The following is a 251,487-nucleotide window of genomic DNA, read 5'->3' on the forward strand; positions in this document are numbered from 1 at the left end:
TCCTGTTGTCCTGCACACCTGAGCCTCAGTTTCCTCCATTGTAAAATGGGGACATGACAGTCTCAGCCCGTTAAAGTGGCCGTGAGGTGGCACTTGGCACAGGGCAAGTGTGTGAGGGGTGCAGTGATTCTGATTGTTCTCCTGGGCTTTGAGCTCCCCCAGGCCAGCAGGCTGGCCTCCCACTGTGCAGGGGAAGAAACTGAGACCCAGAATATGATAAAGTCTTGCCTGAAGCCACAAGGGCAGAGCCTGGATACCCTGGCTCCCAGACCAGTGCCCTCTTTCCCCTGTACCCACTTTTTCCCTTGCCCATGTGGGTCTGGCCCTGTTCTTTTCGACAGCCACTGGCTCCAGGCCGGTGCTGGAGACGGACTGCCGCCTGGTGGGGGGATCCCTGGGGGCCGCCTAAAATTCCTCCAGTGGCCAGTGGCCAGGGTACACGTGCTCCATCCCTTCCTGCAGCCCCGGCCTTCCCGGCCAGCCAGGGGGAGGAAGGAGTGGAATTCGTGTACCTGCCCACGGTGGGGCCCAGGCACAGACGTCTGGCTATTGGCCACGTCTCTTTGGCGTGTGGATAGGCAGGCGGCACCCGAAAATGTCTGTATCAGTCAGAGCCCCAGCAGGAAACAGATGGCACGCTCCAGTGGGATAATTTGAGAAGAGTTTAATGAAGGGTCTGTTGACACAGGTGAGGGCAGGGTGGAGGGAAACCACAAGGGACAGTGCAGAAGCCCGGGGCTGGCAGCAGCCGTGGGCCATGACCATCCTTGGCCTGAAGGGCTTTGTGGAGAGGGCCAGGTCAGGGTTGTGGTCTTCAGTGCAGGGAGGCCACCAATTTGCAGCGACCCTGCAGGGAAGGCACCAGAGGGACAAATCCTCCACCTCCTTCCCCTCTCTGAACTGTGCAGGGCTGAGAGGAGGTAGATGTGTCCATTGGGATGGAGTGTGCATCCGGGGGGCAAACAGGAGACCGCTAACTCAAGGTCTGTTCCTGCCTGTAAGACAGTGTGACCGTGCAGCTTCCTGGGGACAGGCAGCCCAGTCCCGGCCTGGCCTCTTCCAGTGGGGAACAGGAGCGAGGCTTACCTCTCTGTGCCTCAGTTTCCCTATGCCTCCATGGTCCCAGCCCCTGCCTTATCTTCCAGGGCACTTCATGATTTCAAGGGCCAAAGAGTCCTGGCTCTGTGCTGGGGACACAGCGGTGCAGAGGCATCAAAAGCCCCTGCCCTCGAGGGGCTTCTAGTCGAGTGGAGAGACCTACATAGCACAACTCACACAAGCGGGGGTGGGGGAGGCCCACGGTGCTGTGGGAGCTTCGGGGTGACCGCCTCTCCACCCCAGGGGGTCCCAATCTCTTCCTTCCTCCACCAGGTCTCTGGGGTCAGGGCTCCAGGCCCTACTGTGCTGCCTACAGATTTTTCTTTCCCTGGAAGTTTGCTGCATGTTTTTCCTGTGTCCACCTGCAGCCTCTCCTGCTTTCAAGAGAAACCCGGTGGGTCTTGTTTACAACGTGGGAGGGGTTGGATTGTGCAGCATGAGGGTGGGAGGGAGGAAGGTTTGAGAAGGGCCTCCTATGGGGTCCATGATACGGCCTCAGATACCCCAACGCCCATTCAGGACCACAGTCCCCCTCACCCACTGACATCTGTTCCCTCCAGATTCAACTCAGATGGGAGCAGCAGGGAAGGAGCTGAGCTTGGAGCCAGGCAGTCCTGGGGTCTCCAGCTGGGGGTCTCCCAAACCTCAGGAGGCCTTGGGCTCCTCCTCTGTCAATGGTGTGACTTAGGGGTGGCTGTGAGGATTCAGAGCTGATAAGGTGAACGCCTAGGGCGGGGCAGAGGGAGAGTTCAGCCCCAGGGAACTGGATTAACTAACTGTCCCTGGGGCACAGACGCTGGTAGGGGGGCCTGGGAAACCTCACCCAACCTTCCCCTACTGAAGCCACCCTTTGCCTCGTGGCACCCACCTCTCCACCCACAGGAGCTGCCACTCTTGGGCTGCCGCTTTGGGGTGGCCCCGTCCTCCCTGTCACGGCCTTCCTGGCCTGCTGGGCCGAGATGGGTCTCCTGTGAGCCCACACTCATGCCTGGCCGGGAATTGGCCACGCAGCCAGCCGCAGGGCTGGGCAAGCGAACGAGCCACACCCGCCCTTCCCACCCGGGGGTCAGCTCCTGCAGACACAAACACACTCCTGCTCTGCCCTCTGCTCCCTTCAGAAGCAGCCAGGGCTCCCACCTTCTCCTCCTTCCCTGGGCTTCAATTTCTCCATCTGTGACCAAGACAGTATAAAGAGAAAACGCCCTGGCTCCATCCCCGCTGCGGGTCCTGCCAGCACACACCAAGATTTGTCTCTTCAAAGCTTGCTCTGCCAGCACCTTCTGCTCCAGAACCCTTCATGACTCCCCATGGCCTTCAGGAGAAAGCCCTGGCATTCAAGGTCCCCCTCCCAGAGCAGGGCCAGAGTCTGCCCCTCCAGGCTTCCCGTCACCACCACACCCCTGCTTGTCCCATGGTGGTCAGGCCACTTCTTGCCTCTATGCCTTTGCTCAGGCTGGTCCCCAGCCCGACATGCCCTCCTCACCCTTTCTTCTCTCCCCACCCCCAACTTGCCCAGACCTCCACAGGCCAGGCCTAAATGCCACCTCCTCCAGGCAGCTCAAGCTTCCTCCTCTGAGCTTCCTTGGGCCTGACCCTAAAGTGCCACACGTGACCAGCACCATGGTAGGCATGTAGGTGGCTCTTACTGTTTGCAAAACAAACAAGGGACAGTTCTGGGATTGTCTCCCAGGCTCAGGGAGCACTGATGGGTGAGCGCTTCCTGAGTGCCAGACCCAGGGCTCTGCGCTGCAGTGCCCCGACCCACGGAAACCTCACAACAGCCTGGTGAGGAAGGCATCATCGTGCCCACTTTACAAACAGGATGACTGAGGGTGGAGGGCACTGGCTCGAGATCTCACAGCTCAGAGCAAGCATGGCAGGGTCTTGAACGTCAGAAATGCCATTAAAGGGACCTCCCTGGTGGCGCGGTGCTTAAGTACACGGAGCACAGTTCCACGTGAAGCACCTTGGCCAGGCCTGGCCCCTGAAAGTTCCCCGTGGTGGGCTGTTGGGCTGATTCTTTTCATCTGCCCCCTGGGGGCTGCCAGATGCACCCCACCAGCCAGCCCTGGAGAGGGTGGGACGGGAGGTTGGGTGTGTGGGGAGACGAGCCTGGAGCCTGGGTCCTCCCACCCCACTGCCTCCCCCACGCCCCAGGGCCCCCCACCCAGCGACAAAGCCCGTGGCACTTCCTCTCCCCGCCTGGCAGGCCGCCTGGCCCGGCCCCTTGTCTAAGTAAGCGCATTTCCTGCCTCCCCGAGCCAGGCTGGATGAGCCGGGAGCTCCGCACTGCTGACGCTCAGACCCCAGCCTCCATCCGCATCCACAGGCCGTGACTGCTGCCGCCGTCCACAGGAGCCCCGCAGCCCCTCCCCGCTCAGCCCTTGGCCAGCGACCCCCGGCCTGGCCCCGCGCCCCCGTGCCCACTTCTCCTGACCCCTTGGCCGCCACCTCAGAAGGCTGGAGCAGGGACGCCGCCGCTCCAGCTGCCTGCTCCCCTTGGGTCCCCGCGAGAGCCCACGCCGGCCCCGGCGCCCGCCTGCAGCCCTGCCCCTGGACACCGGCTAAGGCCCAGCGCACAGCTCCCCGGGTGGACAGCATGGACCGCGGCACGTTCCCCCAGGCCGTCGCCCTGCTGCTGGCTCTCTGCAGCCTCGGCCACACAAGTAGGTGTCCAGGGACCCGGGGTGGGGAGACTCGGCCCCCAGGGCACAGACCAGGCCCCAAGTGTTCCGGGCCTCCTCCGTGTGTCCCGAGCTCACGTCCAATGGAGCTGTCCTGGGACGTTTGGACAGCCCAAGACAGATGCCACGGGGTGGCCAACCATCCCGGTTTGGCAGGACGAAGATCTTTCAGCCCTAAAAGTCTCAGGCAAACAGGGATGAGTTATTTATCTTAACTCTGGCTACTCTGGCTTCTGCCTTCCCAGCTATGTCCAGTTTCTCCCCAAGAAGCCCAGGTCCCAGAGTGCTGTGCAGCCCCTGGAGACTCTCCTGCCCTCTCTGGGCCTTAAGTTTCCCATCTGAGGAACGTGTGGGATGGAGGGGGTGTGCGGTCTCACAGCAGATCGTGGGCTCTGGGTTCAAATCTCATGTCATTATTTCCTCGCAGTGTGATCTCGGCCTCTGAGCCGAGTGGGGATGGTAGGAGAACTCCCCTTGGGGCTGTTGGGAAAGTCGGTGGTGAGGCAATGCTTGTAGAGAGGGGCAGGCTGGTTGTTTCTGTGTTGTTGTTGTTTTAGGATTAGTTTTAAATTCCTCTACCCTCACCTTCCCCGGGATCTGTGAATGGCTCCCGGAACCCTTCGGACGCGGTGCTCTCTCTGCTTCTAACTAATTCTCTACTCCTCAAAAAGAGTACAGGGCTTCCCTGGTGGCGCAGTGGTTGAGAGCCCGCCTGCCGATGCAGGGGACACGGGTTCGTGCCCCGGTCCGGAAAGATCCCACATGTCGCGGAGCGGCTGGGCCCGTGAGCCATGGCCGCTGAGCCTGCGCGTCCGGAGCCTGTGCTCCGCAACGGGAGAGGCCACAGCAGTGAGAGGCCCGCGTACCGCAAAAAAAAAAAAAAAAAAAGAGTACAAGATGCGGGCACAGGCCCAGACTAGGTGTTCTACGGAGGCTCCTCAGCCTGGGGGCTTCTCCAGGTGGTCTTGGCCTCTGCTGTCTTCTGAAATGAGCAGATGAGGGGCAGTGACTCCCAGCCCCTCATCCCACTCACTGTGGGCCTCGCTGGGCCCTGCCCCGCATCCGCCTAAAGCCCCAGGACAGCCCTGTGGACACCCCTTCACCTCCGGCACATCCAGGACCTCCTTAAAGGATCGGGGGTGGGGGGTGAGCATGGGAACAGCAGCAGCGGTGGCCACCCCTTCCCCACCCTACCGTAACCCGCAGCATTTGAAAGTCCCTGACCCTTGATCTCTAAAGTTCTTACACTGCCTCACTGATAGACAGGAATGAGTCTCAGACATTAAGTGACCCAGCAGGGATTTGCCCCAGGCCTGGGCCTCCCCTGAGCACTTGCTCCTGACCTCGGGTGATATGGCAACCCCTCTTGATACAGCTCCTAGTCACCCTGCAACACTGCGGCCTTTATTGCCCCATTTTACAGGAGGGCAAGTGGAGGCTGTGACCTGCTAAGTTCACACAGCTCAGACTGAAGCCCTCCCTGAGCTCCACAATAGGCCCCCAGGCCACCCTGCCTTTCTCCCACCTCCCCCCACATTCTAGCTTGGTAACACTCTCTTCCTCTAGGTCATCAGAGAAAGACCCTGGAAGCTCTTTAGGGCCTGGTTTTATAGGATCAAAGGCACTGGTGTGCTGGCGAATAATGAACAGCGGAGTGGGGGGTGGGGTGGGGTAACGTTTGTCAATATCCACGGTGTAAATGTTCCCACAGGGCTGATTTCAAGCTATCAACTCAGCAGACTCAGAGTTGGGGCGGGTGCACAGTAATAAACCTTTATCTCCTATTTCCACCACACAGATATTACAGACGTAGATAACCTCAAGAGCACAGATAATACAAAAGGGAATAAAATAATTAGTGAGTAATGAGTTTTGATACTTATTAACTTTTAAATATATATAATTTATTTAATTGTAAGCTTATAAAATTTAATTTTTAATAATGGCTGTGTTTGAGAGCCAACTGGAAAAACTCCTGAAAATGTATCAGTCTGCTTCTGCGAGCAGGTACTATAGCACCCAGTGATCATAGGGCTCAAGGGCATCCCAAAGCATCCAGCCCAGCTCATCTTCAGTATGGGAAACTGAGGCCCACAGAGGGCAGATGGGGACCAGGGCCAGGGTGTGGGAGCCAGATCTCCACGCCAGGGGAGGGGGTGGGAGTGCTAGTGACCCAGGCATCCTCGTTAAAGCTGGAGGGGGTCAAAATGGGATGAAAACATGTCCCAAATGAGTCCAGCCTTCTGGGAACACAGCTTGGCAGAAGCTTTCAAAACCATAACTTGTGTAACAGACTCACCTTCAGAAGTCAACCCCGTGGAGTTACTTGCCCAACTCTGTAAAGATGTGTGGTCTGTAGGTACCTGTAACAAAAACCACACAACTGGAAACCACCCAGTGTCTGCCAGCCTGGGCCCTATGAAGTGGATGACTGTGCAGTGAAACCCTACACAGCCGTTACCAAGAAAAAGCTAGCTACAGATCTACATTGCCGTGGACATATGTCTTGGACACATTGTCAGGTGTCCAAACATCAATGACTCCATTTCTGTAAGAATAAAATAGTAATAATGCACAATATGCACAAAGAAAATCCCCATGTCACTGTTCTTTAGCACTGGGTTCCTCTAGAGGATTTTCATTTTCTAAGACACACATTTTTGTCATGTTGGAATTTTTTTTTAATTGAAGTATAGTTGATTTACATGAACTTTTTAAAGAACAAATATGTACAGATTTTTGAAAAGCAATTTAACCATATATTCGCTTTAGTCCACTCCTCAAACGAAACAGATAAGAGGGGGAAAAATGACCTCCCCGGCTCCTTTATTAGTATGGGCACTGTTAGCATGCTGGTGGATTGCTTACTAGTTTTTGTCTAGCTTTTTAAGGTAATTTTAATGCAGGTGGATCAAATTTGGAAATCTTGTGTACCCTTCTTATGTCCCAGAAGTTCTCTGTGTTGTCATGTGGACTCCATAACCATCCCATTGTGGTTCTAGAATAGTCTCTCCCTCAAACGTGCCATCTCATCGTTTGCCTAATGAATTCTTTATTGTTAAATACTTAGGTGGTTTCCCCTTTGGGGCCAGTTATAAATACTACTTCCATGCACGTTTTTGGTACATGCATCTTTTCCTGTATTTTGGAGTATTTCACTTGGATAGAGTCCCAGAAATGGAGCTGCAGGGGTTTGTGGCCCATGTTGGGTGGTTGGGATCAAACAGTGTCTCCTAAGTGTGGGTGAGCGTTCGCTGGAGGATGGGGTCCCCTCTACTGCTGGCCACATGTGTGAGGGTCTGGGACTCCCTGGAGAGGGGGGCAGGACATGTCCTGCTAGCGATGCAGGACACAGACCACAAATATCCATCTCTTAGAGCCTGCATTGGGGCAGCTTCCCATTTGTCCGGAGGAAAGGGAGGTTGAAGCAGGAGCCGTGTGAACCAGGAGACAGTGGGTCCCTGGGGACAGTGGGGGCATGACCTTTAAGGTTCTCACTTCAGCCAGACAGATGGTGACACCAAGACCCAGAGGGAGAGAAAGAATTGATGTCTCTCTCATGCACACAGATGGGTCAGTGATGGGCCCTCTGAGGACAGGCCTGGTCTATTTATTTGCTTGAGGACCTGACAGGGATCTGAGCAAGAGGGAGGGACCACCTCTTCTGTGTCCCCAGTGCATCAGGCAGCCCTTTGTCTCTATACCCAGGTTACAGATGAAGAAATCAAGCCTCGGGACAAGTGACAGGTCCAGGCTTCTTTTCTTCAACCCAGCTTCTTTTCTCTGCATCTTTGGTGGCCTGGGTGGGTGTGGAAGGCTTGGAGCGCTGATTGCCCTGGCTCTGGAGCAACTCCCCCTTCTAGCTCCAGCTTTGGGGCCTCAGCCCTGGAGGCTGAAGAGGACCCTCATCCAAGGTTGAGCTGACTTCAATACCTGTGACGGGGTGGGGGTAAATGCCAGACACTCCTCTAGGCTTGTTTTGTGTACCATCAGACTTAACCTTCCCAACAGCCCGATGAAGCTGACACTCCTGTTACCCCCATTTTAAAGCTGAGGAGACTGGGGCACTGGCAGGTGAAGGAATTTGCCTGAGTAACACAGCTCAGAAATGAGCAGCTGGGGCTCAGGCCCTGGACCTAACCATATACCATAGTGCCTTAGGGAAGACGATGAGGCTCTCTCTCTGTTGCCAACTCCTCTCACCCCACGCATTAGATTTCTTTCCTACACCTGCAGTGGCTCTCCCATCTAGAGCACAACTGGATGGGTTCTTTTTTTTTTAAAGATTTTTTTGATGTGGACCATTTTTAAAGTCTTTATTGAAGTTGTTACAATATTGCTTCTGTTTTACGTTTTGGTTTTTTGGCCACGAGGCATGTGGGATCTTAGCTCCCCGACCAGGGATCGAACCCACACCACCTGCATTGGAAGGCGAAGTCTTAACTGCTGGACCACCAGGGAAGTCCCTGGATGGGTTCTGATGAGAAGATTTTCACAACAGGGTTTTAAAGAATGAATAGGAATCGAAGATAAGTCGTCAAATAAAGGAAGACTATTAGTCTGGGAAAGGGCATGGCAAGGGCAAGGAACAAGGTGTGTTTGAAGGAAAAGTTCACTTCTCCCCACTGCTGGACATAAATAACCGTGACGGCGGTGGCCAGTTCCTCACACATCAGGATCCTCCTTGGCCCTGTGCATGTGTCAATTTTCCAATATTCTCACCAATTCGTTGAGGAAGGTATTTTGATTATCACCATCCCCATTCTACAGATAATAGCACTGAGGCGTGGAAAGGAAGCCGGCAAGTAGCAGAATCAGGATCTGAACCTTCAGCATCTATCAGATCCCTGCACTTTTTAACTCCACTCCAGGTTGTAGAGTATGGCCTTAGCCTGTAGACATCGGGCAGCCGGAGACAGACTAGGGAAAAGAGTGTTGAGGCCTCACTGGTGGCCAGGCCCAGGGGCAGTGGTTGGGCTGGACACAGGGAAATCTCTGAGGCCACGACTGGCCCCTGAAAGGAGCAAAGGGTGGCTGGGTAACTGAAGAAGAGGGAAAGCAGAAAAGATCCTTGTCAAAGAGGATTGCCCCTGGTTTCATGAAATAATCACCGCTACTGTGTCCAGAACACTTACTGGGTACCAGGCTCTGTACATGGGTTACTTCATGCAGCTGATACATAGCCTGCAAAGTGGGTGCTGGGCGCCAAAGCTGGATTGTCTGGGTTCCAATACGGGCCCTGCCACTTAACAGCTGCGTGCCCTCAGGCAAATTCTTGTACCTCCCTAATCTTCAATTTCCCTTTGTGTCAAATGTTTATAATAACTGCACCTACCTTGTAGGGCTGCTATGAGCATCAAATGAATGAACCCACATAAAGCCACAAAACAGTACCTGGCGCCCAATAAGCGTGATGGAAGCTGTTTTGCAAATGGGGAAACTGAGGCTCAGAGAAGTTAGGCTTTTGCTCAAGGTGACCAACTTTTTTTCTTTTTTTTGATTATTTATTTATTTTTGGCTGCATTGGGTCTTCGTTGCCGCACGCAGGCTTTTTCCTAGTTGTGGCGAGCGGGGGTACTCTTCGTTTCGGTGCACGGGCTTCTCATTGTGTGGCTTCTTTTTGTTGCAGAGCACGGGCTCTAGAGTGCAGGCTCAGCAGTTGTGGCGCACGGGCTTAGCTGCTCCGCGGCCTGTGGGATCTTCCGGGACCAGGGCTCGAACCCGTGTCCCCTGCATTGGCAGGTGGATTCTTAACCACTGCGCCACCAGGGAAGCCCCAGCGTGACCAGCTTTTTTAAGAGGCAGAGCTGGGATTTCACTCAGACCATCCAGCTCCAGAGCTGGCTTTGCTTGAGCATCATCCTCTCGGCCGCCCAAGGTGCTGGGGGTGGCCATTTGGAAAGCCCCCAAGGTGGCTCTGTGCTTGTGGGTGGGGGAGGATAGGGAGGCGACAGAGGTGGAGAGGTGGCTCCCCAGTTGGTAGGTCTCTCACTCACCCGGTCACCCAGGGCCCCAGGGGCGCCTCCTCCAACCCAGGTCCCAGGAGCCCCAGAGTTTCCCTTGGTGCCAGGGGATTGTTTTCAGCTCTGTCTGGGCCCGCCTCTGGCTCCGGGAGACAGGCCCTGGGCGTCACACTCCCTCCTGTCTCCCCATTCTCGTCTGCGGAGTGGGGGCGGCCAGGACTCGAAAAGGCCCCAAAATAAATGGACCTCTTATCTGATCTCCCAGCCTGGCCTGTTATCTGATCATTACATAATGGCTAGGCCTGTGGCCTCTCCCGCTGGCTGACGGCATGGAGGAGGTGGCCCCAGGCGGCCCCAGCAATCGGGAGGAACTGGGGTTCCTGGAAGTCTGGGGAGGGGGCAGGGAGGAACTGGGGTTCCTGGAAGTCTGGGGAGGGGGCAGGGTAAGTCCGAAGGATAGGAGGAAAGCGCTGCACTAATCTGCAAGCCAGACCCTGGGTCTCGTGGGGAGAGGTAGGTCCGAGCCCGGCCCGGGGAACCGTGTGTGCTGTGAATCTGGCACATCGCCTGCCTCCGGGCCTCGGTCTCCCCATCTGTACAGGAGGACTAAGTAACAGCCAAGAAGTCTGTCTTCACTGTCAGGGACAGGGAGAGCGTGAGGGGCTTGGTGGGTCCCAAGGTGGGGGGCGCTCAGCAGCAGGTGGTGCCAGCCCTTGAGTCTACTTGAGCCTGAGACATCAGTGACCTCCCTCACAGAGGCCCCTCACCTGCAGGCCACCCTGTTCCACCACATCACCACCCCCCTAGGACAGTCAATTCTTCTCCCATGGCTGAAGTCAGTCAAAGAACTGTGATAAAAAGAACTGCCATACACCCTATCTCACCTCTGTGGGTTGTGTAGGTTCTATTCTTACTGTCCTTTTACTGATGAGGAAACCGAAGCCCAAAGTGAAATAGTTCGCCAAAGCAGCATCAGTTAGTAAGTGCTGGGCCTGAGATTCAAACCCAGGTCAGCCTGGCTCCAGGAACCTTGCTTTTAATGCAAATGCAGGCACTCTGGAGTCCCTGGCACATAGGACAGGGCCAGGGTGAGGACTTATAAGCCAAATGTCCTTGTCCCGGACTTATCCTTCCCAAGGTGTTGCCGGCGGGTGGCCGTCTGCTGTCCTTCTCTGACCCCTGGGGGTCCTGAGCCAACGAGGCAGTGGAAGGAGGCTGGGTTAGGCCAAAGACAGCCCAATAGCCCGGGATTCAGAAGAAGCCTCCCTCCCCCGTCCTCTGAGCTGGCGTCGGCTGGACGTGCGGCCAGGCCCTCCGCACCCATCTTTGATCTCCAAGAAAACAGGAAGTAAGCGCGACAAGATGGAGACACAAACTTCCAAACAGTCTCCCCTTCTCTGTCCTCCTTCCCTCCTCCGGAGCCCCCCCTTCCCCGGCACATTCCTCAGGACGAGGTGTAGGGGCCTCATTTCCTCTTCCTCCTCTGCTGGGTCAGGGTGAAATTCCATTCCCTTCCCTCAGGACCTGCGCTTCCGGGCAGCAGGCACTGCAGCCTACTCCAGCCGCTGCCCTCTGAACCTGGGTTCACTCTGTCCATCAGGGCCAGGAGACTCTCAACCCTCCTTGGCCCGTTCCTCCCAGCCTCCTTGAGGCATAAGAGGGCAATTTTTGTCTCCTGATCCTTTGGAGTGGACCAGCCCAGAGGCTTGGATGTGTGCACAGGTGGTCCTGCCACACACTTAGGGTTGCCAGATGTAGCAAATGAAAATTTAGGATGCCCAATTTAAAATTTAATTTCAGATAAACTGTGAAAAATGTTTTAGTATAAGTATATCCCACGCAATGTTTGGGATATACTTATTCTTTAAAAATATTCGTTTTTTTATTTATTCAGATTTAACTGGGTGTCTTGCATTTTATCTGTCAATCCTACATCTACTAGCCCTGTGACCTCAGGCAAGAGACTTTGCGCTTCTGAGGTTCAGTTTCTTCGTCTGTGGAATGGGTATAATGATATCCACCTTGCAGGGTAGCTCTGAAGATGCAATAAAGCCCTTCACCAGTGCCAAACACCCAGTAGGCATTTGGAAAGTGGGAGCAATTGTCACCACATTGCTCTTAACTGGCCCACTCTCTGGCTGTGCTTTCCCAACAGGTCTTGCAGAAACAGTCTATTGTGACCTACAGCCTGTGGACCCACAGGTGACATACATCACCAGCCAGGTTTCTGAGGGCTGCGTGGCTCAGAGCCCCAATGCTACCCTGGAAGTCCACATCCTCTTCTTGAAGTTCCTAAAGGTGAGTGCCTGATGGCAGGGTCAGGTGGGGGCCCAGCAGATGGCCCAGGGCCGATGAGATGAGGGGAACCTTTCCTTGTGGCTGTCTCTGGGACAGTGGGCTGAGTCCTCACCAGGGTCCCTGCCAGGAGTGTGACATCGGCATCTCATCTCACAGGGCCTGGAAGGGGTGGCATTTCTGGGGCAATCTTCTGGATGCCCGCAGAAGACCCTGGGGGAAAGGGCTGTGTTTGGCCGGCAGTGGAGTGGAGAAGAGCCAGGCGAGCTGCCGTTCATGTACCTCCAGCGATGAGGAGCTCAGTTTCTCAGTGACACGGCTCTGCTCTAGGCAGCTTTGACCTTGAGACAGTGCTTCCCTCAGTTGAGCGCAAATCTCCCTCCCTGGAATGTCACTCATTGAACAACTGTGACCCGGCCAGGCAGCCCCCCGGAGACTGGAAGCCGGTGATGTCACCTCAGAGACCATTCTCCCCCCACCAAGAAGGTCCACCGTGAGTTTGTCTAAGTCCCTCTTGAAAATAATAACAGGTTTATTGAGCACTTACTATGTGCTAGGTACTGTGCTAGGCCTGCTAAGTACCAGGAACAGAGTTAAGCACCTTTCACATATCAAACCTCCTGAGGGCCCATCTGTCAGGGTCTGTTTCCCCACTTTTCGGAGGAGAGACCTGTGGCAGGCTGAGAGAGGTGAAGCGACATGCCCGAGGCCAGAGTTCACTAGATCCCCGAGACTCCAAGCTAGGCCGTCACCTGGGTCTCCAGTGGATCTCAGCGTTCAGCCAGTGCTTGGCCTGCCCGGGCTGGCAGCCACACCTGGCCAATGCGGCCTCAGGTCCTGATAGCGATTTAGTGGTGTCAGCTTGGGGCGAACTTGTGGCCCCCAAAGCTGTTAGGTTGCCCTGCATTTGTGCAGTGATAAGACAGTGCCAAGACCACCAATATCGGGGGGCCTGCTCCCCACCACCCTGCCTGCCACCAGGACTGTGGGTCTCGATAATCCCCAAGCTGAAGATAGAGCCAGACACACGTTGTGTGGTTTCCATAGCCATTGTAATTTTTTTCAAGTTTGGTAATGATATGGAAAATGAGATTGCCCTCTGTAAGTTCATTATGTGTGTTCGGATGTTCAGATCTCTGGGCCTCGCCTGGGTGGCACTGGGACGCCCCCAGCCCCAATCACTCAACAGTGAGCCAGTGTCAGAGGAGGCTCCTGGCCAAGCACCCAGGTCTATTGGAGACAGATGTGTAGACAGACAGCCAGGACCCAGATGACTGGTGCTTTCTCGGGGGGCCCAGGGCAGGGGTAGGCCAGCTGCTATGGGATTAGGCCGGGCTTCGTGGAGGAAGCAGGAACACTAAGAACGGCCAGAGTTCACGGAATGAAGGAGGCCGTGGGGAAGAGCAGAGGATAGTGAACGCACAGGCAGGAAAGTGGGGCTCAGTTGAGGCCAGCATGTGATTCACTGCATCGTGAGCTTACAGTTCACCTCGGAGCAGGGCTGGGGAGATGGACAAGGCCCCGTCGCCATAGTAAGGGGTTCGCTCTTTATCCTGTGGGCAGTGACAGTCATTGGAGGGTTTTTAGGGGCATGACAGGGTGCTGCTGTAATATGTCATCCTAGAGCTCATGACAACAGAATCTCCCTGTCACACTCTGCCTCTTCCAGAGAACTCAGTCCATGGAGTGTCCGGCTTTTAACTCAAGGAGTCAGGCTGCAGGCTCCAGGACCGCTGGGCCCGTTTGTTTCAGGGGGTGATGTAGAGAGCCAGGGTTCAGGAGATGGGGGCTCCAGTCCTGGATCCGTCACTGGCCAGCACCTCGTATCGTGCCTGGCATGCAGAAGGGACTCCTCCCCAGGCTCCAATAGACACACACTTCTTGGGCTAAGGGACTCACCAAAGAATCATGGAGTAGCAGAAGCTGGCCCAGGGCCTGGAGTATACCAACGACTGTTTGTTGAATGTATGAATGAATGAATGCACTGCCATGTGACCTTGAGGCCAGTGTTAAGAGCGTGGGCTCTGGAGCCAGACAGTCTTCGAATTGAACATTACGCCCCACCACTTACAGGGGCTCGATCTTGGGCCACCTCTCCAAGCCTTGGTTTTCCCTGGGAAACATGGAGATGATAGTCATACCTAGCTCACAGGGGGCTGTGAGAATCCAGTGGGGTTAGCACAGGCAAAATACTGAGCTCGGGCCTGCCCAGAGCCATTCTCGATGTTCAGTAGCTCTGCCTGTTTTTATTATAACGTCTCCTCTGTGGGTTCCGTGTCTCCCCTGTCAATACCCTCATTCGGCTGAGCAAGCTACAGTGTGTAGCACATCTTCACGTCAGTCAACTAATTTGAGCCTCATAGGTTGTCGCTACGAGGCGGCTGAAACAGGGACTGTGAATCCGTTTGCAAAGGGGGAAGCTGAGGTCTAGCCTGACGGAGCTGGGTGCTCCTGGCCTTCTTGCCCCAAGGGTCGAGCCCATGATCCCAGATCTACTACCGTGACAGCGAAAGACCCGTGGCTTCCCTGGGAGACATCTTCCACCCCAGGTGGCCCCCAAGAAGGGGGTCTACAGCCCAACAGTCCCCCTCAACCAGTCCTCGCCAGGTGCCTGCTCTGTGCCCAGCCTGTGTTGGGCATTGATGGTGCAGAGAGAAAGCAGATCTGGTCCTTGCCCTTGAGCCACTCACAGGGGAGGCAGAGGTGGGCATGGGCATCCCTGGCACCAAGTGATGGACTCGGCAGCTGGGGAAGGGGAGGCAGGGGCCTGCGGGCCCCAGGAGGATGAGCACTGAGTGTGGAGGGAAGGAGGCATTAGGGAAACGACTCCCAGTGTCTAGCCAGACCGAGAGGGGAGTCAAGGGCATTCCAGGCAGAAGACACTGTGGGAGCAAAGGCCTAGAGGCAAGAAACACGAGCGGGCAGCGGTGGCGTGGGTGGCGACTGTCTCAGCAACGGGCCCAATCCCTGCCAACCTATGGCTGCCGCCTTCAAACCCTGGCACAGAGAAACAGCTTTCCCCTGCATCTCCGCGTGGCCTCTGAAGCCTCAGATTTCCTGTGGGTGGGCGGCAGATGAGTTGTGGCAGCCAAGAGCCTCGGGGAAGAGAGGTTCGGAGGGGGGTGTGTGTGTGTTGGGAGGGTTTGCAGACAGACGAGGGGGCCGCTGGGCAGGGGCTCTATCTTGCTGGGTCCCCGAAGGGCAAGCTGGAGCCTGGATTCCGGGAGGGGGCCCAGGGTCACATCCTGACCTGCGGAGACAGGAAACCGGCCTGGTGTCTCAGCAGTTCCCGTCAGGCCGACTACACTGATCTGCTGTCTTCCTAACTAACCCCAGGCAGCCAGAGCTGAAACAGGCGCTGATTCACCCCACTTCTGGGCAAACTCAGGGAACTGACGATGCCTTGCCCACCCCCAAGCACACGACTCACGGGGCTCTGGCACTGACTCTTTCCTGGGGAGAGGGGCAGACAAGGCTGCTCAGGCAGAGGGAGGGCAGGGGGGCCACGGGGTCCCCCAGACCATCCTGGGAGGCTGTGAAGGGCTGTGGAAGGCAGTGCCGCCCTCAGACCTGGGCAAGGGGCCCCTGCCTGGCACTCACAATTTGCAGCCCCTCTCTGGCCCTTTTCCAGTTGCATCTCCCCCGCCCCGGGTGGGGAATCTGCCGAAGGGACCTGCTTCCCTCCCCTAGTCCCTACCCTGGGAACCCAGGACTCAGAATTCCCTGCCCAAGTGCGCTGGGCCTCCTCCCAGGGCTGGATGGGGCTCCTTCTTGTCCTTTCCTCTAGAAGGGGCACTGCAGGGCTGGGGTCAGCTCCCTTAGACCTGAAGGCTGGGTGAGGTGACTAAGGGTGGACATTGATGGTGCAGAGAGAAAGCAGACCTGGCCCCTGCCCTGGAGCCACTCCTGGGGGAGGCAGAGGTGGGCGTCAGCAGCCCTGGTACTGAGTGATGGACTCAGCAATGGGGGGCACAGGGGGCTGGGAGGAGTGAGCATGGCAGCTTGGGCATCCAGGCTGGTTTTCCACACGTGTCCATGTGAAGAGAAGCAAGGTGCGCTGGGGCCAGGGGCTGTCATATATGTTCTTGTCCCAGGCCTTGCAGATATTAGGGGCAAGCTTGGTGGAGGGGCATGGGCTGGGGGTCAGACAGACTGGACAGGGATTGCATCTGCTCTCTCAGTGCTGTAACCCCAGTGTTCAGCTCAGGGTCAGTCCAAGTACTGGATGGATGGATGGATGGATGGATGGATGGATGGATGGATCGGTGGGTGAATAATGGAAGGAAGGGGAAATATACGTGTGTATAAGCATTTGCTGATTGTCCATCCCCAAGAGCTTAGTGGTGTCACTGACTGTTTGGGAGTGTTACTCTTGTTCTCTGCCAAGCTCCTGGATGACAGGGTTGTGCCTTCTTTCCTGTCCCCCTTTGACAGCATAGAAGCCCCAGGCTGGGCCCAGTGCTGGTCTCTCAGACAAATGAACTGGGGATGTGGGGACAACATGGGCTGACCAGGGACCCTCAGCTGGGGAGAGGAGCATGCCTCTCCTGGGTGTTATGGAAGCCCACCCTGTAGCCACCTGGCTGGAGACCATGACGCCCAGATGCCACTGGGAGCCCCAGGAGGCCGGATGGACTCTAGGGGCCACACAATACTAGAACATCACTGAGCCCAGCTCCTCCCTGCACAGATGGGGAGACTGAGGCCCAGAGAGGGGAAGCTGCAGGGTGGCATGGCTGAAGTAGGTCCCAATTCCAGCTAGCTGCTGCCCAGCTCTAATGCCAGCCTCCTCAGCCCCCAAACCATGGCACTCCTCTGGATGAGCGGGCAGGGAGGGAACTGGCGGTAGTGAAAGCCAATCTATCAATCCTACCATGGGCACTGGACAACCCGCTTTGCAGGCAGAATCTCACTGAATCATCACAAGTCTATGAAGTGGGTATATTGTTCAGCCCATTTTCCAGATCAGGAAGCCAAGGCCCAGAGAGAGGAAGTAACTGCCCAGGGTCACAAGCGAATGACTGAGCCAGGGTTTGAATTCAGGTCAGTCTGGCTTTGACCCCCTTCACCCGTTACCCTGCCTGCATGTGCCGTCTGAGTCTGCTGGGGTGGACAGAGGACGGCTGGCTCCAATCTGGCCGGCTCCAGTCTGGCCCTCGGAGTGGAGGGTGGGGGGTGGCTGCAGGCAGCCCCGAGGCTCCACTCCTAGAAGAATTGCTGGAAGCGACTTTCTATAAGTGGCTACTAGCACTCAGGACCTCCTCACCGAGATCTCCCCTTCCCGCCACTGACTCCTGGGCCAACAATGGCATCTGTGGGACACGGGCACAAAAATAGAAACATGGTCTCCCGCCCACTGGCTCAGGGAGGGGGCCGGGGCGGGCCCAGGCCGGCCCAGGTTGCAGAGCTGGGGGAGAGGGCTTGGCTGGCCTGCCCGCCTCGGCTGGGCTCCCAGAATTCCCAGGGTGACATTGGGAGGACTGGGAGCTTGGGGTGGGGGGCAAGGCAGGCCCCTTTCTTTGCCTTTGGGCTCCAGGCTGGGAGGGAAGAGGGAAGTCGGCGTGTGAGTGACCACGCTGATGAGTCAGGGCCATGGGATGGAAATGTTTGCTGTGGAAACCCTGACTGGGTTTTTCTGGTAACCAGCTGGCCTTCGGCTCGGCCCAGGGGCTCAGAGACTCCAGGGAGCCCAGCCAGCCGAGTTTCCACATGGCTCGCCTGCTGTGTGGCCCTGGCCCCTGCCTGCCCCTGTTTGGGCTTCAGCCCCCACCCCCTTCCCAGCCCCCAACTCTACAGGGAGGGACTTGGTGACAACTGAATGGGGGGATTGGTATGTGAGCCCTGGGAGCACAGCCAGATGTCATGACAAACGTCACCAAGCTCCAGTCTCCTAACCCCCTCACCCTCAACATGACCCGACCCTGACCTCTACTTCTCTTTTTTAACTTCCTTTATCCCAAGCCCCACCTGGTTTTGGTTCCCAACCCTGTCTTACTCCCATTTCACAGATGGGGAAACTGAGGCACAGAGAAACTGGGACAGTTGCAGAGCAGCAGCAGGAACGGATGTTCACAGGGCTCTTTCCTCCCAGCTCAGGGGCTGCGCTCCCAGTCGCTCTGTCACCTGCAACGCTCTCGGCCTGCAGGTGTCCACCCAAGGGCAGAGGAGGGATCTCCTCGTCTGCAGCAGCCGTGGCACCTCCAAACCATGGGGCCCATCTATTCACCATATGTGGGCCTCAAGGTCTACTCCTCTGTGGGAGGACAGACAGATGGGGCTGGACAGTGATGAACTGTGGGGCAGTCTGGGGAGCGGCAGGATTGAGAGGGAGGACACGGTCCAGGTGAGCTATCCAGGGGTCCAGGCACCCACTCTGGCACCAGGCTGATGTGCACTGGGCGCCTGACTTCATCACTCACCTTGGCATGTGACATCCCTGTCCCCAATGGCTGCATCTGTGAAATGGGAGAGTGCCTGACCCTGCTTCATGAGAGCATGCACAACTTTTACAGCACAGGACTGGGCACAGATTAGGTTGAACCACGTGAAATTACTGATATTTGATTGTTGTTTCTTTAAAAGCTTTATCGTGAAAACATTTGCCTGTTTAAAGTGTACAGTTGAGTGGTTTTTATCAAATACACAGAGTTGTGCAATCATATTCGATTGTTCAAGCTAATAATACATAGGCAACTGAGGTAAGGAAGCTGGGGTGGGTGCATTCTTGATGGTTCAGACAGGTCAGCAGTGCCCGGGCCTTTCCTGACACCGCTGAGGTGGGTCTTCCTTCACTCCGGTTAATTTCGAGTACTGATCATAATCCTGGAACAAAATGTCAGTTCTGACCTTAGATCGGTGTTTCATATTTTACCAGAATATGATACTGAATCCAGTATTTAATTCTTCAAGTGTTTAGAATGCATAATATTTTTAAAAATTGATGAAACAAGATATTTCAAAATCCAAAAGTTATAAACCCATTAGGAAACATAAATTAATCAAAAATGTGAACTTATACAAACATAAATTTGAGACACATCATTCTATTATAAATTAGCATAAAAGTGATTATTCAAAAAATAAGCAACCTAAATAGCTCACTAAAATGAAAAACATTATTTATGAAACATTGAAAAGGAAACATTATTTGCCTTTTTGTTGTTGTTTCAAAGAGCAAACTTACAAAGAGTGATTATGGTGTCATTATTAGGTAACGGAAATATTTCTGGCAGATTTTTCCAGCAGCTGAAACACTCTCTGGCTCTGTGACATCAGTTGGGGAAATGGCCCGGAGATAATTAGAAGTTAAATTGAAAAACTTTCCACTGATGTCTTCATCTTGAAATATCTGTCTCCTTTTTGATAAGTTTGAGGAGATTTGGGGAGGGTCAGCTTTTTGTCTCTTTGGAGAGACTGCCAGCTTTTGAGAGCCTCTGGAGTTTGTGTTTCAGTCAAGTGTTTCCATTTGTCTTTGTCCTCGTGAGGACGGAGCTTCTGAGGCCTATACCTGTCTCAGTTTCAGGAGTCACCTGTTCATACTCCATTGGTTCAGAGAGTCTTTGAGCAGAGCAGGGGTTCTTCTTTCGATAGAAGCTTTGCCTTGTGGATCGCTGTGTTCTTCTTCTTCTTGAGAATAAGGAGGTATAGAAAAATGTGATGGGACAGGATAGCGGTTGAGAGTAGGGGTCTGCCCAGGTCCAGATCTGAGCTCCATACTTACTTGCTGTGTGATCATGGGCAAATGACTTCACCTCTTTGTGTCCCACTTCCTCATCTGTGAGTGAGAATAACAATGGCACCTACCTCTTCAGGCTGTCATGGGGATTAAGTGAGTCAATGTGTAAAGCACTTAGAATAGTCCAAGCACTTAGTAAGCACTACATAAGTGTGAGGTATTAATTCTTGTTGTTGTCGTTGTTCTGAAAGAATCCTAAATGCATACACCATGATCAATTAAGTTTTTTAATGCAGTCGGTACCTCTCAAGACATAAATGATTTCAACTTACATTTCTTATAAAATATCAAAATAATGGTATTACTCAACAAAATATGAGTATTTGGTACTTTAAAATAGTAAAGCAAACAGGAATACTGCAAACTGGGGAGGGTTTGATGCCTCAACGCTGTTGCATAGCGACAGAGAAAGGGCACAGGGTACTCTCTAAGTCACACAGGTGTTTGCAGGCCTGGTACACAGCAGGTGCTCTGTGGAAATAATAAACCTCAACTGACTACTGGATAAAGTTCAGGTTCATTGCATTTACATATTTATGTTCATGGAAAGGCATTTTATTTTAAATATAGCCGTGTGTACATGTCAATCCCAAACTCCCAATCTATCCCTCCCTGCTACCCTTAAAAAAACATCTCCTTGGATTTGCTGGGACTCATCTCCTTCATTTGTTCAGAAAATTTTTTCTGGGTACCTCCTGAGGGCCAGGCACTGTGCTGGGCTCTGGGAGACAGGCGTGGACAAGTTGGGCAGGGAGAATGGAGTGGAAGCTTACAGTAAATGAGTCGTCACTACTGATCTGGTGGCACAGCCTGTGCAATCTGACTGGTCTATGCATGTGTCTCTCCCCTGCCCCCATTCCAGGAGGTGTCAGTGCTGGAGCTGACTCTCCAGACATCCAAGCAAAATGGCAGCCTGCCCCGAGAGGTGCTCCTGGTCCTCAGCACTAACAAGACCATTTTCCTGAAGTTGCAGGCTCCGGGAATCCCGCTCCACCTGGCCTACGTGAGTGTGTTACCTCCAGCCCCAGCCTCAGGCACGGGCCGTGGGAGGCTCCTGCTGTCCACCTCTGTGGGCCAAGGTCCCCTTCTTCTCTTTTTCATTCTGACATTATTCACCAGGGCCCAGCCTGGTGAATCCCATGGGGCCCTGACAGAGAGAACGCAAAGGGCAACAGAACCTGGGATAAAGAGCCCAAACCTGGAGGTGGGAATGAGGTTGGTGTGCAACCCTGGCCAACTCCAATCCTCTCTCATAGCCTCAGTTTTCCCATATGTGCAGTGGGAGAACTGAGGATAGTCCCATAAAATAACCTTGTCACTGTCTTTGAAAAAGTTACAAGACATAAATTTGAAAATATTTAAGTGCAGACGAAAAAGGCCAGGAAGAAACCTAACAATGATGGACTTCCCTGGCCATCCAGTGGTTAAGACTCCACGCTTCCAATGCAGGGGGCACGGGTTTGATCCCTGGTCAGGGAATTAAGATTCTGCATGCTGCACGGAGCGGCCCCAAAACCAAAACCAAAACCAAACAAAAGAAACCTAACAATGCGTTAACAGTAGTTATGGGGAATTCCCTGGTGAAAAACCAAACAAAACAGTACTTATGGGAGTGGGATGCGGAGAGATATCTGTTTTGTTCTTTAAACTTTGTTGAATTTGCAAGACTTGCTATAATTAGCATGGCCTAAGTTGGAGAAAAATTATTTTTTAAAAATTCAGGTAGTAAGTGTCAGACACATCCACCAGAGAGAGGAGGTCCACGGTCCGGGACCCACAGTGAGGAAGCTCGGGGCTGGAGGAGGCGGGGCGGACCGTGGCACCGCCCCCTCCACAGGGAAGGCCCTGGGAGGTGATCCCCAGATGCGAGCAGCTGTTGTTTACAGCCAGAGAGAGCGGAGGGGAGGGAGCCAGGGCCCGGGTGGGGGGGGGTGCGGGGGGGGGGAGAGCAAAGATAACTAGTGGGAGAGAGACACAGGAAAAAAAATGGCAACGAAAAGAGGCCTGTTGTGAGAGGAATAGACAGACCCTCAGAGAGACCATAGAGTTCCAGGAGCGGGAGAGAGGAGCTGGGGACCTGAAGACGGGCCCGGATCCAGGGCTGCCTGGGAGACGGGCCCAGACATGCAGAAGTTGAGGGGGTGCGGGGCTGGCGGCAGGGGCAGCACACAGGCAGACGGGGCTGGCCAGCGCCGACGCCCCTGGGAGGGAAGTTGCAAAGCCGTTAACGAAGCCAACCAGGAGGGCAGAGCCGACCGACCCCACGCGGCACATCCCTTGGCTCCCAGTGCGGGAAAGCGAGACCCTGCCACGGCTCCCCCTTCCTCTCGACTCTCCCCTTTCCCCTTCCTATTCCCGGACGCCCTGGCGGCCCAACCCCGGGATCTAGGCCCGGCGGCGGGGCTCCGGGTGACGCAGGGCACATGAACAGCGCCCGCCCGCCCGCCGGGGCCGGAAGGTCGTAGCAGCCGCCGGCTCCGACCTCCGTCAAGCCTTCCTTCCCCGCTCCCCGCCCCACGCTAAGAATACATGGCCGGGGGGCCGGGCGAGGGGCACCTCCGGAGCCGCGCGCGGCCTCGGCCCGCAATTTCCGGAGCCGGGTGCCCCGCAGCCGGAGCCGGGACGCTGCTGGAGGGACAAAGAGCCTCACGGGGGCGCAGGCCTCTGTGCCAGACCCAGCACCAGGAGACTGACAAACGCCTTGCCCTTTAATCCCTATTACATTCCCATTTTACAGAGCTGACTCTGAGGGTCAGATGGGTAAAAGTTCCCCCACCCCCAAACTCTCCAGCTCTGACCCACTGCCACAGCCCTTACGTACGGGCGGGCGCTGGGTTCCTCACCCAGGTGCTCATCACTTTGCCCCCCGTTACAGTCCTGCTCCATTCCAGGTGGACCATTCTATGGTGTCTTGCCTATTGCCACTGTCAGGCAGTCCCCCTTAGTATCTAGCCTGAAGCCCTTATGCTGCTGCTGCTTCAGCACAGTGCCTCTGGCTTTGGAGATAGATGGAAAAGGATCTCTCTTGAGTCTGTGGCCCCAACAGCTTCCTCTGAACCCTTTGACTTCAGCAGAAGTACCTACACCAGGAAGTCTTTCCTATTTCCTTCCCCAGCACACCAGAGTCTCTCCTGAAGCGTGGGCAGTGGAGGCAGTGAGGTGCTGGAGCCACCCAGATTCTCATCCCTGTCCATCCAGGGGACGTGTCTTGCTCCTTTGTTTCTTATTAAATAATATCCTCGGTCTTCTGTTGTTTCAAATGACTTGAGGCATGACTAGTTTCTGGATGGTAAGATCCCCCAGAGCAGGGACCACCCCTGTTTGCCTTTCATTCATTCACGTATTCATCCATTCCTTCTCTCTTGCCTTCTCCCTTCCCACGTGCAGGGAGCACCTGCCATGTGCCAGGCATCAGGGAGAAGCTGCCATGTCAGGATCCCAGTGCTGGGCCCAGGGCCCGGCACGAAGTCAGACAAATATTTCTCAGTGCCTACTATGTGTCAAGTCCCATGCAGGGGTGGGCGAGGCAGGCGTTGTCCCTCACAGACCTTAGAGTGTGGGGGAAACAGACAGTAACCACAGATGTCGTAAGTGTGGGCTGAATGAGGATGCCTATGGAGGGGTGCGAGGGTGATGTTTGGACAGGTGGATGCACGTGGATGTGTGTCCATCCAGCTTCCCAGGTGTAGAAAGGAGATGAGCAGATCCGGCTGTGGGGGAGCCCTAGTTAGGGGACTGTGAGCTGACTTCAGGTCCACCGGCCTCAGCACCCTCAGGCCTGGCCTCCTCTGCTCAGCCAAACAGCTGCCTCCTCAGATTATCTCCTGACCTCCTGCATGGGACAGAGGGGACTCAGGCCCAGGCACAGCACCCTGAGCCTTCACATGTCTCCCCAGAACCCCAGCCTGGTCATCTTCCAAGAGCCCGCAGAGGTCAACACCACACAGCTGCCACCCTTCACTACCAAGGGTGAGCTCCTCAACTGGGCGGACACAAAGGGTCCCATCACCTCTGCTGCTGAGCTGAACAATCCCCAAAGCATCCTCCTCCGTCTGGACCAAGGTCAGCTTCCCCAACAGCCTCTCTGGGTTCAGGACTGGGCTCTGGAGGAATGTGAGTTCCTCTGGCTCATTCCTCGGATGTGGACACTAAGGCACTGAGAGGGGATGTGATTTGCCCCAGGTCCCACATAGCAGGTCAGTGTGCTCTTAGGCAGTGATTACCCCTTCACCAAATATTAGATTGAACCACGTGAAATTGCTGCTAGTTGTCAGTTTCTTGAACTACAAAAACAGCACTTTCTTATAATTTATTGTGTACCTACTAGGCACCAAGCCCTATGCTAGGCATCTGGGGACTCTGGGGACAGATGTGGTGGGGAGATGATAATAAATATGCACACAGACGAATTCTATAATTTCAGGTCATGGTAAATTCTATAAGAAAGATAAAAGGGGGATGGTGTGCTGGTGGTTACAGGGCTGCATCCCTAGAATATGCCATGTGTGCATACCTTAAATTAACCCTGTGTTGACAGATGAGGAAACAGAGGCCAGGGACTTCCCCTGGGTCCCTCTGCTGTAAGTGGTGGAGGGGTGATTCGAACCCCGGTCCTCCCATGCCCCCGCCTCTTTGCTGCTCCATCCTGCCTGCCCCACCGTTTCTGTGGCTGAGGGTGGGCCTCTGTATTAGATGCCAGGCTGCTCGAGGAGGAGACATAAGTGCGTTTGTCTCCGCAGCCCCTAGGTCACCGTCTTCCTGCAGTCTGGAACCCCACAAGGACATGGGCCACACACTCGAATGGAGCCCTAACGCCCAGGCCTCCGTCCGGGGCTGCCGCTTGGAAGGTGTGGCTGGCCACAAGGAGGCGCACATCCTGAGGGTCCTACCGGGCCCAGAGGCCTGGTAAGGGTGCCCGCCCCGCCCCGCCAGCCCCACCCCCTATAAAGCCCTGCCTCTATCCAAGCCTCAGCCCCGCCCCTGGCCTGGTCAGAGTACTGTCACCCCCACCTATCTCGGGGCCCCACCCGTTTCCTCATCCACCCCACGGACCCACAACCGACCGGGTTAAGAGCGCAGCCGCTGCCCACCCGACCCCAGGTCTTGTCCCTGCCCCGCAAGTCCGGGTCAAGCACCAACCCTCCACACCCCGTCCCCTGCACCCCGCACTACCGCCCGCTCTGAGACGGAGGTCTGTCTCCCCACAGGCCCCGGACAGTGACCGTGAAGGTGGAGCTGAGCTGTGCTTCGAGGGATCCCGACGCCGCCGTGCTCATCCTTCAGGGTCCACCCTACGTGTCCTGGCTCATCGACGCCAACCACAACATGCAGATCTGGGTGAGACCCCGTTCAGGTCTCCCCAAGGCTCCCCAAAGAAAAAAAACCAAACTCCCTGCACCGTCACCCCAGCCCTGAGCCTTTATACAGGATGCTCCTTCTGCCCCCAACCTCTCCTTCTGTGCACTATCTATTCTTCCTTCAGACCTTCACCTAGATGTTACCTCCTCCAGGAAGTCTTCCCAGATCCCTTAGGGAGGCCCCTAACCCAGCCCACAGGGTCTGAAAAGTTTCCTGGAGAGGTGAACTCCAAGCTGAGTTGAAAGACGAACAGGAACCCGTAGATGAGGGGAGGTGGCCCAGGCAGGGGAAACAGCAGGAGCGAAGGAGAGAGCAGGATCGAGGCCTGGCAGACCCTCACTGGCCTGCAGGTGCCCCCGCCAGGCTGTGTGCCCCCTGACCGTGTCTGTAGCCCCCTGCCCTGCCTCTCTCCCTGTCCTTAGACCACTGGTGAATACTCCTTCAAGATCTTTCCGGAGAAGAACATCCGTGGCTTCCACCTCCCAAACACAACGCAAGGCCTGCTGGGGGAGGCCCGGAGGCTCAACGCCAGTGTAGTAGCGTCCTTTGTGGAGCTCCCTCTGGCCAGTGTCGTCTCTCTGAGGGCACCCAGCTGTGGTGAGCACCCGGCTCCCTCCCTCGCCCCCCTCCCTTCCCTTGCCCTCTCCTTGGATCTGTAGCCATGCCCAGCTGCTGTGTGTGCTGGGCAAGTTGCATCAGCTGGTCAGAGCCCCATTTTCCTCATCTGCATCTCAGGGACACTGAGAGTACCTAGCTATAGAAGTGCTTAGCGCTTAAGAGCACAGCGAGCCGGCAGTGACTGTCTGCCGGCTGCCTCTGCTGCCCTGCAGGCAGTGGGCTGCAGCCCTCACCCACACCGGTCCAGACCACGCCTCCCAAGGAGGGTTGCAACCAGGAGCTGCTCCTGTCCCTGATCCAGCCCAAGTGCTCCGAGGACGTCATGACTCTGGTACTCAACAAAGATCTCATCTCGGTAAGGGAACTCCTGGCCTCCGGCCCAGCTGACGTGGGCAACTGGTCCTTCCTCTAGCCCAAGAATCTTGGGGTCCTAATCCAGGCAGGAGGACAAATCATATCCCTCGGCAAGCGTCAGTTTTTCCACTTGTAAAATGGGGTTGATAATGGTCCTTACCATGTGGTGAGAATTACATGAGGTCTGACGACCCAGCCAGATGTGGAACAGTAAGTGCTCAATAAATAGATACTAGGTAGTCGTCATTATTAATCCTAAATGGAGGCTGAGCTGAGTGGCCACTTAGAATATCTATACAATATGATGTCTGCCTAATTGAAGAACAAAGATATTTATTATAAAAATAACACAGGCTTTTTTAAATGTGGAAAAAATTAGAAGAAAATCTCAATCACCCCATCCAAAGACAATGGCTACCAACAATTTGGTGGATTTCTTTCTGGAATGTTTTCTCTGTGTATTTCTTACACAGTGTAATCATATTGGATGCAATTGTCTGTTTCCTGCTATATTCATTTAATGTATTTTTAAAACTTTGACATATGTACTTAATAATATCACTTATTATTTTTTTAACATTGATTTATTTATTTGGCTGCGCCGGGTCTCAGTTGCGGCAAGCGGGCTCTTAGTTGCGGCATGTGGGATCTTTAGTTGAGGCTTGCATGTGGGATCTTCCCGGACCGCGGCACGAACCCGTGTCCCCTGCATCGGCAGGCGGACTCTCAACCACTGCGCCACCAGGGAAGCCCTCTACTCCTTTGATTAGTAGTGAGTTTGGGCTTGGCTTCGTGTGACTGATAATAACCACAGTCTCTGTGTGCGTTGTAACTTGGTATTTTTCTTGATGATTTTTATTAGCTTTTTACATGAAGAAAGACATTTGTGGCCCTTTGTCCATCATTCTTATTGAAATAACCTCTCCCGGTTTGTTAGAGTTCTTTACATTTTGGCCAGAGTGTTTTTTAATTTTTCGGACATTTGAAAACGTTGGGCCATCCTAGCTGGTCATCTTTTCCTCTGTGATTTTTTTTCTAGCCTTTCCGAGGCAGGAAATCTCTCTGCCAGAGCCTTGACAAGTCATGCATGTTCTCAGGGATTTTTAGAATGACGTTTAACTCTACATCCATGTGGAAGTCTTTTGGGGTGTGGGGTATTGGGGCCTAGGTGAAGCTCCACCTGTCTGCGGCCCATCTCCCCCTCCTCCCTTGCCTCTGTGTGGCCAGACAGATGTCTGGGAGGTGGAGGTACCAGCGATGGCTGGCATTACTGCCGTCCTGTCCCAAGAGGTCTGGATGCATACACTGTGATCCATCGATCTCTGAAACATTGCACTCCAGTTAAAAAGAATGTTCTAGATCTATAATATAAACGCAGAAAGATGTCTGTGATTTATTGTTCAGTGATAAAACCAAGCTAAAGCATGAAGGACGGTGTGATGCCATTTGTTAAAAATGAGGGGGAAAAAAGGGACTTCCCTGGCGGTCCAGTGATTAAGATTCTGAGCTCCCACTGCAGGGGGAACTAAGATCCCGCATGCCAGGCAGCACGGCCAAAAAAAAAAAAAAAGGAAAAAGGAAGCCAACAAAGCCACACAATTTCTCTGAGTGTGTATGTCTGTAGAGAAGAAAACACTCATGATGTCACAGATCATTGCTAAGTACAAAAGTGTTTGTCAAGTTCAGGAAAAGTAGTCTTAAATGGTGTGGGATGATGAGAACTAACAAAAATGGGGAAGGGAGCAGATTTGGGACCCCTGGGGGGTAGTCAGTCCTTGGTGCTGGGGTGTGATGGACAGGCCCCCGGCAGCCCCGTGCCTCCTGACCGTTCCCCTCCCCGCCCCAACCCTGGCCCAGACTCTGAGGTGCACCATCACGAGCCTGACCTTCTGGGACTCCAGCTGCCAGGCTGAGGACAGAGATGACCAGTTTGTCTTGCGCAGCGGCTACTCCAGCTGTGGCATGATAGTGACAGAAAATGTGATCAGTAACGAGGTAAGAGCTGTGGTGGGAAAGGTATCAGGGCCGGCTTAATTGGCGCCCCCTGGATCTTCCAGGCTGAGGGGCGTTTGGGAGAGCGGGTGTGATGCTCAGTAGGAAGACAAGTTTAGCCATTGGTTGGCGCAGTCTCCCCATCCACAAAAATGGGTGTGTTGGGTGGGATGCCCTCTGGACTCCTTTCTGGCTCTGACCAGCTCCCTGGCTCTGTTCCTGCAGGTGATCGTCAACCTCCTGTCAAGCTCATCACCACAGCAGGTGAGATGGAGGATCACCGTGCTAACCCATCTGGTCCAGGGTCCTGGGGTCCATTCCTGGCCTGGGAGGGAGCAGGCCTCAGGAAATTCAGGCCCTGATCCTGGCAAGCCAATGTGTCTCCAGCGTGCCTCAGTCTCCCCTTGCGTGCAATGGGAGCAGTACTGTTTAGGGTTATGTTCTCAGCCTCTCAAGTCAGAGGGTTCATACACATATCGGCTGTGTGGCCTTGGGCAAATCACATAAGCTTTCTGGGCCCAAAGGTCCTGTTAATAGTGGCATAGGAAAGGATCCCCATACGGGATGAGCCATCACTGAGATGATGCATGGAAAGCACTTCACACAGGTCTCGTGCAGAGCAAGTTCTTGATAAATATCAGTTTGGGGTGGGGGGTGGTTTAAGGTGGTGATGAAGGTCAAGCAACAACTCTGGACCATGACTCCTGCTCCCACCCCTTACCTCCCTGGCCGGGTGCCTCCCCGACTGACCAAGCCCCCCTCCCATCTCCCACAGAAAAAGGTGCAGTGCATCAACATGGACAGCCTCTCCTTCCAGCTGGGCCTCTACCTCAGCCCGCACTTCCTCCAGGCCTCCAACACCATCGAGCTAGGGCAGCAGGGCTTTGTGCAGGTACTGGACTTGACCTCTTAGGCCTGCCAACTCCTGGGACTTCTCAGAGCCTTTCTTTCCACCCAGTGGAACTTGACTTCCCAGAGGGAGGAGGGAGCCCCCATGGTGCTTGGTGGAGGGGAGAGAGAGCAAAGGCAGAGCTCAGACACTGGTTGGAATGTCCCCTCTTCTTCCTCATTTGCTCCAGGCAGGCCCATGACCGTCCTTCCACTGTCGAGGTTCTGGAGCAGGAACTCTAGAATGAGTCTAGCTTATTTCATGAGAACAGGTAGGGCGGAGAGTTAAGAGTAACTGACCGTGCCTCGTCCCCCTGCCTACCCATGCAGGTGAGCGTGTCCCCATCGATCCCTGAGCTCACGATCCAGCTGGACAGCTGCCAACTGAATTTGGGGCCTGACATGGAAATCGTGGAACTCATCCAGAGCCACGCAGCCAAGAGCAGCTGTGTGAGCCTGCTGTCCCCGAGCCCTGGTGGTGACATGCGCTTCAGCTTCCTCCTCCGTGGCTACATGGTGCCCATGCCCACGACTGGCATCCTCAGCTGCACTGTAGCCCTGCGTCTCAGCACTTGGTCCCTGGTGAGTAGGGGCTGGGCTAAGCCCAGCTTCAAGGGTGGCTTCCGGGTCTGGAGTTTTCAGGAAGGGATGTGATAGACCATGAGGGTGTGGGACCAGTGGGCGAAAGACACAGCCACAGGCAGGTGCGTGGCCTCTGGGTACCAGGGGCACTCTTTCTGCCACCCTTCAGCCTTCTGATGGCTGTGTCTTGGACATTGGTAGGATATGCAGCTGCAACCATTAGCTACCCATCCATCCATCCATCCCACCCAGTCATCTAGCCGTCTTCCCACTATCCCATCCAGTCATCCATTTATCAGTTGCTACTTCTCACCATCCCACCCAGTCATTCGTCCACAGTCCTTCCATCAGCCCAGTCCCCCAGCCAGCCAGCCATCCTTCTACCATCCCACCTAGCCATACGTCAATGCCTGCATCCAGGAATCCATCCACCCACCCATCTATCCATGCAGTATGATCACCAGTGTAATCTCAACAAACAGGAGACCTCGGAGAAGAGGGTTAGTACAAAGGACACAAAATTCTGATTTTCTGCACTTACTGGTCACGTTCCACCATCCAGTGGATACCTGTTCTCAGACACTCAGCCCTGGACACACTCACACAGTCATCCCCAGGCCCTTGCACTCAGAAGGGTCTCCAGGATTAAAAGCCTCTCTGGTTCTATGAAGCTGGAGAAGCCCCTGAGGCTGCTCCTGAGTGGGCCTCTCCCCCAGCCACAGTGAGCCTGGGCCTCTGGGCTGACCTGGCTCCTCTCACCCAGGCATTCACAAGGGTGATGGATACAGTGCCCCCATAATCCTCATGGGAGTTGGGGCCCTCTCAGGAACTCACAAGAACCACTCCAGCAGCAGCCAAGGATTGTCTGGCCAACGCCCCCCCACAGCACAGAACTGCCAGCACTTGCCCAAAGGCTGCCAGCCAGAAGGTGGTGGAGAGGGGGCTCAAAGTCAAGGCCCCAGGGTGGGCTGTGACAGGCCAGGGTCACAGAGGCAGGGAGTAAGCCCGGAAGCTGCTCTCGAAGGCTGTGTCACACACTGTGTACTCTTCCTCCCCAAGGACGTCCAGAGGACCGTCTCCACACGCCTGAACATTGCCAGCCCTGGCCTCCATGGTGAGTTCTCTCTAAGTCTCTCCAGGGTTCCAGGGGCTGAGGTCAGGGTGGGACATGATGGACGGCCCAGAGGGATGGGTCCAGGCACACAGCAGGGAGGACCCCAGAGAGGAGGGTCCACGGCTGCCTCTTCCAGATGGACAGCCTTTGTTCGTGACCACCCCGTGGGCCCGGATTCCAGGCCTTTGGTTCTTCTTGATCCCCAAGGTTGCTGGCTGACCTTGCTGGGGGGCGGGGGGTGGGGCCTCCTAGGATGAGACTTGGGGCAGCCCTGGCCTCGCCTTCCTTAAGGCCCCTAGTGTGGAGGGTGTGCCTAAGCCTTCAGCCCAGCTCCCTCCAGCCTGGGCAGAAGAGTCCCTGACACTGAAGGCAGGTGGGAGAGGCATCTGCCACCTGGGCCTGGATGGAGCCCCTACACCCAGCCTGCAACCAACAGGGCAGGCTAATGACCCCATTGCAGGGATGGGAACTCAGAGGCCTAAGGGGAGGCTGCCGGGCCCATAGTCACACAGGAATCGGGAGTGTGGAAAGAGTGAAGCTTGGGAAAACCCAAGAGCAGAGCCGAAGAGCCCTCAGAGGTGCTCTGGCTTATCCCTACCATGGTATAGGGCTCAGAGAGGGGCAGGGACTGACCTAAGGGCACACAGCGGGACTCTGGACTCTCCGGCCCCACTCACACTTGGCTCAGATTATACCATGCATCCTCCCTAAAAATGCATCTCTGCCAGCCTTGGGAGGCAGAGGCATGGCCCAAAGGCCTGGCTGGGCCCTCTGGGTGAATGGTCATAGCAACCACGGCTTAGCGTCAGGCATGGGTGTGATGAACCCATTTGCTAGGTGAGGAAACGGGGGCTCAGAGAAGTCAGGGTCAGTAGCTGAGCTGAGACTGGCACCGAAACCTGTGCTCCTGGCCAGCACAACAGGGTAGGGGGGCAGGGAGGAGGCGGCAGTGCTGACCACAGCTGTCCTGCCCTTGGTTGCGCAGACAAAGGCCTCGTCCTGCCCGCTGTGCTGGGCATCACCTTTGGCGCCTTCCTCATCGGGGCCCTGCTCACCGCCGCGCTCTGGTACATCTACTTGCACACGCGTGAGTATCCCAGGCCCCCACGATGAGTGCTCAGGACCCCTCCACCACCACCTGGGGGAGCCCGGCGAAGCCTCTGGGGGAGTGGGGAGCCCTGGCCGGGGCCCTGACCTCCGCCCCTGCCCCCAGGTCACCCCGGCAAGCGGGAGCCCGTGGTGGCGGTGGCTGCCCCGGCCTCCTCGGAGAGCAGTAGCACCAACCACAGCATCGGGAGCACCCAGAGCACCCCCTGCTCCACCAGCAGCATGGCATAGTGCCCAGCCCGCAGTCCTGGGGGCCACCCAGCCAGCCCTCGCCCAACAGGAGAGACTGAGCAGCCACCAGCTGGGAACCAATGGCCATGAACTTATCCTGGGATGCCAACCCCTCCACTCGAGCAAGGATGGACAAGGTCCTCTGTGCCCGCCCCTCCTGCCTCCCTCTCCAAGGCCTGCTGCCAGTGGGGGCACCAGCTTGGAACACCTTGGGGTCCCCCCACCCCACCACGAACCTTCAAACCCAGTGGGCCTGGGGTACGGCTGCCCAGGACCACGGAGAGAGAGTCCGCTGCGCTATATGTCCACACTGCTGTAGAAACCCAAGTCCCTGTAATTTTAACCTGGATCCAGTACTCGGTGACGTGGGCTGGGCAGGAGCTGAGAACTCCAAAACGAACTCAGCCCAGCCCACCCAGGCTGACAGCGCCTCCTCCATGGAAACAGCCAGCCCAGAACCACCTGGACCTGCTCCCATCGGCTTCTACATCTGGACTGGCCCAACTTTGACGGGGGAAACAGAAGCCTAGCGGCGCCCAGCCTGGAAGTGAATGGGAGAGCCTAGCTCCTCCCTGCAACTGTCACACAGAGACCCCCCCACCGGGCAGCCAGGCCGCCTGTCCTGGGCCCACCCCTATATACTCACCACCAATAAATCAGACCATGAAACCAGTGCTGGGCTGGGCTGAGAGAAGGAGAGTGGCACCTAAACTGGGGTTGGGGGGGATGACAGTTCTGGGTTCAAATCCTGGACCTGCCACTTATTGGCTGTGTGACGGTCCCATGGCTTCTTTAAGCCAGGCACAGTTCCCTTATCTGTAAAACGGGTATGAGAATTTGCGATCACAAGGTCTCTCAGCGAGGAGGTCTGCAAAGTGGTGCATGGCACGTGGTCAACAGACATCAATCCATTCTTCTCATTTCACAGACAGGCCACCTGAGGCTCAGAGGGAGGGGGGAACTTGTCCCAGGCCACAAAGCCCAGGCTCCAACACAACCCAGTTCCTGTACCAGCTGTAGCCCCCAACCCCCTATTGTCTGCTGAGGGAGCTAGAGGTCAAGAGTCAATCAAATGTTCAGCCAATGCTTTTTTAAAAAAAAAAAAGTTAAAGGCTTTAAATCACTCCAGCCACCCTCTGCCCCCAGGGGGCCCCAGGCAAGGACCCTCTCCTCTCCCAGAAGGCCACCGGGAGGAGGAAATCTATCAACCAGCAGCCAGTATCCGGCAGGACCCCAGGCTAGGTCAGGCAGCTTACACGATAAGCTGCGCCTGAGGCAGGAAGCAGACAGGGTGGGAGGGGAGGGGGGCTGGAGGGTCAGGTCTACTACAACAGCCAGAGAACTAGGAAGGAGAGGCCAAGGGCACCTGAGGCTCAGAGACAGATCTCAGCTTCCTGCCCCCAGCCCTCTATTTCACTGCCCAGAGCCCAAGTCCCTGGGGCCAGTCTAGACAGAATCAGGAAGGCACGAAAAGCACGTTAATTTAGTTCATGGCGAAATGCAGGGCAGGTGTGGGGGAACCCCACCTCCAACCCCACTGCCTTGGCTACTGGGACAGGGAGGGCTCCAGCAGCTTCAGCACGCCGCCCACCAGGTGCAGGCTGCCTGTGACCAGCACGTGGATGGCAGCAGCCTCCTGGAGGACGATGGCCCCACTGCCTGCCACAGGGTGGGCAAAGAGGACCCGTGGGGGACTGGGTGGCTGAAAGACAGGGTCCCGGCCTTGGCTGATCCACTGCAAGGCGTGGGAGATGCAGCTGAAGACGAGGGAGCTGGTGGTGTGGGTGTGGGCTGGGCGGGGTGCCAGCAGCAGGGGTGCAGGCCCACCAGGCTCTGGGCTGGCCTGGTCCTCGTGCAGGCGGCTCCAGTGTTGCTGGTGCGCAAGACAGCGGAGCAGCACCTGGTCCAGGGTCACTGTGAAGTTCTGTTGGTCTGCGGGGCACAGGGACGGGCGCATCGGCGAGGCAGCCGAGGGTCGGGGAGGGGGAAGCATGCTGTGAGCACCTGCGCAATGCCAGGCTTTATACAAGCATCATCCATCCTTACAGTGGGTGCTATGAGGAAACTGGGGCTCAGGAAGTTCAGTGATTGCCCATCGTCACAGAGCCGGTGAGAAACAGGGCCAGGCAGTTTAGCTTCAAAGCTGGGGCTTCTGCCTACCAAGCACATCTTTCTGCCCTGGCCTTATTGCCTTCATCTGTAAAACGGACAGGGTCCATCACCAGGTGGGCATAAGTACTTCTACAAATGCAGACTCCCAGACTGTCCCCACACAGTCTGATGTGGGGCCTCGGGATCTGTATTTTTTAGATTATTTCAAAAAAACTTTTAACATGATCCACAGTAAAAAAATACATTTTAAAGTGGCAACCCAGTACTCCCATACGTGCACACATATGTTTGGAACAGAATCTTCATCAAATAATACCTACCCTTAACTTTGTGCAAGACACACTGACACTCTCTTCTCTATTCTATTTTATTTAAAATTTAAAATGCTGGTTGAGACCCACTAAACTGATTTCAAGAACCATCACTGGGTTGTAACCTGCATTTTGAAAAATAGTTTTACCAACAATTCTTTTTTCAGTATTGCAGTCACATGCAAAATTCAAAATGTACCAAAGGGTATTTATTTATACGATAAAACAAATCTAGTTCCTACCCAGGACCTTCAGTTCAAAAGCTCTCACCGTCACCAACAGAGCAATCCACCTCAGGGCCCTCCGCCCCCTGCCCACCGGAGGGACCATGCGTCATCTCTCACCTGCGTTGTCCGTGGATGACACCTCTGTCAGGTTAGGGCAGAAAATAGTATAGTCAAACTGGCAGGGCTAGAAGACCAAGGGGAGAAGCTCAGCGTCAGAGCCCTGAGAGGACGCCCCCCATCCCAACTTCCATACAGCACCCCCGGAGTCCACATACACGCCCCCAGATCCCCCCCACCAGCTGAACTGGAGTGATGCTGCATAAACCGAGCCACAACACTTCCATGCCCCCCATCTACCTCAATATACCCTGCCTGGCCTGTGGCCTGGGCAGCATGGCCCAACACAGATGGGGAGACAGAGGCTGGAGCGGGGGCTGCATTTGCTTAAGGTGACCCAGCTACTGAGCACAGGATCGAGCACAAAGGATATGAAGAACAGCCTCAGCATCCTGGTCTGTGAAATGGGAAACAACCACTGGGAACCATTTCAGCCCTGACAGTCTAGGGCAGGCTCAGTTTCCTTGGGCAGAAAAGGCCCCCCCCCATATGTTTTATAGCCCAGTGACTCCTTAAATGAAACTTTAGAAGCAGGTATCCTAGTAGCAGCCCTGTTCTATGGAGAGGCAAACTGAGGCTCAGGGAAGTGCCATCTCTTATCCAGGGTCATATGCTAGCAGCTAAATGGGCCTGACAAGTGAATCCAGAGCCTGCACCTTACACCACTTACCTGGTCCTCACTGTAATCCTGGGCTTGAGTGTGACCATGGAGGAGAATGAGGACAATGACCTGTGACTTGACTTCCCTGTGCCCAGTGCTTTCACATTTAATCCTCAGTACAATTCAGGGGGGAGAGGAAAAATCACTCCCATTCTACAGTCGAGGAAACAGAGGCTCAGGGATGAAGGCACCGCTGCTGGGGGTCAAAGCCAGAACCAGGGCTGGGTTGCCTGCTGTCCATCCCCCAGCCAGCCCCTCACCTGCAGCAGCTTCAGCAGGGCCGCGGAATCCCGGTCCCCAGTGGAGTTGAAGAGCAAGACACGCACCTCAGACCCGCTGTGTGAGTGGGGAGGGGCGGGGGGAGGGGAGGGTCAGAGCGGCGCCTCCCACCCCTTCTCCGCGGGCCCCGCCCCATCCTTCCTCCAAAAACTTCCCGCCTCCCGACTGTCCCAGTCCGACCCCGTCCCTGCGACCCGCCCCATCCTTCCCCGAGGCCCCGCCCCTCCCCACTGGCCCAGTCCTGCCCGGGGCCCCGCTCCATCCTTCCTCAAGGTTCCTCCCCTCTCCACTGGCCAAGTCCCGCCCCCGTCCCCGGGTCCCGCCCCATCCTTACCCGAGGCCCCGCCCCTCCCCGCTGGCCCGGTCCTGCCCGGGGCCCCGCTCCATCCTTCCTCAAGGTTCCTCCCCTCTCCACTGGCCAAGTCCCGCCCCCGTCCCCGGGTCCCGCCCCATCCTTACCCGAGGTCCCGCCCCAGCCCCGCCTCTGTCCGCAGCTCACCCGCCCGGCCTCTCGCGGCTATGCAGCGCCTGGCGGAACCAGCGCACGCAGGCCTGCATGCTGCTGGTGGTGTGCGCGCCGTCCAGGTACCAAGTGAGGGGGCCCCGCCGCAGCAACTGCGTCCGGCCCGGCCACTCCGTGTCCCGAAGCCCTGGGGGAGGGAAGCAAGGCAGTCCTCCAGCTGCAGCCGCGAGGCTGCCCTTCTACATCCTCCCACTCCAGTCCTCAACTCGCACACACTACCCGCCCGTAGATCCCCCGCTGCTGGCCGCTCTGACAGCCCAGGAGCCTCTTACTGGGCATTAGCCACTGGGATCAGCTCTTTGGCTGCCTCATCTGGTGGAATCATCCAGGCGGCCCTGGGAGGGGGCTGCTATCATATATCAGTCCCAAGTTTCAGGCAGAGAACCCTTAGCTCAGAGAGATTAGGTCACAGAGCAAGTGACACTTGGGGCTAGGATGTAATCCACCTAGCTCCAGGACTGTGTCATGGCCCTGACACGGGGCCTGGCACACAGTGGGCACACTGGAACCAACTGCTGAAGGGGCTTAACAGCCACGAGGACCTACTGTGTGCTGAAGGCTTTGGGGGCAAGCAAGAAGCCTGACAATATCACCATCCTCAAGGACCTCATGGTCTTATGATGATGATGACGAGGGTGGTAGTTTGGCAGCTACCGGTGGCTGGGCACTTTATCCCATATCTGCCAGGCTCTGGACTCAGTCCCTTAGTGATGTCACCTCACAGTGGTACCTACCATCATCTCATTTGGCAGGTGGGGAAATGGGCTCAGAGAGAGTTCATGAATTCAAGGTGTGGGAAGCTCACTGACTCCAGTCCTTTCTCTTAAGGCACCACCTTGAATTGTCCCCACCTCTCAAACAGGAGACCAAAAGAAACATCTGAAGCAGCCTGGCTGGGCAGGAAGGTCCAACTCACCACGCTGCATGTGGGACGTGGGCTGGAACACAGGTGCCAGGGGCAGCTGCCCCAGGAGGCTTGGCCTGGATGCCTTCAGCTCTCCAGTATCTGGGCAGGGGAGGGGAGGGAAGGCAGAGGGAGGGCTGTGTGGGACTCAGTGTGCTCAGGCCTCACCTAAGGGCCCTCAGAGGCAGGTTCCACGTGTCCCCTGCCCACCCACTCACCTGCCCACTTACCCTGGTAGCCCTTTTGCTGCAGCCAGCAGCGAGCCAGCTGCAGGGCCAAGGCGGCATTGGACTGCTGGTGCTCCCCCTCTAGGCCCAGGGTCAGCAGTGGCCCCCCTTCCTCCAGGGCTTCTAGCGGTGGGCACAGGTAGAGGGGACACTGCAGAAGAGACGGGCCGCAGCTGGTCAGGGGTCTGCTGCTGCCCCCTCGGCCAGCAGGCCCTCCCTGATGCCATCAGCCCTTCCATCTTTCCCCATCGACCACAACCCACCAAGTCCTGTTCCTAGAACCGAGATGTCCTCCAGCTGGACGAGCACGGATGAGCAAACTGAGGCCCCAAAGGATAAAGTACCTCCCCAGTCAGCCAACCCCCACCCAGCTGTCCCAAGCAGACTCACTGAGATCTGCTGAGCACGGTCCCTCAGCACTGCCAGGGGCCCGTCAGGCTGGAGCACGGTGAAGGCGGGGACACCACACTGTGGAGGACACGGAGAGTGAGTCCAGGGTCCTCCGTGTCCCATCACTGGCCCCCATATCCCTGGTTCTGGATGGCCCACTCAGCTTTCCCCCCCATCAAACCTTTGGGAACCCCTCGATGGGGAAACTAAGGCCAGAGATGGGGCTCAACTTGTTCCAGTCCCATGCAGAGCTGGGATGAGAACCCAGACCCCACGGATGCCCAAGACCTCGTCCTGAGTCACGAGGATACAAATGACCCTGCCACACCCGCCCCCACTTCCCTGAATCTTGGGGCCCAGGCCATCCATGTACCTCCCTCCCCAGGGCTGCCTGGTCACCTTAAAAATGCCCCCTTTCTGCCATGCGATCTTCTCCATCGTGTCCCCCAGAAGGCCAGTGTGGTCGATGCCAAGAGAGGAGACCCCACACACCACAGGCTTCCTGGGGGAAATGAAAGAGCCATGATGCCCCTGCCCCCGGCCACCGGGCTCCCGGCCACCATCCCTCTCTTCAAGCCACTCCCCCTCACTTGACGATGTTGGTGCAGTCGTAAGCCCCGCCGATGCCCACTTCCATCACTGCCAGGTCCACCTGAAGAGGATCAGAGGGCATGGCAGGGGGTACAGGGGCTCCCGAATACCACACAGGAGCCCCTAGTCTGCTGAGATTCCCCTTCCCGAGGCCTGGAACACAGGGTTCTGGGGAGTGGTGGGCACACACACCTTCTCTTGGAGGAAGACATGGAAGGCCATGAGTGTGAGGAAGCGGAAGTAGCCAGGCATGGAGACACAGCTGCTGTCATCCTGTGGACAGGATCACATCAGAGCTCGGGGTCCCTGCAGCCTCTGCCCTGGGGAAGATGGTGTCCCGGGATGTGCAGTGCCCTCTGGGTCTACCCACCCACTCCAGGCCCCTTACCCTGCCCACCCACCAGCCCTCTGGCATGGGCACCTTGGTCTCCTCCAGCCGGTGGTAGAGGCGCCAGAAGTGCTTAGTGAAGAGCTCGGGGCTTATGGGCTGCCCATTGATTCGGATCCGCTCACGCACCTGCACCAGGTGGGGAGAGCTGCCGAGAGACCTAGGGTCATCAGGACTCCCTTCCCAAGACCCCCAGGCTGTCCCCCTCCCCACAGTCAGACCTGTCTTTCAGAAAAACAAATCTAACTATGTCACTGCCCTGCTGAAAACCCTTCTGTTGCTTCCCCCTGCCCTTTAGAGAGTCCCAGCTCCTCATCTCAGCCTACCAGGCCCCGGCGGGTCTGATGCCACTGGCCTCACCTCTCACACATCCCTTGGTAGTTCCCTGTGCCCCAGCCCCTCTGGACTATTATTAGTTCCTCCAGTTCCCCCCACCAAAATTTTCTATCTCCAGGCCTATACACATGTCCACTCCACAGGTCTCAACTAAGACGGCTTCTCCAAAAAAGAGAAAGGACCCCGCCCCACCAGACTGCTCAGGCATGCTCTCTGGGCTCCCACAGCCCCCCATGCTTCCCCCATCCCACATCGATCAGTAACTCGGCCAGCATCTGCCCCCATAATGTCTGTCTTCCTGCCCTTGAGGGCAAGGCCCCATCTGCTGTGTTCAAGCTGCATCCCCAGACTGGCCCATGAGGCCACATGGGCCCAAGTCAAAGGCTGGGCTTTTATCCCAAACATTATTTTGGAAGAGAGATTGTTGGCTTATATTTAAATCCTCAAAGGCCCTCTGGTATTATGAATCTACTCCATTTCTTTAATTTGAATGAAGAACTGCCGAGGGAAAACACATTGGTCTGAAATGACCTCAGTCAGCAGGTTTCAGATGCTTACAGAGGTCACTTGATGGAACTGGTAAAATAAAAGGAGGCAAAAATCTTGAATGCCCCAAGCTTAAGGACCAAATCCTGAGCAATCTACCATCATGTGAATCCCACTGCTCTACCAGTGACAGGCTTAAGAAGGCATGTACAGCTCCAGGGAAGAGAGACCCATGTCTAATCACCCTGCCCCCACCCCATCCTCTGGTGTGAGTTTAGATGCCTGAATGCAACCAAGAGGGGGTGCTGCCTGGAGGGCAAAGCAGCAGCTCAGGCTGGCACAGCGGAAGGGCTCCCTTCCGCTGCCCACCTGGGAGGTCTCAACAGAGTTGTCTTAAACCACACTTATTGTTTAAGCCCTTACTAGCCTGGTTTTCTGCTCCTTATGGCAAAGATGCCCTAGTTGATAAATATTTCTATGTGATTTAAAAACTGTATAAGGAATTTAAGTTAATAAAAAGATATCTGAGGGACTTCCTTGGTGGTCCAGTGGTTAAGACTCCGCACTTCCAAAGTAGGGGGCACGGGTTCAATCCCTGGTTGGGGAATTAAGATCCCACATGCCGCTAAGCGTGGCCAAATAAATAAATAAATAAAAAGATATCTGACTATTCCAGCTGTGTATTTCATTTATCCATTCAAGTTGCTGCCCGCCTCCCCAATTTCTTTCCGTTGTGAAAATTAAAGATTGCCATAAACTTGGGCTAACTGGTAAATGCTAATTGACTGCCTGTTGAATGAATGAACACTAGGCAGAGAGACATGCAGCTGAGCTGCTGGGGGTGACCCTGGCCTTGAGGTGCTGGCTGGTTCCAGAGCCCCCCCAGAGAGCCAGGAGATGCCACATCCCTCTGTACCTCAGTACCTAAAGAATCCCGTCTTCAGGCCATAGCTTCGGAGGATACGTTCAGTGAAGGCACAGGTGGAGCCCTAGAAAGAAAAGGTCTTGTCTGGGCAGGTTCCCCCCACCCCACCCCACCAAGTGCACGTCCTACCCCTGGGTCCTGTGGCTCGCCTTCCCCTTGGTCCCTGTGATGTGGATGATGTTCAGTTGGTCCAAGTCCTCCACCTAGGACAGACGGACAAGGTCCCCGCCTCAGCCACAGGACTCACAGACAGACGGGAATGGGGGGTGGTCAGAGGCCCTCCCCACCTTACCTGCAGCCCACTCCGTGCCAAGTACAGCCTCATGGCTTCCAGTTGTGTCTGGGGGTCACCCCGCTGGCGCTTCACCTGCTCCAGGTAGTTGGCATTGGTCTGCAGGGTGTTGAGTGTGCGCACAGCATCCTGGCAATGAGTCCCCAGGTAGTAGGTTAAGGCTCATTAGGGATCCATAAGGACAGAGGAACCCAGCATACCAGTGGCCAGGCCAGGGTCCAGGCCTGCCATGCCAGCCCTGTTTCCCCAGCCTAGAGGTTAGGCACCAGTGAGAAAGAAGTGGCATCTTTCCAGTTCTAGCAGAAATGGGAGCCTGGGGCAGTTCAGACCCACCCAGGGAGTGCCAGGCAAAGCAGGCAAAATGACTAACGGGACTATCCTTGCTTCCTGTTCGGCCTCCCCAGGCTTCACTCTCAGGCTTTTGCCCTCATTCTCTCCATGGTCCACCACTGTATTGGGCCCCTCTTAGAGCAGGGCCAGAACTACAGAAGGCTAGGGTCTTAGAACTGAAGGAATTAGAACTAGGAATTCCTGGAGGCTTCCATGCCCAGGATTGGGCATGAGGATTGGGGTTCCACATTCTGACCCAGGGAAGAGTTGCTTGAAGCAACCAGACAGGGAAGAGGAGTCTCAGGGGGAGGAAGGCTGTGTCAGGGTCACTCAGACAAGAAGGCAAGCAGGTATAACCTCAGGACTATACTATACTTCCACTTGGGGGGGTGGGGGGTGGAAGTGGGGGTGATGTTTATTTCCCCTCAGGGCCTCAGTGGCTGGTTGGAGGACCCGCTCTCATCACACTGGTGCCACCTGCCTGGCCAGCATCAGGTTCTGGTCTCTGGCAACTTGCCCCTGGCACAGAGCCAGGAGGAAGCTTTCTGTTTTTCAGGTTCTTGCACCCCCCCCCCACTGCTCCGAGTCCTGCCTGCTCCCCAATTCCAGGCACTTGGATCTTCATCTCCTGAATCCTAGAGACGCCAACCCAGACCTATACTCTGGATCTCCCAAGTCTGAACTCCTGAATCCCTTTCCCCTCCCCCACCCCAACTGCTGGTTCTGAGTCCGGAGACACTGGAACTCCAGAACCTCAGCTGAGCCACTGGATCTCTTGGTCCTATCACACGGCGTCCCTTCCCACTCTCTAACGCGGTACACTTCAGCCTCAGAATTCCCAAATCAGGTACCCCGGGTCCAACTTCCTGGTGCCTGTCCCCACCTCCGGAATCCAGGATGTCCCCGCCCCCCCAAGTCCCCCAGTCCCAAGCTCCTGGCCCCTCTCTCAGCTGGCGGAGGCCAGATGCCAAGCGCCTCAGGCCCGGCTCACGTGTCATTGCAGGACCTCCCTCCAATACCTGATACTCCATGCCGGGCTCCTGCGGCGCAGGCCACGCGCTCAGTACTCGCCTCGCTGCGACCCCGGTTGTTGCACCACGCGAAGAAACCGCTGCCAGGAAGAGAGCCGCGCGCAGGTGGCAGCGTGCCCGCGACATAGTAAAGATGCAAGCGGCGGCACGCTAGGCCCGGACCGAATACGCCGCGCCCCTCTCCTGGCCCCGCCCCCGACTCGCCTCTGCCCTCCGCCACTCAGCGTTGCCCGACGAGCCCACCGGCACCAATAAGAATCTGCGGGACGCCATCCTTGTGAGGGGCAGGCCCCGGGGCGGGGCGGAGAGCTTCATTCATGTTTATGAGGGGCACGGTCCCGAGCGAGTCCTCTGCCTTAGAGAAATACGCGCTCCTTTCGTCATCATCCTCTCAAGGACCCGGCCGCGCCCCGCAAATTAGCCAGTCCCAGTCAGCAGCCCTGCTCCAGGCCAGAACCAGCTTCGAGCCGGGATAGAATGATAGAACTGGCGGACACCTTAGGGAGGTCGCTGAATCCTGGCCCCAAAACGTCCCGACCCAACGCAGAGACCCAGGGCGGCGGGGATGCGGCCTCTGATCTGTTGAATCTGAGAGCTCGATTGTGGAGCAATAGGCCAAAAACCAGGCACCTACGCTACTATGGCCCCTAACCGTTTCTGGGCAGCCTGGGAAGGCTTCCTGGAAGAGGCGACATCCTGGCCTCACAAGGCCTAGAGATGGAGCACAGTCAGAGAGCCCTGGGGTGACAGGATGCCAGATCCAGCAGGACCTTGTGGCCTTATAAGAAATTGGATTACATTTAGATAACAATAAAATGGTTTTAAGGAGGGATGACAAGATCAGATTTGTCATCTGATCAAATGGAATGGATGGGGCTTCCCTGGTGGTGCAGTGGTTGAGAGTCCGCCTGCCAATGCAGGGGACGCGCGTTCGTGCCCCAGTCCGGGAAGATCCCACATGCCGGGGAGCGGCTGGGCCCGTGAGCCACGGCCGCTGAGCCTGCGCGTCCGGAGCCTGTGCTCCGCAACGGGAGAGGCCACAGCAGTGAGAGGCCCGCGTACCGCAAAAAAATGGAATAGATGGGAGAGCCACCCACGGAGGGGGCAATAATCTGTCCTACCTGGGGGTGGAAGACTCCCATTTGTCCTGGAGTTTTCAGAACTTTTTCTGTCTCTGACCTTCTTGGCCCCAACTGCTAGCATGGAAAAAAGTAGTATGGAGATTTCCTTTCTACAGCTGAGATCTGGAAAGGTGTGTGTGTTTGGGTGGAGGTGGGGGAATTGCTGCAAAAACCCTCCAGAGAAGTTTCCTCAGATAAAAGGCAGTCCCTTAACAAATGATGGGGTTTCAGTACCAGTAGCCCCTCCCTCTTTCCTGCAGGCATTGGGGATAAATATTTGTCAGAGATTGTTTGATTTTGAAATAAACAAATATGTTGAGAAGACTCTGTCATTGGCTGGACTTCCGCTTTTCATATCACTGCAGGGTGCCCCACCCCTGCCGCATGGGAGACAGACAAGTCCTTTTCTCTCTTAATGTTCTTTTTTTAAAATCATTTAAACTTTCTTTATACATCATAATTCAATAACTGAATAAAAAATAATCATAAAGAGGCTTTAAATGATTTCTCTTTTGCTTAACCCTCACCCCCAATCTCCAATCCCGGTTCTCCTTTGGTAATTCTTATTGACAGCCAAGTGTGTGTCTCACGGTTGTCTATGCTCATGAAATCCTGGACACACTTAGACATCTATAAGGCCTTGATCTTTTTTGGTTTTGGTTTTGGTTTTAGTTTTTGGGGTTTTTTTGGTTGTGGGGGGAGGTGGCGTTCCCCACCTGGCTTCCAGGATCTCAGTTCCTAGACCAGGGATTGAACTTAGGCCATGGCAGTGAAAGCACGGAATCCTAACCTGCAGACCACCAGGGAACTCCTTATAGGGCCTTGTTGATACAGACAAGATTTTTTGCATCTTAACTTTCTTACTCAACAATAAGCTCATAGGGATCCTTCTAAGACATTTACTTAACAAATAGTTAAGCAGCACCTTTCTGGGCCAGGCACTGTTTTAAACACATTGTACATAATTGCTCATTTAATCAACAAAACTCTTGAAACAGGTGCTAGTATTATATCCTGTTTCACAAGTGAGGAAACTGAGACACAAAGGAATAAGACACATGCTCAAGTCACAAACTCAAGCTTTGAACTCTGGCCCCGGAGTCCTTATTCCTAGCCTCCGTACCTCCTTCCTGCTGCCCTCCCCCACTGGGGGTGAGGGGGCACTGCTAACTCTGCAGCAGTGGCTGTACCCTAATGCATCCCCCACTTGCCTGCAGTGTTCTGCCACAGTGGATAGCATCTACACCAGGGGCTTATATTTCTGCAGGTGAGATTGCGCCAAGGGGGACAGTTGGGTCCAGAGGTGTTTGCATTCCTTCCCGCCAACACTTGTAAACGTTGCAGCCCACCAGCTGTGTAGTGTGAGGAGAGCCCCCCTCTTCCAGAATGTCCCCCAGATGACTGGGTGTAGAGTACCCTGTCATTTGTACTCTGCATTTCCCTGGCTGCAGTGAAATTGAGCATCTTTCCAGGCATTTATTTTAGTAAACTGCCTCTCACTCATCCTTGGCCTATATATATTTCCAACGTCTGTTCAGCACCTTATTGTCAATTATAAAGCACTTTGGGTATCACAGGTGTGAGTCCTCAGTTCTGTCCTCTATATGGGAAGTAATTTTTTTCTTGATCTATTAGTGGTGACCCCAGTTGATTCATTGGTAACAGCGGGTATTGGAGCTCTCGGCCATTCTTCCAAGTATAAAATCCCAGGGAAAATGAGATCCCAGGAGGGAAACTCCCTCCTCATTCGGATGATTTGGAAGCAAGTCTTCCAAAGTGCAAATCTGACCTTTTCATCCCTCCTTAGAACTATTTTATTGTTTTCTAAATGTAATTCAATTTCTTATTGGAAAATCCCATTGCCTACTTTCCTGAATCTTAACTGATTTCTTTCCCTTTGTTCTGAGCAAAGCAGTCCTGTCAGTTCTCCCCTCTGGCCTGATACAGCCCTTCTCTAGGGTGAGGTGAACTCAACAGTCCTAAAAAATCGTTGAACTACACACCTCAGCTCAAGTTGGAAACAGAAATAGATGTAGAGACACAGAAGGCAAGAAACAGCACAGAAAATTCCAGGGATCCTATTTGGTATCATCCCAGTTGTGCAGGAAATTATAACTGGTGACTGGAGCCTTGGCAAAGTCACCCAGTGGCCTTGGGCATGTCACATGTCCCCTGGACTTCTGCTTCCTCCATGGTCTCCAAGGACAAAATTTTATTTTGGCCATGCCACGTGGCCTGCAGGATCTTGGCAGTGAAAGTGCTGAGTCCTAACTACTGGACCACCAGGGAATTCCCTCCAATGACAATTTTCATAGCCAGTGACGCCAGGAAATTTAAAAGGGGAGGGGATAGAATAGATTTATTTTCTTTTCCTTATTCAAACTTTTCCTTACTTTTTATTTTGTTTTTAAATTCTAAATTTTTTTTTGGATGGATGATACATCATATCATTCAAATAGTCAAAGGTACAAAAAGGAAGACAGAGAAAAGCTTCCTTCTACCCCAGGTCTTAGCATCCTTATTCCCCTCCCCCAAAGCAAAGTTATGTTTCTCGTGATCTTTCCAGAGACATTTTATGAACTTATAAGCAAATACAAATATATTTTGATTTCCCTTTTATACTCAAAGATAGCAGCAGACTATATACATGAGTCTGCATTGTACTTTTTCCACATATCTTTATATCCTGGACCTTATTCTGGACTGTGTTGGCACATAATAGCTGCCCCATTGGCTAATTTGTTTTTTCAAAGCTGCATAGTACTCCTTGCTGAAGAAGTACTGTCGTGTATTTGGCCAGTCTCCTACTGACGGACATTTAGGTTTTCAATATTTTGCCATCACAAGCAATGCTACAATGGGTAACATAATTTCTTCCATGTGTGAGCACATCTGATGGATAAATTCCAGGAAGTGCAATGGCTAGGTCAAACGTGATTTGCATTTGACACTTTCATACAGATTGCCACGTTGTCCTCCAGAGGGACGGGACTGGTTTCCACCCCCATGCCCCTGCAGGGCATGAGCCAGCTGCTTCCTCACCAACATACACTGTTAGCCAACTTTGATCTTGCCAATTGCATAGGTGGAAAAATGGATTCTCAGGGTAGTTATCATTTGCATTTATTTTATTGTGAAGGAGGGTGAGCATTTTTCTTATGTTTAAAAGTCATTTGTGGGGTTTCCCTGGTGGTGCAGTGGTTGGGAGTCTGCCTGCCGATGCGGGGGACACGGGTTCGTGCCCCGGTCCGAGAGGATCCCACATGCCGCGGAGTGGCTGGGCCCGTGAACCATGGCCGCTGGGCCTGCGCGTCAGGAGCCTGTGCTCCGCAACGGGAGAGGCCACAGCAGTGAGAGGCCCGAGTACCGCAAAAAAAAAAAAAAAAAGTCTTTTGTATTTCTTTAGCAGTCCACTCCTCTCTTTGGCATCATTGCTTTTTATTTGAAAAGCCACAGATGTTTGTAGAAGAAAATAGAGAAAAGTATAAAGGAGAAAATCAAAGGCATCTTAATAGGGCACCTGGAGAGCCACTGTTGGCCTTTTGGTGCCACCACTGAGGTGTTCTCATCCTCCATAAAGAACAATAGAAACAAAGCCATTGTCTGGAGAGCAAAGCAAAGAGAACAAGGGCACAGAGACACTGGCAGGCAGGCCAGTGTCCACCCACGTGAGGCAGGTCTGCAGGCATGTGTGGAGGGTAAGTGAGGGGCCAGGGCTCCCGCTTCAACCCACACCCTCCCAAAGGGAAAGGACGTGAATCCATCCATTCCCTCATTCATTTGATGAGAAATTGTCTCTATGCCAGACCTGGGCTGGGTGCTGGGGACACTGTGTTCTGGAGACAGATGACAAGGCTCTGCTCTTGAAGTGCCCTGTCCAGGGGGCAAGAGAAGAGTAAAGAATGACACTTGCAAAGAACGAATATTTGCAACCCCTGATTAGAGGCTGTAGGGGCAGGAGGCTGAGGCCCAGAGAGGGACAGAGACAGCTTGGGGCCACACAACAGGTCAGCAAAGGCACCATGCTGGGCTTTCTAAATTCAGATCTGCCTGAGTGACTGCCCCCTCTCCTGCCTCATCATGACAGCTGAAGAGGACTTCAGAAATTGGCCTTGGCCTCTTCCACCTCCACCCAACATTTGCCTCTGCCTGAAACACCCTTCCCCTAATCTCTTCCTCTTTGCTTTTTTGGGTGGGTTCTTTTAGCTTTTTTTTTTTTTTTTTTTTTTTTTTGCGGTACGCGGGCCTCTCACTGTTGTGGCCTCTCCCATTGCGGAGCACAGGCTCCGGACGCGCAGGCTCAGCGGCCATGGCTCACGGGCCCAGCCGCTCTCCGGCATGTGGGATCTTCCCGGACCGGGGCACGAACACATGTCCCCTGCAGCAGGCAGACTCTCAACCACTGCGCCACCAGGGAAGCCCTTAGCTATTATTAAGCACTTATCCCTGTACTTGGCATTGCAATCTCTCTCTTTTTTTAATAAATCTGTTTATTTTATTTATTTATTTTTGGCTGCGTTGGGTCTTCCTTGCTGTGCATGGGCTTTCTCTAACTGCCATGAGCAGGGGCTACTCTTTGTTGTGGTGCGCGGGCTTCTCATTGTGGTGGCTTCTCTTGTCTCAGAGCACGGGCTCTAGGCATGCGGGCTTCCGTAGTTGTGGCACATGGGCCTAGTTGCTCCACGGCATGTGGGATCTTCCCGGACCAGGGCTCGAACCCATGTCCCCTGCATTGGCAGGCGGATTCTTAACCACTGCGCCACCAGGGAAGCCCTGCAATCTCTTTTATTTTTTTTTTATTTTTATTTTTTGGCGGTACGCGGGCCTCTCACTGTTGTGGCCTCTCCCATTGCGGAGCACAGGCTCCGGACGCGCAGGCTCAGCGGCCATGGCTCACGAGCCCAGCCGCTCCGCGGCATGTGGGATCCTCCCAGACCGGGGCACGAACCCATGTCCCCTGCATTGGCAGGCGGACCCTCAACCACTGCACCACCAGGGAAGCCCATGCAATCTCTTTTAAATCCTCACAAGAACTGTATGAATTAGAGATTATCCTCACTTTACAGGTAGCGAAATGGGGGCTCACAGAGGGTAAGCAACTCACTCAGGGTGACACAGCCAGTATGCGGCAGAGCCAAGATACAAACCCAGGTTTTCTGGCTCTAACACATGCCCCTACTCTCTACCACATGCCCCTACTCTCTACCACTTGTCTGGTCAATCTCTGCTGTCAATGCGCTGTGTGACCTTGGGCAATTCGCTTCCTCTCTCTGATCCTGACTCTCAGTCTCCTCCTTAGTAGAACAAGGGTTGAAATGAGTTCTGTCCCAGGTCATAATTTCTAGGGGGATCTTGATGAGGACAAGAGCCTCCAAAGGGCACCGCACTCCGGAGAGCCTGGACTAGAGGAGTCCTGCTACCCCTCCACCGCCCCCATCCAGGGTTCTGTGGAGACCAAGGGAGGTTCAAGCTCATAGGCAGGTTTACGCAGAAGCCTAGCATTCAGAAGGGAGGTACATTTCTGATGGCCACGCCAGGGTTCTGTCCCTCCGATATACATAAGGACTTCCCCACCTCTGAATATCAATTCATACAGTGACCTACAAGAAAACACTTTTCTGTCACTGGGTGAAAAGAAACTTGCCTTAACCAGAATTCCATATTCTCAGCGGCACAGCCTCTCCTTATCCTCACCCCGACTCTGGCTACAGAGGTGTTTAATGGATTTAGTTTATTAGGAGGGCAGCGAACCTTAAAAATGGGCCTCCCTTTGACCCTGCAATTCTACTACTTCTAAAAATGACCCTGAGGAAACAAACAATTGGAACTGTGCTCAGAGCCCCAACGTGCTCTGTTTATCACTCTCCAGTGGCAGGTGACACGGTTGACGACCTGAAAACGCCCTCCTTCCTGAAACCCTTTGTTCTCTGGGCTTCCCCGACACCTCCCTCCCTGATTCTCCTTCTTCCTTGCTGGCTGTGCCTTGCTGGCTGGCCCTGCCTTCTCCCTTCCAATCTCCTCACCTTGGCGGCCAGGGGCTCATGCCTTTCTCCAAGGTGGTCCCTGCTGTCCTGGCTCTATGATGATGTCTGACTTTCAAATGTCCCTCTTCGCTGAGCTAACGACATGAGCATCTGGTGACCTCCTGATGTCTGCAGGCATTTCTGCCTTAAAACCTGCTGCTCCCCAGGCCTTCCCAGCACAGAGGACAGCTCCACCATCCACCAAGGGGCTCAGGTCTAAAGCTGGGCCTCACCCTGGGTTTCCCACCCCATCACTCCTGAGGCCGCCCCCACCCAGCCTCTCCAGCAGCCACTCCCATCCCTCCAGTGGCATCTCAGGCTGCCACTGCAGGTCTACCCTCTAGCCTCCTTGCTGCTGTTCCTCTCGACCCTTACAACCATAACCATTCTACATCTTTTTTTTTTTTTTTTTTTTGCGGTACGCGGGCCTCTCGCTGTTGTGGACTCTCCCGTTGCGGAGCACAGGCTCCGGACGCGCAGGCTCAGCGGCCATGGCTCACGGGCCCAGCCACTCCACAGCATGTGGCATCTTCCCGGACCGGGGCACGAACCCGTGTCCCCTGCATCGGCACTGCGCCACCAGGGAAGCCCCTCCATCATTTTTAAAGAAACCCAGATCTCGTCTCTCCTGCCTCACATCTTCCAGTGGATTCCCACTGCACTTAGGACGAGCTCCAAGCTTTTGATCTCACCATCTCTAACCACTGCCACCCCCAGCCCTGCTGTCCTCCTCTGATTCGCAACCATGCCAAGCTCATGCCCACCTTTGTGAAGGTCTGCGCCTACTGAGCACCTAGCATTAAAAGTATGCGTTTAATCCACCCAACAGCTGTAGGAGGACCGTGATTATCCTCCTTATGAAGATGGGAAACTGAGGCACAGACGGGTTACACAGCCAGCCAAAGGTCACACGGAGTGAATGCATGACAGAGCCTCAGGGCCTTCGCACTGGGGTTCCTTCTGCCTGGAATGTTCTTCCCCTCAAAGTTCACGTGACCGATTCATGATCATTCCAGGTCTCTGCTCAAAAGGCACCTCCTTGCCACATTCTTTTCACCATCTACCCTTTTGTACTTTTTGAATTTTGAACCACGTGATTGTATTAGCATTTCAAAATAAACGTTTTCTAAAAGAGTGTTATAAATCTTGATCTAAGAAGACTCTTAAGGGAACAAACCTGTTGATGAGACAGTATGGACAGTGGGATCCCATTTTTGTTAAAATAATTATAATTTAGAAAACAGCCTGGGTGTTATTTCCCCAAATGGTAACTGTAATGAGCTCTGAGCGGTGAGGCTAGAGGTGTTTTTTTAATATATACATATATATATATATATATATATATATTTTTTTTTTTTTATTTTTTTATTTTTTTTTTTTTTGTGGTACGTGGGCCTCTCACTGTTGTGGCCTCTCCTGTTGCGGAGCACAGGCTCCAGACACTGCGCAGGCCCAGCGGCCATGGCTCACGGGCCCAGCTGCTCCGCAGCATGTGGGATCCTCCTGGACCGGGGCACGAACCTGCGTCCCCCACATCGGCAGGCGGACTCTCAACCACTGCGCCACCAGGGAAACCTTATTTTTTTCTTTCTTAAATATTTTATTTAGAGGTGACTTTTTTTTTGGGCCGCACTGCATGGCTTACAGGATCTTAGTTCCCCAACTAGGGATTGAACCCGGGCCACGGTGCTGAGAGCTCCGAGCCCTAACCACTGGGAAGCCAGGGAATTCCCTAAAGGTGACTTTTACCTTCCTTTTACTTGTACGTATCTTATAATTTTCCCCCTGGGAACATGCATAAGTGGGAAGAAGAGTGAATGATTTCTTCCACTCTGGGTGGCTGGCACTTCAGAGCTCTTCTTGACCAACCATCTCAGTCAGCAGTTGGGGACACTGAGGCCAGCAAGGGGCCCGAATTGATCTGGAAGCTGGTGTGGCTCCTGGATGCTCCTGGGGTCCCCACTCATGGCCAAGAAGGCCCTTTGGAGGGCACCGGACATGTGGCCTGGGGCCTTGAGGTGGGCCAGGTCACAGAAAGGTTGGTTTCAGTTCTGCCACCTCTCCGAGGGGTCTGAATGCTCTCTGAGCTGGCCAAGCCCTTCTCTGCTCAAACCTGAGAGCAGGTGTCTTACCAATTTTCAGAGGGAAAAAAAAGTGTGGAATATTTTTTCTCAATTTTTTTTTTTTTTTTTTTTTCTGTACGCGGGCCTCTCACTGTTGTGGCCTCCCCCATTGCGGAGCACAGGCTCCGGACGCACAGGCCCAGCGGCCAGGGCTCACGGGCCCAGCCGCTCCGCGGCATGTGGGATCTTCCCAGACCGGGGCACGAACCCGTATCCCCTGCATCGGCAGGCGGACTCTCAACCACTGCGCCACCAGGGAAGCCCTTTTCTCAATTTTTTATCACACTCTGCAACCACAATTGTCCTCAGCATCTGCTCCCTGGGGTATAAGATTTACTGAGCCTCCTCCTTGCCATTTTACAGGTGAGGAAACTGAGGACAAGAGGAGAGGAATCACCTGTGAAGGTCACCAACTAGCAAGTTGGTTCAAGGATTCAGCTCAGTTCCAGCTCCTTTTGATTCCACATTTAGCCCCTCTGATCAAGCTGGGAATCCCTGGCTTTTTTTTTTTTTTTGTAATATGGATTTTCTTAAATAACAGTTAATGTGAGTTCTTTCTAGATAGCAGCGCTGTGTGGAGACATTTACACGCATATATTTCGTTTGACCGTCACACTCACCCTGTGAGGAAGGCTCTGTTCCGGGCAGGACCCATTTCTCAGGGGAGGCAACAAAGGCCTAACAGGGGAAGTGGCTTAGTCATTCACAGGGGTCTGTAACACCAAGCCCCGGGCACCCCTGGACCTCGCCCCCACCTGCCCTGTGCCCTTGGACGTGCCTGGTCATCTGGTCAACTGGGCTCTGGCTTTGAGCCAGCCCTGCTGGTGATGAGGAGCCCTGTGAAATGCCAATCCTCCCCAGCCCCTGGGGCCACCCTCAGTTCTTTCCCCCCTGGTGAGGGGATCACACCGTGTGACAGGTCACCTCACCTCTCTAGGGTCCTGGCCTCTAGAGTGAGGGGGCCTGGATGACCTTGCAGAGGCCATAGCTCCCAAACCCTGGCTTCTGGGGCTGCCCTTCCTGTGCTGCTGGGCAGAAGGCTCTGTCTGTCACGAGGTCTGGGGAGAAGCGGCCCGCCAGGCGTGCAGCCCCTGGGAACGCTGGCTGAGCTGCTGCAGGGCCTCGGACGGCCACCCCGAAGAGGGAGGGAGGCACTGTCTCATGGTGCCCATTCTACAGAGGAGGAAACCGAGACTTGGTGAGGCTAAGCAACTTGTCTAGTGTCTGACAGAACCTAGACTCTTGTAGCCCAGTCCGGGGTTCCCATCTCCAGCTCTGGCCGGTCTCCGCCAGGGTCTGGCTTTGCAGCTTCCCAGCTGGCAGGCCTCGGCCTCGGCCAGTCTCCTCGCCCCCTTAAACCCTGTTTCCTCATCTGTAAAGTGGGTGGACACAGTCCTTCCCGCCTCAGAGGGCCAGAGGAGGTGGATGAGGGAGGGCTGGGCCCAGAGCACAGAGCAAGGTCTCCACACATGAGCGAGGTTAGGAAACTTTAACAGGCCGAGTCCTTAAATGCCCTTAACCGTATCTTCGACATCTATGAAATGCAGATAATAACGGTCTCAGATCCATAAAACGCAGACAACAATGGGCACAGGGCCCAGCAGGTAGTAAGCACTTTGATCAATGTTGCCATTATTATTATTAATTATTATTATCATCAAAATGGAGCTAATAGCCCTTCCTCACAGATCAGCCCGGAGAGTTAAATCAGAAGAAAACCAGTGTGTAAACGGGGCCTGGCACGCAGGAGGACCCTTGAGACGGCCTCTGCCACCTTCCACGCCGGCCGCCGGGTCTCCCCTAGAGACCTACCTCCAGAGCTTCCCACGCCCACACTGGGTGGGAGCTTCTGTGGCGCCTCCAGCTGGGCGGAAGGGGGGCTACGAGGCCTGTGGGGAGGGGGGGCGGCCCTTGACCACCCCAGGCCTTCAGAACAAGGCTTATGAGGACAAGATTTTTCCCCTGGGGCCCCGCAAAGTGTGGGGTTACCATCATCGCTAATGGCCTTGGATCCCTGGAGGCTATTTACACCCTTTGTACAAAGGAAGGGTTTAGAGAGGCAGGCCTCCTGTCCAAGGTCACCATGTTCTCCTACCTGGAAGGAGGCAGCTTTAGCCGAGGGAGGACCCCCGCATGGGCCCGGCCGCTCCATGGGTGCTTCCCAGCAGAACTTCTCAGCCACTGGCCAGGAGGTAGCCAGGGACCTGGCACCTCTCATCCCTGGACTTCCCGCTCCCTGACCAGCTGGGGCACGAAGTGACTCATAGGTGTGGGTACCCCTGCCAAGCCTGCCCTGGGCTGGGCCAGAGAGGGGAGGGGGAGGTTGGGGGGATTCCCAAGACCTCGTAGCCTTCTCCCACCCTGATGTTGGGTGACGGGGGGGTGGGGAGTGTGCTGGGAGGCAGGTCTTCCCTGATAGGTCTCTGCTCTCATCCTGGGATCAGCCCAGGGATCTCTTGGCCTCCCTGGCTGTTTTCCGAGCGCAGGACTAGTCAGGATCTCCCTGTGAGTTAAATAACAACTGGTGAAGGTTAAAGGTGAGAAGGCAGAGCGGGGTGTGTAGGGAGGGGGCACTTGAGAGACTTCCGGATCTTGGGGCTGGGCTTCCTGCCCAGTGGGGCTGGCTTTATCTGGCCTCTCTTATCACAGCCTACCCCTCTCCTTACCTCTCCTTACTGTTACGGCCGTTTCCCTGGCCCTGCCAGGCTGGGATCCCTGGGGAGGGGGGATAGGACACGGGGTTCCCTTGACCTAAGGCGTCCAAGCCTGCCAGGGGGAGGGCTGTGTCACCAAATCATTTGATCAAAAAGATGCCAGGACACAGACCCAGTCCTCGGCCTGCAGGGTGACATCGAGGGCCTGTCCAGACAAGCTGGCAAAGGCCGTTCCCATTTCCACAGCCTTTCCAGCCATCCGCTTGACCGCTGGCTGACTCACTCCTGCATTTGGGAGACTCCCAGGTGCCAGGCTGCCTCCGGATGATGCCCCCACAAGGCCTTGCCCTCTGGGAGCATTTATTCCTGGCTCCACACCTCCCTCCACAGATGGGGATGACACCACATCACCCCAGGGTTCAGGGCTGAAGGGGTCAGACCCACACCTGCCCGGCTAGTCCCAGCCTCCTCTCTGGGGTGTTCTATGGGGAGATGGGGGGGTGGGGAGGGCTCAGAGCCAGAAGCTCCAGGGTTTAGGGCCTGTTTTTGGTTGTTTTAAAATACAGTTTAATTGCATGAGTAAAAATATTAATTCAGGAACTATAAGAAAACAACAGAGAAGCATAAAGGACAAACCGCCCCAAATAACCATGGGTAACGTCTTACTGTCATTGCTTCCATTACACTCCTGCAGAAGCAGGAGATATTTTGTAACCTGCTCTTTCCACCTGTTGTCTTTGTGTTGTTGCTGTGTTTTTAATATTTATTTTATTTATTTGGCTGTGCCAAGTCTTAGTTGTGGTATGCAGGATCTTTAGTTGCTGCGTGTGGGATCTAGTTCCCTGACTAGGGATCGAACCTGGATCCCCTGAATCAGGAGCGTGGAGTCTTAGCCACTGGACCACCAGGGAAGTCCCAATCCACGTGTTGTCTTTGGAACGTCTTTCTGTCATAGTGTTTATACTTCGTCCTTTCACGTGGCGGCCCAGCATCCCATCATAGGGCCGTGCTCTACCTGTGCCGCCCAGATCCTGGCCAGCAAGGCAGCATCGCCCTTCAGCTTGTTAGAGGTGCCCCGCCCAGACCTGTGAGTCGGGGATCGGACGTGCAGTGACTCTGCATGCTCTAACTTATTGAAGCTGATGGAGGTTTATGCTTTCCCACCTTTTCCACAAGCAAGGCTGCCCTGAACATCATGGACACACTGCGTGGAGGTAGCAGAGAACAGGGTTGGAGCGTGGCCTTTGAGGTTCTAGTCCTGGTGTGGCCACTGTACACTGGGCCACGTAGCTCTTCTGTGTACAGGACAAGAATCAACACGTGCCCTCTCTAGTGGGTCATTCCATGACGTGCTGGCTCCCGTCTTAGAATATACAAGACCAGCTCCTTCCCTAATCCTCCTTTACAGTAGATTGTTGCTACTTCTTGTCTTTGGTCCCCTTCCTCCTGTTCTCCAGTGATCCTCCTCTGCCCGGCAAGGTTTCATCCAAAGCAATCCACCCAATGGCTCTTGCCAAGGTCATCACTGAGGTCAGTGTGGCTAAACGTGATGGTCAGTCTTCTCCCCCATCTTCTTGGCCCATCGAGAGCACTTGTCTTGGCAATCACTCCCATGTCTCAAAAACACCCTCTGTCTCTTAGCTTCTGAAACTCTTCCTGTGGTCTCTCTCTCTCTCCTTTTTTTTTTTTGGCCGTGCCGCGCAGCTTGAGGGATCCTAGTTCCCTGACCAGGGATCGAACCCGGGGCCCCGGTAGTGAAAGTGAGGAGTCCCAAACACTGGACCGCAGGGAATTCCCTCAGTGGTCTCTTACTTCATCTGTTGTTGTCCTCAGCTCCCTGATGACATTGAACACTGGAGTATCCCAGTGGACCACGTCTCCCTACTCCGCTCTTCCCATGTGATCTCATCCTGCGTTGGGACTTTAAAAACCACCAGGCTGGCAACTCCCAAAGGTGTGTTTAGACTCTGGGGGGCTCTGAACTATATATATAGTTCAGGTATATCCTGCCAACTCATCCTGGATGTCCATCTGTCAACCTCCAATTTACCATTGCAAAACCATGCTCCAGGGACTTCCCTGGTGGTCCAGTGGTTAAGACTCTGCCTTCCACTGCAGGGGGCACAGGTTCGATCCCTGGTCCCTGGTCGGGGAACTAAGATCCCACATGCATGTGGCGTGGCCAAAAGAAAAACAAAAACCGCCCGAAAACCACAATCCAGCCTGACCTGCTGCAGCCTTCTCTGTCTCAAGGATGGCAGCTCCGTCCTCCTTCCAGCCAAAGCCTAGGACTCTCAACTCCTCATTCATTCAAACTCACAGCCAATCTGAATGATTTGCCCTCACAATAACCTATACATCCAAGCACTCCTCACTACCAGCTTCATGACCAGCTTGGTCCAAGCCACCATCATCTTCTGCCCAGATTATTACAATAGCCCTAACCAATCTCCCTGCTTCCATCTTTACCTCCTTAGTTTTTCTCAACATAGTCACTGTGAGTTTTTTATTGGTATTTTTTTATTTTTAAAATTTATTTTTTATTGAAGTATAGTTGAATCACAATGCTGTATTAATTACTGCTGTACAGCAAAGAGGCTCAGTTATACACACACACACACATATATATATATATATGTATATATATATATATATATATATATATATATACACACACATTCTTTTTCATATTCTTTTCCATTATGGTTGATCACAGGGTATTGAATATAGTTTCCTGTGCTATACAGTAGGACCTTGTTGTCTATCCATTCTGTATATACTAGTTTGCATCTGCTAATCCCAAACTCCCAATCCAACCCTCTCCCACCCCCCGCCCCCTTGGCAACCACCAGTCTGTTCTCTACGTCCTTGATTCTTTTTGTTTCATAGATAGGTTCATTTGTGTCTTCTTTTAGGTTCTACATGTAAGTGATAACATATGTACTTGTCTTTCTCTTCCTGACTTACTTCATGTAGTATGATCATCTCTAGCTGCATCCATGTTGCTGCAGATGGCATTTTGGTTTTTTATGGCTGAGTGGTATTCCACTGTAGATACGTACATCTTTATCCATTCATCTGTTGATGGACATTTAGATTGTTTCCGTGTCTTGGCTATTGTGAATAGTGCTGCTATAAACATAGGGGTGCATATATCTTTTTGAATTATAGTTTTGTCTGGATATATGCCCATGAGTGGGATTGCTGGATCATATGGTAATTCTATTTTTAGTTTTGAGGAATCTCCATACTGTTTTCCACCGTGAGTTTTTTAAAATCATCAGACTGTGTCCCCCACTGTACAGAGCTCTCTGAAGGCTTCCTAGGCTCAGGGCTAGAATAGATTCTTCAGAGCCTCCAGAAGGAAACAACCCTGCCGATGACACCTACAGATTTCAGAAATTCACCTCCAGATCTGAGAAAATCAGTTTGTTATTTTAAGCCACCACGTTTGGCAGCCCCAAGAAACACACTAGTCAAGAATTTTTTTCTGGGCTTCCCTGGTGGCACAGTGGTTGAGAGTCCGCCTGCCGATGCAGGGGACACAGGTTCGTGCCCTGGTCCGGGAAGATCCCACATGCCACGGAGCGGCTGGGCCCGTGAGCCATGGCTGCTGAGCCTGCACGTCCGGAGCCTGTGCTCCGCAATGGCAGAGGCCACAGCAGTGAGAGGCCCGCGTACTGCAAAAAAAACAAACAATTTTTTTCTTACTTTCACTGGTCTTTTGTGAAGCTGTGATCTAAGTTAATACCTACAAGCAAAGGACAGTTGCGGTAAAGGGTTTTGCCAACGTTCCTCCCCAGGTCCCTCTACGAGGACTCCCACCCGACAGAACGTAGAACTTACCTCATACGTGGCTGTCCCCGACCTCAGACTCCCGGGAAATGTATCGCCCAGAATGTGCTGCTCCTCCAAGGGTCCCAGCTCTGAGCCCTCATGATCCAATCTTCCGCTAACTATTCTCTGTCCTCCTGCCCACTTGCCACCCTAATCCAGGCTACTGCCACCTCCCCAAGCCCCTGGAGATCCTCAGCTTCTCTGGTCATTTCCTCTCTTGCACCCTCTATTCAGCAGCCTGAGAAGTTTTGCAAGTTTCAGATTTAACTATTGTCATTCCACTGATTAGGAGCCTCCGCAGCCTCCCGTGCTCATGAGTCAAGTCTGAACACGTGTGCGCCACAGCAGACTGTGCCTCCACCCCACGCCACCCCCACCCCGGTCACCGCTGCAGATGTAGCTCACAGCAGGCTGTCTCCAGTTCCCTCATCAGCAGACTGAGCCCGATTTCTCACGTCTCCCCTGCTTCCTCAGACACTGAGGTACCTCAGACACTGAGGTACCACATCATGGTACCTGCCCGGTGGGGAGCATGATGGCAAATGTTCTGGAAGGTACTCAAGAGAAAAACAGAAAAGACAAAGTCCTCTGAAGGTATGTCACGGGACATGAACTGGGTCAAAGAAAAGAACCAAGACTTGACAGATCAAATCTCAAAGGTCAGCTACAGGGTTAAGAGCTGGGGGTCTGAACATAACACAGAGCACACAGTCATTTACTGAAAAAGAGTCAACTTTAATTGTTACTGACCGAACTGCATCCAGGAATGTCTCTGAACAATTGAACAAACACGATAAAATTGTCCTATTGAAGAAACCAAGAGTTTCTGCCAGCCCCAGAGCTTCTGAGGGTTAGGCCAAGAGCAGCCCATTCCCAAGGCTGGTTCTGTCCCCTACACCAGCTTCTCATCCCATGAGGAGGGCTGGGGATGGGTGAGGGACCTGTCTCCTCCTCCCAGCATGCTGGGATCTCTTAGAAAGTCACCAGTGGGGTGCACCTTTCCTCCCATCTCATTCCTGTCCTAAGGTAAATGGAGACCCTCTGGGCATCACCCCAAAAGCCAGGGAACGAAGGGAGGCAGCCCAAGTGCCTTCCTGGACTCTCAGCCAAAGCTTTTTTCCAGTCTGCTCGGTTGGTTCCTGATGCCCAGGGTGGGGATTAAATAAAATATGCACTAGAGAAAAAACTCAAATGCCCCCACATCTCCACAACACAAGTCACAGAGCAGAAGAAAAAATAAAACAACGGCCCTAATGAGAAGCAACAGCAGCTGGCCCTCAGAAGACACGTTCAAACTCCGTCTGGTTGGTGGCGGCGGGGTTGCGGCTCTGGTTGGTGGACTGCTGGGTGATCTGGCTGCCCTTCCGGCGTGGCGGTGCTAGGTACTCAAACATGGACGTCAGGTGGGTGGAGAGCATGCCCTTGAGGTCCGAGGGCATGGGGTCGGACCAGAAGAAGTCGTGGTTCAGGGCGTCATCACTGTCGATGCGCTGGGCGGGATCCAGCACCAGCAACTTGTCGATGAGGTCCAGTGCGTAGGGGTCACGCACATAGGCCTTCAGCCTGTCCTTCACCTTCCGCTTCTGGCCCTTGACCAGGTCCAGCTTCTCAAACAGCTCATACTTGTCCACATTTGGCCACACCTGGGGTGGGAGGCATGGAAAAGAGGATGTAGTCAGTTCAGGGGGTACGTGGCTGGTCCACCGGTCAAGCACTTGAAGGGACTAAACATTCTCCATTCAGAAGCTCCCAGGCCGCCCCTGGAAGGCAAACTTGACCCCTCCAAGGTGAAAGCAGCAGGAACCACGTATGTGGCAAACGCCAAGTACCGGGTCCTCTGACACAAACTGTCTGGCGTAGGTGCACCAAGCCTGATAGAACCACAGCTATCTCACAGCAGAGCAGCTCAGCTCTGAAGTGAGGGGCTCAGACACCCTCCCCAAAGCCACACAACTGAAGGGATGCAGCCGAGACTTGAACAGTCTGTGTGGCTCTAAACAGCAGACCCCAACCATCCACCAGCAACCTCTCCAGAATGGAGCTTTTCCTCTATTCAGCACCCACCCCTCCCCGGCCAGGAAGACTTCTCTGCAGCCCGTGGGGCCCAGGGGGCCAGGCAGCCCGACTCCGTACCTCAGGAGTGATGGAGCCACAGAGCTGGCTGATGAGGGCAAGCTGGTGCTGCTCTGTGTTGCCCTGCATGATAGGGCTGCGGGTCCACATCTCTGCCATGATGCACCCAGCACCCCACAGGTCAATGGGGGGGCCGTAGTCCCGCTCCCCTGAGAAGAAGAGCACACCAGGAGGGCCCCTTGAGCCCGACAGCCTCCTGAGAGGCAATGCCCCCGGGCCGGGGGCTCAAGAAGCCCTGGCAGTGGGGGGCTGAGGCCGGGTAAGTGCCCAGCCCCTGCTTCCCTCTGCCAGCTCGGGAGAGTCCTCACCGAGCAACAGCTCCGGGGGCCGGTACCAGAGCGTCACCACACGGTTGGTGTAGCGGTTGGGCTGGCTGTTCTTGGCCAGGCTGAAGGCCCGGGCCAGCCCAAAGTCTGCCAGCTTCAGAACTCCATCGCGGGTGATGAGCACATTAGCCGCCTTCATATCCCTGTGCAGGATCTGCAGGAAGCACAAAGGTGAGGGTTCCCGAGGGTCCTTTAGCCACACCCACCCCACAGTGAGAGCAAAGGCCAGCCCAAGCCTTGGTCTCTCCTCCCCTACTCTGGCCCCCACCTTGTTCCTGTGGATGTAGTAGAGACCATTGAGCAACATCTGCATGACCCTCTTGATCTCAGACAGGGTGAACTTGACCAACACGTTGCTCAGCAGCCCGGCAAGGTCATGCTCGCAGAAGTCAAACACAAGGTATATACTGCCTTTGCAGCGGTTATAGGGGGAAGCTGAGACCGGAAGAATGAGGGGGAGAGAGAGGGACAAGAAAAAAATGAAAAATCTCATATGCACCTCACTTTCCCACAAGCAGCTCCTACCCTCTCCAACCTATGGACCCCTGGATATCCAGGTGCGAATTCCTTCACAGGTAAAATATTTTCTGAGCGCCTCCTCTGGGCTGGGTACTGTGGCAGGCCCCGAGGAGGCACCTGCTCTGAAGAAAGGGCCACAGGAAGCAGTCACACTTGGTATGTCTGGGTTAAGAAGAGGCAATGTAAGTGTGTCCAGTTCCAACTTTTGCAAACAAAACCTTAAGCAATAAGCCTCATTTCCTCCATCTGAAAATGCGGATGAGATCCCAACAACTTACCTTTGGTTCGACAGATCTCAATCAAGTTGACCACATTCTCGTGTTTTAGAAGCTGGAGGATCTTGATTTCCCGCAAGGCTGTGATGGGGAACTGGGTGGGAAAAAGACAGGAGAAGGTCAAAAGTGGGTGAGCGCACCACAGACCAAGGAACTGGCCAGGGAGTCCACAGGAAGGGTCAAAGGCTGGGAGACAGAGTAAGAGCGCAGGCTCTGAAATTAGCTGTCTCAAATGCCGTATGTGTAAGATGGGTGTAATAGTATGTACCCCTCAAGGAGCTGGTTTCAGACAACGAATTGAAATAGCGATACTTCACACAAGTGCTCTATTACTAGTTATTAAATGCTCCAGTTTCTTCAACCTTATAAGTTTTAGTTCTATGCCTGTGTTTACCTGTGAGATGGTTAACAAATACAAAAATAAAGAAGCAAGTCTCTTGAAAGCTGGACTAGAGCTAAGATGGGGCGGGGGGTGGAAGGCACTGTTGTTTTTCAAGTGAATACCAGTCACCCTTTTAAAGTCATTGCATATAACTTATTATTTTACATTCAACAAAATTAAACCCTAAAGTAAAAGTGCTCAAAGCCTTCCTAACTTCAGGAACCAAGGTGCACTCCGTGCAAGCGTGGGCTCCCCCTCCTGACACCAACCATCTTCACCTAAGAATGAACTATGAAGCGGCTTCAAAACATTTGAATTAAAAGATTTAACTTGGAAGTCAAATTCCCTGGAATATGGAAATTTCCAAACACGTAAACTGAATCTATACGTGAGAGCCCCAGAAGCAGCAGGGTGGAAACCCAACCTCACGCCCAAGGGAGCTGGCCGACCTGCCCACCCCACCCGTACTCACCCCCTCCTTCTCGTTCTCCATCAGTACCTTCTTCAGAGCCACTTTTTGGCCGGTCTTGCGATGCTTTGCCTTAAACACCTCCCTGCAGGCCGAGAGGGGGACCCAAGAGGACTCTTCAGGCCATTTCCGCAGGGCCCGCCCCTCCCCCACCAGAGGAGAACAGGAAAGGGAATCCGGGCGGGGCTGGGCCGGGTACCCAGGGCACTCGGCTACCCCACCACGCGGTGTCTTCGGTCCCCCTCCGAGCCTCTACCTCCTTCCCTCTGCCCCTTCTCCTCACCCGGGAGTCTCGCAGAGAGATCCCGTTCCACTCACATGCTCCTCTCTGCAACCCCTCCCTGCCCCCCATCAAGGGCCTCAAGCTCCTCCCCGCCAGCCGGCTCTGTCAGGCCCGGGCGGGCTGCGGCGCGGCCTATTGAGACCAGGGAACAAGTCTGTGCCTAAATGGCTTCCCGACCAACTGGGCCCGGGCCTGGGCGTCCCAACGTCGGCCCGGAGGGGTGCAGGCTCAGGGCTCCCGGTCCCCGGGGGCCAAGCCTTACCCGAAGGTGCCTTGGCCGATTTTAGCGAGCTTCTCATATTTGGACACCTCATCACAAAAGGGGCATTCCACCGAGTCGTACTGCTTTGCCATGGCCGCCTCCACTGCGCCGCCGCCACCTCCAGCCGCCGCCGCCGTCGCTGCTCCCGCTCCGGATCCCGCCGCCGTGCTCCAGGCCCCTCCGCGGCCGCGCCACTTCCGCCTCCACGGCCACTTCCGGCCTCGCGGCGCCGACCCCACCTCTTCCGTCCGCCGCCCGCCGCCAGGCCCCCTGGGACTTGTAGTTCCCGAGAGGCCAGGAGGAGCCGGAGCTGCAGAGGCGCCTCCGCCACCGCCGCTGCCCCCGCCTCCGCCGCCGCCACTGCTGGCGGCGGCCCCGATCGGGGGCGCGGGGAGCCGGGGCGCCGGGGCTGGGGCTCGGGGTGGTGCGTCCCGCTGCATCGGCTCGGGCCGCCGCCGCTGCCGAAGCCGCTGCCGCTCTGGCGCCCGATCCGGGGCCAGCCGCAGTGCCCTGCTCCTCCTCCTCCGACGGCACCGCCTCCGCCAGGCTGCGCTGGGCGCGGGGCGGGGGGGCGGCCCCCGAGCCGCGGCCTGGGGACTCCCTGGCCGGGCCCGGGCCCGGGGCGGCCGGGCGAGGGGGCCGGACGGGAAGAGCCGATGAGGAGGCGCCCCGAGAGCCCGGGAGGGGGCGCGTTATAAAAGGGGAGGTGCCCCAGCCTCGCCCTCCCCTCCCCCTCCTCCCGCCCCCTCACTCCTCCCTCCCACCCTTCGCGGCCGCACCTGCCGCCGCCGCCGCCGCCGCCGCCGCCGCCGCCGCCCGCCGCCGCCGCCGCCGCCCGCCGCCCGCCGCCGCCGCCGCCCGCCGCCGCCGCCGCCCGCCGCCGCCTGCCGCCGCCTGCCGCCCGCCGCCGCCGCCCGCTCCCTGTCCGCCCGCCGCCCTCGGCGCGTCACCGCCCGCGGCCCCTCCTCCGCCTTCGGAGGTGGGGCCCCGCGCTCTACACCTGGCTGCGGGGCGACTCGCCGCGTGCCTCAGTTTACCTACACATGCTAGCTCCCGCGGGGAGCCCCTTCCTCCCCAGCTAGGGGTGCACCCCCTCACAGGCGAAGGCGGCCTCCGGCCTGGGGAGGAGAGAACGGCCGCCACCGCCGCCTCCCCGGGCCCCTGCCACCCGCCGTTGATATGGCAACTGACAGCCGCCAGGGGGCGCGGCGACATTGGAGGCGGCGAGCGAGCAAAGCCCAGGCCTTCCAGCCCTGGACCCCCTGTTCTCCGGGAGGCAGGGATGAAACCCACAGGACCCCCGTCCCCGCTGAGCTGCGCCCGAGCTGGTCGCGCCCGGGGTCAGTAGTCACAAAAATAGCTAGCATTTACTCTGCACCCTTGTGTGCTCAGGAAGTGCTGGGCGTTCCTGCTGAATCCTGAATCAACAGCCCCATAGTCAGGATCGCTAACCAATTTTACAGAAGAGCACATTGAGGCTCAGAGAGGTGAGGTCATTTGCTCAAGGTCACACAGTGACAAAGCTGGGACTCGAACCTTGTCTGTCTGAGTCTGAAGAGGATTCTCTTGACACAGGCTATTTACAGTCTGTCCAGGAGGACAGCAGTCGTGCTGTTTGAGGCCTGTTGTCCTTATGTGCCAGGCACCAAGCCCACCATTCACCCATCTCCTTCTCTGGTCCTGTGCCCCCTTTCCCTACCCTGGCCCTTCCGCAGCATCTTTCTGATACCTTTCTGGCTCCAGGAGCCTCCTCTTTCTTCCTCCAGCCCTACTCAAAACCCAGCCCCCAACAAGGCTGTCTTTCCACCTCCTCTGCACCTCTTCAGTCTGCCCCTCCTCTCCAGTCCTCTGCCAATGGATCCTGAGTCCTGTCCTCCCCAGGCTGCCCTCTCCATCTGTCCCCCTCGGAGCACGCGCCAGATCATTCTGAAGTGGAGTCTGTATGTATTTCCCTCCACTGTCTTCAGGCAAAACCAAATTTTGACATTTGAGGCTCTTTCCACCTTCCCTCGTAAGTTGTGACCACACTGTTTCCTACCCCCTGGGCCTCCCTGCCTTCAGGGCTGTGCTCTCTGATTGCACCCCAGTACCTTTCCCCGGTTGCTCTCCACCTCTTAGCTCACATGGCTTGGCCTTGAAGCTTCCTTGTAGGAGCAGTCAGGAATGGGTCTGGTGATCCTGGTGTCCCAAGAGACCCTGTTCTGCCATGGGGGACCCTGCCAGGGAAGGTCTTGAGGGTCGGGTGAGGAGCAGAAAGCACTCTCCTGAAGGCAGTGTAGACCAGCAGGGGGTTGAGGCGTGTCAGGGTGTGATTTGGGGTCAGCTTCTTGGGCACACTATTAGAAGCAGAGTGGCCATTGGCTAAATTGGGGGTGGGGAGGGCAAGGAGGGAGAAAATAATAATTGTAGTAAGTACAATTTATCAAGGGAAAATAAATGGTCCAAGCTGTACGCTTCGCCCTTTATGGGAATTATCTCAATTCTCACTCAGCAGTATTATACTATTATTACCTCTATTGTACTCAGAAGGACTGAAATTCGGAAGTGCCATCATTGGTCAGGGTCAAATGGCTGGCCAGTTGCCCTACTGGTATTTGAACCAGGTCAGTCTGGTGCCAACCCCAAGCAATTACCCGTGTCAGGACCCCACCCATCTGGGCTGAGGGTGGAGTTAGGGCACAGTCATGTCACAGCACCACTGGCTGGGTGCCTTGGATGCCGGTGGGAGGTGTGGGAGGGGATAGTAACATTGGAGGGGGGTAGGTCTGCCATGGGCTTGTGTGGCTTCCACCATCAGACTCTCAGGCTGGGGCCCCTACTTGCTTCTCATGAGCCCTCCCTAAGTCACATCCTGTGGGCAGAGGCCTCAGCAAAAGTTCCGGTGATGTCACCTCCTCCACCCCACCATCCCTGGCCTGAACCCCGACATCGCCAGTCACTTCCCCTCAGGGCCTCAGGCCCTCAGCCCTTCCCTGGGGAGGAAGGCAGGAAGGAGCAGTCAGAAGCCCTTCAGAAGGCTGCCCAGGTGAAAGTGAGAAGAAATTAGGTCCTAGCCAGAGACAATTTCTCACTGACTTTGACTTCTGATTTGCTGGTTTGAGGGAAATGTTTCCTGTTTCCATGGATCAGCTAAGCTGGCAAAACAGGGCATGTGGCCAATACTCAGGAATGTTTGCCGATCCACTGACCAGGCTCTGAGAGAGCCTCTGAGAGAGCCTCTGGTCCTGCTGCCATTTAGCATTTAGGGAAACTGAGTCACAGAGTAGGAAAGGGAGCCACTGGCCAGCTGTTTGACCCTGGCCTGGACCCTCTGTTTTCCTCCCCCGAGTAGGAACAGGGTACGGGGCGTATTGAGAGAAGAAAGGCTCGTGGGGTGGGGTGCTCTTGGCTGCCGGTCTGTCTAGGGAGACGAGGAGTCACTGGATAGGGGGATACAAAGAGTGGCTGTGTGATGCCCACAGCCCTGCAATCCCATGGACATTCTGCCCACACCGGCTGGGTACTGACTGTGCCCGGCCCTGTGTTGTTATGTGTCAGACCCCTAGAACTTTATAGCACCCCTCTCAGGAAGTTGCTATTATGGGGCCAAAGTTACAGAAGAAGAAACAGGTTCGGAGGGGTGAAGTGGCCTGCCCAAGGCCACGCAGCGAGGGAGCTATGGAGCTGGGATTCAAAGCCAGGTCTCTTTGTCCCCCAATATAAGACAACTGAGTCAAGCTGGGGAAAGGTATCTACTGAGTGCTACAGTATAGCAGGCCTGAGGCCAATATGGATGCATGAGGCCAGTTCTCTCAACGGAGCATGAGGTCTGTTTGGAACATGCATATAAAGACAAAAGTGAATGTAATACAGATGATAACTCTCAGTATAAACGTGTTATTTCGTTGCCACAGGATATTGTGAGGGATGTTGTATTTGTCCAATTTTACTGATGAGAAAAATGAAGCTCAGAGAGTTGATGTGACTTGCCCGAGGTGGGGTGTGAACTCAGGTTAGCCTGGGTCCAACACCTTTGACTATGACATTGAAAGTCTCCAATCCCTGATAGTACCTGGTCAGATTGCAGGTGACTGTGTCATAGACTTGTGGGGAGGAGGGTAAGGAGGGAGGGGACAGAAATCAGAGCAGGGTTCCTGGGGCACTATGGCTCAATCAGACCTCAGGGACTCAGTGGAGGCAAAAGGTAGAGCCAGTGGAGGGACAAGAGGCATTCCGAGTGCCGGTCCGGCCCAAGCAAAGGCCTGGAGGTGGGAAAGCACTTGTGTGTTCAGTGCTGCAGAGTGGGGCTGGGCTGGCCTCCAGCACTGTCTGAGGAGGGCCTGGGGGACAGCCACCCGCCAGCAGGTCCCCAGCCACACTCCCAACGGCCACTCGAGGCAGCACAAAGAGGGCTCTGAGCTCAGCAGAGCCGCCACACTGAGCCACCACACTGAGCCCCATTCATCCTCTCAGGGATGCAACTGCCCTGGCACCTGGGCCAACAGCAGGGCTAGCCTGGCGCTGACAAGGCCCCTCCACCATGGCAACAGAGCCTCGTCGTGGCTGGGACTCCCAGGTTTCACACCACATGCCTGCCCTGGGGTTTTCCTGGCCTGTGCCAGTCTGCCCCTGGCCTGAACCACCCCCATCCCTCAGCAACAACCACCAGGGTTTGCTGAGGCCACAGTGTACTGGCCTGGGTCATCATTTGCTCCTTTCATCTTCCCAACAACTCCAGGAAGTGGGGGCTACTGTGGCCCCATTTCACAGATGAGGAAACTGAGACTCAGAGAGGTAAAGTCTCTTATGGAGGATCACACAGCAAGTCGGGAGTGGGCCTGGCCAGGAAGCCAGCACTGGCTGATGCCACAGCCTCAGCAGTTAGCCCAAATCACTTTGACTGCCTCTTGGAAGAGAAGCTGGGGGACCCACACTCCACCTCCCACCAGGAAGACCCCCAGCTACCACCAGGCCACAGGCCCCTCTCCCTTTTCTGACAACAACCCAGAGATGGGAAGGGACACTGGCCTGGGAGTTAGAACACCTGGGTATCTGTCTGTCTAGTCTCTGCTCCTCTTTAGCCTCAGTTCCCTCATCTGTGAAACGGGACAGTACCAGGGTCATCTCACAGGGCTGTGACGATCTGTAGGGCCTTCCAGCTCCATGCCTGGCTCATGGTTAGTGCTCAGAAGAGGGAGCTGGAGTTGTACCCTCCCTTATCCTCCTAAGGCCATGGTCCAGAAACCCCATCCTTTCATTTGAACTTTGAACACCTGTCCCATCCAGGCCTGTTTGCTGCCTCTGTCTCACAGCCTGTGTCCCTTTTCCCTCCAGGGCCTCAGGTTCCCCCTCATCCCATCGAAAAGGTTCAGCAGACCCTTCCCCTGCCAAGGTCTATCATCCAGCTGCCAGAGGGTGGCGGGAGCTATGAGTGTGGAAGTTAGGACCTCAGGCTCTACAGCTGGACAGGCAGATCCCAATTCCAGGTAACTTGACTTTGGGCGGGGGGCGGGGCTCAGTTTCCACATGAGTAGAATGAGGACGAGAGAAACATTTGCCTCTTAGGGCAGAACTGAGCCCTGTGGCTGCACATACTAAGTGACCAGAAAACGTTAGTCGTTAGTAGTCATTATTTTTATGGAGGATGAAGGATGGGCCCCATCTGACCTTGAACTTCCCCTATCACAGCCTCAGTTGCCAGCCCTGGGTCCGGGATAATAATGTCCAATCATGCTGGAGCCTCTGGGGGTTGACTGCATACCTTGCATTTGTGCCTATTCTAGAGATTAGGTGACTGAGGCTTCAGAGGCAGAAGTAACTTGTCAGCAGCACTCAGAGCCAGGATTTGAAGCTCCTGGTCTTTCAGCTGCACCGCCCCCAGCAGCTGCTGAAAGCCTCCACAGGTGTCAGGGACAACCTGTGTAGGAGAGGTTTCATTTCCTCATCTCTGTCCTGTCCATGTGAGCGCGCGCGCACACACACACACACACACACACACACAGGGGTTGTAGGGTGGAAAAACACCAGGCTGTGGGTTAAGGGGCCTGAAAGGGCAAGTTGTAACCCAGTCTGTGCCACCAACCCGCTGTATGACCTGGGGCAATCCTTCTGCCTGTCTGTGCCTCGGTTTTCCTATCTTTGTACAATGGGGTGGTGGACTAAATTATCGCCATGTCCCTGCTAGCTTGAAAAGGAGTGTAGTGGGCTCTGATTCTGTGCCAGGCTTTGCACCAAGCACTGGACTCTGTGAGGTGGGCATTGCAAATACCTCCTACTCACAGAGAGGAAACTGAGGCTCCAGGAGGTGAGTTCCCTAGTCCAGGATCACACAGTGACAAAGTGGCCAGCCAAGACTTGAATTTGGGTCTGGGTGGTCCCAGAGCCCACAGGCCAAACCATGGCACTCTCCTATCCACCGCTGCCAGTGCATCCCCCAGCACTGAGGCTTAGAATAAACCCCCCTGCCCTCAGGTCTGACTCCCTGCACCCTCCCAGCCTGCTGGCCAGACCCCCTGATAGCTGTTGGCAGGTCCCCAGAGGCCCCCAGCCCAGTGGGCTCTGTTCCCAGAGTCTGTGGTTTATTTCCCAGACCTTCCAGATCTCACGTGCTTGCGGTCTGTCCCCTGCCTCCCCGAGGCCGAGGCCAAGGAGGAGGCCCACAGGGGCCGGGACTGGGGGAGGCCCCTGCCTCCGCCCCCTGCAGAGAGGATGGGGAGGGTGGGGCTGTGGGAGTTTCACTGGTTTAAAAATACACAGAGGAAGCGAGTGAGAGGGCGCGAGAAAGGGGAAGGGGAGGTGAGGGAGGCATCTCAACGTTGATGTCCAGAGCTCCGAGTGGCCACTTGCCTTCCAGCCAGGGGCTTTGCACGACTTGCCAAGATGATGGAGGGGACCAAGAAGGCCAGCAAAAAGTTCAGTGAGTGCAGGGTGCCGTTTGCACTGTCCTTCATCCCTCTGTCTGTCCGTCCATCTCAGCCTCTCTGTATTTGCTTCTTCATCACTCTACCCTGTTTGTTTTTCTCTCTGTCCATCTCTGTCTCTCTCCAGAGGCCTCTGCTTCTGAGTTTCCAGTCGCCATCTCTCCATCACTGGCCCGGTATCTCTCTCTCTCCAGCTGGTTAGGCTCTCCATCTCTGTTCTTCTCCTGTCTGTCTCTGCCCGTCTCTACTTCTCTGTCTCTCCCCACCCCAACTCTCAGTCTCTCCATTCGTCTGCATGTCCTCTGGCTCCCTTTGACCTCATGGCTGGGCCAGGGAAGACCTCCACGCAGTCCACCCCCTGCCTCTGGGCCTGGTTCACATGGGGTCTCAGGCTGGGAGTTGCTGTGGCTGAGGCGGGGGGAGGGGTGTGTGCCATGAGATCCTGTCCCATGTCCCCATCAGCAGTGACGCTGGGACCCAGAGCAACTCAGTGAGGGGCCACACCCACCCATCACTTCTCCCCCAGGTTGGTGATCCCTTCCTGGTGCCAGCAAACTTCGGTTTCCCCTGATTCTTCTGATCTGAGAGCACAGGAGGAGGGTGGACAGGGCAAGCATTATGACTGTATCCCACAGATGGAAAGACTGAGACCAAGACACTTGCCTGAGGTTATAGGGGGCTACAGAGCAGGGCTCAATCTCAAGTTCCTGGACTCTGGGCTTCAGTTTCCCTCCCTGCCCCACTACTGTTTTCCTCCAGACCCCCAGTCCCCAGGGGACAAAACAAGTGGTGCTGAGAAAGAAGGCAGTCGTTGGCACAATTTCTGCCCCATGGCATAGCTTTCTAAGAGCAGAGCCTCAGCATCTTCTGACAGCATTTGTCAGGAGGCAGAGAATAAGACCAAGTGAGGGGACGGGCAGGACTGGGAGGAAAGCCCCAGAACACTGACCCCAGCAATCCAGAGCCCTGGGCCCTTGGCCAGGCTCAGCCTTGCTTTGTGACCCTGGGCAAATTCCTTCCCCTCTCTGGGCCTCGGTTTTCTGTCTGGTCAGATGGGGGCATCCCACCGATATATTCCATCATGGTTGTGAGGACCTGAGGAGGCATAGGATGCCGAGGAAGTGGAAAATGCCAGGGTTTTTCCTTTTTGCTTATCTGGAGGCTGTAGTGAAGTCAGTCAGATGGTGGTGGCTGTGAGGAGGGGCAGTCTCACAGCTGGGGATGGGGAGGAGGGAACTCACATGCACCCCCGCGGAAACGAGGAGATGGTATCACCCGAGCACTGCTGCCTGAGTCCCAACACCAGGCTCAGCTGACAGGAAGGACAGAACCGCAGGGAGTGGGACCCTCAGGCTCCCGACAACCCCCTTCTCATTTCACCCTCACCTCAGGGGCACAGAGCCTCATTCAAACGCCCCCTCCCCACCCCAACACACACGTCTCACACACACACACACACACACACACACACACACACACATACATGCTTCGCCTCCCACTGTGTGACCTCAGGCAGGTCATGTCACAGCTCTGAACCTCCATTTCCTCATCTGAAAAACTGGGGATTAAACTTGTGTCATGGAGTTGTGTTGAGAATTCAGTGAAGTAATTAATGCACGCAGCATGTTTGACAAATGCAGAGGCATTTATTGTGATCATCATCATCTTCATTACTTTTTTTTTTTTTTTTTTTTTTTTTTGCGGCACGCGGGCCTCTCACTGTTGTGGCCTCTCCCGTTGCGCAGCACAGGCTCCGGACGCACAGGCCCAGCGGCCGTGGCTCACGGGCCCAGCCGCTCCGCGGCATGTGGGATCTTCCCGGACCAGGGCATGAACCCATGTCCTCTGCATCGGCAGGCGGACTCTCAACCACTGCGCCACCAGGGAAGCCCTTCATTACTTCTTATGGAGGTTATTCTGTGTCTCAGGTACCATGTTAAGCATGTTATTTACATGCTGAGTTCATGCTTTTCTTCAGTTTTCTCGTTGCCCATAGGAAATGGGTACTATAATCTCTATTTTACTGATGTGGAGAATGGGGCTCAGAGAGGTCAAGTGACTTGCCTAAGGTCACACAGCTAGGATGTGGAATTCAAGGGATTCAAGCCCAGGGCTATGCGATTCCAGAGCTGCCATATTATACCATAAGTTAGAGTGGGGTGTCAGTGAAACTCCTAACCCTCCTTGGACGGTCAATGAGTGGAACTGCATGAATATTTTATTGTTATTATTATTAGTGCTGGCAATATCATTAACTTCTTTCCCTCCCCTTCCCCATGCCAGAGTTCTTCAAGTTCAAGGGCTTTGGGAGTCTCTCCAACCTTCCTCGGTCCTTCACTCTGAGACGATCTTTGGCCTCCACCAGCATCCGGCCCCATCTGGAGGCTGACACCTTTGACACCACACAGGATGACTTGGTGACAGTCCCCAAGAGCCCCCTGGCCTATGCCCGCTCCAGCGACATGTACAGCCACATGGGCACCATGCCTCGCCCCAGCATCAAGAAGGTTCGGGACCAACAGGCCATCCAGGAGGCCCAGGAGGTTGGCCCTGAGCCCCATGTGGTGCCCCGAGGGCTGCCTGACCCCTCAGGCTTGGAGGCAGCCAAGAAGATGGTGGTGGGGACCGATGCCCCCGTGGAGGACACCCCAGCAGTCGGACCCAACACTTCAGCAGGGGAAGTGGGCCCCATGAGAAAACCTGAGGACCCCAGGGCAGACACAGAAGAGGAGCGAGACCCCAGGAACGTGCTCTCAGAAAGGTAGGTGCCCATCAGGGGAGGGTGAGGGCAGGACCTGCGGGGATGGTGTCTCCAGCCTCCTACCAGTAGATCCTGGAGAGGACCCCCCAACACACACATCTGAGTAGAAACAAAACAAAACAAAACACACACACACACAAACATACCTACACATTAACCAAGTGCTTACTATAGACCAGCCACTGTTCTTAGCCCTTCACTTGTAATTAATTCTCAGGAAAAAAAAAAAAAAAAACAGGGAAAAAAAACAAACCCAGGGAGAAGATACTGTTATTTCCATATGACAGAAGAGGAAACTGAGATTCAGAGAGGGAATGTCATCTGCCCCAGTCAGGGTGCACATCTAGCAAATGACAAACTTAGGACTTGAACTAAGACCCGCCCCCGCCCCCCGCGCCCACCCCGACTCCAGAGCCCTAGGCAGCCTCCAGCATGGGCCCTCAGCTACTGGGTGGATCCAAGCCCAATCACTGGATCCCTGCCCTGGGGCCCACACCCGAATCGCCACCTTTAATTCTGCTGGACAACTTTGCTCCCCTTGATCTAGAAGACCATTTGTTAACTAACTTGGTTACAGGGTGTGTTGAGTTGATGCAAAAATACAAATAGTGGGGCTTCCCTGGTGGTGCAGTGGTTGAGAGTCCACCTGCCGATGCAGGGGACACAGGTTCGTGCCCCGGTCCGGGAAGATCCCACATGCCGCGGAGCGGCTGGGCCCGTGAGCCATGGCCGCTGAGCCTGCGCACCCGGAGCCTGTGCTCCGCAACGGGAGAGGCCACAACAGTGAGAGGCCCGCGTACCGCAAAGAAAAAGAAAAAAAAAAAACAAATAGTGATGATATGACCATAGCTCTCATTTAGTCTGTACCCATTTTACTGGGTGTCAAAACAAATGTTACTCACTGAACACTCTGAAAAAGATTGTACTATTACCACCACCACCCCCGCCCCCCGCCAATCTTACAGATGGGGAAACTGAGACTCAGCCAAGGTTGCAGAGCTGGGATTTGAGCAGGAATCTGCCTGTCTCCAGTGGCTGCACACTCATCCACCACATTGTACCCACCATCTTCTAAGCCCTCCAGCCATGTACTTCATGCACTTGGGAGACCCCCTCAGCCCCCACCAAAGGAGTCCCTGGCTTTTCTTTTCTTTTTTTCCAGTTTATTTCTTTTTTTAATTTATTTTTTTATACAGCAGGTTCTTAGTTATCTATTTTATACATATTAGTGTATATATGTTAATCCCAATCTCCCAATTCATCCCACCACCACCCCTGCACCCCCAGTCCCTTGCTTTTCAACACTCAGAACCTTTTTCTAAACCATACTGGTCAGATGTACCTATTGAAATAAAGAGGGGGGGAAAAAATCTGAACAAAAGTAACTCTAGGGTTAGTTCTGGAACCTCTCTTGAGTGACTCTGCCCTGAGACACCAAGCACAGCTTCTGTGTGCTGGGGTAATTGGTCCTTCAGTGGGGAGCAGGACCTTGTAAAGCTGCAGAGTGAATCCGGTCCAGACGCTGCCTCTTACTGACTGCATGACCTTGGACAAGTCTGTTCCCTTCTCCGAGCCTCACTCTTCTCATCTGATAAATGGGCACAACGATAGCACCTACCTTGTAGGGTTGTGGTGAGAATTCAAGAGTAACATACTTGTAAAATCTTAGCACAGCGCCTGACACACCACAAGCAACTCGGTAAATGGGAGTGCTTACGTTTATGATGAATAAAACAAACGCTTTTCCACCATCTCTGGCTGCTCCAGGCTGCCTTCTCTTGCCATCCCCTCTTAAATTCGGCCTCATTCGGGTGTGTGGAGCAAGGATTGTATGCAGGATAGCGGGCCTCGTAGCTCCGGGGGCGTTCTGAGCTAACCGAAGTCTGAGAAGCGCGCTGAGGGTTTGCTGAAGCGGGGTGGGGCGTGGCGTGGCGTGGAGAATGGGCGTGTGCAGGGGGCGTGGCCTTCCCATGCGGCGCAGGGACTGTTGGGGAAGCTGGCCTCGGAGTGGGGCGGGGCGAGGCGGAGGGGGTGTGCTCGGGGGCGTGGCCTTTCCGCTCCGACCTGACAGATGGGGGAGAGGGCGGAGCGAGACAGCAGGCGGAGGGCGTGCCCGAGGCGGGGCGCGTCCTTCCCGGAGGGAGGAGTAGGCGGTGGAGCGCGCCCAGGGAGGGCAGTGGGGCGTGTCCGAGGCGTGGCCTACAGGCCAGGCTCCTCCCCAGGAGTCCTGCTCTAAGCTCCGCACCTCCGTATCCTGAGAAAGGCGGGAGCCGTCGAGCAGAGGAGGTCCCAGGGCTGCAGGCCGTGACGACAGGGAACTATGACTGCGGTGGGCCGAAGGTGCCCCGCACTGGGACCCAGAGGGTGAGTGACCGAGCTGGGACCGAGGAGGGCCGCCGCCAGGAACGGGAGTTGTCTGAGGGGGAAATCCGTGCCCCTGGGGCAGCTGACAAACCTGGGTGTGAGTTTAGCATCAGGGACTTTTAAACTTTCTTTTGGTGTAACTCTATCCCCAGCCTCTCCCGGCACAGGTTGGGCATCTTCTGGTCACAACAGTACCAGAAGAGAGGCACTATTACTATCTCCAGTTTTCAGATGACGAAAGAGAGGTTTACTTGCCCAATTTGACACAACTAGTGAAAGTCAGAGCTAGGGTTTAACTCCACCTTCCTGGACCAGGCCCTCAACGACTAGGCAACCCATTCCCCTCCAACAGGTCTTGAGACCCCTTGAGAATGCCAAGTCTAGGACCCAGCCTTCCTCCCCTGTGGGCAGAGATGGTCCTGGCAGTGCCTCTGGCATCAGGCCTGGCTTAGAGCTAACAGAGGAAATAGGGAGACTTCCCTTCCCCCCCTAATCATCTGGAGTGTCCAGGGGTCCTGAGGGGGGTGGGGTTAGCAGATCAGATTGAGCCCTTTCCTGGTGCCCTGGGACCCAGTGTCCCACCTGCTCTCCAGGCCAAGTAGGAGTCCAGGAATTGTTGAACATTTTTTCTAGGAGCCTGTGAAGCCCAGATCTGTGCTGGAGTCAGGTGACCTGCTTTGCCTGTGTGATCTCAGGCTTGTCCTGCCCTACTCTGGGCCTCAATCTCCCCAGCAGCCAAGATGGGCCTGGGATGGTCTCTGAGGATCCATCCAGCTTGGGAACAAGGGCATTTGAGAACTGCCACTGAGTAAGACTGGGAGACTCATTCCTGAGTGTCCCAAGGGGGTCATCCCAGTGGCTGTTCAGGGAGCAGCGTAAGCTGGGGAAGACGTGTCCCTCCCCTAGCCCCTGGGAAGCAGGTTGCACCTGGAGCAAAAGGAAGGAAGGGGAAGAGGTGAGGCTGCAGGAGTTTCCTGGTGCCCTGTTCCCTGCTGAGATCATGGGGGATGCAGAGGAAGGAGGGAGGAGGGGCCAATAGAAGGGGAATGAAGGGCCTTTAGCTCCCAAAAAGGAGAGCACCAGCCCAGTCTCCCACCATCCCCCGGCACCCTCAGCCTTCTGCAGGGAAATAGTGGGCCCAGAGAGCTCTGACACTCTACCTTCAGTCCATGTTATAGAGGAGGAAGCAGAGTCTCAGAGAGGGAAGGGAGGTCCCCCAACACCCGACACCCACCTACACACATACACACACACACACACACACACACACACACACACACAGGAATTGTCGGGCCAGGGTCCCCCCAGAGGACAACTGGCTGTCCCTGCCTGGAACACTCAATGGGTGCCATCTACCACATTTTACCAGCGAGGAGGCTGAGGTTCAGAGAGAGAAAGGGACTTTCCTGGGGTCACAGAGAGGTTAAGTGTCAGAGCCTAGATTTGATTCCTTCCTGACCAACTCCCAAGCCCAAGCACTTAACCACTAGGCCACATTTCACCTCCTGCAAGTAAAAATCTCAGAGCTGTCTCTACCATTACTTCAAATGACTTCCCATACCCCCCTGAAAAGGCGGTAATAGGAGCCCATTTTACAGATGAAGACGTCGAGGTTTTGTGAGGTTAACAACTTGCTCGAGATGACACAGTTGAGTTGGAATTTCATTCATTTTAATAGTTACTGAGATGCAACAATCCCTAGACATTCTTCTAGGTTCTAGGGAGACAGCAGTGAGCACAGCAGACAAAACCCTGCTCTCAAGGAACCCCCATTCCAGTGTGGGGGAGACAGATGATAAACAAGATAATGAGTTACCCGGTCAGCCAGAAGAGGAAAGCACTACGGAGAAAGATTCAGATCAAGTAGGGGAATTGGTCTTGGAGGGTAGGGGCTGATGGTGGCAATTTAGGAAGGTTAGCCAAGAAAAAAGTCTCAGTGAGAAACTGATGTTTGAGCAAAGGAGATGAGGGAACAGACCCTCTTTTTTTTTTTTTTTTTTTTTTAGTTGAAATATAGTTGATATGCAATATTATATTAGTTTCCGGTGTACTGGGAACAAACCATCTTGATATCTGGGGAAGGGTATACTAGGCCGAAGGAATAGCAGGTACGAAGGCCCTGAGGTGGGAGCATCCTTGGCACGTTTGAGGAGCAGCAGAGAGCAAGATGGGGGCTGGGGAGAGGAGTGGTGGAAATGAGGCCAGAAAGGAAATGGGTTCAGATAAGTAAGGCCTGGAAGGCCCGGCAAGGACCTGGCTTTGACTCTGAGCGAGTTGCAGCCGTTGCTGGCCTCAAGCAGAGGAAGGCCCCACTCTGACTTATGTTTTACGAGGACTTCTTTAAGGAGGATTTGACCGCAGTCCTACTCATTCTAAAGTGTCTCACCTGAACACCCTTTCCTGCCTCCCAGAGACCCAGGCCCCTCCACTCCACTTCCAGGGCTGTTCAGAAGGAAACTGAGACGTGGAGAAGGAAGCACCCCGGCCGGGGGCACCCTGTGTTGCCCGTGCCCCAGCCCTGGTGCCAGGCATTGAGAACAGGCCAAGACCCCCGTCCCCACCCCCCCCACCATTTCCTTTCGGAATGTTGATTCTGGTCCAAGAATTCCCAACACTCCCCAGAGTCCCACGACCCTCTCGGCCCTGCAAAGTGACGTCAGCTGCTGGGCATCTGGTAGTGATTACCCACTGGGGGAGGGGGCTGTGGTGGGCTCAGCCCATTCAGCCTCCTCAGGCTCTGGGCGGCTGGTCCTTGTCTTCCAAAGGGGCCCAGCTGCTCCTGGCTCTCATTTCCTGTGGAGACTTTCTCACAGCCCTTGAGACCCCCAGACGCCTGAGGCTGTGGGAACTGCGCTGGCTCGGGAAGGATGGACGGTCCCCCCACCAACCCCAGCTGGAGCCACATCCCCTCAAACCCTTAGGGGACTCTGTTTACAGAATGCCGGACGTATGTGGCGTGAGAGCTGGGGAAGAAAGGGGTCGGCTACATCAGCAGCTCAGAGGCCCACTGACTTGTCTTTACAACATTGAGAAACCCCCTTCCCCTCTCTGACCCTCAGTTTCCCCATCTGTAAATTGGGGACAATAACAGCACCTGCTTCACAGGGTCATCGTGAGGACTAGACAAAGTAGAGCATTTATCCTGGACCTGGCCCGAGGAAGTACCGGTACACAGGATGCTCAGGCGATCACCACACACATTTATAGAAGAGGAAACTGAGGCCCAACCAGGGGGGTTCGCCCAGGGTCACACAACCTCCTCCCTCCCAGCTGAGGGCCCTCTTCAGAGCCCCTGAGGGTCTTTCCTCTGTCCTTGCCCACTTCATTTCCTCTTCCTCATGTTGATTCTGGGTTCCTGGTCTGGTTGAAATGTTCTTTTTCTTCACTTTCCCCTCCCCAGTGTCCCTCATCTCCATCCAGGAGCAGTCCCCATCATCTGGGGGAGCCTGCCTCGGGCAAGGAATAAAGCAGAGCCAACCCAGGTCTCGTCTGAGCAGCTCTGTGCCCTGCTATAAAGTGGGGCTTCCACACAGGCATTCAGTCGTCTTCCCCATTTGCTCTTCTCTAGCAGCTGTTAAGTCTCAGCAGCTCTTGGGACTCAGACTCCTCAGCTCTGCCCTGGGATGAGCGACCTCCGATCTGTCCTCTCCTCACAGAGCTGGGACTCTTCCTGAGCTCTGCTGGGGAGCTCACCCCTGTCAAGAAGACGAAGGGCGCAGAATGGCGGAGAGGAGGAAGGACGTGTCCAGGACGGTGGTGGCCCATCGTACAGGAGAGGGGGCAGGGCAGAGGCTAAAGCCAAGGACCTTCCTGGCAGGGAATCCCAAAGGCCTCTTGGCTGGGTGTCCCCAGAGAGATGGGGCTTTCCACCCCAGCTCTCTCTTCTCAGGGTCTTTAAGGACTAAGGAGCATAGAGCAGGGTTGCTTCTATGCCCCGGGTGAGTGAAAGTCGGAGTGAAGAAGGGAGAGTATCTTCAACCCCCCAGGAGGAGCAGGATGGGAGATTTCATTTGGGGGGTGGTGGTGCTGGGGCAACGAGAGGAACCACAGGGGCTAAGGAACCTTCCACCTTTCCTTCTCATAGGATCCTTGCAACCCCTCTGGGAAGACAGTTAAAATATGCCCATTTCACAGATGAGGAAGTTGAAGCTCAGAGAGGGGAGGGCAGGGGGAAAGCTGGGAAGCCTGAGGCGGACATTGGGGAAATGTCCACTCAAGGCCATATGACCATATGTCCTGGGGGATCGACAGAGGGCAGGAAGGCTGCAGGGCTCTGCAGGGCAAGGCTGCCTGTGGTGAGGGAGGGCCAAGGTGGAACAGGATGGCGGCCTCTCCTCCAGGGTCCCGAGGGGAGCCTCGCCCTTCCCTCCTGGCCAGGATGGAGACCCTGAAAGGAAAGCTCAGACCGAAACCTGCACTGGGGAAATAAAGGATAATGGACTCTAATGACTGATCATTAATTCAATTAATTAAGCTAATGTATGCAATAAGTGGTACCAGTTATAAGACCAAATCAGCTAATACAGGCAATTAAAGAAGTTGGTTATTTAAATAATTAATGCAGCTGATTAATGGAACTGATTTAGCTCAGTTGTCACTATTATTTATTAATTGATTTCGCCACTAATATTAGAGAGGAAGTGCCTTTTAAATCCATAAAATAAGCAATTAATTAATTAATGGAGCTGAGTTTTTTATTTTTTTAATTTTTTTAAAATACAGTATTTCAGTTTCGTTTTATTATTTTTATTTTTATTTATTTATTTATTTATGGCTGCGTTGGGTCTTCGTTGCTGTGTGCGGGCTTTCTCTAGTTGCTCTGAGCAGGGAGTACTCTTCGTTGCACAGGCTTCTCGTTGCAGTGGCTTCTCTTGTTGCAGAGCATGGGCTCTAGGCTCTAGTTGTGGCTCGTGGGCTCAGTAGTTGTGGCTGATAGGCTGTAGAGTGCAGGCTCAGTAGTTGTGGTGCACGGGCGTAGTTGCTCTGTGGCATGTGGGATCTTCCCAGACCAAGGCTCGAACCCGTGTCCCCTGCACTGGCAGGCAGTTTCTTAACCACTGGGCCACTAGGGAAGCCCGGAGCTGAGTTTTTTAAAATGGAAGCTTTGATTCCTGGATTTGATCATTACAAAGGGAGAGAGAACATTCTAGAAATCTCCAAGCAAACTGAGATCTGCAGGCTGAGTAGGGATTACTCTGACTCTAAGGGAGAGAATTCCTCTAGGCAGAAGGAATATCATGTGCAAAGGTCCTGAGGCTGGAGGGTGTAGAGCTCTTTGGAGGAAGTGTGAAGCCTGAGTGCATGGAGGACCCTAAGGACGAGAGGAGGGGTGGCTGGCAAGGGCTGGGTCACAGTGGGCCGACCCGTGAGAACTAGAGTTTGTCCTCAGGATTGCAGGGGCTGCTGGGACATTCATTCATTCAAAAACATCTTTACAGGGGCTTCCCTGGTGGTCCAGTGTTTAACACATCGTGCTTCCACTGCAGGGGGCACGGGTTCGATCCCTGGTCAGGGAACTAAGATCCCACATGCCACGCCGTGTGACCAGAAAATAGAAAACAGAGCAAAACATCTTTATAGGGTGCCTGGCACCATTCTAGGCAGAACCCAACCCCTGCCCATGTGGAGCTGATGTTCTGGTGAGAGGAGATAGTGCAGGGCAAGTCAGATGAAGCGCTACGGAGAACGACAAAGCAGGGCAGGGAGGTGGGGAGCATTGAGAGGCCACACTTCACTGCCAGATGGGCGGCCAGGGAAGGCCTCACTGAGAAGGGACATTTTGGTAAAAACCTGAAGGAGGGAAAGGCGGGAGCTCAGTGGATATCTGGAGGGAAAGTATTCTCAGAGGGAACAGAAAGTACAAAGGCCCTGAGGTGGGAACAAAAGGCAGCAAGAAGCCCAGCCTGGCTGGGGCAGTGTGAGTGAGGGGAGTGTGGTCAGAGCCAGTGTGTGAAGGCTGTTATGAGGACTTCAGCTTTTGTTTTTTAAATTTATTTATTTATTTATTTTTGGCTGTGTTGGGGCTTTGTTGCTGCACGTGGGCTTTCTCTAGTTGCAGCCAGTGGGGGCTAGTCTTTGTTGCGGTGTGCGGGCTTCTCATTGCGGTGGCTTCTCTTATTGTGGAGCACGGAGCACACGGGCTTCAGTAGTTGTGGCGCACGGGCTCAGTAGTTGTGCCTCGCGGGCTCAGTAGTTGTGGCTCGCGGCTCTAGAGTACACGCTCAATAGCTGTGGTGCACGGGCTTAGTTTCTCCGCAGCAGGGGGGATCTTCCCGGACCAGGGCTCGAACCTGTGTCCCCTGCATTGGCAGGCGGATTCTTAACCACTGTGCCACCAGGGAAGTCCCCAGGACTTTAGCTCTTACTCTGTGTGAAACTAGGGGTCACTCCAGTGGGTTGGAGCAGAGGAAAGTCGTAAGCTGACTCATTTTAACAGGATTGCTCTGGCTGCTGGGGGGAAAACAAGCCAGAGGGACACAGATGCAGGCTGGGAGGCAGTGATGAGGTGGTGGCCATAGTCTGGGCAAATGATGGCAGTGGGTGGTGAGCCAACATGGTCACCTTATGTCTTAGGAATCCTGGAGTGTTGTACGGGAGCAGGGAGAGGTGATGGGGGCTGGTGGTGGCTCCAGGCCCTCAGCTTCCTGGGCCTGGGCCTCTGCCTGAGCACCCCCACTGGCTCTGGCCACCTAGGCCACCTGCTCCCTGGGGCAGGCGCCCCCTCCCCAAGGCTCTGCTCCTGCCCAGAGCGTGAGAGGAAGTGGACAGGAAGCAGGAGGAAGTGCTAGGCGATCCCAGTGTCCTGGCCAATCTGTTCCCAGCGGTGGGAGGATTTCCGGGCCTAAATGGCCGGAAACACTGGGATGGGACACCTCACCCAGGAAGAGCAGGGTGGTGAGAGGGGAAGGGGTCTGTACTGCACCCCACTCCCAACTCGGCTGGACAGAGAGAACCCAAACACCTTTGGGAGCCTGCTGGGGCCAGGCTGCAGCTTAAGGGACTATGGTTAGAGGTCAGGAAGGACTTTGCAGGAAGGAAGGCTAGCACCAGGGACTCTGGAATGTCAGAACAGGGAGGACTGTCAGACAGCTTCTCAATGAGGAGCCCCTGGCCTCAGGAGCTGGGGGAAACCCTGCATGGAATTCTGCCCTGGAAACATATATACTTCACACACAGTTTTTGTTTTGTCTTGTTTTTAGCTCAGCTGTTTTTGTTTTAAATTTATTTTTATTAGATTTGTCACATTTAAATTTAAATTTGGTGCTTCTGTATTTGAGGAAGCAGTTCCCTGATGTTTGACTTTCCTCCCTATTTTGCAGATGGCAATACTGAGGCCTGTGCCAGCCAGAGAACCAGGGCCCAGCCTGACAGAATTAATAATAACGATAGTGATGAATACTGGTTGAGGGAATTAATAATAACAACAGTGATGAATACTGGTTGAGGGTTTACTGTTCATACATTCCTTAAGCAATAAAGAGTTCTTGAGCTCCTACCATGTGCCAGGCACCATGGTGGGGGCTCACCTGTGAGCTATATGAAGTCAGTGCCCCAGGGGAGGCGTCAGGTAACTGAGTCAACAAATAAATGTAAAGTGATTGTTTCAGGCAGAGATTGAGGAAAAGAAAGCAGGGTTGAGGACAGAGAGTGAGGGACAAGGGACTAGTCTCGGCAGGGTGGTCAGGGAAGGCTTCTCTGGGTTGGGGACATTAAGCAGAGCTCTAAATAAAATAGGGGGAGGGGCAAGCTGTGTGATGATGTTGGGTGGGGCGGAGAGCATTCCAGGCAAGGGAACAGCAAGTGCAAAGGCCCTGTGGCAAGAACGAGCTTGGCAAGGAGGCCAATGTGGCCGGGGCAGAATAAGGGATAGAATGAGGGAGGGAGGCATATTGTGGGCGTGGGAGTTGATGAGGTGGGCAGTCAGATACCACCAGGGCCACACAGGGCATTGTAGGTTGGGGAACACATGAGCCTGTTTACACTTGTTTTTCTGGCATGAAAATGGCACCCTCTTTACTCTCACAAGGGAAGAAAAGTCTTGGTTGAGTTGATAAATTACATGGCCAGCCATTTGCAGACCATGGAGTGGGATTTAGACTTTGTTCTTTGAGAGATGGGAGGCTTGGGGGTGGGGTTTGTGCACTGCGATCTGCTTAGCTTTTCCCTTGAGTGCCGCCTGGGTGGCGGAGGGCTGTGAGGGCAGACACAGCGAGAAGGCTGCTCTGTGCTCCACAGAGGACACAGAGGGCGTCCCAGATGGGGCAGGGTTGACACATGGAGAGAAGTGGTCAGGATCTATTTTGGAAGTAGGGCCACAGGATTTCCTGATGGATTGGGCGTGGAGTGTGAGTGAGAGAGGAGGTTCAGAGGACCGCAGGGTTTGGGGCCAAACAAAGCAACAAGAAGGATGAAGCTGACATCAACTGAGATGGGGATCGGATGTGGGGAGCAGGGGCGTCGGGGGGGGGGCGATCAGCAGCCCTGCTTTGGATACGAAAGTCAAAATGACTTCAAACATCTGAGAGGAGATGCTAAGGAGGCAGTTGGGTGTCTGAGTCTGGTGCTGAAGGCGCAGGTCCAGGCCGCATCGGAGAAGGGAGGGCCTTTAAGGCCGAGGACTGGGGGAAGTGGCTCACGGGAGCCCTCGCAAGGAAGGGTGATATCTATTTGGCACCCGGGAAAGACAGCCACCCCCAGCCTCTGGCCTCTCCAGGCCCCATCCTGACCACCTCTTAGGGAAGGGGATCAATTCCGCAGCCAGATGTCACCAGCAATGGCACCATGATGTGCCACCGGGTGGGTCACTCTGCACTAGGGAATGAGGGTAGGGCGGGAGGAAAGGAGGCTGAGGCCCAGCCTGGGGCCACCAACCATGGAGTCAGGGAGCAGGTGGGGAGTGAACACCAGGAGAGTGCAGCGTCCTGAAGCTGGTTGAAGATAGCAATTCAGGGAGCAGGCCCCGTGTTAAGCATATAACATTCATCAGCTCCCAGAGTCCTCGAGAAAACCCGATGAAGCAGAAGCTATCATTACCCTGATTTACAGACAGGAAACAGGCTCAGAGAGGTGAAGGTACTTGCCCAGGGTCGCACAGCTGGAGAGTGGAGGAGTAGCCCAGCCAGCAGGTTCCAGCACATGCTATCAGCTGCAGTGCCCCCTCCTGCCTGCAGGTGGGCAGAGACTGGCAGCTGGGGAGCCAGGCAGGGCTGGGAACACTCACTTTTCTTCTCTCCTTCCAGGGCCACTGGAGAGCCGGAGGCTGGCGGGGACTATGTGAAGGTAAGTGGGGCTGGAAGGGGACACTGGAGGGCCCAGAGTCTGTTCCAGGAAGGGCAGAGTCCTTTTCTGGCCTTGTTAGGAGCCAGATCTCACTGACTGTTCCCAGGAGGAGAAGGTCTAGGAGTCAGGGCGGCGTTTCGGGTCTGCTTTCAATCTCAGCATCGTCTTCCCATGCCTTCCATCATTTTTTCCTGGCCCCAGACTCAGGACTTCCCAATGTTTGTTACTACCAGACTCCATCCAGCTGCCAGCTGGACAGGGCCCCAAGGGTGGCTCCATGCGAAGACCGGCTCTAACCCCACTTGGTCTCTGAGCGTGGGGTGCTGGTGCCGGGAGGTGGCATCAGGAAAGGATGACTCAGTTCCTCATCACAGATAATGGGCACAGTCACATCGATCATAAGCTTAATTTGTCCTGGACACTGGGAATGTTGAAAATGCAGTTTTGAAATAATAACGATAACAGCAATAACATGACGGAACATTTTGAGTGCCTATTGTGTGCAGAGCCCTGTGCTGGCTGCTAGCACTGGGAGTCAGTTCTGAGCTCTTTACATGAATGAGGTCTTTGACTTCTTCCCTCATCACTGGGCAGTGAGGGCTTTCTTGTGCCCATTTACAGATGGGAAATTTGAGGCCCAGAGAAGTGCAGTGACTTGCCCACAACCACACGGCTACTGCAGGGCAGAGCTGGGATTGCTGTCCAAGTTTATTTGATGCCAAGACCATGGACAGAGCCCTTGGCCTTCCACATCCCGGAGCACCCACCCTGAGCCAGGTCCCCTGCCGAGTATGGAGCACACAGCCAAGGGCAAGCAGCACCAGGCCCTGTGTGTGTTCCAAGGGCTCCTGGCCCATGTGAGGACCAGGGCAGAGCCACACAATGGTTTGGGCTTGTGTTTTGTGATTTAGCAGCCCCAAATTTTAGTCCCAGATCTGCCCCTTATTTGTCACATGACTTTGGGTGTGTGTGTCACCTCTCTGAGCCTCAGTGTTCACCTGTATGAAATGGGGTAACAGTGGTGCTTCCAAACCAGGGCGGCTATGGGCCCAATGAGTCCATGCCCATGAAGGGGAGATCTGCGCCTGGAACAGAGCAGGCCAGGCTCGTTCCTGACCCCAGGGCATTCCGTCACCCAAGATGCTGCCTGTAAAGCTCCGTGTAAGTGACTAGTAATGAGCTCTGTGGGAAGTGCTCACACTGCTGTCCCCCACCATCCCCAGAAGGCTCAGCTAAGAAGCCATTGGAGCTCCAGAGGTAGGGGACGACTTTCAGCTCAGGAGCTGGGGATGGGGAGATCAAGGAAGGCTTTCTGGAGGAGGAGGCGTTGAAGCCAAGCCATTGCAGTTGACCAGGAATATTCACCAACATCCTCTCTCCAAACAGAAAGCTGAAAAGGAGATAAAGATAAGCAGAGATGGGTGGTAGAGTGATCCAGGCAGAGGTAAGAGTGTGGGCGCGGTCAGAAAGCAAGCTTGAGTGAGCCCAGGAAATGCAGCCCAGAGCTGCAGCAAGTTGAGCAGGAGCTGCTCGCGGGATTTGGGCCCTGGCTCCTCATCCCGAGCCCTGACACCACAGGGGGGACAGAGGCCTCAGGTAGAAGAACCAGCACCAAAGCCAGTGGTGGACCACACAGGGGCATATTTCAGCACCCCATAAATCCCAGCTGCCTGGCAAGGTAATGAGATCCCCATCACTGATGGTAGTGAGATCCCTGTGAGGATTAGCTTTGTACTTTTCCCTTAGTTTACTGGGCTGAAAAATGTAATTTAAAAATGCTATAAAAGGGCTTCCCTGGTGGCGCAGTGGTTGAGAGTCCGCCTGCCAATGCAGGGGACGCGGGTTCGTGCCCCGATCCGGGAGGATCCCATGTGTCGCGGAGCTGCTGGGCCTGTGAGCCATGGCCGCTGAGCCTGCGTGTCCGGAGCCTGTGCTCCGCAACGGGAGGAGCCACAACGGTGAAAGGTCTGCGTACCGCAAAAAAAAAAAAAAAAAAAAAAATGCTATAAAAGAAATAATACCTGCTCACTGGAGCTGATTAAACAATCCCTTGAAGGATAAACTCAAAGGAATGTTAGTTGTAGCTTCAAGCCTCAGAAGAGGGTGGAATCAATAGTCGGTTACCAAAAGTCCATTCCTGACCTTATATACTCAGCTTCCAGAACTCCAGGGTTTCTCAGTGAGTACTTTGATTCTAAGGCAAGGATTCTAAAGTTCCAAGACCATAAAATTCCAAGTTCTATGCTCAGAGCTTCAGATGTATTTACAGAAAATAATCAAATGTCTGAGACCCAGAGAGGTGGACTCACCTGCCTAAGGTCACACAGCCTGTCAAAAGGATTTGAACTCCAGGCCTGACTGATGCAGAGTCAGTGATGACTCCCTTTGTGCTGAAGAGCCTATGATTCTAGGACCAAAAGTCCAGATTCTAAGACACTAAGCTTGAAAACAATAGCAGGCATTTATTGAGCACTTATTTTATGTCTGGCAATTTACATGCATCAGCTCAGCCAATGCTAACAAGAGTTCTGTGAGGTCAGCACAGGTATGTTTTCCAGATGAGTAAATCTGGGCTCCAGGAGAAGGGACTGGTTGGGTGGAGGTGGGGCACCGCTAGTTGAACCCAGGTTGATTCCCAAACCATTGAGCCTTACTGAGTCTCTGCCCTCCCCACCCCCACCCCCAAGTCTGTCAGTGGAATATCCCGCAATTCCCAGCAGAGTCCCTGATTCCAAATCAGAGGTGAGAAATCCTGGGCTCTGGGAGATTTCCTGAGGCCACAAAGGATTCGGTCAAACATATACAGGGATTTTTCCAGCTTTAGATATGATTTAGTTCAAAGTCTCTGCCCGCTCCGGGTCAGTGAGGGGTGAGACGAGTGGGGGCGGCAGGACCACCCCCCTCCCTTGCCGGCCCAGGGGTCCCCACCCCATCCTTCTGTCCCCCGTGAAGCCCCCCTTGGCAGGTCCCCCGTTCAGCATCCTCGGACTACAGGCTGCCGGGGCGCGCGGGGCTGGAGCTCTGGGGGCTAGGGGCGGGGAGCCGGGGGCGGGCGGAGGGAGGAACAATGGCCCCCTCCCCTCCCAGGGCTGGCTGGAGGGTGGGGTCTCCCCGCCCCGCCTCCCCGCTCCTCCCCCGACAAGGCGATGAGGTAATCGCGCCGCCGAGAGGCAAGCGCAGCCGGTGCCCAGCCCGGTCGGTCCTGCGCCCCTGCCCGGCCGGCAGCCGTCCCCCGCACAGTCCTGGCCCTGGCCGCCCGGCCCCACCATGACCGAGCGGTGCAGCCTGTGGAGCGCCCTGTCGGCCGCCGCCTGCTGCTTCTACCGCGGCTCCTTCGTGCAGGTGCAGGTGAGGGGGCGGCTTGGCCCCCGCCAGGCGCTCCGGGCTGGGACCCCTGGCCGCTCGCCCCCGGAGCCGGGGAGCCGCAGCCCGTGACGCCGCGCAGGGTCCGGCCAGTCAGGGGCTGCGGGCTGCAGGCTGAGGGCTGCGGGAGGGGGCGGGGTCGCCCCAACCTCACCTCTGGGCGCCCAGACGCTCCGCAGGGTGAGGGTCCAGCTGCCACTCCCGAGACTCGGGGCTGCGGAGGCTGCCGTTCCGGTCCTGCCTCTGCAGGATGGAGCTGAGCTGGGGCGTTGGGTACCTGGAGATGAGGTCCCCGGCGTCCTGCCGGTCCTCCAGCAAGCACTCCGGCCCCTGCGGCTGACCCGGGCAGCCTGACTCCCCATTGTACCGGGGGCGCTGGGCCGGGGTCCAAAGGCTGAGTGAGGGGTGGGAAGCTGAGGGGATGCTGCGGGTGCCGAGGCTGGGGCCAGAGCGCCTGCAACCCTTCTGCCCTCTAGGTGGGCTCGGGCGTGCTCCGGGCGCGGGTCTCCTAGCCCAGCTGGCCGGTCAGTGCGGGACGGCGCCGTGGCGGTGAAAGGGTTAAACGGAAGGGGGTGGAGGGGAGGACCCGGACCCCGCCTCTCTGCGGAGCATCATCTGGGGATGGCTTTGCTTAGGGTTGCGAGACTTAAGGGAGCTAGAGGGGGCTTGCTGGGCACCGGCTGGTGAGAAGTGGTTAAGACCCTGACCCAGGGTCTCCGCGCTTTTGCCTTCCGAGCCCCCTGGGGGACGCGGGGCGCATCACCTTTGCGCTCCCCCAGGCTCACACACGCTCCGAGCCCGCCTGAATGACTGCCCCGCCGGCGGCTGAGCGCAGCATCCCCGCACCCGCCAATCAGGCGCTCGCAGGCCGGGAGGCGGTGAGATCATCTCTGGCCAATAGCAGTGCAGCGGGAGCAGGGATGCTGCATTCGCGCCCCAGCACCCACCCTCCTTGGGAGCTAGGGACCCCCGGGTCGAAGGTGAGGAATCACAGGGACCCTAGGGTTCCCTAACCTCCGGTGTGTGGGAGGACCAAGTTTGTCCCTCCAGGTTCTCCCTGACCATTGATTATGGTTTAAAAGTGGAACCCAGTCTCCCACCCCCCATTTACAGATGAAGCTACCCAGGCCCAAAAAGGGAGACTGATCGGCTCAAGGTCATACAGTGGCAGGCAGCGTCTTGAGGCCAGGTTCTTTACCACACAGCCCCCTCCCCTTCTTTGCCCCCTGTCCCTCTTGCTCCAGCTGTGGAACTGGGGCAACTTCTCAATTGCATGCTCTTTGTCAAGGAGAAGGAGTCTCCCCTGTGGCTTCCACTCTTCCCTCTCCAGGGTGTGGTGTGGTATAGGAGAGGGGCCAGGACCCTGAAGAATAGGGAACCCCATGGAGGAGTGTAGGTATCTGAGTTAGCTAATCTTAGTTCACCCCGGACCTCCCTGCCTTTCTGGGGTATTGGTTTCTACCCTGGGCGGGGGATGTACAGAATCCCCATCCTCAGGCCCTGCCTTTCCCTGAGCACTCATCTCCATCACCCACTCCCACCATCTGTCCCCAGAGGCCTACAGGTACCTCAAAGCCCAAATTTTTATGGGCCCATCCCCAAGCTGCTCCTGCCCCAGCCTTGCCCACCTTGGAGAGTGTCTCATTGTCCTCCCAGGCGCTCTCTACCTGGAATCCTCTCTGACCCCTCCGCCCTCTTCCCCACACCTGATCAATGGTTGTGTAAACACCCTTCCCCCAGTTCCCATCCCCACACCCCACCCTTCCCTGCCATTGCCTGGAAAACACTAGGCCATCTCCACGCAGTGGATGGAACCTGCCCCAACACTTTAGAACCCTTCTGCAGCTCTGCTGTGGCCTCTGGGTAAACCCCAGCTCCCCAAGGCAGCCTCACAGCCCTGCCGTGCCTGCCCCTGCCACCCCCAGCCCTTTCGAAGCTTCTCCTCCCGCCCCCCCAGGGCCTTGGCTCTGCCTACAGGGCCCTGACTCTGCCACTGTCTTCCCAGAGCTCTTACCTGCCCACCTGCCTGTCCCCACCCTGATGCTTTTGCTTGGCTCCATCAGGCCTCAGTGGAGATGTCACCTCTTCAGGGACTCCCTGACCAGATGAGGAGGGACATGCTCCTCCGCCCCTGGAGCTCCCTGTGCGTCTCTGAACATCCAGAGATCCTGGGATTGCTTGTCAGTACCTGTGTGGCTCCCCCAGGACAGAGGCCGCCTGTCCTGATGACCTTGGGCTCAGCCCGTGGCACAGGACCTGTCCCAGAGTAGGGGTTCACTGTTGAAATAATGGAGTCAGAGACTCTAGATATCTCTGAGGCTGGGAACCAGGATGTCTTGGCAGCAGTGTAGACTGAGGTAAGTCAAGGCAGTGGGAGCAGAGGGGTGGAGAATGGAGCAGCAGGGTTAGGCTCCTAGAGCTGTGAAAGGTCACAGGAGGCAGGGGCTGGACTAGAGGACGCTGGACCCTGGTGAGGAATGGGTCCTGGGGAGAGATTGCCCTTTAGTGCCCCCCTTCATCTGTCCTGCTGCCTGGCCAGGTCTGGGCCATATCTATCTGTCCTGGACCAGCCATCATTGCGGTCTGGAATTGGGGGAAGGGAGAGGAAGCAATGTCACATGTTCTGGCAGTGACAAGGACATCTGTGGGCTAGTTGCAGTGCTCTGGAGTATTGCCTCCTTTCATCCTTGCAATCCTGTGAAGCAGGTTCTGCAATTGTTCCCATTTTACAGAGGAAGAAACTGAGGCCCGGGGAACTCACAAGACAGCCAGGATTGGGCTGGGCTTCATGATGGGGGCACACCTGGCAGCAGGGGCTCCCCTCCCTCTTAGGCCTCCAACCCCAGGCCACAGTAACCAGGAAACCAGGAATCTCCCCCTTGGGCAGGTGGAAGGGGGCGTCCTAAGCATTATCTCCAGTGAGTGACCTCGGGCTTCCCTGCTGGGCTGCAGTTTCCCCATCTAGCAAGGATTGCTTGAGACAGCAAGGAAGAAAGGGCTTTGGGAACTGTAGAGGACATCACAGGTGTCTTTAGGCAGCGGGGTGCTCTGCTACCGTGTTTGTAGCTGCCTCCTCGACGCCTGTGTAAGTCACTGTCCCAGAATGTATCCTCATGCATTCAGCCCTGTTTTTGTCCATGCTTTTGCCTGGGTACCTGCTGTGTTATATACGTTTAGAAATCCTCCCTCCCTCCACTTCAAGACCAGTTTGGTGTCTTTGGTGCAGAATGAGTGTTTGTGATTGCCATCTCCTCCAGGAAGTCTTCCTGGACCACTCCACCTGGCCTAGACTTCGTCTCCTCCCTTTGAAAAGCTACTCGGCTCTTTGCCGCTGTCCAGTGTTGTGGTGCTGACCTCAAATGCTCATGTTGCTTTTTAAAAATATTTATTTATTTATTTGGCTGCATCAGGTCTTAGTTGCAGCGCACAGGATTCTCTCTAGTTGTGGCATGCGGGCTCAGTAGTTGCAGTGCACGGGCTCTCTTGTTGTGGCACGCAAGCTCTAAAGCGCGCTCTTAGTTGCCCCACGGCCGAGCTGCCCCGCGTCATGTGGGATCTTAGTTCCCTGACCAGGGATCGAACCTGCATCCTCTGCATTGGAAGGTGGATTCTTAACCACTGGACCACCAGGGAAGTCCCTCAAATGCTCATGTCGCTTTTGCCTCCCCTCTTAGACTAGGAGCTTCCTTGAGGACAGGTTTATTTATTGACTTATCTACCCTGGCACATAGTTCAGAGCCTAGAACACAGTAGGCACTTTTTGGTGGATTTAATTGAGATTCCGTTACTCCTGCTGGGATAGGGACTCCTGTGTGAGGAGCTGTGCCTAAGTGTTCCCAGGGTCCCAGGATGGAATGAGTTCACCTGGGGGGGTGGCGGTTGGGAGGGAAGGAGGAAGGCGCTTCAGTTTGGATGCCAACTTTTGCTGTCTCCTGCCCAGTTCTCCAAGGAGAAGTACATCCTGGATTCATCGCCTGAGAAATTGCACAAGGAGTTGGAGGAAGAGCTCAAACTCAGCAGCACAGATCTCCGCAGCCACGCCTGGTACCATGGCCGCATCCCCCGTGAGGTGAGCGGGCCCTGAGCTGAGACCTCAGCCCTAGACCCACCGCCTCGGCCAGCCCCAGCCCAGAGAAGCTCTGACTATTGTTTGGTGGGTTCAATCCGAGTAGCCTGGGATGAGGTCTAGTTCTGCCCTTTACTGATTGTGTGACCTTGAACAAGTCACTTCACCTCTCTGAGCCCCAGTTTCCTTATCTATAAGATGGAGGATAATAATAGTGCCTACCTTAAAGGTTGGTTGTGAGAATTAAATGAACTAATGATGCATGTGAAGTTCTTAACACGATGTCTGACATGCAGTGAGCTCAATGAACATTGCCCTTTATGGTGGTGGTTGTTATTATTACTACGATTATTTTTACTGTTATTGTTATAGGTCTATACATCAGCCTCTTGTGTGTTTGGTCAGTGCATATCAGTCCTTAGGCTACTCAATTTTAACAAAGTTGAATTTCTGGGCTGAGGCTAATAGTCACCTGTTCCCTTTTACATTCATGCTGTAAATCTTTGTCAAGTATCAGCTCTGTCAGGCCCTGTTCTGGGCACCAAGGATGCAGAGATAAACTAGGTGGTGGCTTCCCTTGAGGGCTGGTATCCCAGGGTAGGGGTTGACAGGCAGGCAGACCGTCAGAGCCCAGTGAGAGAAGTGCAAGAATGGAGTACCCAGCAGGGAGTGTGGGCTGCCCCGAGGAAGGGGTGCTGAGGAGAGAGGCCATTGTGAGATGGGTAGGAGTTCACCAGGTGGGCAGGATGGGAAGGATGTTCCAGGCAGAGAAAGTAGCTTGAGGTTCAAAGGCCCAGAGATGTGCCAGAGCACTGGGTGTTTGGAGGCATGAGGACTGAGAATCCACTCTGCCCAAAGTGAGACCTGAGAAGGAGCAGGTCTGAGACCTGAGTTTCAGATCATGGCGACCCCCATCCCAGGGTGTTATGTCCTCCCATGCCTGAGCCTCTGTTCCCCGGACCCAAGGCCTCTGGCTGAGTTGCACCCTCTGAATCTGGGTCCGAGGGTGCGACTCCCAAGCTTCAGATATCTCTGTTCACTGTGTCCCCCAGATCCCGGGTCTGGCCCTCTCTGCCCCTGCCCTGCTCCAGCCTGACCCTTGCCTCTCGCAGGTCTCCGAGACCCTGGTGCAGCGCAATGGTGACTTCCTCATCCGGGACTCGCTCACCAGCCTGGGCGACTATGTGCTCACCTGCCGCTGGCGCAACCAGGCCTTGCACTTCAAGATCAACAAGGTGGTGGTGAAGGCGGGTGAGAGCTACACCCACATCCAGTACCTGTTCGAGCAGGAGAGCTTCGACCACGTGCCGGCCCTTGTGCGGTATCACGTGGGCAGCCGCAAGGCTGTGTCAGAGCAGAGTGGCGCCATCATCTACTGCCCTGTCAACCGCACCTTCCCACTGCGCTACCTGGAGGCCTGCTACGGCCTGGGCCAGGGCAGTGGCAAGGCCGCCAGCCCTGCCAGCCCCTCAGGCCCCAAGGGCAGCCACATGAAGCGGCGCAGCGTCACCATGACCGACGGGCTCACCGCCGACAAGGTCACCCGCAGTGATGGCTGCCCCACCAGGTGAGTGAGAACCTATGCTAGGCCTCAGGCTCCCCATCTGTCAAATGGGGGTGTTGGTAATGAGAGTGCTGGTGAGAAAGGGGAGGCCCAGTCACACGGGTCTGAGGTGCTATGACTGCCCTGGAGCCTTGGTGTGCGGGGAAGAACAGGAGGAAGCTCAGGCTGTGCTGAGTAGAAGTCTGGAGCGCAGGTTGCCATCCCAGCTCTGCTACAACTAGCTGTGCACCCTTGGCCCTGGCATTCCTCCTCTCTTGCCTCCACGTTCCTACCTATAAAAGGCCCTCACTCAGAAAGCCCTCTCTGGCCTAGGGGGAGCCCTGGGTGCTGTCCTGTCCCAGGCAGGGGCCTGGTCTTTGTTGCCAGCCCACCCCACCCCACCAAACTAGGCCAAGGTGGGCATCAGAGCAGAGGGCTTTGCAGGATGCAAGCCATTGCACAGGGAATGGAATGTTCTCAGCGACATTTTTGATGACACCCAGTTGTCTGGGGCTAGGTGACACCAGGCCCTGATCCCAGGAAAAGCCACAGCAGCCAATCATTCCTGAGGCCCTACTGTGTACCTGGCCCTCTCCTGGTGCTCTTGTGCCCAACTTCAGTGACTCCCACGTCCCCCTGGGAGGTAGCTTCTGTCCATGCCCCCACTTTGTAGATGAGGAAGTAGGCTTGGAAAGGGGCAGCCGCTTGCTAGAGAGTGGTAGGACCCAGATTCTAACCCAGGCCCTCAACTCCGAAGTCTGTGCCCCTAGTTTCTATGGCCTCCCTGGCTGTTGGCAGCAAGACCTGCCATCCTATGCCACCAGCACTTGGATAGGTCCCATTTCCCTGGGCCTGGGCTGGGTGCTGTCAGCCAAGGAATTGCTGGTTGGATACCCTGTGGGGAGTAGCCACTTGGCCTGTGGTTTGGAACCAGTGATCGAAACGGTGCCAGGATCCACAGGCCATGTGTGCCCAAGGCATCCTGGGTATAGTATGGGAGCAGTAAGGAGGGGCCAGGCTGGTGGGCCTGGCTCCCTTGGCCTGCCCACCTTTCCTGCTAGCCCCTCTCCCCAGACTGTTCTGCAAGTTGGGGGCAAGGTTCCCAGGGAAGAGAACAGTTGTGCAGGTTGTGGACTGCACAAGCCTTTCCTCCTCTGGGCTTTAGTTTTTGTACCTGTCAGTTGGGAGGTTGGACTTGATCATCTCCAAGCCTTTTCTGCCTTTGAAGTTCAGCAGATCTCGGATGGAGGCAGAGGTGGGGGTCCTAATACTAGCTGAGGACCCTGACCTCTGGGCTCTCTGCTCATGAAGGTGTCTGATCCACAGCACATCACTGCCCCACCCCCGGGAATCCATCCGCAACTGTGCACTCAGCATGGACCAGATCCCAGACCTGCACTCTCCTGTGTCCCCCACCTCTGAGAGCCCCAGCTCCCCTGCCTATAGTACCGGTATGTCCAGCGGAGGGGGTAGGGGCAGGTGGGGGGATCTGGTGGGAGTAGCCTTGTGTGCGCACGTGTGCGCACGTGTGCGCTACCTTTGACGACTTCTGTTATAGTACGTGATCATGTGTGTTTCTACCTCTTTTCTGAAAGTAATGCCCTGCAAGAGCTGATACTAAAAACTTGCCAGCAGAACTATCGATGTTGACATGCAAAACATATCCATGGCTTGTTCATTCTGCAACGACTCATTGAGTCCCTGTTGGGTACCAGGCACTGTGCCTATGGTTTCCAGTGCATTCTCCTGAATGTTACTGAATCTGGCTCCAGTGCTGTGAAGTGCGTGTGGTCAGCAACACTCAGCCCCCGTTGGTCAAGTGCCCCCTGTGTGGTGCTCTGCCAGGCCCTGCATCGGCTGGGACTTAACGCGTCCTGGATTCCAAATGGTGGGCTCAAACCAGACGCGTCATGCTTGCTTTAGTCTTTTAAATAAACTTTTTCAGAAAAGTTCTAGATTCACAGCAAAATTGAGCAGGAAGCACAGAGCTCTGTGCTTTTTTTAAATACAAAGAAAATTTCTACTGTAGAAACATGCCACTAGTTCATTTCTGGAAGAAAACAAGTATTTTCAACAGGCCATACTGCATATTGTCCACCTGGCAGGAAAAGCTCGCAGACAGAGGTGCATCCCGGGAGGAACCTTTGCTGGGAGACACTGTTGCCATGTTGCTGTCTATATGGGTTGTCACAAGTTCTTCTCTAAACACGGGCCTGCCAGCTTGTCATAACTGCCAACTTGCCTTCAGAACAACACCCTTGGGTGTAAATGTTAAAATGCCTTGCCACAAATTATTTATCGGACAATTTCTAAGCAACACGGCTCAGGAAAGTACCCAGGAGTGAGGACTTAACACCTGGTTTTAAATCCCAGCTCTATGCCTTGCTGGCTGGGTGACCTCAGGCAGGTCAGCTGGCCTCTCTGAGCCTCAGTTTTCTCATCTGGAGAATGGGGATCATAAAAATACCGACGCACAGGATGTTGAGAAGGTTAAACGGACTAATGTGCAGAGAAAGATCTCGCAGCCAGTAAGAGCTCAATAAACATCACCTCTAATTTTGGATGATGGTTACTGTTTTGACCAGTATATCTCCAGCATGTCACCAGTTCCCAGGACACATGAACTCAATAAATCATTAGTACTAATTCATTGAGAAATAATTCCATACGATGAACTCCAGCAAGCACTTAGCCTCTCTGAATCACGGAAAACTCCATGTAGCTCCGTCGTTCCCCAAGGCTATAGCAGCCTTAGGGTAGGAAAGTGAGACTCCCGGGGTCCAGGTAATTTCAGAGTACCACTGAGAGCTGGTCAGTGTGCCAGAGTCTGCTGGGCTGGGCCTGGGTCCAGGGAGGTGGGGCTATCACCCATGTAGGGTGAATGGAGCCTGTCCTTTGAGAAGGGGGTGGGGGAACCTCACGGCGTGGGGAGTCATGGAAACTAGTCCTCTCTCTTTATCTCCCTGCAGTGACCCGTGTCCACACCGCCCCTGCCGCCCCCTCAGCCACAGTGCTGCCCGCCTCCCCTGTCACCCGCCGCTCCAGTGAACCCCAGCTGTGTCCTGGAAGTGCCGGGGAGTCGGACAAGGGCCCTTACTCCAGCCCCTCCCACACCCGCTGCAAGGCCTCCCCATCACCGTCGCTCAGTAGCTACAGCGACCCGGACTCTGGCCATTACTGCCAGCTCCAGCCTCCTGTCCGTGGCAGCCGAGAGTGGGCAGCAGCTGAGGCCTCCAGCCGCCAGGCCAGGAGCTATGGGGAGAGGCTTAAGGAACTGTCAGAAAATGGGGCCCCCGAAGGGGACTGGGGTAGGACCTTCACAATCCCCATTGTGGAAGCCACCTCTTCCTTCAACCCGGCTACCTTCCAGTCACTACTGATCCCCAAAGATAACCGGCCACTGGAGATGGGCCTCCTGCGTAAGGTCAAGGAGCTGCTGGCAGAGGTCGATGCCCGGACGCTGGCCCAGCACGTCACCAAGGTTGACTGCCTGGTAGGTGCTGGGTGCGCACTGGGGCAGGAGCAGCACCTCCATCCTCTGGCTTTGGGACAGGGGTCAGGGTGGTGAGGACCTGGCCCCAAATTCCCAAGTGTAGCGAATGGGCCTGGATTCTGACTTCATGGCCGTCCTTCACTTGCTGTGTGACTCTGACTAATCACTTCACCTGGGCCCCAATTTTCTCCTTTAAAAAAAGCAAAAACTGAGATATTCTTGCTTCCTCCAGATGTCAGTGTGGCACTGGAACCGAGGAGTCCTGAAAGCCAGTGGCGTCTGGCTGCCTGGGACACTTTCTGAGCCTGGTGAAAGTCAGTCTGGCTGGTCCAGGGAATACAAAAGGCCCGACTTCCCGTCCCCACCCCCCCTAGTGGACAAAACTCATTGCCTAGGTCCGTAAATTGTTAATGCCTGGGCCTTTGCTTTGAATGAATCTTGACCATCTAAGGACCCTGACTTGCTCTCAGTCTGTTTCTCTCTCTGAAGTTTGTGGCGGGAGGGCACTGACTGCTTGGTTGCACTGGTCTCTGAGCTCAAGAAGCAAGAAAAGAAACAGTGCTGAGAGGTAGCTCTGTGAAGAGTGCTAGGCGTGAAGGGAGCAGCCCTGGGTTCTAGGCCCACTGTGTGACCTTGGACAAGCCCTTTCCCCATCGGACCTCAGGTTTGCCTTCTGGAACAAGGGTGTCTTGGGCACCTCTGGCCCATGTCACCTCTGGGCATTTTCCCATTTACCCCGCGTTTCACAGATGGGGAGAATGAGGCTCATTTTGCTCCATGTCAGAGGGTTAGCAGTAGAGCTGGAATTCAAACCCTGCCTCCCGGCCAGGCTGCCCTCCAAGAGAAAGCTCCCTGACTCCCAGATGGCTTGAGCTAGCCGTGACAGAAAATTAATCAGCCCTCTGGGCGTCCTTGTAGGTTGCTAGGATACTGGGCGTTACCAAGGAGATGCAGACCCTAATGGGAGTCCGCTGGGGCATGGAGCTGCTCACTCTCCCCCATGGCCGGCAGCTACGACTAGACCTGCTGGAAAGGTAAGGCGAGTACACAAGGGGACTCACGGAAAATCCCCTGGGCTACCGCGCGGCCCTTCGCTGTGGCCGATTGGCCAATCACAGTCTCTCACCCCGGCTCCCAGGGGTTCTGGCCACGCCCCCTATCCCATTGACCAATCGCTCCTTCTCCATATCCAGCTCCAAGTAATCTTGGTTTCCCAAAGACCGAGTCCTTTATCTCCGAATTCACATTTTGCATCCTCTTGACCGATCACAATCCGTGAGCCTTGGCCCTCTCATCAGCTCTGGCTTCTCTCCTTTTCTTTCTTAGAACAGCTCTACCAGATGATTTCCGATGATTTCCGCTGATCGGTCACAAGCCTCTCAGCCTGGCGCTCTAGGGCCTCTGGCCCCGCCTCCTGACTTATACTGACCAATCAGAAGCCCTTAGCTTTGCTTTTCCTCACTCTGGCCGCGCCCCCTAATCTCATTGACCCTTTACAATCTCTCGCTTTTGGCTCTGCCCTCCGCCCCTCAGCTCTCAACCACAAGGACCCCCAACCCTAGGTCCCTGGCCCCGCCCCTCTGACCTGGCTGCTCCGACAGGTTCCACACCATGTCCATCATGCTGGCCGTGGACATCCTGGGCTGCACGGGCTCCGCTGAGGAGCGGGCAGCTCTTCTGCACAAGACCATCCAGCTGGCGGCCGAGCTTCGGGGGACCATGGGCAACATGTTCAGCTTCGCTGCAGTCATGGGCGCCCTGGATATGGCCCAGGTACTGAGGGGCCCACGTAGAGCTGGGCATAAGCTAGTCTATGTCCGGAGGAGCCCTAGGATGTGTTCCTTTGGGATAGCTGTATATTGAATCAGGAAGAACTTTGTGACCTTCTAGGCAGCATTGGTGACAGGGTAACTGGGAGAACTGAGTCTTTTAAGTGCTGACCTGCTCCCAGACAAAGTCTTCCCTTTTCCCCGCTCTCAGTTTCCCTACCTGTAAAATGAATGAGGAGCATTATATGAGTTTAAAGAATAAATATAAAACGGCACTCATTTAGCAAGCACTGACTATATGCTAGGTGCTACATCGAGTACTTCAGAAGCACCAATTCCTCAAAAAAAAATGTCATGAAGGGAGTGCCTTTATTGTTCTCATCGCTTATGGAGAAACTGAGGCCGAGCAGTACTTGTCTAAAGTCACATTCAGAGGCTGAAAAAGTTGGGATTCAAACTAGGTCTGTCTAATTTCACAGCCCGGACCTCATCCACACTCCACTTCCTCTCCTTTGCCTCGTCAACAGTGACAGCAGGATCCCAGAGCAGTGGCTCAACTCCCAGCTCTGCCACTTATTTTTGGAATGACCTTGGGCAAGTCATTCCCCTCTCTGGGCCTTAGTTCCCTCATCTGTAAAATGGGTTGTTGGGAGAGCTTCATGGGAAATGTGGGAAAAGCAGTCAGCACTGTCCCAGATTCATGAATGGTGACTATACTAATAATTATTATCCCGCATCTGGGTGTCCGCTTGGCAGAGTGGCCTGTGGCCCCAGCAGGCCCCTTCCCTGGCCGGTCGCTCACAGTCTGGTCTCCCCAGATTGCCCGGCTGGAGCAGACATGGGTGACTCTGCGGCAGCGACACACAGAGGGAGCCATCCTCTACGAGAAGAAGCTCAAGCCATTTCTCAAGAGCCTCAATGAAGGCAAAGGTACCTCTCCCACCTTGCTATGTGACTTTGGACAGGTTCCAGCCCTCTCTGGGCCAGCAAAGACTCTCCCAGTGGGGAGGATGATGAGGGCTTGACTGAGCTTTGTGCAGGCTGTTCCCGCACTCACTTTCTGCATCTGGCAACCGTGTATGCCACGTCCAGGTCCAGCCTCAGCCCCTGAGCTTGGCCAAGGCTGCAGTGGGTTCAGCTGGAGGAATCCGAAGGGTTTGTCTCAGGAGTCAGAATCCCTGGGGGCTCTCTCTGGGACCTCAGGCAGGCCCTTTGCCCTAAAACATCCTTGGTTTCTGGGACCGCAGTGGATGGCTGGGCCCTCGGAGACCTCTGAGCATTGTGTGTCCCTCTCTGCAGAAGGCCCGCCGCTGAGCAGCACCACATTTCCTCACGTGCTGCCGCTCATCACTCTGCTGGAGTGTGACTCCGCCCCGGCCGAGGGCCCCGAGCCCTGGGGCAGCACGGAGCACGGCGTGGAGGTGGTGCTGGCCCACCTGGAGGCTGCCCGCACCGTGGCACACCACGGCGGCCTGTATCACACCAATGCCGAGGTCAAGCTGCAGGGTGAGTCATGGGTCACAGCTGGGGGCGATCCTGCCAGCCTGGGCCTCCCTCCACTTGACTTGCTCTCCCCTCTCCTCCAAACACCCCTTCACATTTCTCCATCCCTCTTTCCTGCATGCTTCCCTGACTTCTTTTTCTCACCCCTTTTCTTCACTTATTCAGCAGTCTGACAAGCAGTTGTTAGTGGCAGGCACCAGGTTGGGTGCGGGGGACAAAGAGATGATTCAAAGAGCACCATAGCTGTGTATTTTAGCTTCTCTGAGCCTCAGCTTTCTCATCTGTGAAGTGGGCATCCTAACAGGCCTACTTTACAAGGTTGTTTACAAAGCACTCGGCCTGGGGCCCTGGGGCTGAGGCAGACCTGCCCTGCCTTCAAGGAGCTCACAGTCTAGTCAAAAAGTAGAACTCCTGGGCTTCCCTGGTGGCACAGTAGTTAAGAATCCACCTGCCAATGCAGGGGACGTGGGTTCGAGCCCTGGTCCAGGAAGATCCCACATGCCGCGGAGCAACTAAGCTCGCGAGCCACAACTATTGAGCCTGCGCTCTAGAGCCCACGAGCCACAACTCCTGAAACTGCACACCTAGAGCCCGTGCTCCACAACAAGAGAAGCCACCGCAATGAGAAGCCCGCACACCACAACGAAGAGTAGCCCCCGCTCGCCGCAGCTAGAGAAAGCCCGCGCACAGCAACAAAGACCCAACACAGCCAAAAATAAATAAAATAAAATAAATAAATTTTAAAAAAGTAGAACTCCTCCTTGTGGAAGGAGCAGAGAGATAATGTCTTCAGATAATCCACCTTTTACTTTTCTAGGCAGTATTTAAGTCACGAAATTTCTCTGTAGACCAATTGGAAATAACAGCTGAGCAAAACCAAGATAAAACACCAACAATTTCCTGGAGGTAAATGCCGTGAGCATCTGGCATATGTCTTTCCTGCCTTTCTTCTTCAGAAAGGACAAAAAAGAAACTATTTTTTTACATTTACTTACAAAATGTATATACATTTCTTAGGAAAACTTTTGGAATTTACAGAAAAATACAAAAGAGAAAAGAAAAATCCCCCCCCCAAAATTAATTTTAATATTTTATCTTCTAGTCATTTTTAAATTGTATGTTGCAAATAGTAGGACAAAGACTGGGTGCTAAACTGCTTGGTCACGTTCATCAGCAAACCTTGTGGGATTCCTGGTGGAGGTGGGGGGAGGTCCCTTGGAATGAGGCCCTGAGGCATGTGGTGGCTCCGAGCGGGAGTCCCAGCCTCCGCAGCTGGATGGTGGTTCCCTGACCCCTGTGCCCCACCCTGCAGGGTTCCAGGCCCGGCCAGAGCTCCTCGAGGTGTTCAGCACCGAGTTCCAGATGCGCCTCCTCTGGGGCAGCCAGGGCGCCAGCAGCAGCCAGGCCCGGCGCTATGAGAAGTTCGACAAGGTCCTCACTGCCCTGTCCCACAAACTGGAGCCTGCCGTCCGCTCCAGCGAGCTGTGACCCCCATGGACCCTTCCCCTCTGCAGCTGCGGGCAGCAACAGGGACAGAAGGGCACAGACCTTTCCCCAGAGCACCCCAGGGACACTGTGATCAGCCCGAGAACGTTCTGGGTTCAACTCCAGGATCTCCCTTGCACCTCCAGGGTCCTACGTGGACCCTGGGCTCCATCCCACCTGCTACTCACCAAGTTTTCCTTCAGGAAGAACTGGAACCCCTGTTTCTCCCTCCAGCTTCTGCTTCTCCCCTTCCTGCGGAGGTGCCCTGTGTTTGAGCCACGGGAGGCTTCTCACACCTCCTCACTCTTCTCCAGGCACCTGCCCCCGCCCCCTCACTGACACCAATGCCTCCCTCTGGCTGTAAATACATCTGTCTGTTCTGTAAATAGATGTACAGAAGCCGTGTTCTTTCTTTCATATAATAAACTTTTATGACTCTTTCTTCTGTCTCTCAGGGGGCTTTGGGGTAGAAGGAAGCATCTTTTCTCAGGTGAAAGGTGGAAAAATTCATTCAACAAATACTTATTTAGCACTTGAAACATTCCAGATTGTACCAGGAGCCAGAGTTACAGCCAATTCTTAAAACCCAGTCCCTGTCCTGGGGGACCTCACAGACCAGAGGGAAGATAAACAACTAATTCCAACCAGTAGGAGAAATACTGACCTGACCTGCTCCTTCCGCATTCCCTGCTCCAGGAGCCACAGCAAAGCATCCCGCAAATGTACAACCCAGGATCCTAGATGTTTGGGTGGAAGGGCTTTATGAAATCTAAGATTCCAGCTCCCCTCAGGAAAACAGAACTGGAGGGAGAAGGGACTTGCCCTGGGTCGCAGCAGCAGAATGAGGAAGGCTGGAACCTGGGTGTCCTCGCCTGGAGTTCTCTCCTTTTCTCAACAGTGGGAACTACTAATTTCTTTTCAAGTTTTGAAACGTGGCCCCAGAAGTCTTCGTGTGTGTGTGTGTGTGTGTGTGTGTGTGTGTGTGTGTGTGTCAGGTGGGTGAGGCAGGAAATCTTTGAGGAGGGCCATGAAGGCAGTTGTCTTGATTTCATGGGTAGGGGAGGTAGGTAATGTGAATCAGCATAATTCCAGGCCAGGCTGGAGGCTGGGGAGCCTGTTCACTGAATTTGAAACATCTGGGCTCCTTTACCTTATGAATCCTTTGACCAAGAGAGGATGGATAACACAGTGCATTAGATCTTTGGCAGAGCCAGACTTGGGCTCAGTTCACTAGCTGGGTGGCATTGGATAAGGGGCTTAACCTGTTGGGCCCTAAGTTCCTCCTCAATAAAATGGGACAGTAACAGAACTGATCCCTTTGGGTTGCTGTTAAAGCACTTAATGCATAGCTGCTAAGTAAGGGACTGCCATGTTTCATACATAACGGATTTTTTTTTTTTTTTGGCCGCGCCATGTGGCATGCGGGATCCTAGTTCTCTGACCAGGGATCTAACCCGTGCCCCCTGCAGTGGAAGCACGGAGTCTTAACAATTGGACCTGGGAAGTCCCATAATGTATTTTCAGTAATCATTTATTGATTATTTTGTGAGCCAAAACACTTCATGTGCCTGTACCTCACTGAAATATCACCATTCCTCTATATGACAGGTACTGTTATCATAAGATATATAAGACACCTAACGTTAACGGTACATAGTAGGTGCTCACCAAAAGCTATTAGCGCTCTTTTATCATATAAAAGAAAAAGAGCACAGAAAAGGTGTTTTGCAAGGTGTAAGGTGCCGCACAAGTTTTTGCTACAGTTTTGTCACCCTTTGTGGTCATAATCCTTCATTATTCTTTCGGAGCTACTGTGATGGTCCCCTAGTTACCGTGGCCATGGAAACTCAGCCCGCAGTCCTGGATTGGACGGTTCGCGGGCTCCCCCTGGAGGCCACCTTCCGGGCCTGCAGCGGGACGACCGGGCGGGCCTTTAAGAGGGGAGAGAAGGGAGCCGGGAGTTGTAGGCCACAGGCTGTGGCTGCCGCGGAGCGATGCATATCGGGAGCTGTAGTTCTCGGGAGAGGAGGTAGGCGGCCGCAGACCCAGCTCCGGCCTCACCCGGATGGCGGCTGTTACGCGCGGCCGCCGGCCCTGGGGCTCGCTCCTCGGGGTGCTCGGGCTGGTCTCGGCCGCGGCCGCCGCCTGGGACCTGACTTCGCTGAGCTGCAACTTCGGCGCCTTCTGCGAATGTGACTTCCGGCCCGACTTCCAGGGTGAGCAGCCGCGGGCGCCCGGACCGGAGCGGCCGGCGGACCGGGGAGCCCTCGGACCCCGGGGGTGCGCCGGGGCCGGACCTGGAGAGTAGAACCGAGGGTGGGACCCCCCAGACTTCCGGACGGCCAGGGCCGGAAGTGGGCCCGGCGTTGAGGGACCCTGAGAGCCTGGGGCACGGGACTTGGGGCGAGGGTTTGGGGATGCCTGTTTGGGGTCCAGGCAGAGCCCTGCCAGGATGGAGAGAGGCCTTTGACAGCAGGGCCTTGGGGGGAAGTTTATACCTCCGCACTGGACTGGCCGTCAAGGAAGAAGCCTGCCTTGGAGATGGGCGTGAGTCTTGGGCAGACCCTCTTGACAGCTCGCGCCCACTTAGGGCTGAGCGCAATCCAGAGGGCCATCTGGTGGGGGCGCTGCTGAGCTGAGTCAGGCCTGAGGGTGTCTCCTGCGGCCGAGACCCCAAGGGCCGCACTCCTTTCCGCAGACAGCCTGTAAAAACGTCCCAGAACGCGGATCCCCAGACCAGGTTCCAGACATGACTTCCCTCCTGGACCTCTTCCGTGGCGGGTGTGTGTCCTCAGCTCTGACACTCTCCTTCTTGTGGCCCTAGGTCTGGAGTGTGACCTGGCACAGCACCTGGCAGGCCAGCATTTGGCCAGGGCGCTGGTGGTGAAGGCACTGAAGGCCTTTGTGCAGGATCCAGCCCCCACCAAGCCACTGGTCCTCTCCCTGCATGGCTGGACGGGCACCGGCAAGTCCTATGTCAGCTCCCTGCTGGCACACTACCTCTTCCGGAGTGGCCTCCGCAGCCCCCATGTGCACCACTTTTCCCCAGTCATCCACTTCCCCCACCCCGGCCACCTGGAGCGCTACAAGGTAGGCTGGTTTTGTCCTGGACCACCATCCGCCTGCACTGTCGAGTGCCGGACCTTAGGGAAGGAGTGAGTCCTGAGCCCAGAGAGGGGAATCACTTGCTCCAGGCCACACAGTCAGTTGAAGCCTCACCCCTCAGGACCCACCCTGAACAAAGCTTGGGGTGGTACCACCCGGCAGGGAGTTCTTGATTTAATTCCTGGGGGCCAATAGTGGCACCTACCTGCCAGGGTTGTTGTGAGGGATGGGGGATTATAGAATTGCAGGTGTTATTTATTGAGCACTTACCTTTGCCAGACAGTCTGCATTATCTTCTCTCTGTAAAGCCTTTAGCCCCAATTTGAGGCTTAGAGTAAGCACTCAGGAAATCCAATTAGCTCTTACTACTGTTGTTGTTGATTGCAAGGTACTTTCCAGGCTAATCTGTTTCAGTTGTCAACTCTGTTGGGAATGTTCAGGGAGCAGGAAGGAGCCTTCCCCCTTTTTTTAGAAAGCGGAAGGAGCCCTGAAAAGGCAGGTGAGAGGCCTGGGTCTGAGTCCCTGTTCTCTTGCTGACTTGCTGTGTGAGCTTGGACAAGTCTCTGCCCCTCTCTGGGCCACAGTTTCACCATCAGTCCCATTAAGGGATTGGTACTCTCTGGGAGACCGTATCTTCCTGGGAAGGAGATTAATTCTTGCTTTGGGAAGAAATCTGGGATTGGGGGAGCATCTCCAGGCCCCCTCATACTCTTGCCTTTCTCCCACAGAAGGACCTGAAGAGCTGGGTCCAGGGAAACCTCACTGCCTGCAGCCGCTCTCTCTTCCTCTTCGATGAGATGGACAAGCTGGCGCCAGGCCTGATAGAGGTCCTGAGACCTTTCCTGGGCCCCTCCTGGGTTGTCTATGGGACCAACTATCGCAAAGCCATCTTCATCTTCATCAGGTGGGGCCGGCTTTGCAGTGGGCAGGGTGCAGGGACACTCGTCAGAGGTCTCAGCTCTCCAGTCTTGGCCTGTGGTCCCACAGCAGAATACTGTTCCCCCAGGCCCACTGGGCTTTCCCAAAGTCCCCCACACCCTCACTGGTGACACTGTCATTCAAGGTGGTTGACTTCCCTTTGACATTCTCAAAGCCCATTCTGGGCTCAGTCTCTCTCTCTCTTTTTTAAATACATTTTCTATCTATCTATCTATCTATCTATCTATCTATCTATCTATATTTTTGACTGCGTTGGGTCTTCATTGCTGTGCGCGGGCTTTCTCTAGTTGCAGCGAGCGGGGGGCTACTCTTCGTTGCGGCGCGCGGGCTTCTCATTGCGGTGGCTTCTCTTGTTGCGGAGCACGGGCTCTAGGCACAGGCTCAGTAGTTGCAGCTTGCGGGCTCTAGAGTGCAGGCTCAGTAGTTGTGGTGCACGGGCTTAGCTGCTCCGCGGCATGTGGGATCTTCCCGGACCAGGGCTCGGACCCGTGTCCCCTGCATTGGCAGGCGGGTTCTTAACCACTGCCCACTGTTCCCTGGGCTCAGTCTCTTAATCCTCATTTCTTTGTGGAACCCTGCTGGGTTAAGAGTTTTCCCTCTTTTGTGGCCAAGAGGACACAGGCCGGGGAAAAACAGGACTAGAGTTTCAGTCCCACCTCTAAGGGCCCTAGCTTTGTTTCCTTAGGCAAAACACTTCCCCTCTCTGAGCTCCCACCTCCTCTTCTGAACAACAGGGCCAATCTTTCCTTTTTTTTTTTTTTTTTTTTTTTTTTTTTTTTGCGGTACACGGGCCTCTCACCGCTGTGGCCTCTCCCGTTGCGGAGCACAGGCCCCGGACGCGCAGGCTCAGCAGCCATGGCTCACGGGCCCAGCCGCTCCGCGGCATGTGGGATCTTCCCAGACCGGGGCACGAACCTGTGTCCCCTGTATCGGCAGGCGGACTCTCAACCACTGCGCCACCAGGGAAGCCCCAACAGGGCCAGTCTTAATGCCCCACTGTCCTCCTAGAGGCTGGGTGAGGGAAAGTCGGTAAGGGACCTAAAAGTGTTCTATAAACTGTAAAGTGTATGACACATACAGGCGAACTTCCAGGGGTCGTGGTTAAGGGCACAAGCTCCGGAGAGGGGAAGTGGTTCCCGGGGTGTTCTGAGTGGGTTTGGCTCCTGCCAGCACTGAGCTGGGCCCCCAGGCTCAGGTCGTGTTAGGTGGCACGTGGGAAGCAAGGGCCACATCCTGTCCTCACTGTCTGCGTCCCCCGTGGTTTTTAGCAACACTGGCGGCGAGCAGATCAACCAGCTGGTGCTGGAGGCATGGCGCAGCCGCCGGGAGCGCGAGGAGATTCACCTGCAGGAGCTGGAGCCCATTATCTCCCAGGCCGTGCTGGACAACCCAAACCGTGAGTTCGGCCAAGGACCCCCACCCCAGGGTGGTTTCCAGGCTGAGGTCTCACACCCAGATCACACGGAGGGCTGGGCTGGGCTGGGCTCCCTGGGGTGGGCCAGGCTCTCCCAGGTCTGATGCTCTGCCCACTGACCCAGTACTTCCCAGCCCAGGCTTTGGTGCTCTGGGCTGGCAGGCAGCCTCACCGAGCCCAGCACCTGGAAGGCGCTGGATTAAGACCAGGATTAAGACCAGCCCCGTTCCTGCACTTCCTGCCTTTGGGGGTGGACAGGGCCCAGCTGATCCCCGTGAAGCACAGCCTCTTCCCATCACTCCTTCCTGCAGATGGCTTCTGGCGCTCGGGCATCATGGAAGAGCATCTCCTGGACGCCCTGGTGCCCTTCCTACCTCTCCAGAGGCACCATGTGCGGCACTGTGTGCTCAACGAGCTGGCCCAGCTGGACCTGGAGCCAAAGGATGAGGTCGTCCAGGCTGTGCTGGACAGCACCACCTTCTTCCCTGAGGACGAGCAGCTCTTTTCCTCCAATGGCTGCAAGACTGTGGCATCCCGAATCGCCTTCTTCCTCTGACTCTCCAGGCAGCATCTGGCCAGGCCGGGAAGGAAAGCCCTGGGGCCTCTGCCAGAGGGTCCCTTGTCCTGTGCCTCCTGGGACCCAGAGCGCAATATGAAGATATGGAGGGCTGTTGGCTAGGCCATGAAACAGAAGGCCAGGGCAGGCCCTGGCCTCTTCACTGGGCTGAGGGCATCTTGGCCTTTGCTTCCTTCCTCAGGGGAACTGCTGGTCACCCCAGAACTTCAATGAGCCTTGACCTCACCCTCCAGCCTGAGCCTTCTTAAAATGTGAATTTTAACTCAGGGATGGTGGCTCGTGGCTGCTCCCTCCTTCTTTGGTCTGTTACTCTCGGCCCTGGCTCGGGCACCACACCCCTACCCTCTACCCCACACCCTATGTCCCGGTATCGGAAAGCCAGGCTGAGACTTCTGTCTCTGGGAACAGAGGGACTCAAGTTGCCACTTGGGCTGGGCTTTTCAAGTTTTTAATTTTGTAAAAGAAGAGAACAGATACAATGAATTTAGCCATGGGACCAGAGGAATGTTGGCTGAGGTTCTGGTGGCTCCGGAGGAGGCCGCTTTGCTGAGTGGCCAGTGGTGGGGGCAGAATCGCCCGCAGCCCAGCAAGAAGTGAAGGGGCCGAGCGGCCCCTTCAGAGCAGCCTAACTGCCGGGGCTGGGGTTCTGTCTCAGGCCCTGGGTGGCCTGCGTGTTGCTGAGACTTGGGCTCAGTCCCCAGGTGACCTCGGTCTTGCCGGAACCTGGGCTTGTGCTCTGGCTCCAGCTCTGGGCAGCCTTGGACTGGCTGGGCCTCTGGCTCTGGCCCTGGCCCTCGGTGGCCTCAGTGTTGCAGGGGCTCCAACTTGGGTCATAGAAAGTCTTGATCTTGCTGGGACTTCGGATCAGTCTCCAGCTCCAGTCCTGGGTGGCACCAGCCTTTCTGGGTCTCCAGCTCTGGCCATGGGCACCCTTGGCCTTTCTGAACCTCTGCCTTGAGCCCTGGGTGGCCTTAGTCTTGTTAAGCTTTTGCCTTGGGCTCAGGGCGACCTCGGTCCTGCTGGGCCTCTGGCTCTGGATCTGGTCGGCCTCGGTCCTGCTGGGCCTCTGGCTCTGGCTCAGGGTGGCCTTGGTCCTGCTGGGCCTCTGGCTCTGGACCCGGATGGCCTTGGTCCTGCTGGGCCTCTGGCTCTGGCTCAGGGCAGCCTCGGTCCTGCTGGGCCTCTGGCTCTGGACCTGGATGGCCTCGGGCTCGCTGGGCCTCTGGCTGTGGCCTGGGGTGGACTTGGTTTTTCTGGGGCTGTGGCTCAGGCTTAGGTCTTCCCTCTTGTCCCCCGAGTCTGAGGACTGTGTCCTTAGCGGTAAGGAGTCAGAGGATGTTACAACAGTGGTCGACGTGCTCCCGTACTCCTGGGAGACAGTGGACGTCTCCGTCTCTGAGGTGGACGTGGTCCTGACTGGAAAGGATATGTCAAGAGAAGCTGTCAGGCCGCCTTCCCCAGACAGTGCCAGGAAAGGGAGACTTCTAGGCCTCACCCTTGCCTATGTCCCAGAGGCCTTGCATGGCCAAGGGGAAGGCCTGCCAGCTCACGGCAGCCCAGCCCTCCTGGCACCCTGAGCCCTGCAGGTGGGTCAGGGCCATAAGATAAGGGGGAGATACAAAGGAACCCACTCGCCCAGCACTGGCCTCCACTCTGCTGCCTGCCTCTTGCCCTCTGCGTTCCAGCCACAACCAACAGCCTGCAGGGCCCTCGCCCCCCGCCTGCAGCAGTTCCCCCTGCTCCACCCTGTTCACACTTGGCTACCCCTCTTCCCCTGGGTCCTGGAAGCCCTTCCTGACCCCCCAAAGGCAGCTAAATGCACCCCGAGCCCTCGGAACTCCCCTCCACTGTATGGCTGCACTGTCCTGGTTATCTGTTCACCTGTGTGCCTTCTTCCCTTCAGGACCAAGAGCTCCCTGGGGCAGCGACTGTGCCATTCATGCCTGTAACCAGTGTCCAGCACAGGCCTGGCCCTAGGATGCTCAGCGCGTTTGCTGAATGGCAGGAAGGGGGCTGGCCGCTGCTACTCCCGTCCCTCCCTGGACTGCCCATGGCTGCCCCTGGGACCCAGAGCAGCATCCTTGGGTTTTTTACTTTTGTCCCCTCCACGCTGGCACCTTTCAGAATTGAGGGTAAAAGCCCCCTGGACATGCATAGGCTTCGTGGGCTTATTTCAGGGAGAGGCCAAGGGGGCAGAGAGAAGAGAGACAGGCCTGAGCGGGGAATGAGGGTGGAGCAGGCAGCAGCTGTGAAGCGCCTCGCGGTGAGAGCCGGCCTCCCAGGCTGTGTGCTGGGCATCCCTGAGGGCTCCCCGTGCCCCCCGCAAAGCTGGGATGAGTCCTCCCACCCCACACTCGCACAGCTATGACAGCAGAGCCCAAATTCACACTCAGGCCTGGGAGCCCCTGACCCCTGACCTTTGCCCTCCCTGCTGCGTTGGCTCACTCAGGTCTGGCAGGAGCAGGGGGACTTACAGCCCAAGATGGAGCCTGAAGAGGTCTGGCTGATGTAGCTGTCGGTCAGGGACCTCTCCTTGCTGGGGGCCGGCTCCAACTTCTCCTGGGGCAAGAGACAGGCTGCATGATCACAGGCTGCACGGTCACAGTGGCCGCAGCTCTGTAAGTCCAGCCGCTTAGAGCTCCTCGAGGGTCGCAGGTTAGGGCTGGATGGGGACACGGAGAGGTTGCCTGGACAGGAAGGGGCGTGGCCAGGTTAGACAGGTGTGGCCACGTGAGAAAAGCAGTGTCAAGAGGCTCTTGGGCCTCATCTCCCTATCTGCAAGATGCAAATTAGTTCAACTGTGGGACAGGCTTCTGTAAACTGTGAAGTGCTGTGTCCGGGGAATGGCTAGTGAGAAACTGAGGAACTTCTCCATGTTTCATCTCCCTGCGCATCTGGGACGGAACTCCCCTGCCATTACCGTTTCCCGGACCAGGAAATGCCTAAGCAGCCTGCCCTGGGTACTCGGCTAAGAGGCAGAGAAGCAGGGCTGGAATCCAAGTCGGGGAACTCTGCGGCCAGGCTCTCGGCCAGGCTCTCGGCTGCTGGTCACGCTTGCAGGCCGTGGGAAACGTGCAGGAGTGAGATGGGGGAGCGGCGGGGGCTGCGGAGCACCCGGCAGGGACCCCACGATGACTTCAGGGCATACACAGACCCAAGTTCTGTGTTTTTGTATCCTAGTGTGAGCTAGAAAAATGTAGAGCTTGCCTTTCCCGTTTCTGGCAAGGGATGCTGGCGCTCGTTTACTTCAATGGTTAAAGTCTCCCTTGAACACAATTTACTTGCTGTCCGTCAGCAGTCGAGTGGATAAATAAAGGGCGGGATATTCGCAGGATGGCACTGTCTCCAGCAATGAGAAGGAGCAGTCAGCGTGGATGAGTCTCACAAACCTGGACGCTCCGTGAGAGGAGCCAGAGGCAAAGGGCCCAGCGCCACATCTGTCCTCTGTTGCGAAGGACAGGCACACCCGTCTGCGGCGTTCAGAATCAGGACAGCCCTGTGGGGTGTGCTGGGCTGAGGGAGGGGCCTGGAAGGGGGCGCGAGGGGCTTCTGGGGAACTGGGAGTGTGTTCTTTCTTGATCTGGAGAATGGTGCCGTGGGGGTATTCAGTTTGTGAAAATCCATCAAACAGTTCACTTGTGAGTCATGTACTTTTCTATATGTTCCATTCAGTGAAAAGCTTTTAGAAATGAATTTAAGAATTAAGAAAATTCTGGTACAAGTGGCCAGTGCACACAGCGGAATTTATGAAGGTGAGTGTGGACAAAGTGTGGGAAGCCTCTCTCTGTGAGGGGCCCACATCCTCACACACCCTCCTTCAGGTGTACCCCTTACTGGTACCTTCTCTGTCTCACAGCGAGATGTCCCCAGCCCAGGTCACACATCTGAGTGCTGGCAGAGCCAGGCCCAGAAGCCAGCCTCTAGCCAGCGTGCGTCCCTCAGCCCTGACTTGGGGTACATTCCACCTTGGACCTCAAGGACCTCCGGCCCCGGCGTACAGCCCACTTACCTCCTTCTCCCCAGGGGCCTTGGCCTCTTCCTCTGGGCCTTCTGGCTTTGCCTTCAGGGACTGGTGAGGGGCCTCTAGCTCTTTGGAGGTCTCGAACAAAGGCTGCTCCAGCTTCCACGAAAGCTGCAGGGCCCGGGCCCTCTGGCGCTCTAGTTCCCGCTCCTTGAGCTGCCTGACAAGCCGTGACCCCAGAGCGCTGGGTAGGCCTCCCTGACTCACCCCACCATCCCCAGGACTGGACAGTGGCATGAGAAGGCGATTAGGGCCAGAGGTGCCTTGAGCCCCAACCATCCCCCAACTCTGGGCCCTCCTGGAGAAACTTACCCCACGATATCCTGAGGGGTGCCGGCCTGCAGGCTGTGCTCCACCACCTGCTCCAGCTGCAGCCTGGCCAGGTGGGCCACCTGGCTGTTAAGCACCTCCTCCACTGACATGCCGGGGAAGAGGTTGGTCATCAGTGGCAGCAGCTGCCAGGAAAGAGGGTGACCAGAGTCAGGTGTGGGCCAGGACAGGGGGCAGATGGTGTGGTGCTGCCCTGGCAGAGGAAGGGTTTACAGGTGGTTGTTTTTTAAAGGGCTGGACCTTTGGCCCCAGAACTATCAGGACATCTTGAGAAAGGAACTAGTTGGTGAGGGAGTGCTGACGGTGAGCCTGACCTGTGGTTCTGGAGCCAGCCAGGTAAGGGTGTACCCTCCAAGTGCCATGACCTGGGCCATGAGAACTGACTTCTCTGAGCCTTACCCTCTTCCCTCTATGAATTGTGGGGTGATGATAATGCTACCTGTCTCATAGGTACTGAAGAGGGTTAAATGGGGTGATGTCAGCTGAACTGGTTAGAACAGTGCCTGGCACGTAGTAAATGCTCCAGCATTAGCAGCTCTTATTCCTGCTAGGAAACCAGGTTTCTCTTAGGGACAGGGAGTATCTTTAGGTGGCCAGAGGTACTGACTCTGGAGCCCACCCTCCTGGCCCAGCAGGCACACACCTTCGGTTGTTTGGGGTCAAGGAGCAGGACAGTGGCAACATCCTGGCGGGCCCCAAAAATGTTCTGCGTGAGCTGCCGGCTCCTGGCGCGGTACAGGTAGTACTGGGGCTTCTGGGGATTGTGCTGGATGGCCATTGAGAAGCGGTTCTCTGCCTTCTGGAACTGCCTGCAGGACACAGCAGGACACAGGGGGCTCTGAGCTGGGCCACCTGGAGGATATGGAGGCTTCTGGACCCCAGTGGGGAGTTTGGGGAAAATCAGGCTGGTCTCTGCTCCCTGCCACCATGCCCCTCTTGATGGAGCCAACACTTAAACGTTAGTGTAAAATCCCAAAATAAGTGGACATTTTTATGATCCTGGAGTAGGAAAGGCCTTTCTGAGATGTCATAAACCCAGAAGCTAAAAATGAAAAAATTAATTTGACTATGGTTAAATCCCATTATTGAGTAGCAAAAACACCACAAAAGAAAGCAGTAAATAGTGAATAATATTTTGCCATAGAAGGCAGATGATAAGCTAATTTTCCAGCCTACAAAGAACACTTATAACCAAAAAAAAATTTTTTTAATGAACAATTTAAGAGCAAATGGGCGAACAATTTGGGCAGGCCATAATGGCCAATAAACACATGAAAGACGCTGTCCTGCACTCACAGTTTAAACAGGCAAAGTCAATCCACTGCGAGAGAGCCTTTTCTTGCCTCCCCAAATAGCAAAGTGGAAAAATAGTCTTAATACCCTGGGCTAGGGAGGTTTGGGGAAACCAAGACTTTCCTTTACTGGGGGAAGTTTATATTGGTTCATTGTTTTTGGAGAACAATTGGGTATTATCTTTGAAAATGTTAAATTTTTACACTTTTTAACCCAACAATTTAACTTCCAGCAATCTAACTACAGAATTACTAGTATGAACGCATGAAAACATATGTCTTGGGTCTCATTACTGCATTATTTATAATAAACTGAAAACAGCCCAAATACTCATCAGCATACTATCGTCTAAAGAAATTAATTGTGGTACCTCCACAGAATGGAATACTTTGCAAGCAATAAAAGAGAATGAGGTCGTCCTATATGTAATTGACATGGGAAGTAAAAAAGCAAGTCAAAAATCAGCTTAGTGGACTTCCCTGGTGGCGCAGTGGTTAAGAATCTGCCTGCTAAGGTAGGGGACATGGGTTCGAGTGCTGGTTTGGGAAGATCCCACATGCTGTGGAGCAACTAAGCCCACGCACCATAACTACTGAGCCCACGCACCACAACTACTGAAACCCACGCGCCTAGAGCCTGTGCTCCACAATGAGAAGCCACCGCAATGAGAAGCCGGTGCACGGCAACAAAGAGTAGCCCCACTCGCTGCAACTAGAGAAAGCCCGCGTTTAGCAACAAAGACCCAACACAGCCAAAAATAAATAAATAAACTTATTTTTTAAAAATCAGCTTAGCATGATCTCACTTTTGTAAAATGATAACAATTGTTAACATATGCATAGAAATCAATCTAGAGGACTCTTTACCAAACTTACAGGGGAAGGGGGAGGCGTTGGGAGGTAGATATTAGAAGGAACTTTCATGTTCTAAGTTATATGTTACTGAATACTTAAGTTTTTTTAATAAAAAGCGCAATTACCATAGCAATATTCACAGAAAAAATGAAGGATTTTTAGAGAAAACTTGAAAAATAAAATAGATATTTAGGAGACAACTGAGAAGAGGCATCTTGACCCCAGGATCCCAGCCCACCGGCTTCACTCCAGACTCTTCCGGCCCCTCCCGCGGCCTGGTCCGCCCCGCCCACAGCCCCCGCCCCAGACACAGTCAGCGCGCACCTTCTCTTCTGCTCGCAGAAGCCCAACTTCTCCTGCAGCAGGGCCATGCGCAAGTGGGCGCCCTCGTCCTTCGGACTCAGCGCCAGCGCCTGCTGGTAGTCCGCCTCAGCAAAGGTCAGGTTGCCCAGTTGGAAGAAGCAATCTGGAGACCGGGGGCCAGGGGCAGAGGCTGAATGAGCCCCGCAAACCCAGGGCCCAGGAGCCCCAGCCCAGCTGGCTCCACCCCCAGGGGGCGGGGCCTGCAACGGGTGGTGACCCCGCGGTGATGACACCAGCGGGCGGTCGCGGGCACCTGAAGAGGTTTTCCGTGCCTCTGGCCACCTTCTTCCAGCTACCTGATCCCGAGCATTTTGAAGGGCTGTAGCCAGATTGTCTAAGGCAACGTTTCCCAAAGTGTGTCCGTGGGACACTGAGACTCCGCTTTCGCTCCTTCCCTCGTCCCTCCCTCAGGGCCCTCAGGCGCCCAGCCCAGGCCTTGGAGGGGCAAGGGGCTCACACTGGGCTGCCCGGCCCCCACTCACCACCGCGGTTGATGTAAAGGCCTTTCTCCCGCTGCTCGTCCTTGAGCGCCTTGCTGAGCAGCAGCACGCTCTCCTGGTAGGCGCCCTGCAGGTAGCAGTGCACCGCGAAGTCGTTGTAGGTCAACAGCAGTTGGCGCTGCGCCTGCTGCACCAGGTCCTCCTGGTGCTCGGTCATCATGTCCAACGCCTTCAGGAAGTCCTCCACGGCGGAGTCAAACTCCCGGAGCCGTCGGTACATGATGCCCCTACGAGGGAGGGACATGAGGGCCAAAGTGCCCCACCGACTAGTGGTGTCCCAGAGAGAGGCTGCGGCTCTGGGCCCTCTGACCTGGGGGGAGGGGCTCCCACCGCACGCACTAAGTTTGGCCTGTGGGGCTCCTGGATTGCTACTTAGATAGCCAGCTAGTCACTGGTAATTTTACTTTTCTTTAAAAATAGCTTCCCTCTTTCTTTTTGGGAGCTGTGTGTGTGCCAGCCTCTATGCTAAGGCCTTTTTGTACACAGGACATTTTATCTCCACTGTTTATATGAGAAAACCCAGGCTCGAGGCAGTGAAATGGCCCAGAATGAGGTGGTGGGTCCTCGTGGGGTGGCCCAGATTCAAACCCAAGCCTCGTCCGCTGAGCTGGGCTGAGCCTGCCAGTGTAAACTGCTCAGCAGGCCCGGGGGTCCAGGATTCCAGGGTTAGCAGGCTGCTGCCTGCCCCTCCTCCAGGGGCAGTAGCAGAGACCATCTCCCATGATCCCTTGACCCCGATGGGCAGTACGGAAAGATTGCTAGAGGCTAGATGGGGAAACTGAGGCCTGGGGAGGGTCAAGCGCTCTCCTGAGATCACACAGCACATCTGAGGCAAGGCAGGGCCTGGGACCCAAGACCAGCATCTTCCCACTCAGTACCGGAAGAGGAAGAGGCTGGGGTCCAGAGGGTTGTTCTCGATGGCACAGTTGACACACTGCAGCGCATGTTGTAGCTTGCCCTGCACGGCCAGGATGCTGGCATCTTGGCGTGCCTTTTGGGCCTGGCCCACCATCACCTTGAGCAGCACCTTGGCCTGTGGGTGCTCGGGATCCAGTAGCAAGGCACTGTGTAGATCTCGATGGCAGAGGCTGGGCTGCAGGGGAGGGGGGCAGGGATGGCATCGGGGTGCAGGCCAAGCTGAACCTGCCCTGTTCAGTGTGGGGAGGCAGACCTCCAGGCCTGTAGGGGCCTTTCTCTGGGCAGGCCAGCACCATGCCACCCATCTTCAGTGGTTCTGCATTGCTTTGTGGGAATATCCCATCTGAGGCTCCATCCCTACTGGCCCCTTTCTAGATATGACCTCAGGTGAGCCAAGTCCACCTCAGTGGTTTCTGCTGTAGAATGGGGTTACAGATGCCTCCTCCTTGCAGGAGTTCTGCAAGGCTCACTTGAGGAGGGGGGAGGGTGTGGTCTCCTGACTGTGACGGTTGTGTCCTCCCTATACTCCCCTGTACACCTTCCCCGACGCCCCTGACCTTTAAGCCCAAGACAACTCTAACGAAGAACAGATTCAGGCCTGGGCATGAGCAGAAAACATCCCTAGGCAAATACCTTCTATTGGGTAAGCAGGTCTGTCAGTCAGTCAACAAACAGTTTTAGCAAGCACCCCATGTCCTATAGGGTAATTGGTTGGAGGGTGAGTGAGGCAGTGTAGACGCCAGGTGTGAGTGGAAGTCGGGAGGGGGAAGATGGCCGAGGCTGGGGCAGGGCTTTGGAATAGATGGACTTGAGTTCAAGGGGAGCACCACTGTGACCTTGGGCAAGTTACCCAGACCATCTGGACCTGTTTCCTCATCTGTGAAAAGAGGGCAATGGGCTGTGTCTACCTCAAACCGTTATTGCCAGCCTTAGAGATAAACATGAATAAAGTGCTTAGAACGTGCTTAGGCATCGCAGGGAGCAGCTGAAATCCCAACCATCAGAAATAATTATCAATAATTACTAGTTTCGGGACTTCCCTGGTGGTGCAGTGGTTAAGAATCCGTCTCCCAATGCAGGGGACACGGGTTCGAGCCCTGGTCTGGGAAGATCCCACATGCCACGGAGCAACTAAGGCCGTGCGCCACAACTCCTGAGCCTGAGCTCTAGAGCCCACGAGCCACAACTACTGAAGCCCATGTGCTGCAACTACTGAAGCCTGCCCGCCTAGAGCCCGTGCTCCGCAATGCGAGAAGCCACCGCAATGAGAAGCCCGCGCACCGCAAGGAACAGTAGCCCCCTGCTCGCCGCAACTAGAGAAAGCCCGTGAGCAGCAACGAAGACCCAATGCAGCCAAAAATAAATAAATAAATAAATAAATAAATGTGTATATATAAATAAAAAGAGCAATAGGAGCATCTTTAAAAAATAAAAAATAAAAATAATTACTAGTCTCCTACCTTTGAAGGAGACTCTCCCACTGACTCACCTGTGGGCCACAGAAGCCCAGCCCCCAGCATAGGAAGGCTCATGGTTCCAACACCCCCAGGACACTCCGCCCAATCCAGCCCATCCCACTTACCCCCTCCTGAGGTTCCCCCCACCCCACCCGCAAGCACCCAGGCCAGGCTGGAACACCAAGCATTGTTCTGAATGCCTCCATTTCCCTCGTGTTCAGCGCGCCCCCCGCCACCAAGTCAGTCTCGGGTCCTGCTTCCAAAGGTCTGTGGGACTTGCCGCCTCCTTGCCACCCTCATGGCCATCCTCCTCGAGCCCCGCTCCTATCCAGATGGATGGTACCCAGGCTTCCGGCCTCCAGGCTTGCCCCTCCCCCCAGCCCACATGCCCCCTGGCAGCCAGAAGGCTCTTTCTAAGGCCCACTGCCCCAGGGAGCACCCTTTCGAGGCTGCTGCTGCCCCCCAGGAAGAAGTCAGAGTCCCCTGGGTTCACAAGACCCTGCCCATTGCTCTCTCATCCCTGCAGTCCCTCCTCCCTTGTGACCCCAAGTCTCATGTCTAAGGGAAGCCTGGGTGCCCCTGACGGTGCTTCACACAATTGGGAAGTCATCCTTTGTGTAATTATCCGCTTGGGGACGTCTCCCCTGGGCTGTGAGTTCCATGAGGGCAGGGATGGCAAAGGCCTCTCACCTTGTGGTTTCTGGGGGCTGGCGCAGGCCTGGCACACAGCCAGGGCTGAGTGAGGATGGAACAACTACCCGACTGGGCCAGTGCCAGTTGGGGCCTCTACCTGGGGAGGACAGGGCCCCCACTACTCTGGGGGAGGTGTAGGCCCCCACTACAGCTTCGGGGCTGGCCGACAGCCCAGCCGCCTCCTGTCATCACGGCATCCAGACAAGGAGGAGGTCCACCCCCCTGCCCTGCCCTGCTGCTCTACCTGCTGGAAGAAGTTGTAGAGCCTGGCCCGGAGGATGTAGACATCGGCATTGGTGGTGCCATGCTTCACCTCCTTGGTGACGAATGAGAGGCATTCACGATGCCGTTTGAGGGCCAGGAGACAGGCCATGCTGAGGGCGGAGGGCAAAGGTACTCTGTCTAATGGGTGAGAGGGGCAGGAAGGGGATGCCGGGGAGGCAAAGGCCAACAAGGACAGCCAGGGCGCTCACCATCGATAACGGAAGCAGACTTTCTCAGGCTGGAGCTCAGAGGCTTGAGAGAAGACGTTCAGGGCATCCAGAAAGGCGCATTGCTCGAAAAGGCACTGGCCCTGAGGACACAGAGGGCGGTCACTTCTGCTTGTGACCCCGGCCTAGTAGCACTCACGAGTTGAGGGATGGCCAGCATTGGGGTGGAATGACAAGGGACAGGGACAGAGCCCTTTAGATCTGGGAGAGACTTTAAGAGATAGAGACACAGATGGAGAGAGATCCAGAGCTGGGGAGACAGCAAGAGACAGAAATATACAGTTGACGACAGAGAGACAGCAATACACACAAAGGAACAAGGAAAAAGAGAGAAAATCTGGGAGATGGACCAGAACAGCAGATCTAACAATAAGAACTCGAACTTAGGGAATTCCTTGGTGGTCCAGTGGTTAGGATTCGGCACTTTCACTGCCGAGGATGTGGGTCGGGGAACGAAGATCCCGCAAGCTGCCCAGGTGCAGCCAAAAAAAAAAAAAAAAACCACCCAAAAAACGAAAAACCTGAACTTATCTCACTGGGACCAGCTAACATTCCCCTTTTAGATGAAAGAGCTGAGGCTCAGAGAGGTGAAGTGACCTTTCCAAAGTCACACAGAAAGAGCAGGACTGGACTCAGGACCCCAACATTCTGGTTTTAAGAATGTTTCTTTTTCAGAATTGAATAATTATTGACATTAAAAACAAAGGCATTAAATTTGTCAAAATGGAAAAAAAAATCAGGACTGTTGGGATTTTATGGTTTAATATCATCTTTGTTTTGCATTGCAAATGGGGGGCACTCTTACCTTTTTAGTGCTTAGAGCCTGTGGACTCTAGGCCTGTACTGCCCCATACGATAGCCACCTGCTTCCCGTGGCTATATAATTTCGAATCAATTCAAATAAATACAATGTCAAAATTAGTTCCTCGGGCTTCCCTGGTGGCACAGTGGTTGAGAGTCCGCCTGCCAATGCGGGGGACGTGGGTTCGTGCCCCGGTCTGGGAGGATCCCACATGCCGCGGAGCGGCTGGGCCCGTGAGCCGTGGCCGCTGAGCCTGCGCGTCCGGAGCCTGTGCTCCGCAGCGGGAGAGGCCACAACAGTGAGAGGCCCACATAACGCAAAAAAAAAAAAAAAAATTAGTTCCTCAGTCACACTCCCCACACTTCAAGGGCTCAACAGTTCCACGTGGCTAGTGGCTACCAGATTGTACAGTGATCATTGTCACTATTGCAGAAAGTTCTACTGGACAAAGCTGCAAAACTGTACCCAGCCCTGGTGGTAAACCAACACGGGAGGCGGGAGAGGTCATTAGTGGGGCAGCAGATGGGGACATAGACACAGGGACACGAAGGTCCCTAGGGAGTCAGGGCTGGTCTCAGGAACAAGGAAAGCCCCCCAGAGCTGGAGGGAGAGTCAGCAGGCCAGGGTGTGAGGTGGGGCCTTGTGGGCCTGAGGCAGCCCCAGGCACCTTCAGGTAAAGCACCAAGGTGAGCCGCTCCAGGAAGTCCGTGTTCTCTGGCTGGTAGGAGTAGGCCTTTCGAAGGTTCTGGGCGGCCGAGGAAAAGTCGCAGAGCTGGATGTAGGCCTCGGCTCTCAAGGCATAGAATTCTACCTGTGGGAGAGGGGACCCAGGCTGCCGTTCCCCTCCCCACAATCCGCCCTGAGGCTTGACACTCAGCTACCACAGGGACTTGGTGGCCCTGATAGAAGGGGCCAGGCAGGTGCGACAGTGAGGAGTGAGTGCGGGGCCAGCAACTGCCTGTGCCCACCCAGGCCGTCCCCCTCACCAGTTGGGAGTCCAGGTGGAGGCCACGGGAGAAGGACAGCACGGCCACCTCCCAGTCTTCTTGCTCCAAGCACTGCTGGCCTCGATGGTAGCTGCAGGGGCAGGGGGCACAGGCGGAGGGGCTGGCCCTGACTTGGGACCAGTCCAGGGCATACAGCTGGGGATTCGGGAACGGGTTGGGAGGAGGGGGACTTGGGTAGGGAGACAAGAGGGGTAGACAGAGACCCAGGGAGAGGAGGCTGACATTCTTGGAGCTCATCCGGGCCAGCAGCCTTTTATCTGCTGAGGTGGAAGAGCCCTATTATACAGTTGAGCTCGCTGAAGCTCAGGGAGGGAGAGTAACTGGCCCAAGGCTGCACAGCATGTCAGTGGCTGTGCAGGGTAGGAACCTGGGATCCCATGGCAAAGTAATCACTCACTACTCCCTGACTTTGAGGGGCACTGTTAACCCTGCAGCCTTTGGTTTTATATCATCAAAGTTCCGGAACACCTGGCTGGTCCCAAAGATGCGCTGTAGGGTCCCATTTGGCACTGGAATCACCCATGGCTTTGGGATGTGCTGTGAGGGAGTCTGGTCAAGCCCCAGAGCATTCTGGAACCAAGAGACAGCAAGCTGGAGCAGGCCTCCAGAGACAGCCCCCACTCTGCTTACACACTCTCCTCAGGTATTTTACAGGATGGAGGAGGGGTGGAAATGAAGCCTGGTAAGAAGCACAATCTAGGGTCTGGTGGCACTCCCACCTCTATTTCCCTGACCTCTCTCCAGTCCTGCCTCTGTCACCTATGGTCAAGGTCTCACGCTCACACTGGCCTCTGCTCTCCTCCTGGTCCCCCTCAGCTCCCACCTCCAGCTACTGACACCCAAAACTCTGCAGCTCAGGCCCTGCCCCAAGCCACAGGCCCTGGGGTTCCAGCAGCATCTTGCATATCCTGTGGGACCCTCACACTCGGCAGGCCAAACTGAGCACCTCACCTGACTTCTGCCCCAGGTTTTCCCACAGCGGTGAGTCCATCTTCTCTGCCAACCACCCAAGCCAAAGATCTATGTCCCATCAGTCCTTAAGTCCTGTCTATCCCACTTCCTAAAGGTCTCTTAGATCCCTCCTCTTCTCTCATCCTCTCATCTTGGACAATGCCATCTCTGGCAATATGCCAGCTCCGGCCACCCCTCTGACCGCCCCACCAGCCACAGCTCCTAAGACCTCTGCTCTCTGCGCAAGCAGCCTGGGACTTTATTGAATCGCACAAATGATCTTGTCTCTCCCGTACTTAAAACCTTTCCTGTGAACCCATACGTGGTCTCTTCTCCCCCGACCCTCTGCCTTTGCCTTAGCCTTCTCCCGCACCTCTCTGGATTCTGTCATGAGGCCCCTTCCAGGAGGACCTCCGGGCCTGGGCGGGCTCCCTCACGGCCCTCTCTTGCCTCCCGGCACCCACCCCTGACGTTGCTAGGCATCATCTCCAGGACGCCCACAGGCTCCGCCACTCTAGCCACGCCCCCGGAATCCAAGGACTCCACTCGCTGGAATCCAATTTCAAACAGAGCCGGAAGGAGGTTAGCAAGTTTTTATCAGCTAGGGAGGCCGAGGTCTACAGCGGGGAAAAGACTTGCCGGGTTTCCAAAGCGAGGCAGGACCACAGCGGGGGCCAGAATACGGCTCCCTCCTCCCAATCCGGACTCCGCGAGCCCCACGACAAACCCCTAGAACTCGGTGGCAAGGCGCCGGGCAACTCGCGGGGGCGCCCCTTCCGCCCCGCCCCTTCCGCCCCTCAGAAACATGGCGGCCGCGTGGCCCGCCCCGGATTGGACGCTAATGGCCGCCCCTGGATAGGTGGCGGTCGCGATTGGCCGAGAGCTGGATGACGTCAGGGGCCGGGGTCTGGGCCATGAATTGGTGCAGCATGGGGCTGTTTGGTCTCGCGCGCAGGGCTGTGGTTGAGTTGGGCTATGAGCCGGTGCGTTTTGGAACCCCGGCCCCCGGGGAAGCGGTGGCTGGTGAGTAGAGTGAGGGACGGCAGCGTAGGGTAGCCATTGTCTCCTGAGCAAAGCACCCCGACCCAGTTCCTTGTCATAGTTTTATTATCAGAAATGGGTCCGATGCTCGGATGGACTCTAAACTAACAGGAATTCCGCTCCTGCACTGGGGTGCCCTGCCCGCCCACCCCGGGGGCGCCCGTTTCCACTCGGCCTTCTGGAGTCTCCGGGATTTCTTGGGCTCCTCTTCGTACCCCTAATCCACTCTGGCCCAGTTTTCCGTTTACCTTCCTCTGCTTTGGGTCCCGGAGGGCGCTGTGAGAAGGAGGATGGGGAGAGTTGTCGGGCCTCAGTTTCCCCGGTGTCGCCCGCAGGTGGCCGGGGACAGTAAGCTGAGGGCCCCAGGGGTGGGCCGCCCGGGAGGGCGCAGGGGCCAGCGAGGGGATTCTGGGCTGCGGCAGATCAGTTCACCTGGAGCTCCAGGTGCCTGTTGAGCTCCAGTTGCTGCCTGGCCTTGGGTGATTGTGAGAGCCTCAGTTTCTTCATACATGAAGTGGGGTTAATTGCGGCCCCTCCTCATGGGAGCCTTGAGTTGGGACAACCCCCCTGGGCAGATCAGCGGTAACCAGGGCCACCGTTTCCCTGTGCACGCGGAGCTGTTTGGACTGACTGCTGAGGAGGTCTGCCTGGTGCACGATGAGCTCCACAAGCCGCTGGGGAAACTGGCTCTGAAGTTGGGAGGAAGTGCCAGGTGAGGCCCTGAGCTGGTCAGGGTGGGGATAGGGAAGCTGGCCTCCCAGCTGGAGTGGGGTAGGGGTGCCGACCCCAGTCTCGGCAGGGGATGGGGTGAAGGGTGCTGACCCAAGGAAGCACTAACTGCTCCTCTCGTATCCCTTGAAGGGGCCACAATGGAGTCCGTCCCTGTACTAGCTGCCTCGACTCTAACATGAGTCCTGCACTGGGTCGGGTGGGCCGGCGCAGGGCCCCCGACACTCCTCACCAAAGCTCCCTGGGCCCCTCTGGCTTGCCCACAGGCAATGCCACGGCTGCGGGTGGGCATTGGGCGCCCGATACACCCGGACACAGTGCAGGGCTACGTGCTGGGCCACTTCGCCCCTGCTGAGCAGGAGCAGCTGCCTCCATTGCTGAGCACCACCGACCTGCTCCTGGACCACATCCGTGAGCGAAGCCAGAGGCCTTCATCCGGCCCCTGACGCCAGTGGACTTGGCTGCTTGCCTGACTGTCATGCCCACACACCCAGCCACGTCCACAGAGGTGCCACGCCAACCTGTGGTATCTGTTTTTATATAACTCTTCTCTGGGCTGCCCCAGGCTGCCTGTGGACGGAAATAGGAACTGTGGCTGGAACAGTCCATTTTGGGGATAGGAGGTTGGTCTTCTCTATGTGTCCTACTTAGAAAGTAGGGAAACTTCAGGAATACTAAACTTTTTGAACCTTTTTGGAGAACCGGAGGTATGGATCTGTAAGAATAAAGATGCCAGCTTGGAAGCTGAGGCCTACTTGGGGGGTTCCCACCTCTCCCCTGCTGGTGGAGGAGGGGGCCACAGGACCCAGCAAGCCCCCCTCCCAGGGGATGTATGGGCATGTCTTAGCCCACTGAGGGCTTGCCACACCTTTCTTCAGTCCATTTTACAGATGAGGAAATGGAGGCTTAGAGAGGTCCAGCCACCCCCCCAGGGCCACACAGCTGCAGCGTGGCAGAGCCATGATCTGCACCCAGGGCTGGCTACCATCCTGCTGTCCCCAGGGCCCCTGGCACCCTCACCTCAGGGCTACCGTGTGCCCATAAGTTTCCCACACGGGTGGTATGTGAGAGCAGCCTGAGGTCCTCAGGGTTGGGTGGGATGTGGATCCGTCGAGGCACCAGACCCAGGTCCCCTAGCTGGTAGGGTGTGATGCTGGACAGCTGCTGCAGCAGAGGCCCTGTCTTGAGTGGCTGGGTGCTGTACCGCCTGTGGGGAGAGGGCTGGTGTCATCACCTCCATTTCATAGATGAGGAAGCTGAGATTCAGACAGGCTCTGGTGAGCCAGGTTTCGGGCCCAGGCTCAGCTGAGGACAGCCCTTGGACAAGTCCCGTAGCTCCTTCCTCTGAGGTCACACAGGGTCACTCACTCACCGCTCCTTCGGTGGGCCACAGGACTGGCTCTCCCGGCGGGGGGACACAGCCATCTGGGGGCTCAGGACCATGGCCGAGCTGAGCATGACCAGCAGGTGCTTCAGCATCTCCTGGCGCTGCAGCTGGAACACTACATTGAAGCCACCATCCTCCTCGTCGGGCTGCATCTGCCGATAGGGGTGCGGGCGGGCCCACGAGGTCAGGCCTTTCATGGCCCCAGCCCCCACCTCTGGGAAACTCCAACCTCAGTGCCTGTTTTCTCAGTGTTCCCTGGCTGTGGTGGGATACCCATTCTCCAAATGGGAAGACTGAGACCCGAGGCCTTCCAGGGCCTCAGAGGACCCCATCCAGCTCCTCTGAGACCTCGAAGGGGTCTTTGAAGTGCAGAATCAGAAAAGGACAGACTTGCCAGGAATCTCACGGGGAATAGGCGGGATGCCTGGCCTGGCCATCTCCGATGGCCCAGTTATCTCCGAGCAGTTTCTGTCCTTGGCTCCATCCCCCGCCCCCCACTTTCACCCACTTCCAGTTCACCTGCACAATGTCCTGTAGGAAGGAGGTGGCCTGGGCCAGGGCTGTCTCCAGGCTCGCCCGAACCTTCTGCTCTGTGGCCAGCTCCTGCTGTAGCCGCTGCCCCTCGGCCTCCTGACGCTCCAGCTGCAGGTTCAGCTGTTCTCTCTGGCTCCTGGGCCCGGGACCAGGACAAGTCAGGCTCCTCCCCATTCTAGGGTGAGGGGCCCTGCCTTTTCTCTCCAGCCCACAGGGGCCCTCCGCCAGCCCCGGGCCTCAGCCTGTTTGACAGATGAAGCCTCAGGGCCCCTCTAGAGAGGGGGAGTCGCTGGCCCGTGTCACGTGGCCACAAAGGGAGGGGTTCCCGCCTGCTCCCGCCGCTTGCCCTTCTGCGGGCCGCACCTCAGTGCCTGGTTGTCCTTCTGCAGCTGCAGGAGGCTCTGCTCCAGCTGGCTCAGCCGGAGACGCAGCTGCTTGGCCTCTGCCTCGCCCTGCTGCTGCTCGCGGCACTTCTCCGTCAGCATGAGGATGATCTGCAGTGTGGGCAGGTGGCCATGCCCTGGGCCCACGACAGGCCCTCAGCCAGCCCCGCTCCCCCGGAGAGGCCCGCCGAGGCCCTGGGAGCCCGGCACCCTCTCTAGATAGCAGCTGGGTCCCCAGGGTTGGGTTCGACTTCAACCAGTTATGGGGGCTTTAAACCAAATACAAACCAGAGATGGGGCCAGAGCCCGCACAAGAAGGGCCCCATCGCCTCACAGCTACCTCCCTCGAGATTTGGCCCCTGGGGTCCACCCCTGAGGGGCTGTATTTGCCCTGAGGACAGGGCCCCTGGGGTTCCTTCCTGCTCTCCGTGCCAGATGCCCCACAATGAGGGCCTGGAGGGCACACCTTCTGGCGGCCTCTGCTGTGCCTGGCCATGACCTTCTGGGAGTCCTCCAGCAGCTCCAGCTGTTTGCACAGGTTGTCCTGGTTGCCCCTGAGCTGCTCGTTCTCCTGCAGCAGCTGCATGCCTTGCCGGGATATCTTGGCCAGCTGCAGGGTCACGGTGTTGTTCTCCATGATGGCCCGCTTGGTCGTGTCCCACATCTGGCTGGTGGCCTCCTTGCGGAACTCAGTGGCCACCATGTTCACGCGCTGGATGATCTCCTTCTTCAATCTGACAGGAGGGGTGGGAGTGAGGGGGTCGGGCAGAGTGGGTACAGGCACCTCCTGCCTACGCGGGGGTCCCCAGAGCGCCTAGATCTCTACATTCTCTCCCCCAGGAGGGGACAGGGCCCCAGGCAGGAGGCTTTTTACTGTAGACCCTTTGTACCATTTTGAACTTGATCAATGTAAATATTATTCATTATTAAATAAATAGAAGTTAAGTCACAAAAGGTGGCAAAAGGAAGTCCAGGGATTCTTCAACACCGGCGTGAGAACTGGGAACCGTTTCTTCCCTCCACCGTAAATCAGCCAGGGTTGTGGGCAGCAGCAGGTCGGGGCGTCAAGGAGCTAGTGCAGCCCCCCACTTAGCAGCCGGGGCTGTCAGAGGTCTGTGGACCGGGCTGTGCTTGGCCCCGATGAGGCCCGGCACCAGCCTGCCCACCTGTCCGCGTCCAGCGCCGACTTCTTCTCCAGGCTGTGCACGTGGTCCTGGTGTTCGTGCTCCTGCTTCCGCAGCTGGTCCTCCAGCAACGTGAATTTCTCCATGAGCTCCTCCTTCTGCAGCCGGAACTCCTCCAGGGCTGCCAGCTTCCCCCCTGCCCTGCCGCAGGGCACAGACCTGGTGAGGGGCCGCCTCGGGAGGGCAGGGTCCCGGGGGTCTTGAGCAATGATGCCCCTAAACTTGCCGATCCAGTAGGGCCAGTCCCCTGTCCCCACACATGCCATGCATGGTCCTGCCCTCCCTTATGGCTTAGTCTGGAATGCCCTTCTCCACTAGTCTTAGAAAGCCTGGGGTTCAGGAGCCTCCCTTCACACTCTCTACTCCCAGCTCATGAAAGTGACAGTGACAATAGTCACTGAATTTGAACACCTTCTCTGGGTCAGGCACTCATGCTGTCATTGAAACTCACAACCACCCTTGCCCGCTGGGTGACCCTGGGCAAGACACACCCCCTTGAAGTGCTTCCTCACCTACAAAGTGGCCGGTGGTGAAGGGATTTCCTGCCTCAGGATTGCTTGGACAATTACCATGGAGGATACGTGTGGGAAGCAGCACGTAGCTGCTGTTACTCAAGGTAGACGTATTATCCCCATTTCCCAGGTGAGAAAACAGGGTCAGAGAGAAGTGCTAGCCCAAGGTCACAAAGATAGTCCGTGGGAGAGCTAGGGTTAGAGACCAAAGAAACAGAGCCTTGGGTTCCCCCCGCCCCGCGGCGTGTGCCCCCAGCTCGCTGGCCAGCGCCCCTCACCAAGGACGAAGTTCTCAGCGGTGAGCTGGTCCTTGGTCTCCTGGAGCTCGTGGCGCACCTGGGCTAGCTGTGCCTCGAAGGCGTCCTTCTCCACCTCCTTGGCCAGCTGCAGGCTTTGGAGCTGCTCGTTGAGGTCGCTGATCTCATCCGCCTGCTGGTTAAGCGTGCGCTTGAGGGAGGCCACGATCTCCTTCTTGTTGTTGGCCAGCTGCTCAAATTCCTGGCGGAACAGCTTCTCCTGCACAGCCAGCTCATCCCACTTCTGCTGGTACCTGAGGCAGGTGCGGGGCAGAGGTCCAGGGAGCTGGACAAGCCAGGCCTCCACGCAGCTAGGCTGCTCCCTGGACCCTCTCATATCAGGGCATTTGAGGTTCCAGCCTCATCTCCCACTGTGCCCCCTGATCAACGCTTGCGACCAAGCCAATGCCTGTGCTCAGCACTTTACGTTCATTACATCACGAGAATGTAAGGTCTGTGAGGGCGGAGCCTCTGTGTGTTACATTCACAGCTGTGTCCCCAACACGGAGGACAGTGCCTGGTATGTAGTAGGTACTCTGTGTGTTTGTTGAATCCACAACAACCTGTAAGGAAGTAGACACTATGATGATTATACCCATTTCACAGGTGAAGAAACTGAGGCGCAGAGGGATGAAGCATCTCTGAGTTAGTAAAAGGCAAAACCAGAACTTGAACCCAAGTCAGTCTGACCCCAAAGTCGAGGCTCTCAACCATAATGCTTGCTGTTGGCTCTGTGCCCTCCTTAATACTTCCGGACTTTGCGGTCCCAAGCCTTTGCACCTGTGATCTTCCTTACCCTCCTCCACTGAGTGAACCCCTGTGTTGTTGCCTCAGTGGAGTCTTCTTGGCCCTTAGCAGCATTTGTGGCCCTTTCTTGGGTGCCCTCCTGTAGGTTGACCCTTGTCCCACTGGGAAGTCAAGACCTGGCCTCCTCCCTCTCTGTATTTTGGTGGCCTGGCAGAGGAGCTTGGCAAATAACGAGTACACAATAGACATCTCCCAAATACATTCCATCTGGTGTCTCAGCTTGAGGGAAGCTTGTGAATTTTTAAGAGTATCACATAAACAATGTTTTGGTTTCCAATGGAATAATTGATAGAAGTTATTTGGAAAGCTGTTTTACTTCACAATTGACTCAACCAGCATCTTTTTTTTTTTTTTTAAGCCGCGCTGTGCGGCTTGCAGGATCTTAGTTCCCTGACCAGGGATTGAACACGCGCCCTCGGCAGTGAAAGTGCAGAGTCCTAACCACTGGACTGCCGGGGAATTCCCACAACCGACATCTATTGTATGGCTACTGCACACAGGGCAGCGCAGGGTACAAAGCTGAATGACCTGATCTGTGGAGCAAGGAGGCAGCCTGGCGTGGCGAAGTCAGGGGCCAGGGTTCACATTCTGGAGCCTCTTCTTTGGGGTGCCTTCCTCTCCCTGAGCCTCAGTCTCCCCACCTCTATAATGGGGATGACATGAGGGCCTCTCCTGTGGGACCATTTTAAGGACGTGGTGAGCGTCAGCACAAGAAGGTCTCAACATCAGCTGTGAGTATCTGCAACATCACCTGGGGAAGACCCTCTGCCTACTTGTCACCAAAGGGGTGTGTCTTTTAAGGGTCACCCTGAGACTGGGCTAGTGCATCATAACTGAGAGGAAACCAGTGTAAACATAAGAAAAGTGGGCAAGTGAACGTGTCTCAGAAGAGTTAGAGAATCCCCCCTCCACACACCACCACCCATGTCTCACAACCCTCCTCATTTACATTTGGGGAAACTGAGGCCCAGCATGGACAAGTGGGCTTAGCAGCTGGGGAAGCCGGTGGGGCCCACAGATCAGGGAATCATGGCACAGGCTGGGGGGAGGGGGCAGGCAGAAGGAGGGACACGTGGTCACGTGCCTGTCAGGGGGCTGCCATTTCCAATTCATCCCACTGATGGAACTCTGCCGTCCTATAAAATGCATGGTCCCACTGGGCAGCGGTGAGGCACGAGGGAGTGGTGCTTGCCTGGGGTGGGCTCGCACTGAGACCCCAGAACTCTGGGGGCTGAGATGGAGCGGGGAAATCCATTTTGCCTCAAAATGTTACCTAGGAGGAAACTGAGGCTGGAGTAGGGTGGGGTCTGGACATCCCATGGGAGTCCAGAACATAGGTCTAGGACCCCCTGGCTGAGCCTGCATGGCGGCCAGCTCTGACCTAGCAGGACCACCCTACCCACCCACCTACCGGGCCAGCCTGTCCTCCAGGTCGCGGATCTGGATGTGGTAGAACTCCCGGATTTCCTTGCTTATGGGCATTTCCATGGACTTGTTGGCCAGGCTGGGATCCTTCTTCCCACCCTTCTTCTTGACCTCGGGTTCCTTGGCCCCCTTGCCTGGCTTCTGTTTGGGAGCCATGGCTGGGTGGCAACCACTACTCCAGGGCCCCTTTAAGAGGCCAGGTGGTTGCTAAGGAAGTTGGTCCCATACATAGCAACAAGCTGAGGCTGTGAGGCAGGACTTAAAGGGATCTTCCCTCTTCCTGGCGAGGCTGGGCTTCAGAGACCAGCCTCCTGCTCCGAGGCCAACGGTGTCACAGGGGCCCTAGGCCTGGGTGGCCCAGGCCATGGCATCTCAGAGATCAGGATGCCAGGCTCACAGGACGCTCTTTTTGTGGAGACCCCTCCTTCGCTCAAGTGGAAATAAGTGACATGGGAATATTAGAGTGAGTCAGAGCCCTAGAAATCACCACCCTGCCCCTTTGTGCCCATTGGGAATGGGAGGGACTTCTACAGAGCTCCCCCCACCCCCCACTCCACTCCCGGGTCAAGAAGCCCCTCCCTCTGAGCCCAGCTTGTTCATTCTTTGGTGATGCAGCTACACAGCAAAATCATTCTCTCAGTTCACCCAAAGCCGTGTGGAGAGGCAGTATAGTAAGAAATGGATGTTTTCTTTTCTTTCTTTCTTTTTTTTTGCAGTACGCGGGCCTCTCACTGTTGTGGCCTCTCTCGTTGCGGAGCACAGGCTCCGGACGCTCAGGCTCAGCAGCCATGGCTCACGTGCCCAGCCGCTCCACAGCACGTGGGATCTTCCCGGACCGGGGCACGAACCCGTGTCCCCTGCATCGGCAGGCGGACTCTCAACCACTGCGCCACCAGGGAAGCCCGAAATGGATGTTTTCTATCAGAGGCTCCCATGCTGGGGTCCCAAGATGTCCCAGTCCAGAGGCTGGTTCAATTTTCCACAAAGCTCAGGGGAAGTGCTCCATCTGCCCCATGCTGACCCCGGCCAACAAAAGCCCGTTCTGTGAGCTTTGGTCTGGGATGGCAGCATCCTGGGTCAGGAGGGCCGTCGGTGACTGGTTGGCAGATGCCCTAGCTGGCAGCCGTGTGCCCCAACCAGGCTCTGGCCCCTTCACGCTCCTTCTCCGGGCCCTCATCTCCAGCCAGCCACACCTGCATGCCTGCTGTGTCCACCCAGCGCTTGTGAGCCGAGGCACTCCCTGGGACGGTGGCCGGGCCCTGTCTACCTGTTGTCCCAGGGCTCCGCAGAGGCTCAGCACTTAGCAGGAGATGGCTGCTGCCCCTCCCTAAAAGTCGGACGGCTGGACAAGGGGCAGCTCAGTGTTACTTCAGCAACTGGGGTTGGTTTGAGCAGCCAGATTTTGTAAACAGTGGGATCCTTGGGATGGGTGCAGGGAGACGCGGAGGTGGGTGTTTGGCAATGAGGCAGGTTGCAGCGGTGGTTGGTTAAAGCAGGCTCCAGTTTGGGTACTATTTCTCGCATCCCATGTAAGAGACATCTTACATCTTGGGTCAGTGGCCTGACCTCACTGAGCTGTAAAATAGGGAGACCATGTTGTGGACTGAAAGTGACCTTGTATGTGAAGTACATGGTGCAGGGATCTGGCCCAGGGATGCAGTAGGCACTTAATAAGCAGCAGCTGGGGGCTTCCCTGGTGGCGCAGTGGTTGAGAGTCCGCCTGCCGATGCAGGGGACACGGGTTCGTGGCCCGGTCCGGGAAGATCCCACATGCCGCGGAGCGGCTGGGCCCGTGAGCCATGGCCGCTGAGCCTGCGCATCCGGAGCCTGTGCTCCGCAGCGGGAGAGGCCACAGCAGTGAGAGGCCCGTGTACCGCAAAAAAAAAAAAAAAAAAAAGCAGCAGCTGATGTTGCCATCAGTGGAGCAGGTGGGTGAAGCTCCAGCCTGCTCTGTGTGTTGAGCAGCCTCTGGGATTTCCAACGTCCCAGTACCCCCAGCCTGTGGTGGCCTGTCTTTCCCAGAATATCTGTTCCCTGCAGGCTGGCGCAGCCCTGGGAGGGCCGCCACACTTGTGCACGGGCTTCAGCCTTTGCACAGACTCACAACAGTGCAGCGAGTCCTGGGACTGCAGACGGGGCGACACTGAAGCCCCAGAGAGAGACTGACCTGGCCCAGCGCCCAAGACCTGGGGCCAGCAGGGGGGCTGCCCCTCTAGCCCAAAGCAATGCCCCCAACTCCGGCTGGACACCGCCCTTCCCCCACCTGAGCAGGGCATGGGGGGCCCCAGAGGAGCCCAGCCCAGGCAAAGCTTCTCCATGGTGCCATCCCAGTGCCCTTCCTCGTCACGCCTCTCAGGTTTCTTCCTTCCTTTACCTGAAGCACATCTCAGGAGGTAGCTCTGGGTCCCCAGCCCAGTGGGGCAGCATGACCAGCAGCCCCCTCAGGCTGCCTGGAGCCCACAGAAGGCGTCAGCTTTGGGACCTGTACCCCCTCCTTTGTTAGCACCAGAGTCGCCCCTGGGAGTCGCCAGGGCCAGGCTGATAAATGCACTGCACTCACATGGCAAGAGTGACCAGTAGGGCTTCCAGGCCAGCCTTTCAGATGGTGGGGTGGGGAAGGGGATGCTCCAGGTCCAAGGATATCCCTTTCTGGGGCTTGTTTGGAGAGCCTTCCCAAAACTCCCTATTCTGGGACCCCAGACTCGTCATCTACCCCTGGGACACTTTCTCATGACTGCTTCTGTGTCCTGCTTGGGAACTGGTGTTGGTGGCCCAGAACTGCTGGAGCTGCCTGACCACAAAGTCCGGCAGCCACTCCGGCAGCCAGGTCTTCTGATAGGAGTGGGTACGGTGCACAAAGCCCAGCAGACTGCAGCATCAGCCCAGGGCAGTGGCCGGTGGACTGGGGGCACTGCCACCTCTAGGAGGTTCTGGAGAGAGGAAGGCCAGCCCCAAGGGAGACTGCCTGAAGCCTTGCCCACCTCTATGGAGCACACAACATGAGCGATTCATTCATTCAGGATGTGTGTGTGTGTGTGTGTGTGTGTGTGTGTGTGAGTGACATAATACCACCCACCACTAGTGTAAGCTCATGAGGACCCAGTCTCATTCGTGGCTACATCCCCAGAGCCTAGGGTGAGTGCTGGCACATAGTAGACGCTCAGTAAATATCTATTAACTGAGTAAGACAGTCTGGGTGGGAGTTTGGGATGGCACAGTAAAGGAGCTCGATGGACCCTCCCCCTGCAAAACCACAATTTAATTGGTGAAGATTAGTTTTTAAGAAAGAAACAATCACTTAAAGTGTCTGGAGGTACAAATAAACTCATTTACAAAACAGAAGGAGTCCCAGATGTAGAAAACAAACTTATGGTTACCAAAGGCAAAGGGGGGGAGGGATAAATTAGGAGATTGGGATTAACATATACACACTACGCTATATAAAATAGATAACTAATAGGGACTTACTGTATAGCACAGGGAACTCTACTCAATATTCTGTAATAACCTATATGGGAAAAGAATCTAAAAAAGAATGGACATACGTATATGTATAACTGATTCACTTTGCTGTACACCTGAAATTAACACAACATTGTAAATAAACTATACTCCAATAAAAAATTTTAAAAGTAATAAAGTGTCTGGAAATTGTTCTAAGGGCATACAGTAGATGCAGAAACATTTATGAAAATCTACAAAATCTCTGCAAGAACGAGTCTGTGGTATTTGAGCAATGACGTGCTTCCTTATCAGCTGTGATATATATTATTACATATAATAATATGATAATATGTAATAATAAAATATATATACATATTTACTTTTTGCCCTGGATTTCTGGCACAGGGCTCCTAAAACCCTTGAAATTTCCTGAGCGAAAGGAGTGTCTTTTGCTATTCATAACAAGCCCCCTTCCACATACCTGAGTTTATGCTAATGAGGTGATGGGGCGGGGGGTGGGGGTGGGGGTGGGGGTGGGGGGTGGGGTGGAACAGCTTCAGGGTGCAGGCTGCTCACCAGAAAGACCAAGCACAAGATTAGAGGGTTAGAACTTTCAGCAACTACCAACCCCACCCCTGACCTCTGGGGAGGAGAGAGGGGCTAGAGACGGAGTTCAATTACCAGCGGCCAATGATTTAATCAACTCTGCCTACGTAATGACACCTCCATAAAAACTTCAAAATAACAGAGTTTGGGGATCTTCTCGGTTAGTGAACATATGGAGGTGCCGGGAGGGTGGTGTGCCTGGAAAGGGCGTGGAAGTTCTGGGCTACTCTCCCACTCCCGATACCTTGCCCTGTGCATCCCTTCCATTTGGCTGTTCTTGAGTTGTATCCTTTATAATAAACCAGTAACAGTAACTAAAGTGCTTTCCTTGATTCTGTAAGTTGTTCTAATGAATTATCAAACCTGAGGAGGGGGTCGTGAGGACCCTCGAATTGCAGTCATCTGGGCAGAAGTGTGGGTAGCCTGGGCACCCCTTTGGTGGCTGATGTCTGAAGTGGGGGCAGTTTTGTGGGACTGAGCTCTTGACCTGTGGGATCTGCATTAACTGAATAATTAGTGTCAGAATTGACATAACCGTCGGACACAAAGTTGGCATCAGAAACTTGGAGAAATGGTGTGACGGTGATATGTATTTGGTGTCAGAAAAAAAATATGCTCACTCCCCCTCCCCAGTTCTGTGTAACACAGGTTTTACCTGGGTGCACACCTCTGGGCAGGCGTGGCCAAGAAGCTGGGGTCTCCCTCTCCTCTCAGCTCCTAGTCTGGGGCTCCAGTTTCTCCCTGGGAAGGGCAGATGGCCACACCCTCCTATGCTGCAGATTCTCCATTCCCAGCAGGTACAACAGAGGACTTCCCCACACAGGTCCACTCAGACGGTAGAAGTGCCACTCCAGGTGTGGCAGGTTAAAAAATACCTGCACCCTGACCACCTCAGCTAGGTCCTAGGGTGGAGGTTCCACACCGGGAGGGGCAAGCTGAGAAGAGCAGGGGCTGCCACCCCCTAGAGCCCACTTGTAGAGCAGGTGTCACTCCAGGAAAAGTAGGTCAGCCCCCATCCTGGGTGCAGTGGTGCACGGGTTCTGCACTGCGGAAAGGCAGGCTGTAAGGACAGAGAGCTCCACCGTTCTGCCAGAGGGAGCTGACTTTGTTCAGATCAAGGCTTTGAAAACTCCTTGTCTAAGGGTGTTGGCAAAACCAGTGGCGATCCTGGTGGAGAGCAGTTAAGAGGAGGCTGGTAGCTCCGGATACAGCGCCTGGTTTTTACAAGCCTCTTGGCAACATTACATCTGGTGCCACTTTTCACTCCGAGTGTAACTCTGTTGTCTGTAGTTTGGGTTTCTTCCCCACGCTGAGGGGTGGACTTAATTGGTTTCATGTATTCTTTTGTGATTGGTATTGGGGAAACCTGCTTGGCTTATGGAGGAGGTCACCATGCTTCATTTGAAATTGAATGAAATGTTTCAACGTGTTCATCTCCTCTCTGACAGTGTTCCTACCTAACAGGTAAAGCACGGGGAACCAGGGAGGTGAAGCTTACCGGCCTGGAAAATTCAACTTTTATTGTTCTATTTCTACTCTTTTTTTTTTTTTTTTTGGTTGCTTGTGTAAAATAATCATTCTTGAAGAGTCACTGGGTCCAGCCCATACAGACTCACATTCTATATTCACGCCAGAATCCTGTTGTCTATTTACGTTGATAACGCTTTTCTGAGAGTAGAGAACATGGGCTCTGGAGTCAGACAACCCTGTTTGTTTATTTATTTATTTATTTCAGATATGACTGGATTTCGGGTGAGCGACCCCTGAGGATTCCTCACCTTTTTTAAAAATTTTTACTATTATTACTTTTTAACATTTATTTATTTTGGCTGCACTGGCTCTTAGTTGCGGCATGTGAGATCTTCATTGCGGCATGCATGTGGGATCTAGTTCCCCGACCAGGGATTGAACCCAGGCGCCCTGCACTGGGGAGCACAGAGACTTACCCACTGGACCACCAGGGAAGTCCCCAGACAACCCTGTTTAAATCTAGGCTCTGCCTTGTACCAACAGGGGGACCTTGGCCAAGTTCCTCTGTCTTTGTGCCTTTGTTTCCCCATGTGTTAGTAGGGTTAATAATGACATCTAGGGCTTCCCTGGTGGCGCAGTCGTTGAGAATCTGCCTGCTAATTCAGGGGACATGGGTTCGAGCCCTGGTCTGGGAAGATCCCACATGCCATGGAGCAGCTAGGCCTGTGAGCCACAACTACTGAGCCTGCGCGTCTGGAGCCTGTGCTCTGCAACAAGAGAGGCCGCGATAGTGAGAGGCCCAAGCACCGCGATGAAGAGTGGCCCCCGCTTGCCACAACTAGAGAAAGCCCTTGAACAGAAATGAAGACCCAATACAGCAAAAATAAATTAATTAATAAACTCCTACCCACAACATTTAAATAAATAAATAAATAAATAAATGAATAATGACATCTAACTCCTAGAGTTGTTGAGAAACTTCAGCAAGATACGTATAAAACACTCATGTCTGGCACATAATAAGTACTCAATATACATTAACTACAATGAGAATTGTTATCTATATGATTTTGATTCCATGAAGCACTTTTAAGCCACTGATTCATTGTGTGATTGGGGCTATAAGGCAACACAATAATAACCATCCTCTCCTCGTGGGTAGCCACTATCCTGACTTTGGTATATTTATCATTCTCATGCACATTTTTATACAGTTACATCATAGGTATTCATAAGTATTCTATAGTACTTTTTATGAGGTTTAAAAACCTTACACATTCTGTACGTATTCTGTAACTTGTTCACTCAACATTAAGTTTTTGAGGTTTATTCATGTTGATATGTGTAGGTCATGCATTTTTAACTGCCTTAAGAGTAGTCATTGGCTTGGGCTTCCCTGGTGGCGCAGTGGTTGAGAATCTGCCTGCCAACGCAGGGGACACGGGTTCGAGCCCTGGTCTGGGAAGGTCCCACATGCCGCGAAGCAGCTAAGCCCGTGCGCCACAGCTACTGAGCCTGCGCGTCTGGAGCCTGTGCTCCGCAACTAGAGAAAGCCCTCGCATAGAAACGAAGACCCAACACAGCAAAAATACATAAATAAATTTATTTTAAAAAAAGAGTAGTCATTGGCTGCATACACAACAATTCATCCATCTTCTAGTTGATGGACATTTGTTTTTTTTTTCCAGTGTGTGTGTTTACTCTTTTTCCCCAGACTTGGCTGAGAGTCATAATCATCACCATCAGCACTGAGTGCTTACCGTACTCACTATAGGGCCAGCTCAGCACCGTTCCTCCATGGGCGTCACTCACAGGAGGGGACCAAGTCCCTCATCAAGGTCCTATGGACCGAGGCCCAGGTGGATGTGACCCAGGCCAGCCTGACGCCGAGGTCTGTGCTCCTAGGCGCTCCGCCATTCTGCCTCCCAGGAATGAATGCCTGGTGTCGCCGAGTGGGTGGACAGGCCCCTCAGCAGGGTCTGGCTGAGACCCACAGCCTAGACCTGAAACTCCAGAAAGGCGGAGGGACTGGCTGCAGCTCACAGACTCCTGGTTTAGGATCGCCCAGTTACAGATGCAACACTCTATGCCTTGGTTTGTTGCAGAACACCTGGCCCATGCAGGAGTATTTAACACTACTGGAGACCTTCTGGAGGAATGGCCTGCAGGCTCCATTTGTGCTGTGTTACAGGAAAACCAGGACTTCTTCCAGGAGCATAGAAAGGGCCATGCTTGTTTGCCACTGGGTGGTGGTGGTGAGGGGGTGGAATGGAAAGAGGTGCCAGAGACCCTGCGTCAAATGATGTCAGGGACAGTTAGAGAGACTAACAAGCCACTACCGTGGGCCTGGAGGGGACACACGGCCCTGGGGAGACGGAGCAGACAGTACTGACTTTGCTTTAATGTAAACTCAGTTTAGAACAATTTAGAATTTAAGAATTCTGATCTTGGACCTCACTCCAAGGCATTCTGGTTACCAGTGAGGCAACTACTAATTGAAGACAATGAGAGTCTGATGCTTTCCTGCTGGAGTGAGCTTTGTGACACGCGGGATCTTAGTTCCCCGACCAGGGATCCAACCCACGCCCCCTGCAGTGGAAGTGTGGAGCCCTAACCACTGGACTGCCAGGGAATTCCATTCAGCTCCTTCATCTGTAAAATGGGGAGAGCACCCACCCAAAAGACAAGGTATACAAGGGGGCCTGACAAGGCGCAGGGACTCAATAAATGTCATCATTACCTCCCTTAAGGCAAGTCTCACCAGACAATAGCCTGGTTGTGGAGATGCACCTTCCACCAACTGGCCCTGACTTGTTGGATTTCTTAACAGTATGAGGGAGATCAGAATTTGAATGACAGGGTGACTGGGGACAAAAGGGTAGAAACGGAAGTTCCTACAAAGAACCCCACACCCCTGCGCCCAGTATTCTAGCAGGTTTCCAGTATGACTCCAACCCTAACTTAAGGGTCCCCTCCCCACTGGGACCAAACGCATCACAGTCTCTCCAGGTCACCAACAGCCTTCAGGACCAGCAGGATACGCTTTTCAGATCTGGAAATAAGTTCACCGGAAGGCTAGACGGTGTGGCAGCAGGACCAGAGGAGGACAGCAGTACCACAGGTAAAATGACCTCATCACGTGCCCGAAATGCACTGGCACCACAGGCTCAAGTAGGGCGCCACCTGCCAAGACAGAGCCTTGCTGTCTCTGCGATAGACAGACGCTCTACATACAGAGACACGGGACGATGGAAGAACTGCCTGGTGTCAGGCAGTGCAGTACACACTTCATGGATCGTCTCCAGACGCCAGGTAGCTCTAGAGCCTAATTCAAGTAACAGTGAATGGATCCAGAAGGCTCCGAGCCACAGCCAGGGGTGGCCGGGCTCCTCCCCAGTGGACCACTGACAAAGCCTTTCTCCTTCCGCTCCCCAAAGTAAAACCAGGCTGCGAGTCACCCTGGACACCGTGCATGGGCGCTGATTTATTTATTTATTAGACTCGAGTGCTTTAGTACAGAACAGTACAGAGATGATACATGTTTGTGCTTCAATACTTTCAAACACTGAGATTCTGATAATTTCAAGGTGAACAAGTTTCAAGACAGACTAGCTTTTTTTTTTTTAAAATATCCTTTTGATAAATTATTTTTATATAAATAACAGAGAAAGGAAAACCAACACATCGGACAAACAAGGTCCTGAAGCATGAGCATCGATCGTTTGGTCAAGGGCAGGGGACAAAACAAGCAGTAACAAGAAGAAACAAACCAAGGCAGGTCCCTACAGTCTGTCCTAAGGAAATAAGATCTTGTAAGGGGGGGAAGGGAGACAGACCTGAAAACTAATCTGAGTGCAAAGGGGAGATTTCAAAGCCTTGAGAAGAGAATGCCACGATGCATCTAATGGGGCGGGTGAGGAGTATATTCTGAAAGGGAATTGAGGGCCGCGGAGAACTAGCACACACCACGTTTGCAATGACGATGCCACAAGACAGTAATATACACACACGGTTTGCAGGGGTTAAGGGGGGGGGGTGCGGGTGGGCGTGGGACATTTTTGTGACTTCCACTGTCATTATAGTTCACAACAGCAGCAGAACAAATAGTGTGCTCCCTTCCGGAGAACGAGCTGCTGAGTCCTGAGGGCGACGAGACATCCTTCCTGCATTTGCTTCTTTAATTTCTGCATTAGAGCTAAGATTTATACAGCTACGTTTTTATACAGAGAATAAAATGATCGTTTTTCTCTTACAAGCACGACGACATATGACCCCACACTACACAAAATAAAGTATTAGGAAGTATCTTAAACGGAGGATAACCTGAGCGGGATCAGGGTCTGGATAAATCCACCGGGCCACTCTTCAGGTGGTTTGAAGTGTCGGGGGCGCAGACAGTGCTCTACAGGAAAGGGACCTCTGATCAGGAGCCTGCGGAACTCACTCTGCCCTGGTTCGCTCCTGTCCCGTGAGCTCCACCCAGGCTGACCCTGCTGAGAAAGAGCGGCTCTGTCGGGGGTGATGCCTGGGGAAAGATGGGGTCTGGTCTGAAGGACCAGGTCTAACTGCTTCTCCAAGGGACCCAGGTCCCCGGTGGGAGCTTGTTCCTCACTCATCTGGGGACAGTGACAGACCACAGAACAGGATCACAGCGCTGCGGCAGCGGCCAGGGAGGGAGCCACGACAGGCACCCAGCCTGACTTCCTGTGGACGCCCTCCTCCAGCATGGGGGAGGGGGGGAATGAGCCCCCTGGGGAGAGCAGAGGTCGACTCCAGCTCAAACCTCTCGAGATGTCACCTGAGCTTCACTTCCAAGCTTATCTGGATGAGAGCTGGCACTGAGGGGTAGGAACTGGAGTGAAGATAACAGATTAATCCTCAGTTTAAAATACTCCAAGAACGGACATCTCAGTGATTCCCAACAAGAACAGGAACAATCCCAAACGGGTTTTTAAAAATACCCAAACATCTACCTTCTCATACGCAAGCAATGTGCACATGTCACGCTGGGTTATGTACAAGGTCATAAAATCACGACCGATGGGGAGCAGGTGTCCATTCATCATCCTAAGCAGTTCAGAAACCCTCCAGCAGCGCGTCCCTCACACCGAACGTCTCCTCCAGGATACATCTAGAAGGTACTCTTTTTTTTAAAAAAACACAATGCATTATTTTGTTTCAAACGAGAAGAGGGCATCACCAAACACGAGAACGCAGCTGGCGACAGCGCCGGCCGGGCGTGCAGAGCTGGGGCAGGCGATGGAGGGAGAGGGGGGTCAGCAAGGGAACCGAGGCGGTCAGCGGTGGTCAGGGCTGCGAGCACTTTGGGGAGAGGGTTCGTTTTTTGGAGGCGTGGCTTATTTTTTAACTGCTTATTTCTTCATCTGTTTTATTCAGTTTCTTCAGCGTGTCCAGCAGTTTCTGTGGGGTGAGAATGTGCGTGGATCCTGGAGGAAGGCAGAAAAGACCGTGAGCTTGCCGGCTCTGGTTTCGAACACTTTCCCCTTTCCTGCCCTGTTCTATCCCCAGAGCTGTAGCCGTTCCCCCTCCCCCACCCAGATGCAGGGAGGGGTTGGGGACTGGGGTTTGGGGCCTTGTCATAGTAGGCCTGGGAGACATGTGAGGGCTGTGGATAAACAGAACACACCCTCTGGCTTGGGCAGGGTCCCGGGCTGTACCAAGGAAGGAGCCCACCTCTCCATCAGTGCTCAGCGCTGCTGTCTGCCAGGGGACAGGGCAGCTGCACTTCTAATTCTCTCCTGAACTCAAGGTGAAGCCAGGGAGAGAAGTTCCAAACCGGCCGGGAAAGAGGCTGGGAATGGGGCAGGGGTTAGCAGGGGGGACTGTGTGTGGTAAGAGTGGTGCAGGTAGGGAGGAAGAAGTGGACGGGTGGAGCACCTGGGGGAAGCCACTGCCTTCCGGGAGCCCGCTGGCTGGGACTGCGTGGTGGGAGGGACCTCAGGTGTGAAGGGGGAAGGGCCGGGGTACCTGAGGCCTTACCTTGCAGAGACCGCGCATTGTAAGAGGTTAGAAATGCTTGCAAAAATTTAAGCTAATGGAATTAGATATACTTCTATTGCAAAAAGAAAAAAGAAAAAAGAAAAAAAAATGAAGTCCTTTTTCATAAGGAGAGAGAGAGAGATCTCGTAAGTGCAGTAAAAAAAAGATGCATGGATTGTGTGGTTTGGACATGGACTTAAACAGAACAGGAGTGACTGGTGTGTGAGCATGAGGCCTGCATGCATGCAGCAGTAGGCTTCAAAAAAAGAGATCCCGGTGGGAGAGAAGAACTGAACAAAAGAGACCCATACTTGAAAATGTGCCTCCCTGGAGATGCGGCCGAGTGGGCCTTCATGTGAGGAGGGGACCCGAAACCATGGGATGCCAGATTTCCACCCTGAGGGCAGGCAAAAGAAGGCTTTGGCTGGCTTGTTGGGAGTGATTCCAAATGCCAGGGTCCCTATGCCTTTGACCGCTACTTGCTCAGCTGACCTGCGACTGCTGGCATTGCAGCCTGGAGCCTTCCTGGTCAGTCCAGACCAGGAGAACACTGGTGAAGCCCTCTCTGGTGTGAGAGGCTTCTCAACATCCTGTTCTCTGCAGCTTAAGCCCCAGCCCCCCCAGGGCCTGCTGAGTGAGGAACCAGTCCCCAGCTACTTCCCCGAGGTGCAGAGTGTGATGCCCTGAGAGTGCAGCCTGCGCCAGCCCCTGCGCCCAAAGCTGACTCATCCTGCAGACCCGAGGCTCCTTTGGCAAATGTGACACCGGTTTCAGCAGTGTGTCCCCCTCTCCCCCGAAGACACTCATTTCTGTGACCTTATCAATCTTCCTACTAGTCCTAAAGGTCAAAGGCTGCTCCACAAATGAGGAAACAGGGATAAACATTACCAAATTCTGACCAGAACCAATGGCAGAATGAAAGCCTTCCAAATCTCGACTTGATGCAGCAGTTTGAGTGTCTATACCTGAAAGACAGCTGCTGGGAATTCCGTACGGGGGATGAGCCTGGGGGCTCCCTAGGTTAAGGCAATGCACATGCCAGAGAAACTGTCCCTAACGTCCTCCCTTGCAGCCAAAAGGCCTCTGAGCAGATGCCTATCCCAAGGTGTCCCCTACCCTTGCTTATGTGCAGATTCAGGACTTGGAGGGAGGCCAGAAGGAGGTGAAGGAATCCACGTTTCAGAACTTCCGGGTATTATCTGATTGCTGCCCATCTGGTGTTCCCAACCTTTGACTGAAAGCAGAAAACTTCCAGAACCAACAGTATCAGGCAACAGTTACGGTCCTGGGCCCTAACTATCAATACCTCGTCTCTTTAAAGGATGCAGACCAGCTGGTGTTAATCCGAATCACCTGAGGGCCAATTCTTGCTTCGCAATCAGCTGTATCGCTTTAATACCCTGGTCAAGCTTTTCACCACCACAAACATTGCAAATGTTCTCACTTGAACCCACGGGTGGCTGACATGTAGGCCCTCTAGAACAGCAAGTGGGTTCTACTGCTCTGAGGGTCCCTCTTATTCTACATAACTGCAACACTGAAACGTGAACGGGGGTCTCCAAAACAAAGTCATCCAAAGACTGTCAAAGCTGGGGACCAGACACAGTGACCTCTGCCAGGACAAAATCCTTCCTTCCTCACGGACGGCACCCGAGAACCACAGGAGTTCTGACAGATCAGCTGGTCTAGCTGTTCCTGGATTTGGCTGAAACAGTCCTGCTGACTCACACTACTGAGGGCAGTACCGGTGAACGATACGTTTAAATTATAGATTTAAGAGCAGCCCAGGTGAGTGTGATGATCTGCCAGATGTGGAAGACAGTGGTCTTGCCCACCCACATCCAAGACGCCCAGGGTGGTGAGGCATGTTGGTGGCACAGCCAGGCCCAGAAGCCATGCCACTGCTCTCAATTCTGGGGGCCCTGTGGCTTCCTGCCCCAGGAGGGGATGTGTAAGGGAACGCTGAAAAAGCAGCTGGGCATTGGATCGGCTCTGCGCTCAGATTCAAATCTGAGTCTCACTGAAAAATGAAACTTATCTGACCTCGATCTAGAATAAAGCAAAGTACTCAACATAATAAAAAAAAAACATACTCTCCCGTGTAAGTGCTCTATAATAAGGTCTAAGCCAGCCTTTCGGTCCCCTTTCATCAGCTCCTGAGGCCTCCTGGACATTCCCTAATGGTCAGTACTTTTAATATAAACCACCTAGAGCACCGAGGTGAAGATCTAATCAAAAGATTTCATTTCTTAGACAGTTGAGAGGAATGATGGATTGATTAGCGGGGACTGAGCCAAGGCTTGGTGGCGTCTGTGCACTTCAGTTATCCATGCCCACTCCCTTCAGCCCAGCCGTGGGGAGCCAGCCTCGGCTCCAGGACAAAGAGGGGCCGGGAGGAGAGAGTGGGGCCGGGAGGATGGAGCACAGCACTGGCATGCACACAGGGCCCGCCGCGGACGCTCGTTCACTGCTGAGCAGGGGAAACCCATCTCTTAAAAGCTAAGTTCCTGCAAATACCAATGTGGGGGAGGAGACCACCCAGCCTCTCTAACGCCCTGCAGTGTCCTGGGCTTTGGTCACCTGGACAATCGCAACAGAAGTGGGCAAGTCGGAAGGCTCCCCTGCTGTCTGACCTCCCTGTGCCTCACTTTTTCTTAACTGAACTCTCTAAAATCCAACACTGTTCAACAAAGCATTTCAGAAGCCGGGAACAAACAGCCAGAGTCTGTTCGTGCTCTCTCTGCTCTGATGGCAGCTGAGACCTCTCTGCTGATTGAACATAAAACAGAGGAAGCAGTGTGCAAAGAAGAGGCATCTTCCAAAGCAGGGAATCCCAGAATGCATCCTAGCAGGAGCCCCTGAGGTCTGGGTTTGTGATTCTTTCTGACTCTGCAAGTGGTCTGTGATTGCTCATTTGTCCTTTGAGAAGCCTCGAAATACACCTTGCAGCAAATGCCGTCCACCTGCCTGCCATCTGCACGAGAACCAGATGTCTCTTATTACCAACCTACCAAGGTGCTGCTGAACAATGGCTGTTTTTTTAGTTGCTTTTATTGACCACCCACTGGCCTTGCTTTCTAGGGTGAAGGCAGCCTGGGCAGGATGGCAGGTAGCCCAGGGCCACAGCCAGCCCCCCTGTCCTGGCTCACAACCACTTGCTGCTTCTCATCTCCCTACTGCCGTGGGGCAGCTATCTCCAACCCAGGCGGAGAAAGAGGAGCTAAACAGCACAGCCTCCGGTGCAGACCTTTAGAGCAAGCCCTTCGTGGATGGAGCTTATTCTCTTTCAAACAACAAGCACACTTCTGATGTTACCCCAGCCAGGGTTCTGATGTCCATTCCCCCAAGGGTCGCCACAGAGTGTGCCAGAGTGTGCAGGGCTGCTTGGTTTAAGCCAACAACTGAATGACTGCATTACAGACGGTCAGAGCCCGAGCAGCCTCGGGCCCTGCCATCCAGCCTCCCTGTGTTCTGTGACCCAGGGGGAACGACCTTCCCCAGTCACACAGGTGCTTGCGGCCAAGCTGAGGCTGGAGTCCATGCCTGTCCGCTGCTCACTTGACAGGTGACTCACGCTCTGTAACTCACAGGGCCATGTTTCAGCCCGGGGTGGGGGTGGGGACATTTCTAGGGTGCATCCTCAACAGAGTAGACGAAGTCAGGTACACAAGATGTGGCCTCATCACAGAATGTGTAATGAAACTAAAGAATGACTAATGGTGCAGTGAGGTCTTCAGGGTCAGTCTGCCATCTGAACAGGTCAGGGGAGATTTCCAGCACAAAAGAAGGGTGGAAAGAGAGAGGAAGGAATGAGGACAAGAATAAAACCTGGGTAATGTGCCAACCTGACAATGGGTTCCCGGGTAACTGAGATAAAGGCACGAGCATGGCGGGAGAGAAGACACTCTTTAAAAACAGCACATGACGTGGAGAACAGATTTCTACCCAAAGGCTCTCAGTCTGACCAGGAGACTCCAATGGGAGAGAGGGGTATGATTCTCAACTCTCGAAAGGATCCACAGGAGAATTAAAATAAAAGCAATTACTGAAAGAGCAAATGAGTGTTAAGTGCTGTTTTTCCCAGAGGAACAGGAGACGTGAGCTCTTTCCACTGGTGGCTGGAGTTCACCATGTACGAGGTGGCTTATGACCCCATCACCCCTTAGAAATTGTTCCTCAGGATAAATGTCTTTCCTGGGAAAAAGGTATTGATGTATCTAACTACCACTGACTGGGAGTCTACCCTGACGCCCTCTGCCAAGCTTTCCTCGTGATCGCGTGCCGACTGGCATCTCCACTGGAGTTCTGCCTTGGACAGGACTGTTCCCTGAAGACCTGTTGGTCTCACTCTCAAGTTCCCACACCACATCACAACCCGGAGGCTGCCTGGTGTCCTCTGCCTTGTGCCCACAAATTCACCCTGGGGCCAGCAGGCTGGGGCACCGTGCCTGTGGCATCCCTCCACGTCCAGCTCCCTCTGGAGGACTGTGCACAGCAGTTGTGATTGTTTCTGGTCTAAAGCCCAGAGGGCTGCAGCTGTCTGACTGAGCGACAGGTAACCCAAGGCATGAGCGAGCTGGTAGGCCGGAGCCCAGTGGGGCTCAGGGTAGGGTTGGTGAGGGCAGCATCGGACACATTTTCAATCGGTGATAAGAACTGCAAGCATTTTCTTGTTAAAAGAAAATCAAATAAATAATAAACGGAAAAGGGAAAAATAAAAAGAGTGACGGAATAAATCAAAGAAAACCCTTCAGAGTGGAAGAGTTTCTTTTCTGTAATAAGCTGCTTTTACTTTGTTTCTTTGGCTCTCACTCCATTGTTGGAGCCTGATCCTCAAAAGATACCCTAGAGGACTCCCGGAAGTCGGGGTGTCTCAGGTCCATGAGAAATTTGGTGGGAGTGAGAATATGAGTAGAACCTGTGGGAGAACAGAGGCCGGCTGACTGCTTGAACAAAGGTACGTTACCGGAACATGCCAACTTAGGCCTACGTTTTATGCAGCCAATGAGGTGCGAGAGAGCGAGACGCACGCGCACGCGCGGAGCACACGCCGTGCACACGCGGCACATGCGCACATGGGCCGTGAGGACGCCCGGCATGCACAGAGCGGGCGGGGTCACACAGCGGGGCGTCAGCGGTCTGCACCAGGCCTCTCCGTCGATCCGCAGGGGCGACCCTGTCTCCCCGGGTCTCCACCTCCCAACAGGGAACCTCAGGTCGGGTCAGCGTGGAAGAGGGGGTTACAGCGAAGCCTGGCTGTGACGGCTTCGGCCCAGGAAAGCTGTGTTTGAGCAGAGAGTTAGCCAACACGCTCATGCAACACGTACGCAAGCAGGGAGCACCGAGAGCTCTGGCACGGGGTCCCACGTAACCAGAAAGGAAAGAACACAGGGAGAAACGGTGACCAGACAGGGGAGGCTTCAGGGAGAGGGGAGGGGAGGGGGAGGTGTGAGCTCCCCAATGAATGGTGGTATCTGGAAGGCGCGTTGTGAAGACAGTGCCAGCTCCATCTTGATACACCCAGGAACGGCCACATGGACGGATCTGCAGAACCTGCTTACTCTGAGAGCTTGGGGGGCACTGCGCCTTGGTCCCCCCAGAGTGGAGGTATAAAACTGACGCATCTTATTGAGACCAGGGCAAGGGCGGGGCCCAGCCAGGGCCGTAGGTGCTGATCACCTCTTGCCAATCAATGTTAAGAGGTACTCTGGGCAGGTGCGCCTCCATTTTGTTAAGGGCAAGATGGGACAAAAGGAAGGCATCTGGAGAAAGCAAGGTTTTTCTCAGCTCACTCTTCCTCTTCCAGCCGAGAAACTGGAGAAGTTCCTGTAGGCGTGAAAAAGGAGAAAAATCTCCTGCTGCCTTAAGTCAGCTCTTATAAGTTGCTTCCTTTCTTCTGGAAAACCAGCAGGAAATAACCAGAAGGGGTATGACAGACCCTGAAGTAGTAGGAACTGGCTAGGGGAACCCTCAGCAGAGCCCAGAAGTCAGGCCAATATGTTTCAGGCAGTATCTGTTCTCACTCCTCGTCTGTGCATCTCCAACGGACAGGTAAAGGAGCCGGTAATCATTCACCTGCCGTACACTGAGCGTCTTCTGGACGTGAGGCTGGTGGCCAGGAAACTGACACCACCCTACCCCCCACCCTCCAGCCCCGGGCCAGCACCAGGCCTAGTTCAGGCTGTAAGTGGGTGCTCTTAACCCCATTTTCGTGGGTAAGGAAATAACAGCGTGGAGAGGGGAGGCACTTTCGAGGTGACCCACGTGGCAGGAATATCAGCCTGGGTCTCTTGGAGCCTGTGACCAGGCTCTTCCCACCACACGGGGCTGCCACTCGTCAAGAGACACAGTGCAGACACGAGGAAGGAACCCTTGGCTCGTCAGCGTCTGCCGTCCACAAACATGTCTAGAGACTTAAGTTTTTCAGGGGCAACAGAGAACCGAAGACAGAATGAAACACCAAAGCATGGAATGGAGTCCAAGTGCAGTGAAGCGGCCCCTTCCCTCTAGAAAACACGCCCCACTCACCTATGAGCACTTCCCACTTTCCATTGGCTTGGGTCACCTCGTAAGCACAACGCATCTCATTCAGGCTCACGCCCCCCAGGATGAAGATGATGAGGCGAGGCCCACTGCGGTACTCCCCTGGGGCCTTATTCTTATGCCAGTGCCCATAGCGGGCGCTGGGGCAGGAGAGAGGGGGAGGAGAGGGAGAGAGAAAGATATTAATCATATTTATCTGCATCCAGTGTTTATACTTCATACCTCCATGACACGTTACATACTCGTTCTGTACACCAGTGACCGAAACAGAGTAGACGCTTAGCGCGTGTTGGCTGAAGTGAACTGCAGTGCAAATTATCAAGCGCTTTGGCTGCCGGGAGAAGAATCACTATGAGCGCCTGTGCTGTGACCCCGTCATGCAGGCAACAGACGGGTTCAGGTCGGCTTTAAAGCTGGACCTTCAGCAGCTTGACCCACGTGATGTTGGTCCCAGTGTCTCCCCCCAGCTGTACAGTTCTGGGCTTGTCTGGGACACTCTGCTGGAGGGAGCAGGGACCACAGAGTCCAGGGCCTGTCTGTAGCCGGCACATTGATTCACTGGACAGATGTGCACCAGGCGCCTCACTGGGCTGCCCCAGCACCGAGGAGCTGACCTGAGTGACATGTGGCTCTTGGCCAACCAAGAACTCAGGCTTAACTGGGGTGGGTGGGGCGAGGAGGGTGGCAGGAGGGTGGGGGTCTGCATCTCACCCCAAGGAGAGGAGCTCAGTGCCGTGGGAACAAACATGGGGGGAGGGACTTCTAGTGCCGACTGGGCATCACTGGGGAAGGCTTCCTGGAGGAGGTGACACAGAGCTGCCTCCTGAACGACAGGCATCTCAGTGGCAGGACAGTTCCCCAGGTGCCCCCCCCACCCCCGGCCCCGGCTTCCCTCAATGGGCCTTCACCTTGTCCTCGGAAACAATGAGAAATTGGTTGCTTCCAGGCTAAGAAAATGGGGAAAACAAAACAAAAATCAAAACAAAACAAGGGGCCATCCCTTAAGAAGATCACATATATATTTTTCCTTGTGTGGAGAATTACGCTGAGGATTTTAAAGTGTTAAATCAGCCTTGCATTCCTCAAACAAACCCTTCAGCAAGATGCACTGCTCCTTGTATATGCCACTGGGTTTAGTTTGCTAATAGTTTATCTATAACATTTGCCTCTCTGTGCTTGAGGGAAGTTTTATTTAATGCCATTTTCAGATTTGCTTTTAGGATCATGTACTCATAAAATAAGTGGGAAAGTTTCTTCTCTCTTTCTGTTATCTGCAAATGTGTTAATGTTGAGTGGTTTCTTCATAAAATACCAGAAGAATTCACCATTGCATCCATTGGGTTGCAAATTTATTTTGTGGAAGTTTTAAAGATAACTAAAAAGTTAATAGGGGTTACTGAGTTTCTCTTTTTTAATTGTCAATTTTTGTAATTTGTAAAATGCATTTGTCCGTGTCATCTAAATTTTCAATTAAATTCGGATACATTTGAAACAGAACGAGGAGAGCAAGGCTTCTCTGAACAGTGGAATCTTTACCCTTCTTCCTGACTTAGGACAGCATTAAAGCCACTTTCCACATCACGAAGGTCAGCCCAGAGGACCTCACAGTCACTTTTTTTTGCCTGTGCAATCATTTGTTTGTCTGCCGTTGTCAGCCAGCCTGGCTGTGGTACTGTGTGGGATTTTGTATTTCACTCCAACGCTGGCAATAAACATTTGGCCTCCACTGGCATCATGCAGGCCTGACAGTGACGACAGAAGGGGGCGCGGTGGAGAGAGAAGACGGGCGGGCAAAGTACTAGTGAGGCACATGGATTGAAAAGTGTTACCCTGGGAGCCTGGGCCACACACACGAGGGAGGCAGAGAAGAGATTCTGGAGGCAAAACGTGTGCCTAGTGTTGAGAGTCCCAGGGACTGGCCGTGGAGATGTGGCCTGCAGAGCATAGCAGGAAAAGCTTCTGGATGAACATGGCAAGGTGGTGAACAAGAGGAAGAGCTTTCAAAAACATAGGCACAAGGCCTCGTGGGCGGCCAAGAAAACACAGAGGGCTGGAGAACCCAGAGATGGAAGCGTTGATTGCTGTCTGCTCACATCTCCAAGCTGAGAAATGTCTGAGCATCACCAGGTACGTGGCAGAAGCCCAACAGACCCAAGGCATCCACATTTCCATCATCTATGTTTCCATCAAGGATGAATCTGAGAAGTGTGGCTCTATGCAGATGATGTATTCATCCCTTTCTTAATTACTAAAATTAACGAATGAATGAAAAGTGAAGACAGAATCCACCAAGTGCCTGCTACATGCCAGGCTCTGTTCTAGGCACTGAGGATAAACCAGACACGAATCCCTGCCCTCATGAGGCTCACATTCTAGTCGGGGGAGACGGGCAGTGAACAAGGTAAATACTAACAGCACACTAAGCGGTGGTGTAATCTATGGAGAAAAAACAGGGAAGGGAGACAGGAAGTTGGGGTGCTGTCATTTTTGGTCATTTTTTCACTATTTTCTGTAACACTTTATTGAGAAATAATTCATGTATCATACAATTCACTCATTTAAACTGTATAATTCAATGGTGCTCAGTATAGTCACAGAATTGTGAGCCATCACCACAATCAATTTTAGACCATTTTCATCAACCCCAAAAAGAAATTCTATACCTATTAGCAGTCGCTCCCCATTCCCCAACCCTTACCCCCATCCCCAGTTCCGAGCAACCACCAATCTACTTTCTGTCTTGAGACTAGCCCGTTCTAGACATTTCATATAAATGGAATCACAGTGTTTGTGGGCTTTAGTGATTGGCTTCTTTCACTTAGTATAATATTTTCAAGGTTTGTCCATGTTACAGCATGGATCAGTATTTCATTCCTATCTTTGGCTGAACAATATTCCATTGTATGAATGTACCATGTGTTTTTTATCCATTCATCAGCTGATAGACATTTAGGTCATCTCCACTTTTGAGCTATTAGGAATAATGCTGCTAGGAAGACTGGTGTACTGTAATTTTAAACAGGGTGGTTAGGGAAGATGGGAGAAGGTAACAATTTATTAAAGACCTGGATGAGAAAAGAGGTGAGTCATGCAGAGATATCTGGGGACAGATCATTTCAGGCAGAGGGAAAAGCAAGTGCAAAGGTCCTGAGGCAGAAGTAAGCCTGGTGTGTTCGGGGAAGAGCAAGGAGGCTGGTGTGGCTGAAGTGGGGGAGGAGTAGGGAGTGCGGGAGGAATGGGAAGCCAGGGAAGGGCCTCATGGGCCGCTGCAAGGACTTGGCCTGCACCCTGGCTGTGACGAGAAGCAGTGGGAGGGTTCTCGAGGGTCATGCAGCATCACAGCAGGACTGCCGTGTGGCTGCCCTCCAACCAGACACGGTGCCGCTTGCTCCCTGCTCGCTTGCTCAGGGACTCACACTCACCTGACCGCAGTGGTGCTGAAGGAGGCAGAGGAGCGGGTGGAGATGTATGGGTAGTGCTTGGTGTCAAGTCTGTCTTCAATGGTGTCCTGGAAAGAAGAGACACAGCTATCAACCGGCCATCTCTTTGCAAAGGGCTGACGCAATCAAGGTAAGACAATTTGAAGAACAAGTCACTCAGCCAAAACCATGGCCAGCTTTGCAACAACCAGAGCTCCCCTGTCCGCTGCCCGCTGCCGGGTGCCTCATGCTGAGCTCGGAGCGGGCGGACCAGATGCTCCGTAACCAGCGGATACAATGAGATAAGTTTGTAGGTCTGCTCTTGAAGAGAAGTTAAAAAAAAAACCCTGCATTGGGCTTCCCTGGTGGCACAGTGGTTAAGAATCCGCCTGCCAATGCAGGGGACACAGGTTCGAGCCCTGGTCCGGGAAGATCCCACATGCCGTGGAGCAGCTAAGCCCGTGTGCCACACTGCTGAGCCTGCGCTCTAGGGCCCACGAGCCACAACTACTGAGCCCACATGCCACAACTGCTGAGCCTGCGCTCTAGGGCCCCGAGCCACAACTACTGAGCCCACGTGCCACAACTACTGAAGCCCGCACACCTAGAGCCCGTGCTCCACAACAAGAGAAGCCACCGCAATGAGAAGCCCGCGCACCGCAACGAAGAGTAGCCCCAGCTCGCCACAACTAGAGAAAGCCCACGTGCAGCAACGAAGACCCAACGCAGCCAAAAACAATAAATAAATAAAATAAACTTTAAAAAAAACCTGCATTAATTTTTCTTGCTTCTCTTCCACCCTTTTATGTTCCATGTGAGGTTATAAATGTCGCATCCTGTCCAATAAACTCCTGACCCTTGCCATCCGTCTTGAAGACACTAGGCATGGGCAGTCTCTCGGGCAAGCTGAGGCCTTACAGCCTCGGTTTCCCAAGGGCCTAATTATCTGGTGGGTGGATCCAGCTACCCAACCCCTGCTGCTGAGAAGTCTACACTCCAAACAGCTACCGTGTGAAGCCCACACATGTCTCTTTGGGGGACTGGGGTTGTGGGGGGAAGGAAAAGGGAGCAGAGAACAAAGGAGGGAATGAGACAGTGCAGTTGGTCCACTCTGCCAAGCAAAGACACGTGATTGGTTTCAAGATGTCTCATGTTCACCCATCGTTTTGGTTTGTGGGTTTTAAAAATAGGAAGCTGACTCACTTCATATACTTAAAATATATTTATTTTAACGTACTGTTCAGTGGGAGCACATGGACTGCTATGAATTAACAAAGGGATCCTGGCCAAGACCTTTCATTCTCTGGACCCCAGTCCTGTCCACCTGTCAAGGGCAGGAACTGGAAAGACCATCTCCAGTTCCCACCCCAAAGCTCCCAGGGTGCGTCAGGATTCTACACAGGGTTTCCTCGACCTCAAGCTACAAGAAGGGGAGGAAGGGACACCGCTGGGCTACCTGACTTTCACAGATACGAAACACCTACTATGCGCAAGGCTCGGTGCCAGAGGACACGTCAGGTGAGGGCACAGGACCAAGGTCTAAAACGATGACCCAACACAGAGAGCAGCACACACATGTCAAGAGTATCCCTGACACATGCTGTGGGAGTCCAGGGAGGCCTCTGTGGTGCTGGGTGGTCAGACAGGTGGGCCAGTGTATGGGACTTTGCAGGAAGGCAGGATTCAGGAGGTGGAAAGGAGAGTGAGAACTCCAGGCAAGAGATAGGGCTGCACAGAAACACGATCGGCAGGGTCTCTGGCTGACGTGAGGGCTGAGGGAGGGGAGCAGCGGGAGAGGAGGAGGATGGGCTGGGATCTCTTTCCAGAGGCCCTCCTGCCCTGCTGCGTCCTTAGTGAGGCGCTCCTTACTCACAGGACCTTCAGGTGCTGTGACGGGTTTGGTTCCTTTGGCTGCAGTACCATTGAGGGGTCTCTACTGTGGGGCTCAATCGTGTGGATCTGAGGATCCACATCTGACAGTCTCCTGGGGCTGCTCTGCACAAACCCTCCAAGGCCTGGGTGCTAATCCCTGGGTGTCACTCCCACCCGAGGGCAGGTGAGGCTGAAGCCCCCAGGCCTCAGGTGCAGAGCCCTGGGCCCGGCTGCCCCTGTGCCCTCGTCTCGGCCCGCGCTGACCTCCATGATGTCTTTGATGATCGGGGTCCATCGTGAAAGCTGGTAGGTCTGCTCGCTGATGCGCTCCTTCCGCTCTGGTTTGCTCCTGCGACGCAGCGTGGACTGAAAGCGAACACATGAACCGAGGCTCTGAGTCAGCGCCTGGGCCCGCGAGGCCTCGCTGGCCCCTGGGCTCCCTTCCGGGAGTCAGCCCTGGCAAAGACTGAGAAGTAGGGAGCTTTTCCTGCAAAAGCCCGGACGATGCCCCGTGGGCTCCAGCCCAAGAACCTGGAGCAAACTTGGTTCTTCAAAGCCAGGAAAAATGGCAAACGTGGGTCAAATGGATAAGTGCCATTTCTTACAAATGCAGGGAGGTAAAAAAATTAGTTTGTTGTCAATTATAGGAGAAAATACTGCTTTGGTGTGACTTTGATTTTGCTTCAACAGCACGGGATGCACTGAATGAATCATCTCTGTTCTCATTTGGTCCCTCTGTGAACAAGGGCCTGAAAATGCCAGATGGCCCCCAGTCACAGGTCTCTGGTGGCTCCGGAACAAAGCTTTTGACTCTAAGATTCCAGAAGGAGCACACCTACAATCCTGCTTTACCAGCACTGAGGCGTGAGCTGACTCCCTGCAGGAAGTAGGGTTCCTACAAGCAAGGTTCCTGGCGGGGGGCTCTGAAGAGTCCTGGAGCCCCCCGCCCGGCCTCTTCCAGAGCTCATGGCTGGTCGGCCCCCCAACACCTGACCCCACTGGGTCCTGAGTCATTGTCAGAGAAGCAGACCCAAAGGTGGCAAGGCGGCATGACACTAAGCGTTGTGTTCGCAACCTCACAGTAGATGCTGAGTCTAAGTGTCCTACGGCAGAGCCAGGCTGACTCAAGACACGTGGGACAGGGCTGGTATGACTCCTATTTGGGGCGGGTTCACAGACACAGCTCAGCTTTGTGACTGTGTGTGCCTCCTTGACGTGCCCGCCTGGGTTCCTGGTGCTACAGCTTGACTTTATTTATACCCCTACACCTGCATCCCTCTGATTTTACATTTTCTCTTCCTCCGCGTTGAGTGTGTGTACTGTAAGCTGCCTTAAGTCAGCCAGGGGAGAAGAGATGAGAGCCGCTGTCTCCCCTCTGCCTCCCCCCGACGCCGGTGCTCACGTCCGTGACGATGGGCACCCCGAGGTGGGCCATGTTGGTGATGATCTCACTGTCCTCCGGGGGGATCTGGGCGTGCTGGATCAGCTTGTTCAGGTTTTCCTCGGTGATGCCTGCGAGAACGAAACCCCGATCACCACACCGGCCCCTGGACATCACACGCTGAGCAGCAGAGCCAAGTGCCTGGGGGGACGGTGCCCCTTCTCCTCAGGATTAGTGGGAACTAATCCGCTCATAGCATCAAGTTTACTGTGAGACAAGACAAGATCAGGACTCCAATTCCACTCTAGCCTGCGGGCTATGACCATCAGCAGCTGCCCCTCATGGTCTGTATTTCCATCCGTCTCCTGTTTCTCAGCCGTCACCACCACCCCGGCCCACATCACGGTCAGCTTGGACAGGAGAGCCTCTGTGTCCATCTTTGGCACAATGGACACCTATGGACACTTATGGGCAACATATATGGGTAAAAACCAGTTATTTAAAGGCACAGATTACAAATGTGGGGCAAGTTAAAAGTATCTAGCAGAAACGCTCTAATAAACTGGCCATAAAGCCAACAGACTCTCCCAGCTGTCCCCACCCTGTCCTCTTCGAATTATCCTGTCCCTTTGACTAACTCCAGAATCACTGGGGGATACTCAGCCTCTAGTTGCAACTGATCTGCCTACATGAGATTTCCCCAGATGTAAAGAGCCCCTCAGATCTTATTAAACACCCCTTTCCTTCCTTTTTCCTTGTCTTTTACACTGTTTTCCACTTTGTTCTCTCTCTCCCAGCTGCCTCATTTTCCCCAAGGGCCTATCCCCCTCCTCTATATCCCACCGTTCCTACCATTCTTCAAAAAGATGTAGAGAAGGATGATGCGGATTTTGTCATAAGTGCTGACATTCGCGTCCAGCAGAATGGGGACAATGGCTCTCATGGGGTCCTTGATCTTCTCCCCTTCAGCATCCGTGCCCATCGCCAGGTCCTGCAGAAAACACACCATGTTGACCCCATTTCTGGCAACAGTCTGGACAAATGGTAACTATTAGAAAGCTGGTTATCCATAAACGTCTGGGATGTTTAGTTTGGTTGGGGGAAGGTCTTCAGCAGGTGCTTATGCTCTCAATTAATTAATCAGAACGGGGGTAATCAGCACTGGTATCTACGGCATCAGTGAGAACCGAGGAAAAGCCCCAGGCTTCGCTTTCCAAGACCAGAAACCATGTTGATTTGCCATCTTGTTTAAAGGCAGGCTGTTCCTTCCAGGTGAGTTCCAGTGTACGTGTGCCAGTTCCTCAGGGAAAGCCTCAATCCTGGTAGGTCCTCAAGAGGGACAAAGCCCTACAGAGGGATCGGGGCTTAAGGGGATGCACTTCCCACATGTGAAAAGCTTCAATATTATAAGGTGCCTCCGCCTGGCTGGACTCTTTCTGCTCCACTCTCCTTGGCACGGAAGGCTGTGCCCGCTGAGTTTTAACTACTCTAGGATTTTAACCTCTGTTTTTAATCTTCCAACCACTTTTAGGGAGAGGAGAAAAAAACATGGGCTCCCTGCAAATCCCACTGAAGGAGATGAAGGGGGAGGGGTGCTAACAGTGGGACTGAAGATAAAGAGTGAAGTAAGCACAGTCTACGGCCCCGCCCTCGCAACTCAGGCAAGAGGCGGATCCATTCTCAACAGGCCCGAGAAAGCAGCACATCAGTCTCAGCAAATCAAGAACGATTTGGTCTTGTTCTGAGACCAGCAGCTGCAACTTTCTCTGGAGCTCTTACAGAGGTTGCCGGAAGGTTGCCTTTTTTTCTCTAAAGATCCCAGGAGTCCATAATGAGCATGATCTCAAGCTCAGGCCTCTACCCAGCCTGGGCCAGAGGAAGGTGGGGCCCCTCTCCAAGGCCCTTTCCCAGCTCAGCGCAGCCTCAACAGACATCTGCTCAGCAGGACCTGGCTCTAATACTGCCTCAAAGTCAGATTTAATGTGACTACATCGCACAGGGAGATCAGCTCGGTGCTCTGTGACCACCTAGAGGTGTGGGATAGGGAGGGTGGGAGGGAGGGAGACGCAAGAGGGAGGAGATATGGGGATATATATATATATATATATATATATATATATGTATAGCTGATTCACTTTGTTATAAAGCAGAAACTAACACACCACTGTAAAGCAATTATACTCCAATAAGGATGTTAAAAATAATAATAAATAAATAAATAAATAAATAAATAATTTAATGTGACTAGTTCAACGAATACCACTGGGCACTTCTGGAAAAATGTAAACTTCCAAGGATGAATCCCAACTGTGTTTGTACCGTTCGCTCTAGGGATAACCTATCTTCTGGAGAGTCAAGTTCTTTTGGAGAGGACGCCTTTGCGTTTGCCAACATCACCCATGAAATTGATGAATTTCAGCAGGGCTACTTCCCCGTAGGAGAGAGTCCATGAATCAGGGATGGTCTTACAAACCTAGCTGAGCCTGTCACATCAAACCAGGAGGTTTAACTCTTAGCCTCACACTGAGAACTCAAGTTCTTTTTTCTGTGAAGAGGGACCTTTGGCTGAGGCTTCGGCATTGTGGGATGACCTCCCCTCCCTTAGAAGCTGACCCTGGTTGAGGAATGTTATCACGTGTGAGGAATGTAGTGCCAGGATGAGTGACTCGACACGACACTCCTGGAAAATGTGACAGCTTTGTCATGTCCTTTTGCAGACGAGGAAAAGAAAGCAGAGAGAAACAAGGACGTCAAACCAACCAGTGAAGGGGACAGAACTCCGACCCCAGCTGTGATCGGGGAGGCTGTGGGAGAATTTCTGACCTTCGGCCACCCTACCCACTTTCAGCCTCTAGGTCTCCAAGCTGCTGTGGCTACGGCAGGAGGGAAAGACATTCAGGATACAACCTTCAGCCAGCCCTGTCAATGTAGGGCTCAGCGCTGCGTACATCTCTCTTCTGCCATTCCAGGGAGCCTCTGGTAAGTCAGACATGCAAAATCCAAATGGCATGGCATTCCAGACCAATCTAGTCCCTACCATTGAGCGTGGAACTGCACTGGCTCCAGAGAGTCGAGACAACACGATCTAGCAGGCTTTCCCATTTCTATTTCCTATGATTCTGCAGGTGTTCAAGGCCAGATGTTAAAATTCAGTTAAGCAAATAAATGGGCCTGGCCGAAAGAGAAGGAAAAGGCCCTACCTGTTCCACCCGGCAGAGTTTGTCCACGGTGCCTTGGTAATGCTTCATGCAGTCCTCAGCAAGGTGCAGGTGGGTCGAATACTAGGACAAAGCAGAGAGCGTGTGGTTAAGGAATCACTCGCTGATTTGCGCAGCATCTACTAAGCACCTGCTAGGTATTGACACGGTGCTAGGCACCAAGGCATCTCCAGCCTCATAAGGGATAGGAAATATGCGTTCAAGCAGGTTCACAGACACCGCTGGGTAGAGATTTGTGTGTGTCGGGAAGAGGGACAGACCACCTCCTACAAGAGTCAAGAGGAAGGAGAAATCCTTTATGGGGGTGGGGTGGGGTGATGGTTTCACAGGCGCCCACAAATCCTTTCATACTCTTCCCTCCAGCAGGTGGCGCTCAATCCCCCGCGCCTTCGTGTGGATTTAGTGACTCGCTTCCAAGGCGGAAGCGATGTGTGACTCCCAGATCATTGTGACTTCCTCCGAGCTCTCTCTCTCAGGCCCATGGGGTGAGGAATTGGAAGGATACAGAGAGGAAAAGATGAAGAAGAGAAAAGAAAATCATGGGAAATAACCTGTCTATCCCAACCTTTCATTTTTTTCTAATAAAAACTGAAGATGACTAAAAACCTGTGGATTTCTATGAATCAGCAAGGGTAGAGGAGACTTTTTGCAGATGTTTATACTCACGATGCGAATGGATCATTTTGGATCGTCATACCTTGCTGAGCTCTTTCTGGTACTGGGGCATTTTCTTCAGCATCTGGGACAGGTCCCGCATGGTGGTCTATGGGAAGAGGGAAGCACACGGTCTTACTCCAATGGCCCCCCGAGCTAAGAGGGTGGGCAAGGGGGGTGGGTGCAGGGCAGGACAGCAGCCAGCACCGGACTCCCGAGGGCTCACTCTGTAACCCCCCCAAATGCATCTGTCAAACACAAGATCACGTGTGTTTAGATTACCACCTCTCTGGTTCAAAAAATTATTGATCCAAATACCGCGACTGTCGTATAGGTGGGGAACTGACCTCTGAAACCTAGCAATTATGTTTTATTTATTGGACTAGAAAGTTACTGAGAGCATAATTCTTGCCAGGAAAGAACAGTTTTTCCTCTGCATGCTGCTTTTCTGCATACTCAGCTCAAGCAGTCATGGAATCAATTCACATTTCATCTCCGCAGAAAGGATGTAGTTGTGTAGACAGGTAGGAAGTGGGGAGAAGGGAAGAGAAGGCTGGAATCTGCATCCTGACAGGTGGAAGGGCTCTGCTGACTTTCTAATTGGGTGACCCACCTAATCCCATTCATGTACCTAAAAGAAATTTATTGAATGACTACTACATACCAGGCACTTTTAGGTGCTGGAGATACAAGGACAAAAAGAGTTTCTGCCTTCATGGAGCTAACACTGAGAGGAGCCATTCTAAGTGAGCGGCTTAGCACACTCTTGGAGGGAATCATGAGTGTGGGTGCAGAGCAGAGATACCTCCCTCGTCTTGGCTCAGAGAAAACGATGCCTGAGCCCAAGGAAAGGGACCTCATAAGGCGAGGCCGAGGCAAGGAACACAGGCATGGCTTGAGCAAGGCGATGGGGGCCAGGAGGAGGGAGGCAGAGATGAGAGTCTGTGGGGCCCAATGACCTGGGCGCTGTAAAGCGTGTCCACGGTGGGGCTTGATTCTACTGGAATTGGGACATCGCTTAATGATGCTCAGCCAGGGAGCAACACAGTCAGAGCGGCATTTCTCCTAAGAGGAGTAAAACACCTCTGATAAACAGTCAGGAGGACGAGAGGCCCAGGGTGAATTAGGATATAAATTCTAATGTTACCACAAGCTCAAAAAGGTTTTAGCAAGTTCTTCTGGCTTAAAGTGAATCATGATCCAGAACAGTAAACACTCATCTTCAGAGTAACAAGGAGAAGCTCTCTGTAAATATCAAAAGGCGGGGGGTTCAGATCTCAATTTTGAATACAAAAATAGGACAAAATGGTACAGATGAAAAGAGGACCATGACCCCTCTCAGCCCCCAACTCACTAGTCCCGTGCTGAGGAGGCATCTTCCCGGCCCCTAGAGAGAAAGCAGGGATTTCTGCTTTCTCTGGAGCACTGGAGCATGAGTACGGGTTTACCTTCTCTCCAGTATTCATCCTCTTGCTGGAAGAAAAATCCTTCAGAGAGCGGGTGACTTCCCTGGAAGACAGAAGGAAGCAGCTAAGCCTCAAGGCGGCACCAAGTGTCTCTGTATGATGTTATAGGAGTCATGCAAGATTCCTCCTTTAGGAGTATGTGGTGGCTTTTCTTGCCCGTAATGCATACATCTAAAGTGATTTTCTAAGAGGAGAGACAGATACATCATTTTCCTAACACTCTAAACCAGGGGTCTCCATAGTGGAGTGTGCAAGACAATTTGAGAGCAGAAAAGAAAATGTTAGGACATCTATTTATATAACTTTACTTCATCCTTTTCAAATTTATGTTTTTTGTATATGCTATAAAATATGCGTATTAGTACAATAAAGCATATATTTAATGCATGAATAAATTATATACTGGCGATGTGAATTAACATTTTTCTAAAGTTGAGTGATCCAAAAAGTTTGGAAACTACTTTTCTAAACAACAGAACTATCCCAGGCTATAATAGTTTCTCACTCTTCCTTGTGAATTTCCTGCCGGAGAGCACCAACTCAGTGTAGCAGAATGTGTCTTTCTGCAAAAGCAGGCTTGTTACCTACAGTTTAAAGGTCTTATTAAAAACTTTCCAGTGTTAGAAACATTTTGAAATACTTTCAGAGCAAGGTACTGGTTTAGCACATGTGTCAGTAAATACATCAAGGCTTGCTCAGAAGTTTTAGGTATGACAACAGGGGGAAGGGGACACACCAGCTATATAAACAAAAACTGAACTGTATGTAGTGGAGTCTGGATCCTTCAACAGAACAAACTGGCTTCAAGTGTTTAGTGTTTATAAAGCATCTTACTGAGAGAGCTACAAAAGCTTTCTAAGAATCCTAAAAGCAACCCTAACACAGAATGGATTTTCTAACTTCATGAAGTCGGTGTAGCTTGAGCTCAGATATCAGAACGGGTTCATCACCACTGGTTAGCACGTTGGCGACTTAGCAGAAGCAACGAATTCATGCACTGGTGAGCTCTGGTCAAGTTGCCCAGAGAACGCACACCAGCAACCGGCAACTGTGATTGCCCGTGTCGGTGGGGTGAGCCCTGGAGCTTGGGGCAGGGCTGGCAGAGGCTAGGGGAAGGGAGCAGGGTGGGCTCTTACTGGGACACCTCCGCGATGTGCTTGTGGCGTAGTGCTATCCAGAGGTCGTCATCCTCGTCCAGGAGCACTTCCTTCACCCTCGCCTCTCCGATGCCACTGGTCTCATACCTGGAGAGGAGACGTCCCACAAAGTTCATCCAATCCCCCTGGTTTAAAACAGACAGATGGGGCTTCCCTGGTGGCGCAGTGGATAAGAATCTGCCTGCCAGTGCAGGGGACACGGGTTCGAGCCCTGGTCCGGGAAGGTCCCACATGCCGTGGAGCAACTAAGCTCGCGAGCCACAACTACTGAGCCTGCGCTCTAGAGCCCGCATGCCACAATTACTGAGCTCGCGAGCCACAACTACTGAAACCCGTGCCCCTGGAGCCTGTGCTCCGCAACAAGAGAAGCCACCGCAGTGAGAAGCCTGCGCACCGCAATGAAGAGTAGCCCCCGCTCGCCGCAACTAGAGAAAGCCCGTGCACAGCAACAAAGACCCAACACAGCCAAAAACAAATAAAATAAATTAATTAAAAAAAAAAAGTAGAACTCCTCCCTCTGGAAGGAGCAGGAAAAAAACCAAACAAACAACAAAAAATAACAGACAGATGTTCACACAAATCTGTCTGAACATCAAGCAAGCACCCCAACCATCTGATGTGTCACTATCTGTGTCAGGTCTGCTGCATCTAAAAAGGCTAATGACTTCTTAGGCAGAAAGAGACCCAAAGGTCTAACCAAAGTCAACTGACTTGAGGTCCTGGTTTAAAACCCCCAGGGTCAGTTGATATGAGCTCCATCAGAGCCACCTGGCTCAGGTGTGAAGTCAGGTTATAGGTGGGTTCAGAGGTACTTGAAAGGGAAAGGCGAGGATCACACTTGTTCCTGGTTGGAAACGGCCTGGGACACCATCCTCAAATGTGTGGGACCTAAACAGCATTCTGCAGCTGCCTGCAACTGGCCCTCAGCAAATTTTCACATGTGAGATCATGAACATCTAAAGGAAAGCAAGAATTACAGGTACGAAAGGGGAAAAGCTGAGATTCAGTCGTATTTTTAGAACCTTCATTTTGAAACAACTATCTTTACGGTTAATGTTATAAAATAAAGGACACGAGAACAATATAGCCTGTTCCCATAGAAAGAAAAATAAGTTTTTAGAGACTGAGTTTCTGATGATTGCTACCGAGAAAAATGTTGTTTATAATGAAGCAAACTGCAAATAAAATTCAGTAGGAAACTCCTGTTGATATATTTTATCATCATCATATTTCATGATCTGTAGTTAAGAAGTTTCAACCCTGAATAAGTTATGCTCTTACACACACAAGTCCACATATTAACACACCCAAGCCAGCTATGAACTGAGGTGATGTGAGCTGTGAAATAAAGACCGAAAGTTCTTATTCTCTTTGAAAGGGAGAGGAGTTTCTGGCTGGTGGTACAGCTGGACTTTGGGAACTCACAGAAAAGCTTGCGGGCTTATTAGCAAGACTATATCAATGCACCGGATTTTCCCAGGGTTAACGACAGCCTTTTTCTTAAATTAGAGGTGTGTTTGGTTCATTTGCAAAGCTGCAGTCACACCGGGTCTGTGTACTTACTTGTATACATCATTTTCAATCGGCAGCAGGTCGTAACTCATAGCCTGAAAAGTCAATTCATGAAGGACGGGGGAACTGGGGTCGAAACCGCGGTCCAGGATCAGGAGCTGGGAGCGTGCCTTGTCTGGGCCCTGAAGGAAGGACACAGGGAATGGTCTCATGAGCCGCCCCATGCAACTCCCGCTTCTCCGACTAGCATAGCTACCCCTCCTGTGAAAAGTGGCAGCAGGATGTAAACTCTGACTCAAACAGCACTAAGGCCATTTACTGCTGGACAAGGACACCAGCACACACCATGTGAGAATCCAATGTGTCTATTTCATAATGAGGGCCCTTTGTTGCAGATCCAAAACTGTGGCTGGGGTCTAAAGTGAGCTTACGTAGGGGAGCACCACCAAGGTTCAGCTATAAAGGGTGACCCATCATCCAGCCGGCCTGGGCCTGACGGGGTCCCCAGAACCTGGGGCTGTCAGTTTTTAAATCAAGATAGTGATGGGATAGTTCTGTGTCTTGATCGCAGTGGCGGTTAACATGTATCTACACGTGATAAAATTGCACGGAACTGCACACGCGCACGTGCACACACACACCCGAGCACGTGTACTAACTAGTGAAATCTGAATAAGGCCTGTCAATTTTCTGGTTTTGATACGGTTCCACTGAGGGGGTCCCAGGAGGCAGGGCTGGGGGTGCTAACGCTGGGAAAGTCCCAGCAAAGAGACACAAGTTGGTAGCTCAGCTACACTGAACAGAATCTGTATCGCCTGCCCAAGGGCTTGAGCTCACTGCGCAGGAACAAGGGCGCTCGCACACGCTGTGAGCAAAGGAAGCCGGCTGTGCCCAGGCTGCCGCGGACACTGTGGTCGCTTGGAGAGAGAAGCACGTGGGCCAAGTAAGACGTACCTCCCCCATTGTCGGGTCATCGGCTTTGTACGCGTCAAGCTTGTCCTGGATTAGCTGAGCCAGCAAAGCATTGTCCTTGTATTCCCTGACAAAGGAGGAGGGACAGAGGGTGAACGGCCCTGCCCCAACCGATGACACTGTCTGCCCTCAGGGAGGAAGGCAGGACAGTGCGGGAGGGTCAAGGGAGGCACAAGCTGCATCTGTACTGTTCTTTTACAATGAGAATATACTCACTTTAGATGTGTAATTTAAAAGGACAAATAAAATACTTAGCTCGGTGCCTGGAACATAAATGATTTTCCAGTTCCCTTTAAAAAAACCAAACTATCCAAATGGAAACAGAGGTAGTATTTCCAAGCAGCTCCAGATGAACAACCACCCTTCAGCAGAGGGTCCTAACCAGCCATCCTTTTCCCAGGATCAGGCTGTCTGAGTCTGACCCACCTGACTCTCACTTCCCTCAATTCAAATTCCCTCAGACCCTGTTTTGTTTTGTTGGAAGTGACATTTCTGCCAGCAGAGCCTGTGGACCTTCCGCCTTGTCTGAGCTGGGTAGCACTTCCTGGGCTCCTCCTGGCGATGTTTACCCCGGGGCTGCTGCCTGCCACCTGGCCACGCTCAGCGCAAAAGCAGCTCTGCTCCCAGCCCTATCCCTCCAACGAGTGAACCCCAAGACCCCATTTCTTTTTTTTTTTTTTTTTTTTTTTCTTTTTTTGTGGTATGCGGGCCTCTCACTGTTGTGGCCTCTCCCGTCGCGGAGCACAGGCTCCGGATGCGCAGGCCCAGCGGCCATGGCTCACGGGCCCAGCCGCTCCGCGGCACGTGGGATCCTCCCAGACCGGGGCACGAACCCGTATCCCCTGCATCGGCAGGCGGACTCTCAACCACTGCGCCACCAGGGAGGCCCAAGACCCCATTTCTTAGCTTCCACCAGGCTTCTCTGTCGGTGAGGACCCTAACGGAGGGGGGCGTTGTCCCATGGGTGCACATCCCTGCGGACAATGAGGTGATGAGGATCCCTGCACTTCCTGCTCAGACCCCCTGTTCCTCCTGCTGTGCCCCCCGCCCTTCTGGCTTCTCCTTGTGGGACTGTGACTCCCACTCATGCTCCCGGCTTCACACTCCCACACCACTGCGTTCACTCCCTGTGCAAATCCCCCAGAGGCAACCCAGTGATAACCACTGAAGGGCATGATCCCGAACTTGGCATCCAAGGCCTCCAGAAATGGCTTCACCTTGCTCCACTGTCCACACATACACAGCGCTAGACTACCACCCCTCCCCAAACTTGCCCTTTGTTGTCCAACGTCACGCTTCTGCTCATCGCAACTGTCCACACAAAATGCCCCCTGCTCCTCATTGGTCTACTGAAATCCGAACCCGTCCTCTGGGACTGAGCTCAGATGCCACTTCTGCTCTGAAGCTGTGCTTGCTCCTCTCAGCTCAAAGGGCCCTCTCCCTGCTCTGGATGCCCAAGCCTATGGCCTGCACTGTCCTAAGGCACTGGTCTCACAGGCCTACATAGTAGGTGTGCACATCCTACCTGCCCTCCCAGATCAGGGGTTTCTAAGGGCAGGGGCTGTGTCTTCAGGTTAAGTCCGCCTGCCTAGCACTTAGCACACAGCACGTAAGTGATAAGTGAATGACCTTATCAAATCTGAGAAATGTGTCCTTTGGAGAATTATTCTCCTTGTATTTTATCTTACTCTGAAACATCCTTGGCAAGGTGGGTATTTGATTTTTAAGGTTAGGAAGAGATAAAAAATTGTAGGAAACCTGGATTGTAGTTACAGGGAGTTCACATTTAGTTATTCACTAACTGAATATATGTATTTCATGCCCTTTTCTGTATGTATTGGTATATTCCACAATAAAATTTAGAAAAGAGCAAAAACACTGCAAAATAATTATAAATGGAGACGCTCAAATCTTGACCCTCTGGAGACAACTGCCAGAGGAATGGCAAGGCCAGAGGAGTTCCCTGCTCGGGGACACGTGGGGGGGCCACTGAAGGCAGACCGGGGTGCCGCCTTACCCCCGATACCGCACGGCCGGGTACTCCTTCAGGGTGGCGCACAGAGTGGCGATCTGCTCCGCCAGGCGCTCCAGGATCGGATTCTTCATCTGAGCCTTGTGGGGACTGTAGAAGCTTTGGAAAGAGTCAGCAGAGTCCAAGGAATACACCTGAGACGGGGAAGAAATACATATATTTCCAGAACGGTGAACTGTCATATTCATCCAGAATGGTGAACGGTCAGAGTTTTTTCCAAGCTGGTAGTGAGGCTGGGTGTCTCAGGTTTTCATTTCTTCTACGAACACAGCTTGGGTGTCTGCTGGGTGCCAGGCACTGTGCTAACCACTTGGGACTGTTAGTGACCAAACCACTACTGCCCTCAAGGAGCGTGCAATCTTGCAGAAAGAGGCAGACAACAAACATAATGAAAAGTAAATTTTACGGTATTTGAGAAATGGGTACGTGTATGAGAACATAAGAAGCAGGGAAAGAATGCCCACAGGATGGACAGGGAGGACACGAGGCCTCCTTGAGGAGGGGATGTTTGAGCCAGGGCTTGAAGGAGGTGCAGGGTTTCTCCCCAGCAGGGGGCGCCCTGAGGAACCGGCTGGTGCCAAGGCCCTGAGGCAGGCGTGTGCCTGTGTCTGATGACCAGTGAGGAGCCCAGGAGGAGAGCAGGGGAGGAGGTCTTGGCACACCACACAGGCCGTTCATTATAAGTTTGAATAAATAAGGGACAGGCTAGAAATTGTGCTGTGACTGTAGCAAATAAAGGAGCTCTGAATGGATTTAATAATTTCCTATCCTCATAGTATGTTCTAAGCTTTTTTTGTCTTCTTTTTTTTTTTTTGGAGGGCTCTCGAAGACTAAACTTCTCTCTTAAACTACGAGTCTACCAGCTATCAGTGTTCTCTCAGAATCTCTATGAGGTAAACCACCCTGATCTGGAAAACCTGAGGTTTTAAAAAAAGGTTATTACGTTTCAAAAATATACAAAATATAGTATGGTTGAATGTGCTAAAGTTGGATTTCGTTCAATCCAGGTGGTGACAGGGCTCACACAGAGGAAAAAAACTCCTGCCCTCAAGCTGAGATTAAGCTTTAGACCAAGTGAGAGGGCAGAGACTGTCTTTTTAAATATTCACACTCTATTTTTTCCATCTCTTCTTACCCAAGAATTGGTCACTCTCTGGCGTCTAGAAGCTGATCTATAAAGACCCAAAATGCCACAATCATCTCTTACCTCTACAAAATGCATAGAAGTTGTGTTATTTTTTGTTTCTTTGCAAGGAGGAGGCATTTTAACAAATCTTAAAATACTAAGGTATGAATTTTGTATGTTCTCTCATGATCAGCTTCACCTTTACTGGTTTAACGACTTTGTTTTTTTCCAAGAGGAGAGGTTTTGGCACTTGAAGCGTTAACAGCTCATGACGAAGGCTACCATCTGTTCCTTCCGCACATGACAAGCTGAGGTTATCTCTACATAAAAACAGTCTCCTTTGCAGCAAACGGGTGTTGTCCGATCCCTTCCCCTCCCCTCCTCCCAAGCTCTTTCTGGATTGGCTACTTTTTGCTTATTCAAGGAGTCAGCCAATAGGAGTGAACAATGTGAGTGAGGATGAAATGAACACTGAGAAGGGCAGGATGGCTGCAGAAAGTCAGAAATAACTGGAGACTAACACGAGGGCATCTTGGGCAGACCCCTAAGGACTACTGTTGCCATTACATAAGCGTCCACTCACAACGCGTCATTCAGCAATCCCCTCCCCCACTCTCTTTACTGCACCCCTGCCCCACCCTCTCACACGTGGCCAGAGTTCCTGAGAGAGTAGCCAGGATGTGGATTTTCTATGCCCTCCCCCACGCAGCCTCACCTGGGATTCATATGGGAGAAATGCAATGTTGATTTCCGTCAGAGTTCTGATGACTTTGGCTGCTCGAGATTTTACCAGCTCGTTAAACAGGGCGTCTGGACAAGCTGCCAGAATGACAAAGACAGTAGGTTTTCCTGCCCATTTTCTGGTTCATTTCAACATTCGCACATGTCCAGGGAATTCTTTATTTTATTAGGATTTAAAAAAGGTAAATAGAAAGTCCATCCTACCCGACAACCTACTACCTCTAGGGTATAAAAGGAATAAAAGGAATACAAAACCACCTACAAGGCCCTCAATGTATAACAAAGAAACAAATGGCAATAAAGACTGAGATATTGAGAGCTAATAAAAACTATTTTCTGACATTAGGAAGAGGAAGAAAAGGAACCAAGAGAGATCAAGAAGGGATCAGGAAAAGGCCTCTAATATAAACAAACAGCACACATCTGAGATACTTATGAAAAATAAAATAAGTAAAGAAAAATAAAATCGTTGGGAAATGTGATGCAGACATTTCCCCAGGCCCTCTAAGGAACTCAGCTGCACAGGAGTCCCACTTGGTGGGGGAACCACGATTTCTCATGACTCTTCCGGGCCAAACAGTTTTAGGTCCCCAGAAATGTGTCATTGGTTTATTATTACTAATGCCATCTGCCTGCTTTCTTTGCCACCTGTCTTCAAAGAGTATAAAATTATTCTTTGCAAGAACCTTCCCCCATCTGCTCAGTGGTGAGTTTTGTGGGGTTTTCCCCAGAGAGAACGCAGGGTGAACCGTCATTATTGTGCACTCTGCACTAGGTTCCATGCACAAAACCTCCACAAAGCAAGAAAACAGATTCTAGGACAATGATACAGTTCTACCTGATACAAATACCACCAGATCAGAGTGTCTTTGTAGTTGAAAAGTAGATGGAAAACACACTGCAGTTTACAGTGATATCTGGAAGTCTATACAATGAAACACCAAGGCTGGCATCGGAAAATTCTTCTCAGCATTAAACATGCTAGACCTTAGAAGAGGAGCTATTTTTTTAATCAGGAAGGGACTGCATGACCTAGTAGGTTTGTATTTGTGGGCGTTTATTTTTCTCTCTTACGCAATTTGTCTTCTGAAGAGAAAATAAAAGATCAGGACAAAAGTGGGAACAACCCATTTCTTCCCTGTTGGCCTGGCTTGGTTGGGGTCAGTCTGGCTGTGCAGGAAGGCCGGGGTGGCAGCTGACAGCTGTACTCACAGTCAGTGAAGAAGACGTGCGCAGCCCGGTACTTGGCAGTTGGTGGGTCCTTAAAGTCACTGATGAGAGAGTGGACAGACTGTGGAAAGGGAAAAAAAGGGAACTGAATCCGATTCTAGAAGCAAATGGAACCTACATCTGAACGGAGTCAAATCCATGCTGGCTTCAAGCTACATGCACAAAATAGCAAGGGATTTCTGATGTATAATTCTAACTTATGTTCAGCCATAACTGAGTTATGAGGATTTAAGATTAGGATTGTTTCAGAGTTTAGATGAACAAAAGCCTCCCTAGCTCATTCCAAAATGACAGCGTCCATTCTTTGGAGCCACCATAACTTGGGCTCCTAAGAAGAGACCCACAAAAGAGGAAAGTGGTCAGAAACCTACCAGGAGATTCATTGCGATGAAGTTCTAGCAATTTAGTTGCATCTGCGGAAACTCATACATAAGCCAGTTTTCAAAAATGAAAAGAAAACATGAAAACTGGGGGGAATTTACACAGATTAAGACATCTAAGACCACTAGCAACCAAAAGCAAGAAGGTGGGCCTTCCTTGGATACTGATTTGAACCAATCCCCCAAAATGATAAGACAGGTAAATTTGAACCCTAACTGGATATTGATGAAATAAATCTGGGAATTCCTTGGTGGTCCAGTGGTTAGGACTCCGAGCTTCCACTGCAGGGGACCCAGGTTCAAACCCTGGTCGGGGGAACTAAGATCCTGCAAGCAATGTGGCGAGGCCAAAAAAAAAAAGAAATCTGAAAGCATAAAATACCCAAGTTCTGGAGGCGGATCACTAGATAAAATGATCTCCTACCTAGAAAGCGAACACAAGGGGGAATCGAGATTGGTCCAGCCTGGCTTTTGGCAGAAAGCTTAATGAATGTACTCTTCACTCCTCATCGCACCCCACCTTCCCCGTTGGTGGACTGCATGCTTAAACAGAGCAGTGTGTTAAATGCGTGCTTAACCCAGAACCATCAGACATGGTGCCACCCAGCCAGCACGTGTACCCTCAGCCAAAGCTCTCCTGGGCAGGGTTTACCTTCTCAGAGGGAGTGATGAGATACACAGCTTCCAGGCTGGGGAGCGGCTCTCGGCGCTTGTTGATGTCTTCCACAACTAGACAACAAAACAGCGGCCCATGGTAAATAAGAAAACAGAACTGGTGATCGTAAAACTAGAAGCCATAGAGAGAGGCCACCTTCAGACTGGTGCAATAAAAATCTACAGTAGGGGGAGGACAGACTCAACGCCCCTTCCCCAGAGTTACCACGTTCCTCTGTCTCACGAGGCTCAGGTGGTAGAAAACCTGAAACCTTATCACACTAGATACTTCCTATTTCCCACTTCAGTTTAAGTAAATTCCTTGATCTAGTCTTTTGCCTCTTCCTTCAGTTTTTTCTCATCTGTCCTAGATAATCCCAATTCCTTTAGAATTTCCATGTTGGGTTGGTTTTTCAACAATTAGATCGGTTTATCATTTTCCTTTGTATATCAAATGAAGACATTCCAAACATACCTTCTGTATAATACTGTTCCTCTCAATAGTTCAAAGACTAAACATCAAATTTTGTTAAAGCAAACCATGGGTGTTTGGTTTGCTGGTTTCTTTTACAGTATGTCAGCTACTTCATCTGCTGGGAAAAGAAGACCTAAGTCATCATCTCACTAGTCACCTGATAAAGCTTAGGATGCATCACCTACGCTACACTGTCCTCTGGTACAGAGTGAGCAGGAAATCGTACAGTGCCATTCTTCCTATGCAGGTGATGTAAGCAAATAAAAGCATCCCTTTAGAAGTATCCCTTGTAACATTTACAAAGACTTTTCACCGCAAACAATGTTCAAATTAATACCAAAATCTCTCAACCATCTACTTTATCAGGGGTTGTAGATTTTTGAATTTCGTAGGCCAATAATACTTCCCCCCCAAATATTTGGGGGTGGTTAACACAGGCTTGCTGACTTTTAAATTTTGCCAAGTAAGGACATTTAAAAAAAACTTCTGGGATAGGGAAGAGTCTGTGGGCAGGAGGGGAGAGCTGAACCCTCATCTACCACAGGAAGTCAACAGATAATGTCTCACATGATGAATCAAGTGATACTCCTCTAAGCACTTATTTAGAAATATCAAAAAGATAACCAGAAGGAAGAGCAGAGTGGCTGCCTCTGGGGTGATGGATCCTAGGGGATGGGGGAGGAAGAAGGAGGGCAGGACGCTGCTGCTTCTTTGTTAGAAGCTCATTCGCTACATTTGGCTTTTCTCCTATATTTGCATTTTTTGCCTTGATAGAGAAAAAAAAAGTTTTAAAAATTCAGTGAGGAAAATAACTTGGTAAGCTCGAAACAGGGGCAAGTCTGGTCTTGGATCACTGAATGACGTAAAGTCACACCAAAAATTATGTACTCCTATTTACAGGACTATGCTTTTGGTGATAGATAAACTAGGTTTGGAAATATGCTTTTATTTTATTTTTGTTTGTTTGTTTGTTTTCTTTTTTATCTTAAAAAATTTTTTTCTGCGGAAATGTGTTTTAAAAAATGATGAACTCGGGCTTCCCTGGTGGCGCAGTGGTTGAGAGTCCGCCTGCCGATGCAGGGGACACGGGTTCGTGCCCCGGTCTGGGAAGATCCCACATGCCGCGGAGCGGCTGGGCCCGTGAGCCATGGCTGCTGGGCCTGCACGTCCAGAGCCTGTGCTCCGCAACGGGAGAGGCCACAGCAGTGAGAAGCCCACGTAATGCAAAAAAAAAAAAAAAAAAAAATGATGAACTCACCAACCTTTAAATTACATTCATCTAGCTTAATGAAAACCTCAACCCTCCTGGCTCTTCCTCCCGTAATTGTGGTATGGTAGTAATTTTGACAAAGACCAGCAGTAGTCTGTGGGCCACATACCATATAAAAGTTCTCTCCAAGGGAAAAAACTAGGAGCTGTACTGCGACAGGTATGTTCCACCCGAAGTTTTTTAGGAGGAAAAACAAAGGTTAACTTCCTTGTTTGAAATAATACCTCAAAATAGACTGCTTTTCCATCAATGCTGTTTCACAGATTAAAATACATGATCTCTCCTGAAAGGGGCTCCTAAGCAAGACTTGAGCTGCACACAAATGTGAAAAAGAGCTGGGGACAGCAGCCAGGAGGTCTGTGTGTCCTAGTCTCAGGTGTGACACTGGCCAGTGACCTTGAGCAGGTGATTTAACTTATTTCAAAAACCTATTACTGTGAAATTCTAAAGCACATTCCAAAGAATGAATTAAACATAAATATACAAATAATTATAAAGCAAATGCTGCACAAGCACCACCCCAGTCAGGCAACAGAACCCATCAGCACTGCAGAAGTGCCCTCCCCTCCACCCTCCCTCATCACAATTTCCTCCCTTCCCCCCAAAGAGAACCACCATGGTGACATGAATGGTGATCACTTCTCTTTGTGGTTAAGACTCACTTGTCCCTGCATTTCAAAGCAGTACAGCTTAGCTCTGCCTGTTTTTGAACATTATGTAAACTAAAGCATATTGTTAAGGATGTACCTTGCTTCTTTTGCTCAATATTGTTTATCAGATTCATTTACATTTTGGAATGAGCCCGTAGTCAGAGTTCGTTCCTCTTCTTTGCCATATATCCATAGTTCTCTGCTGTGTGACTATTCCACAATTTATTTTACCATTCTACTCCTGATGGACGTTTTGGTTGCTCCCACTTTGGGGCTACTATGAGTGATGCTCTGTGAGCATCCCGGGCGCACACACCTGGGTTATCTAGGACATACATCTAACTGTAGATGTGCTGGCTCGTAGGATCTGCATGCCTCAACTCTCCTAGACTCTGCCAAGTGTTTTTCAAAGTAGCTGTACCAACTGACATGTGTCAGATCGGAGTTCCCATTTTTCTATATCCTGTCACTTGGCATTATCATATTTTAAATACTCCAATCTGAGTACACAGCAGTATCTCACTCTGGTTTTAACTGCATTCCCCTGACCACTACTGAGGGGACCAATTTTTCACGTATTTATTGGCCATTTGGATTTCTTCCTTTGTTAAGTGCCTGTTTAATTCTTTTGTCCATTTTTTTCTATTGGGTGGCCTGCCTTCTTTTTTTTTTTTTTCTTGATTGAGCCTTCCTTTGGCATTCTTTCACAGATACTTAATGGGCATCTAACACTGGATTGGATGTGGGGGATCCAGTGATGAACAAGAAAGCCTGGGGTCTCTCCCGGGAACTTACGGTCCTACCACCCAGGCTGTTGGAAGATCTAAAGTCAAGCAAGATAGGGACTTCTCTGGTGGTCTGGTGGTTAAGAATCCACCTTCCAATGCAGGGGACATGGGTTCGATCCCTGGTCAGGGAACTAAGATCCCACATGCCATGGGGCAACTAAGCCTGCGCACCACAGGAAGAACCCACATGCCACAACAAAGACCTGACGCCTCCAAAAAAAAAAAACCAAAAAAACCCAAATGTGGTTTCATGAATAAAAATTATAAAAAAAATAACATCAAGCAAGATAATAACAGATAGGGAGGAGAAAGAACACCCCCAAGAGAAGGCTGAGTGTCGCGGGACGGCAGAGGGAAGGCCGCTCACTTGTTATCCCCTCGGTCATGATGTCTGTCATCTTACAGCAGGAGGAAAGCATCCTCATGCTCAGCTGATCCACCACCAGCACCTGGAAACAAAGGGAACAGTTTACAGCCTGAGGGGCACCTGCTATGATGATCTCCTCCGCTGACCCAGTCAGACTTCAGAAAGAGCCTAGAAACGCAAAATTCTGAGTTATCAATGCTTCCTACGGGGCCAGAAGTTTGCCGAGAGACATGCTAGCTTTTATTTCCCCACCAAATCTAAGCTTCTAGGAGAGTTTGCGCTCACTGATGTGACTTAATATTTTAAACTTAAAAAAATTAAAGTTTATTCCATGACAAAGAAAATACTCATAAAAATGCAAAAAAAAAAGAAAGAAAGAAAAGAAAAAGAAAAAAATTCATCTACAGCATTCACACTCAGAGAAATCCATATTAGAGGGTATTTTTTCAGGGTGTACACTTTTTCTTAATGGGAGAATGAACACTAGTGCCACATTTATGGGGTGGAAGGAGAGGACTTCGTTGCGGACATCATCGGGATAGGCCAGCACACGTGTCATCCCGGGAGCACACTCTGTCTCTGTTCAGACAGGAAGAACAAGAACGTGCCGTCCTGGTCTAAAAGCTTCATACCTGCAACTCTTCAGCCAACCTTTCCTAACTCCATTCAGCCCACAGTGGAGAGAGGGAGCTAAAACAAAGCTATTGCTCCTATCCTTCTTCAAAGATAGAAACCCAGGCAACAGGCGCTGGAAAAATGTGGGCCCGAAAGCATCTTGCTGTAGCACGAGGGCCAATCAGTTTTCATTTCATGAGGCAGCTTCCTCAGCGTTAGTTTAAAATTCACATGTCCACAAGTCCATTACTGATGGGAAGGGTAAGCGAGAAAGGCAGGCATAAAGAGTTCCCACCAGCTGGCCTCCCACTCTGGGTATGAGGATGGATGCTTTGGCTAAAACGTAATCTCATGAGGCCAGGGTGAGACTTCAAAAGCCTCCTGGTACCAATCAGCTCTGCTGTTCCCAGGCCTGGTGAACTTTACTACAGGAAAACTCGGGAGCAAGAATGGTTGGCGTAAGCCCTTCAACAACACACAGGGAGGTTCACGTAAGACAGTGTGCTCTCCTGGTCACTGTAATGCCCGGCCCCAGACAACCAGATGGTCCTTCAAACAAAGACTTCCTGGATGGAGGACAGCATGTTTCCGACTTGCATCACCCACTGCCGGAACCGAGGCCATAATCAATTAGACTGACTTAGATCCTTGTTTCAGGTACATGACAGTTTCCAGCATTGCTCTCAATGTTAAATGAATAAACAAACTTAGTTGTTTTGTCTTATGTAGCTACAGGCAGACGGGACAGGCCAGATGAGGGCTTTTCAGACTGCTGTGTGGGCTCCATGGACATGCTTTAGGGCCACCAGAGGGGGCAAGAAGGGTCCCCTCTTGTCTCCCATAGCAAGCAGGATAATTCTACCTTCTGCTGTATTCAGGTAAGATCTTGTTTGAATAAAAGAGCTCCACTTCTAGAACGCCTCACCAGGTGATCTTAAAGATAAGCTGTATGACCAAGAGATTTACTAACCAGGATCGTACAAAATGGGAGGCACAGCAGATTCCCTTTCTCTAGTCCAGAAGCTTTTGGTATCCTCTGGACACAGCAAAGGTCCTCACTCCCCGCCTACATGCCTCTCCCCAACTCAACTCCATGCTTGTTTTTCCCCGTGAACTCACCTTTAAGGTCATTCATTGTGCTTTTCTACTTACCTTCCACTCTCCCTTCTTCTTTACCTTCTTTATCACATCATGCATGATCTCTACAAAAGGAGAGAAAAAGGAAGGACAGAAGGAGGAAGGGAGGGGGAGAGAGAGGAAAGGGAGAGGGAAGGGGGGGGAGGTGGAAGAAAAAGTCTAATGTAATTTCAAGGACTTCCAACCCCTGCCTATGAGACGAGGTCATCTTCCCTCCATAGGCTTTGTTCTCCTGAGTCATGCAATTCAGCCCATCTGTCTACTGAGCCATAAGCAATCCACCATAAAGACAGTTCTCTTCCTGCTTCCTTAATTCAGTAGTTCTCAAACTTCGTAGGCTCAGGACTCCTTTATACTCTTAAATATTGAGGACCCCAAAGAGTGTTGGTGTATGTGGGCAAATAGCTACTGACATTTCCTGTATTAGAAGTTAAACTGAGAAGTTTTAAAAATAAGTGTTAATTCAATTACAATAATAATAAACCCATTCTATGATAACATAGTTTCACTTCATTAAAATGCTATTTATATTTTTGGTTTTTTTGGCTGCGTTGTGCAACGTTTGGGATCTCAGCTCCCTGACCAGGTATTGAACCTGGGCCAGGGCAGTGAAAGTGCTGAGTCCTAACCACTGGACCACCAGGGAATTCCCAAAATGCTATTTATAGTTTCCATAATAAAACAATTTTAGTGAGAATATTGGCATTGTTTTACATCTTTGCAACTCTCCTTAATGTCTGGCTTCGTAGAAGACAGCTGGGTTCTGCTTCTTAAATAACCTGCTGTGAATCATATAGCATCTGGAAAACTCCACTGTACATTTGTGAGAGAATAAGAGTGAGGAGGTAGATAACATCTTAGTCTTATTATGAAGATAGCTTTGGCCTCGAATTCCCAAAAGGGTCTGGGGTTTGAGAACCACTGACTTAAGATAAGTGCGTAAAATGCTATGACAATACCCCAGGGCACACGAGCCCCCGTCAAGCTCCAAAAACAGATGTGAAGAGCAGTTGTGATATCTTTCCAACCCTGAGCACATCTATGGGATGCTCTCACCCAAAACCAACACTTCTGCAAGCCACAGTTTCTATAATGTCACACCACACACAAGTCTACCCGGTCATGGAGGATTCACAGCAAACAGCGCTCTGCTACTCTTTCTAAACCCAGATCATCCACAGGCCTGGAAGGACTCAAGGCTAAGAGCTGTCATTAGCAAGTGTGCTTCAAACATTTTAGGTCATTCTCCAGAGCACGATGGTTCCTGACTCTGCTTCTGACTATCTACAATAATCTGATGTTATCAAAGTGTTCTAAAATTTTTAAGAGTTTCTTACCTGATTATAAAAAAATACACACTCATTGCAGTAAACTTGGAAAACACAGAAAAGTATAAAGAAGAAAAGACCATGTACTACTTGTATACTTGAAAAAAATCCAAAAGAAGAATCACTTGTAATCCTGCCAACCCCAAATGCGTAATTAACATTTTAATTTATTTCCTACTCGCTTTTCCCATGAACTTTTACATCGCTAAGATCATGTGGTATATATAATTTCGTATTATGCTTTTTTTCAGTAAGAAAACTCATTTCTCCATGTTAATAAAAATGCTTCCTAGGATCTTAAATGCCTGCATAATAGTCCCAAGTTTAGTCAACAATTTTCCCAATAGCCATTTAGATTATTTCCCATGTTTCAGTGTGGTGAAAAACTGGGAACAAATAAATCAAATAATAAGGCAGTGGTTAAGTCAATTAGGTTACATTTGTGCAATGGATACTATGTACACATTAGAAATAATGATGTGGAAAATACCCACTCATTCACTCAATACCACCGTTTGCCAGTCACTGGACCCGGCACCAGGGATGAACAACAACAGCAGACATGGCACTGCTCCTTCGGAGCTTACACTCTAGTGACGGAAGCAGACAAAAGGGCAATCACGGCTTCTCACAAATGCTCTAAGGTAAATAAATAAGGGCCGTGGTAGAAAGGAAAAAACCCAGTGTGGAGAGCTACCTTTAAGAGGGGATCAGAAAAAAAAAAAAAAAGACGAAGAAACCCCAACAAACAAAAAAAACAGGAGAAAAGGGCTTCCCTGGTGGTGCAGTGGCTGAGAGTCCGCCTGCCGATGCAGGGGACACGGGTTCGTGCCCCAGTCCGGGAAGATCCCACATGCCGCGGAGCGGCTGGGCCCGTGAGCCACGGCCACTGAGGCTGAGCGTCCGGAGCCTGTGCTCCGCAACGGGAGAGGCCACAACAGTGAGAGGCCCGCGTACCACAAAAAAAAAAAAAAAAAAAAAACAGGAAAAAAAAAAAGGGGACTTCCCTGGCAGTCCAGTGGTTAGGACTCCAGGTTTCCACTGCAGGAGGCACAGGTTCGATACCTGGTTGGGGAACTAAGAGCCCACATGTGGTGGGCCAAAAAAAAAAGGGAGGGCAGGCTCAGGCATGGCCTCTCTGAGGAATATGCCAGCCATTCAAAGGCTAGGAAAGGAGCATAGGGAGGCACAAAGGCTCGAGGTGGAAAAAGGAAAGAGCTTGACAGCTTCTTGGAACTGAAGCTGGCAGAAGCTGAGGCTGGAGGCTAGATCACAGGGAACCTTGACGGGAGTATGATTTTATGTGAAGGGCACCAGAAAGCCACCGAGGGTAGGGACGTCATCTGATGTGCAGTAGAGATGAGATTGGAGGGGGGCAAGAACTGAAGCAGGAGTACAGTCAGGACGCCTTCTCAAGGGCCCATCCATGGCTGGTGGCAGTGGGCATGGCGAGAAGACGGTGAATTTGATATCTATTTGGACGTATAGCCAACAGGGCTAGCTGCTGAACTGGGTGTGGGGGAAAAGTAAAGAAAGGAAACAGGTAAATCCTAGCTTTGGGGCTTAAACAAAGAAATTGATGTAGAGACACAAAAGATTTAGAGGGAGGAAAGAACTGATCTGTAGGAGAATACTGAAAATCCTTTTTTGATTAAAGATTGAGATGGCTAAGAGACGTCCGAGGGGAGATACAGGGAGGGTAGCTGGAGCTTGAAAGACTTACCTTTAGCTACGGTTTAAAATCTGGGCATTATTACCACATAGAGGTAAGGTTGGAGAAAACCCCGAATGCTTGTGGGACCAGTAAGATGGGATGGAAACATGGTCTTTATTGACAAACATTCTTGTGAAACAATAAGGATGAAGCCAGTTTAAAATGGGTGATGAGGAAGACAGACTATCTAGACAACTTTTTCAAGAGGTTTTCCTATAAGGTAGCAGAGAAAAGTATGAAAGCTAGACAGGGTAGACAGAGAATGTGAAATCAAGGAAGGGTTTTTCTTTTTTTTTTTTGGTTTTGAAATGAAAGCTTTTCTTCAGTTATTTTAACTTAATACCAATTCTTTTTTTTAATTTTTATTATTTATTTATTTATTTATTTTTGGCTGTGTTGGGTCTTCGTTGCTGCGTGCGGGCTTTCTCTAGTTGTGGCGAGTGGGGGCTACTCTTCATTGCGGTGTGTGGGCTTCTCATTGTGGTGGCTTCTCTTGTTGCGGAGCACAGGCTCTAGGCGCGCGGACCTCAGTAGTTGTGGCTCGCAAACTCAGTAGTTGTGGCTCACGGGCTCCAGAGCGCAGGCTCAGTAGTTGTGGTGCATGGGCTTAGTTGCCACAAGGCATGTGGGATCTTCCCGGACCAGGGCTCAAACCCGTGTCCTTTGCATTGGCAGGCGGATTCTTAACCACTGTGCCACCAGGGAAGTCCTTTGTTTTTTTAAGATGTGAGAAATTAGACTTTTTTTTTTTTTTTGGCCACACTGTGCGGCTTGTGGGATCTTTGTTCCCCAACCAGGGATACAACCTGGGGCCCTGGCAGTGAGAGCACAGAGTCCTAACCACTGGACAACTGGGGGATTCCCAATTACAGCATTTTTAAAAAATGGTATTGGTGATAAACCAAAGGAGAGGGGGAGATTGATGATGCAGGACAGAGGACGGATCATTCAAAGACTGAGGTCCCTGAGGAGGAGGAAGGGGCTGGGGTCTGAGACACAGGAAGAGAGCCTGACCTGGGATAGGAGGCAGGGCACCAGGTCCACCCAGTGGGGAGAGGCAGTGGACCAGTGGTGGGCTGAAAGAGTGGTGGCAGAGGGGAGGGGCTTCCTCATTAGAAACGAGGTCACTGGCTCAGAGTAGGGACAGTGGTGCTGTATATGGAAGGTTTGATGAAAGAGGGTATCACACATCTTCCCAAAGATTGGGAAAGTGGATATCCTTTTAGTTCCCTGACGTACAGGGATCGAACCTGCTTCCCTGCAGTGGAAGCACAGTGTCTTAACCGAGGGATCACCAGGGAAGTCCCGAAAGGGGATTTCCTACAGAGATGTTTTAGCATTTCTCGACAGTTTTAAGGGCCAATTTGAGGTCCATGACCATAAATTTAAAGTAAAACCAGGCAACTCAGTTGTGTGATTTTCTTTTTTCTTCCCCAGTAATGTTTGATTGTCCATGTGTACGCCAGAAAGGAAAGAAAACTTGGTTTCAACTAGGGTTAGAGTTTCCCCAGGTGAATACAACAGAGGGAGAAAATATTCAAAATACATGGCCCTGGGAAAAAGGTATGCTACAACTATTTTCTAAAGGATAGGGCTTCCCTGGTGGTGCAGTGGTTAAGAATCTGCCTGCCAATGAAGGGGACACGGGTTTGAGCCCTGGTCCGGGAAGATCCCACATGCCGCGGAGCAACTAAGCCCGTGGGCCACAACTATTGAGCTTGTGCTCTAGAGCCCGTGAGCCACAACTACTGAGCTCACGTACCACAACTACTGAAGCCCATGCGCCTAGGGCCTGTGCTCTGCAGCAAGAGAAGCCACCGCAATGAGAAGCCCATGCACTGCAATGAAGAGTGGCCCCCGCTCGCCGCAACTAGAGAAAGCCTGAGCACAGCAACAAAGACCCAACACAGCCAAAAATAAATAAATAAATAAAATTTAAAAGGGGGGGGGCTTCCCTGGTGGCGCAGTGGTTGAGAGTCCGCCTGCCGATGCAGGGGACATGGGTTCGTGCCCCAGTCCAGGAGGATCCCACATGCTGCAGAGCGGCTGGGCCCGTGAGCCATGGCCACTGAGCCTGCCCGTCCGGAGCCTGTGCTCCACAGCGGGAGAGGCCACAACAGTGAGAGGCCCGTGTACCACAAAAAAAAAAAAAAAAAAGGATATATGCATAGGAAAAAGTAGAAAATTTTAATCAAAATGCTATTTTTGTGTGGTAAGATTATGATCAATCTTTTAAGTGCCAATTCGTGCCTTCCTATGTCCTCCCAAGCTTCTTACATTGAGCATGTATTAGGTATTATAATAGGAAAAATGCTCTGAAAGTAATGTGTCAGTGAACATCTTTGTGCCCAGGGCTTTTCTTTGTGCAAATTATTCTGTTAGGAGAGCTTTCTGGGTATGGAATGAATAGGTAAAGAGTATAAATATGCTGGGCTCTTGATAAATTCTGCTGAATTATTTTCCAAAAACACAATTTACACCCCCATCAGTACTCTGAGGGGCTCTCCAAAATAACATACTAACTGATAAAATAATACCTTGAGGTTTGTTTGCTAACATGACAGTGGAAAAATGGTATATTTCACTGTCTTTTTTGTATTACCAAGGATGAACATGTTCCTTTTTTTTTGCCACTACACACAATTAATTTAAATTCACTGACTTTAAATTCAAGTCACATTTTGATAGGGGAAGACAGAGATATAATCAGAAAATCAAAACAAGGACCACAAGTCCTAAAGACTGGGAATACTGCTGCAGGTTCAAGCCTTCCTGCCTAGTGATTCTTAGGGCATTATTGTTAGCCAATTCTAATCCTGCCCTACATTTTTCTAATCCAGTACCGAAAAGGAAACAAGGATTAGAGCCCATTTTAGCATTAAGAATCAAGTAGGTTGGGCTACTTCCTCACAAATAAGCCCTGACAATCACATTTCAACTCCCTTATAAGTCCTCTTTGTGTGGAGAGAAACAATAAAGCCTTCTGAGGCTGGTGCAGCCAGAGGATCTTATTTCTGCATTCCAAACCATGTATATCTACAGCCAAAATGTCCGCTCCACCACCACCTAGCCTGTGTATATGGGGCAGCTTCAGCTTCTCCATAATCCTGAGGACCATAGTCCTGGTGGACTCTGCTTCCCTCATGGCCAAAAGGCAAGAAAGCAAATTCCTTCTCAACCACATCCTGGGTAACTCCCAAACTCAACAAATCCCTCCCAAGTCCTGAGAAACACAGCAGGTGGTCTAGATTATCTGGGACACCTTCAGATGCACCCAGTATACCAACTGGAGTCCCAAAGCGCAGGCTCTAGGGATAGCTGCAAACCCCTCCCCCGCCCCCCTGGGGAGCCCTGGCACCCATGACTGCCCTCGGCAGTGACACATGTCAGGGAACCTAAGCCCATGGCACACCAAAACATCTGAAATAGCATGACTAATACTAGATGGGCTGGAAGCTTGGGAGAAATGGGAGCATCACCAAAGTCCTCAAAACCACAGGGGATTCCAATATCCTGTGCTCTGTAGTTCCAGAGCTCCATGCTGCCCAGACACCAGAATGAGAAGTGCCTCCGCTCTGCTGAGGGATTTAAGGGAGTGTAAACTCAGGCCACAACTGCCCTCCTCTTTGACTGAAATTCCCTTTCACAGTACAGGGAATTTCTAGTTATTCCAGCTCAATAGTGGCAGTTCTTCTGAAAGGCACCCTCTTAAATAAACCCCATTTGTGTGAGGGTATAAGCCTAGTTACTCAGGGAAAGGTCACTCCCACCCTCAAGATTCAGAAAAAATGCCAAGGGAAGCACTAAAGTTAGACAGACCAGGGAAAATCCAGGTTCAGGCATTTGTTAGCTGTGGACCTTGAGCAAGTGTAAAACGTTTTAGGCTTCAGTTTTCTCATCTGCAAAATAAAAATTATAATACTTTAATGACCAGTTGTGAAGGTTAATGAGACAATATGCCTGGTAAGGTGTCTGGCACATACAAGCCACTAAATAAAAGGCACCCATTGTGATGTCACTATAAAAATATGTTATTCAGGGGCTTCCCTAGTGGTGCAGTGGTTGAGAGTCCGCCTGCCGATGCGGGGGACGTGGGTTCGTGCCCCGGTCCGGGAAGATCCCACATGCCGTGGAGCGGCTGGGCCCGTGAGCCACGGCCGCTGGGCCTGCACGTCCGGAGCCTGTGCTCCACGGCGGGAGAGGCCACGGCAGTGAGAGGCCCGCGTACCACACACACACAAAAAAATGTTATTCATACAGACAAGGAAATAAGAAAATTACAACACATCACTTCCACCCATCAAGATTTTAATATAATGTAAAAATCCTATTAAAAAGAAATACATATTTAAAATACAGTTTTAAAATAATCACAAAAATATTTAGATATCAAACTCTATGGGTATTTAACCAAAAACTTCTAAACTTCTCTGACCCACAATAAACATGTGAATACTCTTTGGAATAACGGCACCAATGCGCCAATGTATATAAATCTTAAATGTAAATATAAAATTGAACAGAAGAACCCTTATACCACTTCTGAGGAGACAGAGAGTGACCTCTGTTTATCTAAGATGAGATGCATTAATGCTGAAGCACAAGTCGGAGCCCCCAGAACGTAAGATATTTCATGTCACAACACAGACACAGGACTGTATTTTTATTTATTTATTTATTTATTTTTGTGGTACGCGGGCCTCACTGTTGTGGCCTCTCCCGTTGCGGAGAACAGGCTCCAGAAGCCCAGGCTCAGTGGCCATGGCTCACGGGCCTAGCTGCTCCGCGGCATGTGGGATCTTCCCGGACCAGGGCATGAACCCGTGTCCCCTGCATCGGCAGGCGGACTCTCAACCACTGCGCCACCAGGGAAGCCCCAGGACTGTATTTTTAACTTGCTATTACTTAACATCGTTCTGAGAATTCACTTAGACCAGAAAAGAAAACGAGGTATAATATTGGTAAGAAGGATGCAGAGTTATCTGCCTGCAGAAATCATGGGAATCAACGGAAAAACTATTAGAAACATTAAAACCTTTAGTAAGGTGGCAGATACAAAATAAACACATACAAACCAAGAGGACTTTCACATGGCAACAGTAATCAGACGCTAGGAAGGCAGATCCACTGTTTCCCAGTGCATATGGGGCTGGGACTCCATGCCCTGTCGATTCTACTCTACACACTGCTGGTAATTCTGCTCTGAAGCAACAGCAAGCCTGTTCCTCTTTCCCTGACGGCAATTCAGATATCTGAGGACGGCAACCAAGCCTCTTTGAATGGCTTGCTCTGGGCTGAAGATCCTCCTTGCTAATAAACAAATGCATCTCCCTAGGTGGAATAAGTAAAGGTTACACAAAACACGAGGAAATGGTTCAAATACCTGAAAACAAGCCTTCCCAGTACTCTCAAGATCCTCCCCTTAGAAAGACCCATGTACACAGAAACTACCGGCAACTAACTACAAACCACTTTAATTTTTTGCCTTATGATGTTTTTAATAATATAGAATTAGCACCTTCTTGTTGAAAAATTACCAATAGAGAGCTGTATAGTTACAAAGTGAAATTTCCCTCTTACCCCCACTCTTGAGGGGAAACAGCCCCTCAGGGTTTGGGGGCAGCCTTCCAGATCCTTTTCCATGCACAAACAGGCAAGCGTGGGATTGTAAACACACAAACCCATGGCTCCTTGGCAGAGGCCAGGGGAAGTAAAATAACTTTCAATGATTCTACTTCTTTGGTGCTCAAGAACACTTATATTGGAAAGAACTTTAGAGACCATCTAAGGCCAGAGTCTAGGTCCCTCGTTTTCGGATTGAGATGCTCCTGGAAAACACAGCCATCTGGAGTGGGCAAGGCCACCAACTGGTCACTCCAGAGTGAGCAGAAATAGGTCTCTGGATCCCCATCCAAACGCTCTTCCCACTATACATACTGTCTCTCAGACACCAGCACGGACTGGACTCTGCACTTGAACCCGGGTGTGCTTTTCTTTGTTATATTGCAATGATCACCTTGACAAAGTAAAGCAAAATAACTCTGATGGGTTTTGGAGCCAGATGGTTAAGGTTCAAATCCCTGCTCCTCCACTTACTAGCTGTGACTTTGGACAAGTTATTAAATCTGTGTCACAGTTTCCCCATCTATAAAATGGGGATGGCCACACACGCCTCATAGAGTTACTGTGAGGATTAAATGATGTAATGTGTGTAAAGCACTTAGTTCAGTCTTAGAATGGTACTTAGCACTGTTGGCTAACACCAGCACCATCGGCATCTATTTTAAAGGTATCTGACCTTCCTAATAAGGGAGAACCCAGTGATTTCTAATTGGTTTCTTTTTTTTTTTTTTTTTTGCGGTACGCGGACCTCTCACTGCTGTGGCCTCTCCCATTGAGGAGCACAGGCTCCGGATGCGCAGGCTCAGCGGCCATGGTTCACAGGCCCAGCCGCTCCGCGGCATGCGGGATCCTCCCAGACCGGGGCACGAACCTGCGTCCCCCGCATCGGCAGGCGGACTCCCAACCACTGCGCCACTAGGGCAGCCCTCTAACTGGTTTCTTATTGCTCCTCCATGGAGTTTGTGATGTGTCTCCCGTTCTCCCGTTCGTTTCTCTCCATTCAACAATAATGACTATTGAACACCTGCTATGTGCCAGACATCCTTCCAGGCACTGGAAAGACCACAGTGAACAAGCTAAACAAGATTCCTGCCCTTAAGGTGCCTATACCTGATGTGGAGGGGAGAGACAGCCAATACACACAGGAGACAAATAAGATCATTCTGGAGAGTGATAAGTGCTCAGGGGAAATTTTAAAGGTTAATGAACTAGAATGCGGCAGGGGTATGGGAGAAGGTCCTCTGAGGAGGTGGTGAGGAGGAACCAACCCAGTGAAGATCTGGGGGGAGAGTTCTCCAGGCATAGGAAGAGCAGGTGCCAAGTCCCCAGGTCAGGATCAAGGATGGGACAGTCTAGGAACAGAGACTCAGCAAGCTCAGAAGAGGAGAGAGTGGCCCAGGCTGGTCTTTAAGGGAGCAACAACTGGCTGAGGACTCCACAAGTCACCCACTGTATTCGGTTCCTTGAACACTAAGCCTCATTCATTCACCTTCAAACACGATGACTCCCTCCCCCTCCCTGCACCCACCCTCCTGCCCCATCTCTGGCATCTGGCATAAAATAATGATTCAGCAAATGCCCGCAGGATGAATGAACCCCCTGAGTGGCACAGCTAAGCAGTGCTTGCTGGGAGTGAAACGGGCAGCTCTGTTCAAGGCTGAGTGAGATGACCCCACCCAGGAGCTCTCCTCGATCTCCCACACCCCCCTCCCGGGGCCACCACTCTCCTGACACCCACCCACCAAGACTCAGAACCCCCAGTTCAAAAGTCTCAGAGACTCTTTCACAGGGATTGCTGGGGAGAGAGGTCTCTCTATTCTTGGGGAACATGACAGATAAACTATGGCTATTCTGGCCAGTCCAAGTTCGCAAGCCAGAAGGATCTAGAAATGTTTTCCCCTTAACTCTGCTTATCCAAATTCAGTGAGGAGTGTGGTATTCTGTGAAGGTACGGATACACATGCTCATATCCAAAGTTTCTGCTATCCTAGCGTTTCTCTATATACTAATTTTAACCAGTGTCTGAGATACCAACAGCCTTAGCCAAAATACTTTTAAAAGCTCTTAGTAAAGAAAAACTCAATCAATAATTTAGTCCCGGGGCTTCCCTGGTGGTGCAGTGGTTGAGAGTCCGCCTGCCAATGCAGGGGACGCGGGTTCGGGCCCTGGCCTGGGAGGATCCCACATGCCGCGGAGCGACTAAGCCTGTGGGCCACAACTACTGAGCCTGCGCTCTAGAGCCCATGAGCCACAGCTACTGAAGCCCGCGAGCCACAACTACTGAAGCCCATATGCCTAGAGTCCGTGCTCCACAGCAGGAGAGGCCACCGCAATGAGAAGCCCACAAGTGGCAAGGAAGAGTAGCCCCTGCTCGTCGCAACTGGAGAAAGCCCACGCACAGCAACAAAGACCCAATGCAGCCAAAAATAAATAAATAAATAAATAATTTAAAAAAATAATAATAATAATTTAGTCCCAATAAGGAAAAAGTACCCACATTTAGTCAAGACTTACTATATGGAATACATTGTCCTATACATTTTCCATGTATCCTCTCATTTAAAGCTCACAGCAACCCTCAGAGATGAATATTATAATCAATCCCATTTTACAAAGGAGGAAACTGAGGCCCAGAGAAGTGAAGTGTCTAGCAATTGCACAATAAAATGCCCATAACCACATGAAGTCTATGGAGGACATTAAAAATATATATATAAATCAATTTCTTGATCTCCAAGAACTTGCAGTCCTGTTTGGGAAAGCAGACATTACTCCTGAAGCATAAAAGTCATCAGGCCCCTCACGCAGTGCTGGTGGGAATGTAAAATGGTGCAGCCACTTTGGGAAACAGTCTGACAATTCCTCAAACTGCTCAATGAAGAGCTACCATATGATTCAGCAATTCCACTGCTAGGTATAAGCCCAAGAGAAATGACAACACAGGTCTACATGAAAACTTATACACGAATGTTTATAGCAGCATTATTCATAAAAGCCAAAAAGTCGAAACAACCCAGATGTCAATCAACCTGATGAATAAATAAATGTGGAATATTCAGACAATGCTATATTAGCCACAAAAAGGAACGAAGTACTGAGACATGTAACAACATGGATGAATCCTTAAAATGCTGTCAAAGAAGCCAGTCACCAAGGACCACAGATTGTGTGATTCCAATTACATGAAATGTCCAGAATATGCAAATCCATAGAGGTAGAAAGTAGGTTAGGGGACTTCCCTGGTGGTGCAGTGGATAAAACTCCACTCCCAATGCAGGGGACATGGGTTCGATCCCTGGTCTGGGAAGATCCCACGTGCTGTAGAGCAACTAAGCCCGTGTGCCACAACTCCTGAGCCTGCGCTCTAGAGCCCGTGAGCTGCAACTACTGAGTCCATGAACCACAACTACTGAAGCCCGCGTGCCTAGAGCCCGTGCTCTGCAACAAGAGAAGCCACCGCAATGAGAAGTCCGCACACTGCAACAAAGAGTAGCCCCCGCTGGCCGCAACTAGAGAAAGCCCATGCGCAACAGCAAAGACCCAATGCAGCCAATAAGTAAATAAGTAAATAAATAAATAAATAAAAAGAAAGTAGATTAGATTAGGGGACTTCCCTGGTGGTGCAGTGGACAAGACTCTGTGCTGCCAACGCAGGGGGCCCAGGGTTCGATCCCTGGGCCCAACGAGCCCACGTGCTACAACTTAGACCCAGTACAACCAAATTTAAAAAAAAAAAAAGAGTTCACATGCCACAACTAAGGAGCTGGCAAGCCACAACTAAGGAGCCCACTTGCTGCGACTAAGACCTGGTGCAACTAAACATAAATAAATAAATAAATAAATATTTTGAAAAGGGGGATGATTAGTAGTTGCCTAAGCTGGGGTATGGGGGAGTTGGGAGTGATGTCTAAGGAGTATGGAGTTTCTTTCTGGGGTAATGAAAGTGTTCAAAAATGGATTGTGATGATGGATACACAATTCTGTGAATATACTAAAAGCCACTGAATTGTACACTTTAAATCACTGAATGGTATAATGTGTGAATTGTATCTCAAGGAAGCTGTTTTTAAAAAGTCATCAGATGGGGCTTCCCTGGTGGCGCAGTGGTTGAGAGTCCACCTGCTGATGCAGGGGACGCGGGTTCGTGCTCCGGTCTGGGAAGATCCCACGTGCCGCGAAGCGGCTGGGCCTGTGAGCCATGGCCGCTGAGCCTGCGTGTCCGGAGCCTGTGCTCCGCAACGGGACAGGCCACAACAGTGAGAGGCCCGTGTACCGCAAAAAAAAAAAAAAAAAAAAAGTCATCAGAGAATTTCATATGAAAGCTTGTAACTCAAATAACAAATGCAGTTTTGCTTAGTATGGAACTGTTCCATAGCGTCTTCATCTGAAGACAGGTACTCTGGCTTACCCCTATAAAATGTTATGTAAAATTATAGCTTAATATAGTTTTGTATCTAAACTGTATTTTGCAAAAGTAAGAGAGACCAAAAGAGAGACCTCAAATTGGCAGGCACGGGGCAAGAACAGGGTACCACTCCCTATAAACTGCTGAATGGCAATTGCTTAATCTGAGAATGTTTCCAATGAAGTTTGCTTTTTTTGGGGGGGGGGGCGGAAAGGGAGAGAAGGGAGGAGGTCACAAGCGTTAGAATGCGTGGAGATGGGTGAACGACGTCTTGGTTGCGTTGCCCTGGTGAGCACACCCAGACATTGCATAAGACCCAAATGTCCAAAACTTGGACTGCTGCTAACATCTGAGGGGAGTATGTGATGATAAATGCCTGCTATCTGAGAAACCAAAACTTAACCTCAGACCCATAATGATGCTGGACAGTGTTACAGGAATGACAATTCACTTTCTCTTTCATGGGAAATCCTCATTTTCGATCTTCCTTTCCCCCTCTTTCATAAGATTTATAGTCAAAAGGTTAAGGAGCTAGAAGCTCTCTAAAACAAAGCCTCCTGGACCTTGGAACTTTGATTAGTAAAAAGAAAATCTCAACCTGGGGACAAAAAGAGGTTAGAGATAGGAGTTTCCAGTTGTACTTTAGATGCAACAGTCACTTCCCCTCAGCTCCAAAAGACCTATTTTCTTCTTCCTAAGACTGCCTTCAACATGGATAAAAGGAGCTGTGAAGTTACCAAATATACACAAATAGAAAAATCAATCAAAAATGGGATCCAAAACAATTCATCTCTTCTTCAAATCAATAGCTTATAATAGTAAATACTATTTGGTTATATTAATATTTTGAAACAAAAAGACCAAAGACAAAAAAAAAAAATGGTGACGTGGCAATCAATCTTCCAGGACAGAAAGCACTGTTTCTCATAAGCACTGTTGAATAAGACTTTTTTTTTTTAAAGAAAAGAGTCTAGAATGAGGGCCATTTTTGTACAAGATAGTAATATGCATGCAGTTATTTGGGAAGCATCTTACATCTGAGAAACAGAGAGGGAGAGAGATAGAGAGAGAGAAGGAAAACACACTGCCACTGCCCTCATGCATCACCACCAGCAGCCGACCTTATCTGTTAATATTCCTTTTCAGCTGCCAGCTTGTACCTGTTTCTCTGCAAAAACCTTGTCCTCTTCCTATATAGACTCCATGACGACTGTAGTAATTCCTCCTTAAACTGCAGAAATGGAGAATAGGTATCTATCTAGATCCTGGCAGGAACCCAAGATGTGGCCAGTATCTTAAATTGGTACATGTAGCATTGAATGGCTCCAAATCATATTTCTTGACTTAAATGGGAGTTTCCCTAAGGACTAAAGGATTAGGGAAAATACACTTTGGAAAAAAGGGGAAAAGAGTGTTTCATATAATTCCAGAAACCCAGAGCAGACAAAACATGGTCTAGTCTAGTGGTTCTCAAAGGGGAGTGATTGTGCCCACCCCCCAACCCCTGTCGGGGACAATCAGCAATGTCTGGAGGCATGGTTTTTTTGTTTGTTTGGGGTTTTTTTGTTTTTTTGTGGTACGCGGGCCTCTCACTGTTGTGGCCTCTCCCGTTGCGGAGCATAGGCTCCGGACGCACAGGCTCAGCGGCCATGGCCCACGGGCCCAGCTGCTCCGTGGCATGTGGGATCTTCCCGGACCGGGGCACGAACCCGCGTCCCCTGCATCAGCAGGCGGACTCTCAACCACCGCCACCAGGGAAGCCCCTGGAGGCGTTTTTGATCGTCATGATTGGAGGGTGCTATGGGCATCTAGTGGGGAGAGGCCAGGCATGCTGCTAAACATCCTACAACGTACAGGCTCATACAGCCCAAGATGTTAATAGTGCTGAGAGGCTGAGAAACCCTGATCTAGTCCATTTTATAAAGAAACTGAATCTCAGAGAGATCAAGTAACTTGTCCACGGGAGCGGTGGTAGAAATCACCTTACTTCCAAGGTCCAAGATTCTGACCAGCCCAATCTGTTCTGCTCTAGGATTTAACTTGCTTCAGGTCCCAGATATTTAAAAATGTGTAATCTCACACAGCATGACAAGGCCACAATCTCAAGCCCCCTCTGGAAGCGTCAATGCAGCCATTCAATAGGTGTCCAACTGACATAAGACAAAAGCCTCAGGGAAGCTTCCAGAAGGCAGGAAGTACTCCCCATACCCACACAGCCCAACACACACAAAGGTCTAATTTCAGGAGGGCTGCTACCTTTTCCCAAATCCAGGGAACTGGTTACAATAAGATGCCAGGAAAAGAAAACATCCTGTTGGGATTTGGGCTCAGATCAAGCACAGGAAGAGGGTGGAGCACCAAAGAGAAGAAACACTGAAAATCCAGAAGAAATGGCTGAGTTTGTGCAAATTTTCACCAAATATACAGACTGAGTGATCTTCTCAAGTCAGCCTTCCATACTCTAGAGAACAGATTTTGCTTTTTATGTTTTCAAATTGGCTTATTAGTTCTGCAATCCCATTATTTTTTGTTTTCTGTTGCCTTGGCTGGGCTACCCCGCTTTCCACTTTGTTCTGTTATTTCACATTACATCCCATTTGAACTCTTGGTTCATCATTTTTATGTTGGAGAGTGATTTAAATTGTTTTCCCTGTACCTATCTTCTTCCAGAATAAATACTTTACTTGAGCCTTTATGCCTTGTTCTGTCATTTTTCCATATCAAATGTTCACAAAGTTCCTGTGCAGAGTTTTTTTTTCCTGCTTTAATCACCAGACCAGAGGCAATTCTCTCTGGCCGTCTATTTGTATCAAAATGCATAGGTGGGCTATTGCCCCCTCCTCATTTACCTAGGCATTATTTGAACATTGCCCTCAGAATATGAGTTGGTTCTGTGTTGGGACAGTGGCCTTTGCCCAGACTTCCGCTAGGGGATGGGTATACGAGAGCTGACTGGTGAAATCTGTCTCTCCAAACTGTATAATTTAGCAAAAAGTTCTGGGCCAAAGACCACTCCACTGAGGGTGTATACTGGAATCTAGGAGGGGATACCCAGTATCAGAAACAATGACCTTGGGCTTCACTTGATTTCCTGCTTCAGAGTGAACTAATGAGCTAATTCAGCATGAAATTCCTGGATTTGGGATGTCCCAAATATTTTTTAACCTGCCTCTGTCTAATCAGGCTTTTGTTTGCTGTCAAGACAATGAGCCCTAGGACTCTAGCAGACTGTTTCCATTCTCCTTTCAGCAAGCAAGCAAGAAAAAAGTGGCCCCCAAAAGCCTGTTGCTTTGCTATAAGAAACTAGGCAAACTAGGGTGTGGTGGTCCCCAGCCTTTGGCTGGTGGCCACTCCGCTGCACCCCCGTCTTCTTGGAATGCAGTTCTTACAAAAGATAAAGTCTTAGTTTTATTTATTTTTATTTTTATTTTTTTTATTTGCAGTACACAGGCCTCTCACTGTTGTGGCCTCTCTCTTTGTGGAGCACAGGCTCCAGACACGCAGGCCCAGCGACCATGGCTCACGGGCCCAGCCACTCCGTGGCATGTGGGATCTTCCCGGACCGGGGCACGAACCCGTGTCCCCTGCATCGGCAGGCAGACTCTCAACCACTGCACCACCAGGGAAGCCCTAAAGTCTTAGTTTTAAATGCTGAGTCTTATTTTCTACAATTGATGTGTGGTAACTGACTCAGCAGGCCTGGGAAAGTTGAATCCATCTGAAGTGGAATCCTAAGCCAGCAGCAGGGAACACTGAAAACCCATTAAGTGTACATGGTAGAATCCTCAACAGTTTCAGGAGCTGGCAGTGCCAGGTACCTCTGGAACTTAAAAGAGTGGGAGAAGGTATAAGGCGTGTTGGTAGAAAGGAATTTAAGAAGCAGGTGCATCTAGATCCCTTCTCCCACTTCCCATCACTGGGTGAATGTCCTTCTCCCAACACAGAAGAACACTAAAAGTTTCCTCCTCAGAGAGTGTAGTGTGTACAGGACCCCTGGACTGGGCACAGGAGTCCAGTCCGGGACTGTGAATCTCACCTTGAAAACAGAGGGACAAATGGCTATATGTATGGATTGTTGAGAACTACCCTCCATCCCTTGGCCCTTTTCTTCCCTCAGACCCCAGAATTCTGGCAGCCAGACCTTTACCTCCAAGGAGAAAGAGACTTCTCTGGGGAATGGAGCCCAAGAAGAAAAACCCAAAGATACTGACCTTGGGGATTCCCCAACAAACAGCCCACCCAGATCAGGCCCATCCACAAGGTTGGAGCTCCCAATCCGTGTCTATGTCTCTCATTTTTAGTCACAGCAGCTAGTCAGGGTTTGCTATACATCTGAGAAAGTTCCTATATGGAAAATAGAGACCAAAACAAATGAAACAACAACAAAAAAGCATGGAGGGAACAGACTATACAGAGTTTTGTTTTGGTTTTTTAAAGACAGAGACATAAAGTAAGATACCACATGCACGAAACAAGAATAGAGAGCTATAAAAAAGAAAATTTCAGAAAGCTATTATAAAATTTTAATGAACATGACAGCAAAAATTTTAAATTAAATAGGAGGGTAAGGCAAGAAATAACAAGTGCTGGCAAGGATGTGGAGAAAAGGAAACACTAATACAAATTTGATGGGAGTGTAAATCAGTGCAGGCACTATGGAAAGCAGTATGGAGAATCCTCAAAATATTTTTAACATTTGATGTTAATTTAATATTTAATTAGTTTATAAATTCATATTTAATATTAAGAATACGACTACTATATGATCCAGCTATTCCACTTCTGGGTATTTTTTTGAATATTTCAAAAGTATTTATTCTTGGGAGTCTATTGCTAAGTAACATTGAATTCTCTTCTATGGAATATTTTGATATATTTATATTTTTCAGTTAAATATAAACCTTAATTTTTTTCAAGTTCTTTGACACTTTATAAGAATTGCCTCTCCTCCAATTTCTTCTTTTTGACGTTTAAAAGCTCTATAATAGTGAAATGATGGTTTTTAAAATTTGCATAAGTCATATCCATTCATGGCTCATGTTTTCCTTAATATACATTCTATGTTAGCATCAAACCAATGCAATAAAAACTCATTAATCCAAGCCCCATTCATTTTAAAGTCAAGCCCCACTAATGACCTCTTATTTCTGCTTGTTTCTTTCCTCTCACCTAGAATTCCTTTTGTTTTTTTTAATTTAATTTAATTTATTTATTTATATAGCAGGTCCTTATTAGTTATCCATTTTATACATATTAGTGTATATATGTCAATCCCAGTCTCCCAATTCATCACACCAGCACCCCCACCCCGCCACTTTCCCCCTTTGGTGTCCATATGTTTGTATTATATGATCCAGCTATTCCACTTCTGGATATTTAACCAAAGAATACAAAAACGCTAATTCAAAAAGATATATGCACCCCCAAGTTCAATAACAGCATTATTTACAATAGCCAAGATATGGAAACAACCTAAGTGTCCACTCTATTAACAGATGAATGGATAAAGAAGATGTGACTAATCAACTATACTCCAATAAAAACTAATTTAAAAAAATAAAATTAAGAATCCGCCTGCCAATGCAGGGGACACAGGTTCAATCCCTGGTCTGGGAAGATCCCACATGCCACAGAGCAGCTAAGCCCGTGTGCCACAACTACTGAGCCCATGTGCCACAGCTACTGAGCCCACGCACCACAACTATTGAGCCCATGTGCTGCAACTACTGAAGGCTGCGCACTCTAGGGCCCACGTGCCGGGACTACTGAGCCCGCGTGCTGCAACTACTGAAGCCCGCACGCCTAGAGCCTGTGCTCCGCAACGAGAAGCCACCGCAATGAGAAGCCCACACACCGCAACGAAGAGTAGCCCCAACTGGCCGCAACTAGAGAAAGCCTGCGTGCAGCAATGAAGACCCAATGCAGCCAAAAATAATAATAATAAATAAATAAAATTCAAAAACAAAAACAAACAAACAGAAAAGGAAGATGCAGTATATATATATACAATGGAATACTATTCAACCATAACAAAAGATGAAACCTTGCCATTTGTGACAACATGGATGGACCTTGAGGTTATTATGCTAAGTAAACTAAGTTAGATGGAAAAAGACAAATACTGTATGACTTCACTCATAGGAGGAACATAAAAAACAAACAAAATAAATGAACAAACCAAACCAAACAAAAACAAACATGTAGATACAGAGAATAGAGTAGTGGTTAGCAGAGGGGAAGGGGTGGGAGAGAGGAGGGCAAAATGGGCAAAGAGGATCAACTGTAGGGTAACAGATGGAAATTTTTTTTTTTTTTAATTTTTGGCTGCATTGAGTCTTCACTGCTGCACGAGGGCTTTCTCTAGTTGTGGCGATCGGGAGGTACTCTTCGTTGAGGTGCACGGGCTCCTCATTGCGGTAGCTTCTCTTGTTGTGGAGTACAGGCTCCAGGCACGCAGGCTTCAACAGTTGTGGCACATGGGCTCAGTACTTGTGGCTCACGGGCTCTAGAGCACAGGCTTAGTAGTTGTGGCACACAGGCTTAGTTGCTCCATGGCACGTGGGATCTTCCCGGACCAGGGATGGAACCCGTGTCCCCTGCATTGGCAGGCGGATTCTTAACCCTTGTGCCACCAGGAAAGTCCCGAAACTAAATTTTGGGTGGTGAGCACGCTGTGGGGTACACAGAGGTAGAAACATAGTGTTGTACACATGAAACTTATATAATGCTATAAACCAATGTTATCTCAACAAAAAATAAATTTAAAAAAATTCAAGGGTGAAAAAGAGGGAGGCAACAGAACAGACTTCTGGGTCGACAGGTCATTTATTCACCAAAGGAGCAGGAGAAAGATTTATCATGTTTGGAAATGTTGGTTGAAAAAGTAAACAAAAAATGCATAAAATTAAATTAAATAGAAGGGTTGGAAGATAAAGCTGAGGAAATCTCCTGGAAAACACAGCAAAGAGCCAAAGAGAGAAATAACTGAAGAGAAAAGATAAGAAAATCAGAGGACCAGTCCAAGAGGTTCACCATCTGAATAGTAGGAATTCCACCAAGAGAAAACTGAGGAGAAGAAATCATTGTGAAATTATTTAAGAAATGTTCCCAGAAGTAAACAGCATAAGTTGCTAAACTGAAGGGGCCCAGTGAATATCCAGCAAACTGTGGCTCATGGGCTAAATTCAGCCTGCCGCCTGTTTCTGTACAGACCTTTACACTTTTAAAGGGGTGGGAAAAAAGAAGAAGTGGCAGAGATGATATATGAACCACAAAAACTAAAGTATTTAAACACAGGGCCCTTTATAGAAAAAGTTTCCTGAACCTGGTCTTGCACAATGGATAAGAACAGACAAATACCAAGGCAAATTACCATGAAAGTACAGAACACTGGGGACGGAGTGAAAGTTTCAGAGGGGACGACATGGGATATGTACAAAAGATCAGGAATCCAATGGCTTCAAAAACTTCTCAAAGGCAACATTGGAAATTAAGATGACAGTAGAGCCGTGTCTTCAAAAGTCTAAACGCAAACAATTTCCAATGTAGAATTCTACACTCCTCCAAACCGTCAATGAAATATGAGGGTAAAATAGGTATTTTCAGACATGCAAGGTCTCAATAAAATTACCTCCCTTTTCTCAGAAGCTCCTGGGAGATGAGCTCCACCAAAACAGGAGAGAGTAAACCAAGAAAGGAAGACACAAAATACAAGAGACAGGACAATTCAAAACAAGAGAGGTGAGAAAAATCCCAGGAGGATGGTGAATGGAAGTCCAGGGTACTGGGGATGCACTAGAGGAAGACTGCCCATCTCTGCAGGAACGTGGCTTTATTTTTACCACATGTTTACCACGTCCAGGGCTCATTATTCTGTTGCATAGAACCAGGTTTCCCTGTGGCCTCATTTCATGTAGCGCAGATCTGCTGGTGATGAATTCTTTCAACTTTTTTGAAACTGTTTATCTTGCTTTGTTGCTGAGGGATAAAACTGTTGCTCTGGGTATAAAATTCTATGTTACTATTTTGTATCTTTCAGTCCTTTAAAGACAGTGCCCTGCTGCCTTCGGGCTTACATTGTTTCTGACAAGAAATCTGCCGCCATCTTTATCTCTGTTCTGTACATAATGTGTCTTTGCTCTCTGGCTCATTAAGCATTTTGCTTTTTATCACTGCTTTTAAGCAGTTTTGGTTATGATGTGCCTTGGTGTAGATTTCTTCATGTTGCTTACACTTTGGGTTCATTGGAATTCTTCGATCTAAGAGTTTATAGTTTTCATCAAATTTGGAAAATGTTCAGCTAATATTTTTTCAAATATTGTTTCTGACCCCCCTCATTCTTTTCACCTTTATATATATTAGGCTCCTTGACATTGTCTCACATCTTGCTGATACTCTCTTGTTTTTATTCCCCCAGTCTTTTTTCTATGTTTCACTTTGAATAGCTTCTATTGCTTTGGCTTCAAGGTAACTAGTTTTTTCTTCTGCAATGTCTAACTTGTAACCCTAACCTTTAATAAAAAGCATTTGTGTAGAGAGATAAAAACAAGAGAGATAAAAACAAAGATGGCAAGAGGTTAACCACTGTGAAATCTAGGTAGAAGATAGGTGGGTAATCTTTACACTATTCTTTCAACTTTCCAGTATGTTGGAAATTTTTCTTAAGAAGGGATTGGGGGGGCTTCCCTGGTGGCGCAGTGGTTCGGAGTCTGCCTGCCAATGCAGGGGACATGGGTTCGGGCCCGGGTCTGGGAAGATTCCACATGCCGCGGAGCAACTAAGCCCGTGTGCCACAACTACTGAGCCTGTGCGTCTGGAGCCTGTGCTCTGCAACAGGAGAGGCCGTGACAGTGAGAGGCCTGCGCACCGCGATGAAGAGTGGCCCCCGCTCGCCGCAACTGGAGAAAGCCCTCGCACAGAAACGAAGACTCAACACAGCCAAAAATAAATAAATAAATTTATTTAAAAAAAAAAAAAAAAAGAAGGGATTGGGCCGCAGAGGAAGAATGAGTATTACCTCTCTATGAGAAACCGACCAGATCTTTCAGTCTCAGCGAAAACTCGAAAAAGCTTATTACTCTAACTAGAGTTTCAAATCCCTTAAACGGTAAGTAGGAGAAAGAGATAGAGACACCCCATGACGCAGTCAAAACAGTAAAGTTCAAGGTGACCCCTTTCCCCAAGATTATGTGAGGGAAAGCAAACCAGAAAATTCTCGGTGGCCACATGATTGCCTCATCTTAAAATCCTGAAGTACTTTTAGCCAAAAGATGATGAGATCTGTCGACTGAGTAATTTTAAGGGGTTCACCTCACAGTAGTCTATTGTTAAAAGCCTATAGTGTGAAGTTCACACAGAGCAGAGGGGGACTCTTGTTCAGAGCCAATGTTTTATTTTCTTCAAATCCCTAGCAACTAGTACCAATAATATTGATGTGTCCAGAGACCAGGGAAAGGCCTCTTTGCTTCAACTCCTGGCTACACCAACGCTCAGAAGATGGGTGAAGAAAAGCTATGAGAGGAGAAGGTCAGCGAGCCCTCTTCACCCCGTCACTGCCAGGGTAGGGGCTCTGAAGATCATCTAAGTGTAAAGGTTCTTCCTTTCTCCCTCAGCTGCCAAACAGAAGCAGCTTTGTTCCTACTGCCATTAAGGGAAGTTCATGAGGATCATCTGAGACTGGATTAGAATTAGCTGGGAAGTCCTGAGCTCCCTCTAAACACAGTATAAGCAGCCTTCCCGCCCTTACCATTGTAACACTCCTAGCAGCTTATCCTTGTCATTGTGAATCTACGCTGACACAGAACATAAAAATAACACTGCTTGTCCCCAGCAGCCATGGAGAAGGAAGATCTGCCAATGCCATTCATCCAGCAGACTAGTACAACCTGACTTCCTGCTCCGGATGAGGCTGGACTAGATGCTCCTACAATTCTTCCCAGACTGAAGATTCTATGATTTGATGGCATCTTTTTTTTTTTAATTGGAGTATAGTTGCTTTACAATGTTGTGTTAGTTTCTGATGTACAGCAAAGTGAATCAGCCACATGTATACATATATCCCCTCTTCCTTGGATTTCCTTCCCATTTAGGTCACCGCAGAGCACTGAGTAGAGTTCCCTGTGCTATACAGTCTGTTCTCATTAGTTATCTACTTTACGGATACATCCATAGTAGTGTATATCTGTCAGTCCCAATCTCCCAATCCATCACACCACAACCCTACCCCCACCGATTTGATGGCCTCTTGACACAGCATAACACCCGAAATCCTCAGAGCCTTGCATTACGAGTGGCTATAATCATTTCCTCTTTCCTCCTCAAAACAATCCTGAAGGGCTTCCCTGGTGGCGCAGTGGAACAACTACTGAAGCCCACGTGCCTAGGGCCCGTGCTCTGCAACAAGAGAAGCCACCTCAACGAGAAGCCCACACACCTCAACGAAGAGTAGCCCCCACTTGCCAGAACTAGAGAAAGCCTGTGCGCAGCAGTGAAGACCCAATGCAGCCAAAAATTTAAAAAATAAAATAAAATTAAAAATTAAAAAAAAAAAAAAAGAGTAGGTCAGATCACAGAGGAGAGGGTGCAGGGTGAGAAGAGGGCCTGGGTTCACCCCCGAGGGGCACAGACATTTACAGCCAGGTACAGGAAGAGAAGCCAGCAGGTTTGAGAGTCAGGAGGGAAGGGAGGCTAGCAGAGCAGTGTCTACGACTTTGTGGCTCCCAGGGTCCACCCTCAAATCATCCCAAAGCAAGCCTGAGCCTTCACTCAGTGATGAGTCTCCAGTCTCCAGGCTGGGAGGCTTGGCAGCTGGAAACTTTTCAGGACTTACTCTTGCTGTGGTGTTTCGCCTGTGTCTTAAAGTCAGTCCTTGCCTGTCTGAACCTTGTTGTTCAGGATTTTTTTTTTTTTTCCGGTACGCGGGCTTCTCACTGTTGTGGCCTCTCCCGCTACGGAGCACAGGTTCCGGACGCGCAGGCTCAGCGGCCATGGCTCACAGGCCCAGCCGCTCCGCGGCATGTGGGATCTTTCCAGACCGGGGCTCGAACCCGTGTCCCCTGCATCAGCAGGCGGATTCTTAACCACTGCGCCACCAGGGAAGCCCTCTTTCTGTTTCTTATATGCTGATGGTATTTCACTTTAAATGTCTACTAATGATTTGGCCTAACAGCTGACCTCGTAGGAAGTAAATGAGATATTAAGTAATTATTGCACTAGGAAAGCCTATTTTATTCTTGGGAGCTAAAAAATTTAGAGAGATGGGGTTCGTGCCCCGGTCCGGGAAGATCCCACATGCCGCGGAGCGGCTGGGCCCGTGAGCCATGGCCGCTGAGCCTGCGCGTCCACAGCCTCTGCTCCGCAACGGGAGAGGCCACAACAGTGAGAGGCCCGCGTACCGCAAAAAACAAAACAAAACAAAACCAAAAAACAGAAAGAAAGGAATATTGGAAATCTGGCCTATGAGAGCTTGCAATTTGAGCCATTAGTAGTTAGTTATTCTTACTTTGGAGCCCCAAAGACATATATTAAGATCAGATCAGTGTATATCAGAAGCAAATTGCTTTGTTTTAACCAACGCAAACTTTCCCAAAGAGCACTGAGCGGGCAACAGCTGGCTGTTATCTGGTGATTACTAGATCCTGTGTCTATCAAAACTATGAGCGATTTGTTTCCTTGACTCTGCTCAGGACTTACTCATAACCTTGAGCAGACAAACTTATCTCGGTAATTATATCTGTAAAATAATAATAACCCCTTATAATGACTCACTGTTTTCAGAGCAATTGTTTGGATTATTATTTAATGCAAGCCTTCAAAGAATTCTGTGATGCTGGGATTAGAATTTCCAATTGAAAAAGACATTAAATAACATGTCCAGGTCACCCAGCCACTAGGGGTTGGCACTGGGACTGTCAGCTGGATGTCCTGACTTCTAGTCTAGAACTCTTTCCACTCCACAACACTGCTTCGCGCTGACTTTTTTTTTTTTAATTTTTAAAAAAGCCTGGGGACAAAAAGCAAGTAAAACTCATACTTGCTGCAATTCAGATGAAGTCTTGGCTATCTCGCCCTAACTTCAGTGCTAGCAACAGCCCTTCACAGGAGAAACTGATTGAAGCAATCAAATCAGAGGATCGCCTTGGGGATTCTCCAAGCACTTCTCACAGAGGCGAGCCACAGGACTGGGGTTCACGATTTATGGCTGTTGAGTCGCCAGTGATAACTTCACAATTTGGCCTGACCACTCCACTAAAGAAAAGACTCTTCATTACCAGCCAAACCCCTGTTTGTCTAAGAGGTGCCATGGGCCAAAAACACCAGAGGGAAAATCTTTTAGTGCATATTCAAAAAGCCCTTTTTGGATCCTGTGGTAGATATGCTCTCTTACATCTGATGGGTGACACATGGATGATCCCTGAGTCGCAAACTGCTTCTCATCGAAATTTTATCCCAAATTAAACTACTTATCACCCTATCATAAGAGTGACATTTAGTCTAAAACAAATAAGACTGTGTTTAGAAATAAACGGCAAGAATACTGCATATTAAAAAACTACAGGGGGGCAGCAGAGAGGGGAGGGTGGGGAGCTTCTGGGATTCAACCAAAGCTGTACTCAAATGACAACTCATATCCTTAGATGCTTTTATTAAAAAAAAGTTAACCAAGCATTTGATTCAAGAAATTAGAATAAGAACACACACACACACCCCCCACAGAAGGAAGAAACTGAGTTTTTTAAAAGACAATTAAAATAGACAAATCATTACCAAGTATTTCCATGAAAATAATAACACTAACAGGGTAGAATGAGAAAAGAGATCACAACTACCGATGCAGAAGATATTTTTTAAATTAGACAAATCTAATTTAAAGTTAATAAATTTGAAAATTTTAGGTTGAAAGGCCTATTTTATAAGAAAATATAAATTGCCAAAATTGATTCAAGAAGCTGAAGAAAGCCTGAATAAATAAATAGTAATCAAATAAATTTAAAAGACTGTCAAATATTTATCCTCTTCCCCCCCAAAAGCAACAAATTCAAATCGTTTTATGGATAAATCATTCCTAACATTCAGGGAAAGGAATGTCCATGTTATTTGATCTACTCTGGAACATGCAAAAAGATAAGAAACTTCCCAATTCATTTAAGGAGAGACAAATTCTGATGCAAAAGATCTGAAACAAAAGGGAGAGAGAGAGGAATAATATATATATAAAATACACATATTCAACCGTTCATTCCAAATATTTCTTGAGTGCCCACTATGTACCAGCATTGTTCTAGGTGCTGGGAATACAGAAGTGAACAAAACAAAGGCTATGCTCTCACGGAGCTTCCATTTGGCTGGTGGAGGCCAAGATAAAAAAAAAAACAAAGAAGACAGTAAGTATGAAATGTCAGATTTGACATGGTGAGGGGGATGAGAAAGTAGGGGGAATTTCAATTTTATATAAAGTAGTCAGAGGAGTCCTCACTGGTGAGGTGGCATTTGACCAGAGACCTAAAGGAATTAAGGGAACAAGCATGCAGATATCTGAAGGAAGAACATTTCAGACAAAGGTAACAACAAATGCAAAGCCCTGAGGTGGGAACATACTTGGAATGATCAAAGAACAGCAAGAAGGCTCCAATGCTAATGAATATAGACGTAAAAATATTAAGTAGAATTTAATAGCACTGAAAAAGAATACTGCATGTCTAACAAGTAAGTTTATCTCAGAAATGCAATGAATGATTGCTCAATATTATAATTAATTAATTATGTTACATTACTAGATTAAATAAGAAAAACTACATGATCGTTTCAAAAGAAACTAAACCAGTAGCTAAGCCTGGTTTTAAAAACAAAACAAAAACTCTTAGTAGGGCTTCCCTGGTGGCGCACTGGTTGAGAGTTCACCTGCCGATGCAGGGGACACGGGTTCGTGCCCGGGTCCGGGAAGATCCCACATGCCACGGAGCGGCTGGGCCCGTGAGCCATGGCCGCTGAGCCTGCGCGTCCGGAGCCTGTGCTCCACAACGGGAGAGGCCACAACAGTGAGAGGCCCCCGTACCGCAAAACAACAACAACAACAACAACAACAAAACTCTTAGTAAGCTGAAACTAAAAGGAAGTAATTTGGATGTCAACTTCTTTAGGGAAGCTTCCTCTAACCTCCCCAGGCTTACACCAGACTAGCGCCCTGTATCATTCCTTTGTAATTCTCATCACAATTATAACTAACAAATTATTTGTATTAACTGTAAGAGTACCATATTAGAATCCTTTTGAAAAGTGAGGTGTTTCAAAAACATGATACTTTTTTTTTTTTTTTGCGGTATGCGGGCCTCTCACTGTTGTGGCCTCTCCCGTTGCGGAGCACAGGCTCCGGATGCACAGGCCCAGCGGCCACGGCTCACGGGCCCAGCCGCTCCGCGGCATATGGGATCCTCCCAGACCGGGGCACGAACCCATATCCCCTGCATCGGCAGGCAGACTCTCAACCACTGCGCCACCAGGGAGGCCCAAAAACATGATACTTTTAATAAACTAGGAATGAAGATACAATGTGACCATTCAAAAACAATTTTTAAAATTTAAATGAATTGTCTAAAAGGACACAGGATGAGTTATAACAAGAATAAGTAGTTTTTATTAAAAGTACACAGAAAAGGGCTTCCCTGGTGGCGCAGTGGTTAAGAATCTGCCTGCCAATGAAGGGGACATGGGTTCGAGCCCTGGTCCAGGAAGATCCCACATGCCACGGAGCAACTAAGCCTGCACACCACAACTACTGAGTCTGCGCTCTAGAGCCCACATGCCACAACTACTGAAGCCCACGCGCCTAGAGCCCGCGAGCCACAACTACTGAGCCCACATGCCTAGAGCCCGTGCTCTGCAACAAGAGGAGCCACCACAATGAGAAGCACATGCACCACAACAAAGAGTAGCCTCCACTCGCTGTAACTAGAGAAAGCCCGCACGCAGCAACGAAGACCCAATGAAGCCAAAAATAAAAATATAAATAAATAAATATATATTTTTAAAAAATAAATAAAATGGGCAAAGGGTTTGTGTAGACATCTCTCCAAAGAATATATACAAATGGTCAATAAGCACATGAAAAAATGCTCAACCTCACTAGCTGTTAAGGAAATGCAAATCAAAACCGCAATGGGATACCACTTCACACCCACTAGGATGGCTATAATCAAAAAGACAGATAACAACAAGTGCTGGTAAGGATATTATGAAATAGGAGCCTTCATACACTGCTGGTGGGAATGTACAATGGTGTAGTCACTTTGGAAAACAGTTTTGCAGTTCCTCAGAAAGTTCATTACCATATGTCCCAGCAATTCTATTCCTAGGTATCTACCCAAGAGAACTGAAAACATGTTTCAAAAATAATAAGTATAACATAAATTCTTCCAATCCATGAACATAGTATATCTCTGTATTTATTTAAGCTTTGCTATCTTTCATCAGTATTTTGTAACTTTCAGCATGCAGACCTAGAACACATTCTTTTAGATTTACACCCAAGTATTTCATGGTTTTTGTTCTACTATAGATGATACTATTTTAGATTTCAATTTCTAGTTGTTCATTGCTAGTATATAGAAATACAATATATTTTTGTAAATTGACATTGTATCCTGCAACCTTGCTAAACTATCTGCAATTCTCCTTATCATACAGTTGCTCCCTTATTTGTGAAGTTAAGAATTTTTATTTTCACATTGTAATACAGCAAAGAAACTAGAATATTAAAAGTAAATTTGTTGAAACGTCAATTCTCCCCAATCCAATCTATAGATTCAAAACAATTCCAAACAGAATCCCAGAAGAATTTTTAAAAATAGAAATTGCCAAGCTCATTCTAAAATTTATATGGAAAAGCAAATGAACCAAAAGAAGCAAAATAATTCTGAAAAAGAAAAACAAAGCTGGAGAACTCAAAATATCCAGTTTCCAGTCTTACTTTAAAGCTACAGTAATTGAGTCAGAATGAGTGTTAGTGAAAGCATACATATAGGTCAAGAAATAGAACAGGGAGTCCAAAAATGGACCTACCCAAAGATGGTCAATTGATTCTCAACAAAGAACAAAAACAATCAATGGGGGAAAAGGATAGTCTTTTCAACAAATGGTGCTGGAACAAATAGACACTCACAAACAAAAAATTTACATATATACAAAAATGAACTTTGATCATAGCTCACAATATATAAAATTAACTCAAAATGGATCAAAGACTAAATATAAAGCCAAAAACTATAAAACATCTAGATGAAAACACAGGAAAAAAACAAACAAACATAGAAAATCTTTGTGAACTTGGGTTAGGCAGAGATTTCTTACATAGAATACCAAAAGTACAATCCATAAAAGAAAAAATTGATAAATTGAACTTCATAAAAATTAAGAACTTCTGCTCTTTGAAAAATACTGTTAATAGAATGAAAAGACAAGTCACAAACTGTGAGAGAATATTTGTAATTCACATATCTGATGAAAGAAATGTACCCAGAATACATAAAGACCTCTCAAAACTAAAATAATAAGAAAACAGACAACCCAATAAAAAATATGCAAAAGGTTTAGACATCTCACCAGAGAAGATACACAGATGGCAAATAAACACATGAAAAAATGCTTAACACTATTAGTCATTAGGAAAATGCAAATTAAAATCATAAGATACCACTACCTCTGAGAATGGCTAAAATTTTTTAAACTGACAATACCAAGGACTAACAACGATGCTGGTGAAAAATGTAAAACGGTATAGCCACTCTGGAAAATAATTTGACAGTTTCTTATAAAGTTAAACACACACTTATCAAACAACCCATTAATCCCACTCCTAGGTATTTACATATCCAAGTGATATGTTCACACAAAACCTGTGACTGCTTCTAGAAGCATTATAGAAGCATTTGCAATTGCCCAGAAAGTGAATAACTCAAATGTCCTTCAGCTGGGGAATGGAGAAACTGTAGTACATTCGTACAACAGAAGAGTAGTTGGCAATGAGAAGGGACAAACTACAGATATATGCAACATGGATGATTGTCAAATGCATTATGCTAATTTAAAGAAGGCACATTCAAAAAGCTACATACTGTATGATTCCATTGATAACGACATTCTGGAAAAGGCAAACATATAGGGACAGAAAACAGTTCAGTGGTTGCCAGGGCCTGGGGGTGGGAGGGGAGGATGACCATAAAGGGGCTGCACAAGGGAATTTGGAGGATGATGACCTGTTCTGTATTTTGATTATGGTAGTGACTATATGACTGTATGTAATGGCTGAAATTTGAAGAACTGTTCACTAAAAAGGGTAAATTTTACTTATGCAAATTATACCTTACTTTAGAAATGAAAAAATGTAACATGTATTTATTATATTTCAAAATATAACACTTAAATTATCTGTATGCTAACCAAAGTTTCTTTAAAAAAAAAAAAAAGTGTAAGAATGGGGCTTCCGTGGTGGCGCAGTGGTTGAGCGTCCGCCTGCCAATGCAGGGGACTCGGGTTCGTGCCCCGGTCCGGGAAGATCCCACATGCCACGGAGCAGCTGGGCCCGTGAGCCATGGTTGCTGAGCCTGTGCTCCGCAGCAGGAGAGGCCACAGCAGTGAGAGGCCCGTGTACGGCAAAAACAAAACAAAACAACAACAACAACAAAAAAGAATGAATGAAAACTGCTTCAATCTAGGTATCCTCTCAACTTCTGACACATCCTATGACTCAGAGCTCCATCTGAAAAAGGTATGTAATATATTTAATACACAAATTGAAACTACATCCTTTTCCAAAAGAATGTGATTCTTATAAACTAACATGAGGAGAAATTGCTAACAGCGAGGAAGCAAGAAAAACAGTACATTTTGTAATCCTTGCATCTTTGAAACACACTGACAAAACTTCACGGAACGAGTAAATTTTGGATTACAACATGGATTTACATAATTGAAACAACACCATTAACATAAACTAGATAAAAAATGCCTCGAAAAAAATGAAATTCTCGAGATTGAGACTGACATATATACACTAATATGTATAAAATGGATAACTAGGGCTTCCCTGGTGGTGCAGTGGTTGGGAGTCCGCCTGCCGATGCAGGGAACACGGGTTCGTGCCCCAGTCCAGGAAGATCCCACATGCCACGGAGCGGCTGGGCCCGTGAGCCATGGCCACTGGGCCTGTGCGTCTGGAGCCTGTGCTCCACAATGGGAGAGGCCACAACAGTGAGAGGCCCGTGTACCGCAAAAAAAAGAAAAAAAGAAAAAAAAAAAAAGGATAACTAATAAGAACCTGCTGTATAAAAAAATAAATAAAATAAAATTCATTAATTATTTTAAAAAAATGAAATTCTCCTTTCTCTTAACAATCTCTTTGCAAAGTCGACAGAAGGGAAAAAAAACCAACCACATTTTATAGAAAGAAAATAAAGAAAAAAAAAGTAAAGAAATGACTAGAACTGGAAACAGAAGTTGGGTCAGGTTACAAATCATCCATATATTCTTCAGGTCTATTCTTGCATTTTCCAGCTCATTTGCACCTCGTTCAAGAAGTTTACCGAAGACTCCACACTTTCTCCCCCAAAACCCTGGCCCCCCAGGAAAGAAGTATTCTATCTCTTCTTGAAATCCTCTAACACTTGTACTGAACCTCTTTGTTGATCTTTTCATAATGATAATATTGACTGAATTTACTGTGTGTCAAGAACTGTATCAGACGCTATACCTGCATTACCTCATTTAATACTCATAGAACCACATAAGGCAGGTGCTCTTATTACCCATTTTATAGATGAAGAAATTGAAGCACAAAAGGGTTCCATTATTTACCAAAGTCACACAGCTAATAGTGGTAGATCAGAATTTTATCCCAGGTAGTCCAAATCCAGAGCCCATTCTCTGAATCGCTATACATAAAGATTAAGTCATTCATCCAACATTTACAAAGCCTAAGCACTAACTCTCACACTAAAGACAGACTTAACAGAAAAACAAATATCGTATCTTAACGCATATATGTGGAATCTAGGAAAAGGGTACAGATGAACCTGTTTGCAAGGCAGAAATAGAGATACAGATGTAGAGAACAAACATATGGACACCAAGGGGGGAAAGGCGGGGGTGAGATGAATTGGGAGATTGAGATTGACATATATATACTAATATGTATAAAATAGATAACTAATGAGAACCTGCTGTATACCATAGGGAACTCTACTCAATGCTCTGTGGTGACCTAAATGGGAAGGAAATCCAAAAAAGAGGGGATATATATGCATATAGCTGATTCACTTTGCTGTACAGCAGAAACTAACACAACATTGTTAAGCAACTATACCCCAATTTAAAAAAGAAGAAAAAGAAAAAAAAGGAGTATACATATTCAAAAAAAACCCCAAAACAGACAGACTTAAGAAGAAGATGAGGTCCTACTCTCCCATGAAAGAGCTTCTGGTCTAGTTGGAGACCAACACAAAGAAGTACAATACACTCGTTATACCTTAAGTATGTCAGGGGAGTGACAGGGAGGGCATCTCAGGATTGTCTGTGTCTGTCACAACAGTGTGACACTGTCCCACATTTTAGTGTCCCTGTATTCCCCCATAATTCCTACCAGGCTCTGAACAAACCTTTGTTGAATGAACAGCTAACACCCATCTCCTCTACTTTTGTTGTATCTGTACCTACTGCCACTCTAAAACTCAACTTAGAAAGATGTGACAGGAAGCCAAAAACTACATTTACCTTCCTCTCAATCATATCCTTAAGAACATTGATTCATTCCATGAATATTTATTGACTACCAACTATGACCAGCCACTGTTTTTGGTATGGGATACAGGGATGAACATACCAGATAAAGACCACGCTCTCCCGGAAGCAATATTCAAGTGGATGAAACAATCAAACAAGTACCAAAAACAAACAGACAAAAAACCCGCCAACCAAAAAAACAAAAAATGAAACAATATCACTTCAGATCATTTTAAGTGCTATGAAGAAAATAAAATTAGGGAATATGGTAAACAGTGACTATGAGGTGTTAATTTAGACCGGGAAGACCAGGCTGTGAAGATGACATCTAAACTGGTGCGTGTTGGTTAAAAAACATCTTTGTTTGACTCCTATTTGTAGAGGAAAAAGGCAAAGCTAGAAACCCCCTCCGAAATTAGGAGTCAGAATTAACAGAATTCTTTGTGTCACTGACAAAGAATTGCAAAAATATTTTTTCAAAAATTTATACCTAACTCAATAGTTATAGAAATAGAATGCTGTTCACACATTCACCAACTTTATGTAAAATTGGTTTTATTTTTGTAAACAGTGGCTTTGCTTTATTTCAGAAAATAAATTTTGACCATATTGCACAATAATTTTTTTTTATACTTGCTTCTAAAAGTTGGGGGGAGCTACCTGCATGAACAAGGGTCACGGCAAAAGGATGCAAAAACATGATTTCTGTAACACCTGTTTTCGGGATTTTGTTTTAAAAGCACCTTATTCAAATATAACATTTAAAAGAATGTAACATAACAATCCACATTTCACAATCCTTTAAAAAGCATACTGGAAGGAAATGGTATATCTAGAACAATGAAGAAAGTTATTTTTTACTAATGTTGCAAGGAAATGGACACCAGGTTTTTAAAAAGTAATTAACACTGATTTTGGCAAGTCATTTAACTGCTCTGAGCCTCCATTTCTTTCCCAAGGGTAAAATGAGGGTGTTGACATGAAAGGATCCCTAAGGGTCCTTCCAGCCCTAAACGCTTTGATTGGCCTTTAAAAATAGAAGGTATGTGATTCAGAACCTTTACCGCATGGGGAAGGCAGGTGATAATTATTGTGGACACTTTTAAAAACTTGCTCATTTTGGCGTTCAGTTTTTACAACAATTTTCTTCTGGTGTAATAGGTCAGATAAGGTTGTACAATTGGGAATATTTTCTATATATCAACGAAAAGAATAAGGAAGAAGAAACAATTATGATGCCTCAAAAGGACCATTACAGTCAAAAACATGTGACAACCAGAGAGCGAGCGAGCAAGAGGAATTGCTCTAATATGACAGAATCTTTGGAAAGGAAAATAATTTCCACCATTTTTATTCTATTTCCTTTCTTATCCTCTCCCACAAAGTCCACTTTTAATTTTCTCTCAATTCCAAAAGAGGTAGCGAAAGTTACAGCAATCCTCTCACATTTTCTGTTAAAGAAACAGCCGAAATATTCAAGAGGCACTATTTGCCCACACAGATCATCAAGCTTATTTAGCACTGGGGACGCCGTTTTCCAAATATCACCACCGTCAGAGCTCACTCCGCTGCAGCCCACACGCTCCACCATCCATTTTTAAAAATCCATTTACGTTGAGCCTTTCATCCAAACCCACGAACAACCATTTCCTCCCTGCAACAGTGGCTGGAACTGCCCGAAACCAAGCATCGGCTGAGTCTTGCAAACTGGGAGACTGCAGACTGCGGTGCTGGGCAAGGCCACTCCTCCCGCGCACACTAAAGCTTTCCTCGTCTCCCGGGTGATTTAAGACAGTTCAGGACCCTGATAAGACCCCGCCCTTGAAGCCAAGACCCAGGAACGGGAGGAGGAGAGAGGCGGCCTCAGCCCAGCAGAGCCAAGCCTTTGGAAAACAGGCTTCTCTCCAGCTGCCAGGAGTGGCCCAGGCTGGGCGAGCGGCGCGTCTGAGCCAGGGCGCGCGGAGCCGCTCCCAGGTGGGTCTCTGCAGCCGGGGACCGCGGCTCCGGCTCCCGGGAGGGAGGAGGAAGGGGGAGGAGGACGCAGGCCGGGATGTCGCTCGTCACGACTCACGAAGGAGGGTGGGAAAGAGGGAGGGACTGGAGACGGGAAAAGGAGTGGAATCAAGGAGCTTAGGGAATAAAGGCGAGGAAAAGGAGAGAGGAAATGAGGGGAAGGTACTGGGAGTGAAGAATGGGGGTGCAGGGGAGGGTAATGGGCTGCAGGGGGTAAAGGCGAGGTGAAGGGGGAGGGATGGGGTGCCAGGGGTGAAGGGGGAGGGATGGAGCGATGGGGGTGGAGGGAGATGGAGGTAAAGAGGGAAGAGAGGGATGGGGCGAAGAGGGGAGGGGTGGGATGAAGGGTAAGGGATGGAGCAAAGGTGGGGGGGCGGAAGGGGAAGGAATGCGGGAAGAGAAGAGCACGGGAAGAAGGGAAGAGGGCGCGGGCCGCAGGAGGCCGGGAGGGACTTCCCTCCGAGGAGGGCGGCGCCGGAATAACGGGACCCTCCCAGCCAGGAGCCCCGGGCCGAGCGGGGCGAGAGGCCAGCGCGGAAGCCAGGGCGCTGCGGGCAGGTACGGAGCCCGGCTTCTCCCGGGCAGCCGTAGCCGCCGCCTGCGGGGAGGACCCCGACTCCACTTACTCTCTCCGACCACCGCTTTGAGGCCAATGGGGGCCATCGCGCTGCGCGAGTCTCTGGGCTCCGAGCCTCCTCACGCGATGCCTGCGGACACCACCGCCTCCCCGGATCGGCGCGCTCTGCTAGCTGCAGCCCGCCGCCCTGCAGCCGCGCTCGGGATCGACTGACGCGCGGACTCGGCGCGGGGGCGCGGGGCGAGCCAGAGCGAGGCTGCCGAGCCGCCGGCGCGCGCGGGGGAGGGCCGGGGCCGGCCGGGGGCGGGGTCTCGCGCCAGCCGTTAGCGTCACCCGCTTGCCTCCGCCAATCGCACTGCGGCCCGGAGGCTCGGCCCCGCCCGCCAAGATGCGGCTGGAAGCGAGGAGGTCCCTGGCTCGTGGGAGAGCCACGCCCTTCCCCTCATCTCACGCGCCGCGCGCGGCCGGGACACGGCGCGCTCCCGGGGCGCCGGGTCCAAGAATCCTCTCCTCAGCCTCCGCACCTGAATCCCTGGCCTCAGGCTGCCGACGCATTCCATCTTCCTGAAACCCCGCTATGGTCTGTATTACCTCTTTCTGGGAGCCTTACATCCACCCCACACACCCCCGCCCACAAAAGGAACTCAGAAGCTAGATCTTATTACTAGTACCCACTCCCCAAAACGTAAGGTTTATCGACACCATCTCTATCTCTTTGGGTGCCCATATCCATAAATCCACCATTCACTGAGCTCTTACATGCATCATCTCATTAAATCCTCGCAATAATTGGACATTATTTTTAATCTCCATTTTCAGATGAAAAAAAAATAGGCTCAGAAACTGAGTACTAGACTTGCTGTCAGGTTGTGTTTCATTCATTAGCAAATATTTATTGTTCCCTCACTACTATATGTAAGCCGCTGTTGTAGGCATTGGTGCTCCAGCCATATGTACAAGGCAGACACCGAGCCTAGGCTTTGGGCAACAAAAGTCTAGAAATATCTAGGTCCCAAATCGAATAGGAATATGCTGTGGGATGACTCTGGTCAGTATCTCCTTCCTGGAGTCCACATTTACCAAAGTGGTCCCAGGTCAGTTTTTGCTCGATTTAGTTGACAGGGGAGATTGCTTTTGAAATATGGGACAGGACTCCCCTCTGGCTTCAAAGAAAAATGAGTTGAGCCAATTTCAAGTCAAAAAGGACAAGAGAACTGGTAGTCATAAAATCAATGAATACTCATTAAATTTTTGGAACAGCTCTGTGAGCTAGCTCCTTTTCTTTATATTGTTAAGAAATATAATATTTTACAGATGAGGAAACTGAGACTCAGAGAAGATAAGTGCCTTGCTAGTAAGTGATAAAGGAAAGATCTAATTTTAGAATCTGAATTCTGAACCATTATTTTATACTGAGCAACAACTAAAGAAGTTGAGGCCTACAGGAGGACTTTCCTAAGGTCACACAGTGAACACTGGCCGAGGCAGGATGAGGGGCCACATGTCCTAGTTCAGCCACCAGCCCCAGGGCATGAAGATTTGACCATCTTCTCATCCTCAGTTCAATCTACCCTAACAGAACCTTCATATGGCTTCCCAGAGAGGGAAAGTGTTCACCTGTTATCTCTTCATGTCTGGGCTCTGCCTTTTACCCAAGGAAGGTACTGATAGTCTTGGGTTGCATTTGGAAAAGGAGGAGATAGTTTGTAAATGTGAGGGGAACTAGGATGCACTTGTGATGCCACATGCTCCCTTCTTGACCCTCTGGCACGTGTCAACAGAGACTGCCCTCAAGGAGCTGGTATTCTAGCTGAGGAAACAGACAGGAATCAAGGAGTTACTGTTCTAACAAGTGCTGAAGCAGAAGGACAGAGGGTTCTGAGAGCAAATGACAGAGCACCTGACCCAGTGAACCAGGTAGGGTGCAGTCAGGGCAGGCTTCCTGAGATTAGTAAAAGGGAGCAAGAGGGGACGGGGAGGGTGTCCTAGGCAGATATACAGAAGGTGTCAGAAAGGAGTTTGACTTTTCCAGGAACAGAGAGGGACCAGTGTGACCAGAGAGAAGAGAGTCTGGGGGACAGAGTAGGAAAGAAAGCTGCTAGAGGTTGGCCTTGCTGCAGAACTCCAGGACTTCTGGGTGACCTGGAACCTGCCTGGAGACCTCCTCAAAGGCCACAGAAAAAAAAAAATAGCAGCTACTTATTTTCTGCGGAAGGATAAAAAAATAAATTCTTTCCTGTGGATGTGTACCTGAGATGTTTAATAGGGATGGCAAAAATCAGAATAGGATGGTTGAAAAAGCCAGTAGGATGACAGACTGTGAACTCACCCAGGAACCCCTAAGGAGTGTCGGATTGGAATCTCTCTGGATGTAGAATGCAAGACCTGTTCCAAGACTTCTTGACATCTCTGAGCCTTGATTTCTCCATCTGTGATACAGGGACAATAAAACTTCCAGGCTTCTTTAGAAGGGTGCCTCTGAGGACCCAGGGTGATGACCTGCACGATAGGATAAAATCCTCCCTCAGTCATCACACAGCACTATCCTTTGCACTGTATTCTTTATATGCAGTATGTTTGATACCCGCCAGGCACCACGCAAAGGGCTCTCATGAATTTTCATCGAATTCTCACTACGGCCCCACGAGGTCGGAGCTATTTTATTTATTTATTTATTTATTTATTTATTTATTTATTTATTTTTGGCTGCATTGGGTCTTTGTTTCTGCGCGCAGCTTTCTCTAGTTGCAGCGAGCGGGGGCTACTCTACATTGTGGTTTCCTGGGCTTCTCATTGCGGTGACCTCTCTTATTGAGGAGCTCAGGCTCTAGGCGCTCAGGCTTCAGTAGTTGTGGCTCGTGGGCTCTAGAGCGCAGGTTCAGTAGATGTGGCGCAGGGGTTTAGTTGCTCCGCGGCATGTGGGATCTTCCCAGACCAGGGCTCGAACCGGTGTCCCCTGCATTGGCAGGTGGATTCTTAACCACTGTGCCACCAGGGAAGCCCCCGGTGCTATTATTATTACATCTTCCAGGGGCACAGGGAGGTCAAGTCACTTGCCCAAGGTCACACGGCTCTAAGAGCAGACCTGGGACTTGCGCTCCGACTTCCTGATGCCCAGAGGAGAACGTCCAGCGCCCAGGTGCAGCCGCAGTGCCCTGACCTAAGGACAGGTTTAGATGTGTGGACCTCTTACTGGGAGGGTATCAGCAACGGGAACCGAACCTCTTGGGAGTCGGGGCTCAGGCGGGTCCACTAACCCTTGCCCCTACCCAGCCTGGGGGGGGTCGGGTGGGGGGGCTGTGGCCCCTGGATGCGCCGGTTTGGTCCGCGGCCCCGCCCGCCCGCTGGGCAGGTGCACTTGTAGCTGCGCATGCGCGGCCTGCAGCCTCTGCAGAACCCGGGTGCCGGCCAACCTCTGGGGGCGGGAAGAATCCTGTGATTTACGCTTAGGTCACGTGACGGCGGGGAGCTTGCTTGCGGCTTGGCCGCTGCGTCAGGAGCCCGGCAGGTGGGAGACGGATGCAGAACAGAGAGGGGAGAAGCTAGGGGGTTAGGGAACAGAGACGAGGAGCCGCATGGAGGGACCGAGAACGGGGGTGGGGGGTGCGGGGAGAGAGGGACAAACAACCCAGAGTAGGCAATGGGGCGGAGCAGGGAGACACGGAAGAAACCGAGTGCCGTGGCCTCCACCAGCCCTGATAGCGCGGACCAACTGACTTGGGCCCCCCATGTACAGGGGCCTGTTGGAGAGCCCTGGGTCCAGAGTCTGGGCCTCTTCTCCGACAGTCTTGGGCTTGCACCTGCCTCCCTTCTGCTTTTAAGCTGCATCATCAGCTGCATTTTTCCGTGTTCGCCCCCACCCCCTCCTCCTGGTCTCTGGGCTTTTAAATTCTGCTGCATTCTTTTAGAAGAAGTTTCTAAAGAATTCAAGATAATGTTAATAAGGTTCTTTACCTAGTACCGGGAACCTATTAAGGACCCAATAAATGTTAGCTATTAATATTGTTAAAAATGGCATAACGAGTCTGAACACATCAGTGCTGAATACACTTACAGAGCGTTCAGTCGGTTTCCTGTTTTTTTTTTTTTTTTTTTTTTTTTGCTGCTGTAGTTCACGGGCAGAGAATGAAAATGTAATTGTCTCCAGCGCAGCCACCCACTACCCCCACACCTACAAAGAGCAGCAGGGCCTGGAGTGCTTCAGCTTGGTACATCCTTGCCGGAAAAAGTGAGTTAACAGTTTTTTGTGTTTGCGGTCGGAATACAATATGAAAAAGGCTTTGTTTTCAAAAGCGTAGGCTAGGTTCTCAAACTCAAAGGAGTGTAGGGGCCAGGCAGATGTAACACTACAGATGTGGCCAACGGCAAAGCACGTGCCTTGCGGGGAGTGGGGGTGGGGGTGGGGGGGCAGTCCTTACTCAGCTCCAACCACTGGTTTACATGCAACGACCAAGGATCTTGATTGTAAACATTTCGGCATCCCCCAGTAAGTCGAAGTGTTGCAATGGATTAAAAAAGAAAAAAAAAATGTAGGGGGCTTCCCTGGTGGCGCAGTGGTTGAGAGTCCGCCTGCCGATGGAGGGGACACGGGTTCGTGCCCCGGTCTGGGAAGATCCCACGTGCCACGGAGCGGCTGGGCCCGTGAGCCATGGCCGCTGAGCCTGCGCGTCTGGAGCCTGTGCTCCGCAACGGGAGAGGCCACAACAGTGAGAGGCCCGCGTACCGCAAAAAAAAAAAAAAAAAAAAATGTAGGGCTTCCCTGGTGGTGCAGTGATTGGGAGTCCGCCTGCTGGTGCAGAGGACACGGGTTTGAGCCCTGGGCCGGGAGGATCCCACGCGCCACAGAGCAGCTGGGCCCGTGCACCACAGCTGCTGAGCCTGTGCTCTAGAGCCCGCGAGCCACAACTACTGAGCCCATGTACCACAACTATTGAGGCCCGCACTCGTGGAGCCCGTGTTCCACAACAAGAAAGGCCACCTTAATGAGATGCCTGTGCACCGTAGGGAGAGGCGGTCCCCGCTCGCTGCAGCTAAAAAGAGAGCCCGCATGCAGCAGCGGGAACCCAACGCAGCCAAAAATAAATAAATAAGTTTATAAAAAAAAATTTAATAACACCACACTGGCTAAACAAAACACATCTGAGGGCCATGTCCAGTGCCCAGGTTACCTGCATGTAAACTCTGGGGGATTAATACGTCTTCTGGAAGGGGGAGGTTGGATTCCCCCAAGGCGCAGGTTCTGAGGAACACTGACGTCTCTCCCATGCACATAGAGTCCTGGGGCGGTCAGGGCTTTGGACAGGGGTGGTGGTGTGAATGCCTGGGCACCTTCCCCCGTGGCCCTGAGAGCCAGGAAGGAGTCCCTCTGCTTATCGTGGCTCTGGGGCAGCAGATTAGGGCCAACCACTTTTGAATGGACTGGTGAGCACTGTGGTGGCAGCCTCTGAGGACAGCTATTGTGGACAGCTCAGTTTTGCCTGGACTGTGAAAGTCCCATAGTCCTGATCCAGCCCAGGAACAAGGAGAGAGCCACACAGAAATACCATCCAAATGAAGTTTAGCAACCTCAGACAGTGGGGGCTTCAAGCGAGTTTTATTCAATTTAGAGAAATAAAGAAATATGACATTGTTTACACCTTGGGTATCAGAGAACAATTCATGCCTTTTATGTGTTAAATTGCCATGGGATCCCAGGGGAAGAAGTTTTCATTCCAACTGGAGAAATAATTTGGTTTAGATGTGGTTTGTTTTTGGCCAGTGGGGCCAGAAAGCTTCATGGAAGAGGTGGCATTTGAGCTGAGCCTGGAGGCTGAGAAGAGAGAGAAGATCAAATCCAACCAAAGAAAAGAGCATAGGCCCATGGGTCCCAAACTGTGTGTGATGCACCCTGGGGTGCCACAGCAAATAGTAACACAGTGGAGTATTTTAAATTTTGGAGAGAAACACAATGATGCTTATCATCTGTTGGACACTGTGGAACCTACTAGCTGGAAGTAGTTCACAGTTTCAACACTAGACTCTGCTACATTTCTTTCTATGATGTACATGTCTTTGAAGCTGAGTTTTCAGCAATTGATGTGGTAGAAGAAAATAACTCATGAAAATCAACGTGGAACAGGAGACTGAGTGTTAATGTCTGATGTGGTGCATTCTAAGGTCTGAGAAGGTGCACATATCTTAATAGTAAGGAGTGGTGGTTATTTTACGATTACATGAAAATGTTTTTCTTTCAATTTATGGGTACTGTTTTCTCAAATGGCTACTAAGTTGTTAGGATATAACAGAAGTTGTTTGGTCCTGACTACTTCATAAACAGAGCTATTAGGTTTTTCTTTGGGTCTGGGATGCTATGAAAACATACTGAGACACAAAGGCTGCCACGTTTGGAAACCTCTGGCATAGGCAAAGTGTGAATTCATTAATTCAGCAATATTTATTGAGCACCTACTGTGTGCGAGGCACGGTCCTAGGCATTGCAGATACAGCAATAAACAAAAGAGAAAACTCCCTGTAGATACACACTGACATTCTAGAGGGGGAAACACCATAAATATGTAAATAGTAAATTATATAGTATGTTAAAAAGGTGATAAATGCTATGATGATAAAAATAGAGTAGGGTGATCAGGATTAGGCTTGGGTAGGGGTTGAAGAGAGATAGTTTGCATTTTAAAGGGGATGGGCAGGTTAGACTTCATTGAGAAAATGTTGGATATGAGTTCAAAGTCAGGAGTCAGATCTGGGCATCCCTGTCAGCACATACAATGTGATGCCTCCAGGAAGGGTGACTCACATGACCCAGGGGGTTAGGGATTGGTCATGTAAAGGACACTGGGAAGAACTCCAGTTTAAGGCTGAGTGAAGGGAGCAGAGACCAGAAGGAGGCAGAAAGGAAATGGTCAGAGAGGTACAGGGTGAGCCAGGAGTGCAGAAAGACAGCATAGCTAACAACACCTCATGACCCAGGGCTCTGACTAAAAATAAAAAACATCGGTGGGTGTGGTCGTTGAGAGGTCACTGGTAACCTGGGCAAAAGTCAGAGTGCACACAGGGAAGGACTGACTGAGAGGAGAGGAGGGCTATCCTCCAAACTTCTCCAAAAAGTATGGATTTATCTTTCTGCAAGAAAGACAACAAAGAGGAAGAGAAAGCCTGGATGACCCACAGGGGATCAGAATCAAGCGAACTTTTTTGAACAGGGGGAAATCTCTCTCTCTCATTTTTAAATGAAACTTTAAAAAAAACAGAAAAGTAATAAAGCAAATTCCCATATGCTCCTTCCCCAAGAGTAAAGCACAGTTAATGTTTTGCTTCAGGATTTTGTTTTAGAAAAATAGATCTGATTATATCAGGCGGATTCTTTTTCCTCCTGAAACCTCACTAAAATACTAACAGGGGAATTCTTAAAAAGTTTAAATCCACGAGGACACAAAGAACAGGAAGAGAGGCAATGGGAGTTGAGAGATAGTGACAAAACTTTGGAAGATGAACAGCACATGGTTGAGGGTTGATGAGTGAACAGAGAAAAGGAAGTGGAAATATGAACCTCCAGAAGGAGACTAGCCACTCAACCACGGAACCTTGGAAACGTTCAGGAATCATTGGTACCAGGTACTTCCAGAGGTGGGAGTGAAAGGATGGGTTGAAAACAAAAGACTGGTAAAGAAAAGGATGAGTCATGGGCTTCCCTGGTGGCGCAGTGGTTGAAAATCTGCTTGCTAATGCAGGGGACACGGGTTCGAGCCCTGGTCTGGGAAGATCCCACATGCCGTGGAGCAACTAGGCCCGTGAGCCACAACTACCGAGCCTGCACATCTGGAGCCTGTGCTCCGCAACAAGAGAGGCCGCGATAGTGAGAGGCCTGCGCACCACGATGAAGAGTGGCCCCCACTTGCCACAACTAGAGAAAGCCCTCGCACAGAAGCGAAGACCCAACACGGCCAAAAGTAAATAAATAAATAAATAAAATAAATTTCTTAAAAAGTAACTGTACCATTAAAAAAAAAAGAAAAGAAAAGGATGAGTCAGACCACCAGATCCCCTCCACCACCCTGCATAGTCAGGTGACAACCCCTCCCCAGCAGAATGGTAAAAAATGATGATGGTGACGATGATGGTGACATGGTGATGGAAGCAAGCATATATGGGGCATACTGTGTGTCAAGCACTCTTCCAAGCTCTTCACATATATCAGTTCATTTAACCCTAACAGTCACCTGTGAGGTATTTACTATTATTATCTCCATTTTACACACGAGGAAACTGAGCCATTTGTCCAAGGTCACACAGCCAGTAAGTGATAGGGCCAGGATTCAAACCCTGGCACGTGGGAGGTAAGGATAGACAGTAGAAACCAGTGAGTTTGGACTTCATTTGTCTCTTCATTTGTCTCTCCATGAGAAGCCATGAGGATGGGGATGGGAGGGGAAGAACATAATTGAGATGAATCAAAATAGCACCACCCCCTCGGCACCCTGATGTGCCAAATGCTTCAGGCACAATATCTCTTTTAATCCCCTCCTCAAATCCTATGAAGTACGTATGATGATTTATATCCATCTTATAAGATGAGGAAACTGACACGTAATGCATTCTGGGGCACATAGTCAGTCTCTGGGCAAACCAGGATTTGAACCTGGTATGTCTGAGCCCAAAGCCTGAACTCTTAACCACAGAGCTCTGTTCATCTCTAGATTTCAGAGCCTTTTAGAGCCAGACATGAAAGTATACACTATGAGTCCATGCATATGAGGTTTCAGGAACAGTCTAATCTATGACAATAGAAATCAGGATAACAACTATCTCTTGGAGGTGGAGAGCAAAGAGCATTGACTGGGAAGAGAGATGTGGGAGGCCCTGGGTCTCTGGAAATATTCTGTGTCTTGATCTGGGTGGTAGTAACATGGGTGCATATTCATGTAAAAACTCACCGAGCTGCTCACTTAATTATGTAGTTTATTGGATGTTACACTTCATGTTTTTAAAAAAGCCTTCCTGGAAGACATGGCATTTGAAGTGAAACTGGAAAGCAGGACTTCCCTGGTGGCACAGTGGTTAAGAATCCGCCTGCCAATGCAGGGGACATGGGTTCGAGCCCTGGTCCACGAAGATCCCACATGCCGTGGAGCAACTAAGCCCATGCGCCACAGCTACTGAGCCTGCGCTCTAGAGCCCGCAAGCCACAACTACTGAGCCCACGTGCTACAACTACTGAAGCCTGTGCACCTAGAGCCTGTGTTCCGCAACAAGAGAAGCTACCGCAATGAGAAACCCACGCACCGCAACGAAGAGTAGCCCCTGCTCACCACAACTAGAGAAAGCCTGTGTGCAGCAACGAAGACCCAACGCAGCCAAAAATAAATAAATAAATTTATAAAAAAATTTTAAAAAACCCAGAAAACTGGAAAGCAGTTTAGACGATTATTATAATCATATATAAAATGCTTACCATATATCAGGCATGCCACTTATTGAGTGCTTATGATATGTTAGACACTGTGCTAAGTGCTATGCATATTATTTTATTTAATCTTTACAGTGGTCCTGAGGAGGTAAATATCCTGCCCATTTTACAGATGAGACAACTGAGGTTTCAAGAATGCAGTGACTTGCCTGGATCACACAGGAAGTGGCTTAGCCAGCCCAGGTTTTTCTTGTCAACAAAAATTCAATTAACAATCAAAAAGGAAAAAGAGAATTTTGTTCAAGCCAAACTGAGGGTTGTAACCCAAGAGAGAGACTCTCAGAAGCTCTGAGAACCATTCCACCTGTTAGAAGTCAAAGGCACAGTCATATATATTTATAAGACAAAGGATCATAAATCAAAATGACATACTGACATTTTACATAAAGTTCATCAAAGGCGTGTAGTTCAGGTAAGCACAAACAAAGTGAGCAGTAAGTCACCATGACCCCTTACAGAGTTGCGAAAGAATGCCAGTCTTCTAAGAAGTTACGTTGCTGGCATCAGAAGAAAAGAAAAAAAAATCATCTCCACAGTCAAGTAGGCACTCCCATCTTTGAGGAGGTCTGGTTAATGCAAAATGCAGATGCACACTGCACGCTAAAGGGGAGGGAGGAGGCCCAAACTGACAGAGAACTTTAAGTTAAAATTTTCTTGTCCTGCCTTGAAATGTAAATTTTATTTAATCAGCCTGACCCCCAAGTCTAAGCTCTTGGGAACACCTGCTCCCACCTCTCCGGCTCCACGGAGGTGCTGGGACTTGGGTTACAGAGGATGAAGGAGGAGAAACCAGAGATGGCTCTGAGCAGAGGTGGAGGGTACGTGGCTCCTTGCAAAGCTCTGTAATTAATTTTGTTTTTGTAATTTTGTTTTATTATTATTATTATTATTTTGACCGCGCTGCACCGCATACAGGATCCTAGTTCCCGGACCAGGGACAGAACCACGCCCCCTGCAGTGGAAGCATGGAGTCTTAACTACTGGGCCGCCAGGACAGTCCCTGTTTTACTATTCTTAAAGAGGGCCCCCCATATGGTCAGAGCTTCAGGCGCTGGCTCAGAGGGTGTCTGGGAGAACAGTTGCCCCATCATTAGATTGCAGAGTGTCACTTAGCAATACCTTAACCCCCATCCCAGCTCCTGACAAGGTGCCCTGAGGTCCTCCTCATCAGATGCACCCCTCCAGCACCAGTGTCTTGTAGAGCAGACCCTGAAAAGCTCTCAATAGCCTGAGGAAAGCAGGGATGCCCGCCCCTCCCAATTCAAACTGAACACAGGCTGTCTTTCTGGCCCCTCCAGCTTCTTGCCTCCTCTCCGTGCCCCTCCTCCTTCCCTCTCCTTTTGTCTGCTGTCTTCCCACCTCGCTTTTCCTCACTCACAGCAGCTGCCTTCCCACCTTATTCCACAGAGAGTCAGGGCCAAGAGCCTTCCCCGCCCTGGTACAGACTGAGCAGGGCACTGAGCCTCGGGGGAACCCAGAGTTCAGCGCTCAGGGTCCTGCCTTATTGGGTCCCCAGCCAGTCACTTCTTCCCTCTGGACATCAGTTTCTCCACTTCCCATTTATGCATAACCTGGGTCCCGGGCCCCTTGCCCTGAATCACACCGGCTGTCTCTCCCTCTCTCTGAGTCAGGAAGCAGGTAGACAAAGGGGTCCACCTTGGACACCTGACTCCCTTCTCTCTACCTGCCCACCCTGGAGGTATCTCAGGTGCCGTCACTGGGTCAGCAGGGGAGTCAGGCTTTGGTCCTGGGTCTGATTGTCCAGAGGCTCAAGGTTCACTGCCCAGACTTTTAGGGCATCCCCATGTGGGGTCCCTTAGTGGGGTCCTCTTAACCCCCAAATCTTTCCCTCCCTCCCTTCCAAGCTGTGACCCTCCCCCAGCTGTTGATAAGCCCCTCCTTAAATGCATCACAGCCGTGCCCTGTTTTGAGCAGATGTTTAATATATGAAACAAAAATAGCAGTTATTTTGTTGAATGGATCCTCAGCAATCTGAAGCCATCTGTTGGGACAACCCACCCTGGGGCCTAAAAATGCCTGCCGCCTTCCTTGGCAAAAGCACAACCAGCCCAAGAGCAGTTTGAGCATATTTATAAGCAGCTCTCTGCCCTGTTTTGCTGAAAGGCTGCAAACACCCCCTGCGCCCCTAGTCCTCCGACTGATGGGGCCTCATGGAGGAGGAGAGGAAGCAGAACTTTGCATTCTGCATCCTGGGTTACAGCTTGCTTTTTCTTCCTTGACATTTCCTTTGATGCTTTAAAAAAAAAAATCAAAAAAAGCACCACCAAAAACCCTCCTTTACTCTGAAGATGAAATCTCCTGCCGTTGGCACTCTTTTCTCTAAAATCCACTTCTCACCACCCCACCACCCCTATTGCTGACCCAACTTTTGAACCTCTGTCCTGCTAAAAGAATGTCCGTCTCCTTTGAAAAGCAACTTCAAATCCTCTGCCATTGCTATGCCGTTCATCATTCCTAATTCCTGCATTTTCCCCTCTGACTGCTGCAGGGAAATCCTGGAATGATGTAATTGGACTCTAGTGGGGTTGGGTTTTGTGTATTTTTTTTTCTTTACTTTTCATCACCCAGGTAATACAGTACACTTTTATTGTTAAAAGTATCTCAGGACTTCCCTGGTGGCGCAGTGGTTAAGAATCCGCCTGCCAATGCAGGGAACACAGGTTCGAGCCCTGGTCTGGGAAGATCCCACATGCCATGGAGCAACTAAGCCCGTGTGCCACAACTACTGCGCCTGTGCTCTAGAGCCCGTGAGCCACAACTACTGAACCTGAGTGCCACAACTACTGAAGCCTGCACACCTAGAGCCCATGCTCTGCAACAAGAGAAGCCACCGCAATGAGAAGCCCCTGTGCAACAAAGAGTAGCCCCTGCTCGCCGCAACTAGAGAAAAACCCGCATGTGGCAATGAAGACCCAACACAGCCAAAAATAAATAAATTAAATTAATTAATTAAAAAAAGAATCCTTTAAAAAAAAAAGTATCTCAGTAAGGAAATGAATTCTTCATACTAAAACCACCTGGGGCACAGTTAAAGTTGTGCTCAGAGAAAAATTGATAGCCTCAGGGTTTCCCTGGTAGTCCAGTGGTTAAGAATCCACCTTCCAATGTGGGTTCGATCCCTGGTCGGAGAACTAAGATCCCACATGCCATGGGGCAACTAAGCCCACGTGCCACAACTACTGAACCCACGAGCTCTGGAGCCCGCACACCACAACTACAGAGCCCACACACTCTGGAGTGCACCACAACTAGAGAGAAGCCCGCGTGCCACAATGAAAGATCCCACGTGCTGCAACTAAGACCCGATGCAGCCAAAAATAAATTAAAAATAAGTTAATTAATTTTTAAAAAGAAAGAAAATTGATAGCCTTAAATACTTTTATTATTAATATTGGGTTGGCCAAAAAGTTCATATGGGTTTTTCCGTAAGATGTTATGGAAAAGCCCCAACGAACTTTTTGGCCAACCCAAATAAAAGCCCCAAAGCAACTGAATCAAATATTCAACCTAAGAAATTAGAAAAATAGCAATAAAATAAAAGAAGAGGGGAGAATGAGATGAAAGCTGACAGAAATAATATAGGAAAAAATATGAAAAAGATAAAATTTGTTTGAAAAGACAAATAAAATGAGAAAAATCTTAACTAAAGGCGAGTCAAAGCAAAGAGAGAAAGCAAAAATATGCAACTTTATCCAAAGATGATATACGGGGAATTCCCTGGTGGTCCAGTGGCTGTCTCCATGCTCCCAATGCAGGGGGCTGGGGTTCGATCCCTGGTCAGGGAACTAGATCCCACATACCACAACTAAGAGTTTGCATGCCACAACTAGAGATTCCTCATGCTGCAACTAAAAGATCCTGCACGTGGCAACAAAGATCCCACATGCCACAACTAAGACCCAGTACAGCCAAATAAATAAATAAATAAATATTTTGAAAAATTTACAAAAAAAAAAGACATGCAGATGACCAAGAGGCACGTGGAAAGATGCTCAACATAACTAATTATTAGAGAAATGCAAATGAAAACTACAATGAAGTATCACCTCACACCTGTCAGAGTGGCCATCAGCAAAAAATCTGCAAATAATACATGCTGGAGAGGGTGTGGAGAAAAGGGAACCCTCTTGCACTGTTGGTGGGAATGTAAATTGATACAGCCACTATGGAGAACAGTATGGAGGTTCCTTAAAAAAACAAAAATAGAAGTACCATACGACCCAGCAATCCCACTACTGGGCATATACCCTGAGGAAACCATAATTCAAAAAGACACATGCATCCCAATGTTCATTGCAGCACTATTTTCAATAGCCAGATCATGGAAGCAACCTAAATGTCCATCGACAGATGAATGGATAAAGAAAATGTGGTACATATATACAATGGAATACTACTCAGCCATTAAAAGGAACAAAACTGGGTCATTTTTAGAGAGGTGGATGGACGTAGAGACTGTCATACAGAGTGAAGTAAGAAAGAGAAAAACAAATATATATTAATGCATGCATATGGAATCTAGAAAAATAGTACAGATGAACCTGTTTGCAAGGCAGAAATAGAGACACAGACATAGAGAACAAACGTATGGACACCAAGGGGGGAAAGGAGGGGTGGGATGAACTGGGAGATTGGGATTGACATATATACACTACTATGTATAAAGTAGGTAACTAATGAGAACTTGCTGTGTAGCACAGGGAACTCTACTCAATGCTCTGTGGTGACCTAAATGGGAAGGAAATCCAAAAAAGAGGGGAGGTATATATATATGTATGTGTATATATATATATATATATATATATACACACACACACACACACACACACACAAATATAGCTGATTCACTTCGCTGTACAGCAGAAACTAACACAACATTGTAAAGCAACTATACCCCAATTTAAAAAAATATGCAACTTTAGGAATGAGAAAGGCAGTATAAACACAAATATGGATGTCATTAAAGTAATGATTTAAAATATTGTGGTAATAAGTTGAAATAACCAAAGGAAATATGATTTTTCAGCAAAATATAAACTATCAAAATTGAGCTAGGAAGTAGAAAATTTTAACAGACTAAGAACCATGGAAGAGATTAGAAAGATAAGTAAGGTGATTGCATTCTGATGGAGAAATTTTTCATATATTGAGGTATGGGGGCGTCATTTTGGCTTATGCATGCTTCACCCTGAACTTTGTGTGAAGTAAAACAGCTTGACTCAAGGCCTGTCAAACACACACAGTACATCTACTTTAATCGTTAAGGTAAAGAATATCTGTGTGGAAAATGAGAATTTGACATTCATGCTGACACTCCCTTGGAGATAAGCTTCCCTTCCCAGACACCAGGGTCCTGCTATCTCGCTGTGTACACTAAATCTACCTCTATTCAAACCTTGAAGGAATGTAGTCCCGTCAAGGTGATGTATGTTTTTTGTTCTGTAAGGCAGAAAATTATGCTGGAAACCATGCTTCAACGGAGCAGTCCTCAGAGCTACTGAGAGGCTCCTCCTGGGCTTTCATCCTCAGCTTGGCGCGAATCAAACTCTTTCCTATTCTTTATTATGAATTGATTATTGATGATTTCTGTCGACATTGCTTGGCGTAGGCTGCAGGATATCAGAGAAACCCACCTGTGGTCACATGGGGTCTACTTTGGACCAGCTCTCAGTACCAAGCACAAGCCCCTCGAGCTCCAGGCTTCACAGCACCCTTCAAGTGCTTGGGTGTGTTCTTCCTGGTATCTGGACCTCATTCTGGACAGTCCTGAGTTGTTGTTTTTAATTGAAGTAAAACTGATTTACAATATTATGTTAATTTCAGGTGTACAGCAAAGTGATTCGGTTATACATATATATGTATATATCTATATTCTTTTTTAAAAAATTCTTTTCCATTTTAGTTTATTACAATATATTGAATATAGATTCCTGTGCTATACAGTAGATCCTTGTCGTTTATCTATTTTCTATATGTTAGTGTGCATCTGTTAATCCCATCAGACAGTCCTGAGTTTTATCTGAGCTGTTAAAATTTTAAGACTTGGAGTCTTAAGGGAGTACCAATACATTTCCTGGGTGGAAGGGACCTAGGAGGAATTTCCTAGGCAGGGACCTGGGGAGGGATTTCCTACACAGGGAAATCCTAGAAGGAACTTTGGGGTGAACTGGGTTGGATGGCCTTATTTAATATGGCTTAAATTGGAAAGATTGTGTACATATGGTCTGAACAAACTATTTGACAACAAAACAAGAAATTGAACCTATTTGTCTCTGAAGAAAAGGGATATTTGCTCCTTGTGGGCACAAGGTGTCCTCAGGCAACTAAGAACCTAGTGGAAGTATCTGAGGATTAATCCTGGTGATGAGTAGTGGTCCCACAGGGAAACCCATCATAACACTTTAAGTTATTTACGGCTCTCCCAGGGACACACACACAAACTGGTCATTCAGTGCTCAGAGCCCCCGCTGTGGATTTAGACTGCCAGCTAGAGAAACTGAGATGCGGAAGAGCAGAACCAACTCAAGGGTGACACCTTGAGGAGCTAAGCTCATAAGCAGCACACTTCTGACCTTAGAAATTGTTCAGACTTTATAAAAAGACAAAACTGAAAGAAAATGGGAAATCTTGCTTCTAGAGCTGAGCAGCTCCTGGACGGGCAGCCACCCACTGGAACTCCGACTGGCTTCATGTACAATACCTATGGAGCCCACACATGCAATTACCTGGTAAAATGGGAAGATCTAACAAAAGATAGCTTACCTCTTTAGTGGTCAAAATGGGGAACGTTCGACTTACCAAAATTAGTTTACTTACATGCGCAATGGAAAAAAGCTGACTATAAAATTACACAGACAGGATGGGAAGCATATTTCCATTGGTACTTAGAAGCTTCCAAGCGTCGTAATGATACAATGGCATCTTTACAGGAAACTAACCGAAAGTTATTAGGAACTGTTGTTAAATTGGAGAAAAGCTCAGAAGCTACCCTCTCCCCTTCTCCTCCTCCTTCCCCTCCTTCAGCAGCTTTCGGAACTTCTATACCCTGACTTGTCTGCTTTACCTCCTCCTGCACCTTTAAAGGAGAAGGCTATACTGGAAGAGGTGGCCCTGCACTTATGATACTCCCTGCACTAGAACTGAACTTAAAAATTTAACTAAGGATTTCCCAGACCCTTTACAAGATCCTTTAGGGTTTGCTGGAGAATTCTATCTGACTGTTAGGACATATGAACCAGGATAGTCAGATTTATATCAGCTTGTGCGTTTGCTGGTATCCAAAAGTAAAGCCAGAGGATGGATATAAGAGGCAGAATGGAAGGTGCCTATAGAAGATTTTCACAAGCGTGAGCCTGTAGATCTTCACAGGTGTAGAGAACTTGCTCATAGCTTGTACCAAGCCATTCTCAAAAGTTTTCCTAAGAAAATAGGTTGGACGAAGATCCACCAATGTAAACCAAAGCCCGGAGAAACTATTTTTGATTATTTTGAGAGGTTTAAGAAAATCTGTAAACAGCACTCCGGAATGGCCTCTGAAATGTTTCAAAATCATCAAAATGATCCAGTTCTAAATTCAATCTTTTAAAAAGGATTAGGTGAAGAATTAGCAAAGCTAGTTAAAAGGCATGAACTGAACAGGGCCACAATACATATCAACGCGCTTGTCACTATTGCAGACAAGCTCTCTAAAACCTTCCAAAAGAAAGAGAAAGAGTCACTAAAGGCAAGAATGTAAAACTGCAACAGCTTAGTGGCCCTACGAAAACACCTTTTTCTAACTCTGGCCCAAAACCAAATGACCGCACTTGTTTTTATTGCAAAAGACCTGGTCATTTCCAACTTGACTGCCATACATTTAAATGGGATTTGGAACACAGCAAAACTAAAAAGAAATAGCGGAGCTCCGAGGATCATGCAAGGGTATTCCCCCTCCCCCTCCTCCTCCTCAGTATGTCAGGGGAAATCGAAACAACAATTGGAGGGGAAACTTCAAAAGCCCTTGTAGATGCTGGGGCTGCTGTATCGGTTCTTAACCGTACCCTTATTCATTGTCCTCTCCCTCGGAGTAAACAATCAGTTCAAATAGTAGAGGTTTCTAATTTATTTTTGCAAGTTTTAAAAGCAGAGCCCATAAGCTTTCAGTTAGGAACTATCACAGGGAAACGTGTTTCTTCTAGTAAAATGTGCCATGATTCATTTGATAGAATGAGACCTCTTAGAAGCCTACAATCCTCCTATAGCCTTTTCACAAAAAGGTGAAATGCTTCTAGACTTTTAAAATTGGGATGCTGATCCAGATCTGTTACTGAAACATTGATGGTTATAAAATCAGTGGCTCAAACAGACCAAGAAAAAAATTGATGACCTGTTATCACAAGTGCCTAAAGAATTATAGTCATCTTCTTCCTCAGATATTAGAAAAATTAAATTGGCTACTCATGTTAAGGCAACTGTTAATAACTTTAAGCCTCTACCTGATATTCAACAATATCCACTTAAATCAGAGGCATTAAATTGAATTATTTAGGAATTTCTTAAGAAGGGACTTGTAATTCCTTGTACTAGTCCTTGTAAAACACCTATCTTACCAGTGAGAGAGCCAAATGGGAAAGGCTGGAGCTTTGTTCAAGATCTGAGAGCTAGAAATAATGTTGTGATTCCCTGACATCCTGTGGTCCCAAACTCACACACACTGCTCCCAGCCATTCCAGCTGATAGCTATTTTTTAGTAACTGATTTATGCAGCACCTTCTTTAGTATCCCTGTGGGAAAAGATAATATCTTTTTGCTATCACCTGGGAAGATCATCAATATACCTGGACAGTCATGCCACAGGGCTATACTGAAAGTCTTACTTACTTTTCTCAAATACTCAAGGCTGATTTAGCTAATGTAGATTTTCCTAATGACGCCACCTTAATTCAATATATAGATGAGTTGCTTTTATGTTCCAAAACTAAATTAGATTCCCAAAAGGACACCATCTATTTCAACAATTAGCATCAGAAGAATATAAGGTGTCCAAAGATAAACTCCAATTTTGTTTACCTATTGTAAAACATTTGGGCCACTTAATTTTTAAGGATGAACTATTGATTGAGTCTGAAAGAATGAAAGGAATTCTGGCTTTTTCACTGCCCCAAAGAAACAAACAAACAATAAAAAACAATGGAGAGGATTTCTGGGACTAACTGGATACTGCAGGGATTGGGTACCTAACTTTTAACTTATTACTCAACCTTTATATGCATTACTTAAGTCTGACCAGCCTGATCTGATTGAATGAATGCCAAAAGGAAAAGCTGTCCTAAGCACCTTAAAGTCCATCTTAACTCTGGCTTTGAGACTCCCTAGTTATAACTAGCCATTTTTTCCCCTTGTACATGAAGATAAAGGAAGTGCTATAGGTGTGTTAACTCAAAAACATGGTGATCAACATTGACCCACTAGACATTACTGTCAGCAATTAGACTCAATAGCAAAAGGACTTCTACCTTATATAAGGGCTCTTTCAGCAACGGGTCTCTTTTGTAAGACTATTGAAGAAACAGTAATGGGGTCTCCTTTAACTCTTTATGTCCCATACTCAGTTGAGTCTCTTCTAAACTCTCACCACACTCAGCACTATTCTATAAGCTGATTAGCTTCTTATGAAGCATTGTTACTCTGTGCACCTAATATTACCTTAGTTCGACATAATAACCTTAATCCTGCAACTTTGCTTCCGACACTACAGGAAGAAAACAACCACAGATTATTAACAGATTATCTTCTTGCTCCTAGGAATGACTTACAAGAAACTCTTACCGATAACGCTGATTTAATTAGGTTTACAGATTGATGAAATAAGATTCATATTTTAAGACAAGACAAGAAAAATCCAAACATAAAATTTTCTCTATGCCTGTTTGGGCCTCCTCCCTTCCCTTTAGTGTGCAATGTGCATCTGCATTATACATTAACCAGACCTCCCCAATGGCAGAAATACCTGCTCAACCATAAAGATCAATTTTTTTCTTCTATGTAGAAGATAACATTCCTTGCTCAGTCCTGTAAGGAGTCCCAACAACCCACCACTCACCTAGTACATGCAGATCTGGACTATGTATCTTTGGTGAACTTTATGTAAAATGCCAATATGTCATTCTGATATATGATCCTTTATCTCAAAAATGTATATTACTGTTCTCTCAACTTCTTGTGGGTGGAATAGTTCTCAGAGACTGTCTCTGAGAGACTGTCTCCTGGGTTATAATCCTCAGGTTGGCTTTAATAAAATTCTCTATTTCTTTCTTAGATTGACCATTGATTAATTTTTCATCAACAAGATGAATCCTACTTAAAGGAAGAGCAGAGACATTACTGAGCTGGATATGCAGTAATGGTCACAGTAGACATAATTGAAAGCTCTTATTTACCAGAAACAAAGTCAGCACAACAACCAAATTAGTTACCTTAACCTGAGCTTGTCAACTGTATAAAGACCAGATAGCAAATATTTATACTGATAGTCGTTACGTCTTTGGAGTGGCACATAAATTTGAAATGCAATGGAAACAATGAGGGGTTTTAATCCTTTTGGGACAGCCTACAAAAAATGGAAAAGAGGTTGCAGAGTTATTAAATGCTATACAACTACCAGTATAGTTGGCAATTATTTAAAACACCAGGGCAGGGCTTCCCTGGTGGCGCAGTGGTTGAGAGTCCGCCTGCCGATGCAGGGGACACGGGTTCGTGCCCCAGTCCGGGAAGATCCCATGTGCAGTGGAGCGGCTGGGCCCGTGAGCCATGGCCGCTGAGCCTGCACGTCCGGAGCCTGTGCTCCGCAACGGGAGAGGCCACAACAGTGAGAGGCCTGCGTACCACAAAAAAAAAAAAAAAAAAAAAATTAAATAAAAATTAAATAAAATACCAGGGCATTCAAAATCTGACACTATGGAAGCTAAAGGGAATCAGCTTGTTGATGCTGCAGTCAACAGACAGCTTTAAAAACTCATCCTGGGGCTTCCCTGGTGGCGAAGTGGTTGAGAGTCTGCCTGCCGATGCAGGGGACACGGGTTCGTGCCCCGCTCCGGGAAGATCCTACATGCTGCGGAGCGGCTGGGCCCGTGAGCCATGGGCCGCTGGGCCTGTGCATCCGGAGCCTGTGCTCCGCAGCGGGAGAGGCCACAACGGTGAGAGGCCCGAGTACCACAAAAAAAAAAAAAAAAAAAAAAAAGGAGTAAAAACTCATCCTGTTCAGCCTCAAGATGTCCACTGCTCTCTGTTAACCCTGCTAACCCAGTAAAAGATTTCCTTCTACAGGCTCAAGAAATTGCCACTAGAGAAGAGAAACAGATATGGTAACAAAAAGGGGGAATTTTTGACCCTGTCACACAAAAAAAACTATAGTGCCTGTTGGAGCACAATTGCCATTACTCCAGAATGTACATTATTTAACTCATTGGGTACCTGAGAAGATGGTCTTATGGAGAGAACAATATTTTTGGAAATTTTCTCCCATGGTGGCTCATAAAGTATATACTCACTCTACTACGTGCCCTAAATACAATTCTGAAAAACCACTTCATGGGTCACAAGGCCACTTGCCCCTTCTTAAGGAACCCTTTGAGGTATGACAATTGGACTTTGTCCAAATGTCACCATCTCAAGGATATAAATATATCTTCATAATGATCTGCATGTTTTTACACTAGGTTGAAGCTTTTCCCTGCAGGAGAGCAATGGCTTTAACAGTGGGTAAATTGTTGTTGGAAAGGATAATTCCTGTTTGGGAAATTCCTTCCAAGTTACATAGTGACCGGGGAACTCACTTTACCAGACAAATAATTAAATCTATTTGTAACATTTGGCCAATAATGCAGCATTTTTACTGCACTTATCGTCCCCAATCTTCAGGACTGGCAGAAAGAAATAACAGCACTATCAAAACTCAACTGGCAAAACTTTCAGAAGCATTTACTCTCTCATGGCCAAAAGCTCTTCTGCTAGTGCTTCTCAACCTTAGATCTTCACCTCTTGGTAAACATCAGCTATCTCCTTTTGAAATAATAGCAGGATGGCTTATGTGACTGCATGAGAGAATATATGAACCAACCTTACTCAACGGAGATATATTACATTGTTGTCAGGGTCTTATTAAGGCACTTAAAGGAAATGAAAAGTTGGTAGGTAATTTCTTTCACAGTGAGTTCTCAGGAGTCTAAGACCTTAAGGATCATGGATTATAACCTGGAGATTTTGTCTATTGGAAAAGACATCAAATAAAAGATTCTTTGCAGCCATGTTGGAAAGGACCTTATCTGGTATTATTAACTAATCTATGCGCTGCCAAACTAAAAGGCATAGACTCGTGGATTCACATCTCTCATTTTAAAAAGTCCCCTCTCTAATGGTTAAGAATCACCTGCCCATATACCCTGAGAAAACCATAATTCAAAAAGAGTCATGTACCAAAATGTTCATTGCAGCTCTATTTACAATAGCCAGGAGATGGAAGCAACCTAAGTGTCCATCATCAGATGAATGGATAAAAAAGATGTGGCACATATATACAATGGAATATTACTCGGCCATAAAAAGGAAAAAAATTGAGTTATTTGTAGTGAGGTGGCTGGACCTAGAGTCTGTCATACAGAGTGAAGTAAGTCAGAAAGAGAAAGACAGATACCGTATGCTAACACATATATATGGAATCTAAGAAAAAAAATGTCATGAAGAACCTAGGGGTAAGACGGGAATAAAGACACAGACCTACTAGAGAATGGACTTGAGGATATGGGGAGGGGGAAGGGTAAGCTGTGACAAACTGAGAGAGTGGCATGGACATATATACACTACCAAACGTAAAATAGATAGCTAGGGCTTCCCTGGTGGCGCAGTAGTTGAGAGTCCGTCTGCCAATGCAGGGGACACGGGTTCGTGCCCCGGTCTGGGAAGATCCTACATGCCACGGAGCAGCTGGGCCTGTGAGCCATGGCCGCTGAGCCTGCGCGTCCGGAGCCTGTGCTCCGCAACGGGAGAGGCCACAGGAGTGAGAGGCCCGCGTACCATAAAAAAAAAAAAAAAAGCTAGTGGAAAGCAGCCGCATGGCACAGGGAGATCAGCTCGGTGGTTTGTGACCACCTAGAGGGGTGAGATAGGGAGGGTGGGAGGGAGGGAGACGCAAGAGGGAAGAGATATGGGAACATATGTGTATGTATAACTGATTCACTTTGTTATAAAGCAGAAACTAACACACCATTGTAAAGCAATTATACTCCAATAAAGATGTAAAAAAAAAAAAAGAATCACCTGCCAATGCAAGGGACACAGGTTCGATCCTTGGTCCAGGAAGATCCCACATGCTGCGGAGCAACTAAGCCCGTGTGCCACAACTACTGAAGCCCACGTGCCTAGAGCCCGTGCTCCACAACAAGAGAAGCCACCGCAGTGAGAAGCCTGCGCACCTCAACGAAGATTAGCCCTGGCTCGCCACAACTAGAGAAAGCCCACACACAGCAGTGAAGACCCAACGCAGCCAAAAATGAAATAAATAAATAAATTTATTAAAAAAATAAAAATAAAAAAACTCCCTCCACCTGAATGGACTTCAACCCCTGTTTCTGACACCCAGCTTCAATGGACAAGCACCACCAAGCAAAGACGAGAAGAAAATGACAGCGGTAGCAGACAGCTAACCCAAGAGTCTGGACCAGGCCTGTAACCCCCAACCTTGTCAATACTTTTGGACTTAAAACAATTTTTTTTGTTTATGTGTACATTACCTATACTCGTGACCTCATTACAGTCACAAGTCAACAAGGCTTTTCCCCTTTGCCCCATGTTTTCTTTTTTTTTTTTTTTTTTGTGGTACACGGGCCTCTCACTGCTGCAGCCTCTCCCCATTGTGGAGCACAGGCCCCGGACGCTCAGGCCCAGCGGCCATGGCTTACGGGCCCAGCCGCTCTGCGGCATGTGGGATCCTCCCAGACCGGGGCACGAACCTGTGTCCCCTGCATTAGCAGGCGGACTCAACCACTGCGCCACCAGGGCAGCCCTCCCCCCATGTTTTCTTTAATCTTAAAGCTTCTCCTGGGGTCTAGGTCCGGGCAGCCAAAGAATGTTGTAGGTAACAGTAATCGCTGCAAGGGTCATTTCATCGCTGGGAAGGGACGGCCCTTGCCCGCAGTGATGGTGGTTAGCAAGATGAACAAAGATGTGCAGGTGAGAGCAGCAATTAAATAAAAGTTGATAGAAACTGGAGAAAGAGAACTCCTCAAAGAGTTACTGAGAGCTAAATTAATTGAATGTGGCTGGAAGGATCAGTTGAAGGCACACTGTAAAGAGGTAATTAAAGAAAAAGTACTAGAACACGTTACTGTTGATGACTTGGTGGCTGAAATCACACCAAAAGGCAGAGCCCTGGTACCTGACAGTGTAAAGAAGGATCTCCTACAAAGAATAAGAACATTCCTTGCTCAGCATGCCAGCCTTTTAAGATTGAATTAGATTGTGTTGTGGGTTTTTTGGGGGTTTTTTTGTTTGTTTGTTTTTTGGATTTTTTTTTTTATTAGTTTCTGCTTTATAACAAAGTGAATCAGTCATACATATACATCTGTTCCCAGATTGTGTTGTTTTGTGGTTTTATTTCTGAAAGTAAAATTGCCATAAATTAGGAATCAATTTCCCAAAATGAAATCCTTTTTTGTATGATGGTATACAGTTTTCAGTAATGATGTATTCAGTTGTATTGATTTTTTTTCCCTAAATGTGTTTTTTTTTTTTTTTTTTTTTTTTGTGGTACACGGGCCTCCCACTGTTGTGGCCTCTCCCGTTGCAGAGCACAGGCTCTGGACGCGCAGGCTCAGCGGCCATGGCTCACGGGCCCAGCCGCTCCGTGGCATTTGGGATCTTCCCGGACCGGGGCAGGAACCCGTGTCCCCTGCATCGGCAGGTGGACTCTCAACCACTGTGCCACCAGGGAAGCCCTAAATGTGTTATTTTAATAAATATCTGATGAATGAAAAAAAAAAGCTTCTCCTAATTTCTCTGTTTTCTTGCATCTGTATAATTCACTGTCATCCTTGGAAAGGCAATGTTATTGTACAAATGTCACAGTCTCTTGCCTCCTCTGGAAATTTTTCCAGATGCTGGATATGTCACCATTCCCCTACTGGGTCCTTTGTAAAATATAATGACCCCATAGTTGTGCCCATAACCAATTTTACCACTATGCTTAACTTTCCTGTGACTCACAGAAAAGAACTCTCAGATCACGTACCAAGTTCATATCTTCACCCAGTCTTCTCCTGTCCCTTGCTTCTTCCTGACCCCACTAGAAACAATCCCAGAGGACACTGGGGGGCCCACATGTAACCAATCTGATGCTTATGGCCATGATATTAGTCAAAATGTCTTCACAAAACATTACAATTTGCAAGGTCAGTGCCACTTATTTCTCTTTCCCATCCTCTACACTATACTTACTGACAACCTGTTATAATAAGGCTGATAGCAAATATAATTCTCCTTTATGCAATGGGATTAGAACTTGACATACTTGGATTAACGGAGGGCTCACTCCTCTTCCTATTTGTAAGGTCAATTTGACTGATTGGAAACTCCCATATACTAACCCATGGTTAGAAAATTTGGGTTACATACCTTCCAAAAAAGACTCAACACCTGGAGTACTATGTACCTTAAAGGATTTATATTTGTTTGTGGGTGTGATAACTGGCCCTGGGCACATGAATGTTTAGACAGTTGGAGAATGGGAGGAACCTGCCTGCTGAGATATTTGACTACTCTATTTACTGTCTTGAAATTGCTCAGTGGCTCAAACTCTAGCCCTGATGATCACAGCAAAAAACAAAAACCAAACAATCCATAAAACCCTCTCATTAGTTGAAGACTACCCTGATGAGGATTCCTCTGAATAAGGAGGTAACAGCTGTGGCCATTCTCAGGGATGTGACCTCCCTGCAGGATTCAGAAACCAATATAACCACCGCCTCAGGGTTTGGGGCTCTTGGCTAGGAGCTGGTACCACTGACCTAGAAGTGGTGATGAGAAATCTTACCCAAACCATCAGTAGGATTGCCAGAGCCTCTGCAAGAGCTATTAGGGACCAACAAAGATCTCTAGACTCTTGCTTACGTGGTACTTGACAAATGTATTGCTTTAGATTATCTCCTTGCTGCCCAAGGAGGTGTCTGTGCTGTTAATACTGCTTGGTGTACTTGGATCAATACCTCTCTCAAGGAGAGCTTGAAATTAGTAAACTGTAACCTTGCAAAAATCCTTAAAGGGCCCTCTAACTTTGTGCCCAGAGTTCCTTTTTTTTTTTTTTAATTTATTTTAATTTAGTTTTGGCTGCATTGGGTCTTCGTCGCTGCGTGTGGGTTTTCTCTAGTTGTGGCAAGCAGGGGCTTCTCATTGCAGTGGCTTCTCTTGCTGCGGAGCACGGGCTCTAGGCACGTGGGCTTCAGTAGTAGCGGCGCACGGGCCTAGCTGCTCTGCGGCATGTGGGATCCCCCCAGACCAGGGCTTGAACCCGTATCTCCTGCACTGGCAGGCAGACTCCCGACCACTGCACCACTTAGGAAGCCCATGCCCAGAGTTCTTAATTTTAGTTTTTGTACTATTTTTAGCTGGCTTCCCTCAGAAATAGGCTGGTTTTTTTCACTCTGCTTTCCAGACAATTGTCATTGTCATAATATGTATTATTAATCTTTTTCTGGCTATCAAACTACTTATGACATGTATCTGCTTGCTTTAAGTCTACTGCTAATAGCACAGGTAAAATGCTTATGTGACAATTTGATATAATTGATAATACGTATAACTTGTGTCTCCCAATCAGCATATCTCTCTCTGCCTTCTCACTATATCTCATTAACCACCACAGTGTAGATAACTAGGCAAATCTCTATACATAAAAAAAAAGAGGCCTTGCACTGAGGGACATGAGGGATCCAGAGCAGGCAGCAAATCACCTGGAATCAAGGGACAAATATTTTAATCATTAATGCTTTCTATCAAAAGATTTGTGATCAAAATGGGAAATGATGGGGAAATGTTTCACCTATTGAGGTATAGGGAAGTCATTTTGGCTTATACATGGTTCACCCTGAACTTTGTGTGAACTAAAACAGCTTGACTCATGGCCTGTCAAACGCAAACAGCACATCTACTTCAACAATTAAGGCAAAGAATGTCCCTTTCAAAGATAAGGATAAGTAACTCCCTTCCTGTGGCATGCATGTTAACGTTCCCTTGAAGATAAAGTCCCTTCCCAGACATCCGGGTCCTACTGTCGCACGGTATACATACTAAATCTTTCTCTTTTGAAAACTTGAAGGAATGTCCTGTCAATTTGATATATGTTCTTTTTTTCTGCTGAGGCAGGAGACTGTGCTGAAAACCATGCATCGATGGAGCAGTCCTCAGAGCTACTGAGAGGCTCCTCCTGGGTTATTTGTCCTCAGCTTGGCTCGACTCAAACTCTTTTCTTTATTATTGATTATTGATTATTTCCATTGACAATTGCAAAAGACTCCAGGTCAGTAGAGGACAACCTAACATTAGTGCCTCCTAAGAAGATGCAATGGGAAATAGACAATGTCAGCTATGTAGTGTTATAGCCCCAAATGTTCCACCTAAATCCAGTCATGAAGAAACAGACAGACAAATCGAGATGGTGGGACATTCTGCAAGAAAATTGATCTGGACTCTTAAAAAAAAAATCAAAGTCATGAAAGGGAAAAATAAAAGGCAAAACTGTTCTAGGCTAAAAGATAAAAGAGATATGACAACCAAATGCACTGGGGGGTCTTTGATTAGATCCTGGAGTTAAAAAAAAGCCAGTTAAAAGAACACTATTTGGGGCTTCCCAGGTGGCGCAGTGGTTGAGAGTCCGCTTGCCGAGGCAGGGGACACGGGTTCGTGCCCCGGTCCGGGAAGATCCCACATGCCGCGGAGCGGCTGGGCCCGTGAGCCGTGGCCGCTGAGCCTGCGCGTCCGGAGCCTGTGCTCCGCAATGGGAGAGGCCACAGCAATGAGCGGCCCGCGTACTGCAAAAAAAAAAAAAAAAAAACACTATTTGGACAGTTTCAGAAATCTGAATATAGGAAGTGTACTAGATAATATTATTATATCTAGTTCCTATTGGGTGGGAAAATGGAATTTTCTTGGTTAGGATAATGGAATTTTGTTTATGTAGGTAAATGTCCTAAATCTTAGGAGATACTTTTTAAAAAAATGTAGTTAGGAGTGAAGTGTTTAATGTTTGCATTTCACCTTTCAAATAGGAACAAAAAATGTTTAAGTGTGTGTGTGTGTGTGTGTGTGTATGTGTTTGATCCAGAGAATCAGGGCCACTATGAATGATATAGAATAAGGGGTTGGTAATAGGGACTAGATCTCATGCAATTGTGGGTGCTGGTGGAACAGACTGTGCAAGCCCTCTATACCTGCCAGTAGTTGGAAAGGAGAGATGGACGTGAAGTTGGGGAGAACAAGAACAAACTGGAGCTCACATCTGTCTCCCAACCTCTCCAACTTCAATGACACAGATGACCTGCAGGAGAACTGGTGTCCTTACCACAGAGCTGTACACATACTTGGCCTGGGACTCAGAGAAACAAAAGGATGTGACCTAGCAGGAACCAGGGAGGCTACGGGTCCGGGTGCTGCCCCCAAACCAACAAGGCAAGTTAGCAGGTCAGTGACAACCACATGCCAGCTACAGCAGAGCCTGAGGCCTTTCATCGAAGTGCAAAGCATAAAAAAATGCCTGCCCCCTCCAAATCTTGAGCGAATTAACGTTATTACCAACCTAACTTGGAACCACTCAGGGGAGAGAATTCTAGGAAACTTGGTTCCAGCTAAGTTAAGATGACACATTACCAAGTAGAGCACATGTGTGTGTGTGTGTGTGTGTGTGTGTGTGTGTGTGTGTGTGTGAGAGAGAGAGAGAGAGAGAGAGAGAGAGAGAGAGAGAGGGAGAAAACATGATAAAATATTAACAATTGGTGAATCTAGGTAGAGTGCTGAAGTTTTTTTGTAGATGTGAAATTTTAAATAAAAAATTGGAAGTGGAAAAAGGCACCAGGCCCAGATGGTTTCATAGCTGAGTTTTATCATAGGAAAATATAGAAAACTCCCAATCCATTTTACTGGCATATCCTTAGTACTAAAACATAATTTTATTTTTTTAAAAAAGCAAAACTATAGACCATTTTCACTTTTGGGTCTCCCCCCGACCCCCAGGAATAAGAGATTTTGTCACTAGGAATACAGTCAACTTAATTCATTACATAAACACGTTAAAGGAGAAAAAACATGGATAATTTTTAACCAGAAAAAATATTATTTAAGCATTGAGTGAGTGCCTGTACCATGCTATACACATTAGGAAAGAAAGCTATAATGGTTTGTACAATAGAGCTTCTGCCCTTCAGAAACTCACAGGTTTCTTGTAACTGAGTGTTCAACCAATCAGAGGATGTAGAGGCTGAAATTGGGTGCTGAAGTGAAAACAGTTACATTCCAAATGGTGTGGCCTGATGAGGGCAAATGAGAACTCAGGGCTGAGACACTTGAGCTTAGAAATGAAATTTGAGCTCCTAGCCCTTTACAGACAGGAAAACTGAGGCCCAGAGAGGAGAAGAGACTTATTCAAGATCATAGATTGCCCATCCCGCCAGGTCAGCATCTACTTTAATTCCACAGATCCGAAAAGCAAAGGACTAGCAGAGACTATTTCTAAAACCAGGCTGAACTCACCACCTGCAGGTAGCCAGCAAGAACAGCAGGGCTCTGAGGGCCAGGACGAGGGTGATGGCATCTGTATTTTTCCTTTTGCCCCAGGCTCCAACGTGGCTCAGCAGGGCACTGTTACGAATCCTGGTTTTGTGTAAAATTTTGATATTTTTCTCACTATGGAATTTTTGGCCCTAATTTTGATTTTTAAAATATATTGCATTGGGCTTCCCTGGTGGCACAGTAGTTGGGGGTCTGCCTGCCGATGCAGGGGACACGGGTTTGTGCCCCAGTCCGGGAGGATCCCACATGCCACAGAGCAGCTGGGCCCATGAGCCATGGCTGCTGAGCTTGTGCGTCCGGAGCCTCTGCTCCTCAACGGGAGAGGCCACAACAGTGAGAGGCCTACGTACCGAAAAAAAAAAAAAAAAAATATATATATATATATATATATATATATATATATATATATATATATATATATATTGCATTGAACTATTATTTGTCTTGATTACTGAGGTTTTGGCACCCACCTCTTATACTGTGCACCCTAGACTAGTACCTCATTTGCCTCCTGTTCCCATCACCTTATACTCCTAAAACTGGGAATCTTCAACCTCATCATCATTTCCAACCCCCCCAACCCAGCACTGGCATCTCACCAGGGGACCTCACCTCTTCTGTAAGACCGAAGATAAGAACACCCTCCCTCCCTCTCTCTCTTCTTTCCTTCCTCTCTCCCTTCTTTCCTTCCTCTCTCCCTCCCTCTTCCTTCCTCCCTCCCTCCCTTCCTTCTTTCCTACCTCCCTCCCTCCTTCCTTTCCTCTTCCTTCCTTCCTCCCTCCCTCCCTCCCTCTTCCTTCCTTCCTTCCTTCTTAGTTCCTTTATGCCAGGTGCTAAGTTGACAGGGGGTGTCTTTGCTCTTAGGCAGTTGTCAGGTAAGGAGGCATCCAGAAAATACAATAAAGTGTTACAAGAGCTTTAAATGGCCAAGAGAAGAAGGATTGCGTCAGGGCTCATGGGAGGAAAAGAATCTGGACGGTTCTGTGCCAGTTCCCATCCATACCTGCTGCCTCATCTATGTCTGAACCACAGATAACAAGTTATCAAGTGCTATGTGCCCAGCAATATTGGTTTATTGGATCAATAGACACCCCTGTGATAGAGGCGCCACTTTTACCTTCATGTCCAAATGAGGAAACTGAGGCTCAGAGAGGTAAAGTCATTTACTCAAAGTCCCACAGCTGGTAAGTGGCAGGGCAGTGATTCAATCTGAGGTCTGCCTGACTCACTGCCCGTTCTTGTAATCATTGGGCCATATTTGTTTATTCAACAAATATTTTTGCATTCTGAGTATGTGTCAGGACCTGTTTTAGGTGCCAAAATATGGCAGTGAAGAAAATTATTGAAAATCCCCTCCCCAGATTTCCCTGATGGTCCAGCAGTTAAGACTCCACTCCCAGTGCAGGGATCCTGGGTTCGATCCCTGGTCGGGTAACTAGAGCCTGCAAGCCGCAACTAAAGATACTTCACGCCGCAGTGAAGATCCCGCATGAGGCAACTAAGACCCAGCACAGGCAAATAGATAAATAAATAAATAAATATTTTAAAAAATCCTCTTCCCCTTGCAGCATTCACTCTGGGAAGAGGACAAGTAATAAACATATAATTAAACAAACAAGATAATTTCAGATACTAAGAAGTGTTATGAAAAAAAACTAAGGCAGGGTAGTGGGAGAGAGAATCTGGGTGGTCAGGAAGCCTCTCCAAAGAAAGGCCATTTGAGATGAGACCTGAATGCTAAGGAGTCTACCAGGTGGATATTGGGAAAAGAGTGTTCCAGATGGAAGGAGCAGGGAGTGCAAAGGCCCTGGGGTAGGAGTGAGCTGGACACATTTATGGAACAGACAGATTGGTGTGGCTAGAAAGCAGTGAACAAGGAAGAGAGAGAGAGGTGATAGTCACATAGGGCATAGTAGGCCGGGCTAAGGAGCCTGAATTTTGTTCAGAGAGCAATGGAAAGCCATCAGAGGGATTTAAGCAGGAAGGTGATGGGATGTACTTCACGTTTTTAAAAGATCAATCTGGGACTTCCCTGGTGGCACAGTGGTTAAGAATCCGCCTGCCAATGCAAGGGACAGGAATTCGAGCCCTGATCCGGGAAGATCCCACATGCCGCGGAGCAACTAAGCCCGTACGCCACAACTACTGAGCCTGCGCTCTAGAGCCTGTGAGCCACAACTACTGAAGCCCACGCACCGAGACACTGTGCTCTGCAACAAGAGGAGCCACCGCAATGAGAAGCCCTCGCACCACAATGAAGAGTAGCCCCCACTTGCCACAACTAGAGAAAGCCCACGGGCAGCAAGGAAGACACAACGCAGCCAAAAATATAAATAAATAGATAAATTTATTTTTAAAAAAAATAAAAGATCAGTCTAATCTATGGTTTCTCAACCTTGGCACTGCTGACATTTTGGGCCCAATAATCACTTTGTTGTAGGGGGCTGTCTTGTGGATTGCAGGATTTCATCAGCATCCCTGGCCTCTATTACTAGATGCCAGTAGCACAGTCCCAGCTGTGACAACCCAAAGTGTCTCCAGAAGAAGTCAAACGTCCCCTGGAGGGCAAAAATCACTCCTAACTGAGAAAGACTGCTCTAGACATAAGAACAAAGAAGGGTTAGGATATGTTGCAGATTGAAAGAGTCTGCAGAGCTGTGACAGCTACATGCAGTACCTGGTCTAGGACCAGATTCTGTGCTGGAGAGGGACCAATACTGTGCAAGGTGCTATTGGGTCAATTAATAAAATGAGTGTGAATGGTAGGTTAAAGGAAAGTATTGAATCAATATGAATTCTATCTAAGTTGAAAACTGAACTGTAGGGCTTCCCTGGTGGCGCCGTGGTTGAGAGTCCACCTGCCGATGCAGGGGACACGGGTTCGTGCCCCGGTCCGAGAGGATCCCACATGCTGCGGAGCGGCTGGGCCCGTGAGCCATGGCCGCTGAGCCTGCGCGTTCGGAGCCTGTGCTCCGCAACAGGAGAGGCCACAGCAATGAGAGACCCACGTACTGCAAAAACAAACAAACAAAGAAACAAAAAAACTGAACTGTAGGGACTATGTAACTAACTGTAAGGGACTATCCCTCTGCTTTGGAAATACACACTGAAATGTTTAAGGGTAAAGAACCATGATATATAAAATCTACACTCAAATGATTCAGAAGAAATTATATACACACATACATATACATGTGTAAATGTTTTACATGTATACACATATATGTGTATGTGCGTGTGTGTGTCTAAAATCCCATACTATGTGTATATATCTATGTATTCTTATTATGTATGTGTATATAGATAGATTCCTATGATATGAAATACTGTTTAATCTGTGTAAAGGATATACGGGTGTCCTCTTTGTATTTTTTTTTTTTTTTTTTTTTTGTGCGGTACGCGGGCCTCTCACTGTTGTGGCTTCTCCCGTTGCGAAGCACAGGCTTCGGACGCGCAGGCTCAGCGGCCATGGCTCACGGACCCAGCTGCTCTGTGGCATGTGGGATCTTCCCGGACCGGGGCACGAACCCGTGTCCCCTGCATCAGCAGGCGGACTCTCAACCGCTGCGCCACCAGGGAAGCCCTGTACTATTTTTATTCTTACAAACTTTCTGTACGCTTGAAATTATTTCCAAATAAAAGTTTTCAAAAATTGTTCATAAACACGATGGTATACTGCCCACCATAGAAAGGAAACATGTAGATACACACAACACCTTGGGGTGTGTGCTGAGTGTGATAGGCGGGAAGCAAGAGTGCACATTATATGACAACTCCATTTCTTTGCAGCTTAACAACAGGCCACAAGGATCTTTGGTGACAGAGATTAGAAGAATGCTTACCTTTGGGGGGAGGGGGAACTAGTTGGGTTTCTTGGTCTGGAAATGTTCTGTATCTTGATTTGAGTGGGTGTCATGTGGGTGACTACATATATAAAAAGTATCAAGCTATACATTTAAGATTGTGCAATTTACTGTATATAACTTTTACTTAAATAAATACATAAATAGTAATAATAAAAGATCACTCTAGCTCCTGTGTAGAGACTACCATAGTGGTCCAGACAGCAGAGAAACTATTTGGGAGGCTGGGTCAAAGACGGGGGTGATGGGTCGGGAGGATCAGCCTGGGGGAGCCACAGGTGGATTGAAATGAGAGAAAGAGGGGTCCTGAGGGTGAGCTCTGGTGGACCGACTGGGCAGTGGTACCAGTGACAGAGATGAGAGGTCCGGGAGAGGAGCGGGACCGCTGGAGCCCTGCCCAGTCCGCATTTCCTGGGGTCCTGCAGAAGTTGGATTTCCCTTCACAGCGGCATCCTGGTCACCACCAGGGGGCAGTGGGTTCCTTTGTGACCGGCATGGCAGCCTGAATCCTGGAGAACTGTCTGCCCCTGGGAGCAGCTGTGGAGCATGGTGCCCGGGTGGCCTCCAAGCCACCAGGACACTGTGCCCCTTGCAAAAGAATCTTGAAGGATGGAGAGGGAAGGAAATTAAATCCTAAAACCCTAGAATCTGAAAACTGTGACTCCAGCCCTTCCATGGTCCTCATGTATGCTCCCAGTGGAGCCAGGCTCCTTAAGACGGCCACAGGGTCTTGCTGCCCCTGCTGCCCCTCCACCTCACCTGCCTCGACTCAGCCCCAGCCCCACCTCGGGGAAGAGAGGGGCTTCCTGCAGTGCACCCTCTCCCACACATGCTGTTTCTGCACCCTCTCGCCTCTGGGCATCCTACACATCACTCAGGGATCACTTCCTCCAGGAGTCTTTTCTGACCCAAAATCTGGGTTTGGCTTGCCCCCTCTACTTCTCCCATCATACCCCTTCCTCCCTAGATTTTATTAGTCAGTCTGCCTGTCTGACTCCTCAGCTCATCTGTGGCTCGAAAGCAGGGCAGGGCCTGGAACGGGCTTCCAGAGTATACGTTGGATGAATGAAAGAACGAATGAGTGGGTGAATCTAAGGTGGTAAGACAATAGCGTCTCCATTAATCCATCTGGTGTTTTAAATGTGGATTCAAGTATGGGCACTGCCACTTATGAGCTGTGTGACCTTGGCAACCATCTTAAACTCTCTGGGCTCTAGTCTCCTCACCCAGTTATCACAGTTATTGAACAGATTCAGTGATAGGATGTATGTCAGTCCCTTAGCTTAAAATCTGCACATAGTATATACACTCAATAAAAACAAGACGATTTTTGTGTGTGTTGTTTAAAAATGTAAGTACAGGGCTTCTCTGGTGGCGCAGTGGTTGAGAGTCCGCCTGCCGATGCAGGGGACACGGGTTTGTGCCCCAGTCTGGGAGGATCCCACATGCCACGGAGTGGCTGGGCCCGTGAGCCATGGCCGCTGAGCCTGCGTGTCCGGAGCCTGTGCTCCACAATGGGAGAGGCCACAACAGTGAGAGGCCCGCATATCTCAAAAAAACAAAACAAAACAAACAAACAAAAAATAAATAAAAATAAAAATGTAAGTACATGCATACGTGTGTATTTAATTATATCTGTTTGAGTAGGCTATATCATAAATTGTGAGCTAATGCCAGGGGTGAAAATGGGAGAACAAGGTAAAATTTTTTCATTTTGTACTTAATATGTTTCTGTAGTTGAATGTTACATTAAACATGTTACAAAATTTAAATGAAAAATAAAATCCATCCAATAAACATATGAAAGAATACTCAACATCATTACTTATCAGTCATAGGGAGATGCAAAACAAAACCACCATGAGCTAACCCTACTCACTACCAGAAAGGCTAAATTAAAAGGCTTGACCACACCAAATGTTGGCAAGAATGTGGAGCAACTGGAACTCTCATACATTGTTGGTAGCGGTGTAAATGGTACAGCCATCTTGAAAAAATGTTTGACAGTTTCTAGTAATAGGCATACTTACCCTATAAACCAGAAATTCAACTCCTGGCTGTGACCCAGTCAGCAGGAGAAAAGTATATGTCCACAAAAAGACTTGTATGCAAGTGTTCACAGCATTTTTATTTATTGTAGCCGAAACCTGGAAGCAACCCAAATGTCCATCAACAGGAGGATGAGTAAACACTTTGTGGTGTATCCATACAGGGGAATACCACACAGAAATAAAGGAATGAACTACTGATAGAAATAACATGGATTAATCTCGGAAACATAATGTTGAACAAAAGAAGCCAGACACAAAAGAACATGTGTTGCATTGTTGTTTAATTCCATTTATGTGAAGTTCTAGGTTAAACAAAACTGACTTATGGTGATAAAAGTCAAAATAGTGGTTACCTTTGGAGGAATGTGGACTGGCACAAGAGAACATTCTGGGGTACTGGAAATATTTCGTATCTTGATCTGGGTGATGGTTATACCCATGTATACATGAATAAAAATTCATCAAGCTGTGCACAGATGTTCACAGCAGCTTTAACTGGAAACAACTCAAATGGCCATCAATAGGTAAATGGATAAAAAACTATGGTACATCCACACAGTGTAATACAAGACAGCAATAAAAAGGAATGAACTATTAATACACACAACACCGTGGATGAATCTCAAAATAATGATGCTGAGTTTTTTAAAAAGTCAGACAAAAAAGAGTAAACTGTATGATTCCATTTATATATAAAATTCTAGAAAATGCAAACTAACCTATAGTGATGGAAATCAGATCCGTGGTTGTCCGGATGCCTGGCAGGTGGGAGAGGGAGGGAGGAATTACAAAGGGCCAGAGGAAACTTTTGTGGTTGATGGGTATGTTTCTTATCTTTATTTTAGTGATGGTTATACAGATGTATGCAAACTCATTGGGAATTGTGCATCTGACATATGAAAATTAGGCTTCAAGAAATAAAAAAGAGGGGCTTCCCTGGTGGCGCAATGGTTGAGAGTCTGCCTGCCGATGCAGGGGACATGGGTTTGTGCCCCCGTCCGGAAAGATCCCAGATGCCGCGGAGCAGCTAGGCCCGTGAGCCATGGCTGCTGAGCCTGCGCGTCTGGAGCCTGTGCTCCGCAACGAGAGAGGCCACAACAGTGAGAGGCCCGCGTACTGCAAAAAAAATAAATAAAAAAGAAATAAAAAAGAAGAAAAGAAACTGTACTTCTGACCCTGTTTCCCAGATTGGCACTTCCAGCCTCATCTGGGTCCCATGGGATCCTTCTTTCTCACCTGAAGAAACCCCCAGAGAATTTCAACAAATCAGCGCTCTGCAGCTCAGCTGGTGCCCCTGGGATGCATGGCTCTTTACAGCAAATCTGTTCCATCCCTCACAGCCCAGCTCAAACCTTACCTCCTCCACCAGGAAGCCCTCCTGCCTTGTGCCACAACCTCCCAGTTCAGCGCTTTGGTGCAAAGCTCTATCATGTTACCTGCTACTGTCCACCCTGTACCAACAGAATTAGAATCCAGTGTAGACCACCTGTCTTCCACACGAGATGCTGACAGTCATCACGAGAGCAGCTACCATGTGATGGGTGTGCCAGGCCCTGGGCCAAGCGCTGTATGTACTTTGTTGATCTCATTGCCTCCCTACAACAATCCCTACAACGATAGGGATTATTAGCTCCATTTCACAAAAACTGAGGCCCGGGATGGTGAGAGCCAGTTGGAGCCAGTCCTCACGGCCATAGGAAGGTTGAAGAATATCTAGACTCCACTCCTGCTCACCTCGAGGGCAGCCACGGGCTTTCCTGGTGGGCAGAGAGGAAAGATTTGGCATCTTGGAAGTTCTTCAAAGTGACAGGAAGACAACTTAGAGGGAGAAAGTCTCCCTGTACTTTAGTTTTATGTATTTACTTTTTTAAAGGAAGACTTTATTTAAGACTATTGCAATAGGAGTTATGACTGTTGCAGTAGGGGAGAGAGATTGGGCTCAATTCCTGCAGGTTACTTTATTTAAAAAATTCTTTTTAGGGCCTCCCTGGTGGCGCAGTGGTTGAGAGTCCGCCTGCCGATGCAGGGGATACGGGTTCGTGCCCCGGTCTGGGAGGATCCCATATGCCGCGGAGCGGCTGGGCCCGTGAGCCATGGCTGCTGGGCCTGCGCATCCGGAGCCTGTGCTCCGCAACGGGAGAGGCCACAACAGTGAGAGGCCCACATACTGCAAAAAGAAAAAAAAAAAAGAAAAAAAAAAAATTCTTTTTAAATTTTTCTTTATTTTTCATTTTATTTATTTATTTATTTAATTTCCCTGCAGGTTACTTTAGGCCTTTTACCTTAAAGTTTTCCAGAGCAGGAAATCCTCGGAAAAAGTAGGCAGCATGGGTAGAGAGCAGGCACAGGAAGACCTTTTCTAGGGGCTTTGTATTCCTATTAAACTGCCTCACATTTATAGACATGGGCCTTTGGCAGAGGGGTGGAGCAGGAAGGCTCCTGATTAAGGGGCTCAGACACCTTGGTTCTGCCTGGCTTTGCCAGTGGCTAGTTGGGGAGCAGTGAAAATTTCTGTGTGTCAGCTTACCCATCTGTCAAATGGACCCAGTTTTGTCCTACCAGTGGGGGGTAGGGCTTTGGGGTGAAGGAGACCCAAACTGGAAAGCTGGCTTCCCGACTTCTCACCCTCGTGACTGACCTCACCTCCCTGAGCCTGCGTTTCCTCATCTGCAAAATGGGGATAATATTAGTGCAGCCCGCGTGGGGCTGTTGCAAAGATAACACATCCAAAGTCCTGGCACCTTGCCTGGCACGTAGGGGTCACTTGGTGTCATGCCGATGTCATTACCATCATTATTACTAGGTATCAGTGCTAATGTCAGCTTCACTCCCTCGCCAGGGAAGGTTCCAGCCTAGTTAGTGAGACAATGTATCTTAAAACCACCTCGAAAACTGGTGGGTGCTTCTGCAGTCAGCAGGATCCTCTCCACAACCATCTGGGCAGCAGAGTGGTCTCAGCCCCGGAGTTGGGGGCAGGGGAGGATTTTGCTCCTGTGTAGGACTGGCCATCTCGGTGGAATGCTTGGCATCCCTGACCTTCAGGTACTAAATGTCAGTAGACCTCCTCCCACACCTCCACGGACACCAGACATAGTAATAATGAAAAACACCCCCTTACACATATTTCCAAATGCCCCCTGGGAGGAGGTACCACCCCTGCCGCTGCCCCCTCGCCCAGAGCTCCCTGCACGAGTGTGCAGGTCAAACCTTTATAAATCTGTCTGGTGGACGGGGTGATGCGGCCTGTATCCAGCCCGTGCTGCACTTGCCAAGCCGGCTAGGGCCCTGGCACGAGACTGCCCTGAACTGTTATCACTGGACTTTGCTAATTGTCACAGAGGTGCCGAATGGGGTAGGATGGCGCAGTACTGAAAGCTCCCCGGCCCTGGGTCCCTGACCCGTCCTTCCTCATGCATGCATTGGTGGGGCCCACAGCAAAGCCCAGCTCTGGGCTCTCCCCATTAAAGCTCTCTCCCCCTCCTCCACCCACCCTCCTCTTGGGCCTCCTCTGTTCCTCCCTGTGCAATGGCTTCTGTCCTCCAGGATGTGCCCACCATGAGGACGTCTCAGTCAGCCCTGACATACTCAGGCACTCAGAACCCAGGATTATTCTCATTCTATCTGGAAGACCCAGAGGACAAAAATCAGCAAGACTTAAGGGAGAAGGGGAGGAGGGGCAGGCTGGGGTGGAGGTGGCCCCACCCCGAGAAGCCCCGCCCAGCCTCACCACAAGCTTAATCCCTCGGAGGGCTGGGGAGGCACGCCAACGCTGCCATCCGGGCCAGGCTCTGAGTCACCAGTTGGTGAGAGGCAGCCTTGGCCCAGCAGGAAACCAAGCTTGACATGGAAGGGGGTGGGCGGAGGTTGGTGGAGCCTGAAACCCCTCCTGGCTGATCTTGGAGGAACTGGGGACAACGATCAACGCTGGCTCAGCAGCCAGCGTCTCTCCAGGACTTGCCAGGAAGTCAGGAACTGGCCAGGCTCGGGGTCCCTGCGCTTGGAGGCTCTCACTCTGGAGGGTGGGGTGAGATGGGAGTGTAGATTTGTGCACAAGTCACCATGACACAAAGGGTTCCTGACAAGGGACACATGACAGGCATGTGGTGAGTGTCGGGGATGCTGGCTGCTACAATCATTTCATCAGGGCAATTTGTCACCATGTGTCAAAAGCCTCAAAAGGAGGTTTATACCAGCCATTTCACTTCTAGAAATATATCCTCCAAAGATGATTAAGAAAATGTGTCCAGTCATAGGTAAATAGTTTTTTGGGTAATATGATGGAATATTAATTATACGGCCATTAAAATCAGTAGAATAAACTATTTATTTATTTATTTATTCAATTCTTTTTGAATCAATTAATTAATTATTATTATTATTTTTTGGGTGCATTGGGTCTTCATTGCTGTGTGCGGGCTTTCTCTAGTTGCAGCTAGTGAGGCCTACCCCTCATTGTGGTGCAAGGGCTTCTCATTGCGGTGGCTTCTCTTGTTGCGGAGAACGGGCTCTAGGCACGCGGGCTTCAGTAGTTGTGGCATGTGGGCTCAGTAGTTGTGGCTTGCGGGCCTTAGAGTGCAGGCTCAGTAGTTGTGACACACGGGCTTAGTTGCTCCACAGCATGTGGGATCTTCCCGGACAAGGGCTCAAACCCATATCCCCTGCATTGGCAGGTGGATTCTTAACCACTGCGCCACCAGGGAAGCCCCTCACATGACATTCTTAACTGAAAAACAAGTGGGTGAGTATATAGTGGGCATAGTGTCTGAGAACTAGCTGAACGCGTGGGAATGGGTTTGGAGGGATGTTAGTATTTAGCGCGGTGTATGATCGTTCTGACACTGGCAGAGCCGTGTGTGGGCCCTATCTTCACCTCTTACTTGTTGTGTGACCTTGGATAGGTCACTTCATCTCACTGAGATTGAATTCTCTTTCCTTTAAGATGAGCGTCCCCTCAAAGGGCCTCCTTCACAGAACCGTAGTGAAGATTCAATGAGGCAGAGGGTATAAAGCCCAGAGCTGGGTGCAGCATAAGCCTGCAATGAATGGGAGCTTTTGTGGTCTTCATCATCTAGTTGTTATTATTTCTCACTCCCTGCCTATTTGCTGGCACTTCAACACCCCCTTTTCTGACTTTGGTGCTGTTGAGCCCAACTGGGAGTCATGACCTGTGGCGGTGGTGAGCACCCGTTTCTGGAGGAAGGCAAGCAGAGACTCTGTAGAAAGAGCCATGTTCTCAAATGGGGAGTGAAGTGGGTGTGGCCACGGCAGGCATGCGCATAGGCAAGTCTATGAACAAGCCTGCTGAGTCCCAGGGACCAGGTGGGTGCCCACCGTCACATGCCCCTCCAGTGCCCACGACTCCCCCAAGCTACCATTATGTCTGACCCTAGGGATGTTGTGTTGAACGAGGACATTCCCTGGCCTCAAAGAGGAAGAGCTATTTAAATGAGTATTTAAATACTCAAAGCTATTTAAATCACACACAAAATAAGTATGAATGTGCTGACTGTGACTGTGACGGAGGCAGTATGGGGCAGTGGGAGAGGTGGGGAGCTGAAGGGTCGTTTTGGCTGCGGTCTGAAGGATGAACGGTGCAGGGTGGGGCAAAACGGGGAAAGGGAATCAGTGTGCGCGGAAGCCGCGACGTAGGATAGACCGTGGCTGGTTTGAGGATGTGAAAAGTCAGTACAGCGAGAGGAGGGCAGAGGGACAGAAGAGATGCTGGCAGGAGCCCTAAATGCCATGGTTAGGGTCTGACTTTATCTCCAGGACAGGGAGCCACAGGTTTTAGTTTTGGCCACGTGGCTTGCGGGAGCGGGATCTTAGTTCCCTGAACGGGGATCGAACCTGCACCCCTTGCAGTGGAAACGTGAAGTCTTAACCACTGGACGGCCAGGGAAGTCCCAGGCACAAAAGGTCTGAAGCAGGGGAATGGCATGGTCATCCTTGTGGTTTCGAATCCAGCTGGCTGCGCAGCAAGGAACAAATGGGAGGCTGGAGGCAGGGAGGCTGAGTGGCTGGGCATTCAACCAGGTTGGTAGTCACGGGGCCTGGACTTGGGTGTGCCGGGGGAGCTGGCCACCAGAGGAGCAAGAAGGGACTTCCGCTGCCGGAGGCCAGGTGACAGATGGAACGGACTGCGAGCTCCATCTCCTTCCATCATCCAACAGTTAATAAAGAGGGGAGGTCCGGGCGGGGTGCCAGGGTCCCTTCCGAACAACGGGCCATGCCAACTGGATAAACAGTGGTGGATACATGATATTTCTTAAAAACAAGATCCTGATTCACTCACACTCCCTGTTGTTTACCAGAGGTGTTTGTTTTTTTTCTCCTGGGCTATTTCAGGTCTGACAGGTTTGTGGGGAGGGAAGAGTTGGGGCTCAGAGCCAACTGGGAGGGAGAGGGACTAACAGGGCAAGGAAGGGACCTCCCCCTTCTTACAAGACCAGGAAGGAGCCTGGCCTGGGCCCAACTATAGGTTCTGGGGCAAATCCCTTCCTCCCTTCTCCAGGCCTTTGTCCAAACTCTGGCTCTGATCTTCTGGACCCTCCCTTTCAAAGTAAAGTATTCTTCTTCTT

General features: G+C 51.0%; 8 protein-coding genes, 1 long non-coding RNA gene and 1 pseudogene across 13 annotated transcripts; 5 read left to right on the forward strand and 5 right to left on the reverse strand.

The window, feature by feature from the left end:
* Positions 1-3,331: 3,331 nt before the first annotated feature.
* ENG (endoglin) lies at positions 3,332-32,691 on the forward strand. The gene is made up of 15 exons (XM_060100725.1): positions 3,332-3,764; positions 11,901-12,043; positions 20,638-20,778; positions 23,672-23,837; positions 24,515-24,680; positions 24,983-25,112; positions 25,556-25,730; positions 25,964-26,106; positions 27,963-28,100; positions 28,323-28,361; positions 28,873-28,989; positions 29,316-29,567; positions 30,627-30,681; positions 31,667-31,768; positions 31,895-32,691. Exons 1-15 carry the CDS (start codon positions 3,698-3,700, stop codon positions 32,017-32,019), a joined length of 1,959 nt encoding a protein of 652 aa, XP_059956708.1. The 5' UTR covers positions 3,332-3,697; the 3' UTR covers positions 32,020-32,691.
* A 444-nt stretch (positions 32,692-33,135) lies between these two features.
* On the reverse strand, positions 33,136-42,302 carry FPGS (folylpolyglutamate synthase). The gene is made up of 15 exons (XM_060100726.1): positions 42,138-42,302; positions 40,789-40,917; positions 40,646-40,699; positions 40,496-40,560; positions 38,783-38,897; positions 38,554-38,634; positions 38,361-38,422; positions 38,170-38,272; positions 37,771-37,848; positions 37,384-37,531; positions 37,166-37,255; positions 36,226-36,376; positions 35,708-35,783; positions 34,787-34,853; positions 33,136-33,951 (listed from the first exon to the last, which is right to left on the reverse strand). The coding sequence occupies exons 1-15, from the start codon at positions 42,273-42,275 to the stop codon at positions 33,566-33,568; spliced, it is 1,743 nt and encodes a 580-aa protein (XP_059956709.1). The 5' UTR covers positions 42,276-42,302; the 3' UTR covers positions 33,136-33,565.
* Positions 42,303-58,621: 16,319 nt separating this feature from the next.
* On the reverse strand, positions 58,622-63,244 carry CDK9 (cyclin dependent kinase 9). The gene is made up of 7 exons (XM_060102210.1): positions 62,557-63,244; positions 62,015-62,096; positions 61,164-61,254; positions 60,635-60,801; positions 60,349-60,520; positions 60,041-60,189; positions 58,622-59,550 (listed from the first exon to the last, which is right to left on the reverse strand). Exons 1-7 carry the CDS (start codon positions 62,994-62,996, stop codon positions 59,185-59,187), a joined length of 1,467 nt encoding a protein of 488 aa, XP_059958193.1. The 5' UTR covers positions 62,997-63,244; the 3' UTR covers positions 58,622-59,184.
* Positions 63,245-69,414: 6,170 nt separating this feature from the next.
* On the forward strand, positions 69,415-101,096 carry SH2D3C (SH2 domain containing 3C). 3 transcript variants are annotated; one of them, XM_060101043.1, is made up of 12 exons: positions 69,415-69,451; positions 71,739-72,216; positions 83,820-83,859; positions 91,163-91,291; positions 92,401-92,855; positions 94,158-94,282; positions 95,801-96,324; positions 97,243-97,358; positions 97,926-98,097; positions 98,912-99,023; positions 99,393-99,599; positions 100,909-101,096. In XM_060101043.1, exons 1-12 carry the CDS (start codon positions 69,415-69,417, stop codon positions 101,082-101,084), a joined length of 2,571 nt encoding a protein of 856 aa, XP_059957026.1. In that variant the 3' UTR covers positions 101,085-101,096. The 3 variants fall into 3 exon arrangements, with proteins under 3 accessions (XP_059957026.1, XP_059957027.1, XP_059957028.1); XM_060101044.1 differs by lacking the exons at positions 69,415-69,451; positions 71,739-72,216; positions 83,820-83,859 and adding an exon at positions 87,127-87,207; XM_060101045.1 differs by lacking the exons at positions 69,415-69,451; positions 71,739-72,216; positions 83,820-83,859 and adding an exon at positions 87,127-87,201.
* Positions 101,097-103,077: 1,981 nt separating this feature from the next.
* Positions 103,078-107,378, forward strand: TOR2A (torsin family 2 member A). Of its 2 annotated transcripts, XM_060101834.1 has the most exons (5): positions 103,080-103,297; positions 103,906-104,171; positions 104,915-105,090; positions 106,394-106,521; positions 106,851-107,378. In XM_060101834.1, the coding sequence occupies exons 1-5, from the start codon at positions 103,147-103,149 to the stop codon at positions 107,093-107,095; spliced, it is 966 nt and encodes a 321-aa protein (XP_059957817.1). In that variant the 5' UTR covers positions 103,080-103,146; the 3' UTR covers positions 107,096-107,378. The 2 variants fall into 2 exon arrangements, with proteins under 2 accessions (XP_059957818.1, XP_059957817.1); XM_060101835.1 differs by lacking the exon at positions 106,394-106,521 and having other exon boundaries at positions 103,078-103,297; positions 106,851-106,986.
* A 230-nt stretch (positions 107,379-107,608) lies between these two features.
* On the reverse strand, positions 107,609-121,187 carry TTC16 (tetratricopeptide repeat domain 16). Its single transcript, XM_060101833.1, has 15 exons — positions 121,170-121,187; positions 120,243-120,415; positions 119,825-119,915; positions 119,506-119,649; positions 118,019-118,119; positions 117,790-117,919; positions 115,356-115,570; positions 114,460-114,704; positions 113,939-114,080; positions 112,111-112,276; positions 111,450-111,592; positions 111,126-111,297; positions 109,984-110,010; positions 109,591-109,675; positions 107,609-108,532 (listed from the first exon to the last, which is right to left on the reverse strand). Exons 1-15 carry the CDS (start codon positions 121,185-121,187, stop codon positions 107,742-107,744), a joined length of 2,643 nt encoding a protein of 880 aa, XP_059957816.1. The 3' UTR covers positions 107,609-107,741.
* A 2,022-nt stretch (positions 121,188-123,209) lies between these two features.
* CFAP157 (cilia and flagella associated protein 157) lies at positions 123,210-129,250 on the reverse strand. Its single transcript, XM_060102660.1, has 9 exons — positions 129,081-129,250; positions 126,845-127,116; positions 126,037-126,190; positions 125,337-125,604; positions 124,851-124,981; positions 124,473-124,623; positions 123,939-124,105; positions 123,587-123,773; positions 123,210-123,281 (listed from the first exon to the last, which is right to left on the reverse strand). The coding sequence occupies exons 1-9, from the start codon at positions 129,248-129,250 to the stop codon at positions 123,210-123,212; spliced, it is 1,572 nt and encodes a 523-aa protein (XP_059958643.1).
* An 8,834-nt stretch (positions 129,251-138,084) lies between these two features.
* On the reverse strand, positions 138,085-209,948 carry STXBP1 (syntaxin binding protein 1). Of its 2 annotated transcripts, XM_060101107.1 has the most exons (19): positions 209,752-209,872; positions 174,289-174,338; positions 172,522-172,603; positions 168,970-169,046; positions 167,920-167,998; positions 166,682-166,785; positions 164,826-164,974; positions 162,791-162,875; positions 161,888-162,018; positions 160,304-160,411; positions 159,150-159,210; positions 157,745-157,810; positions 157,030-157,110; positions 154,682-154,820; positions 153,851-153,960; positions 152,713-152,814; positions 150,580-150,665; positions 147,143-147,297; positions 138,085-140,061 (listed from the first exon to the last, which is right to left on the reverse strand). In XM_060101107.1, exons 1-19 carry the CDS (start codon positions 209,786-209,788, stop codon positions 139,979-139,981), a joined length of 1,785 nt encoding a protein of 594 aa, XP_059957090.1. In that variant the 5' UTR covers positions 209,789-209,872; the 3' UTR covers positions 138,085-139,978. The 2 variants fall into 2 exon arrangements, with proteins under 2 accessions (XP_059957090.1, XP_059957091.1); XM_060101108.1 differs by lacking the exon at positions 174,289-174,338 and having other exon boundaries at positions 209,752-209,948.
* On the forward strand, positions 209,000-217,608 carry LOC132491993 (uncharacterized). The gene is made up of 3 exons (XR_009532774.1): positions 209,000-209,086; positions 213,814-213,930; positions 217,430-217,608. It is a non-coding gene; the product is annotated as an uncharacterized LOC132491993 (long non-coding RNA).
* Positions 217,609-233,358: 15,750 nt separating this feature from the next.
* Positions 233,359-233,678, forward strand: LOC132492581 (transcription and mRNA export factor ENY2-like; annotated as a pseudogene).
* Positions 233,679-251,487: the final 17,809 nt, after the last annotated feature.

This window comes from Mesoplodon densirostris, chromosome 6 (genome assembly GCF_025265405.1).
Source record: "Mesoplodon densirostris isolate mMesDen1 chromosome 6, mMesDen1 primary haplotype, whole genome shotgun sequence".
In the NCBI taxonomy this organism is placed as follows: domain Eukaryota; kingdom Metazoa; phylum Chordata; class Mammalia; order Artiodactyla; family Ziphiidae; genus Mesoplodon; species Mesoplodon densirostris.

Excerpts from the sequence above, each read along its gene's own strand:
- ENG (XM_060100725.1), top strand. The coding sequence starts at position 3,698 with ATGGACCGCGGCACGTTCCCCCAGGCCGTCGCCCTGCTGCTGGCTCTC. Across the intron at positions 12,044-20,637 it reads TCTTCTTGAAGTTCCTAAAG|GAGGTGTCAGTGCTGGAGCT; the intron begins GTGAGTGCCTGA and ends CCCCCATTCCAG. Across the intron at positions 28,362-28,872 it reads CAAGCTCATCACCACAGCAG|AAAAAGGTGCAGTGCATCAA; the intron begins GTGAGATGGAGG and ends CATCTCCCACAG.
- FPGS (XM_060100726.1), bottom strand. The coding sequence starts at position 42,275 with ATGTCGCGGGCACGCTGCCACCTGCGCGCGGCTCTCTTCCTGGCAGCG. Across the intron at positions 36,377-37,165 it reads CACGTCCCACATGCAGCGTG|GGCTTCGGGACACGGAGTGG; the intron begins GTGAGTTGGACC and ends TCCCTCCCCCAG. Across the intron at positions 34,854-35,707 it reads CCCTGCTGAAGCTGCTGCAG|CCCTGCCAGTTTGACTATAC; the intron begins GTGAGGGGCTGG and ends TTGGTCTTCTAG.
- CDK9 (XM_060102210.1), bottom strand. The coding sequence starts at position 62,996 with ATGCAGCGGGACGCACCACCCCGAGCCCCAGCCCCGGCGCCCCGGCTC. Across the intron at positions 60,521-60,634 it reads ACTACATCCACAGGAACAAG|ATCCTGCACAGGGATATGAA; the intron begins GTGGGGGCCAGA and ends TGCTTCCTGCAG. Across the intron at positions 59,551-60,040 it reads GTGGCTCCATCACTCCTGAG|GTGTGGCCAAATGTGGACAA; the intron begins GTACGGAGTCGG and ends CTCCCACCCCAG.
- SH2D3C (XM_060101043.1), top strand. The coding sequence starts at position 69,415 with ATGATGGAGGGGACCAAGAAGGCCAGCAAAAAGTTCA. Across the intron at positions 92,856-94,157 it reads AGTGATGGCTGCCCCACCAG|CACATCACTGCCCCACCCCC; the intron begins GTGAGTGAGAAC and ends TCTGATCCACAG. Across the intron at positions 99,600-100,908 it reads TGCCGAGGTCAAGCTGCAGG|GGTTCCAGGCCCGGCCAGAG; the intron begins GTGAGTCATGGG and ends CCCACCCTGCAG.
- TOR2A (XM_060101834.1), top strand. The coding sequence starts at position 103,147 with ATGGCGGCTGTTACGCGCGGCCGCCGGCCCTGGGGCTCGCTCCTCGGG. Across the intron at positions 104,172-104,914 it reads GCCACCTGGAGCGCTACAAG|AAGGACCTGAAGAGCTGGGT; the intron begins GTAGGCTGGTTT and ends TTTCTCCCACAG. Across the intron at positions 105,091-106,393 it reads GCCATCTTCATCTTCATCAG|CAACACTGGCGGCGAGCAGA; the intron begins GTGGGGCCGGCT and ends CGTGGTTTTTAG.
- TTC16 (XM_060101833.1), bottom strand. Across the intron at positions 111,593-112,110 it reads TTGACCCCAAACAACCGAAG|CTGCTGCCACTGATGACCAA; the intron begins GTGTGTGCCTGC and ends CTTTCCTGGCAG. Across the intron at positions 109,676-109,983 it reads GGGAGATGAAACATGGAGAA|GAGAAGTTGGAGCCGGCCCC; the intron begins GTTCCTCAGTTT and ends CTCTTGCCCCAG.
- CFAP157 (XM_060102660.1), bottom strand. The coding sequence starts at position 129,250 with ATGGCTCCCAAACAGAAGCCAGGCAAGGGGGCCAAGGAACCCGAGGTC. Across the intron at positions 126,191-126,844 it reads CGCTGAGAACTTCGTCCTTG|GGGGGAAGCTGGCAGCCCTG; the intron begins GTGAGGGGCGCT and ends GCGGCAGGGCAG. Across the intron at positions 124,982-125,336 it reads ACAGCAGAGGCCGCCAGAAG|ATCATCCTCATGCTGACGGA; the intron begins GTGTGCCCTCCA and ends CCCACACTGCAG.
- STXBP1 (XM_060101107.1), bottom strand. The coding sequence starts at position 209,788 with ATGGCCCCCATTGGCCTCAAAGCGGTGGTCGGAGAGA. Across the intron at positions 164,975-166,681 it reads TTCTCCCATATGAATCCCAG|GTGTATTCCTTGGACTCTGC; the intron begins GTGAGGCTGCGT and ends TCCCCGTCTCAG. Across the intron at positions 153,961-154,681 it reads CTACATCTTTTTGAAGAATG|GCATCACCGAGGAAAACCTG; the intron begins GTAGGAACGGTG and ends TCGTTCTCGCAG.